Below are 288,358 nucleotides of genomic sequence, written 5' to 3' on the forward strand. Positions count from 1 at the left end.
TTTCCTTATGTAAGATGATCTAACCTAACGCCTTCAATGAAATTAAATAAACATTAAATTGATATTTAATGTCTACAGTTTATGGAATATTAAGCATGAGATGAAATCACTTTTTACGTGGTGCAGAAAAATACTTTAAGAATTTTATTAAACCAGTGAGCATATAACTTTAACTATCATCAAAGATTAACGACATTTTTTTGTATACTACTATTTACTCGCTATGTAGACTTTAGAGGCTACTCTACTCATCTAAAACTTGGAGTAGTTTGCTGTACTTCAAGTTTACAAGTAAATTTTTTAAATTGGTATAATGTTATCTAAACTTTCCAAAGAAATTTGCAAGCTTAAAGCAAGGTATTAAAATATTTAAATTTGTATTATCGAAATGCTAAGAAATTTCTAATTATGATCTTAAAACTTCTGATAATTTTTAACGAAAAGATATGAAATTGACCTATCCTTTTGAAACCTGCGATACTACAAGGACTTACAGAATTATTTAATTTCGCCATGAGCTTAAAATGAATAATTATTATTTTATTAAAGAGATAATTGATTAAAAACGAAAAAATCTAGTTTCGGATATACAGCAAAAATGTCCATTGTCCCTTGAAATCGCAATTTTCGGGTTCTTTAGTTTTATCAACTGTCGAACAAAATATTTTTGTATTTGTTACTCAATTATCTTCTTATAAAAAAAAAAACAAAAAACAAAAGAACGAATGTTTATTAAAAAGATCGTGGTACAATCGTGGCTCGAATTTTTTAATGTCAAAATTTAATTCTTTCCCAAAAATTAAATTAATTAACACAACAAAATAATTAAAAACTTAATAAGAAAGTTATAAAAAGCTAGTCCGGACATATAAATATAGCTAGAATAGGAAAGAATATTATAAAATATTGGAATTTAAAATTATAAAATGTTTGGCTGTGTTACCATGGTGACCTACATTAAAAAAACACGTTGCAAAAGTCATGATGAGGTTGTAGAAAGTCATTGACTTCTTTCACTCTAAGGTGAAGTTACTTATTATTACTTGAGTGCGCGGCATGGCATAACACTGAACGAACAAACAAACACTCTGCCTGACTGACTCACACTAGCATAATAATGAAATAATACCTACCTATACTCTAGTAGGTACCTACGTGGGTAAAAATCTAAGTATCTACTCTTTTAAAAGTTTGTTGTACTATTATGATAGTTGATTGAAGAAACTTATTAACAAACTACAAGAACAAAAATAGCTAAATATTTATTATAATAAAAGTGCTAACACAAACAGTATATTTAAATTCAAAATTTATAATTTGTTTTTCTTTTGAGAATACAGAAAAAAGTTTAAAACGATTAATTCTGGCGTAGTCGAAAGCGAAGAACCGATTAATGAAATATGAGTCTGTAAGAAAAATGAGTCGGAACCATATTTCCAAATTGAAAGATACTTTAATCTCTTTTCGCAAAAAATGTTCCAAAATAAGAACTATGTTCGAAATTTAATTTTGCCAACATGTGACTTAAACACCTGTAAGCTGATTAAGATGGATTCAGGGAAAGTCTGAAATGGAAATTATATTGAAATCTGAAAGTCAAATATTTTTGATACTATAAAAATAGAGGTGGAAGAGTAGATGTTGGAAGTTCTAAATTTAAAATTTCGATATTCTACGCTCAGCGTTATGGGAGATATTAACTTGAAGATACGGATGCACATATATTCGTTACGCCGAAAATAATCAAAATGGATTAAAAGTACTCGAAATGGAGGTTACAGTTCAAAACTTCTTGTTTTATCATTGAAATTCTTCCTTTAATGTGTACCAGCAATGAATAGTATGAACCATAACGATTATTTTGATTACTTCGCTAACCAATCCACCAAAAACTTCAGGCTAGGAAGTTATCCCATACCATTGAGAGCTAGAATCCACAAACGAAAAGTTCAAGATCTAGGTGCTTTATTAAACTTAGAACAATATTGTTTTTTATCGGAAAATTCATAAAAATTCAGTAATAAGTCAATTTCCTCATTTTATCAAGGTTTGAAGGAGACTGGGGTAATCGCCGTCTCGATTTACATATGATAGAAGCATGTGGTTTTTTGATACGTAATCGTGTAACTTTCACATTACAAGGTTGATGATGTAAGTTTTCTAAACACCCCTCTCAAAATAAATCCTTCAGCAAAACAGCATATACTTACAGCAAGAAAAAAGTTTCTACTCAACCTAGGGAGCGATCATTTTGAAAAACAAACTTATAAGTAGTAATAAGCCTATTTATGTAAGAAAGAATTTAGATGGCGAATCCAAATATAAGTATAGATCAGGGCAACTTTGACAAATGCTTATCAAATTTTTGGCATAAATGAATCAATAAACTTCACTGACACTAGATCATTAGCCACAAATAAGAGTTTGATAATAAAATTTGTCTAATTTGTTTTAGAACAAATGTATTCATTTTAGCTTGTTATACGACTCTCATTCATTTAAAATCACTCGTTATATTTAAACTTTGATGTGAAATGTATGTACATAGTTATTTGATGTATATAAACTTTGTATGCAAACTATGTAATTGCATTCAAGTTTAAAAAGAAAGAATGTACATGCATTAAAATTTCCGGTCGTCTAAAATATTTTTTATAATATAAATAGGTCATTATAATTTTTTTATATTCTGATTCTAAGTGTAATCAGTTATAAACAAAATTACAAAAAAATTTAAAATAAATTTTTTTGTTTAAATAAAAAACAATACTTTTAAAATAAAGTGTACTTCAGATTTTCATAAGAGCGTTTATCAATTGACGAACGATTTTTGAAAAAAAAAATTGTTAATTTTAATGTTTTAAAAAATACATTAATTCACCGAAGCTTTCGTTAGCATTTCTCTCACATATTCAGTTTGAACCCACTCGGATAGATATTAAACGCTCAGCATTCAATATATGAACTAATCTGCATAGACTGTAACCCAAAACGACCGAATCGGTTCAAATTGTAACGAAATATTCTTGATCAATAATTTGTTCAATTACCACTACTTCTAGCCTTCTACTACTTTTAAATTGTTTAAAATTCGATCCCACGATTAAAAAAAAATCAGTTTAATAGTTTTTTTTACCATAAAAATACTCTTCCAACGTGATGTGTAAGGATTGCATACGTCGATATTAATAAAAAAACTTTTTATATTTATAAAAAGGTACTCTAGAAAAAAAACATCCGTTTCAAAACGGAAACACTTTCAGTTTTTGTTATTGATTTTTTTCAATTTCACAAAAAAAAAATTTGCGTGGGATAATTTTTATGAGAATCTAAAAAAAGGTCCATTACCGAAATTTGATAATTTAACAATTTTTTGTTAATATGTTTTAGTGGTTGAAGAATCTTTTTCTTTTGTATATTTTTGCTTTGTTAAACAAATTTATTTGGTAAACTTTTTGTGAAATAATGAAATAGAAACCACACGACGTGATCCATTCTGTCTATACACGTTTAAGAAATAAAAAATTAATTAATTCTATTTTTATGAGTATTTTGCACACGAAATCGTTGAAACAGAAAATATTATCATGTTTAAAAAACCTCAAAATCAGTTATAATCCAGATTATAATCAAAATTTAATTGGCAAGTGAATCATGGAAAAGTAAGCGTTAAATAAAGTAACAGTTTTTTATTATCATTACCAAATTTATTAACTCTCAAATTGTCTTCTTGTCAAAATTCGAGTGCAGTGTAAAAAGAAATTGATTTTTACGTGTTTATTTTATATTACGAGAAAAGGAAAATTTTCATTGTTTCCACATGGCGTAAAGGAAAATCAGAAACTATGTTCTTAACATGGTAGCAAGTAAATATTATCTTGGGCCAATATGCTTGGCTAGACGTTAATTTTTAAACATGCAAATACTCATTTTCTTGAAGTTAGTAAAAGTATTGCGATCTGGCAGATAGATGGTTTGTAAAGTTGGCAGCCAATAATATCAACACACATTTATCAATGTTAAGCTAATTTTATGAGCGACAATTTTTTAATTTTTTATGAACGACAAAATGCGAATGTAAATAAAAGTAATACTTATACGAATATTAAAAGACAATATGCTAAAATCGCGTTAATTAACCGTATATTATTTACTGAATAACTTTCGACAGACTATTTTTACCTTCAAGCTATAATTTCCACATGTCCAAAATAAATTCTACAAACGAATGTTGGAATAATTATGTAAAACATCAATAAGGAATGTGCAATTCACTGCTCATCTCTTATGCTTCAAAAATCACACCAACACACGCATCAAAATGTTCCGGTTATTTGAGATACAAAAAAAAAGATTTTTTTTTTAAAATTATTTAGTATAAACTGATTTGAACGAAATATAATCCAACAATTTTTTGTGTACTATCTGTTACCCGCGATATTTTTCGCTGTACTCTGCCTTCTGCTCTAACATCTTCCTTTATCTCGACCTTCTTCCTATAATATCACACTATATCAGCGTTGCTTCTTTTCTGTACATACAACTACATGTATTATAAAATATAATAATTTTAATTTTATCATCTAGATTTTTTAATGCAGCTTTTTAAGCGAGAGTATACATACAGTAGAATCTAACTAATTGGGCCTCATAGAAAACCAGAGAGAATCCGATTATTGGATTTGTTCAGATTGCTGGCATTGTATAGAAACATGCACGCATCATAAATAAAATAAAACATTTCATAATGTCCTGAATAAGTTTACTTATTTTACGGCAGACGAGAAGTGTACGGAATTCTGGATGTGTCGAACTACTGAGTTTTCGACTTACAGATATTCTACTGTATTTGATCATCGCATCGTTTACGTTTTATAAACAAAGAACTCTACGCGAATTTTAATACTTTTTGACTCAAACCACACACGGATTCTTGTGCACACATACAGAGAACAATAAGTCAACTACTAGAGCGGACTTGTCTGTCTAATATCGCAACACTTATCAACAACACGTTACCTATTTCAAGATGACTTACCAAACAATTTACGGTCCATAATTTTTTTGTATTCCAAGAGAAACTTGCGGGTCTACTTTATTAATAAAAGTTTTATAAAATTAAAAATTGTTGATCAGTGAATTATTAAAAAGAATAAAATCATCTTGATAACTTTAGTCGATTCCAGTGAAGAACGTACATAGCAAAAATCTGCTAGTATTTTATTATATTATGTGATTTTAAAAACAGCAAAACGACATTCAAACACGTGATGTAATTTGATCTATTTAACAAAAAAACAGCACAAATAGATTTAAGTATACCTAATTATCTTTTCCCAAATCTTATGAGAAATTTATTCTAACAATTGAATAGATATTTTTGTGTATAAGAAATTTTTATCAAAGATTTTTTTCTTTAATGGAATAACCAAAATTATATTGTTCATGTACTGTTTCTATTGTTCGAGATTATATTTTTATTTTTAATACCACAATGTCATGTAAAAATAGATATCTTTTTAATTATTGAAAAAATTCATTCCTTGTATTTGAAATCTAGTTTTACGGTCCACCCTTAAAACCACCGGACATTGAAATTAAAACCTCAACGAATTGAAAATGTGAATTGTAATAGCAAACAAAATTAATCATCAAAGTGATTTTTAGATATGTTTGTGAATAAAAATTATGTTAAATCGTCCTCGCATATGTCAAAAATTTTGAACAAGATAAAAACAAATTGATATATTCATTTAAATAAATTCAAAACCAACCAATAATTAAGTCAAAAGTGAAATCAATTTTAATGAAACAAGGTATATAAATCTATGAAACTGGAGTTATACTTTTCAAATTTATGGCTTCAATTTTACATATCAGATTAAAAATAGGTAACCCCTCCAAAATATTGATTTTTTACTTAGTGATGTCACCAAAATCTAAGAAAATTAAGTTTTCTCGATCACATCCAAATTTAATACAATTTTATGAAGCAAAGAAGTAATTCTACTAAATTCGAGTTATAATTTTCAAATTTCTAGTTCCAATTTACAAATCACAAATAATTTAGCTAACATTTTATTTACAAATCGGATTTTAATTGGGTCAACTTTTTACAGATCAAATCTTCTATAATCAAAAAAGTCGATTTTTTATAAAATGACGTCATTACAATCCAAAAATTAATTTCTATCTATCACATAATAATTTCACCCAAATTTCTAATAATAATAATACAAATCTCTTGTCAAATTTTACATCTATTTTCTATCAATCTATCAAAAATATCCATTCATCGCGGTGAAGTGAATCAAACAGAATAACAATTTCTGTATAGAATTTAATATCGAAAAATTTTGATTTACGGATCAATCGACCGAACATAGTAAGTCTAGGAAACACTCTCGCAAACGTGCTGCATTTTAAAGTTTATACATACAGACAAAAAAAAACTAGAATAGATATAATAATAAAACAAAAATAAATAATAAATAATACAAATAAGTATGACCTTGAACTTTCTAAAATTGATCTGCATTTTATTTATAAATTATTATTATTATTATTTCAAAACAAATACCAGAAGAATACGGATGTATATTTTTATATTATATCATTCACATTATATAAGGAAAAGATATTTTATAACATTACATTATAACTGCATGTATTCATTATAACTTATAAAATAATAAAAAGAAAGTTCTTCTTATTAAAATATTATTTCATATCAATCTTCTTGTATAGTATGATTTCTTAGAGCGAAATTCAAACCACAGTCTTTCTAAAATTGAAGGTAGAAACATTTCATTATCGGCTCACTGTCTAATAGGCACTTTTGCCCGGTAGCACATTCGCTAGAAATGTTAGTGAAATAATAATGTATTTGTTTTAGCTTGTGATCTGTTTTTGTCAAATGATAAACGTAATTAATTATTGGTAAAATGAAACTATACTATCAGTTAGTAATGAACTACCAACTGCTGCTAGTGTGGTTAGTTAAAAATGATTGATTTTATAGAATTCTCGAGTACACTATGAATATATTTCGTTGTGTGTTTCGTGAAGCTCGCCAAAGTTGACAAATCCAACAATTTGATGTTAATTCAATATACTTCGAAGAATTTAATCAGTAATTTCATTTTCTCCGCTTAATAATCCAGCGATTATTCATGATTTTAAAAAAAATAAATGGAAAATTTAACAGGTATGTTGACGTTTTCGTAAAGGTTAATTGTGCCTTCCCTGGGCAACTTCAATTTTAAATATAAATATTATTGTGTTAGAACCTTCACTTCATATGCCGTCACTTACCGTCCTTATGTTCACAATTTCGTTTAACCTCTAAAATTATCAGTGTTTCTCTACTATATTATACATGTAATATACATAAAAACCTTCTTCTTGAATCACTCTGTCTATTAGAAAAAAAACTGCATCAAAATCCGTTGCGTAGTTTTAAAGATCTAAGCATACATTGAAACATAGGGACAGACAAGGGGGAAGCGACTTTGTTTTATACTGTGTATTGATATGAAAACTATTGTATACATAAATATAAATTTTTAGATTGAAGCTGTCAAGGCTGGTTCTACATTTCAGACTTCGGATATATTTTATTATATTCCGTGACCTATCGCGGAATATAAACTTAAAAACTCACAATTTTTCTCTAAAGAAAATCTAAAAAATTGTTGTTAATCAGAAAAAACGAATTTGGACATATTTTTTTTAAAGATTTCCACATCTATATTGAAGTTCTTATAAGTTCTTGTGTTGACAATTTCATGAATCTTTTTCCATGAGGTTTGCTCCGCTAAGGAACCGTACTAAGTGTGATATGCATATGCTATAAATAAATATATTCACAGCATTATTATTAGATAGTTAATATTTTTTTATTGAAACTATGTTACCTTTAAATGAAGTGAAAAACATGTTTTTGAATTGCTGCAGCTGTAGATGTAGAAATTATTGAACTTGAAAGTAAATTTAATTAATATGTGTTTTAATAGATATTATAGATACGTACTGTAATTTCTAAATTAAAGAAAGAATTATTAAATTCTTTCAACTGACTAAAAGCTGGTATGAACTGATAAACGTAGAAAGATTCTTAGAAGCTTCAATATTCTGATTATTTTGCAAACTTTTGAAGAAGCAGCAATGGGAAAATTTTATCATCATTCAATAATTGTAATTGTATTCATGTAATTGTAATTCATAACCAAAATTAGCTATACCTTTCCATAAAGAAGTCAAGATCTCGTATCGCAAATTCCGTCTGTTCGCAAATTCCGAAATATGTTATTCTTTAATATCTTACCTGAATCAGGATTAAACTGCGTATCTACAATTATAAATCATGAATTTCATAAAAAAAAACTTGACAATAAATTTAAAAAAGGAAATATTTGACCTAAATATTTATTGATTCTTTAAGAAGCTTAACCTAATTTATCTCGTCTTAAATAAAAATCCTAAGATTTATTAAATAGATGATATTTTATTACCTTTTATTAATCTTACTTCAACAGCCAATAATAAGTATTTATAAACATCATCGATGCCCAGTTAATCTTATTTATTATTAAGGATTATAAAAATCTATTTTCTGAGATATAAAAAATTACAAAAAGACGTTAAGTATCCAATGTCAAAAATGTCATAAATTTTTAATGAATATCTAAAAAAAATTTACCCACGTACAAAATTAATATATATGTCATTTTGTGGAAATATTTTTAATTTGTGACCATATTTTATGACTTAAGCAGGCAACAGACATTTCTTAAATGGTATTTTCAAAACATAAATTATAGTGTAAGTGCTGGCTACGACAGGATGATATTGATTTCATATTGATTAGCTTTTGGATTTTTTTTCTTATTGTAATTAGATAGGGATGAAATACGACTGGCTCCTGAAAAAAGTATCCTGATTTACGTAGAGTTAATAAGTAAATCCTGGCGTTTCTTTTGACACAGAGTAAACATCGTTTCTATGCAGGCAAAAATAGCTGATTTTGAAATCATTTTAAGACAATTTTCTAACCTTTTCTTCATTTATTTACCACGCCAGGCACTTTTCTAATAAAAAAATCTCAAATCATTTTAGGTTAAGTTAGGTAATATTGGCTGTCCACGAAGGACACACTCAGGCTATAGAGCCCATTGTGATATCATATGTGTTTTACCACCTTTCCGCTGATAATTTCATTTATCAGCTCCTCAATTTCAGAGGTGTGCACCTCCTTCATGCATATACCATGCACTACACCAGCCCATCAAAACTATTAATTAAATTAATTTTTTGCGACGGCGGGAATCGAACCCGCTACCATAAGCATACCGCGGACGGAATTGGTTACGCCTTATCCAACTGAGCTAATATTGTAAATTAAATAAATTATCGCCCATTTGTTGGATTTGGACTAGACAAAAAAAAGTTCGACACTCTCAAATGCAAGACGTACTTGATAAGAGAATAAATATCCAAAATTCAGCCGATTTATATATGATTCATATATAATCCAGTCTCGAAAAGGTTGCCAGAACCGTACCATAAAATTTAACGAATTGTTTTCAATATTATTTTTACATTATTACGTATTTATAATATTTATGGTAATAAATGGACAGTCAATATAAAATTAATTTCCTATTGTTATTTAAAAAAGTTTTAACAGCATGTCGCTTTGTAAAACATTGCCTACCATTTTTATGGATAAAAATGACTCATATTGGTACAGTATTGTATTCATTGATAAAATTAGTTTTGCTCTATGACGTAATTAAAATGTATTAATTTATGGATATTCAAATTAATTATCTTTTTTCAATCATTTTCTTCTATTTTTGTTTTAGCAAAAATTTTATTATTACCCACGTTTTCGCCAAAATGGAAGTCCTTGTGGAAAAATTGGTTCATAATCTTTAAACGCCTAAACATATTTCAGCAAGCATAGCTAACAACCATTAATCCACCTCTCAGACAAAATGTGTATTAACAGGAACCAACCCACAGATACCGTTTCTTCTGAGAGAGCTATGCCAACGATGATTCAGCCAAAGAGCCAAAAAATGGCAAATGGATTATTTGGCATAAGTTCTTACAATGAATCATAACTTCTCATTATCAGAGCCTTAACTTCCATTATGATAGATATACAATTGCGCCAAACTTATAATCCCGTCTTTTGTTATCAACTATCCGATTTACTTTATTTAGTTCAAGAACAAATCCATTAAAAGTTGATAATTATAAGCATAGAATATAATTGGAATTGGATTCTAATTTTCAAAATAACGAAGACTGATGTATGCATTAATAGAAGATTTAAATTATTAAATTAGTTAGCCCTATCTGCTACTGAATCGCTTTCATAATTTCACCTGCCCAGGGAACAATTTTTCCCTTAAGGTATATATTTTTATAATAATAAAATCTTGCTAAGCTTAATTAAACATTCCATTTCTAAATAAACAAATTACGAACTTAGAAGATTTTGATTTAATGATTCATTTTTTGGTAGAAAGTTATTGTATTCAACCTAAAAATTAAAATAATTACTTTTATGCTATCTTTACGTAGTTAGTTATCTAAAATGTTATAACACCTTCAAAAACTGTACGTTCTATCCGTTATTAAATCGAGAATAATTGTAATAAACGGATACTTAGATAACATAAGATTTGCACTCGGATTACCTCGTAGAAAAAGGGTAACCAAAAAAGAAGGTGAAAACGTTGTTAACATTCCAAAACCAAAAATTTGGAATGTTTTTGCTAGTATATTAGTATTAGATGAAAATATTTGCGAGAAAGCTGTAGAAAGTAAATTTATCAGCTTTTCATGTTTTCTGTAAAAATTAATCAATTTAAAATTCTACAGTAACAGTAATGTCGAAATGTCTCGAAATGAAGTTTGACCATTGGGGTAATAGTAACATTAGCAATAATTTTGGCTGGCGAGTCAATGCAGTTGGGCTTCAGACCCATACTGGTTGGCGATATCGCAATAGTTCTGGCGGATAGCTCTATTAAATACTGTAATATTACATATGCTAACATAAATACTATAGTATCTGTTTCTATACCATAGCAGCATTGTAGTAAACGCCATTCATTTCAATAAAATGGATATATTTATCATAAATTGAAGTTGAGTAAGTTTTACTAACAACAATTTATCAATAAAAATTTGATAATTTCCTTAAGCTACAGTTGTTGGTTTGACCTCTAAAGTCTATATCCACTACGGCTTGTTGCTTCTTGTTTTTTAAATTTAATTAAAATTCAGATAAAAATGCCCTTCACCTATAAAATCCTTTGTACTCCATATGTACACGCATATAATAAATAAAATTAAAATTAGGGCAATTTTAATATTAAAAATAATATATTTAATTTGATAAAATCAAAAAAAGATACACACAAAACGGGCCAGACAGACACACATACGTATGCATGTGGTTTATTTATTTTGTTTTTTTTTTTTTATATTTAGTTTAAATAAACAACTGACCCACCTTAACACTTTCATTTTCAAAAAAAAAAATCTGTTTCTTCCTGTTGTTGTTATTCGAATGATTTTTTTTTTAAACAAAAATACATATGAAGTCACTGTGAAGACTACCCACAAAATGAATTTATAATTGTACAGGTTGGTGGCGAATTGTATTGGTAACAAACGCGGTTCGAATTGGATTTTTAAAATCATTTGACACTACAAGGCCAATCGACAAATGGACTCCATTTTAGCATTTTTTTGGATCAAAGTTACTTTAGAAAATATGAAAATCGAGTAAAATCAGAAAACAGAATTTTTTTTTTTAATTTGGTACATCTTAGCCTATGAAGTAATTTTGACCCAAAAATAAAGTTTAACAATTAGGAAAGTATATTTTGAGATGCTGCCAAAAATCCAAATGATGCTTATCCAAAAAGCTTTTTTATCGGAACGCTCCTGTAAATATCTCTAACTTACTCATCTTCTCGTCAAATGATTGGATTTATTTGTGTTTTGGGTCCCAATTACCATAAATAAACTAAAGACACAAAAATTTGGTTGATTTTATGATTAATCGACAAGTTCCGAAGATATCGACTGAAGATTTTAGTCGATTTCACTTTTGTATCTCAATAATCCATTTTAATTTTTATTGTCCAACCTGTACAGTATATTTAGTGGTAGACTTCGTAATACATAAATAATAACCTATTTTTATGTATAGTCAAGGTTACCCCAAATAAAAGAAGAAAAAGAAAACAACACAACGAATGTATTCATTCAAGATATCTATTCTGTTTAAAAGAGCCTGAAAAAAAATTTAAATAACTATTCACTCTAGCATAGAAAACATCCACTTAAACATATTGTAAATATGTGTGTATTTTAATGTCTAAAAGACCCTTACGGATAATATATTTGATAAAATCAAAATATTCAAAATGGTTAGGATTCCTAAGAAGTTATGAGTTCTGATTCAAAATATAAAACATTGCTAATCCAATTTTTCAAATTTGTTCTACATGGAGAAGGTAGCGTCTCTATGCCGGTGAAATTCGACATATTATTGGTGTAAATCCATTAACCTCGCAATTTATAGAAACAAATGGGCTCGTCTTTCATGGGCAGAACCATCACTGGTTTTAGGTACGATTTGCTCTTAATGTCAAATTAAACTTCCTGTCCAATCAAAACTACAAAACATTTGAAATGAGAACCACTGGTTCTAGGATTCTAGGATTCTAGGATTCTAGGTTCTAGGATTTGCCCTTACACGGTAAGAAAAGTATAGCGTTTATTTACTACAATGCTAGTATCCTATAGAAATAGATACTACATATAGTATCTATGATAGTAGTATTGATAGGGCTATCAACCAGAAGTGTTGTGATTGATATCGCCCATGTATGGGCCTGACGCCAGATACTACACTGACTCGTCCGACATAACTATTGCTAACATTACTATTTTCTCAATGGTCAAATCAGTATGGGGTTCACATCGACATCGATACTGACATAGTGATACACACACAAAATTTCTTATCTTAGAATATTAGATCAAACTTGCTGCAGGGCTCGATCAAACCCATAAAACATTCGAAATGAGAATGGGAAAAGGTAAATTAAATTATAAGATATCAGAGTTTTGACAACTCTAGTTTCAGCAAAGCTCCAGGATAGAACTGTCCTTGGCATTCACAAGCAAAAACGCTTCTCTTCGACCAGAAGACATCGTATTCTTTGATAACACAAAGATTTGGTCCATTCCCTTTTTTAGGTAACAAACTAATATTCGTAAGTAAACAAAATACTTGAATATGCTCAGAATCCTTATCGCTATCGCTATATTAGCTTAAGTTAACGATAGCTTGGTATATTTAGGTATGGATTTAGTTAACTTAACCCTTTTTTTTATTATTACTAAACAAATTTTGTTCTATCAGTGTAAAAAATCATCGGTCAAGTTTAAAATGCTTAATAAAAGGAGTTCGGTAGAAACTGCATTGATTTACGCTAATAGCTATGAGAAAATTGAAATGTGTTAAATCTGCTCACGAAGCAATAAAGTTTCAAAATTAATCTACAAAACCCTAGCTTGTTTTGTACGTTCAAAATTACGCTCATGTAAGTTTTAGAAATATGTTGACTTTATTCGTTTTATGCACTAACATAAAAGCATTCGAAAATACCTTTAAATTGGAACAAACATATCGGAAAATTAGAATTAATTAATGCCCAGGCAAATATTAGATAAAAATAATTTTAGATAAAAACTTTGAAGAATTGTTATTTTGCATTTTCGGGAGTCAATATTTTTAGAAACAAATAAAACAACTATGAAAGTCCATAAATGAGAGTACAGTTCAACTTAAGAGATTCTCCTAGTTTTGAAAATTAACAAACCTCCCAAAATCGCAATGATATTTACCGCATTGAAAACTAATCATTTTGACTGATTTTTAAATTAAAACTCCGTCCTTGAAATCTAAGATTTTTTCACAGCTTTTGGTATAAAACCCTAAACAATTTATAAAATAAAAGATTGAAAAAAAAAACATTATGCCTACTGTAATAAAATTATCAAAAACACCAGACGACAACAAAAGAAATATTAATATTTAAAACTTTTACTTTTTTCGAAAAAAACAATTTTTTTATCGTTTATTAAGAGCCTTAAGGTTGTAATTTTTATTACGGTTATTTAAGCTGCATGATTTTTTGTATACAATTTTTATTAATTTTTTTCGTTAAAAGGGTTAAAAAATTACCTATAAAACTTTTTTAGATATTATATACGGCACATCTATTAGATTATTTTTTTATGATTTTTTATTTTATTTCTACTTTTAATTGGTATCATATAAAGAAATTTTCAAAAAAATGTCATCTTAAAAAGTAATATTTTAACCCTTACAGATTGCAGGACTACATTTTATTAGTTAAGCATCAAATAATAGCCCAGCTCTGAGCCCTTTTAAAAATCTATGATTTTGTAATTTGCTTACAAAATTTAAATATGTTTGTATTTTACCGTCAATCTCAAACACCAAGGGTACTATTTGATGAGTCATATTTGGATGACTCTAAACAATTCTTAGGTTCAGGTGTTGAAACTATGAATAATTGGGTTATTTGTCAAGAATACCATAGCTAATTTTACTTAAACATTCCTATCATGTAACATATCGTTTCAACGCAAAAATATTCTCTACAATATTTTCTAAAATAAATACATTCTACTAAAAAGGCATAAAACTGCTTATTCACCTTCATAAAATTTAGCTTAGAAGCTAAAAAACATTAGATCTACAGCCGACCGAGAAAAAATTTAATATATGCATGATATTGAACTACAAGCTCGAAGAACATTGTAATTGCATGTGCGATTTACAATCTCCTACTTATTGCTTACTTACTTATTGGTGGAAGCGCAAATAAATGCATTGAACATATACAATTCTCTATAAACTGAATGTATTATGCACTTCCACCAAATTTGTAAATTGTTTAAACTTTATTTAACCTATTTAATTTCGCTGTGAGTTAGTATCCAAATCAAAATTCTGTGATTTTTGGTCGGACCGATTAAAGTTGGATTGATACTAAGGAAAATTACCCCTTTTTTGATAGTAAAAACCTGCCGGATTTTGATAATAAATTTTGGGAAATGGCTAATTTTTTTTATAGGTTTCTTTCGTTGTAAAAATACAGAAAAAGAGTTTTTCGGTGCCGGAACGATCCGCATGACCTTCTGCACGCGGTTTTTATCTCTACACTGTTTTTTGGTGATGTTTTCTTGAATATTTCTGCTTCTATTGATCGAATTGAGACGAATAAAAAAAAATGTTTAATAAAAATTTCTGCATCGACTTTACTTGTTATCGAACCCTGAACATAGCAAACTAACCTCAAAATCGCAAGAAAACCATAGTAACCTCACAACTTTCTCTCCTTTCGAAAAAAGAAGGAATTGAGTTGCAATTCTGGAAAAAGATGGAACTTATGATCATGGACAGGCAACCGAAAATGGATTAGTTAGGTGATTTTATGAACACCTATATAAAAATTTTGTTCGTAGCATTAATAATTTTAGGCGTTACAAACTTGGAACTAAACTTAGTATACCTTGATATATTGCATATACATGGTATAAATACATACTATCACTCCGCATTACAATGTTTGTTATCAATTTCACCAATCTTATGGAAAAATTCTTATAGAATCCTTCAAGAAAAAGGATTGTAAAAGATATACAATTATTTGATACGAAGGTATATAAACTTATTTTTATATCACAAAAATCCTATTAAAAATACATTTTACCAAATGAATAACACAAAATGAAATATATAAAAAAACAACTATTCATTTTTATGTAGGGGAAGCAGGTGCGTTAATGTTTTATAGTACATATTGAAGAAAGTGAATAGAACCTACCCTAACTTGATACACATATACAATATTCTACCTACCTACCTAAATTATAGGAAGCTGTTTATTTCATCTCATCTTTTTCACAAGACGAACGAAACAAGAACACCTTGCTCAAATTCCCACGATCAACATATAATACCTAAATATATATCCCCCACAACTTAAAAATCTTATAAACTCACCAACTGTGAATATATATTCACTATAATATAATCTATTAAAATGATCAACCCTCGTTACAAATAATTATTTCTTATGTGAGGGTGGATAGAGAGGATGCATGAGTTTGTGGTGTATTTTAAGGGATCTTCACAATATCATCTTCGTTGGGTTTTGTTTGATATCTTTTTATACAATATTAAAACAATATGCTTAGAAAAAAACTCTTTTTTTTATATTGAATTTGATTTAAAACTAAGTAATCGTATTCATATCTTCATTTGATGTTAGCCTGCGGAATAAAAAAAAGTAGTAAATCTTTTTACACTTAACGTGGTTTTAAGAACCATATGGACAGCTTCTTAAGAGTCGAGATAATAATTTTTAAAAGATAAATCCATGAAATCTGTATGAAAGCGGTGTTATCATTACAGACCGAGGCGTTATAATTTAATGAGTAAACTGTGGAAAGTCTATAATGAGTAAAGTTCTCGGTGATGGATTGTAAAGACCCTTAAAATCCAAATTTTTTTTCAAATAAAAACTCGAAATTTACATAGGAGAATACAAAGTTTTTATCTTTAGGAGTGCCGTGTTCAAATTTTATACATTCTTTTATTGGTATGAAACTTTATAAATACATATTTCAAAAAATCTTCTTAAATATTCATTGGTGGAAGAACAAATTTATAAAGTAAAGTGGTTTTCCAGATAAGAATGGTTAAAGATACAATTGCATTTCAAGCATTGCAACTATATCCTTTACTCTATCTATTTGAAATTTGGATAAGTTAACTTTCCCAATTTTCATTTTTCACATCCAGTTACAGTAGAATAAGAAAAATTTGTGTAGTCCAAGGGCAGGTAACAACAGGCTAAATATTACTTGATATATGTATTTTCTATAAACTACCCACGGAAGGCAAAACAACGAAATATTTCTGCATTAAACATGAATATTGCCGCTAATAAGTGATAAACATTGATTTCAGCGAAAAATGGAAAGATTTAAATTGAAAGGTTGGTCTTAATCGGGCTGTATAATCCAGTAAATTCTTTCTCATTCATTTACTTTAAATTCTTGAGTAGTTCTCTAGTGAATTGTTGTAGTATGGAAAATTTTCTATATTGCAACATATGGTGTAAAAATCCTATCATGGAATATTGCCGTTTTTTTATCGAGATTACAATAAAAAATATTGCTCATATTTACAAGAAGATAATGGCAATAAGAAGAAAAAAATTACAGTCCGAGAAAACATGAAATTTATTTGAAAATATTATTCCAATTTCAAAATTTAATTTTGCGTAATAAAATTATTGATTTTAGCCATTCAAATCATTTTTTTTTATTTGTACTATTTTACCTACGATGATTTTACTTATGATAAGTTGTCATAACTTGTTTTTCGATAAAGCTCAAGGTTTACTTTTAAACCTGAACATTGTCTTAAAATTAAAAAAATCGATCAACCGGAACTTAGGTAATATATATATCACGGTCGATTCCTGGTTTTTTGGAAGAATAAGACTGCAAATAAGTTAAATTCTTACTTCTTAGAAATGCAAAATTTAAAACATTATCGAAATGCATTCATAAAACCACGAATCACAACTGATAATTAACCTTCAATTTCGGAAATACTTAAATAATTACAGATATGATCAGTCAGTCAGTACAAATACCGTGTATAACAATATTTAGCGCGGGCAATTAAACAATTACTAATTTATCATGAAAAAATATTTAAGAAATGATTAAATACCGGTACAAATGTTTTTTACCAACAATTTATTATTATTATATGTAATTCATTGTATAAAGGTTATCCAATATTACCTATAGAGAGTTTTTACTTGTTTTAAATTGTACTAAGAAAAAAAAATGAATACAGAACACTAAAAAATAAATTTTAACAGGAATATAAATGATTCATTCTAAGTTGATTAATTTATCATATCTGTTATACAGATGATTTTAAATACACAGGGTGTTTTTAAATATTTGCAAAAACATAATCAAAGTTAAAAGCTAAAAAAAATTGAAAACATTACTTGCTAAATAGTATCCCAACATATCTATGTTTAATGGTCAGGAGAAGGGATTAGCACCAATCTGGAGAAGAAGTATGTGTGTGTGTGTACGGACGTTCGTGGTCAATTTATTCCTGATCGATATCATGCGAACAAAAATAACATTGACTTCGTTAAGATGTCGATCGAAGCGTATTAAGGGTAATATGATCCGAAAAGAATTTCATAACATTTTTTTATAACTATTTATTATACTGGAAAATTATTAGTGTGAACTTCAACGATCGCATCAGAACCACTCTACGGCTTGTTACTCTTTTAACATCCATTTATTAACTTGGCTGATAATTTTATGTTAACTAACTACAGAAATTTATTGTAGAAAAATTTTCAACTTAACTTTTAATTATCTCATCAATACAAAATTTATATATGCAGTAATAAACACCCACCGCATTTATTATACGAGTATCTTTCTGTTAGAAAACAAAAAAAAACAATATCTTCCAATTCGAAGCTTGGAGGCGCAATCATAAAACGAAACTGTAAAACTCTACCTTCAGTTTTCTAAAAAAATGTTTTCATTTAAAAAAAAATGTACATTAAATTGTGAAAATCAAATATAATCCGAATAAGATGAGTCGTTGAATGTCCGAGGATACATATTTAAATAGTCTGACATCTGTTTGGTTTGTCTTTAAATATGCTTGCAAAAATCTGCATTTCGGTCAATGTTTTTCAAATTTTGGCAAATGATAGTTTAAGTCATTCTCATGGTCACAAGTCATGAAAATGGCAGAATTTCATGTTATAGCTTAATTAAAGTTGGAAAATGTACTTATTTGTATAATATATGCCTATGTGTGTATAGGCAAATACAATACAGATATGTATAACTACATGCATACGTGTGTTTTTTAATGTAAGGGTGTTGTTTTTTAAAGAATATGTTACGAAATTCAAAGAAGAAGCAGTTTTAAATGTTCAGTGGATCAATAATATGAATTGTTAAGATCAATATTTTCAGCTAAATATATACGTACATGATTTTTGACAATTAAATAACAATAGTTTTTTTTATATAAATGAGTACATTTTCCAATTTTTTAGCGATAACTTGAAATTATGTCATTTTCATGACTTGTGACCATAGGAACTTTTATTCAAAAACACTTAAACTATCATTAGAAAATTTGAAAAAGTTTGACCGAAATGCATATTACATATAATTTGTGCGAGGCCTTTTCTAAAACTTTTGAATCATTCCATATATGAACTTCAACTTTTCAGAACATTACCATTCCATATATGAACTTCAAACATACACACTTCCGGATCCAATTTATACACATTGCATTTTTTTTTTAAATAAACATCCATAGTCATTTCCTTGTTTAAGAATAGATCTTAATAAATTCTCACACACATGTAGAGTTGATAGATAGGGAAATACTTAAAAAAGATAAAATATTTGTTCAAATATACAAAGCAAGGCAAGCGTTACATACAAAATCCATTCGGTTTTATTTGTTTCTGATTGTTTTTAATTGTATTTGTTTAGTGTTTCTCTATCAATGATTATTGTTTGATTTGGATATTGTTTTTAAAATGGTATCTTGTTAGAAATATGAATTATTTGTTTTTCTCTAATGTGCGTTGTTTCGAAATACATATTACTAAGTACCTACGGGAATCCAACGTTAATTTACACTTAAAGATATTTAAAGTTATGGCAGTATTGCTATAAAAATTTATATTGTGACAATCATATATTATGACAATTTGCCTCTATCCATAAATCTGGTTGACGATCCTTCCGTGAAAACAATTACAGAAAAATGGAAGTGATAACAAGCTTGTAAAGAATCGTACATAATACTTAAATATTTTAGAGAATTGAAAAATAAAAGTTAAATTCTTGCAAATATAACCACAATTAAAGCTTTGTAGGATTAGGGAGCTTAAAAACCGAATGTTTTTGAACTGGGAAGTAGTCGAAGCTCGAAGATTGACAATGGGTGTAGTGTAAGGTTTATTGCAATGCATTTCTTAGGTTTAGGTTATATTGGCTGTCCACAAAGGACACACTTAGGCTATACATATACCCCATTGTGATACCATATATGTGTTTTACCACCTTTCCGCTGATAATTTCATTTATCAGCTCCTCAATTTCAGAGGCTGAGTGCACCTCCTTCATGCATATACCTTAACCCTTAACCAACTGAGCTAATAGGGAAATATGCATTTCTTAACTGAAAGCACTTTTCAGTTCCAGTTGGTACAGCAAGATCAGTAATGAATAAAAGAGGCTTTTTTTTCATTAATAAACCAAAAATTATTAGCACAAAGTGAGATTATATCTTAGATAGGAACAAAAGAATCATGCTTGAACATGCGTTAACGATGGTGACAACTAAAAAAGAAATACTTTGAGTAATATATTGTGTACATCTCTCCCATTAAAACTGTTCGATTACTTCTCGATCTAAGAATACTTTATTTAACTATATATATAATACTTTTTATAACTTTTATCAATTTTGCCTCATTATTTGCAGAAACTAATTGAGTTTGATGAACCATTCGAAATAAATTTCTTTTCATTCTCCAACTTTCTTTTCAATTCTGTGGAGAGAATTGTTACTAATAATGTAACAAAGCTGTGAGGACAGTGAGTTTTATATGCTTTGAATGGCGAATTTTGCAGCTGATTATGTCGCGATTTAAACGACCAAAAAAATTCTGAAACTTCGGGATCTCTCAGCTCACATGAGTCTGTGGAAATAGGCCAAATCTGTGGACAAAGTTCATTCATGCTAGAAATACCTTAATATGTATTTTTTTTTCATCAATAATTAACGCATCTGATTTTTGATAATCGAAAAAAAAAATTTTGAACATAAAAACATCGCTTATACATAAAATTAATTATAAATATTCGTCGGTAAGGTTTGTTAAGTTAAATCAAAAACAATATTTAACATTTATAATAATTTTAATAAACGAAATTATAAATGAAAACAAAACTACAAATAAACAATTTGAAGAAGAACGAACGGTTGATTTTTTATTTTTTAATCTACTAAAGATCCCGTTGATTTTATATATACATAATATAATATGTTTTAAAACCTTCTTCTTGTTAAAAGTTACTTGGTTAGTAAAATGTTTTTATACTTTAATTTCGCTGTCGTTTTAAATAGGCACAGTAACAACATAACACGTTATAATATCTACTTATTTGTGTTTCAATATCATCATCGTTTTTTATTCTTTATTTTATACAAGGTGTTTACTTTGTAATTTATTTTTTGATTATACATATTAATCTTTAACTTAGTAAGTCATTATTGGAATTCCATAGTAGATTCAATTCCGACCAAGAGGTCGAGGTATACATTTATATTTCTTCATATATAAAGCGTCGATGTCAAGAATATTTGATTATCATCCATGTAATATACGTCCATGTAATTACTCGCTTATTTCTTTAGATGAAAGGGAAGTTGCACTAATTCTCATTCTTGGTGTTTTAAAAGTAATGTCCTCAAAAATTGTTCTTGAAGCCATATTCCCTTTTGTCATAAAATTTTGAATTAGATATGGAAACTTTGATTATAAATAAACAGAATTGCGAGTTTCAAATTTCCGTTTTTTCAAATTAAAGAATAAATTAAGCACCGAAGTGCCTTGAGTTTTTTAGCCAAATTTAAATGTTGACAGCTGTAATAGTTGTAAACATGCCGCGTACTGACTCATTTGGTCTAGTATTTTGCATTCCTAGCAAAAATTATTAGATGTTATGGACGTTTTTGCAACAAGTAAAAATTTGTGTGGACGTACTACTTAGCTACTTTATACAGAGTAAAGATATTATTGAGAGAGCTGAAGTTATGAGTTTGGAAAATTTTTAATTGCCCCTATAGTTTAAGAATGTACGAGCGCCAGGGCAACTTTGGATAAAAAGCTTAATTTTTTTTAAAAATATAATTTAGTCTAAATCAATATTGTAATTTTTAGGGGGTGTTGTTATTCTTAAAATAAATAAATGACTTGAAAAGTAGGCATATTTATTATTTATCTTATGGGAAAACAATAGATAGATGATATGTTTTCATAGATTTCTCCAAAACTAGTCGGTGGAAATTTAAAAAAAACTATTGAAATTAAAGTTAAAATCTCTATAATTATTGAAAACAAAAAAAAATTGTTTTTCCCGGCTGGTTAAGGATTTATGAGCACGGTAGTGGGAACATAAAAAAAAATATATATTTGTAATTTTGATGATGAATTATGTTATAACTTGAGAATATAAGACGAAAAGGAAGCATAAAATTTTTCGGCTTTCCAAAGCAGAAATCGAAAAATTTTATTCTTATTTGTCGTCTACATTCATGAAGTTATAACAAAATTCATCATCAGAGTTGAAAATAAGGACCAAATAATTGCAACTACAAGTCTAAACTTGCCTTGGCGCTCGTACTACCATAAGATGGTTGAATATCTGTTTGTTTTTTTATTCTAATAAGACAATCGACTTTCCGACATTATCAACTTTTGCCTATCCGACATTATCGTTCATAGTCTGATATTTTGATATTTAAGCTTTTCATTGTGTCCTACTACAGGCAAGCCACTTTGTAGAGAATCAGAGAATCGAATATATCAATCAATTATCATATTAACAAAGCTTAAAAAAGATGGCCCTCTCAGTATCTCCTTTTCTTAAATTTTTTACTTGTTGTAAATAAGTCCACAGAATGTAAGTCAGCTTTATACCTATATGATTTACTTTTTAAATAAACACTCTGTATATCCAATATTATATATGTTATTGTGTATCGTCTGTATTAAACGTTATATTATGAATATGTGATTGTATTATACATACATTCATATCCTGGTGATGATTATTAACCGTATATCAATGAAAGTAAATGAGACGCCGATAATCGTCTATCAATAACTGTAATTTTTTTCGTTTTTATTTTCTTTTGTCTTTTTGAAATATTTTTGTTTTATCTAAACGGTTTTATGATATATTTATTTACTTACAATAGCTGGTATGTACACACAAATTATGATTGCTTATGATTTTTTTATGGCTTAACATCATCACTTTGTATCCAGTACAAAACTGTTGGAGCACGATTTCAATAAACAAAAAACTATCGAGTGAGATTTTAATGTAAGCTTACGTTCATGCTTCTAACTTCGTAGTATCGAAATGCATTTCAATCTTTTAATCCTGTAATGAGAATGGTTGTTAGCTTATGTTTGATAAATTTGATGGCTCATTTGAAAGTAAGCAGGTCTTTTCATGTTTTTATGCACCTGGTAAAATCTATGATTAGAATTTGAATATCGGTGGCTTAAAAATGTATCACTTATCGTAGAGTCGCGATAATTGGGATACTAGATAACCGAAAACGTTAGCTCTCTTTTAATCACTCAAATAGACATTGTTTGTTTGTATATACACCTAAAATAAGACATGTTTAATACTGTGTGTACAGACTAGTTAGTATACGTATATAATACATACTAATACTGTTTTTGTAATGCTTTATTTTATCAAGCATATAAGTAATCAGCATACCTCTAATTTGTATTGAGTCTCAAGTAGCGAGACTGTATTTTTTTGTAATCCCTCTCGTTTTCATTAAGGGAATAAAAAACGACAAAATCAACATTTTACGCTTTATCAAGATATGCTCTCATAAAAATTTTTAACAAATTTTGGCCAAAGCTTTCCTCATTTAGACTGGCCTCAGCTTTTGATCTAATTATCAACCTGTCCTTTCAAAACCTAATTTATCGATCAGCATTCATAGCCAAAATAATATGATTTCTTAAATTATGTATTTCTACGTTCAAAATGTAATATTCGTTTCTCTTTCATGTATAAATACAGATACTCGAAAAGAGAACATCGGTATCTGTATACTTTGCCTTATTCTACAAAAAAAACTAAAATGGTGGAAGCGCAGAGTACTGTATATAAATTATATCCAAACTCTCAAAAAACCATATTTATTAAATTTCTTATCAATTTTCGAAATATCTTAAAACCATTTTTTCACAAAGCAACAAAACTCTGACATTCAGTTTGATTCCTAAAAAATAAACCCAATTGATAATAATATTTAAAATAAAATACTTTTTGAAAGTAAAAACTTTTTGTATGATTCTTAGAAGGTAATACGGAAATCTTATCCCAATTAGTTATACCTTACATGAGGTATATCTTTGTGAAAACAAATACAAAAATTTTTGTTACACTCATAAATAATAATTTTTATACGTAATAATCCAAATAAATTTTAACCCCATGTTACATAACAGATAAAAATCTGTACATTTTTTTATGACTTCAAGTTAAATTATGTGCCAAAAACAGACGTCAGCTCAGAGTCATTCGAATGAATATGGCAAGGACAAATTTAAATGGCTTTATATTTTTTCTTAAACAAATGTTTCTTAAGATTTATTACATATATAAATATTTATAGTATGTATGATGTATGAAAGAGAATGATGTATGCCCTTCAGTTTTATTGGATACTAAAATGATATGTAGTAACTTAGTAATATAATTAAAGGTTTGAAAATATTAATTTGAATTCGAATTAAATTGATGGTACCAATAATCTGATTGTAGATTTAATTATGTCTCTGATTTTATTATAAGATAAATTTTTTTCTTACTTGTAGTTTAACTAATATCTAGCAGAAATTATTGTACATTTAAAAAAATTGAATTACTAATAAAATTTCCATGGTAAACCTAAAATTATTGTTTTTTCAAAGATATCAATAAAAGTGAAGGGATCTGTTTCACCTTTATGCATATAACCCTCAATGAATAAAGTTTTTACTTCCTATCTCTCGATAACCGAGTATTGAAAAGTTATCTATCGTATTAAATCAACTTATATAACTATCAAATCTTTCTAACATTATGTTCCTTATCGTACACTCGGATGTTGGGAACTAGATAAAAAATAAGCGTCTAATACCCACTAACCGACACTCTTTTATAGTTTATTATTTTGCAATTTTAAAAATATTTTCAATGAGACCATGGTATTTTGGTTACGGTGCCCCCTCAAACAAAATCAATACACGCCAATATATTTTTTTAAATTCTACTTTGTTAAAAACTTTGGATTCTGATCTTCGATAACTTCTGATTACTGTTCGAGGATGGCTTGACATAATATTTGAAAAATATGATTAAGTTTATGTTTGGTTTATATTTTCATAATAATAATTAATAATAAAATGTCCATTTTCAACTTAATAAACGAAAAGTTGAAAAAAAATTATTAAATCAAATTTCATTACCATTCCTTTATTGTGATAGTTATTCAATAATACATAATTTATAACGAAAGAAATATAGTTCCTACCAGGGGTCCCAAAACACCACCGTTCTTTTTTAAATTTTAATATGGAAACGAATAAGTCTACAAAATTTGTTGCCTTGCGCTAATACCAATTTTGCAGTCTGTTATTTAATAATAATAAGTAACATATTATTCCTTTTTTCAGAAGAATTTTCAAAACGCACCTAAGTAAATTGAAACCAAATAGAAACGTATTCTAGTTAGGGATTTTAAGCTTCGCTTATATAGTTTGTTAACATAGCAGAACCGTGCCAAAAGTTTTTCGACATAAACCTATGCTTTAAGCCTTCTGCTCTTTCATTGAAACATTAGATTATTTTAATTAATACAACGAAAATATTTCAATAACCAATTAATTTTATTTGAAAAAACATTAATTTTTCACTCAAAAAACAATTAGAAGATATTTCTTACTATATGAATTTAAAAGAAAAACTCTTAGAAAACGACTTCTGCATTGGATACCAGAGTAAACGATCTAAACCAGAGTAAACAATAACGTAAATATACATTACTTAAGCGGTATAGCTTTTGAATAGACACTCATTATCTTAAAAATATTTGAATGGTCGAAAACACTTTATTAAAGTCCATAAAAATCGAATCTAAATTTTAAAAATTTCCATTCTTTTCTACTTCATGTAATTAATTATAATCGCGGTATAAATTTCTGTGAGGCGGGCATAATTTTGGCTCTATATTAAGTACTAACAGAAGGTAATAATTTTAATAATTATAGTTGAATTTTTTTTATTCATGTTTTGTTCTTTGTCAATAAAAACCATGTATGATTTTCACAATGACAGAACTTAACGTACGTAATAAGACTATTGAATTTGACGAATTAATTTATTAGTTAGGAATCAATTTATTAGTCTAGAGTCTAGACGAATAATATTTAAAAGGGAAAATCAAGTAATAAATAAACATACACTTCTTTGATATCTTTGATACAATCATATGTCTTCTTACAAAAAAAAAATTAACAATAATAATATAAGAGAACAAAAAAAAATTACTTTAATTGAAAAAACTATCTAACATTGAATTCATAGAATTTTATAAAATACTTGTATTAGTTAAGGTAGCTGCTACCAGTTGGCATTAGATTACAAGCACGCAGTTGCCTACCTAGTGTAGCGTATGTTGTGTGGAAGTTCTATCGGCCAAATAACTGTATTACTTGTTCAGATTGTATACATGGATTTGCACAATAAAAGCAATGACTAAATAATGTATTTTAGTTTTATGTAATCAAACAATTGTCGTCAATCTAATGTACAGAAAGTTTTAAAACGATTTAGTTGGAATTTTAGATCCAAATCAACGGGCCGTACCGAGGGTACATAGCGCCTGTGTCAAGTATTTAAGTTGCGACTTATACATATCGGGATCGGCCCTAACGATTTTGATGAAAATTCGTATACTGATAGTATTTAACATAAGAGTAAAGCTCTATCACATCCAAATTTTATCCAATTTTGATAAAACAAGTATGTAATCCTACTAAAGGAATCCTACTGGTCCCGGAATTAAGCACATAAGTGATAACTAGCGAAAAACTGACACCACAGCTGAAAATAATGACTCAAAATTAGTGGGTTTCAAAAAAAATTTCAATAAGATCAGATCAAATTTGCCTGGGTTATCAAAAAAATTGAATTTTTGAACTTCATGACGTCATCAGAATCCTAAAAATTTAATTTTCCTCTATCACATCCAAATTTTATCCAATTTTGATAAATCAAGTATGTAATCCTCCTAAAGTGGGGCCATACTTTTTAAATTTTTGATCAAAATTAACCTATCTTTAATAAGTTTCAAGAATGTGGTGGCTTGATCCCAGAATTGAGCACATAAGTGATAGGTAGCGAAAAACTGACATAACAGCTGAAAAGATTGAAACAAAATTAGTGGGTTTCAAAAAAAATTCCAATAATATCGGATCAAATTTGCCTGTGTTATCAAAAAAAATTGAATTTTTGAACTTTATGACGTCATCAGAATACTTCAATAGATAAAACATTATCATTTGCTCGTTTAGAGCGAATGCCATATAAATGAACCCACGAATATCGAGTTAAACAATAATGGTTAGCTTGACCCATGAATCATTTTAACGCGGTTTTTCAAGTCTTCTCAATGCTTTCTAATACTTGTAAATCTGCAGGGAATTTGTTTAAAGTGAAGATACACACTTATGTAAGAAACGATATTTTGTTCCGAACGCAAAACTTGATACAATTTAATTTTTTATGTAAGCTTTCTAGTAACCCATAAACCCAATGATAAGTAGGTACCACGACTTAGAAATGCATGAATTTCAAAATAAAAACAACAATGATAACAGCATTGTAAAATTTATATAAATGCTAAACGGTTCCACTCATTATTTGATCATTTCTCAAAGAATATTCCCAGGGCCGGATTTAAATTTCTGCCGCCCTGGGGCACTGAAGAAAATGCCGCCCTATGACTGAAATTTTATTTTAATAGTTTTGATATCTTATTTTTTAAGAATTAGAATAACTAATTAATTGCAGAAAAAAGAACCGCTTCATAACGAGCTAACTATCTGGTTGCAGATAAAGATTTTAACGCAATTCTTTTTTCAGTATGAAACTGTAAGACTTCCCAGCGATGCGTTGATGCAGTAAAAAATTTGTATAAAGTTTGTACTGTATGAAAGAATGAAGCAGCTTCTGGGGCGCATTCTACTGCGTGAACTCCAACTAAATTCATAGAATGAGCAGCACAAGGAGCATGTTCTGCAAGATATAATTTCATGAATTCTTGCCTGTAAGCCCGAATAAATCCCTGATACATTATTCGCGTTATCATATGACTGACTTTGACAATCTGAGAGATCAAGATTAAAAAACTCAAGAACAGATAATACAGCAACTAGCAAATCTTCAGCTTTATGTCCAGAGTTCTCAATAAACATGAGAAAAAAAATTTTTTTTAATTCTTCAAAAAAAAAACTATATTTATCAATTCCAGAAAAAAAAAAATCAAATTTTATTTTTTCAAACCTTTATGGAAATAAATTAATTTTATTTTAATATAGTTTTCACTTAAATTTAATATATTATAATATACAAAATTTTAATTTGATACATAATGCAATTATATATTTTTTGAAAGATCAAATGTTTATTTAAAAGAATTAGTTATTTATATATTGTATAGAAAATGTTTTCTCACTTTCCAAATTTTGCCGCCCTGGGCGCTAGCCCCGACTGACCCTAGTGTAAATCCAGCACTGAATATTCCTTTGGTATTTTACACATTCTCTGTATAAATAAAATATAAACTAACCATAAATAATATTAGATATTTATTTGTATCTAAACTTAGTAAAATTGCTTATATAAACAATTTTATTTTATATATTTATATGCACATGGCCTTAGATACATTACAGGCTACCATAATATAGTGTCCATTTTGTACAATGACCTAATTCCCTATAGATATAAAAAGATATTATAGCAATAATATTTATTATACAAGAATGGTACAAAATATTAGTTGAGAAATAAATTTCTGATTAATGATCGGAAGGAAAATAGTATGGAATATAGCCCTAATACTGTTGGTATTTATCCTAAAATACTCATAGACCGGTATTTATGGACCGGAAGTCTAATTCTGACACAACTCTTATTATTTGAATCTATTTCACCTGTTATGCTATGTGCGTTCATAGGGAAGATTAGGTTAGGTTAGGCTATAGAGCCCATTGTGATACCATATATGTGTTTTACCACCTTTCCGCTGATAATTTCATTTATAAGCTCCTCAATTGTTTCCAGAGGCTGAGTGCACCGCCTTCATGCATATACCGAGCACTACATCAGCTCATCACAATTAATTTTTGTTGTGACGGCGGAAATCGAACCCGCTACTCTAGGCATACCGTGAACGGAATTGGTTACGCCATAACCAATTGAGCTACAAGGGTTGACGTTCATAGGGAAACAGGTCGGCTAACAAGTCTCTTGTCTATTAACAAGTCTCATGAATGTACGTCCTTAACACAAAAGAACTTAGTGAAATAGAATCCAATTTTAGTGATATTTTTTTTGATACCGGTGGGTTTAGAATTTTAATTTTATGTTTTTTGAGTGACAATTCAAGTGTCTATTCAATCACAGCAAGCACAGAATATTCGACAAAGGAAATCTAAATTAGTCTTTTTATTAGGTTTAGTCGATTTCAACGACCTGACATACTAAAATTATTCAATGCATTAGCCATTTAGACGCACTATTATTCATTCAAAAGAGTACCTGTAATAAAATAAATTAATATGACATAAACGTTGAACATTTAATAACTTTGCACCGATTTTTTCATAAAACAATACAAATATTGTCGGTATTAACGGAAGTAACGTTCTTTTACATTTAAATAGCGAGAGTGTCATAATTCATTGAAACGTTAAATAAATAATACAAACCGGAAATAAATACAAATATAATGGATAAAAATTATTATGAAATGTTGTGTATTGTAATATTGAATAGTAAAAAATTTTCAATTAAAACAATAATACTTAAACAATTAAAAAAGAATACAAAAGTCTAGTCTCTCGATGTAAAAAAGGCTTCACAGACTTCTTAGAATAGTCTTCACATATTTGGTGATACAAATGTTTGCGCTAGTAAAGAGGCAATAAATTTCTAGGCCGACAAAAATTGAAAAATTCATAACTTATCCAATTATCATTATCTTGATAATGCTTCTTAATTTTCAATTAAATTTATCAATACAGCAATACCTACCTATAGAATTTATGGAAAACTGGTAACAAATATCTGTCTACTTCAATCAAATTTATTTTCAGTTTCGATGGACGGTCGTTTGTGGTTTGTTTGTCAATAATCGATCTGTGTTAATTGATTGCGATTATGATATGAAAAAACGAAGATAAATCCATATGGGTAGATAGATTCAATGTTTTTGAATTTTTCCGAAAACAAGTTTTAGTCACATTTGATTAGTTTTGGTTTTTTTTTTTTTTTTTTTTTTTTTTGAGTTATTGGTGCGAAAATTAGCCAAACAGAACGTTCCTATATTGTGAATATCCTTTAAAATGGAGACGTGATAAAACAGAATAAAATCATGGTAAGAGATACTACACTTTGATTATGGTGGAAGCGGCGTGAAAAATATATAGCAACAGTTGTATGTTGGGCAATCCAATTCAATTTTTTACGCTTAATGCGTATTTAACAAACACAGATAATGTTTCCATCTTATAAATCGATGATGAATTTGTTTCAATGTCCCCTGATTCAAAATTTATCATTTCTAACCATTTCTCTGGTTGGGTAAGTATGTAACAGCAAAGCGGCGTATTATCACTGGAAGTTTAAGCCACAAAGAAATCTACAAAACGTACTTTATCAAAAATCGAAAATCAAAAGAATTTATCAAAAAATGAAGTAAATACCTCTACAATTCATAATGAGAAGTATACTGTGTACGTTGTAATGGATTATAAAAGAAGTTTTCTTTAAAAATATGCGAATGATGTACACAAATTAATTTTTCGGCCCATAGATGGCAGTTTACTTAATGGTATAAGTCAGTATCGGCAGAATATATATCATGTGTGTAATAAGGTTTGCATATATTATTATTACAAATTAAAAGTCAAAATGTTGTAGAGTGAAAAAACGTGAGATACTTCTTAGTTCTTACTGTTGGAAGATTTCTTAAATTTTTGAAAACTACAACTTATAAATTTAAAGCTTAATATGTAATCAGCGCTGGTTAATAATTTACCCCCAAATCTACCTGTCACCTCCATCATAATTAAAATTGCAGACATCCCTTCACCTCCACTATTGTTCACACTTCAGATATTCAAAAATTGAATTGAATATATGAATATATATTCGAGATTATCTAGAATCTCACAGTTTTGAAATATGAGTGTCCTCTAATGTTGGAACTTTATATTATCACAGATATAAAAAAGATGATGTCTATTAATCTAGTCAACAAGTTCTTATTGGTGAAATATAGAGATAATGGTCGTAAAAATGTCATAGGCCGTTATGGATTCGAAATGATGTCTAGAATGGTTTTTAGCACGTAAAATATTTCAAAAGTTATAAACAATTAAAGATGAAAGAAAAATATATTTAGTTAACAAAAAATGCATGATTTTTCATTTTTTTTGTGCATTTTTGTTTTGGAATTTGATGAACTCAGGAACTCAGTGGATAGGGTAATTTTGATCCAAAAAGTATACAAATCAGGTTAATTTAATGATTGGGTGCAGAGTTTCTGAGATATCGTAATATTTGGATCGATTTTAGTCCGCGTATCTCAAAAACTATTCGACCAGTCAACAAATGCACCCGATTTTTTTACTTTTTGGGTCTAAATTACCTTACTGAGTTTTTTCGAAATTTCAGATACAAAGAATTTCTCGATTAGACATTATTCCGATTCATTTAACCAATTTGAACTTGTTGACTAAACTATATTATAGATATAATTTTCCAAAACGACATCTATGTTCATTTCGTATACCGGCAAAATAGACTTGATACTGTACCTAAATGACGATACTTATTATAGTTCTTGATAGTGTGTGTATACATTCAATTTTACCGTCTGAATTCATTTATTTGTTTTTACACGATGCTGCTATCTAGGCGTGAACATTCCAAGTCTTTCATTAAATATGCAACAGGTGTCAAAGATAATAAACACCTGAGAACTGAATCAATCGTATACGTATTTATTATATGAACCTAAGAACTATAAATACTATTCCAAATAAACTATAACCACCATATTACATAAGTTCAAGATGTATAAAAACAAATTATTTTCAAACAATTAACTGCATAATTAAAAATATTTCATTATATCAAATTTTTTATAAATATCAAAACTATTTCGAATGTTTTTCGATATCAAAATGTGTTAGACATATGGATCCTGTTTGATGTGAAAGGTAGACAAAGATAGCGAATATTCTATAAACTATATAAAATACAATATGATAGAAAAAGAGGGGCGTGTGAATTGAAAGTAAACAGCAAAAAGGAGCGATCTCTGTCTAGTATTATGTTGAAGTGAAGTGAGTAGTTCTAAATGCCGTTGAACATTAATAATGGCTGTTGTTGTAGTTGAGGCTGTGAAAGTTCTGCTCGTGCCAGTGCAAACGTTTTAATTCAACACAAAATGGTGAAATAATACTCATAAAACGTGTGTTTTTTTTTATATTTTAAACAAAAAAACTCAACTACCAATTTACAAAATTTAAAAAAAATAAAATGTAAAACCATGTCTGTGATTTTAAAATAATGTTAAAAATTTTATATATATATTTTATAATAAGAAAAAGTGTGACAAAAAGTGTGTTATTTTTTTATAAAATTTTCTAGTTAAAAATTAGGGCAACAAATATATAAAAATGAAGAATAGCATCAATTGTTTTAATAAATTTTGGACGTTTTCCGGAATGAATATTGTCATTCAGCTGATATTTATTTATTTTTGTCGGGTAGGACATCCGTTTATTAATTTTTACTTCTTTGCTATTTTTATAACTTTGCACAAATTTTCGTATTTTGACAGTCACACACATATGGTTATAGGGGCTTTAATTTAATTTTATAATAATTCTGTAATCTGTTACACATAAACGTATTATTTGACATAATAAGTTTATTAAGTAGAACACACTCGATTTAAATTAATATGTTTATTGTTTTAATTTGACGAAACATATCATAAAATTTAATTAATCGATTCAAATATGATAAAATTGCATAACTCAGATTGAAGTTTCAAAAATTCTCATGCGATTTTATTTCGAATAATAGTTATTGAAGATACTGGAAAATGTTTTAAAAGTTACCTTGGAAGTATTCTAAACAATAGATATTTCAATATTCAAATCAAGACCTATTTTGTGTATTTACCTACATTCTTTTATTCTCATAATTTTCAATTCGATTGCATGGAATTATTACAAATTAATTAATTAAAAATACTTTTTGAAATATTTTTATGATTGGAATCCCCGATATAAACATTTTTTGAATATTTTAATCATGAATACATGTTTTTCGTGACATGCCATTATATATTATTAAAAATTTGCGATAAATTTAGTTTGTGACTAGACAGTACACTTGCGTTTCATTTCGGTAATTAAAATTTATTTATTGTCTGGGCGTATAGCGGACACAGTGTCTTGATTTGAATAAAGATATCCTTGATTCTTGTTGATTTAATTTGCGATAAAATAAGCTTTGTCTAGTTTTCGTACTTCGAATTGTTTACTGATAACAATGTCTAAAAATAATTTTAATACCTGTATTGTGAAATCTTGTTTTTGTTGATCCTTAAAAGTTAGCCAAGTATGAAACTTAATTATGCTTGTATAAATAGTATTCCGTACCGATTTCTTTGAATATTTCCAATTATCTGATTAACTAAATTAATCATTAAATGAGGAAAGCCTTTGAGAAGATATTGCTTCTATTGACTAGCAATAACCATGGAGGGGAATCCGTAGTTTCACCTTGGAAAGAGATGCACTTTGGTCACGATCGAGGCCTAAGACTCCTAGAACCCAAGACCAGTTGATTAGGTTGATTAAGTCTCACCATATTTCAACTTTGGGAATAATTCGTTAGCAAGAATATCTGGCAGGCAGGAACGATATGATAACTTGTGTAGACCAAAACGCGCAGTATTTTATACTGACGGATGCAACCTTAACAGTATCATAGGCAGTAGAATCTTCTATGAGAACATCTTAATCTTTTCGAATGTCAGATCACTGCAGTTTGTATCAAGTGAAAGCCGAAGTCATGTCTGAATTGACGAGATATCTGAATAGACAAGAATAAACACTCCAACATGAAATAATATTACTATCCTGTTTGACAGTCAAGTGCCGATAAAGTACTTGAGCTCATCAGTCTAAACCTGCCTAACCTGTAGGATTCCGTTTGAGTTTTCCAATCTTTGTTCAAGTATAATAATGGATCTTAAGATCTCAGTGTGTTCCACCTGTTTTTACCAACCCCTATCTTAGCCTAAGTACTAATATTTTAACTCTCGGTAAAGTTAGATGAGACTATATAAGATTCCAATTGGGAGTAAGTTTATATAAGACCATGTTTGGTACTGCAATAAATTTGAGCTATTGTATCTCTTGCTTTAAAAGTTCTCTAGGAATCTTACAGTTTTGATAAACTAGGATATATTTGAGCAACCCTGCAATGATTTCACCTTAATAGAGATCAGCTAGCTCATCCTATGTGATAGAGTCTTTTAAGAGAAAAGCTAGCATTTACACAGAATGTGCAAAATCTGCAGACGTCATTCAGTGTGAACTCAGCTACGTTGATATCAGTTTTCTTATAGGCATTAATTGTCTTATAGAATACTTCTCTGGGTAAGCATAAATTTTTGAAACAAATATTTGTGCAAATTTTAATCACAAGGCAATTTTGTGTTACACTTATAATTGAGTTACATTGTAAATAATAGCTGTAATTATTATGTCAAATCATACATTAAGCATACATTAAACCTCTATGTTATTGAATCCAATCCAAAAGTATACTAACAATATTATTTCATTTCCTATTGTAAATAATTATAAATAACGAAATAATCATGCATATACACATACAAGGTGTTATGGAAAGATATTGCAAATATTTTATCTGATTAACAGAAAAAACTATTACAGGACTATTACAGGACACTGGAAAGCAGGCATTCAGAACGTCTGGGCTTGACAGTGTATCACGACTACTAGAGGAGCTGTCACAGTGGTGAGGAGGAGGAGATAATGTCTCATCTTTTCTGTCACTGCCCAGCTTTTGCTATGAGGAGATGGACTTACTTGAGCCAGTCTCTCTTTGACGACCCCTCCGACCTAAATTCCGTCGATGTCGAAGCTCTCCTGCTGTTCTTAAACAGCTCCAAATGGTTCATGGAGTAGTGGTTCATAAAAGGGGATGAGCCAACCCTTTTTCGGTATCACAACGGACCCTAAGGTCTAAGTGTGTCCCACCCCAGGACAGCCACTCTAACCTAACAGAAAAAGTTCTTCCAAAAAGAAAAAAGATTAGAAAAATATTTCTAGCAACCATTTCTATCAGGTCACACATATGCGGATGTCTTATTTCCAATTTCCATGACTATTTTTTCTTTACTGACATTTTAGAGGAAGCGAAGAGAGAGGAATATTGTCTTTTAAAATAAAATTTCTGGAAACACTATCAAGTATGATATAATCCTCCCTATATATTTTAACTCATTTGTGCACCAACCTCGATCTGGGAATGAATCCAAGCAAAACCCTGCTAGTTTTCTCAAAAAGCAACTATGGCACTCTATGGCTGTGAATGAACCATTGGTAAACAGTGGAGTAATGACTTTAAATAAAGGTTAAAAAAAGTTTAGATAAAACTATAATCATTTAATCTTTTTTTTTTTCATATTTTTTTATCATAAATTTAATAAATGGAAATGAAATTGATTGGCTTAAGTTTGGAAATTGAAATTTGCACTCGATCCAAAGTTAAATAACTCCAAATGAATTTTTCATTGCAAGTATTATCGAAATTCCAATGTTCACCAGAGCAGCGCACAAGGTCTACAAGAAAGGTTTTGCATTTACTTGAAAAATTAAATGCATTCCTGTATTTTGATGTATTTGAACATTCTCATTTATCGAATCATCCCGGATGTACATTGTAATTCTATTCATGACAGAAGTATTCACAAGTGCGCTAGAAGTTATACTTCTTTCGGGGTTAAGTCTGCTATAAACTCTCGTATATGCACTGCAAGTAGGTATATTGATAATGAGATAAAACGATCATTAGAATTTGAAAATATTTGTTACTGTGCCCGCTCTTAGTAGGAATATTTGCAATATTTTTATGAATACTTTGTATACCTTCATCGCTACATGAAGCGAACATTCCTTTCAGAGAATTGTTATTTTCCTTGAAATAATTTTATTTCTCTTGTATTGTTTTATTTCATTTATTCATTTTTTTTTTTTACATTAAAACACTTCTCTCTTACTTATACAAATATTGAAGGTTTCAAAATAAAAATGTAATGAATATACAAATATCACAAATTTTACCGTGTGATTCATTTTAATTCATATGGCTTTTTTTATTTTGAAGTTTTTTAAAATTATATCATACAATATTATAACACACATTTGTATATAACACTGCTTGTATTTTCAATAAAAAAAATATATTTACTAACATTGGCTTTTTTATTTATTAATATTTTCTATTTTTCAAAAAATACCCTTGCTTCTTACCACTTTAGATTTCATGGGATCGGAATGAGTGGAAGTAATGTGTAGGTCTGTCTTAGAGGCATGTAGAATAATATTATTTAATAATTGTTAATTCAACAATCAATCCCTTGCATGCTGCATTTTTGAATCCCTTTTAGATGTATTTTGTACCACTTTACGACTGGATAAGTTTATGTATTTATATTATCACAGTAAACTCTTATAGTTTATCATTGTCGACATATTTCCCAAATTTGAATTTCTATATCTAAATCTTATACTTTCCGAGAATATGCATAAAAAAATATCGTTTGTTAAGTCTTTGGAGATTTGTAGAGTTTATTTCTGAAATAAAGAAAATGATATATTAAGGCTTCAGTCACACAAGTGCTTAAACTAACACACATTTCAACGGATATGTTGTTAATTGAATTTATATTAGGTTTTTGGTAGTACATACTATATTATAATAGATAATTAAAATAATAAAAAATAATTTTATTATTAGTGTATGACTACAAGTTTTTTTTATTGATCTCAAAATTTTTCGAACTTGCGTTCATTCTCAAGAGATTCAATCTAATCTCCAATCTGATATATTGTGTTAATTAAAGCTATTCATGCGGACATTCCAACGCACATTACACGCTTTACGCGGCACTCTAATGATCGTATGGCCGATATTATTTTAAAGGAACTAGTAACTCATTGACTGTTTGGAAAAAGTTTGGCGAGACTTGTATGTTCTAGTCTCATTATTTCTAGACATGAATCCAAGAAGTCCGGGTTCAAATCCTGGTTCGAGTGTATTTTTTGCAGTTCTCTTTAATTAAGATTTTAATTTCTTTCAATTTTAAAAATCCAAAAATGTAGAATAGTCATCCGTCAATCAATTTTTTTGCTGCACAATATCCAGGAAACTTCATTCAGTGGTCAGTAGATAGAGATTATGTTCATTAATACATGACGAATACTATTTTAAAAGAGTCGGCAATTGACGAATACTATTGTAAAAGAGTCGTGATGGTTATACCCCTTTGAGGTCGGCGAATAATTTCCTGATTTGGTAAATCTGTTTTGAAAGTTTTCATTTTACTATTACCTGAATTCCAATTGATGTGGATTTCCTCCTCTTTCTAACCTCTCTATTTCTACTGCTCGATTTAACTAAAAGTTTGTATAATGGTATCAAAGCCTTATTAACCTTAAAATTTGATGATTTCACTTCTGCAATTTAACATATCCAATTGACAATTACTATAAATGAGAATCAGAACATCTAAAAAAGTAAAAATTGCCTTTTTTTTGCGTTTTTTGAGATGAATACTAGTTTCTATTAAGTTATTAAATATAATGATATGTTAAGATTTGCGAAGGTTTTAGCTAATTCGAATTTACTGTTAAAAGTAATGGGAAAGTAATGAATTACTTAATTTTAAAAAAACTGTAATTATATTAATGGAAATATAGGTGTGTGAATTGTATGTACTACGAGCCCTTTGGTAATTCATAATTTTCTTAGCATAAATCAAATTTAGGCTAATAACCTTTTGACTAGACAATATCTGATAAATACAGTGGGGTGTCGATAACTCGAACCTCATTGAGGTGTAATGCTCTGTAAGTCAAAAAAATGTCCCTTCCTTCCGCTAAACCCCTAAATACAGCATCTGGCGTAAGAATCTAACCATTCCCTGCTACTTTACTGAAAATTATTGAAGAGCATCAACTATTATGTTAACCAATAAATTAGGTTTTCCAGTTTGTTTGTAGATTGTATAATGGATTCATTTGAAATTCAGATGTGATAAATATTTTCTTTTATTTTTAAATTTTAATTCGATGTCTCCTTCTCTGTCAGGCTGCGAATCTGAGAAATAGAAGCTTTTTACTGATTAGCGTTATCGATTATCTGACAGATTACACCAATCTAGCGATGAGTAATGGAGTTATCGAAAAATGTATTTATAAAACAAAAACTGATTTTTTCATTGTGGCAGTTTTGAAATTTTATAACAATATTATTTAATTAATTTTTTTTTTAGTTATACTTCTTAAATGTCTAATATAATAGAATATTTGCCTGAATTAGTTTCTGCCTACAATAACTGAATAATATTGTAGGTATAAGTAATAATGTGTAATACATATTTGTTAATTAATATGCTTTACCCAAAGGTAATATCGAACTTAAAATACCCACCCAATAAAGCCAATCAGATATTATTTCAGTCACGCACATAATTATTTACGACTTGACATGTTTGTTTACTTCAAGACTAAAAATATTTCAATTAAGGTAGGACGCCAACGGTACAGTGAGTAAGAAAAATTTCAGTTTGCTCGGCTTCCATTCCACTTATTTTCCTTATTTTTATAAAAAAAAATATTATTTCCTAAAAGTATACCGGTTAAGCTTTAAGGCATAATAATTTAATTATTCAAATTTTAACTTCGTAAGAAATGTTTTCGTAAGAAAAATAACTCTAATTCAATTCACAATGTAAATACAAAAACGTTTGTCAAAGAAACTTTTTCCAAGGAAATTGTTCCTCACCAAATTTCGTGATTTTCCTACCATTTTTGAAACTAGATAACTATTTCAAATAGCTTTCGGATAAATTATTTACATTATATTATGTTATGAATTTGCAATAATTATCTTACAAATATTTTGCAGTTATTCAATAATTTCAAAGATATTTTAATTTAATAATTTCAAAAACATGTTACTATAATAAATAATCTAATTAATTAATTTTTTTTTCAATATTAGTAACGATTTTCAATTAGAAAAAATAATTAAATTTAAATTAAATATGGTTGTTATTATTTCACTTATTGGACACGTTGAATAAAAATTATGAAACCGCAATAATTATAAATCATTTTTGTTGTAATTTATTTTAAAAACAAATTTATTTTCGTCCGAAGGTAAACAACTTTTATTTAAAATGGTTTTTTTGCTTTATAAAATTAACGGTTATTATTGGAAATTCCTACAATATGTCATTTGATGATTATATTAGTCTTGAACTTATATGTTCAATATTTCATAGATCATAAACTGTCATAAACCTAGCAAATATACCTAAGTTGAAACAGCCAGCGATTGAGTTGAATAATCTACACAAAAATTAATCCTCATTCTAAGTAAATGGCTCAATACATCAACTGAAAAATTTAGTATAGAAAAAAACATATTTTCTTCCAACTCATTTTCCGCAAACCTAAAGAGATGCATTCTTTTATAAAAAAAAATAATATTATTTCCTAAAAGTATACCGGTTAAGCTTTAAGTACATATTGCAGTTTTTGCATTTACTAGAGAAAAATATTCTTAAAAAAGTTTCTTTGGTTTAAAGGGGTAGAAAATTAAACCAGGGGTTGTCTCCCCTCAAATCTTCCATTTTCTCACTTAAACAGGTAAACCGTAAACAGTTTTCTGAATAGCAGAGATTTAGGTCCTTTAAGTTTTAGGCACAATTCGAACTTATATTTCAATGATTATGCTTTAATATAAACGTGATTTTTTACTTCCCTGACTATTTTATTTCGATAAGGTTTATATTTTTGAGACGAAAACATTTAGGAGGTTCATCTCCAAAACTCTGATTGATTTGCAATGTTTTTGTTAGTCTTAGATCTATGATTTTAATTTTATACCTTTTAAGATGACCAAGAATCTAAACAGCGGGAGTGCATATAACCTGCTGTGTTAAAGCAATTTTGCATTAAAAACAACTTATGCTAAATTAATTTTTTTTGACAAAACCAAAATTGACAAATTGCTTAGGACTTTTTTTTTTTTTAATTCTTTTAACGCACTCATTAAAAAAAAATTTATAAATGGAATAAATTACCCTACAAATATCATTATAATTGAAACCCTTTGTCTATCATATATGAGACCCTTATCAAAATCTTTTTTTTTTGTCTAAGTAATCCATCATGGTGCTCTTTTGTCAATTATTGACCTCATAAAAATGAATTTTGCCGCGTCTTAAATTGGCCGGTATATGCACGGGTCCACTCGTCGTGTCGATAAATTTTCAGACATGATGATCATAGATATACTATAATTAAGTGCACGCGCAATTTCAACTTATTTAAAAATGCCGTTCATTCATGTATTTTATGACTGATTTAATCATTAAAAAATTTTTAATATCTGATTATTGATAAAATAATTCATTAAAATTTAAACAATTTACATTAAATAAACTTTTACATCATGAATTACCAAGAATAATTCATGCGACAAACGCAATATGGGATGACTTGTCAATATAATACGTTGATTATGTTTATCAAATTGATACCCCAATTTGTCGAGTCACATTGAATGACTATTTTCTTCTTTGTAAGAAAGGTAATAACAACAGTACACTTCCCTTAGTAATTTATGAAAACGAAACAATTCGTTTATGTGGAAATAACACTGGCTTTTCGTCATTTCCAACTATCTGTACTAGGTTGAGTTATCACGAGACTTTTTTTTGATAGCTGACATGAGCAAATGTTTAGGTGAATTGGCTGAAATTTTTACAATTTGACTTTGATCTCGAATAAGGAGCTATATTATACCATGCATATATACACCATGCTTAAGAACGTAAAAGGTGAGGTCGAGTTCGTAAATGAGCAATATTGGTCACACGCAGAAAAAATTATTTTCTACTTTTTAGTACAATGGACACCGACTTGTATAATAATTTATAAATAATTACTTAGAAATGAAAAACTATCAAAAAACGACCAATAATTACAAAAAAAAAAAAAAAAAAAAAAACTTAGCAACACAATAGAGAAGAAATTTTTACAAATACGTGTTTTCACATAATATTCAATGATTCGTATGAATAAAATTGCAAAGCGTAAAACAATTTAAGCATACAATTTTTTTTTTCTTTTATAAATTTAAGTAAATTTTAAAATATGTGAAAAAAATTTTTTAATGACCACTACGTGACAAGATAAAATGTTTTTGATTTTTAATTTTATTACCTTTACCAGGCAAATTATTAATGATAATAAAACATCGTTTTTATCACATAAAAGTTCTTTCACACATTAAATAAACTTTTTTTTGTGTCCTTACATTTTTAATTTACTGATTCATCAATAAAATCAAACTATGCATATAATAAATAATAAAAAAGTTTTTGTTATTTTGGTTATAGATTGGCAACTAACAACACTTTCAATTGTATTGTAAACTTTGGTCTAGAATTAGACAAATTAATTACCGGTTCGATTCGATTAATTAGGGTTCGATTCCCGCCGTCATAACAAAAATTAATTTAATTAATAGTTGTGATGGGCTAGTGTAGTGCATGGTATATGCATGACGGAGGTACGCTCAGCCTCTGAAAACAATTGAGGAGCTGATAAATGAAATTATCAGCGGAAAGGTGGTAAAACACATATATGGTATCACAATGGGCTCTATAGTGTGTTTTTCGTGGACAGCCAATATAACCTAACCTAACCTTCGTCATTTTAATATTAATGAATCTATTCGCTATGACAGAACAACAATTTAAAGACCAAAAATTAATGACTAGTACTATGTTTTGCATTTTTATAGTTTAAAATAAACTACAAATTTTCGAAAAAGCCGAATGATTAAAAAATAAAACGCCCTTTTTCGTAAAATAAAATAAATCAAAAAGTAATTCAAATGCTAAGAATAAAATCAGAATAATAATTTTAATAAGTAATTATAAAAGCGCCGTGCGCTATAGTTTTTAAATTTCAAGAGTAAAATGGTTTAATTTCAACACCACCCACGCGTTTATAAATAACTGTTTAATTATTTGATATTTTTAGTTTATTAACTACTATTATTTCATAATTTTAAATATTGTTTATCGGATATGGCTACTTAAACTCAAAAATATTTACATTAAGTTTTCAAATCTTGATTGCTATCTGTCCAATCAACCAAAATTATTCTTTTATGAATTTTAAACCTTTTTATATCATGTATATATGAAATATATCAAGGTATACTAAGTTAAGTCCCAATTTTGTAACGCTTTTAAATATTGTTGCTACGAAAAAAATCTTGGAATAGGTGTTCATAAAATCACCTAATTAGTCCATTTCCGATTGTCTGTCCTTCCATCTGTCTGAAAAGAGATATCAAGCTGAAATTTTCACATCGTACTCAGGACGTAAAAAGTGACGTCGAATTTGTAAATCGGCAACATAGATCAATTAGGTCTTGGGTCCGTAGGATCCATCTTGCACACCGTTAAAGACAAGACAAAAGTTTAAATAAAAAAAAATTCCATCAAAAAAATAAACAAATTAGATTTGAAATTTTTTTGTTAAACATCACTGTTTACACGTGAGAGCGCAAATTATATAGTATGTATTATATGGGAATATCAGTTATATATGTGTGACTGTATGTATGTGTAATGTAATCAACACTGTCTATACATGATATTTCAACAATTAACTCAGTCAATTGTTTGTTTTTCACTTGTTTTTATATTATGTTATGATCTATGATTTTTTATTTAAAGAAAATAAAGGACCTTCATAACAGTCTCAAACATACGAAAATGATAACTCACACTTGAAATTGAGAAAACAATTTATTTTTCGATTGGCAGACCATATGTTTCTATTTTTTTTTATAAGATACCTACACAATAATATATTGTACAACAAGTGCCCTATATTATCTATCAAATCGATCTCTCGCTATATTATCGATGCAAGTGCTTACCACTGAAGTATTAGGTAATCCTCATGAGTTGCACGCGATATTGTTTCTTTACAAATACGGAATAATGTCTTTTTTTCGGAAATTTTGGCCACGACAGTGTTAATAAGCACAGACAAAACGGTGCAGAAAAAGTGAACTTATCCTGAATGAGTAAAGAAAAATATTATTTCATCTGTTTGGAATCGAGGAAAAAGTATGAAAATATGTTTTTATTATTGACTTATTAATGGAAGAGCCAGGCCAAAAAATTGAATTTACTAAAGCTGATAATTTGAGGTTTGGTTATAGTAGTTGTGTACACACTCATACTGCGGTCAGTCAAGCGAACGATAGAACACGGGCTAGACATATGCTATCGAAAACGTTAAGTTTTACGTGGTACTAAAATGAATTTTCAGCTTTAATAAATTCATTTAAATACCACGGAAATCATAAGTGAATCTTATTTATTTATTGTTCACAAATAAGGGCTGACTGACCAGCCCTGTTCTAATATTTAACTGACTGACCATCATAACTATTATCTATATGCAATATACAAGCTGTATAACAATTTTCAGCTTTAATCAATTCATTTAAATACCACGGAAATTATAAATGAATTTTATCTATTTATTGTTCATAAATAAGGGCTGACTGACCAGCCCTGTTCTAACTCCTAGCTGACTAACTGTCAAAACTGTTATTTATATACCATAATATACAATTTGTATAACAATTTTCAGCTTTTGTAAATTCATTTTGGTACCACGTAAAACTTAACGGTTTCGATACCATATATCTGACTCTTGTTCTATCGTTCACTTAACTGACAGTATGTGTGTGTACACAACTACTATAACTAATCCTCAAATTATCAGCTTTAGTAAATTCAACGAATTTTTTTTGGCCTGGCTCTTAATCCATATATTCAAGCTATTAAAATTCAGCAATACTGTTGTAAAGTAATAAATTTTAAAAATAACAAACAAATAATAAGAAAGTATTCAAAGTATATGTACTCCAATTCGACGAACAACCAGATTTCAGAGCGCAACAACGTTTATAAAATATATGCATGTATTTTATTATACACTTGTCGCTGTTTAGCTTATGTGTTTACTACGCAATGGAATCTAAAAGTAGAATGAATCAAATTTTTTTATTATTGGAATCGATCAAAGTACAAATTATATATTTTTAAAAACTAAGAAATAATTTTAGAAGAAATAATTAATTTTAGTTTAATTTGAAACGGAAGTTTAATTTCCACATTTTGTCATGATTGTACTGTTATAATATTATTTGGGTCTCAGAGCTTATGTGATTAAGGGATAAAAAAATTGTGGAAAAAATACATTGCAGTGCCATATTGAGTCTTCATTATTACCTTTAGCACTCGCAAGGTTAAGACAAATCGATTGACGTATGAATCATAAAAATCGGCCAACGAATTTGGTGTCTAGTGTGCCACATAGGAATACACATCTTCGCAATTACCGTCTGTCAATCGCCATATTAAATTTTCATTACTGGAATATCTTCAGTAGCACTTGAAAGGTTGAGATAAATCGATTGATCGTCTGAATCATCAAAATCGGCTCCGGCGTTTGCTCTCTAGTGATATAGGAGTACACATATATACATAGACTTATAAACACATTACTACTCCTTTGCGTTGCTCAGTCGGGTAAAAAAACGGACGATCACAATAATGTTAGGTACTTGTAAATGCTTTTATTAATTACTTCCTGCCACAACTTCCTAAACTTTACACAAATACTTTTATGTTACGCTCTTATAATTCATAGAATATCCTCCGAAATGTTTGACATGTGAGTGTATGACGAAGATGAATAATGTTTGAATGTATACATTTACTATTATACTGTCTCATTTTTTATTCAATAAATTTTATTTTCCAGTTTCACTTTATAGCAAACTATATTTAGGTATTTGTTACTTGAAAATCAAGTCTGGTTCGTGGCGGCTCTATTTAAAAATACACATATAATTGATTAAATTGATTAAAGAATTATGAAATTGTCTGCGAAATATGACGTATTTTCTTTCTATTTTGAATTTGATTTAATATCATTGATTGGTTAACTTTCACAATTACATTAATACATATACTGAATCTAAAATAAATCATGATAGATTTTCTCGCAAAACGACAAAAACCGGAAATTTAATTATAATTGCAGCCGTTAAAAGGGATGATACTAATCAATGGAATTGATTTGTATGATGCTAGTCTCTGAAATTGTCAGTTAACCTTTCTTGTCTTTGAAACTAGTTCACTTTTGTTCTTTTTGAAATATTTTCTTAAATTTCTTGATGCTCCTCCGAGTATGTTTTCGCTTTTCTTCTTCTGTTTCCCGTATGAGTTAGCACAAACTAAACAGACATCGGTAATTTGTTGGGATATGATCAACTGACAATTTCCAGTTTTGAATTATTATACCCCCCTCCTATTTCCCTGAATTACTCAAATTTTCGATTTTTCAAATGAGTTTTGCAAGAAGACCTGACGTGATAGAATTTTTTCACTATGCTAGCCATTTTTATTTTCTTTTCGAAGTGTCTCTATATTTCTACACAAAAATCTACCCTATTTAAGAAGCCAAAAGGTACTGAGATAATTTCCCTAAAAATGTTTTTAAAACACCCCTAAATGTTTAAACATAAATACTATACAGTAAGGTTTCGATAATTGGAACTCAATAAAAATCAAAATTTATTCCAATTACTGGGATTGTAGGAAAAATTCATCCTAAATAAAATACAGCATTGTGATGTATGTATTTAAGCAAAACTGTACACACCACATTAAACACGTGTTATTGTGGTGCTATTATGTTTTGAGAATCATAATGGATCATATTAGTTTTATATACAAACAAGTAATATCATTTTTGAGTTATTAAAAAAGAGGAGAATGCAAAAAGTGGGTGAGCTAAAAGGATTTTGATTACTGCAATTCGTACAATTACAAAGGTCAATACCAAGCTAAATTTTCCTTACACAAAATTACGTAAAAATCAATGTATGTTTAATATATACATGATTAAAGTATACAATAACAAAAAGTAATAATAATAAATAAGTGAATAAACAAAGTAAAAATAAAAATTCAATGAGTTGAAAAAATTGCACTCTGTGTCTAGAACTCGAATAGCTTAACTGGTAGGGCGCTTGACATGAAGCCAAGAAGTCCGGGTTCGAGTCCTGGTTCAAGTGTATTTTTTTCAATTCTCTTAATTAAGATTACTAGACAAGATATTTGTCAATATTTAGTTTACGCTGTAATGATACATACATCAATTAAAAACATCAATTATAATCAAGAGACCATGATGTAAATAAATATCGTATACATGATTAAAGTAAACAATAACAAAAAGTAATATGTTTAATAGTTTATAGGTTTATACGTTAAAGTGATAAAGATAAACACAGGTTTAACACAACATCATCGGCCTCACATAAATTTTTCCATTGCATCATTTAGTTTTTAAATAACTATTAATTTTAAAATTTTTTTGTACCAGTATATTTATACAAAATACAAGATTTTTTGATTTTTTCCGCATCTCTAATAAGTTATATCATAGTACATAGTTGATACCTATTAATGTATAATAAACCTACAAAAATTATAATACTAGAATTATTAATTTCTGTCAGTCTGTCTGTTTATAATAAATGTAATATTTAATATTTTAATTTTTTAGAAATTTATGCGATAAATATATTGCGGTAACAAAAACATTTAAAAAAATTACCATACGTGTAGATTTTAATTTAAATGACTACTTACTTTTTATATTATTATATACGTGACATATTCTAATGAGAGTTACAGCAATAATATACCTGAAAGCAGAGTGTTTCAGAATAAAATACCCTTTGAAGTATTATTAAGGTAGTACGGGCGCCAAGGCAAGTTTAGACTGGTGGTTAAAATTATTTGTATCTTATTTTCAACTTTGAAGATGACTTATGTTATAACTTCATGAATGTAGACGAAAAATAAGAATAAAATTGTTCGATATCTGCCTTGGTTTTCGAAATATCGAAAGCTAAATAATTAAACAAAATTTTCAATTATATTGATATATTGAAAATTACTCCAGATATCGAAAAATTGTATTCTTACTTTTCGTCTTATATTATTAAGTTACAACATAATTATTAACCATCAAAATTAAAAAAATATTTTTTAAGGTTTTAAATGTTTTTTTTTTAAATTTCCACCGACTAGTTTTGGAGAAATCTATGAAAACATATCAACCATCTATCGTTTTCTCATAAGAAAAATGTTAAATATGCCTACTTTTGAAATCATTTTATGTTATGTTAATTAAATAAACTCCTTCTAACACTTGGTTCAACTTCATATAAAAAAATCAAGCCTTTTTTCTAAAACTTACCTGACGCTCGTACATCCTTAAATAACTATGTAAACGTGATTTTATCCATATGGCCCCGCTGAGAGTTTTTGTTTACTACTTTGCTTTAGTTACATTGTACTTTTTTTTTTATTATTATGAATGAATTTAAAAAAATGTCAAATTTAATCACCTCCCCTCCCAATGGCACAATTTTTACGCACTGTTTTTGCTAGTCTCTTTACGCAATGATTGGCCCTTAAACGTAACGATATGCTGAAAATTTCGATTTAGATTTTCGGACTAAAAGAACTTCCATACTGACAAACATTTATCATTTCTGAAAGTTGAGTGCACTTAGATATCCTGAAGCATCTTGTATGGGTAAATTTTGATTGGATTTATTAAAACTATTTGGAAATCATCAAGTTTTAATTACATTCCATTTCACTTACACAACATTCATGTTTGCGTAAAATTTGGTGTTTGAATCTATCAAAAAATTAGATTTTTCATTTTGTTGCGACCACCAAAACCATAACACATTTCCCTAAGCATTTTACCAGAAATGCTTTGGTAATTTAAAATATTATTTTAGATTAGACCATAAGTATACTATAAAATTAATATCGCCAATTTAAATTAAATTTTTTTTTCTTTAATGGAATTTTAAAACTACAGAAAATGATCTTCAACCAAATTCGAGAAATTTTACAATTTTTCTAAGCGTTTCCTTTCAAAATTTTGTCTTAATTTTCTTTTCGAAATATTTATTCTTAAAGCTATGTTTTTGACTTGGATGTAGGTAGTCTATAAAAAAGACCCACCCAATTTTTAATAAAATATTACAAAATAATACTTTTTTTTTATATTACACAACAATAAATTAAATTTGAAATTGTTATGAGAATCATATGTTCTATGATTAAAAATTTGCTGGCTGGCTAATATATTTAGCAGTGAAGGACATTCTTATTAGAATTCCAAAAAAAATATAATGGATTCTTAAATTGTATATTTTAAAATTAATTAAAAAAGTAATAAAATGACCCAAATTTTATTAATTAAAATTATATTAAAAATTTTAAAACACAAAAATTAATTTTTAAATAAATACCCGTATTCAAAATTTTACATATAGAACCTTCTTTAATACAAACGACTTTTAATGAATCATTTTATGCTAGGTGGAATCCAAATTACATTGAAAAACACAGATTTTATGAGGAACAATTGAGTAAATAATACAGAGTAAACAAAATTGGATTAAAATTGTAATTATTATTAATATATATTCGCTGTTCATTAAAAGGTATCAAAAAGTACCATATTGGTAATTTTGATAAACCAAATAAGTAATCCTACTAAATTTAGGTCATACTTTTCATATTTTTGATCAAAATTAACCTAGCTCTAATAGGTTTCAAGAATATGGAGTCTTGGTCTCGGAATGAAGCACATTAGTGATAGCCAGAGAAAAATTGACATCACACCTGAAAAGAATGACTCAAAATTAGTGGGTTTCAAAAAAAATTCCAATAAAATCGGATCAAATTTGCATGTGTTATCAAAAAAATTGAATTTTTGAACTTTATGACGTCATCAAAATCCAAAAAATTTAATTTTGCTCTATTACATTCAAATTTTGTCCAATTTTGATAGGCCAAATATGTAATTCTACTAAATTTGGGTCGTACTTTTCATATTTTTGATCAAAATTAACCTAGCTCTAATAGGTTTCAAGAATGTGGAGACCTGGTCCCGAAATTAAGCACATAAGTGATAGCGAAAAATTGATATCACACCTGAAAAGAATGACCCAAAATTAGTGGGTTTCAAAAAAAATTCCAATAAGTTCGGATCAAATTTGCCTGTGTTATCAAAAAAAATCAAATTTTTAACTTTATGACGTCATCAAAATCCAAAAAAATTATTTTTGCTTTATCACATTCAAATTTTGTGCAATTTTGATAAACCAAGTATGTAATCCTACTAAATTTGGGTTATACTTTTAATATTTTTGATCAAAATTTACCTAGCTCTAACAGGTTTCAAGAATGTGCAGTCTTGGTCCTGGAACTAAGCACATTAGTAATATCATCACGTTAAATATTTAATTTACAGAAATTTAATACTTTGATTTAAAAATTAAATTATGAATATTATCTTGAATGAATGCCATAGACAATAAGAAAACAATGAACTTCTTTATAATTAGAAATTTTCAATTGAAAGTGGAATTTTTATTATATTTGTAAAAAAATATTTTAATCGGAAAACTTTCAATGTGAAACACTAATTGCACATCGATTATAATTCTGAAAACTAGTAAAAATAAAACTGAATTACTTATTCAACATTAACAAAATAATCATTAATAAAATAATAAATTATAGAGATGCATTATGAGAAGAATTCAATGATTCATGAATGATATTTAAATATATTAGTATTTGGTTTGTAACTATGCACAAGTATCAAAGTATGGGCAAATTCTAACGTTTATAGTAATAATGAGGTAAAATAGAGTAAAAGAGACTGAACAAAAAAAATTATTTGTCTGAAGATCCGTAAATTTTAGATTGTTTTAAAGACGTAGAGAATGATAGTGAAAAAATTATTACATAATAAGCCTAAAAAAACGATCGTTTTGCATTATGTAAACCTAAAATTATAGATTTCGCACTGATGTTTGAAAATCAACCTTTCGAGGAACCTGATCTCTGATAGATTGATATTTTCGCAAAAAACTTCTTAAAGAGGGTTACAAAGTGATTTTTCAGTGGCTCACAATATTTATTATTAACCAAAAATTTAAATTTTCTTTCCGTTATCAATAACAATCTTAAAACCTAGAATTGTTTTACGAAATTATCTAGCAAACCTTGATATAAATCTTATATATTTAAACGAGCAATTCTTGTATATATATAAATATATATATATATATATATATATATATATATATATATATATATATATATATATATATATATATATCAACGATCTTGGAAATGGCTCCAACGATTTTCATGAAAATGAGTATGTAGGGGTTTTTTGGGGCGATAAGTCGATCTAGCTAGGTTTCATTTATCAGAAATGTCGTTTTATCCGTCTTTTCATGAAAAATTCATCAGACATCTATTGGTGTATAACGTAGTTAATGAAATACAATGCAAATTATAACATAACAAAAAGGGCGTTTGAGTAGTCTAAAGTGAAAAATATGACTCTTGCTGACATCTATTGGCGAATAACCGAGCAAAGCTCGGTCATCCAGATATTGAATTTAAAAAAATGTAGATTCAATAACGTATTTAATATATTTCAAATGTTTTTATAAACATAAATTTTTTAATAATCATATTTATTTATAATAATATTTTAATAAACTAATTAAAAATATTAAAAGGTAATGTAAATCTCATTAAATTAATTATAAGAATAATTTGTTAGAAATTTTTTTAACGACGAATTATTATTCTATTTTCCTCAAAGGATTTTCCAATTAAATCAACGATTCAAATTACATTTAAACAATTTTTGAAACTAAATACTATGTCATCCAGTATAACTCTAATTATTCTTATTCCACGCTAACCTAAACAAATAAAAATCCCCTGCTTCATCACTGAAGACGGAAAAATAATGTACGGCGCATAATACACGGTTTTTGAAGTATAGACATAATAAATTCTGTAAGATTATTTTCTACAATGCAAAATAGCTAATTGCAAAAAATTATCATCATAAATAACCCATTAAAAAGTTCAAACTTCATAAAGATTAAAATAAGATAAAATTTCCCACAAAAACAAAATTTCCAAGTAAAAAAATTATATAATTGGCATTCATCATTTTTCAAAGTTTTTGATTATAAAGCAAAACAGTTGCCAATAACTTTCCACGAATTTAATAATATATTTCCACCAGAAATATTTATGATTCTAAATTTATATATCCACTTTTGAGAATAATACCATAATTTATATTTAGCGGAAAATTTTATTTATGAAAATTTCTTTTAAACAAAGATTGTTTAAACTTGAAAGGGAAAAATGAAATCTAGTTCGAATGTAATACACGATTGGATATCTATCGAACATTTCAGATGTCTATCCTATCATGCTAAAGTTTTACATTTACCTCTCGACTTTTTCATAACAATCTCAATTAATAATTTAATTATCCGCAAATAGAATTCTAAAATATTTGACGAAATAGAAATGATAAATATTCGAAAATTCAATTTATTTTGTAATTATAAATAAAAGCTTCTACTTTTTCTTCTAGTTTATTGAAATAAAACCTTGTTTTGAAAAATCTTTTTAACACGCTTTTAGTAACTTGGGATTGTATCTAAGTAACAATATTTGAACGAATCTTCGCACATTTATCAAGGACCGATAACAGTACCAAAATTTTATAAGTTTGTCTAATTATTTCGACCCTAATCTTCAGCATTAACGATTTTTTCCATATCTACTGATTTTTTCAATATAGGCTGAGATAAAAAGTAGAAATAAATATTAGTTGGAAAAAACTAAAGAAAACTCCCTATTGTAACTTGCTGAAAATTCTGTACGTTCAAAAAAAAATTGAGTGATTAAGAAAAAATCATTTTATCGTAAAAGAGTGTAAGGTGCTTTTGAAAAAGACTTTGCTTTTACCAATATCTCTCAATAAAATATTTACAATTGAAATCTAGCACCCCACCTTTTATTTACGATAAAATAATTTTTGATTTCCGTATATTTTACTTATAGAAAAAGCATTTTTTAGAAACCTATCCTGCCCATTAAATCTAAAAATGCTCACAAGCAAAATATCTATAAATTTTAACAGTATTATGAAACTTATATCACAAAACAGGTCTGATCGATTCGTTTGTGGAATTGTAGCTCCTAAACGGATGAATCGATTTCATTTTGTTTGAAAGGTATAATTTGATCGAGAGTGTTCAAGAAAATCTACTCAGCTGTTTAAAGATCATCATTCCTTTTCTAATTGTTATCGGGCACGGAACGATAAACTCGAACTTGAAACATAGCTTAGAACACTCTCAAAAAATTTACCTTGCAAAAAAAAATCAAAATCCGTTTAGGAGCTACGATGCAACAGACAGGCACACAGATACACTGATACTCAAGCTCGTCATGTTTACTCTAATTGGGTTAATATTATAATGTTGTTAATTTATGTATTTTTAATTAACGTTTTTTAATTTAAGTGAAGCAGAATATTAAAAAAAACCTTGGTTCATGGACAAATTATTAAAAGGATGTAACATATCAAAAAAAGTAATTTTATTGGAGGAAAGTCTATGTTAAATATTAATAATATTTTTGGGATTAACCGCATCGGTTAATTTATATCTATAACTACTTTGTTTAATGAATTGTTTAATGCTTTGAGAATCAGAGACGACGTTCAATGCCATCATCAATCAGATTAGTAATACAAAACGATTGGCAAATATGGTAATTTTGACCTTAAACTTATAAGTGTTTGGCATTAATCTTAATTAGTTTTTTTTTATGCATTTAAATGAGGATAAGTTTACAGCAGGTTTTGATGTGAGTTGATTATTCAAAGTATGAGGAACGAGATTTGCCTGATTTCAAACACAAACATCCATTTGTTCAGATTGAAAATTGCTCATCATTTCTAGATGTACGACACAACGTCTTTTGTAAAGAAATAATAATTTATACTATGCTAGCTGTGAACTACCCGCTTTGCAAGGCAACATCCCCACTTTCAACTCCTCCCCCGAAATCCCTTTGCGGAGGGTTTACAGTTTCGTAATGTACGCGTCATGCTCTTTTATTTAATACCCCACATCAGGTATATTTGAAAATATTTGATTATTCATCCCCACTTTCTCGCACCACCTTTCCACCCCCGAAGGTTAAAAACAGTTAAAAACAATCCTTGAAGCTGGTTGTTTATTTTGTCAATATTTGAGCTTAATGGATGCACAACTTTTTATGTTTTTGAAGCACATCCCTTTCAACTCCTTACTCTACTATATTATGCATGTATTATCCATATAAACATTCCTCTTGAATCATTATATCTATTTAAAAAACCGTATCAAAATCCATAGCGTAGTTTTAAAGATCTAAGGATGCAGATAGGGATTAGGGACAGACAGGCGGATTGAAGCGACTGTATTTTATACCATGTATTAAAGTTTTAGTCCCAAAATAGGTAAAGTAAATGAGGTTCAGGTAGAGACAAAAGGACTTTTAAGAAAAAATAATCGCATGCGAACGAAAGATTCTTCTTCTGAAACTGATATCAGAAGCCAAGCCAAAAGACCATCATGAGGCTTTGTTGGGTAAAGCAATTAACGAAGGTTCAAGCAGAAGTAATTTGCGTCGACCAGTGGGGCGGGCAGATAATGACTAGTATTTCATATAATGTGTACTTACCTGTTTTATTTTGTTTTTCTTATACAGGTATTTCTTTTATTTAATTTTTAATTTAATCTTTTAATTAATAAAAACATACGCCAAGACTACAGCAATATTATACATAATTTCTACAGATAACAACTTGGTTAAATTACAACGTTATCACAAAAATCTCTGAGTATATAAAATTACCAATTAAATTTTAGACATCAAAGGTTTTTAATCCTCTTTTCTAAGAAAATTTAGACTTATGTGTCCTGTATCGAAGGTCAACGGGGTGATATTGGGCTTGTGTTATAAATCCATTTTGTAGCCTCCAGAACACTATTTATGGATTTTGGGAATTTCTAATTCGGTTTATAGGGTTAGTTTACTAGCCAGATCAGGGCAGTGGGATAGTTATTATAGCGGAAATTGATTTCAGCATTTCGGGTATTTGGCTTTTTTGATTTTTTGACATTTTAATACAATGCGCAGCCCCCCCTCCAAATTGAGCTAAGAGGGATTAAAAATCTTTATAAAGGTTGGGTTAGTGTCAAAAGAGTGCTTTTGGGAAGTGTCAACTTTCCAGTTCCTCTTTCTCGCTTTGTTCACTTCCACAGTCTTTTCAAATTGAGCTAGAGGATTGAAAATGTGTATGTTGGTTGAGTTAATATCAAGTGAAGTATGTCGTAGCCCCGTTACGGTTCTTAATTCTAAGTGCACCTCTGCAGTCTCAGAACACTCGAAAAAGCAAACAAAATTTCCATTGCAATTAAAAGTATCTTATAATAAGAAACTTTTTATTAGAAGGAAATTTAACCTTAGTAGCCAAGCTCTGCTGCTCACGATTTGATTTTTTTTTCTAATTATACATACAACTTAATAATATAAACTATTAAATTTTTAGCATGAATATATTAACTTGTAAATCACTCTTTATATGTAATAATAATGTTGTAATTTAATGCTTTCATTACATTTTAAATAATAATATTTAATATTATAAAAAAAAATAATATAAAATAAAATAACTGAAAGGTAAAATCATTAGTAAAAATAAAAGTCAATTTGTAAAAGTAGTTTGTACGTATTAGAAAATTTATGTAAATATCATTTTATTTGATGTATTTAAATTATATAGCGTGTCAATTATAGGTATGCCTTGCAATGCTTTTCAGAGTTTATTTTATAGGGGCTGTTACTCGTATTTTTGTTTTCTTATTGATCTTAACTATGGATAAAGTACGTCTCGCAGCTATGAGCGGATGCGTTAACTAACGCAGGGAGTGCACTGGAAAAGCAAACCTAATTTATATCTCACAATTGAAATTACATTCTTTAATTATTAAACTAAATCGTATTATATTTGTAGACTATAAGACCATATCCAATTTGGTGAATGTTTTTAATTAAGCATCTTTACGCTTTTATATATAGTTATATGAACAATTTTCAGACGTCCATCTGAAGGGGAAATTTTATCTCAGCAAACAAAGTCTAGTGAATATATAGACAAGCAAGAAAGCGCGCTTATAAAAAGCTTTACTCAAAATTATAAGGTTACGAATAGTTAAAATCGATTCCATTGAAATTGAACGCGTTGGTCTAAAAAATGAGAAACACTGTATAAAACAATGATATAAATCTGTTAATTGTCACATTGTAGAAACCCACATATTTAGGTGCAATGTACAATAATCTTATTTACTTACAATTTACACAATACAAACGAATATGGTGGCATCGTTTTGTTCACTCTGGGAGGTGAAATAAATACCAATTATAACATTATTATTATTTTTGTTTTGAAGTTAAAATAAAATTTGTATAATAAACATATGAACATTAAAAAAAAGTTTATATTACTTTGAAGTTGACTTTTTTATTTGTACCTACTGTTGGTTTATGGTAATCTTTCTTTTAGGTTTTGTTATTAAAATAATGTAACATGAAAGTCAAACATTCGAACAAAATACTTGTAGAAATGTCGTCAAATGTTTATAATTTTAGCCGTTGCTAAATAAATCCGAATTTTTATCAATTAAAATAAATTTTCAAACGATTATTTGTGAGAATTCACGTTTTCAGAATATGACCATTTGAAGAGAGCTGCGACCTTTTGCCACTTTTTAGGACCGAGTAGGTACGTTTTCGTACGTAATCTATAAAAAATTATAGAACAATTTTTCTCGTAAAAAAGCAGTAGACGCTTTTAAATCAATAAAAAAGTATTAGCATGAAAGGTTAAGCTTTTGACTGAGCTATAGTTGATATAAACTTTTTTCGGGTAGATATAGCTTCTTAAAATTTCGGATAAATAGTCAATTTTTTCAAGTGATCTTTTGTTTTCAATGACCGGTGTATTGTTCAAACATTTAGGGATTACTTACCTCCATGTTTCTAAATAAAAAATGGTCAAAACTTCGTGGCCGCTTTAACTCTGCCATTGATTTATTATTAACTATTTAGCCGTTACAGTTGCTAATAAACATCAGTTAGAAATAAACTCAAAAGGCGTTAAAAATGAATTTTATCATTCAAGCGATGATGTCATTAACACACAAAACAATCAATTTTTCTCCATCACGCTTAAATTTTTTTTTACGTTCGCATAATCTTTTTTTTTTTTTTTTTTGGTTGCATAATATTTGTTATTAATATTATTTTAATAAAAAAAGATTTATTTAAAATTAATTTGAAAGCATATTTCAAGTATTTAATTGAAAAGCAATATTTAGTAACTCTCCCGGGTACAGAGAAAGGCATGATAAAATGCTGTGGTGGCTTATTATGAAATCTACAAGAAATTTTTTTTCAAAATTTATTAACGATTTACCAAAAAACGAATATACATTCCACAAAACATGTTTTGACCCTGAAACAAAATACTTTATTTGGTCCATGTTTTGTAGAAAACACCCAAATTTCAAAGATAATTTGCGAACTTCCCTAACAAAAACCGAATTAAATCGTTACAGATGCTTCATTTGCAACTTATTTTAAAAGATTTATTATGTCGAAAAAATTCCTTTGTGTCTTCTTTCATCACTGACAGAGCTGCTAAATCGTTTCCCACTGATTATCGGCTTTTATTAAATATAAAATTAACACTTATGTTGAAATAAATTCAAGTGCCTACATACCTCTATGATTTGCTTTATATGATTACTGTTTAAGATATTGCACCATCATAAAATTTAATGTAATATTTGTAAAATAATAAATATTATGAACTAGTTATTCAAGTTAAAAACAATAATTATAATATTTATACAAAAATAGTATGCTTGAAGTAACGAGTGATTTAAAAATTATGATGGTCATATAAGGAGAGAAGTTCTTACACTAATCCAAATACAAAGACAGCAATTGTTTTTATTGCTAACGTTTGAGAATTGTATTACATGGATTAAAAGAGTTGATTACAATAGAGTCAGTTATTGGAAAATTATTTGCTTCAAAATTCCATTTTTCTCTCTTATAAACTTACACCTATTTTCGACAGTAAAAATTCACCATCCGATATAGTGTACCCGATTTTATAAAGACAATTGTTAGAAATAAACAAAATGTAGGCACTAAAAATAAATAGTACCCATGCAATTGGTCTTTTTTAATCACTCTGTATAATTCCAATATATGGTAAAACTATAAAGTAATTATATTTTTTCAATACGGTAATAATTTATTACGATTGTTGCAAAATTTTAATCTTTCCATATTTTTTTTAATGAAGTGAATAAGATGATTCATCGCAGTAAATGTCAACAATTTCTGTTGAGTACAGAATACAGTGGCGAATTTAAGGGAAGCAGTTGCACACTGGTGTAAAAATCACATTTGCATATAAAGGCACGGCAAGGAGGCACGAAATTCATTAACGAAGACGAAAAAAATTGGGAGGAGACAAATTTATAAGAAAGGACACCACAAGGGGGATACCAAGTAGATTATCGAAGACTAAAAAAAAACAACGGCCCTATTAAGAGATTTTGCTCACTGGACCTCTAATCCGCCACTTTCAAAAAGATAAAAACCTGGACATGACTTGTAATGCATATAATAAAAAATTAGACTTTTACGATTGCGGAAAAACATTGTAAATTTTATAATCGTTGTAAAAATTTATAATACTCTAAATAAATACAATATTTACGATCTAGTTAATACAATCAGAGCTTACCGAAATTTATTCATAGATTGGCTAATTAAATTGCTTTTTCAATTAAACGTTGAAGCTTCAAATCAATTCAAAATAAGCTGATGCTTTTAAAAAAATTATTGTAACCTGTTTTGTTTGTCCGAATATTATGCTTATAAAAATAGTTTGCATATTTCTAAACATTACGATATTTTGAAAATTTGTAATTTTAATCAAACATATTAATTTTTCGTATTTCCAAACTAATTTTCGCTCAACTAATGAAAAAACATTAGTTCAATTTCTTATACACTTCATTACGCTTTTGGTAATTCAAATCAAAAATGGAATCAATTACCTATTCAGAAATAAAACATTTTTATAAATGATATGATATTTTTGTTACAGATAACAGAAACAGCAGACCTTGTAATCTCAATATCAGGAATCTCACGACAAGAAGGTGCCACATATCGTTTGAACTATTCACCGCCTCATGGTGTTCCAGCTCCAAATACAACTATAGCGTCCAGAGATATTGTTGATGACAATATACAATTCTCACAGGGTTTACCAGGAACCAAATATGATTTTCGATTATATTATTCTAATGAAACGTACACCGATTGGCTGACGTGGACGGCGAGTATTACAACAGCACCAGATCCACCAGCCAACCTTTCAGTTTCCGTAAGTTGAAAAAAAAATTAACTTATTAAATCCTCTCAAAAAGAAGCAATTAAAAAATAACTATTCTGTTTAATTTGTTCCTCAAAGTTTATTTTTCGAGATCAATTGTATCTTAGTTTTCAAATTGATTTCAAAATTTTATTTTTCTTTCTAAAACCATACGTGGATCTAAATCCATCATCGAGCGACCTAGAAATTCTAACGAAATTTGGGGATCCTGAAACTATTCCTCAAATTGTTACAATAACTTTGTTTCGTGTTTAAATCCAATTTATATTTTTCATGATTTGAAATTATACGTTTCACTTACAATCTGGTTTTTATAATAATAAACACTGTATTTTGATTACATACTGTGGATGGTGACTAATTTATTGGGTTTTGCAATTAAATTTTTATTTTTTTATTGATCCTTAATCAGTTCTTAAACATGTAAAATAAATTGCATGATTTATTATTCACATTTTATTTATCATACAAATTTGTCATTCTTTATAATAAACATATATTTATAATAACTAATTAAAAACAAAAACCGTCAACAAAGAAGCCACAAAGTCTTCAAATTTTCAAAATTTTGTAAAATCATGGCAAACTAATTCAATGGTCGTAGTGTCATAAACCTGTTCAGAGAAGCCCTGTGTTTAATGCAGTTCAATGATAAGCACTTATTACAATAAAGTAAATTTTTCCGAATAATCGAGTCTAAAATGTTAGCGACTTTATTTAATAAAAGTCTCCAAATGTTTCCTACATTTTATGAACATTAAATCAAATATATTTTGTTTTCTTAGGTTCGTGGCGGAAAAACAGCAATAGTATCATGGGATCCGCCGGCTCAAGGCGGTCATTCAAGTTACCGTATGAAATTAGTACCATTATCACATTCAGATAAAACAAAACCACAGCAATTTCAAATTGAAGAAAGTGAATTACCGTACACATTTAAAGATTTAACGCCTGGTGCATCATATCAAGTGCAAGCATTTACAATATTTGATGGTAAAGAAAGTGTCGCGTATACATCAAGAAATTTTACAACGAGTAAGTGATCATTTTATTTGCTTTTTAATTTTTCTCTTAAAAAAAATAATGATAATAATTCTCTGATTTTAGTTCTAAATAATTATAATGTTTAAGTACTTTTGAATATATTTATTTTTTTAATATGCACTGATGGTTGAAAAATATTTTACAATTAAATGTATAGAAGCTTTCTATTTCTGAAATATTTATTAATTTAATCTTGATAACAAAAAAAAAATAATTTCTCCTTATCTTACTTACATTCAAGTACAAAAAACTATCACTGAAATTCCCCCTATTATGTGCATAAAAAGTGAAACCGTTTATAATCCGGTGATACAAAATAGTGTTTCGCTACCTTTTTTAAATAATAAAAAATGAAAAAAGTCCGAAATTGGAGCGCAACTTTATTTTGATTGCAAAACGTAGTTTCACACTCCCCCCGAGAGATTAAAATAACATACCAAAAAAGAAGTTTTACATCACGTATAGCTATTTAAATGTAGAATTAAGACTGGCGTATATAGAGTACTTTTTAAATTGAATATCCATTTAAAAAGTTTTTTTTAATATAGAAATGAATTTCCGTCGTCGATATAAACCATCATTATCCCGCAGTAAGTAACTATAAGATATTACAGAAGCTTTGAACAAGCTAAGTGTTATTTGTATTGCAGCCTATTGTCTTACCATAAACCACTGATTTTTGTGGACGTTTGTCTTATTTAACATTTTTGCCATCGTTTGACATTTTTCTCCCTGAACCATAATCTAATGAAGCTTAAGAGAGAGTGACATTAGCATGCACCCCCTTAAGGATTAATCTATCTGCATGGAAATTCATTAGAGTCTAGTTCATTGTACTACGTGCTTTTTTTTTAACCAAACACCGAAAGAACCCCATAATCCACATACAATTTTAAACACATTATTCTTCTAGGACCACCCAGAAAAAAGGAAATTTATAATCAGTCAATACTTTTATGGATTTTATCGGTAGGTAGGTGTACTCACTCCCATATACTACATGTCCACCTACATGTCTATTAACGAAATGATTAACCCATAATATGAAAATGTGATGTGAACCCCACATAACTTCCATACAGAGTAATTTAAAATAAGAGCATAGGAAACATTTTTCGGTTTTATTATTTTCAATCCCATTCCACCAAAACAAAAATTGTGGGTTTGACGACAATATACACCAACATCATACATCCATGCTTCATATACATATACGCAATCATACATCCATGCTTCGGCACACACAGATACATATACTTGTAATGGTCTAAAATACTATTTTTGATATCAAAAAATCTGAAAACATAAAAATTCGTTGAAAATTGTATTGCAATAATTGCAGATGAAATGTTTATTTGCCAATTAATAATTTGCGCATAGCAAGAAAAACTGTGTACATAATGAAAAATTATTTATTTGTCGTTGCGCGAAAAGACAAATAAATTTCTTGGTACAAAATCCTAAAATAAACCACAGTCGGGAAATCGATAATTATCATTTTATTTTGTATGGGTATGACATTTATTATGCTAGCTGTGTATTATTTAAAAAAAATAATAATAAAATATTCACAACATATAAAAACATCTTCTTCAGTAAATCAAGAGCCAGCACGAAAAAAATTTAAATTTATAATAGCTTGTCTCATGGGCACAACCTAATGATGGCAGCTCTGAAACGTATAGCAGAGCTTTTTTCGTTTCTCATCCTTTTGATGAAGAAAAATTGAGGATTTATATACACCAAAATATAGTTCCTAAAAAGAAGAATTTCTACGATAAATTGTTGTCGGGATCGTTTTTGAGAAGAATATCTTAATGCTACATATGACAAGTAAAATTTACAAAACTTGAAAAACTCCGACGAGTTTTCGGGTACGGAATCCTTAACTCGCACTTGAAACATATCTAAGAACACATCACCTACTATTTTAGTTGTTTCGGACACAGAACCCTAATTTCGCGCTTGGAACATAACTAAAAACACTCTCCATTAAATTACTTTTCAAACAAAACAAAAAAATCAAAATCGGTTCATTCGTCTAGGCGCTACGATGCCACAGACAGGCAGACACACGTAGCGGTCAAACTTATAACATCTCTGTTTTTGGTTTTTAGGTAAAAGGATAAAATGTGTCGTTTTCGTAATTAAGTCGTTCCATCTCATTCAGAACTGCCTTTAAAGCAGTCGTGAAAGGGAATCGTGGAATAAAACATTAACAATCAAAATGTGCATAATTAACATGTTAGAGGTATACCGAAATTAAAAATGGTCTATATAGTCCTATCTCGAAATAAATTATTAACTTTTTTTTCAAAAACAACGTATTGAAACATTAATTTATGACGAATTTTCTGGTCCCAAGAAAACGCTTCTTGTCCATCATAGTTATGGACTTAACTATAACGATTGTACTATCCTATAAAACGGCCACTGCTTTGCAGCAGGTCAGCATAAATTCATCTATTTTGTGATGGCTCTTAGTTCATAGAGTATAAAATTTCATTATAAATGTAGCCAATATGTACTTACATAGACAAGTATAAATTAAATCTGATTATACGCATTTGGTAGTACCCACCATAATATTTTCGCTTTTGATGACTCGTCTATTTTTTAATTTTTAAATACGTATAAGTATTGGGATTATTTTTATAAGTATTTTGTTTATTTTTATTTTTTTAAATGTTTAATTATTAATAATAATCTGTCAAATACCGGGTGTATAATGAATTCAGAGACAAGACAAAATAAAAAATTAAAAACAAACTTCTGAACATTATCAGAAATTTATGCGCTTAGTGTAAAAGCGAGATGATGGTCGACCTTAAAAACCTGAAAATTAATTAGTCCCTTGGAAAATCTAGAAAATCAGAAAATAAAAAAATTACAGTCCGTTGAATCTGTGCAGTTATTCAAATGTATAACAGTCGAATTTGTATAATTTCTGAAAGAGGGGAAATTTTAATAAGAATGAATAGCACGGCTTGGAACTCTCAATAATGAAAGAATATAAAAAGGATACAAAGAGGATACGGGAGAGAAAGCTCACAGCAGATGAATCTACCGAAAATATTACTTCTACATGATCTGGTCGGAAAAACATTCATAGTGACAAAAAGAAAAAAATCATTAGAAACATTTTGTTCTTTATTTCAGAAAGATTTAACGTGTAACAAAAAATCAGTTCAATCCTTTTATTTCAAAAAAATTATAAATAATATTTTTCCTGAAACACGCTGTAAACATTTATATACATACGTAAAATACTTTGCATCAGTGAATACTGAATTTTAATTTATTTTTAATGTGAATAAAAATTGAAGGTTCTTCAGGTATTTTAATTTAATTACATTTAATTATAATTATAATTTAAATCCCCTTTGTTATTATTATTTTAAATTACTTTAAAAACAAAAAACAAAAAAATATTATTTACTTTACAAAAACAACGTCCGTATAGACAGAAAAATAAAAGAAAATTCAATAAATAAAAATAAAATTTCAAAAATTTAATTGGCGTTAAACAAGTTATTGAAATTAAAATTATATATTTAAGAAGATTTCCTTGAGCTCAACAACAAGTTTTAAACGTAATTGATAATCATTGGATATCGACGTCAAAAAAAGCCTTGCAGGCAAATTTTACGAAGTAATAATCATAATCAGTGGAATCAGTAAACCGATCATTATTTAATTTAACATAATTTTTAAAAATTTAGATTTGGATCGGTTAATATAGTATAATTATTTTTATATAGGTACTAAGCAAATTTTAAACAGTAGTTTCATGAAATTTTCTTTTCCTTTTATTTTGTATAATATGTCGAGTACAGCAAATTATACTTCGCTGTATAAAATCTCAATTTAAAATAAACAAATAAGACTAATTTTTCAAAAATTATAATCAATATTCGATATTCGATATAATTTTTATATGGGTAAAATATGTTACTATGTATAACTTCAATCCAAAAATGAAACATTTATTATTTATAAAATTGGAGGTGTAAACTCCAGTTATAATCGGTATACTTGTATAAAGAAATAGAATAGAACCTTTCATTTATACTCGGTATACTTATACAGAATGTTCGATTTACAACTAGGCATATAAATATCACAAGTATGACAGAATGCATGCGTTAAGCAATGCATCTAAGTGAGAGGTATTGTATACATATGTTGAAGGTTCGATATGCGTTGAGATAGTTGTAAGACGCTTGGAGAGTGGGAGTTTCCTAGTTGAATAGATGAACTACAACAGATAAGCCACGATACAAGTAACTTTTGCAATTTCATATATAACACTTATAATACCTCTTACTTAGATTCATTGCTTAACGCATATACTCTGTCATACACGTGATATTATTTATATGCCTAGATTTAAATCGAACATTCTGTATAAAGAACGTCCGTAAATAGAAAGGAAAAAGGTGTGAAAATATATCTCAATAAAAATAGTGGTCTCACTCGTAATTACTCTTCATGAATAGGAGATAACAAACATTTTCTCACTTATCAAAACAAAGCGTAGAATTTCTTTTGTAAAAAATTTCTTTTATTACAGAAAAGCGATCATAATAAACGGTATATTTACAGTTAAAACAATAGATTTAGACAATAAAAAAAAAATAAAAGCCATACACGAGCGTGCTTATAAAAAAATTATTAATCCCACATGAAATTGGAAACATCATTTTTGAATTTTATTATATATATTTGTAAATAAAAATAACGGAATTTTAATAAAAGAACCGCCTTATAAAATATTAAGACATGAAATCCAAAATTATTAATATATGTTAAGGTTACGCAGGCACTACCATCATACACGGATACAACAAATGAATTTTTAATATGTTGTTTAACAGTCAGTGGTACCTAATATTTTCTTTTTTGGAATTTAATGCTTTAAAACTTTAATCGTTGAGGAGAGAACATATAGTTGGCAAGGTTTATCAATATCATCCCGAAAATTAGCTGATAGTAGTTAATTAGTTTTTCCCCCAAAAAAATATTTTTAGCTTACTCCTATAATTTTCATTTCGTTTACTTCGAAATAGAACGATTAAAAAATTTTTTTACTTAAATCTAAGCGCCATTTATGTCTATACAAAACTGAATAAATCGCATAAGTATTATGGGTAAGTTATTTAACTTAAATTTAAAACCCATTGGGAAAAAGGGCCAAGAATTTATTATACCTACATAAACTGATATTTAAATATTGCATTATCGATAATACAAGCGGCGGTAAGACACAATTTGGGTAACGAAAAAATCAATCGTTATTTTTCGAAGTAATCGTGTACTTTACTATCTGTGTATAACATAACTTCAACTATTAGCTTTAAGTTCATTTGTTTTTCAGCAAAAATAGTTATGTAAACCTATCTAAATTTATTTATTTTTCGCAAATTATTACACATTTTTAGACTCATTTTAAATTATTATTTAATCTAATTATCTTATTATTAATTATATCCATCTCCTTTGAATAAATTTATAAATTGCATGAAACTAGAAAACTTGTTTCTCTTCTATTTGCTTTTATTTTTATTGAACGGAACTGTATTTAAAAAAAGTATAAATGAAAAGGACCTTGATGGGTATTAAATTACACCGGATATTTGATTTAATAAAAGAATATATTGAATTTGCTCGCTAAAATTTATTTCATAATAAATGAATACAAAGCATTTTTTTTTTCACTATTTTTATTATAAAAAATTTATTTTTGTTTATTTTTTAGCAGTTTTAGTTTAGTTAAGGAGCTGTCCTGCATTTGTATGTAAAAATGCTAATAATTTGATGGTAAAATTCTTAATCATCTAAGTTAATAGTTGGTGATAAGATTTGTTTTCTCTACAAACTTCGTAATATTGGACGTTGACTACTGGAAAGTTATCAAGTACCTATAACCACGCAGATAAAAAAAATTTGTATTCCCTTGTTTCGAAGTAAAAATTATTATTGGAAAAGAGCTGCGGGAAGGGATTCTGTTTAGTTCTCAATAACACCCACTTAGAAGGTTCGACAAAAAATTTTAATTTAACTAATTTTGAAAATTAGATGACGAAACGTATTTTTACCTAAAAATACCGGTCAGCTTCTAAGCATACTGGTAGTATTAGTTATATAAATAGTTAAAATAAAATTGCAATATTAATTCCATCCCACAATAAGATTATCAAACACTCATAATCTGTAAAGATTAATCGTGTTGTTTTTTTAATAATTAATCAAATAGAAAAATAATCAAAACCCACTTTCTAATCAATTTACATGTGTATAAAACAGATACACATAAAACCAGTTGCGTAGCTACTGAAATCCATTCCACTTGAATACGCTAACTACCGGATTAGACCAATTAAATCAAGGAGGTTGAGTCTTTACGTATCGAAGTGTAATTTAGAAACCACAAAATTATTTTTATAACTTATATTATTAATAAATTGATTTATTTATTTTAAAAAAATACGTGGTTCAATTTACTTATAAGAGTGCTGCAATTGTATATTTCTTTATTTCAAATGAAAAATTAGAATACAAGTTTTCTAGTTTCTTTAATGAAAATTTTATAAAAAAAAGCTATGCAAAATGGTTAATTTAAAAAAGTTACCTTAACATAAAATTCTGTTTTCCACCAACAGACAAAACCACGCCTTCGCCAGTTTTCTAGAGTTAAGGCTGATATTCAAAGGATTTTAATCAAAAATATTAAAAAAGAAAAAATTATAAACGTTTCTGCTCTTCATATAAGTACTTTTTAAAACTTACTCAAAGAGACACGGAAAAAATAACATATTTCTTCAACATTCTCATTTCTCGCTAAAAACTACGATAAACTGATGATGGTCCTTTTTTTAAATTTTAAATACATTTTTTATAACATTTTAAACTTTCATTTGGTAAAATTTTCAAAAAGTATTTATTTTATGACAATAAAATGAATCTGGTAGGTAGTTAAAAAATTGTAGCTGATTCGTACGAAAGAAAATGTAATTCGAATTAAAATGGATAAAAACTGTTATGAATTCAAAACAAAGTTTGTCATTTTTAAATATTCCCCTCGATATGAAATGATTCACCTACGCGACTACGCCACTGGTGCAAATATGAGTATATAAGTTAATATGCGAATACGTAATAAAAATTGCTTGAAGTTATAAAGCATTATTTTATTACAATTTAAAACTTAGGCTTTCTATTTTTTTATAAACAATTTTTTTCTGAAAATAAATATTGTACTAGTTTTATTAATGCTCAATGCAAAAAAAGTTTTTTTAATTTACTAAAAAATACTTAAATGTACTGAATGTGTTAAAATTCTACAAGTACACAATGTTCCAAGAACATACGTTCATTAGATTTTCCACAGATAATCTTTGTTACGATTGAACCTTTGTTAGTTTTTCTTAGATCGGCTGTTTAATACTACTAATGGCTGTATCATGCAATCCATAATTCACGTCTCAAAGTCATTCCCAAATAACATGCAAATGGTAAAACATCTTAAAAATTGTACCTTGAAAATTTTATGAGCTTCAACTCTAAAATAATGAGTATACCTTATAAATCATACAAAATTTTAAACGTAATCATTGTACTTTTTGATGCATTTTTCATAAAATTAGATTAAATTTTATTCTGTGTATTTATGTTAATTTTCGGAAAATTTTAGCTAGAGAAATACAATAATAACATTTAAAATGATTTTTTATTAGCGTCTTCGAGATTGTAATAAAAATGGTTAATTTGGGTATATAAAAAGATAATAAGTACTTCGAGAAACCAGATTCATATTTTCATTCTTTTAAAAATACATTTATCATTTTAATGTTAGCGATATTACATTTTCAGCCTAAATATGCGTTTTGTGATTTCGTATTTTTTTTAAATTTGTTTTTTGTGCTTTGAAAAATATAGAAAATTTCTATAATAAAACTAACAAATATTTAAAAATTTTAATTCATTGTTAATATTTTTTACAGAACCCAATACACCCGGTAAGTTTATTGTATGGTTTCGAAATGAAACAACGCTCTTAGTGTTATGGCAGCCACCATATCCAGCCGGTGTCTACACCCATTACAAAGTCAGTATAGAACCACCAGACGCCGCAGATAGTATACTATATGTCGAGAAAGAAGGTGAACCTCCTGGTCCAGCACAGGCAGCTTTCAAGGGCTTAGTTCCCGGTCGCGCTTACAACATATCCGTTCAAACAATGAGTGAAGATGAAATTTCTACTCCAACAACATCACAATATCGTACTGTACCCAATCGACCTGGTAACGTTACCATTGAAAAAGTTACATCAAATTCGTTCAGAGTCAATTGGGAGCCACCACAAGGATTTAGTGAATTCGATAAGTATCAAGTTTCGTATGGTACTGGGCGTAAACAATCACCACCAGTAACACGATCACGAGAGGATCAGGCAACATGGTGGGAATTCAAAGATAATTTAGAACCTGGTAAAAAATACCAAGTCGTTGTTAAGACTGTTTCGGGAAAAGTAGCTTCATGGCCTTCAAGCGGAGATGTTACTTTAAGTAAGTAATACGTATAACTTTTTTTATTGAAACCACTTTCTTCTGCTGAAAGTTGTAAATGGAAGATCTTTCAAATTTTTTAAATTGCATACTTGTTTTATAATTTTTAGTACCTTTGCCTGTACAAGACTTGCACGCCACAACTGATGAGCGCACGGGCGTTGTAACACTTCACTGGACTCCTGATCCTAACGGTGTTCAAGACGAATTTTTAATAACATACCATGAAGTAGATACTTTGAACGGTGATAGTAACGATATAACAGCTTATAATACTTCATTGGAACTGGAAAATTTATTACCTGGTCGAAATTATTCTATCATTGTTCAAGCCGTATCTAGTAAAATGAAATCAAATGAAACTTCTACACATGTAGCTACCAGACCAAGTGCACCAATTATTGAAGATTTAAGACCTATAATTGATGGATTAAATATCAGTTGGAAATCCGATGTGAATTCTAGGCAGGATAAATACGAAATACAATATATTAGGAACGATACTGGAGATAGGGAAACAAAAACAACTCAAGGTCAAGATACAAGGATAATATTAACAGGACTTTACCCTGGTGCTGGGTATAATGTAAAAGTGTACGCAGTTAGCCATGAAGGTCTCAGAAGTGAACCACATAAAAATTTCCAAGCTGTTTGTAAGTATTTGATCTCATTGTCAGAATTATTAGTGTTGCCACTTTTTCAAAATTGGTGACCCAGGCATTTAACTAGGATGTTTATAGTGAGAAACTATGATCACTATATTGGATAAAAATCAGTTTTTAACGTTAATTTGACCCAAAAAATATATAAATTGGTTTCAATCGAACCTAATTCACACGATATCTCGAAAAATTTTCGTTCAATCGTCAAATGCATCCTTTTTTTATATTTTTTGGATCAAAATCTAAGTATTATCCAATTCCAGAAAACAAATTTTTCGATTTCCAAAAGGTTACTTATTCCTTAAAAAATTGCAAAAAATGGCGAAAAAAATGTATTTCCGTTTTTGATTGGTCCAAAAAACTAATAAATCGGTTTTATTTGACAGTTAACGAGTAGTTTCTGCGGTATTAACTGAAATCCTACGCGAAAAGCGTTATTTCGTAGTTATTTCAGGTGACATCACAAAAAATACTCGCCTAGTCGTCAAATAAAACAAATTTTTGTGTTTTTTAGGTTTTCATTACCTAAAAGCACATGGACATGAATGGCAACACTAATAATTACTTTATCTAGTTTAATTTGGTCTAATAATTTAAATTTTTAGTTCCACGACCACCTCGTAATATATCTGTTGAACGCATGACAAGTACATCGGTAGTTGTTCATTGGGAACCACCATATGGTTCCATATTCTCAGAGTATGCCATTAGGTACCGAACTGATAGTGGCAAAATATGGATTAATTTGCCATCAGTTACAGACAATGAAGCCGAAGTTTTTGATATGATACCTGGTGAAAAATATACTATTCAAGTCAACACTGTGAGTTTCAACGTTGAAAGCAATGGCCCCTTACAAGTGAATCAAACAGTCCGTAAGTATTTTCAGCAGTATTTTTTTTTAAATCCAAAAAGTAGACATGCAGTTGAATTGGGTAGTAGTTAAGCGAAAAATTTCTTTGAGTGAAATTAATTGCTAGATGTTGTCACTTTAACTGCCGAAAAGTCTAAAAATAAAAATAGAAACTTCTGTATTAGTTACTGAACGATTAAAATTATAGAACCCTACATTTCCCCCATATCCATTCCATTGTAATAAAATAATTATAGAGGGATTCATTGTTTTTTTTCCTTTCCTCAATAAATACAATTTTTTCTATTCAGGTCCAAATCCCGTATCAAATATTGCACCTCTGGTTGATTCAAGTAATGTGACATTAGAATGGCCACGGCCAGAAGGTCGAGTTGAAATCTACATAGTTCGATGGTGGGCAACTGATCACGAAAATGATGTACATCAACTAAACGTTACTCAACCACCAGAAGTTTTGGATTCACTTTCAAGTTCTGCAAATAATGTCCGAGTTTTAATTGGTGAATTAATTCCGGGCATTGAGTATACATTCCAAATACGAACAATGTCTTATAATTTGGAAAGTGATGTTACTGTTTTATCAGCACGAACAAGTAAGTTGTAAATTTCTTTAAAATTTAAACATAATTACATGAGGAATTTTTTTCAGTGCCACTAATTCAATCGGAAGTTGTGGTTGTTAACAAACCTCAAGAAACGGATTCGATAAGTTTACGTTATACACCAACACCACAAACATCGTCTCATTTCGATTTATACCGCTTCAAATTATCAGCTTCTGGTGTGCCGATTATTGAAAAGGGTGCCAATGACTCAGAGCGTCTTGTAACATTTACAGGACTAGAACCGGGACGTTTGTATAATATTACTGTTTGGACAGTTTCACATGGAGTAGCTAGTCAGCCATTACAACGACAGGATCGTTTATGTAAGTAGAAAAAAAATTGGTGCGTGGAAGAAGTGAAATTTCTTTGATTCATGGCATGGCGTGAACCTTGAATAGTCCGACCAAAGAAATTTCATATGAAAAATTATTTATAATATTATTTTTAATAAACTTTTGCATTTTATTAGATCCAGAACCTATTACAAGTATAAATGCTACCCAGATAAAAGACACGGAAATCACCCTAAATTGGGATACACCACGGGGTGAATTCAACGCCTTTGAAGTACAATATTTGACGACAGAAAATATTTACATACAAAATTTGACACTACATAATTACATAACAATCATGGATTTAAAACCTCATAGAAATTACACATTTACTGTTGTCGTACGTTCTGGCACAGAATCCAGTGTTTTAAGGCGTTCATTACCAGTATCAGCCATATTTACTACCAAGGAATCTGTACCAGGAAAAGTAGATAGTTTCCATCCAGTTGATATACATCCAAGCGATGTGCTGTTCCAATGGGCACTTCCTAGTACTGAACAAAATGGAATTATTTTACGTTTTACAATTACATATGGCTTAGAAGGATCATCTCATACACAGGTACGTCAGAAATCAAATACTTTAATTGCTACTGGACTATGCGTCCAGTTTTATCTCCCTGCGTTCTATTTTTATCAATTTGTCGAAAAAGATATAGCATTAACCAGTAATTCACGTCTTAGTTAGAATGTCAAAAACAACTTCAATGTAAAACTTTTATATAATGAAATTATATGATAAACAGGTGAAAGAATTTAAGCCAAATGAATTCCGAGGAATAATTAAGTCATTAATTCCTGGAAAACAGTATGTATTCCGAATACAAGCCGAAACGAAAATTGGATTTGGGCCCGAAGCAATTTGGAAACAAAAAATGCCAATTCTAGCACCACCCAAACCAAATACGCGCGTTGTACCAACTGAAGTTTACAAATCATCAACAACCATACAAATTCGATTTAGAAAGAACTACTTTAGTGAACAAAATGGAGCAGTGGTGTCGTATGCGATTATCGTGGCAGAAGATGATTCGAAAAATTCATCTAGCTTAGAAATGCCAACATGGCGTGATGTACAAGCTTACACACTATGGCCCCCATATCAAGTTATGGATCCATATTATCCATTCCAAAATAGTTCGGTTGAAGATTTTACTATTGGTACCAGCGCTTGTGATGTTCGACAACAGGGATATTGTAATGGACCACTTAAATCTGGTTCAACGTATCGGGTGAAAATTCGAGCTTTTACAGCCCCTGATAAATTTACTGATACTAGTTACAGTTTTCCAATTCAAACAGGTAAATAAATTTTTTTGTTTTATCAAATCTTAAATTTTTGATTCCATATTTCGAATTATGATTTGAATTTTACATGTCTTAACTTTAGTGATAGCTGTACCAGGTAAGATGAAATAAATTGCTTGAAACTTATTTTGATACTAACTTTGTCTAAAACCATGAAATATTGATTCACTATCTTCGATTTGCTTTAGTTTGGACTTTTCACTTTTCAGATCAGGACAATACACCAATAGTATTTGGTATTACAATTCCAGTGACATTATTAATTCTTTTATTGGTGGGAGTTATTTTACTAAGAAGACATAGATCAGCAGGACGAAAAGCAACTGAAACACGTGGAAACGACACAGTATCATTACCCGATTCAGTTATTGATCCAAACCGACCTGTCTTAATAGAAAATTTTTCGGATCATTATCGTATAATGTCAGCTGATTCAGATTTTCGATTTAGTGAAGAATTTGAAGAGTTAAAACATGTGGGTCGTGATCAACCTTGTACATTTGCCGATTTACCATGTAATCGACCGAAAAATCGGTTTACTAATATTCTTCCATATGATCATTCTCGATTCAAATTGCAACCAGTTGATGATGAAGAAGGATCTGATTACATAAATGCTAACTATGTACCGGTAAGTTTTAGAATAGATAGTTGTAAGTTGACCGATCGTTTCCTTTTAAGGACAATCTCCCCTTATTTTTGGTTACATGGTCCCTATCTCGATTTTTCATAAATATCCATTTTTATTTGATATGCAAACCTAACATCGTTCTAAGTTTATTATTTTTACAAGAAATAAATTTCCTTTATTGGGATATTTATTTTCTTTAATTTATTTGTATACTCCTTTTCATTGTAAAACAATTAAGCCCCTTAATAACTAGATGATTGAGTGATATATTGATTAATATGTTTAATGCATGTTTAGGGTCATAATTCACCACGAGAATTTATTGTGACACAAGGTCCATTACATTCGACGAGAGATGATTTTTGGCGTATGTGTTGGGAATCCAATTCACGTGCAATTATTATGCTAACAAAATGTATCGAAAAAGGTCGAGAAAAATGTGATCATTATTGGCCGTACGATACCTTACCAGTATATTATGGTGATATTTTTGTTCAGATATTAAATGAAAGTTTGTATCCTGATTGGAATGTTACAGAATTTATGGTGTGTCGAGTAAGTATTTTAAAGATAGACCGTTATTTATCCAGGAAAACGGTCATTGGAGTATAAATTTTTAGAAAATATAATTGACGAGTACCATTTTTAGGGAGATGTACAAAGAGTTATAACACATTTCCATTTCACAACATGGCCAGATTTTGGAGTACCAAATCCGCCACATACATTAGTCAGATTTGTTAGAGCATTTAGAGAAAAAATTCGGCCAGATCAAAGGCCGATTGTAGTGCATTGCAGGTATGTAAAAAGTTGATCGATTTTTAAATATCAAATGCAATGGAAATTATAATTTTTTTGTATTTTAGCGCTGGAGTCGGTAGATCAGGTACATTTATAACACTTGATCGAATATTACAACAAATACAAGTTGCTGATTACGTCGATATTTTCGGTATCGTTTGGGCAATGCGTAAAGAGCGAGTTTGGATGGTGCAAACAGAACAACAGTATATTTGTATACACCAATGTCTGTTAGCGGTTCTAGAAGGAAAAGAACTCACGGGACCACCTCGAGAGATTCATGATAATCAAGGTTTTGAAGGTAAATTTTAGCTAATTATCACAATAATTTTTACACGAATCTTTAATATTAATTAAATCACATAAAAGCTTTTTTAGATTAATTTCTAAAATTATTTCAATTGTATACTTATATAACAGCAGGCAAGGGGGGTGCTGAAGCTGCTCCTATGGATACGGTACAAGATCAGGGGGGTGAAAAGGAGAGATGAATCGCTTATTACATGAACACTGGTGGTGGTAATTTATGTTCCTATTTTCGGACTGCGCACGAAATTACTAAAACAATTTATTATTAGATCATCTGCATACAAATAAATAACAAATAATAGCCAATAGAATTAGTAAAATAGAAATAAAATAATGCTAAATTTTGCTTGTCATTTCTACGCTTAAAATTTCTAATAATTTTTTTCAAAAGCTTGTTCAAAAATCAGAATAAAATTCATTTTCGAATAGTTTTACTAATCATTTAAATTTTCAATTTTATTGCATGATTTTCCCCCTATAATGCATGAGAAGATTAATTTCATTATTAAAGAGAACTGGAAATTCCGACAGCTTACAGAGGTACATAATCAATCATGTGGAATTTCCAGTCATCTTTAAAGTGTTATCGATTAAATTTTAAATGACAGAACACTAAGCAAGAAGCATTAAAATACAATTTAATTAAACACAGAAATATTAAACCTATTAAATATTATTTTTCAGATGATGAAGGAATAGCTGAATCTGGAATGTAGAAAAATAAAATACATTCATGGAAAGTATGAATCTCATGTGAATCCGTTTGTAGATCTAAGTGATCCGTCTACCTGTGCCAAGCTTTTAGCAGTTTTGTTTTTTTTTGTTTGAATTGAAGTATTTTCTGAACGCTGTGGAACAAAGTCAAAGACTTTATTTTATTGTTTATATTGTATATAAATAGATTGTTTATTTTTTAATTATTTACTTGCGCGTATTGCGAGAAACGTCCATTATTATATAATAGATTCACTGCAATTTTATAATACAATTATATTTTGCCTTGCTAAATTTTTAGGAGTCATTTTTTTTTAATTCTATAAATTGGTCGAATTATGCATATAGCTACATGTTGTAAATTATTTTTTATTTGTCATGTTACGTAAGAAGCTATTTTAACTGAGTTAAAAACAGCACTGTTAGTATTAATGACTTCTTTTTCTACCGTACTTATTAACAATTATGACAATCAAATATTAGTATCTCTGAAAATTTTGATGTATAACTTCTTCTGAACTTATTCAGAATTGCTACGTCACTATGTGTGAAGCTAAATAAATCACTTTCATGCTACTGTAGAAAATGAAGCATTTAAGGTTGCAATTCTATGGAAAAATATGAGTCCGGGCTCAAAATGTTCGTATGAGATTGTTGAACAAAATCATATTGATTCAAATGTGTGCTTTTACCATGCGCGCGCTCAAAAGTTCGCTTAAACTAATTATGCTGAAAAATCAACAGCTATTGGATCTTATATGCTTAGAATAGCACAAAATATGCATGCTAAAAGAACATTTTCTAACCAATATGACTTTGTTCTCCACGCTCATACAAACATTTTCAGCCCGATCACTTAAAAATTCATAATGTTTCATAGAATTGCAACCTTGAACCTTTATCCGGCTTCATTTCTAAGAGAATGCATAAAACCCGATAAAGTAAAAAATAATATATATTTGGGCGATTATTTTTTGAAGCGCTTTTATCAGCTGAACAGTCGTATAGAATAAACGTAGCAACGCACATCAAAAAATGTCCGTATTAAAACACAGCATTGTTGTAGCAACCACCGTCATAATCTCAAAAATTAAATTATTCCGAGCGGCCTAATAAAATCTAACCTTTTGATTCTATTGACTACATTCACTACAATGGGATATTTATTGAGTCATCCGGTGGAATATAAATTTTTATCGTCCTGTAGCTGCTTGCTACAACCGTACACGGTGTCAATAGCGCTAACAAAATTTGTTCACGCTTAGAAATAAGAGTAACAAAATCTTAAAAACAATGAAAGTATTCCAATTAAATCTAAATTTTACCAAGATTAGCAATTACCAAAATGCTCCTTTAAATTATAGGCATAAGAGCTCAACTCCATTCAAACGTTAAGCGATGTAATAAAGCGTTGACGTTAACCAATCAGAAGAACGCATTTGCTACGTTGCGTAACATTAATACGATGGCAAATGTTGGTTTTTAATTTCTTAATGCCAGCGTTTCACATCGCTTAACGTCTGAATGGAGCTGACCCTTAGTATTTCTGTATTATTGTACATATTTATAAAAAAATTAATTACATATCACCAGATAAAATCCTGTATTAAAAATTTTGTACTAAACAAATATTTAATTATCTTAAAATACGATGCTTACTTTTTATACTTAATCAAGTGAGGATAAAGTAGTTATCCTTTTTAGAAAAGTATTAAGAGATATGTATGTATATTTATAAAAACGGAGGTGGTCATCTCACAAAAAAATGTTTTTAAATTAATTATCTTAATATATATTTTGCTCAAATAGACAGGCAGTAATAATACTTTATTTTATTTACTATTGTTTTAGTTTGAAATCTAAAAAAAAAAAAGAAAATTTACCCATTATTTATTTTTATTTATGAGATGTTTAGTAAAATTCATCAAAAGTATTATGTTTGAAATTATTTTATTTTATAAAACAATGGTATATCAAATTGAAGTTGGGTGATTATTGTGATTTCTTAATTTTGTGCTAGAATACTTATCTACACCTTATTTTTATCTAGATAGAGAATATAAGTCTCAAATAGCTGTTTAAAAAAAAAACAATCAGCTATTCGGCCAATATCATTTTTTATAACACTCTTACACCGTAATTGCAAAAAGATTGCAATAGCCGTTTGACCTATATTCTCTTCTGAATAAAAATAAGGTAGAGTTACTTTTTCATTTGGACTTTGTCGTTACTGTTTCAGCTTCGAATCTTCGAAACTAAATTTTATACGCAAAAGCTTAAATTTTTACATACCAGCGATTTAATCGTTCCAATGTTAACAGATTTAAGCAATTAAGTATCAGTTAGTGACGCATGACAGTAAACCTCTTTTTCAGTCGCATTTATAACAAAATTCGCTTGTACCAGTAAATTGATACGGTCGAATTTTGTCGAAACAGTCATAAAAAATATTTTATTATTATATTAACCTACTGTGCTGCCCCAAACGGATTTTTTTAATAAATAAGAATAGCTGTGAAATAGTCGTACTATAAATTTAGCAATATGAAACCAATCCTATCCAAAAATAAATAAAATCAAGCAATAATTCTTCATAGAATTGAGAAATAATAAAAATCGCCTGCATTAAATGTATATTAAAGTTTAAGAAGTTTATTCTTGCTCACACATTTTTATCATTCCATTTCTGTACCAATATTTAAATTGATGACGTAGATGAGAGCATACGATACGTTTACAAATTTATTTTGTCTCATTATGATATCTTTAAGTACCATTTTATACACGCTGTTTCTTTTATTTTGCTCCAAGCAAATACAACATTTTATGATCGACTATCTTGAATTTGACTCAGAACTTCCGGAACAAAGTTAATTGAAGTTGTAACTGATAAGAAGTAATTAATAAATTTTTCTTAGAAACATTACACATATTTTTTAGAATGTGTCTCTTGAAAACATTTTTCGAAGACTTGATTTTGCAGACATCGTGTATTTTCTTAACATTCCTGCCGAATCGATTTAAAGAAAAATGTTTCCCACAAAACATATAGTACGCTTATCTCTTATCGGTTATCAAAAAAGTTTGTTAATTACTGGATTCAAAGTCCTTCTAACAAGTTTAAAAGTTTTGTCTCTACCAAGCTTATGTTTCGAGCTAATTGCATACAGTACATTTAAAGAAACATTTGATATTTGTATAAATTGAAAAACGCGGATCCAGAAGAGACTAATGGATAAACAAGAAAAACTTATCTAGATAATCACTATAAAATTTATGATTAAACAGATTTTTATGTGCAATATATAAGGTGATTTTTCAATATCTCTGTATCGGAAATTTTTATCACAAAAAAAAATTATCTTTACAATAAAGAATAAATTTCTGTCCGCGTTAAAGAGACTTAGGTAAACGTACTTTTAACATCTTATTTGTACCTAAAACAAAAGTATTAAAATTGATTTCAATTACTTAATATTTGTTTTAATCTTTGTATTAAAAAAGTGATATTAGAGCTTAAAGATTGTAAAAAGAAAATTTTGATTTATATGTTAACATGTACCTTTTTAATTATATATGTTTATAAAAAATTACTATACACATTTTACTTCAAAAAACACAAATTCATTTATTTAAAAATAATAAAATATTTAAAAGAGCAAAAGTTTAAAAGCAAATTTGTATAATTTCAAAACATATTTAAAAAAGAAGAATTTAAAATGAATTGGATTGTTATGTATATATTTTGTTTTGCTTTCATTTTTATGTTACATATTTTTAAATTTTAATATAAATTTTGAAAATTAATCAAGGATTTTATATTATGGTGCACTTCTTGAATCCAAATATGATTTCAAAAGAAAAAAAAATGGTAAGTAAGCGCCATCCAATTGTTATTAGGATTCGATAGCGTTTCTGCTGAAATGTTATTGATATGCATTATTCGTTCGAATATAAGTTCACAATTTATCGGCCCAGCTGTAAAGTAACAACCGAATCAATTACTTTAAAAAAAAATATTTTTTATTAACAAAAAAAAAAATAAAACATTGGAAATTGGTAAATACAAAAACACATATTACAAGTAGCATTTACACAAGAATTTACAATATTCAAACAATTTTAATAATCAGCTGCAGCCGTTAGAGGTGCACTACCTTTCGGAGTTGGTTCGGCTGGTGCATTTTGATCACTTTTAAATGGCCATTTCTTCAAAAATTTGCTAAATGAATTCTTTTTTGATGATTTCTCACCATGTTTATCATCTTTTTTTTCTCCACGTTTAAACATCTTACCCAGTGAACTAGTTTTTCTATGTATATTTTCATCACTAGTGTTACCGGCAGTACTCTCCGGTCCTTTATTTTTAAATAATTTTGAAAGTGTTCCTCTCCAGTTTGTACTTCTTTCACCACTTTTTCTATCAGAATCAATTTCATCTAGTAAAGCATTTTGCGTCTCTGGTGGACTTTTTCCATCAGTCCTATCATCTGTTGTACGATTATTCATTGCCGCAAATGTTGCATTATTCGGCAAAATAGTATTTTCTCCCGATTCAGACATGTTTTTAGCAATTTTTTAAGTAAAATCAAATATCAACTTTCAACAAAATTGTAAAAAATTTTTGACTTGTTTACAATTATATTTTTTGTTTTACTCAAAGCACTCTCTCGTAAAAAAATATTTGAATTTTATTTCAAAATATTTTTCAGATTATTTACGCTCTAAGTACTTTTTTCAATATTTTATATTTGTATAAATTTTCTCGCTGTCGATAAAGTAATTTTACTTGAAATTTTAGTACCAAATATTTTGACACTGTGTTCGAAAAGATGCAGAGCAGTATTATTACGTTTCTATAAAAATAAAAAATAATTAACTATCTAATGACACAAACTTGATTTCATTTGAATGGAATTTTCATTTCGAATCCTAATATTACTAAGTATTAGGTCTGCAGTTAAAAATTGAAAGCGACCTGTGGATAGCAATCACTTTGAACTTTCTATACTTTAAAATAAAACAAAATAATTTAAATTTTTAGAATTTATTAACGAAACAAATTATAAGAAAAAATATATATATTATTATTTATTTCCAACGTGAATTTTGAGGATGTCGATTATTTGAGCGAGTATTAAAACTAGAACATTGATTTTCATCTTTTTGCAGTTCTTCATCAATAAGTAACTCAAAATTACCTAGTTGTTCAGGACTTGGTATTTTATTCCAACGAACACTAAAAATTAACAAATAATACTAAGAATTAACAAGTTATTATGTATTATTAGGTAATATAACAACAATCGGTAAAATTAACTTACTCCGGTAAACCAGTTGGTGGAACAACAATTGAAAGAATATTATCCACTAATTTATGTTTTAAAATTCGATCATTAACTGTTGTACATGTTAAAGATGGTGACGAGTTTACTTCAATTAACCATGGTTTTAAGTTATTATCGATTATAATATCATATCCATAACATTCGAAACAATGACGATCTGTTGCCATTGTTGGAGAAACGGCTTTTAGTGAATGTACGATTAACCAAGAAATTTGTCCAAATAATCGTTCAGTTACTTGTTTTCCACGAGTACTTTCTAAGTATAATCGTAAATTTTGAACACTAAGTTTTCCACCATGCATAGCATTATATTCTTCCTAAAATTTTGTAAAGCACTTATTATCAGTGTTCATTTCTAATGCAATCAAATTTTTCCTTATTGTTCGTTCATAATTTCGATTATGCTTAATTCTTTATACTATTTATTGGCCGCACTCAGGAATGAGTAAATTATAAAAAACGAAAACGGATGTAATCTCTATTTGACGACAAGCGAAGTTAAAGCGACGAATTTATTATAAAATAAAAGAAGTGAAACAACATTTTTCAATAAGGAACAATTTGACTTCAGTTAATTTTTTATGTAACGAATTTTTACTATTCAGAAATTATTTTGAGAAATCTGTAGGAAGGAATAATCTAGCCTAATTATTTATTATTTTAGTCAACGTTTCGCAAATTAATTTTTGCTCGAAATAATTTCCTAATATAAAATTTGTCAAGATCTAAAATGTAAATTTATAATTATTTTTTATCATCAAATTATTTGTATCCTTACACCGTGTCTCTGGATTGAAACATTTGTTAAATGCACATACATATTATCGAGTTCGGCAACACTTGAATCATATTTAACTGTACAAAATCTACAGAAACCTAATTTAAATTGATATGCTTTTAATGGACGAAAGGATGTTACTAACACGTATAAACGTAGATCAAATTTCTTTCCTCCAATTAACAGTGGATTATCAATATACCTAAAAAAATTCTTAAAGTTAAAACTTTATAATTTAAATATAGAAAATTACATATACCTAGATATTACGTAACTTTCTTTAGATAATTGTGGTGTAAACGGACTTTTCGCTTCTCTAGACCATTTTCTTAATTTTGATAATTTGTTGATCAAAAATATACCATTTCCTTGTGACCTACCACAAGGCTTCATTATCCATGTTGTTTGTGGGGCTTTGCGATATTCTTCAACGAACATATTATAATCAGCAGGTAATACAAATGTGACAGGAATGAAATCTAAATGTAAGTATTTGGTATCTGGTCCCCCACGTTCTGCAATTGGATTCCCTTCCCGTTCCAAATCTCGACGATATCTTTTTATGTTTTTAACAAGTAAATCTTTTCGTGATAGCTCGAAATGTGTTGGAAAATGATTGATTATTCTAAAACAGTTTTCTAATTTATTACAAAAGAACAAACTATAAATACATTTACGATTTACTGATAATCATTCATCCGGTATCCACTATCCACGCTAAACAGGGATCGACACGTTTGGCTGCTCGCCCAATAAAAATGCCAATCATCTTCTGGATTTACTTGAGTCCAACCACGTTTCTCACAATTGGACACTAGAACTGATTTGTCGAGGTCTGTACAAAACTTCATTGTAGACTTAGTTTTTTGTTTGTTTAAGTTTCCGAAGCATTTATCATCTTTTAAATTCTGGAAGTTTGTCTCAGTTTCTATAATTATACAGTTTTTTCTGCTTTAAAATTTTTGGAAATATGTAAATTACTTATTAATATAAAATTTTGCTTAGTTCATTAATTTCGCCATTTTCTAAATAAGTAGGTAACTATAGAAATTTGATAAATCAATAATATTTATTATTAAAAAAATCTTGTGTGACACTCACGCACCTCCATACACAGGAAATTATCTTTATTCTCTTAAAATACATTAGTACCTAAGTATACCTATTCATTCAGCCAAAAAATTTACAATCAAGAGATAATGATTGTATACAAGTTGAGTGAACAAAATTTCTCAACTTCAAAAAAACCGAAGCAAGGGCATGCTCAAAAAACTGACCAATTTTTTATTTAATAAAGTTTTTATGTTTTAGAATATAAAGATTCCAAACTTTTTATTTCCAAGTTGAATATCCATTTCCTTCCTAAAAAATTGTATATAATTTGGATAAAAATAAAACATACGACTTAGATAAATTTAAACGAACTTATTTATTTATTTATTTAATAACAGTTACAGTAAAAATACTAAGCTATATGTACTAAATTTGAACTAAATAGAAAACCAGCTCGGAATACCTTTTCGATTTTTACTCTTTTCTAAAAATTTCCTATGATTTTCTTTAGTAACTTCTAAAGATTTCATTTCTTCTTTCCTCCTTTCTTCATCTTCAGATTCATTGGGGAAAAGGTCTGGAAACTTGAAAATTTCCGTTTTTGGCTACAATCAAAATAATCCGCAATTAAAAGTTAGGATAGATTTTATTATATAGAAAGGAAATTGTTTTTTAAATTATAAATTTAAAATCTTACCAAAACTACATAAGCAATTTTTGTATCTTCATCTTTCGTAACATATCCAGCTCTTGGATCTCGTTTAGTTTTTCCTAGTGCAATTCTTGTACGAACATCAACAATATTTTCTATATTATAAATTTTTTCTAAATAATTTTTTACATCGAATTTGGTCATCTCCATTGAGCAAGCAAATTGAACAACATTTGGTGGCTGTTCATGTGTGGGTCTGATCAATTTCATCCAAAAATTTGGAAGAAAAACTCGAAGTTGTGGATTACCGCGTTGATACAAAGGATACCTAAATCAATTATAAATTCATTATTACTAATAAAACAAGTGAATTTTAGTTAGTTCATTACCATCTTGTAGACATTTTTTACAATTTTAATTTCCAAAAGATAAGTTAGACAACAATTTTAGGACTTCAAATGTTTGAGGTTAAGATATCTAGGAATTTCAAATTAATTTCAATTTTGTTTAAATATTTTTAGATATTTCTCTTAGAAATCGAAATCATAAAACTTATTAAATACAAAATAAAGTTTTTTATTTTTTTTTTCAAAATTTAAATGGTCTTAGGGAAAATAGGTTTGTTACTTTTACTTTGCTAAGGTAAATTTTTATTTAAATAAGAAAGATTTAAATATTTAATTGATTGAGATTGGATCTTTTGCAGTTTAATGCTTCTTAGTCAGGAAATGTGACTAAGGAAAATGAAAAGATAATTTGTTTACGTTTATATTTTAAAAGAAAGTTAAAATTTTTAAATCGTAAATGGAACAAATTAAATGAAAACTCCGTATTTTGAGTTCTTGTTTCTTGATAGGGTTTTCTAAGATAATATATAAGATCTTAGGGTTTTCAATAATCGTCAAGTGAGGAATAGCAACTACACACATCTCAGGCATTTATCTATTGCTTTTCGAGACGTCAATAAATTTTTAGTTTTTAAATAATATTCTATAAGGTAAAAAATCTTTAATATTTTATAGAATTAATCTTAATGGTTAAACGAAAATATAGTTTTTGCAAATTTTATTTAATGCGAATGAAATTTCTTGTTATGTAATAAATTTTGATAGGCTATGTATTGGATAATTCTAGAAAATTTTCTAATATAAGTTTATTTTTTCGATAGCTTTAGAAATGGGTAAGCACTTTGGAGAATTAGCTAAAGTTCGAGGTATCATCACATACAAATTATCTCCATTCGAACAAAAAGCATTCGCTGGTGTTGTATCACAAGGTCTACCTAATGTCTTTCGACGAGTACTAGCCAACGTATTGAGGGTGGCACCACGTGAGTATTGCAAATATGAATTTCAAAATATATAATTTTTATTTTTTTAATAATATTTTTGAACTTTTTAGCATTCGCCCTCGCTTATTTGGTATACGACTGGGGTGAAAAAGAACACGCCCGATTACAACGTAAAAATCCAGCCGATTATGCAAACGATGTTTAAATTAAATTTTTAAATGTTATTTAATATTTTAGTGGAAGCGAATATAGTGTACATACATTTAATGTAATAAATTATAAAAAATTTATCGAATTGAGTTTTCGTTTTCTATGCCCATAACTAGATATTTGACGCGTTGACACGCAACACCTTTCAATCATTAAGAAATGCGGCTGCAATTTAATTAGTAATAATTTTGTACTTAGTCCAATGGTTAAAGTTCCAACAAACCAAAACTTGAGTTTCTAAGCACCATATTTCAAGAACGCTCGAGCTAAGAACTAAAAATATTTTGGTAAAAAAAAATCAATGTCAAATCTTAGGTAATTTTCAACGAATTATGCGATTGCCTTGAATCTTATCTCTTAACTTCAACTTTGATTTTCAAATTCAAAGTAACGAACACTAGTTCAACACATATCTTAACGTAAAATTTCTCGCTCATTCTGAAGCTTCAAAAGCCAAAGTTGAACTCAAAATGACAAGGAGGTTGATGATGAAAGAAGTTGTATGTCATCATTGGAAAATTTTTTTGACCGAGGTTCCTAGCAGTGGGAACTTTTTCCTAACCCTGTATCAGTTGATTCAAAAAGTAAGATTTTGGATGTAATTATATCACGAAAATGTACAAAGCGAAATTTGATTACACTGGTCAACACATATTTTATACCCGAAACAAGAGTATACTTTTTGAAAGGTTTTTGGCGTGCTGAATACGAATCTGAGTGCAAAATTGCTTCACAAAACCACATTTTTTGAGAAATTCGCTATACTATAATAAGTATCATATGATTTCTCGAAGAGCAAAAGAAATAAGGATAAGATTCAAAAAGTATTTCAAAGGAAGAGGGAAGTATATTGATGGTTTCCAATTTCCATATGAGAAAAGAATTACATAGTGATGTTACGGAATTTCGAATCTAACCGAAAAACGGACTTTTCTCTTGTCTAGGTAAAAATATTTCGAAAACCTTATGTATTAGAAAAATTCTGAAGTCGAATTCGAATTTAAAACTCAAAAAACTATGCAAAATATTCTATCACATCAATGGTACAAAAAAAAATCAAATTTTGTTTACCAGTGTTATCATATTATAATATTCTGTTATCATATATCCGCTGAGGGGCAGCTGCCCCCTCTTAATATCAAAAAAAATTAAATCAAATGCCAGTCATTTATTGCCCGACATATGATTCCAGCTCAAAATTGCCTTCTCATTCTCTCGATTTTCATTTAATCTAAGTATTTTGATGGAAGTTAATGTAATTTATTTAAAATTTTCCTAAATAGTGTATTTGTTGAGCGCTGTCAATAATTACCAAATTTTAAGATGAAGAGAGAGTGAAATGGCTTCTTAATTTTTGATTGATTTTTTCTTTTTTGACCAAATACTATTATGAAACGGAGCGACAGGTCCAGCTCTTTTATAAAAGAATAATAATAACTTTATTACCTTCATAATTACCTTTATCATTGACCTAAATACGTCATATACAGTTTTTACTGTAATTATGTAATCGAATAACAACTAAAGGAATAGAAACGAATAATTTTTCTTTCTTTCAAAAACAGCCATTCTCCATAAAAGATTTCGATCGAACCTTTTAAAATTCAGGTGTAAGTTTATAAAAAAACATTCGTATATTTTGTATAATAATTTCATAAAATATTTTTAAATGTTTATTAATTATAAGATTTTTTAAATGAATTTCATAAAAATAATTTAAATAGTTGATAAGTGTGACAAAGTCAGCCATATTAATTAATCATACAAGAACAAATTAATTGCGTTTGTTAATTTTATCTGTCAATTTTGTTCTTGTAATTAATATTTGTGAAAATTCACAAATCAGGTAAACTATTCAATAAAATTCAATTAAATTAAATTTAACAACATAATTTAATAAAATTATTTATTTAAAGTGAACAAATGACGTTGAAAGACAATATCATTATGGAAAATAAAATCACGGAAAAAGAAATGGTTGACCCTGGAGCTACATCAGAACGAGAGGAAGGTGAAATTAGTGATCTTGATTTAGAAGATGTGTCTGATTGTTCATTAAGCTCAAATAAGTCATACCACAAAGGCTATCAAAAATCAAGACAAGCACGTGATACGCTATATTTTAGTTGTGTAAGTGAAAATGATTCGGATTCTGATGTTATTCCAAGCTCGTTAGGATGTACCCAATGTCGGTCATACAATTGTGATGGTTTTCAATGTGCATATAAACTTTCACATCGTAATCATCATGGGAAACGACGTCGCTATAAATATAAATGCGGTAAATCTAAATCACGCGTTGTAATACTCTCATGTGACTCAAATTCTGATAAAGAAATTATTCAATCAAATACACCACATAGAATATCTTCTAGTGATTCAGAAGATGAATCGGTTGATCGATCACTTTTAGTAAAATTAAATAAAGCCGTTCGTGTAAATACTCCAGCAACGGATCAATTACAAACTAGTTTACGTACTCGTCTTAAGAAAATGATCGATCACGATGAAGGGAAATCTAGTGATTCAGAATATGAATTAATGGAATTAAGAAAGTTAGCGTTAGAATCGAAGCTACGAGAATGTGCTAAGCATGAAAAATCTGATGATAATGAAATAATTAATTTATCAGATGCAGAAACGTTTATACCAATTGAAAGTACCGAAACGACGCCGACGCCTAAATCAGAAGTACCTAGTGTTGTTACAGATACAGATATTAGTTCTACTAAAGATGATATTACCGATGCAGAAGCACAGCAATTAAGATTAGATGCATTACGTTCAGCAGTTCTAAAAAAGCATGAGTTACGGCGGCAAAAACAAAATATTTCTTGCGATAAACAAACTAAAATTATTAAACCTGATACTTCACATGAGCCTGATGATGTGTCAATACAAATTAAGACTGTTATCAATGATTTATTAGACTATATAATAACCGATAATAATAGTTCTGATAGCAGTATTTCAAATGAAAATAAAAATGAAGTATCCGTGGAAAATAATAAAGAAAATGAAGAGAATCCAAGTCCACAACCTGTACCTGTAAAATCGCTTGAAACACCATCTAAAACCGTTGATGAGGATGAAGATATATTGCGAGCAATGTTACTTACATCAATAGCAAAGAAAATATCTGAAGAAAACATACCAAAACAAGTGCCAGAACAGCAAAATACTGTAAAAACATTAAAAAATCAAAAGACTATGAAAACTCAAACATATCAAAAGCCTGATAATCACAAAAATAAAACAGTAAATGTGCATGTTAAACCTCTAGTAATAAATGTAGGAGAAGATTCAGAAACTGATGAAGACAGTCCAGTTAAATCAAAAAATGATGTATCTATTCATTTCGAAAGAAGTTTATCACAATTACTAAAAGAAGCGCGTGCAAATGCGGAGAAACAACAAGCAACATCATCAACAACAAAAATGCCATCCGCTGTACAACGGTTGCCAGAATCAAGGCAAGCTGAATACTTGCAGTTAAAAAATAGATTGGAACAACTCAAGCAAAATCAAAAAGCCGTTACAAAATTGAATAAATTACAGAAAATGAATAAATTACCGACACAAATTAATTTGGTTAAAAAAATACCAACCATAGCTGAAGTACAAAAAAATATTTTAAACAAACCGCAACGTATGTTCAGTAAAAAGTTGAATCGATTTACAGCGAACGATTTTCAATTTTTTAATAAAAATCGTGTAAATCCAACAACTAAAGTTCTTTTACCAACAACCGAACAAAACAAACTCATTAAAAAGACTGAAATGGACGTAAAACCAAATTCTTTATCAAATTTTATTAGCCAGAAAAGGTAAATTTACCCAATTTTTACAAAATTCAAAAAAAAAAATTACACATTTTAGCAAACTTTGGTATAACATTAAAAAATCAATACATAAAGCAAAATTCTTGACAGGTTTTTGGAAGGTAAGTATAAAGATTTGGCTCCGATTGTGAAAAAGACAAAAGCTGCACGATTGGCACGAGATAAAGCCGGTGGAGAGGTTACAAAATTAATAGAAGAATTAAAATTGGCACGAGCTCGTTATAACGAACATCATCAAACGTACAAGAATTGTATTCAACAATATCTTCTTCTGAAAGCGAATATTGAGGCGTGAGTTAATAAGACAGTGCAAAATTTCTTGCATGTGGTTTTCATATTTTTCAAGATTTGATATTGTTTCAAGTAATTATATTAGATGGAAAAAGATCCCGAAATATTTTCTAACTTCTGAGAGTAATTGATCAATTCGTGAATCGCATACATGTATGATTGGTAACAACATATGTATGAAATTTTTTTCTTATTCTTGTGGTTTTTAGCGCACAAAAATATACAATCGTTGGTAAACGGTTTATTCAATGTAGAAAATTGGAATGTTTATTAGGAGCTATTGAAACAATTCATTAATATATTCATTCTTGAATCGCATACTTATATGATTAAAATTATAAACTTAGACTTGTAAACCTTATATAAGTACGCGATTCACGAATTTTAATTCAAATTGGTTTCATATGTTGGTGTTTGGCCGGAAAAAGGATCATAGTGTAGGACTCATGCCATATCAAATTGTTGAAGGTTTCTTCGAATAACAATCTCATAGTATTTTGAATTTTGAAGGATTTCCATCAATAATTTTATGTGTGATGCATAAGTTGCATTTCAATCACCATTTTCTTGCTAGAATACTATTGTTGACAGAAAACTAATTTGAACATAATTACTTTTTGCTATATTACTTAAATGATTTCGACAAATTTAAAAAGACTATGCAGCTACATGAATCTTAATTAGCTACCATCTTCAAATATCAATCTCACACATTGATGCAGGTCGCACGCCTACGTTATATGAAATAAAATTACGACCGGTCGGTACGAGAACTAACACATATGATATTTGGATAGTATTATCTGGCAGGTTGTGATTGATTTAATTCAAAGATTTTCTCATGATTTTTCATGAATGTCATTGTCAGAACTGGACCAAATTGAAATGAGACCACACGGGAAGCACAAGCTTCCAAATAGAAAAATAATAATCAAAATCGGTTCACCCAGTCGAAAGTTCTGAGGTAACAAACATTAAAAAAAAAACCGAATTGAGATGAGAACCTCCTTCTTTTTCGTTTGAAGTCGGTTAAAAATACCAAATAGAATAATTTTTTCTTGAACTTGATTGTGCGTTTTATATCATTGTGTGAGAGTGATTTCTGTGTGTTGTGAAACTGTCGTCTATTTGTACACAATTTGTTTTCATATGGACGTTTTTTTTTGCACAAATCTAGAAAACTTTAGCTTCATTGGGATTTCTTTATACTATTTCCGATTACCAAAACCATAAATTTATTCTTTTGTAAAACCACTACTATTATCTTACGAAATCGATAAAAATTTTTTTGTTATTAACAATATCAATTCTTAATATTACCTGTACTTAATGCACATTTTCTGCTATTTTGCACCGTCAACTGATATGTATACAGTGATACGACCACGCCACCAATGGAAAATCATAAACGAGCCAATGAAGATAGTGTGTCATTGAATAAACGCCAGAAAATCGAGGATAATTCAACAATAAAATCAAATCCAACACCAACCATTGATAAAGTACAGGTTACTAAACATTTCACTGCAAGCATCGTCTCTGTTTTTCTATTCATTAAACATTTTATTGGATTTTGTTTTGTTTTATTAAGGTACAACCAAGAGTGATAACGGAGAATTTGGATGTAGCGGAAAAAGAAATTTTACCAAAGGAAGATGTTATAAATGAAGAAAAGGAAAAGATTAGCGATGATACAACATTGAAAGCTAAACGGTATTAAAATTTTAATAAGTCTCGAAGTATGGAAATCTGTTTAAAATTTAAGCAGAAACCTCCCCTCCCCTCCCCTCCCAACCAGATTACAACTTTGTACCCCTTACTTGGAACCCACCTTATTATTGAATGTTAAGGTTCAAATTTTATTATGGCACAGGAAACATCTAAAATTTTTCCCAAGACAAATAGGTCAGTTTCAGCATACTGTGTTTGTTTCCCCCCTAAAACAAATAACATAATGTTTCATGCTTCTTATGCACTCTATATGTGAAATTGGTATGCTAATATAACGTAGATGATACGTCAAACTCAAAGTCGAGTGATAAAAACTATTACTGCTGCGAGCTGATCCAAGCGCTTCTTGATTTGAAATAACAGAGCATTTTGCTATGGTAATAACAGACACCCATGAGGGGGTCAATTGAGACAAATCCTCTAGTGTGAAGTAATCTTTTGCTTCCTACACCTTAACCTGATATAAAGCCTAACCTGACTGGCGATCATCCATACTTCGAGACATTTTTTCGATTGTGATACATTCAACATATCGTTTCAGACGGAGTATTGATACAAATCCATTAATTGAAGTATGTCCGTTTGATTTACAAGGATCCTGCAGAGATAGTGAATGCAAGTATCGCCATTTGGGTAATAATGACTAAATACTTCCGAAAAAAGCCTTTACGGCATAAGAACGCAGTTGCGATAAGTATTTATATAATTATTAATCATTTTTTTCAATCATCTAATCTTGTCCAATAGAGATAGTTGTTGGATGGGAATTTGATGGGGCTGTGTCATTTATTTTTGGTAAGTGTTACTCTCATACCTCTAACTTTAAAAACCCACCTTTTGTATATACGGTCTATGTTCTTAGACACTAATATTTAATTCATAAATCATGTTTCTTGAGACTAATGTGACGTCACAAATTAGTGTTTATTTCAAGTAGTAAAACTTGATTTCAACTCAACTGGTTAACTTTGTTGAAAAAGGGCTTTTAAAAAGTCTATAATACATTTACATAAAAACAGTGTTTTTAATCACCAGAAAGTTGTGTTCATTTGTGTACATAAAACTTGAATTAAAACTGAAGGAGTTTTCTTAATATTTTTCTTAATTGTTATCTATATTTTTATAATATATTTATTTTTCATAATAATAAGATTTTATGTTTTTTTCTCCAAACAATTATTATTTTTGTTATTATTAAAAATTAAATTAATAAATCTATATAATAAAATATTCGTATTGTTTTAATTTTAAATTACCTCCTATAAATTTGTCCATATTTGTCTGAATTAATCTCATCGTCCAACGTAATTTGTAAAAGAGATGAATTTGAGCAAGATTTAAAATTACAAAAAAGGTATGTTTGATATGAGAATGAAGAACAGGCGAATGAAGTATCAATATTAAAACTTACTAGTGTCTAGCTACTTAGAATTCAATAGTTGTGAAGGGTTTTGGACATCACAGAAATCATGCATCGAATCAACAAATAAACCCGATTTTTGTATTTTTTGGATCAAAACTACCTTAAGTACTAAGTTGTATCGAAATTGGGACCAAAATTGTTAATGAAAAACTTAAAAAATATTCAAAAAAGTCAAAAACAATTTTTTGTTTTAGAATTTGATAAAACTCGGTGTACAGAGTAATATTAATGCAATAAAATAAATAATCGGGTTCATATGATGAATGAATGTATAGTGTTTGTATCACCCAAAATCTTATACGAAGAGCGATTTCTCGAATCGATTTAGACATTTTTGTGTAAAAATAGCGACAACTTATTTTAGATTTTCCCGATTTGTGACCATTTTGCAATATTAATAATATGGTGGAGCCAGACCTTCCAACATTAACATGAATGTTTTTTTGCTGCTTGCTATAGAAGGAAGTTGACGTTTCAATGCGCTTTATATATTATGTTTAAACAAAATTTTATTTATTCCGAATATTTAGATTCATTTTTAGGGGATTATTCGTTAAAGGGTATGGTAATTGAAAATAAAGATAATTACTAGTTATTATCAAGAAATTTATTTATTTAGCTATTAATTTCCAGCAACAAAGTTTTGTGTCATCGGCTACAGTAACAATAGGTAATCTTTGATGCCAAGTGAGTCCTGTAGGAAGTTTTATATTCGCTGATAATAAAACAACTTTAGATAATACATGAGATACTTTTAAAACACCACCAACTAAACTTAATGTCGCTACTAATTCACCAGATGAATTGAAGCGTATTAAACCTGCTTTCTCTGAATGTAATGAATTACTCTCAATTAATCGACTTGGTTTAGTTAAATCCCATATCAACAATTTTTCACCTGTAAATCCTGAAAAATAAATTATCTAAAATGTAAAATTATTGTTATATTTCAATTTCATTTCATTTTAATCTTACCTGTAACTTTTTGAGAGTCCGTTGGACACCAATGTGCTGAACTGAGTGTATCGTTTGCTTCTAACGATAAAATCGGTAATTGAGAAATCGCATTATATAATCGAACTATGCCTATACGCTCTGCAACTAATAACTTTCCCGTATCTTCTGAATGCCATCCAACACTTATTCCTGGTGATGTTAATTGAAATACTACATCACAGTTATAATCATCTTCGACACTCCAAAGTCGACATGTGTGGTCATCACTTACAGATGCCAACCAACGATTATCCGGTTCATAACTGATTTCGTTAATATAATCGCAATGTCCGGATAATATCTAAAAATTATTAGGGGAGATTCAATTTGAGGAATAAATTCATTCAAATAAGAATTTCGTGAACCGTAACTGAAACTAGTTTCAAAATTGGATGAAGATGGGTATTTGTAAAATTCTAAGCTCAGAAATTGGGTTGATACGAATAACAATACATTAGCGTTTCAATTTTAAGACTTAAATTGATCGAATTATAGTCGAATTCCGAAATATTATAATAACAATCATTTAAATTTTCCCGGCTTTATGATTTTAAAGTTATAAAGCTACATTTTTTTCGATTTAAATAATACGTGGTTTTTCAGGGTAAAAAGTGGCACAGAAGCCAAAGATATGTCAAAATTATTCAAATTTGATTGCAAGGTTTTTATAGAATTGAGTCCTTTTAAAATTGGATATAATAACACCGATTCCTTATGAAATCAAAATTGATGAAAATAATTTTACTCACCTTACAATTATGATTTTCAGCTAAATCACTTTCAAATACATGTAATTTAAAGTCACTACCTCCAGCACAAAATGAAACACATTTCGGTATAACGTTTAAAACGGTTGCCGGTGACCAGGCTAAGCAATGAACTCTCGTATTATGATGGAATTCATGTATTGTCTTAAATTCTAGTGAGTCTGTGTCATGCTGGAATAAATCAAAACCTACGTAAAAATCAAATAATTATTAAAATAACAATAAAAAAACTTACATTTAATTCACAATGTGCTACACAAACAGTATTCGTATATGCGATACAAATTAAATCTTGAGACCAATCAAAAGGTGACCATTGTATCGCATAAATTTCATCTTTTAATTGTATCGTATAATTTGGTTTAACTGTTGGTAAAATTTCTTTGGTACCAAAAATAAAAACGTTTGAATTCATTTTCAGAAAAGTTTTTGAAAATTCTTTTTAGCAGACAGTTTACAAACTCGTATTTGGTATCAAAATCAGTCTAACCAATATTCAATAGGTTAAAAATTAAATATTTCAAAATGTGTATACTTTGATGAAAGCTATTTTAAATTACATTTATTCATAATTAATTGTAATAATTTAGTAAATGAACAAATATTCTTTGTATTAATTTACTAATGTAGGAATATAACTTTTAAGTAGTTTCAAAATTTTTTTATTAAATTTAATTTAATAACCTTATTAAATGTTTCTCTACCATGGCCTCCTTACAATATTTTCAAAAATTAGGATGGTAAGTGTTTTTTAAATATTTAATTTTGAAATTAAATTTTTATTTATCTAAATAATTCGTAAAGGTTAATAATCAATTCATATTTCCTCATTCTTAATTGTAATTTTTTTTGTAGGCATATTTCACCAGAAGGTTACAATTTAATAACCAAAAAAGATAGCTTGAAAGATATTAAAGAAATTACTAAAATCGCCTGTGATGTAAGTTAAAATCATAAAATTTAATATAATTAATTTGGAGTTGGTGTAAATTTAATATGCCTAAACGTTGAGTCATCTTTTTACTATAGTCCAGCGGAGAAATTTTTAATCAGAACGCTAGTTTCTTAAGTCTTGAAACAAATCGGTTTTATTTTTTCTAATTTTTAACGAACTGATGAACAATACATCATTTGTTACAAGACTGACCGTCTGTGAAATAAGATAAGTTTCCCTCACTTGACAGGATGTCAAAGTGAGCAAAGCGATTTCTTGACGATCATAAATTTAGTGCAATATTGAATATAGTACGGTAATTTTATTAATAGGGTATTCCACTATTTTGGAAAAAGTACTTCAAAATGTTGATTTTGCTAATAAAAAGCTACCACAAATTTATTTCGGAAAAATACACACGTTTTCTTGCCAAAAACTTAAATTTTAAACCTTTTTAAAACTGTCAAAAACGCGGGCATCCAATTTGATGACGTAATAATTTTGACAGATATATTCATAGACATCTGATTATAATAAATATAAATACTTATTATCTATGTATATATTATACCCAGCTATCTACACTGAACTAACTGATGGTCTATGATTCATACCGCTGACATCACAGCAGGGCTTACCCGCGTTTTAGGTCACGTGATATACTGTTTAAAAATTACGATTTTTAATTTTAATATTTTAAAAGAAAACAGTGCTTTTATGACTCGAAATCAGAATATATAAGTATATTTTTACATAAATTTTAATTTTTTTCGAATTTCATGATTTATTTTTGACTAACGATAATACCCTATTGTTAATTATTTAATATTTCTTACATAACTATACAGAAGTTACATCTTACATCATCTATACACAGTATTGCACAACATTGGTTTTGTTTATTCAAAACCCCAGCAAGAGTGATAAACCGGCGGATGTTTTTTTAATGGTGTTCAATGTAAAATACTTTTTGATACCTTTTTATTGGATTTCTGCTATGTAGAAAGTAAACAGTATTTTAAGCAAAATATATACTTTACAATTTGAAATTACATTTCCTATTCAAACACATAATTAGAGCAACCACCTTAAGATATAGGTTTTTTGGAATGTTTATAAATGAAGTTGGTTTTTAATTACCACATGAGAAGTTGATCGTTAAAATCCGCTTTGATTCAACGGTTCATATTTACGTTACATGTTTAAAAATTTCTTCTAGACCATTCATAAGAAGATAAATTCTTAATATAATGGATGAAATTATTTACGGAGTTTTAAATAAGAGTGAATATATTTATTTATTTTTCTTGTAGACTGACTTAAAAGAAATTGGTAGTCCGGTGTTATCCAAGGAACTGGAAGGGAATGTTTTAACAGGACCGGTAAGATAAAAAAATAAAATTACTTAAACGAAAGTAAATATATTTTGACCATTTTTAGATTGTATTACAAATACAAAAAATTCGTAACATATCCGCACCAAAAAGTAATGAATCTTCAGGAGCTGCACCGCGACTTATAAAATTAATTCTTTCTGACGGGCATACCACATGCCAGGCAATCGAGTTTGGACAAATTTCAAATATAAACTTAACAAAAACACCACCGGGCACAAAATTACTTATAAAAAATGCTCAAGTTCTCGGTTCGTACGTACTATTAGCTGATAAAAATGTAAATATTCTTGGAGGCAATGTCCAAGCGCTTGTTGAACGTTGGCAATTATCGAAATCAATTACAAAACATGTACGAGAAGGTTTTGATGGCCCACCACCATGGGTTCCATTTGGTCAAAAAGTTCAGCAGTCTATTATAACTGATCGTAATTTTAAATCATTGGATACTGGTAAGCCAAAAGAACAGTCTAAAGATGAATTTGATGCTCAGCGAGAGGAAGCAATCGCTGAAGCTGCACAAGGAGCTGTACGTAAAGTATTTGGTGGAGGAGCTGCAAAATCTCTTCCAAATAAAGATAATCAACGATATCCGAATAATAGAAGACAATCAAACAAGCCTCAAACTGAAGAACGTAAAAATAGTGGAGGCAAAATTGAGAAAAAGAAAGGTAGAGATAAGGAAACTACAGAAGTTTTAAAACCAACAGGAAAAATATCGTTGTTTGCCTTCTTAGAAGATAAACTACCAACAACCACGACCGAATTGGAAAAAATTGAGGAAACCACAGAAAATAATCATCAATCGAAATATTCGAAAGCAACGTATGCTGATAAATATGATGCAAGTTTACGACATCGTGGTAATGAGAATCCAAATAAATCTTCGCAACAAAAAGGAAATAAGGGTCGGGAAAAACAAAATTATGATAGTGAAAAGAATAATCCTAAAGATACGAAAAATTTAGCGTATGATCACAGAAATCCTCAAAGAGTTCAAAATGAAAAAGCGCCCAGATTTCAACGTCAACAAAATCCTCAAAGCAATAACCAAACGTATCCAAATTCAATTAACAATCTTATTAAGAAAACTAATGATATGTCTTTGCAGTCAACAAATACTGATAACAAACCACAACAATTTAATCGACCGAATCGTAATCAGAGTAATACAGCGTCAGGAGGGGGTCCAATGAATGTAAATAAATTTAATACGGTTCCAAATCGACCGCATTCATCGTATAATCCTCGCAGCAATAATAATCAAAATTTTGGTAATAACTATTATAATGATAACAACTCAAGGCCGCCATATTTTAAACAAAATGAATATGAACAATTTTATCAAAATAATCAACAACAATCAAGGCCGAGAAATACACAATATCCTGTAAATCCTCACAATTCTGGTTTTGTTAATCGTGACTCGAATACTATGCCATTTGAAAAACAAAAAAATCCTGAAATCAATACGAATATAAACAACACTCAATCAAATAATGCTTTATGGAAATGGAAAGTTGGGGATCAATGCATGGCTAAATATTGGGAGGATAACCAAGTGAGTGTAATCGACTAATATCCATAGAATTTTTTTATTGTTTTTCTGTACATAAAATGAACTCCAATTTAAATGATATTTTATTTGAATTAAAAATTTTATGTATGCGGTGGGGTTAAATGTAATCCGTGAGTAATTATGACAAGTAATAAAATAATTTTAAGGACGCTTGATTACATCCCAACAAATTAAATTTACCCCACTAAACTGTAGCACATATCTCCAGTAAATCATACGTTTCGGGAATGTAACTCGATGTTGAAAAATTATATCGAAGACAGATAAATCAGGACTCTCTAGAAACTGCATTTAGAAGTTTTGTTCTAGTAAATAATTTGTTGAGACAATCTAAAAGTGCCATTTCATTGACGCTAAACCTTCAATAAAATTTTTCATTTAAATTGAAACCAAGTAAATGTGTAGCTAATCAATGAGGGGCAGGAGATTTGGGGTGTTAACTTACTTATTTTCTCTTAAACATTACGTTACTTAAACGTTAATGTTTCGATTGAATTGAAAAATAATTTCTAATTATATATAATTTTAATTAACTTATTTTTCTTAATAGTTTTACAACGCCAGTATCACTGGTGTAACACCACGAACATGCATGGTACGTTTTAATGAATATGGTAATTTTGAAGAAGTGTTGAAAGCCGATTGTGTTCCTTTGGTTAATAATAGCAATAATACTTCAAGTAATATGAATATAAATAGACAATATACAGGTAAAAATTCAGTTTAAAAAAAATGAAATTGTTTATTCTCTTCTATATGAGATAACAAGTTTTTGTTTTATTGTTACAGGTAGCTTAGTTTTCCGCCGAGGAGGACATGGATCTCAACCTATCAATCGAGACTACGATTAAATTAAATCAATTTATAATTGGAAATAAGAATAATATCTTCATTTTTTTCTTTGTGTTTATGAATAGTATTCACATAAAATTAATAATTTAAACTAATATTTATGTTTAATATTTATTAAAAATTTTATAATTTTTAAATTAAAATATAAATTGCGACTTACCCATTGATTGGTGTGTTTTATTTTTATATTTTTGAGTCCCAATTGTACAAAGAAATTAATTTTCTTTTCAATTAAAAATTTTGATGTATAACGGGCAACCTTGAAATTGTAGGAAATCACTGGAAAAATATTTTTATACCATGTATATATGAAATATATAGAGTATATTAAGTTTAGTCCCAAGTTTGTAACGCTTAAAAATAATGATGCTAGGAAAAAAATTTTGTCATAGGTGTTCATAAAATCACCTAATTAGTCCATTTCCGGTTGTCCGTCCGTCCGTCTGTGGACACGTTAACTCAAAAACGAAAAAAGATATCGAGCTGAAATTTTTACAGCGTACTCAGGACGTAAAAAGTGAGGTCAAGTTCGTAAATGAGCATCATGGGTCAAGTGGGTCTTGGGTCCGTAGGACCCATCTTGTAAACCGTTAGAGATAGAACAAAAGTTTAAATGTAAAAAATTTTCCTTATCAAAAATTAAACAACTTTTGTTTGAAACATTTTTTCGTAAACATCACTGTTTACCCGTGAGGGCGCCAATTAGGCGAAAATTTTATAATATGTACTATACTTGATTATCAGTTATGTATGTGTCACATGTTTGTATGTGTAATGTGATAAAGAAACCAACACTGACTATACATGGTATTTCAACAATTAACTCAGTCAATTGTTTGTTTTCACTTGTTTTTGTTTTAAATTCGACCCTACCTAAATTTGGTATAGGCAACCGTTCTTCTTTATGTGTATTTCAATTTGTATGTATATTAGATTACAATTACTAGTAGTAGTGGTATTTAGGTTTCATTGTCAGTAGGTTTTTATTTCGAAAACAAAGTTACGAAGTAGTCAGAAAATGAAAAACGAAACTGTATTCTTGCACATGATTAAAAAGTATTCGGCATATATATTATCTTCCCTTTATTTTAATTTATGTACTATAAAATCAAACAAAATAATATTGTTCGACTGGTAGACGACCTTGATTAGTTTAAATATGCCATTAAATGATTACATACTACATAGTAACATTTCCTAAAAACGGATAACCAAAATCATTACCATTCATTCAACAAATATTTTTGTTTACGAAATTATATAATTTTTATCATTAATGAACTATTTGCTTTTCTTTGGACTTTAGACTTCTTCTTCTTTTACTTTTAATATTAGTTGAATAGAGAAAGAAAACAAAACAAAGTTGAGTGAAACGTATTCAAATTTATTAGTACATACCGTTCGCACGTTATGACATTTTAACAGCTGATAGTATTCGAAAAAAATTAACCAAAATGTCAAATTTTCTAAAACAAAAGACTAACTGTAAGTAAAATAATAATTTTATTATTCTTTTGTTTTTAAAATGCAAATGTTTTTAGTGTGTCATGAATAGATTACCTTAAAAACAATTGACAATCATTTTCATTCTTAGGAAAATTTATCGAAAAATTTAAATATTTTGGATTAGAAGTTGGATTTTCATCAATTAATTCCTTAAATTAAATAATATTTAATTTTAATTTTTACTAATTTAAATAGGCAATTATTATATATGCAAATATCTAAAATTAATATGAACTTTGGACTGTTGATTGAAGTTCACAAATCTCTAATCTAAAATGTATCCAAATAATTTCGAAAATAATTAAAATTCTGAATTAAATATGGTGCTATTTTATGTATTTTAGGGACAAATGTCTATCATATATTAAAGAGACACTACTCAGTTGACAAATATCCGAAAATTACTACCCATTACACAATTTGCCCAAGAGATAAAGATCCACGATGGAAAGGTAAATACTATCTCAAAATTAACTGTCAATATTTTGGAATAATCCTCTTATTAATAACTATTTTAGAAGCAAATATGGAAAGATTTGCCGACGAAACAGATTTATTAATTGTTGGGGGTGGTCCAGCGGGCATGGCAGCTGCAATTAGAGCTAAACAATTAGCAGATGCTGCAGGCAAAGAGTTAAAAGTAACATTAGTAGAAAAAGCTGCTGAAATTGGTGGCCACATATTATCTGGAGCCTGTTTAGATCCCGTTGCATTAAATGAACTAATTCCAGATTGGAAAGAAAAAGATGCACCACTTAAAACGCCTGTAACACATGATAAATTCGCATTTTTAACGGAGAAAGGTCGAATTAGCATTCCTATTTTCCCAGGTTTGTATTTGCAATGATTAAATAAGTCACAAATATTAAGATGTCTTAGAAAACACGTTTTGATGATTGTTATCGACCCAACTAGGAAGAAATTTCAACAATAGTTTTAATTCCAGTCAATTTTCTGAAAGAAGCGACATAATGGCTATGCTTTTTTCCCGACTAGAATATTTAGAGATATTTGCGATTTTAGTGTTCTGATTCTGTTTATGATTCATAATCTTTGAATTATTTTAAAAAAAAAACTCTTTCCTCAAACTACTTTTACCCATATTCTGGTAGGCGCATTTTTGTATCCTCTATTTTGCCTATACCTACAGTCATTAATTTTAGTTTATCTCATTTCTTGGGTTCTAACAGAAATAATCATCAAAATTTGTCGATTAAGAAAAAATACCCTCGAAAAAAGGTCTTCATAAAAATAACTTATTAAAAATCGTAGGTATGCCTATGTACAATCATGGCAATTATATTGTACGATTGGGACATGTCGTTAGATGGATGGGAGAGCAAGCTGAATCATTAGGCGTTGAAATGTATCCAGGATACGCTGCATCTGAGGTAATTTTTGATGAAAATGGTACAGTTAAAGGTATTGCAACAAATGATGTTGGTATAGCTAAAGACGGTAGCCCTAAAGAAAGTTTTGAACGCGGTATGGAACTTCATGCAAAATGTACAATTTTTGCTGAAGGATGCCATGGCCATTTAACAAAATATCTTATAAAGAAATTCGATCTACGAAAAGAAAGCGAACCAGCTACTTATGGAATTGGTATTAAAGAAATTTGGGAAGTTGATCCATCAAAACATGTTCCTGGTACTGTTGAACATACGGTTGGTTGGCCTTTGGATAAAAACACATACGGTGGATCGTTTTTGTATCATTTAAATGAAGATACACCATTGGTAGCTGTTGGTTTTGTGGTTGGATTGGATTATACGAATCCATATATGAGTCCATTTAAAGAATTCCAACGATTCAAACATCATCCATCTATTCAACCCATATTCGAAGGTGGAAATCGTATTGCCTACGGTGCTCGTGCTTTAAATGAAGGTGGACTTCAAAGTTTACCAAAACTTACCTTCCCCGGTGGCTGTTTAATTGGTTGCGCTGCTGGATTTTTGAATGTTCCAAAAATTAAAGGAATCCATAATGCCATGAAAAGTGGAATGTTAGCTGCTGAAAGTGTATGTGAGACAATATTTAGTGAGGAAGGTGTTAATGCTAGTTTCGAACCAAAAAGTTATGAGGACAAAATTAAAAATAGTTATGTTTATAAAGAACTTAAATCGGTTAGAAATATTCGACCTAGTTTCCATTCAAGTTTAGGTTTATATGGTGGTATGATGTATTCGGGTGTGTCATTTGCAATTGGTGGTCTTGAACCATGGACCTTAAGTCACGGATGTAAGTATGAAATTATCCTTGCGATAAAAATCTTTCATAAAAAAATTCAATTTTAAGCCAAAAAATTTATAATTCGAAATCGATTTTCGTTTCCAATAAATTGCTCTGAGAACAATTACAGATCAATTTATTTGTTTATTTATAAATATACTAAAAATAAAGGCTAAATTTTCGTTGTATCTTAGGCTAAAATTAAGCTGAATTAATCTCCAAGATACTAACTTGCTTTTTATGAACTAAAAGAGAAGGTATAAACAAGTGTTTATATTCTGAGTAACCGAAAATAGTTTTATATATCAACAATAAAAGTATGTAGATATTGTTTGAACTTCTAATTTGGCTGAACTTCTAACTTTAAAATTACAGTCAGTTTTTGACTGAAATGTCTGTCACAATGTACTACAAAAATGGTGCACATGTCAATACGTCTGGGGCCAAGCGTAGTTTTAGTGAGTGGTTTCAAAAAAAAAAAAACTGAAAATTTATTGTTAGCCAGCAACTCGTTCTTAATCGTAAGCCTATTCCGTGATATTAAAGTGGGGAGAGGGGAGCTTTGGCCCCAATAGAATGCCAAAGATGTAGCGTCTGTCTCAAGTTTGAACTGATTCTAGAAAAGGTACAACCGGTTTTAATCGACAGTTATTCAAAAAAAAAAAAAATATAGAAAATGTGAGATTTCTACATGTTTTTTCTTAATGTCTATTACATAAAAATAATTATTAATTAATGATAAAAAACTTTTTTGGATTTAAATAAAGAAAATTACTCATCCATTTTTTGGTTTTGAATTTTCAGTACCTGATCATGCACGACTAAAGAAAGCTAGCGAATCAACACCAATTGAATATCCAAAACCTGATGGCAAAATCAGTTTCGATTTATTATCATCTGTCGCATTAACGGGCACAAATCATGAAGCTGATCAACCAGCACATTTAACACTTAAAGATGACACAGTACCAGTCAAAAGAAATTTGGCTGAATTCGACGGCCCAGAAGGCAGATTTTGTCCGGCCGGTAAGTTTTTGGATATATATATATAAATTTGTTTTTTTTTGACATAATTTATCATAATTATTTTTTATAAAATACAATTGATTATCTCAGATAATTTCTTTAGGAATATAAAAGATTTTTAAAACGGGAGTATTTAAATCCTAAATGGGGGATATATAAAGGTTAACAAAAATCACCTCAGATTCTTAGACATTGCCTGTGAAGTGTTTATATCTTTAAAGTTCTCTCAATCGTTTGCTTCTGTCGAAAATAGAACAGGATTGGCTTTATTTTGTTATTTCTGTTAATCGGGGTGTTTTCCACTTTAATATGTAAGGTTTGACTTTCGAGATACTTTACGTGCCACTTTATTTTTAAAGGCGTCGAATTCCTTTTAGAATTTATATTATTAATTTGTTTGTTTCTTTATAAACAAGAAAAAAAATAATCTGCAACAAAATGAATGTTGCAACTATATGTCTACATGTTTTAAATGGGATGTTGAAATTTCACGAATTTACATATTTAAACAGCTCAACGGGATTTTATTTTGGACATAAAATGAGCAAATCGTCTTTGATAATTGAAAACTTGGCAATTCAAAGTTATTACGATAAGCTATACTAAAAACCAATTCCACTGTAAGCAGGGTGTTAAATTTCAGCCATGCAGCTTCCGTTTTTTATTTGTTCTGTTGTATTTCTACCATTTTTTTAACATATTTGGACCTTACATGAATCATTTTTTTGCTTTTCTTGCAATTCGACTATATGTTACTTTTATAAATCACATTGATTTATCGTCATAATTTTTCAATTCATTGAAAATATTAGAATGTAATTTTTATTTTTGCAACTACATAAATAAAAGATATATATTTATATTTTTGACCCTTTCAAAGAAACAAAAAATTATTTTACAAAAAAAAAAAAAAAAAGAAATATAAAAAATACATTCACATAAATAATAAAAATATGTAGAGAAAATTTACATTTCCATATCACGTCCATTCAAAATACCAAATGGCCTTTACTGTTTACCATTATTTGAATATTATTTTAATATTTAGAGTGGTCATCTGCATTTCGTCCAGAAATCTAATTTTGTTTCAGTTACTGAATCTAATGATCCTTAACAATCATAATATTAATATATAATTCAATAAACATTTCCACTATAATGTCCTGCTAATATACTATACGGACATTTGTTTTTATTCAAATTTAAGTTTGTGTTTTATGAAGGGACTGAATTGGGATATTTTAATATATAGCGTGTTTCTTGCAAGTGCAATTTTCATGGGGATACATGCACATTGATGCTAGATTTTCTCTATGAAGATTTGAAAGTTACGTTTACTGTTTGGCTTTACAGACGGTGAAAAAGTTTCTTTTTATTAACACGCTTTTATTAGCTTCACTTGTAACTAATTATGTATGTAAGAAAATCCTGGAATCTTAATTTGACCTATTTCTCGTCTTCGATTAGGATGAAATTTTGCACACGCTCTGAGTTCTGATGACAATACATGACTAGTTAAGAAACGTCATTACAAATCCAATATCTCTCCTCCCCAAGATGGCGTACTGGCTGTTTGAAATCCACCCCTCATGATATGGATATCAAATGAAAGGGTTTGTTGTCAGGAAAACGAAAAAAATAGTCACGTGACTTAAATCCAATATGGCGGACGTCCAAGATGGCTTACAGGCTATTTGAAAAAAGCGTGTTTTTTAGTTTTTTAAACTATTTTATAAATTATTTTTTATTAATTTTATTGAATTCCTAAGAAAAGCTATTTTACTAGTGAACTACCTTGACACTAAAGACATTATTTTCATTGAAAATAATATATTTCTATTAGTGAAATATTGAATTAAAAATATTTAGGCGTATTGTTCGACTAAAAAGTATTTTCAATAAATTGCCTTTTTTTACAAACACGCTGTATATTAATATACATAATAAAAACTATTGTATATATACAATATAAAATTCAAATTTGTTAGCTGATCAAAAACAGATCTATAATATTTTCACTACATTATTATGGTAAAAGTTTATAATTGAAGGGTGAGAAAAGTGGTTGGGAAATTGCATAATATACAGAGTGGACCAACAAATATCAATCAGATAAAATAACGAAAATAATTCAAAGTACATAACGTGTTGTGAACCATAGTATGCGAGTTCGATTGTAATCGATAGACCTTATTTTAGGGGGGAGGGGGGTTATGTAAATAATATGGCATATATTAACGGACTTAAATTATTGTAAAAATATTTTACCACTCTCTATTTCGCACTTGATAAAATTTTTTTTCATGTACCTTGTGTTTTTGAGAGTCACTATTCCAGCAACTAACTCTTTTGTCAACTTTGGTTTAAAACTTTTGCTAATTTATTTTTAATAAACGTATTACTATTTCGTTCCAAAAATCCGACATTTTGTTTTGTTTTTTTCAAACACCTATCTAAGAAAACTTATGTTTTTGAGACAAATATAATGATACGTAATATGTTGAAATTCATTGAGGCGTTTGGAAGATACGAGGTAATAAACTTTACAAAAAAATATACATACATACAAGATACGCGAGAAAAACATAACCAATCTTTGACGGTCGGGTGAAATGGGGTAATAAGAGGGAGAGCCAGCCTGTATATTTTCGAGTCATATGTGCATCCATATATTATTATTTATTGAGATTTTTCAACGTAATATATAAATATAAAACACAATTTTTTTACACATTCAAATGTTAAATGATTCGTAGCGTAAATGTTAACAAAAAAAAAAAAAAAAAAATTGAAGAAAATATGACAGTGGACTTGTTTGACCATTCAAATTACTATATAACGCACCCTTTCAGTTAGTCATATCATCTTTTATGTTTTGAAGGGTTTTTTTTTGGACAGTAAAAAAATTTGATAAATTATGAATAAAATAATTGTCAAATGTTTGAATACATTTTTTTAATAAAACAAAAGTATTCGTTCTATTTAAATTAAATGAAAAGTATAAAATTCTGTTTTATAAATTTAATGAACCAATATTTTTTTATACATATTTTGTACATAAAAAAAATTGGTGTGCAAAACTCCATAAGTCCTCTATATATAACAAAAAACGTTATAATGTGTAAGGAAAATAAACACTTGAGCAGGAATCGAATTCACATCGTCTAAAATTCTAAATCAATAATTTTATCGAATGAGCTACTAAGTGGCTGGGGCATACTTTCCATATTTCGTGTCTGCAATTCATTAATGTTAAGTTTAATATTAATTATTTAAGATTAGAAGATACCCACCCGCTTTGCTGGGCAATTTCTCCTTTAATAACAAAGACTATCACGTTATAGCTCTCACTTATCCTCCCTTTTGTTCACAATTTTATGGATTTTAATTTTTTGGCGAGGAACTCTAACGTTTTTGAAAATGAAGTTTTGAGCATGATACTCGCTGATATTGTAACTTTCTATAGGTCCAATCATTAAATTAACCTAATTTTTATACTTTTTGGATCAAAATTACCTCATCCACTGAGTTTCATCAAATTCCAAAACAAAAATTTGTTTTTCGATTTTCTCAATTTTTTCAAAGGGGAAAAAAAATAGCAAAAATCAGACAAGCAGACAGACAGGCAGACAACCGAAAATGGATTTTATCGATGATTTTATGAATACCTATTTCAAAATTATGTTCGTAGCATCAATATTTTTAGTCGTTACCAACTTGGGACTAAAGACAATATACCTTGAAATATTTCACATGGTATAAAAAAATAGAACAATCGAACAATTGAAGCATGATTTTCATTGTATTAAATACTGGTTTCATACTCAATTAATAACCATTTGGTTATTGTTTGATTTTTAGTATACTGCTAATAGTTTAATAAAAGAATATATTTTCAATAGTTTCTTTTTTGAAACCATAAATTATTTTATTTATACGCGTATGGACGCAACACCCTGAGGTCATATGAGTGTGTCACACCAGATTTTCATTCGTATATTTTAATAATAAAAAAAGGTCGGTAACACATTTGTTACAACCAATTTCATTGTAAAGGTAATCAAGTTTTATATTTTATGTTGAATACCATAAATTTTATGTCACCTTGATTTCACCCTTTTAATGATGATGTATGGGCAATGTTCATATCATTACAGTTAATACTCTTGCATAATGGTCGTTTTTTTTAATTATCATATAAATTAAGGACAATTGAATCTCTAGTATTAATTTTTTAATTTCGTGATATGACATTTTATATTTATTCCGAAAATCGAAAAATGATGATGTAGATCCATTGCATTTCCTCTTTCGTTAAAACAGTTTTAAACGGTTAAAGTGAGGATTTATCAGATAAAGTTGGTATCAAATAGTTTGTAATGTTGTATTTTATTTATATAGTCTATATATAAAAAATTTTTGTTTTCGAATTTGATGAAACTCGGTGGATAGGGTAATTTTGATCCAAAAAGTATAAAAATCAGGTTAGTTTAATGACTGGATGCAGAGTTTCTGAGATATAGTTTCTCAAAAACTATTCGACCAGTCATCAAATGCACCCGATTTTTGTACTTTTTGGGTCAAAATTACCTTATATACTGAGATTTATCGACAATGGAGATAAAAAAATTTCTCGACTCTTTTTAAGGGGTAGTTTTTCCTTTCATAAAATCGAGAAAAACGCGAAAAAATTGTTGTTTTGGAATTTTATGAAACTCGGTGGATGGGGTAATTTTGACCCAAAAAGTATAAAAATCAGGATAATTTAATGATTAGGTTAATTTTAAGTTTTCTTATCATGTATTCAAATTACGATGAGCATTTTTTTGGCTGTATTACGCATTTTGTTAAAATATACCACCTTCAGAAACCACAGTAAAAGAAGAGGACATACTTTAACAAACTGTATGGATTCTATAATTTAAACAGTAATTTATTACTCTAAAATACAAATTTTAGGATTTCTTCGTTCATATTGAATGAAAATGTTTATCAAAAGTAAAGGAATAGAAAATGAATTTTAATATAATTTATCAGTATCAATAATAATTGTTTTATTTTGGAATCTATTTACTTATCGTTTAAGAGTCATATCCACCAGTAACGCTTATCAGGATTAATATGAGTTTTATATTTTTCAATAAACATATTTTCGTAAATAGATTTTTGTTGAAATATCTCATATATTGTGAATAAACACAATAATAAACGCAAAAAGCACTTTACTCACGATAAATTCACTGTCATTATTTTTAAGTACATATCATTAAATGATCTTAGTTACTTCTTCCTTAACCTTGCACATTTTCTTGTATCGTTAACACTTTGCTTTGTACAAGAAAATTATGTTTCCTAATTCTAAAATGACGTTTATGAGGCGTAATATTTAGTAAATCTTAACACAAGTTTAGCACGTCATTTTTTTTGATAATTCCCAATTATTTTAGAGAAGTGTTAAAAAAATGTGTGAAAATTCGATACAAAATATTTTGTTTCCTAATATCATGAAAACATTGTTTTAAACTAATTTTGACCCTCTCAATCCGATTTATAGTTCTTAAGTTAACAGCTTCATAGAGCTCCAATTCAAAATTCGAGGAATAAACAAGCTTAAATCTTGAAATACGAAAATCCTACGTTGCAATAAACCCGTTTTTAATAATTTATCGGTCAAAATTACCTTAAAAAGGTCGCTGGTTAAAAATCTTGCCGATTTGTATTCTTTGAGTAATCAGCTTCACGGCATCGAAATTCAAAATTCAAGGAATAAACAAACTTATATCTTGAAAAACGAAAATCGTAAGTTGAAATATAGACGTTTTTAGTAATTTTTGGGTTAAAATTACTTTAAAAAATGATTTTATTGAAAAGAGGGATAATTTTTTTGTATTTTTTCGAAGTAACTCTAAAACAAAAAAAATTCGAAAAAAATATTTTGACTCCAAATATTATGATATTGTCCTAAGCTAATTTTGAAACGAACCCAACGATGACGCTAGTAAAAAATCGATCTAATTTATATAGTTTTTGAGTTGTCAGCTTCATAGAGTTCCAATTCAAAATTCAAGGAATAAACATGTTTCATATATTTTGAAATACGAAGATCGTACGAGAAAATTAACTAAATGTTCGTCATTTTTGGGTCAAAAATATGTTCTTTTTTCGGATTCGGATTTATAATAATCAGTAGTAAAAACCTTTTTCGGATTTTCTCAAAAACTTGGTTGTTAAGCTTTACGAAATTTTGTATTAAGTTAATTTTAACTACCCGAAAACGTTGCTACGCTACACTACTGGTACAATTTTCTGAATTTCGTGCAAGACTCTTATTAAACATTAAACATATCGAACAACCTATACACAATGAAGGCCTATATGTTTACGATTATTGATACCGGATGTTAGTGTTATAATGTATTCTAGTTATTTTATGAATGGAAAAGAAATGTGCTTCTTCTTCTATATGTAATCATAAATTTTATTATCTATCCCTTTCTACATACTTCTTAAACTTTTCACCATTTTCATCCACATATAGACTGGGAGATATGGACAATTACCATTCTCAAAAGAATTCGGTCAAACAATTTTGATTGGAGTCAGATTAATTGATTCTTTAATCAAATTAATTGATTCTGATCTTTGGTAACTTCTGATTATTGTGCATAGATGGCGTTTTATAATAAATTTATCTTGATAATTGGAAACTTGAAATAATATTAAATAAAATTTTTTTAACATTCTTTCATTGTGCTTGTAATTCAATAATGCATTATTTATAACAAAAGGAACATAGTTCCTACCGGATGTCACACGACACCTCTCGTTTTTTTGTATTAATTGTTATTATTATTAATTATTATCTTCTTATTTGTTATGTGTGGTCGATCCTAGTAGCTCAATTTGTTAAAGCGTAACCAATTCCTTTCTCGGTATGAATGGTTATGGTGAGTAATTAATGGTTGTGATGGGTTGTGTAATGCATGGTATATACATAAAGGAGGTGCACTCAGCCTGTGAATATAATTGAGGAGCTGATAAATGAAATTATCAGCGGAAAGGTGGTAAAACATATATGGTATCACAATGGGCCTAATGACCTAAGTTTGTCTTTCGTGGACAGCCAATATGACCTAACCTAATCTAACCTATGTGTGGTAGGACGCATTCACATCCATTTTTTCGAATTCAACAGTCTTTTGTGGCTACGCCTGGTGGTGTAGTTTTTTATATGTCCATGACCGGTCTCACAAAAACATTCACTGTAGTTTTATTTCGGAATGCGAACGTCCTTACCATCCTAGTCTAATAGAAAATACAAAACAATAGGATAAGTAAATCCAAACCTATTCATCTCATATTTTAACAACCATACTCACTTAGTGATTGTATACTATCACTTTATTATCATGCTTCAATATTGTATTTTCTACCGTTAGTTATATCATCATCATATTTCAATGATGCGTGATGACGTCATAATGATGTACTTAACATGGCGCCATCTCTGATTGCCTACTTGTATAATAACATTTCCTTCCTTTTTAATGCAATGAATGAATGGCAAAATAAAGGTTTTTTTGGGTAAGAAGATGAAGATAGATATTATTTTATATGTACGTTTCTCTCGTCATGATGATGATTTTGACGTATTTATAATATAAAAATGTTTTTATTATTATTTTTGTCTTTATTGTCGTTTTACTTGGATAGTTAGTGTTTTGTACTTTTATGAGTGTGTATTAATTATTCTTTTACCGAGTAATGGTTGTCATTTGTTCTTCTTTTTTTCTGTACTCATTTCTTTCGTTATTAATATTTTTGTAGTTTATCCGGTAAAGTTTTATGGTTGGTTAAACTGATTCAAAGAAAAATTTTCAGTACCTATTATTTGTTATTATACTCAATAGAAATCTAAGAGTACACAGATAAACTTTCTACACGATGATTGTCGCCAAAAAATTACCGGAAATTCTTAAATATTCGCACATAATTTCTGTTCAATCAGTTCAATTCATCACAGCTGAAAAGAATGACCCAAAATTAGTAAGTTTCAAACAAAATTTCATTTAGATTGGACCAAATTTGCCTGCATTATCAAAAAATCGAATTTATTAACTTCATAACGTCATCAGAATCCAAAAAATTTAATTTTGATCTATCACATCTAAATTTTATCCAATTTTGATAAACCAAGTATGAAATCCTACTAAATTTGGGTCATAATTTTTAAATTTGCGATAAAAATTAACCTAGCTCTAATAGGTTTCCAGAATGTGGAGGTCTGGTTCGGAATTAAGCATATAAGTGATAGCTAGCGAAAAATTGACAGCACAGCTAAAAAGAATGACCCAAAATTAGTGGGTTTCAAAAAAAAATTCAGTTATATTGGATCAAATTTGCCTGTATTATTAAAAAAATCGAATTTATTAACTTCATGACGTCATCAGAATCCAAACAATTTAATTTGGCTCTATCACATGCAAATTTTATCCAATTTTGATGTACCAAGTATGTAATCCTACAAAATTTGGGTCAAACTTTTCAAATTTGCGATCAAAATTATCCTAGCTCTAATAGGTTTCCAGAATGTGGAGTCCTGGTCCCGGAATTAAGCATATAAATGATAGCTAGCCAAAAATTGACAGCACAGCTAAAAAGAATGACCCAAAATTAGTGGGTTTCAAAAAAAAATTCAGTTATATTGGATCAAATTTGCCTGTATTATTAAAAAAATCGAATTTATTAACTTCATGACGTCATCAGAATCCAAACAATTTAATTTGGCTCTATCACATGCAAATTTTATCCAATTTTGATACACCAAGTATGTAATCCTACTAAATTTGGGTCATACTTTTCAAATTTGCGATCAAAATTAACCTAGCTCTAATAGGTTTCCAGAATGTGGAGTCCTGGTCCCGAAATTAAGCATATAAGTGATAGCTAGCGAAAAATTGACAGCACAGCTAAAAAGAATGACCGAAAATTAGTGGGTTTCAAAAAAAAATTTTAGTTATATTGGATCAAATTTGCCTGTAAACTAAATTTGGGTCATACTTTTCAAATTTATGATATTCTTGACATTTCGTTAATTTTAGGGATCATTTTAAGCATAGTAATTAAGAACGAGTTACTAATTGACGTAAAAGCCAATATTTTGGTTATATTAATGATTGGATATCAAGGATTGTCTAATTTAAGATAAAATTTTCTACAAGGACAAATATAATACTGATATCATAATTTAAGATTAATATGAATTAATAAATAAAAAATATCGTCTTAAAATTAAAGTCAAAATCATAATTTTCGAGATTCAATTCTGAAAGTTTGACTTTTCTAACAATAATTTTAATTATAAAATCGTGTTTTTTAATTTGGTTCAGTGTTCAGTGTATAGCTAATTACCTGTAGCACATAAAATGCAAAGATAGCTTACGATATCAGAAAAGTTATTTATGTACCTATTTTTTTTTTGAATAGATGTATATAAATTTTAAAAACAAATTTACTGTAATCTTTAAGACGTCGAAAAATGAAATTAGATTACGATTTTATTATAAAAAAGTCTAATATTGTTTGTAAAATGTTTAATCAAATTTTGTTATATGAACTGGATTATAAAATTTTCTTATAAAAAGCAGGCGATGGTTTTAAAATTTCGTTAAAAGATATTAAAAATTCTTTTCTTCTTCAATGAGCCTTTAAATAATTAAATTATATACTTAATAAAAACCCAATAAACAATTTAAAAGAATTTATCTTTTCTTTCAATAATTTCTTTCTAAAGTTAATATACTTTATAACAGTTAGTTTGTGTCCATTAGATATCGATGTATACATAGAGACGGAATGATCCACATAAAATTTTTCAACTTAAAAAATTTTTTTCAGTCATGCAACAAAAATTTGTTTCATGTTTATATACGAGTTTCAGTTCTGAAGAAAATAGAAGTAAACAATCTGATTTTTACACCATATCACTTCCTTGCACTTTTATAAACTAATCAAAATGAATTCAGGGAGAGTTAATATAGATCTTTTTATTGAAATATGAAAATAGAAAATTTTGGATAAAATTTAGTACAATTCCAAATTTTATTATTCTACGGCTAATGGTTTTCAACTATGCGAGATACAAACTTACGTGACAATAAAACTACTATAAATGGCTTCCGGGATGTATATCTACCACTGAAATTTTTTTTTTGTGATTGTAATACTTTGTTTATATGTAAAATCTAGTCAGTATATAAGGTAATTTTGATCCTAAAAGTATAAAAATCAGGTTAATTTAATGATTGGATGCAGAGTTTCTGAGATATCGCAATATTTGGATCGATTTTAGCGCGTATCTCAAAAACTATTCGATTAGTCATCAAATGCACCCGATTTTTGTACTTTTTGATTCAAAGTTACCTTATATACTAAGTTTTATCGAAATTGGAGATAAAAAAATTATTTTTTAAAAGGCACACCCCTTTGAAAAAATCCAGGAAAACGCAAAAAAAAATTTATATTGGAACTTGATAAAACTCGGTAAATGGGGTAATTTTGATCCAAAAGTATAAAAATCAGGTTAATTTAATGATTGGATGCAGCATACAATTTACCGAAATTCAAAAAATTTCTCGATTTTTTGTAATTTTTTTATGGGTAAGGTACCCCTTTGAAAAAATCAGGTTAATTTAATGATTAGACCTATAGAAAGTTACAATGTCAGTATCATGGGCAAAACTTCATTTTTAAAAAAGTTCCCTACCAAAAAATTAAAATCTATAAAATTGTGAACAAAAGGTAGGATAAGTGAGGGCTATAACGTGATAGTCTTTGTTTTTAAAGGAGAAATTGTCCAGCAAAGTGGTCGGGTAGTTACTACTGCTAGTAGTTATTAAAACTGTACAATTAGGATGTCCCACGAAACTTATCGTTATTAAAAAAAAAAAATTAATAACAAAGCGTGAGTTTACTCTCATAAAACATCGTAAAGTATTTCTCATGTGGACCATCTGGTATTATTCTCAACTAAATTTATTATAGGAATTGAGTTTGTATTTCTTTAAAATTAAATTAAATTTTAAATAAAAATAAATTAAACTGACTCTTGCTTGTTGGATAATCCATTACTGAAATGAACTTAATAATAAACAAATAAAAGACGTTTTGAAAGAAAGATTTCATTAGATTGATTAGTCTAATGATAGCTTTATTCATTTTATATTCAATTTTAAAGGTTTTGTTATTTTTCTTGGTCAAAACTGTTACACATGACTTCCCTATAAACTTTGATTTTACATGAATTAAAAGTACATGGTTTTCATTGTTTGTTATACTTCAGAAAATAGTGATTAATCAAAGAAAAATGGAAAATAGTACTGATACAATAACATACATATACAATTTGAACTGAAGAGAAAAATTCCACGAATTCCTTTTTTTATCGATGCTATATGCTTAAGAATTCGTCCTTTGAAAAATATTTTGACCTTTGGATCAATTTGCCGCTTAGGACCATGGCTCATGTGGCCCAGTATGTAAATCCAGGTCAGGTTATATTTCTTAAAAAACAAACGCATGTGACTCAGTATGTAAATCCACGTCTGGTTATATTTCTTAAAAAACAAAAAATATATAATGAATTGCAATTTGCTGTCAAAGTCCTTAATCAATTTCTTTTTATTTTGAATTAAAAGTGTAATACAGTGCTGGATATACTTTTCAAAGTCCCATAGACGGAGTTTTGTGGGGGCCTGCATGAGACGGGATTTTGATAGAAATGGGAAAATTAACAAATTTTTAGTTGAAAAATTTTTTTATTTACTAATAAATGAAATGACCGATAATTCAAGCTGATTAAAAGTTTACAAAATATTATTATCATTTTCCAATTCTTCTCTTCAGCAAAACTATCAATAATGTCATTAAAATTTAATTCTCAAAATGGCATCATTATATGGTAAATCCGGCACTGGTGTAATATTCATAATAAAATATAAAAGTAGGTACTCAAAAATTAACGGTTGGGATAAAATGCTTCCTTTTTAATACCCTTTCGATAAAAATAAATGATAGAGTGTAAAAATGAATTTCACATGAATTCAAACAGAATTTTCAAAGTTTGCTTCAGTTTTATCCATTAAATGTGACTGTGCAATTTTGTGACTTTAAATATTTTTCAAATTCTAGTAATAGAAGCTCGTAAAACGTACGGCCAGAAGCCTTTCATTTTCGAAATATTCAATCGCGAATTTTTAACTTTTGGTTGAATATCTCGAAAATGATAAGTTTTATACGAAATTTTTTCTTACTTTTGAGAAAAGAATATCTGATTAACAAAAATAACTTGTAAACTTAACATCTCTTTGATTTTTCTCAAAACTTTGCCTTTGTAGTCCTTGGCAAGAATGAACGATTTGTGTCCATATGTTCAAAAAAATTATTTTTTTCAAATTTAAACGCAAGAAACCTGGTCCCAAAGTTTCTAGGAGTATTTTTGAAACACTCAAATCTAGTGTGAACCAACCCGTTTCTGAATCAAATTTGGTTATAATAAGAAATCTAATCTACATCATAACATATGCATTTTTAATAAAAATTCGTAGTTTATTTTTGTTTTCAATACACTATCACAGATAAATAAACGAAAATAATTTCTCTATTCTTAGACCTATAAAAATTTTAACTCCAAAACACAGCACCAAACAAGGAAATTGACAAAAGAAAAATCGAATAAAGTGTGATAAATTATTACCCATTTGAACATTTTACGATAATAATATTCTTTTTGCATTTTCACTCACTTCCTTTGCCTCATTGACCATCCAAACCCACATCGACGGGGATGAAGTACATGAACGTCTTTTATTTTGTTATCTATCATAAAAATGTGATGTCGAAGGAAGTTCTCCTTCCTTCACGTTACATTGTATACGATACGATATGTGGGTATTACGGTATAATGCCAGTTACATCATAAAACTTCATCGATGGATTCTTCTTATACTGTGGGTAAGCATCATGGTTAGTGTCAACCATTATTATTGGTTCAATGAATTTTATTGATATCAATGGGTCAAATATAATATTATTTATTGGGTCCAGACAGTATAGATATATAATCATATCCGGTTATCATAACGCCAATATTTCCCGTTTACCAAAAACAGGAAATCAGGAGGAATATATATGGTTGTCTGTATGAAACCCTACTCAAAATTTGTGTACAAATTATTATATAATTGTATTTTGTATTTCAATTATTCGAATTATTTATGAAATAGGTTTCCCGTACACGAAAATATGATAAAATTTTTTTAAATAGTAATAAAAGTATGAAAAAGTTTTTGATAAATGGGTGCATTCAGATATACTCAGCAATGAATGACTTTTTTTAAAATTTGAGTTATCAATTACACCTTGATTTGGTTTAATTGTAACCTCTAAGGCGTTGAAAAAGTTATTAGAAAGTGAAACCACAATAAAAACGAAATTTCCATAGTTATTTTTTGTCTGCCGTTTCGTTGATTGATAAAGATAAGTTTATAGTATTAAAGAAATTGAGGTTTCAACGAATGTTTTTTCGTATACCTTTTTTTGCCTGAATATTTAAGCTTTTCGAGAGACTTTTTCAGAGACTTTATGAATTAGTTTTACAAGAATGCCACAGATAAAAGTGTGCCTTTTTGTGGTGATGTAAGCATGGAAAGCTTTTGGTACTAAATTTGTCACATTTTTACCTTTACCGAACATCACACCCATCTAATACGGTCCATCCGACCTTAATAAAAAACAAGCCAAGTAAATTCCATTTCCCTTAACTCGGATGTACATTGTGGAAAGTCGAATTTTATTGTGAAATAAATAATAATTAGATAACTTAATAAAATATAGATAGGAATCTTACAAATTTCCTTTCGAAAATTTTTTCACTTTGTTAGGTGGATGTTCCTGAGGCAGTTTTGTCTAATTTAAAGGTTGTACTGCTTAAAATGTATTAAAGTAGTTATCTTGCTATAATACTCGAGATAAACTTAGTTTAAGTTCGGATCATTAACACAGAAATCATAGGAGAGGTTGGTTTAAACAAGTTTTTTAATTCTAGAAAAACTGTAAATGAAATTTTCAAAAAGATAACTGTTCATTGATTTATTGAGTTAAAAAAGAAAAACACAAATTATTAACCGTTTTATTGTTGAGATACAATAATTCGAAGTAAAACCATTTTATTGTTGAATTGAATCAATTATAGTTAGAGTATTGTGGTAGTAAGAGAAATAAGTATAGTAGTATAATTTTCAACAACTGCAAGAAAACAGCCTTAAGAGAGTGTTCATTTTTAGAAATTGTTGGGTGAGATATGTCGGAAAAGACAAATCAATTTAGGAAAAAATTATCTCGTGATCTTTTGACTTACCTAAGAGCAATAACATATACAAAATTTTTGGGTTGATCGATTAAAGGGTACTTTTGCAACCTCTAACAAAGTGATACAATCGTGTGGACTAGTTTGAGACCGCCAAAAATCGATTTTGTGGACCAAAAATCGTTGGAAATGATTTAAATCTTTACAGTCAAACTTTCAGAACCCTGGAGTGTTAAATTTTAAGTGATTATAAACAAAAATAATGAATTATTGAAGAACTTTATTTTGAATTTTTAGAACCAATCAATATCCATTATGCCAACATCTCAAATATAGGATTTGAAGAAAAAACTTCAAATTTTCTTTACTTAGTCCACTTAATTTATTTTAATATTTTAATAATTTAAAACATGACATGTTTCTTCTAATATAGATATTTTTAAACTGTTAAAATATTAAAATAAAATACAAGTGAACTATAAGCAAAGAAAATTGGTTTCTAAAAATACAAAATAATGGAGTTCCACAAAGCTCTCTACAATTAATTAACTCAAATACACTTAAAATTAAAAAAAATACATTTTTGATCAATATTTAATTGAAAATCAGTGTATAAACATTTCAAATCACAAATAAAAAACATATTTTCCAAGAATTAAATAAAAAAAAAACTTCAAAAAAATGTTTATTTATTATAATATTAGACTAGCTATGTGATGATACGAAACGTATTTTTTTATTTATATACAATGACAATGCCCTGAGCTAAAGCACCTGGTTAATGTCGGGGTGTCCCGGGGAATGCTGCATATAACAACATGCGGCGATGGGCCGTATTGATCTATATGTCCTTGAACTTCGTGTATACGTGGTATTATATATGTATATGTATATCAACTCCCAGAACAGTTAAGAACTTTTCACCACTTAACACCCTTTTGAACAAGTGTTATTACATACACGCGTATAGTTTATATATAAAATGGGGGCACTTATCACATATGAGTAATTCAAATTCGTTTATAAAAAAATATTTTTTATTTTTAGAAAATGGAATAAAATTTAATTTTTATTGACACTTTTTGTTTTAGAAGCTTTCCTTTTATTTTCACTTGTGTTTTAATTCGAGCTAAATCTTTGTCAAAATTTCGACTTATTATGTATATATTATACAGGTTGAAATATAAATATAGGGAGGGGGGATAAAAACACCATGAAATATGAAAAAATCTTTTCGAAAAAGCTCCTTCATACTTCTTTATGAGAATGAATATAACGCCCTTACACGAATGCATATAGATCATTGACGTATTATAGTTCTCATAACCCTTTTTACACTTTTCTTCGAGGAAAAGGTTATATTGATATTTTCAAAGATGATGAGACTGGTTCCATGATTATATAATTAATAATATATTAATTTCTATAATTATATTAATTATAGAAGTAACCCGGCCGCTTCGCTGAGCAATTTCAACTTTGAAAACAAAGACTACTGTGTAATATCCATTCATTGCTCTGCCTCTCATTTATTCCTCTTTTGTTCGCAATTTCAAGGGTTTTAATTTTTAGGTGCGGAATCCTAATTTAAAAAAAATAAAATATAGCCCATGTTACTTGTTGTAAATGTAGCTTTATATTGGTGGACGAATTTTTCAAATCGGTCCAGTAGTTTTTGTAAATTTATCATTACAAACAAAAAATTAAATCTTGCCTCTTTATAATATTAGTGTAGATTGAACACTCAAAGTATTCACTTATACGAAGTACTAGTAACTGCCAAACATGTAACAATATTCAATTGTTAAACCATAGCACCCACTCACTATCTGATTTCGTACAATAGAAATGAAAAATAAAATTTAATCTTTTGCATCTTGGCAATATACTATCTATTTTTGGACATATGTTTGTGTGAAGTTTTTACTTATTTTAAGCTACAGCCAACCATTCTTCGACCAAGTTCGAGCATTAAACAGTGACAATAATTATAGTTTTTAAATACAGCACTACTTTAAATAACTCTTTCTCAAAACCCACTTTTTCTAAACAAAAAAATGGGTTTCTAAATAAAAAGTATCACAGGGAGTTTGTTAATTAACATTTAAATGAAAATTTTATGATTTATTAACTGTTAATTACATAGAAAATTGGAAAAAATAACACATTTATAATTTCCTGTCTGTGTTCCCTGATAGTTAGCTCACTATACCCATTATTTAGTTTATTACATATACCCCTAAAGCTTTTTACAGTTAGTTATACAGAATAGGACAAAGAATTGTGCGATTTTGAAAACATTGTAAAATGAAATCTGCGAATTTTTCTAAATTATCTTTTTATCACCTTAAACTACAAACAAAAAATTTAAGAAAATTGAGTAATAAAGAAAATTAAATTGTGTTTTAAAGGCGTTTCAATACCAAAACCAAAGTGTTAATAAAAAACTGAAATGTTGTGTGCCAACACAACTTTCAGTGCTTCAACAACATTGAAGCACTGAAAGAGCAGATTCGACAAGAAGTGGTTCAAACCCTACTAGTAATTCTGCAGGATATGGTGAATGACTTTAAGACTTGTCTGCATAAATTTGTACGCCTAGACAAACGTCAAAGCTCAACAAGGATTTAAATTAACAAAATTAACAATATTGAATTAAAAACACAATAAAATTTGCTGACAACACAATTAATTTTCCTTAGTCCTTTATTTTCTTAAATCTTTTTATATGAAGTTAAAGACAATTTCAAAAAATTGATGGAATTTTTTTTTCTAGCTTATTTAAAATCAGAGACTTCTCTGCTTCACTCTGTGCATATAGTTGGACAAGTTCGAGGTAGATACGAGCTAGCTAGACTAGTATACGCCGAATATTATTACTACCCTTGATCGGAGAGTGCATGCACATACAATGTCCTCTTTTACTTCTATATGTCGACACATTATTCGCGGTATGGTGCGATGAACGACCAAACAAAAGCGATGAAGTATGAGTCATTCATACATAGAATACCTCTACTACACCCATGACCAGACAGTCAACTACCTCTGGTATGTATGGGTTATACATGTAACTTGTTAAGAATTACACCGGCAGCATAACTCTGGTTATATATACTTTTATAATGTAGTGAAACTGTGTTTTACAGTAAATACTGTTTTGACTTCTTCTATTAACCTGGAGCTTTTATGCTGTCATGGTCGAACACTGTCTATTGAGGTGGCATCTACTGTGCAACCAAAATGGAAGAAATTACCTAAGTGCCTGAACTTGTTCATTTAGTCATCCGAAGCATGGATGAAAATAAACGTATGGCTTCCGTTTGATGCTAGAGTTTATAGTTTTTTGTACTTCATAGATGTTGTCTTAATTTTCTAGCACACGAAACGAATTGCCTTGTCTTTGCCAGTTATTTTTCTAGTCTTTTCTGTTGTTAACCACGAATTCTTGCGCAAATCAATCTCTGTACAAAAATCAACTTCATAAAGTATGGTTGCTAATTAACCAAATTTCGAGAAATCAACGATAGACTGAAACAATTTTTTAGTTTATTATTTAAACAGAAAGTTTACATTATACAAACATTAATTTATTATTTAAACACAAAGGCATCCACTTCTGGAGGTATCATGCCAAATGGATGCTCGTCATATCCCAAGTAAGTAGTACAGGCAATATAGGAGGGAGTTTTTAAAAGCACAGTATAACGCTCTAAAAACAGACTAGTTCTTTAGTACAAAATTGCTCTGCTTGAGCGCTATACGGTCCCAAAATAATCCATTTGGATATTGACAAGTATTTTACCAGACAAAAAACCCATGAAAATGGTGACTAATGTCCAGGAATGACCTTAGCAGTTTTTTAAGATGGTACGAAATTTCATTGTAACGCCTTGTTTCATAAAATATAATGACCTATTCGCTGGGGTCGCTTCTGTTAATATTCCTTCCTTGAAGTAGAGTGCAGGGGGGGGGCGGAGTATAAACCAAACTAGAAATATTGAAAGCAAAAAATTCCAAAATTATTGAAATTTTTTCCAAGATCATATTGTTTCGAATACTAGTAACGGGCTAAAACATTCATTACAAAATTATCTTAGTCATTACTCTATTTAAACTGGGATTAGCAACATTAAGACAAATTTTTTTCAAGAAAATGTTTTTCATTTTCATAGCGAACAACTTTTTTCCATTTTACAAGTAGTATGAACTATGAAGGCATAAAATGCTTTCACTACTTCATGTAGTGAAAGTGTTTTAAAAAAAACGTGAAGAATTATACAATACAAGAAGACTATATACATACAAAAAAAAACCAAAGTTTTCTTATGTTGATGTAATCATAATGAAAGTCTTTTAAATAGACATTTTGTGATGAGACGACGTGCATAAAATAATAGAACATAGAACATAAAAACATAAATAAATAGAGCATATTGTGTGTGTAACAGCTGACTTATAATAGTTGTGTATATGTGACGCTTTACTAGATGTTTTTAGTTTTAAAGTGACTATAACATTGGTCGTCACATGATACTATTATCGTTATTATATTGCAATACCGAAAGTTAAAAAAATGTGAAAGTATCTTATCAATAACAATAATAAAAGTTCGACATACTTTACTAGAGGAGATCTATGCTACATAGAGTTTCATTCTTTTAATAGCTCCAATTACCTCCTCCTTGAGCTGCTCTCAGCTATGGAAAACCTATTTAATCTATAAATTCATCCGCCCATCTAGTATGGGTGACCTTTGTTCGAAAGGCATACGGATTCATAACTATATATACCGTAAATGACCATGCCAGAGCCTAGAGATCTTTTTCAATCATTTGATTTTGTGATAGCGATATAACATCTTTAAGAAAGCTTACGCCAGCTGAGGTGCTAATAAAAGCAAAAAAAAACCCTATTGGATGAGCTTAATTCTTCAAGAAGCTCAATTTGCCTCTCTCTTGAGCTGCTTTCATAAATAGGCAAACTAAACTCATTAATTCGCCCATCCGTCTTATAAATAGATGACCTTTCTTTGACTTACTAAATTATCTCATTCTTCTTGTATTCACAACTGCAGTTGTCGTTTGTGAATTTAAATTTCTGGAGGTTTGTTTATTAGTTCCGGCAAAATGAATTTTTGCATGGAAAATTTTGCAGGATATCGTTTAAAACATGCTCCTGCACGTAATGGTGCAGGTTGCCGGTGGGTAATTCGGTAGAATATTGTTTAAACTAATTTTATTAAACAAATAAGTAATATTGATCAAATCGCTTCGGGAAAAATTGTATCGTATAAAAATATATTGTAACTGTGGTTTCTTCGGTGGTTAAAAATCTTTCTTGTCTATTTTCCAAATAGCTGCTTTAGATTGTCTTTAACAATCACGGTCTTGAGCTATGCGGACCTCTTCTACCAGACTTTCTTTTGTTCTATTTGATTAATTCAATTGAGATGATTTGAACTTTGGACAGTAAAATATTTTATTATCTGCTGTTTTCTACATCCATTTTTTTAAAAACTTTTTGTATTTATATGGAGTAGTATTTTTGATGGTATGATATGGTTCAGGTTTTACCTTGAAATTTCAATACATTTATTTTATTTTCATCATTGAAAATGAAGAATAAGAGAGTCGTTCGATGCTGACTACACAAATTCCAGACAAATTGTCTAGACAGTCATAAGATTCACCAATGTTTGCATGTTTTTGTTTTGTTTCTCTTCTGATCTATTCTCTATACGTATTACGTTGGTACCTATGTAAGAATGGCTTTATATATTTTAACTTTTAGGTAAAAAGGGATTAAGACAAAAATTGTTAACATTGAGATTTGAGAATTTAGGGAAGGCTTTTAAGCGCTCAAACTACAGAGGGGGCAATATCTACTATTCATAATTTTTTCCATTGAAGTAATGTTTTTTTATATAAATACCTTAAACTTGTATAAACATGTATATCCTGGTTGTGGAGGTAATTGACTCTTTTTGAGTCTAGATGAAATCTTGAGCTTGACTCTAATTGATCGGTAAACTAGAGTTAACTATGTATCTAAAAGAGATAAGGAGATATGCAAGGATTGAATAATACTAGAGATTTCAACAAAACTTTATAAATACATTTTTGATTAACAAAGTTTCAAAAAATGATAAAAAATTCCTAGGTCATCGGGCTTTTAATTATTATTTTATCGCTCAAATTTGGCTGAAAAAATGATGAATCATATAGGTTATCCTTTTCAATTGGATATTTCTATTAAAAAAAAAGAGAGTGTGATATAATAATACCAAAAAATATAAATTTTAACATCATTTATGACTAGAAACCTTGGATCTATTCTATGTCAAATTGTTGAGCACGTTTTAACATAAGTCTGCGATTGATTAAAGCTCTTATACTACCATTGACACTAAACCTACAGAATAACTCTGGTAGATATAAAATTTTATATTCATGACTTCACAAATTTTAGTGCTAATATTACAAAACCGTTTAAGGTTAATAAAATGGAATATTTTTAGTTCGTCGGTCCGGGTTTCGGCTTCTGAGTGCGTTAATCCATTTAAGTGTATAGTCTCACTGTCATATGTTAAGAGGTGTAATGTGTTGAGATGGAAAAAGCTACTAAAAGTATCATGTATGGGAAACTTTGGCTCACACAAAAATGTGAAACAAATGTAAAATTTTTTTTTCCATAATATAAATGTGTATTTTTATTTGATATTTAAAAAAATAAAATAATTAAAAGTAATCACTTTTTATGGGCTCTATAAACGTCATCTAATAATCTTAGATGAAAATGTGACATATTTTTGCTTTTAATAATTACATATTGTAAAAAAAATTTGTTCTGAAATTTTGTTTCAGTTACTTCGAGTCTCAAATACCTCATTTTCTGACTTAATCCCTTTCTAGCTGACGAAGAAGATAAAACTTATGTAACTCTACTTCTAGCATTAATATAGAATATGATATTATCTTTATCATTATAGATATATATAAAAGTATAATTCGTTTTTTTTTGTCTTTTATTTTTAATACGTTTTTCAGTAACATATTTTTATGTTTTCCAAACAATAAGTAAATTTATGTTTGTTTTTCACAGCTGTATCATCCATTCTATGGGATATGATCGTGTGAGAGAAAAGTTTAAGTTATTGTTTTATCGTCATGGGTAAAACAATTTGCATTCCTACACGTTGCCAAAAACTAAATACGATGTAATCCAACTTGTTGGATTTTTGCGTAGTATGTCTGTCGTTGTGTGTTAGTATATTATATATATGTTAGACAAAGACTATGTAAATATATAACACAATTTTTTTTTATAAGTTGATCAAATGCTATTTTATACGCTAAAATTAATTCTGGGACCAGGACGCCACATTCTTGAAACCAATTAAAGCTAGGTTAATTTTAATCACAAATTTGAAAAGTATGATCCAAATTTAGTAGGATTGCATATTTGGTTTATAAAAATTGGATAAAATTTGGATGTAATATAGTAAAATTAAATTTTTTTGATTCTAATTACGTCATGACGTCAATAAATTCGATTTTTTTGATAATACAGGCAAATTTGATCCAATCTCATTGGGATTTTTTTTTTCAAACCCTCTAATTCTGTGCTGATTCTGTTATCTCTTATGTGCTGAATTCCGAAATTAGGATTCTACAATCTGGAAACCTATTAGATCTAGGTTAATCTGGAAATTTAGTACGATTATATACTTGGTTTATCAAAATTGCCAATATGGTACTTTTTGATACCTTTTAATGGACAGCGAATATGTTAATAATAATTACAATTTTTATCCAACTTTGTTTGTATTTTTTGTATTATTTACTTTATTTATTATCAACAAAATTTCGATTTTAGAGGTTAATCAGTTCCTAATGTACAAAAAACCCAGTATCATTTAGGAGATTAATGAGTTTCTTGTTTTGCTCGGAAACGTAGGGAGAAATCAATACTTTAATAAGATACTCTATCATCTGAATAAATTAAAAAAGTTTATCAGTTTAATGTACAGACTCTTTAAGGTAAAATGACACGATTATGGCGACTGTCCCCCATTTTGCCTATACTCTTATGTGAAATACTAACAGTATACGAATTTTCATCAAAATCGTTAGAGCCGATCCCGATATATATAAGGCGAAACCTAAATAATTCGGCGCGATGTACCCTTGTTACGGAGGTGACATTAAATATGGTATTTTCAAAATGTGTCATTGTAAAAATGTTTGGAATACTAACCTGGGTCATATAAATTACTCTTTTGAGAAGAATTATTTTCGTTTGAACCGTACATCCAAGAGTGTCTTTTGTATGTGCATTGATACACGCCTAGTTTTCAATAGCTGACAGTTATTATTTTTTGGTACGTCCTGTATAAAGTATAATATTGACATTGTAGTTGTTTATTTGAGTGTTTGAAATTCAATTATTTATGTCTGAATCAATTATATTGCCTTTATGTTTGATATCAATTTTATTATAATATAGAATCTATATAATATAGATAGTGTTGATGAAAATCTAAACTAGGGTTTCATATTCATATTTAGAGGTATCTCCCTAACTAAAATATAATATTATCTATCTATACCTACTTCACTATTAATATGTTAAAATTATAGTACACGTTAATATTAATTGCTTATTATAACTTCCAATTATAGATACACTTTATTGATGGGTGGTTTAAATATAGATATATGTATATAATGAATTCAATAATTTATTTATGGTTAGACCAAAAATTTTACAACAAATCGAAAATACATAAAATCAAAATACGATAAACAAATTTGATATCGAGACTACAGCTGAATATCGTATTTAGAATTACTAATGATGTAATAGTACAAATGATAGTATTCGTTGTGTGCGTAGTCATGGTAGGGACAATAAAATCGATATGCTTCCAGTGAAAAATTTTGGCCATAAAGGAGGCTATTATGACTAATTTGCAGTTCTTTACATGTTTATCTTATAGAAAATGTCAAATTAAAATTATTGAAAAACATTAGGTAATTAATTAAACTTTATGCATTAAAAATTGTGAAAAAAAAAATCAAATTGCACAAATATTTTTCTAAATTTAAATTATCATACTTAATTATTTATTTAAATTTGTTTGAGACAATAATGTTAAATTTTCAATGTAAGTCATAAATGCAATCTATACAATCATATATGCATCCATTCAATTCTATAATTAAAGTAGTATATCGTTATGGTAACGCCTCCTATAAAACTCACACACGATGCGAATAAGGCCGATCTGATAACCAGATGAGATTGATTTCTATTATTATTCTATGATTTGCTATCGAAAAGTGATCACGGCTATTTTTAATTAAATTTCAATAACTTTTTTCTGTGAACGGTTTTTTTCAGGTAAAACTATACCACTATTTTTCTAATTAAATTATCTTTCTTTTGGTAGCAATTACGATTGGTTAACAGATCGGTGTAGATCTGTTCATACCATACCGGTAAGTCAATATAGGTTACAACACCGATCTGTTAACCAATCGAAATTGGCATCAGAAGAAAGTTAATTGTTGAAATACCATGTATAGTCAGTGTTGATTACGGAATTGTTTGTTTCATGTCACACATACATGACTGATATTCCCATATAATACATATTATACAATTTTCGAACCTAATTTGTGCCCTCACGGGTACTACAGTGATGTTTTCGACAAAATGTTTCAAACAAAATATGTTTATTTTTTTATAAGGAACATTTCTTAAATTTAAACTTTTGTTCTATGACTAACGTTTTAGATGGGTCCTACAGACCCAAGACCGAATTGATCTATGTTGCTCATTTACGAGCTCGACCTTACTTTTTACGTCCTGAGCAAGCTGTGAAAATTTTAACTTGATATCTTTTTTCGTTATTGAGTTATCGTGTTGTCAGGCAGACAGATAGATAGACAGACACCTGAAAATAGACTAATTTGGTGATTTTATGAACACCTATACCAAAATTTTGTTGGTAATATTTTTAAGCGTTACAAACTGGAGACTAAACTTAGTATACCTTGGTATATTTCATATACATGATATAATAATTTAGTTACGAAAATAATGGTAAAGACTTGTTTGAATGTGTCGTCACCTGGTTATCAGACGGGTAAAAATGGACCTTATACCGTCTTTTAGACCATGAGTAAGACAAAATTAAAAAAAAAAAACATAGGCATTCGTGGGAACTGCCGACACAAGAAAAACTTCAAGCATTGGAATAATTATGTATTTTTTAATTTTGAAATTAATTATAGAATAAATAATTAAAATTTGATTTGAAAATTTCAAAGTTATTAACATAATAGCTAAACCCGACTATGTTTCCCAGTGACTTTGTCTGATATTATTTATATGGGGAGTAAATTAAATAGGATAATAGTAATTAAAATAACAAGTGTAACTCCGTACACTTTCTAAGTGTCCAAACTATTGAATAGCAAAATAAAAAATATGAACAAATATAAAGCAGAATAATTTAAACAAATAAAATAAATTATACAAAGAACTAAAAATTTATTATCTACAAAAAAAATTATATGTAGTTCCAAACACTCAAAGCGAACGAACGAACCACTACACTTTCTAAATGAAAAAGACAGATTTATTTTTTTTGTCGCAGACAAAAAATTTACAACCAAGATTATAAAAAAAACAAAATCCCAACATGAAATTATTATGTATAATGAATATTCATTACAATTTCTTTTTTATTTTCTTTTTACTTTCATTAAATAATAATACATTATTTGTACTTTGTCTACATTTTCACACACAGAAACTACGAAAATGTATGCAGAACAGAGAAACCAGAAAAAAAAAACGAATAAATAAGCATTAAGTTGAAAATATTTCAAGTAGATATATACAATTTAGAAAATATTCATTTTCACAGAGAAGATAGACGTCACACAGTTGTACTTTCGAGTCGAGAAAATACAGCAACAATTATTTTTGAAGTATTATAATGAATATAGTTTCTTATCTACACTTAGAAAATTTCTACCATATTTTTCATTAATGCTAATGAGTTACAACGATACTTTACTTCGAAAGTTCGATGCACTCTAACCACCATTCATATTTTTAACTGTCTGGTAGAAATTGATTATTTTCACTCCAAAAATCGAAATAATTCATAGTTCTTCACCTTTCTAGGCATTTTCAATCTTTTAATATCATTTGGAATATATCTAAGAGGCACTTTCACTTGATTTGATGGTGTATAAAAAAGGGGCCTCGGTGGAGAGGGAAAACTAATATTTGGAATATAAAAATTAATTTTACCAGAATTAAATTAATTAATTAAAAATTATTTCAAGATTAACGATTTTTATGGACGATAATAATTTCGAAATTCCTCTGTTAATATAAAGTGCAAATTTGATCATTAACATTAAATGTAAAAAATACATTTTACTAGAAATTATCATTTGATTTTGACTTGTAATTCTAACATTTACAAAGATATTTACGATTTAAAGATGTACGAGCGCTAGGGAAGATATGTTTTCATAGATTTATCGAAAATTAGCCGGTGGAAATTAAAGAACAAATTAACAATTAAAGTTAAAAAATTTTTGAAAACAAAAAAATAAACAGTTGTGCCCGACTAATTAAAGATGTATGACCACGGTAGTGGGGACCCAAATTTAAAAAAATATATATTTTCAATTTTGATGATAAATTATGTTATAACTTGAAAGTATAAGACGAAAAGTAAGAATAAAATTTTTCGATATCTGGAGTAATTTTCAAAATATCGAAAATTGAAATTTTTGTTTAATTATTTAGCTTTCGATATTTCGACAACCAAGATATCAAACAATGTTATTCTTATTTTTCGTCTATATGAAAATAAGGTATCAATAATTTCAACCACAAGTCCTTAACTGCACTGAAATACAAAACTTTGGCCTTACCGATTATAGTTTTATTTATAGAAGATGTTTCAATACATTTAATCATTTGACCGTGTTCTTTGTCTGTTTACGATTTTGAAGCACTAATGAAAATAAATAATAGATTAAAAAAAACACAATTTCTCGGTTGGAAAGAATTGGTATCATCGTGCTAGAAAATAAATTTTACTTAAATTAGTAATTAATAGCAGGAACCTGTTGGTGTGGCCTTTAAATATCATAGCTCCTACGACTTGTTATCTACCTTAAAAGAGCTATAAGCTAAAAAGTGTTCTATGTACAAAATAAAATAAATTTTTTTTATACTTTGTCGTGGAAAATATATATATACGGAAAGTTTTGTCTTTAATATTTTAGAAAATCTTTCATTCTCACTTTCAATTTTCTTTTATTCGTAGGTATTCGAGAGAGTATTATAGAAAATTCTATAAAAATGGTGTAGACTAGACATCTTGTAAACTGGTTTTTCTTATTTTATGTTTTTTAGTGTTTTATAAAAGATTTTCATATTTCCATTAAATTTTGAATTCATTACAAAATCCATTGTAATATTAAAAGATTTTCATTTACACCTGTGGATATTTGATTTAGTAAAAGCTTAGGTTCTTTTATTTTTCATTTACTATTTTCTTATAACAGTTTCTGTTTATCAATGTTCTAAGATTCATTTGAATAAAATTCGACTTTTTTCTTAAAAGAAATAGCTGTTTTGTATTCGCACCGTGCGTGAGTTTTATTGGAAGCGTTACTATGGTAACGATACACTAATTTAATTATAGAATTGTATGGATTCATATAACTAGAGTGATACTCACTCGCTTCGCTGGCTTTAAAAGTAAAGATAAAGATTGCTCTCGCTTATCCCCTTTCTATAACACTCGAAATAATGGTAAGGATTGTTTTACACAGGTAAAATATATGTATGGTTTTCTATTTTTTATATGTATAATATGTAGTAATTATTCATTGAGTATATCAGAGAAGATGACCGTGAAATATTTTATATTGGCTATTTTTACAGAAATCTGTAATTTATGGTAATGTCAAATGACTACTTTTACAGAAATCTGTAATTTATAGTAATGTCAAACTAAATTAATTTTTAAATTTTGTAAATTTTTTTATTAATATATATCTTTATAAATTATATCTCATGTGTTATTCTGATATATCAGCTACATTACTGTACAGTTTCATTAAAAACCATTCGCTAGTTTTAGCGTGAAAGCGTAACAAACAAACAAACAAACATGCTTACTTTCGCATTTATAATATATAGAGATGGATTGTATTTATGACTTACATTGAAAATTTAATATTATTGTCTCACAAATTTAATTAAATAATTCTGATAATTTACATTTGAAAAATAATATTTGTGCATTTGGATTTCTTATTTTTACAATTTTTAATGCATTAAGTTTGATTAATTAGTATTTTTCAATAATTTTAATTTGACATTTTCTATAACAATAACATGTAAAGAATTGAAAATTAGTGATAACAGCCTCCTTTATCGCCAAAATTTGTCACTGAAAGCGCTGGCATCGATTTTATTATCCCTACCATGACTACGAATACTCAAGTTTTTACATATTTTCAAATAAACAAATAACTAAATGCTTTCGTAAACTTAAAAATGTAAAACTAATTAAAATATGCAACAATTAATATTCGTATAAACAAAAATTTTTAATTACATTAATATTAATTTAGATATAATATTAAATGAAAAGTTTAACTTATATAAAAAAACATTTTCAAAACTATGGAATAAAGTTAACATTTAATATAACAAAAACAAAAAATTTTCACATGATTCTACATATATACAAATGTATACAACAATTGAATAACTTTATGTTATATGTTACACTGAGCATATTCACAAGATGTCCCTCCGAAAATATACGTTTTACTTTACCATTTCCCATTTCTTGCAACAACAAAAAAGATAGATATCTGTAATCAACATTCATTATTAATATAGGCTTGTTTATTAAGTTACTTCAGGTGAAGAATTCTTACTGCACGGACAGAAAAGTGAAGTTGGTTTTTGATAATCAAAAAGGAATATATAGGTCAGTGATGACATGGTCCGATATCACCCTAGAGATACATATAAATCATAATACATATTGTTTTGCTAAAAGGAGATGGGTAACAATCTTTGAATGATTATAACTTCTTCGTTTTTTAATCAATTTTAATTTCACTCTCTAATTTAGTCACGGCATCAAGCCTAGGTTTACATTTTTATACGCAATATGGCAAATTCAACATCAGGCAATTACCGTATTATGCAAGTACAAGAACCTCGCCTTCGATGTTTTTCTAAACATAGCAAAGTAGCGACTGTGAAACATTATTATTTTTGTAAAAATTAATTTCTTTTTTCTTCTCTTACTTGCTGTTGCTTAAATTTGCTCAGCTGTTTGAAGATCGCCGCCTATTTTCTAGTTAATATTGAGATTTTACAGCGTTTTCGGTTCAAAGAGCTGCGTACCATGTGATTGACCATGGTACGTACGAAACGATAGCCTACATCGTAGTTTAAATGTGTCTACAGTGCGTGAAGAAATAGATAGATTTAGTGAAAACCATGTGTATCGCTTAGAAATGCATCCAAATGTGTATGTGCTTAACCTTTTTCTAAACTCGCACTTAAAACGTAGCTAAGAACACGATTAAATTACCTTTAAAAATAGTCTAAATTGATTATAAGTTATCGGAAAGTTATAAAAAAGTCATCAGTTATAAGTTATTCATCGGTTACAAGTATAACGTGTCTCTGTATTTGTGTATGTCTGTGGTAGTAAGGTTTTAATCGTGTCTTGAGTGTCGAGCGAAAATAGAAATATGTTTTCGTTTTTTCGAAGATTTTTTCTTTGCTTTATATTTTAAAGGAAAGTAGACAATACCTATTAAAATTTTGCAACTCCTTCGACAAATACAAACTTCCCGCCACTTCTTAAGTGTCTCGTTGTTATTGATTTCTTTTTACATATACGACACACAACAAAAATCTTCGAAAGTACGATACTCGAAAAGCTTGAGTCAAGGTTGAAAGTACAAGTTAATCAAAACTTTTGACAATTTAACAAAGGCGGGTAAATTTCATAGAATTTTTCTCTTCATTATGGGCTCATTGATGTAAACGGGTTCCTATTAAATATATAGCTTGAAGCAAAAATATTTAATCTAACAAATTTTTTATGAACAAATTTTAATGAACAATTAATGTTTTGTCTTTTGAGCCAAAGTTTTATGATTTCATGGATAACATTTCTGGATACTCTCCCTGTATTCAGTAAGCACATTGAGCAACAATATTGTAATAGAATATTATTTGAAATTTTAATGAGTGTTAACAAAGACTCTATTTCTATCTGAATGAACCATTATCATCGTTTTGTTAACAATATTGTAGTACTAAGTGATGCCGTTTTCAACTTTATATATGTATTTACACTTTTGTATGTATAACTAAATATACATATATGCCGTAGTAAGTTTTGGTTCAGAATAATGTATCCCTATCCCTATTTAATATTATAAATGTGAAAGTAAGGTTGTTTGTTTGTTTGTTACGCTTTCATGCAAAAACTACTGATTGGAGAATTTGAATGAAGCTCTGCAATAATGTAGCTCATACTTCAAAATAACTCATGAGCTATAAATTATAACGATATATTTTTAAAAAAATTTAATTAAATCTGACATTTTACTGTGCCATCTAAGAGCAAAAATGATAAACGAAATACAATATTCATGACCATCTTTTCTGATATACTTACTCAATGAATTATGACTATTATACATTTAAAAAAAAATTGAAAACTGTACATATGTTTTAACTGTGTAAAACAGTCCCTACCAATATTTCGAGTATTATGGAAGAGAATCCAAGAGTTTAAGTTTATAATACGGTAGTCTTTAGTTTTAAATCCGAAGCGGGCGGGTATCAAGTTAGTTTAATATATATTTTGTGTATATGTTACCTCTTTTATACCGTGCTTGGCATAAGACAATTGGCAGAATTCAATTGTGTTTTTTAAAGTCTAGACATACAAAAAACTTACTGGAATATTATAAATCATATATTAATCTTATTGAAATGGGATATTTCAATATAAATCAATTTTTTTAAAATAAATACTAAAAACTAGTAGTTTCAAGAAAACGAAATATTAAACTTTTATTAATAAACTTTTTGATGCTTGCTCGCTTTTTATGAGAATTCTATTTCTACATCTCTTATATGAAGTAGAAATCATTCACTCTTTATCCTTTGTTTTACGATCATATTGTCTTTGAATATAACTTAAAATGAGCAAGGCTTATGCTGTGAAATTAAAATAAACTGCATGTCAATATCGTTTTTGTGTGATACACCCAGACACAAATAATTTAAATGAAATATATTGCACCCTTTTCATATTTAGTCCGATCCTGTTATTTTGCCAATTTTTTTCCAATTTTACTTAAGAGTTATTGTCTTTTTTTCCAGTTCATCCTTAAGAATAAAACCAGTTTGTTAAATCAGAAAATATTTCACATAAAGATTTTCACAATCCCCTTATTTGAGCCTTTATATTTTTAGAATATTTTTAGAACGGGTTACTTGCTAGGGGCCGATTTAAAAATGAAGGCTGTCTACCTACACCTGATACTTACGGCTAAAATTTGAAAACAATTTATCAATACCCTTTTTCTAGTAGGGCGAATATATTCGTTACAAAAATAGAAAGATGGAAAGGAAGTGACTCATTTTATGTGTAGTTTTAAAAAGCTTGCAAAAAAGCTCAAACACTTACTACTTAAAAGTCTCTTAGTACTTATATCTCTTGATAGGTTTGAAATACACTTGCAATTTTTATGGGTCTGTATATTTGGTCAGGAATAACATATTAAAGTTTCTATAATTTCAAGCTAAAAACAATATCAAAATTAATATTCACTAAAAACCATGAAATAATAAAATCGGTTAATTTACATTTGAAATACGGTTTTATATTTTAATATTTCAGTATTCGAGAAAATTCTTACGTTAGAAATTTTTGTCGTAACATTAAACTACAGACTCATATTTTAAAAAAATCTCGTTTCTCACAATTTACTATTATTTGTTATTTTTTAATTGTTAATTTTAAGACACTTGTGAAGTTGAACAGTTTTTTAATATTGTCTTTAGAAAGACCTCTTTCATCTTGGTTAATCTCATAGTGCTGACTCAGTGCTACTTCTTATGCTCTACAATTTTGGATCAAAATTTTTTTCTGTAAAACCTTTTTTTCTCTACGTCTCTTTCTCAAGCAGTATTGCCAACTCAAAATATATCTAAGTGGTAGGTATATTTTAAAAAGTTAGTAGTTTCCTACCAATCCTACTTTGAAAAGTTAGTAGATCTGCCACCTATATTTTTTTAAGTTTTCTAGCAGTGTTGCCAACTCAAAATAGGTGGTATATATGATTTAAAAGTAGGTAGTTTTCAGCAAATAAAAGTTGGTAGATCTTATCTTTCTTTTTTTCCTTGAAATCCACTGTTCTTCGCCTCATATTTTAATTAAACAATTTATAATTGTTATTCAGTAAGTGTTTAATTAATGAAAGGGCAGTAGAATCAGCTATAAAAAACAAAGAAACGTAATATTATGAGACATAGTTATAAGCATTTGACGTTATTTTATTAAAATTTTTAATTTTTTATAAACTTAAAAAGTTGGTAGATTTTTCTTGTTAGATAGTAGATTTGAAAAACATACCAAAAGTTGGTAAATCTACGTAAAAATTGGGAGAGTTGGCAACATTGGTCTCCAGTTAAATAGCCTACTATCAGCCGTTTGAATATCAATTATTTGAATTTTGTATGAACCTCAAGATATATAATAATGTAGATATATCAGTGCTGGGTATAGATATATAAGTATAATCTCAAGATATATCAGTGCTGGGTATAGTATGGATTGGAATTTCCAATGAATTATTTTCAAACATTTTTTAATTTTATAAACATAGAAGCATTTAGTATCCATTAATAATAACAAGTGAAATTTACAAAATTTAAAAAGCCGCCGACATGCGATTTGTTCCTTGTAAACCGATTTTTGGAAACTTAGCTATAAAATGTTCTCAATCTCAGATGCACGGATAAACACTTTCAACTTATAACACTCCTTCTTAAATCAATTTCAAAGTGATAGTCAAGGAAAAGGATACTTAGAGAGCTATTATCATTTTTTGGGACAAATTTTTGGAATTTTTTAATTGAAATTGAAATATTTCAGTTGATTTTGTTCTTTTGAATTATTGTTTTAAACTACCCAATTATTTTACCATTTCACTTTTCGAAATGAATTGAACCAGGTTTATTTGACCATTCACTTCCATAGTAATTATTTATATGTCATACCTTTTCCAAACTGAATCGATTTTGAAGATCATCCTCAATTTTTTATTTTTTTCGGGTACGGAAACCTAAGCTTGAAACATAGCTAAGAACACTTTCCCTTAAATTAACTTCAAATGGATTAAAAAGAATCCAAAAAAATTAAAATCGGTTCATCCGTTGAGGCGCTACGAAGCCACAGACAGGCAAACACATAGACACCCACACATAGCTGTCAAACTTATAACACCTCTTTTTTTATTTCGGAGGTTAAAAAGACGGACGATTTGATTTTTAAGAAATTTTGAACATTTTAAAATCCTTGCAGACATTAGAAGCACCATAAAATTGAGCGGTATTCTAAATATTGACTATGAATTTGTTATTCTCAAATAAGAATATACTGTTCAACTGTTGTTATATTTTTAATACTGCACATTCATCCATTTTAGTCACCAGGATGAGTTTGAATTGATATCTCCAGGATATGTAACATATGTAATAGTGTTTATTCAAAAAGAATATTTTATACATACAAGTACAATCCATACATCACATATACTTACTGTGCATACATGTATGTATTATTCCTGTAATAGCAACATATACCGAACGCCTTAAGGACATTTTGTATTTTGTTGAAAGTTTACTTATTCAATGTCATCATCTATTTAAAACCTCTTCTATGTACGGGTACGTACTCGTTTTGTTCGTGCACAATAATGCCCTTTTAATACTCACATACATGTTTGATGCTTTGCAAATATTTTTTTTGAAATTTATGTCGTTTAAATCATTCAATCGTTCAGTTTTATCTAAGTATGTTCTGATTTGTTACTCATGACGGAAAAATATCAATTTTGATGTATCTTTGTGACGGAATCTTTGAACGTGATTGGCATTCACTTCAAAACTTCGGAGTTAATAAACACGGAAAGTAATTGAGAATTACCGATTTTTTTCAGCTAAAATTAAAAATTATCTGATTGTTACTCATGACGGAAGATTTTCTATTCTTGGTATACATCGATGTATCTTTGTAACGGAATCTTTGAACGTGATTTTCGTCCACTTCAAAACGTTGGATTGAATTGAAACGTCGCATAATTATCAAAGGCCGATGCCAATAGAATAATTTAATCTGTTTGTTCGATTATCCTGACCAGTATCTTGAGAATTAACGATTTTTTTCAGTTAAAACTAAACTAAAAGCTGAACTAAAAAGTAGAAAAAAAATTATTTTACGCTTTTGTACGATACAATTTGTTTTTTCTTAAGGATGGTGTTTCGCTGGCTGGAAGTAAATTGTGCACTGGCTGGAAGTATTCTCATTTTTAAATTTATCATTGACGGCGAAAGGACCTCCTTAATTCAATAAAATAAGTATGTATTTCACTTCTTAAAAATTAAAGAATACAAGAAAATATTTACTTAAGAGCAAATTGTCTTGCTAGTACTATTTTTCAGTTTATTATTTATTTCTCAAGAAATTTCACGGTAAAATATATATTTTAGTGCAAAACCAGAAATATAATTATTTCGAAAAACTTATTTTTTTGAAGTTTTTTTCACTCCATCTAATTGATAATTGGTAAGACTGCCAACAAATGAAAACATTTTTGATAAATTTTTGATCTTATGCCAATATTTTATTTGGCTTTGGATATTTCGAAAACCAAGACAGATTTCGTAAAATTTTATTCTTATTTTTCGTCTACATGCAAGAGTTTGTAACAAAATTTATCATCAAAGTTGAAAATAAGGTACAAATAATTTCAATCACAAGTCTAAACTTATTATAATCACTCAAAAAGAACAAACTTAATGTTAATATTTTTCACCCGATTTTTCCATTTTTATCAGTCAGAGAGTTATTCCAGCATATAAAAGTAGATACATACTTATTTATTTACCTACTATTAAACATAAACGTGCTGAATATGGATGCATCCACTAGGTTAGTCAATTATATCCCAAAAAACGAATACAACAAAAGAAAGAAAAATTTGACTTTAGGCTAAATATTATTAGGTAGGTATATTATATGTTTTATTGGGTATATTTTCTTCTTTACATGTCATAATAAAACGTATTATGTTACTATAATTGTAGATTCAAACTGCTAATAGTATTTGTAAATAAAAAATCACTGTTTGTTATTTTTTTATTTCAAATACAGTGGACCCGCGATAATCCGACAAACGTTTTGCAAGGTAATGTCGAATTATCGAATTTGTCGGACTATAGAGTACTGCCACAAATCTCCTTGTAATCCGGAACTTTTTGAAAAAGAATACCTTGTAATCCGACAAATTACATATCAAAGTAATAAGATTTCAATCATTTTCTAATTTCAGCCACGAAGAATTAATGTATTTATAATAAATCTGCATTGTAATTACCGTTATAGCTATGTCGGATTACAATGGGTGCCGGATTAGACAGGGGCCGGATTACTGCGGGTCTACTGTAAATCTTAAAAGTTAGATGATTAAAGTTTGTTTATTTGCTCGGTACAAAGTGTAATAGACAGGATCGTTCTGATTGATGGGTGTTCTGTTTTTGATTAACGGTGTATCTTTTAGTTAACTAGTACTTACTTCATAATAAAATTTTGTTTAAATTTTTAAATAAATGCGTTAGACAGCTTTTGTATTGAACAACTTATTTCGATGTCTTCTTGTTTTTATAATGATTGTAAATTAAAGAAAAGCGTTTGACGAAAAGTAGAGATAAATAAAATAGTATTTATACAAAAATCTATTTTCATTAGTAAATTTTAAATCTATATTTTTACATTTGCTACACGGTAAATGCAATACTCTATGATTTCGATTTTCTACAAAATTTTAAACTTAGATGATTTTACCATTAAATGTATCGGAACATGAGCAGCAGCTAGGGCGCATGAGCCGATGTGACTATGGGTGTCAGGCCCATACTGATTGGTGATATTCACAATACTTTTAGCGAGTAGTACTATTTAACACTGTAATGTCACCGATGCTACTAATGTCATACTAGCAATATTTATTAAAATGACAAAATAGTTTAAGAATAATAGAGTGACGAGCAGTCTGACAACAAACATAGCGTTTACATCTACGCTGAATAGGGTCGTAGTTCAATAATTCGTATAGAAAAACGCGCCATAAATCTAAGCGAGAAAACAAGTTGCATTGCGACATCTACAATGTAGTATGGGACTCAAGACTCTGCTGTCGGGTTGAACCATTGCCTTTATAGTACATAGACTAAGCATCGCTTATCTTTGCGTACAATGAAAAACGTGCCAACGTAAATATTAATTACAACGCTGAGATAATTGCTTGGATCAGCTAGGGACATTTATCAAAAGAATATTGGGACATTTATCAAAAAAAAAACATACATTGAATATTATATTTTCATATTACAAAATGTTTTACATAAAACATCGTGATTTCACTGAACTTTTTCGTTTTTGACTTAGAAAAAATACTTATTACGTATCACTTAACATTTTTTCTTACGAATCTACAATGGGTTTGATCTAATTACCTCAGATGTTGGCACGCCTAAAACCTTTTGACACTCAATCTATGTAACTATAATGTCAATGGGTTGAACTTACTATTTATTAATGTAAAAGGCACCAAAGTTTTTATACCATACAGTATTGTAAATAACGCCATAATTGTATAGAGGATTAGCAGATACTTTTTAAGTATCTGTCCCTATACCATACCAGCATTGTAATAAACGACATAAATCTAAGGTTTTTTTGAACCTACAACGTGATAAATCAAAACATCATTGACTGTCTTTGAGCATAAAGTAATGCTTCTTTTTGGTGGCAATGAGAGGTAGAAGTCGCCTATTAAAACATTGGCTCCTTATGAAAAGTCCCAAAATATTTCTTTTACGATAGGTACACTTACTCAGAAATAAATGACCTGTTTATTAACTTAACCCTGGCCTTTGTTTGTGCTTCAAATAAATCATGAATGATTCTGTATCATCTTGAAAATAAACATATGCATGTATTTTTGTGTTATGAAGGGAAGGGTATTTACAAATTTTACAAAACATTAGAGATATCATATTAACCATTAATAATATATTCATAATAAAATACTGTTTTCAAAGCAAAACATCTATCACATTAAATCTATTATTAAATTTCACTAATCTGATATCATAGAGTATATTAAAGATTTAAATTAAAAAAAAAAAAAATACACAATAAAAAAATAAATACCCATTAAATATGCTGTTTTTAATAACAAATTAAACATAGGAATTCGTATACATAAACAGAGGCGCTTTATCTGTTTTCAATTTGAATTGAATTCACTGTGTCCTATAAATATTGCGACAATTATTTTACCATGCGACAACCGCTTAAAATAGACCTACAATAACAGGCTTAAACTAAGTTTCAGCAGGCATTGAATAAATAAATGCATATTAGAGAAATCATAGGAATTTACAACAATACTGTTCACTCTTTTAATGATATAGTCATTTCATATACTACAGTGTTTTGACGTTCAAAATCACTTAATTTTTTAATGGCATAAAGATTGTCTTTGAAGTTGATTATTAAAAAAAAATTAAATTTATATCAAGTTTTTATGTATACGATGCTCCTTAACGCGGGTTCATGGTGAGCTAACTGTTAGAAATTGTCATTTTAGTTCGTATCTCAAAAACTATTCGACCTGTCATCAAATGTAACCAATTTTAGTAATTTTTGGGTCAAAATAACCTTATATACTGAGTTTTATCGAAATTGGAGATTAAAAAACATTATCGATTTTTTGCAAATTTTTTAAGGGGTACCACTTTAAAAAATTCGAAATAATAGCAACAAAAAATTTTTGTTTTGGAATTTGATGAAACTCGGGGATGGGGTAATTTTGATCCAAAAAGTATAAAAATCAGGTTAATTTAATGATTGGATGGAGAATTTCTGAGCTGTCGTAATATTTGGATCGATTTTAGTCCGTATCTCAAAAACTATTCGACCAGTTATCAAATGCACGCGATTTTCGTACTTTTTAGGTCAAAATTACTTTATATACTGAGTTTTAACGAAATTGGAGATAAAAAACATTTATCGATTTTTTGTAATTTTTTACGAACTTACTTTACGTCCTGAGTACGCTATAAAAATTTTAGCTTGATATCTCATTTCGTTTTTGAGTTATCGTGTCCACAGACAGACGGACGGGCAACCGGAAATGGACTGATTAAGTGATTTTATGAACACCTATATTAAAATTTTAGCATCAATATTTTTAAGCGTTAAGAACTTGGGGCTAAACTTAATATACCATGATATATTTCATATATACATGGTTGATTCTTTTGCAAATTGAGGTAAAAAAGCGGAGTACAGTTGAGGGTTGATTTTTCAACGCGTTTTTTATTGCTTGTATAAATAAATTTATTAAATGATATAATATCAGTCAATATATTTTATGCGATGGACTGAGTAAATGAATAACTGACTGACTGTCCCATATTATCTATTATATATGTATGAACATCAAACAATATTTATATGATTGATCATATAAATATCGTGACAGATAAAATGCCCTTTGGTCAACAATCAAGTAATTTGTAATATATAATTCTATCAAAATTCAGTAAACATTTCAAAATAAACAACATATAAATTTTGTATAAACTCAATTTTACTTATTATACAATATACATTTTAATATATTATGTAGATTACAATTATGAATGTGTGTAGTTTAAGTTTACAGGGTGTATTATGAAAATTTATTCATAATTTTTGTATCGAAAAGGGTATTCTATTATGTTTGGAAAAGTACTTCAAAATGTTAATTTTCCTAATAAAAGCCACAAAAAATTATATTCTGGCCAAATTAACACGCTTTCTTGCCATAAAATTAAATAAAATTTTAAACCTTTTTTATTCTGTCATCCATTTGGTGACATAATATTGGTATTATCAACAGTCATTACCTCAAAACATTTCGAATCAGTAATTCATTCTCCCCATAGCGGAACTCGTTCCAACATCCACTTCTATATTGATTCTTGGTCTATTTTTTCTGCGTTTCTTATATTTATGTCATTAAAAAAATACTTTCAAAAATTTATCACAATCATTGCTTTTTTTTACTACACATTAGGTAATATAATGAAAGCATATTAATTTGTTTGCAAGTATTGATATTAGTAATTTTTCTTTTTTTGGATTCTGTAAAACCTCTGTATCAATACTTTTGCTTCCATCACGTTTTACCTTCTTTTTTATCATGTCGTTAGTAGTTATTCCTTGCATTTTAATAATTCAAAAGATACAAATGAAATTCACTGACGAAAGTACACAGATTTTGATAGATATGTACTCAGCTGTTTACACTGAACTGACAGTTAAGGCTATAGAATATTATACATAGAGAACGCCATGGTCAAAAGTTTGCGATATGATGAATGAGAAAGAAGACTGCCAGTTAGTTCCTATGTGTCATTATATGATTATGACATATGACTATGACAAGGACACATAGGAATTAACTGGCAGTCTTCTCTGTCATTCACTTATTTGGTATTCACAAGTATTCTGAAACATTTTGAGGCTCTTATAAGAAATCAATAGAAATACTCTGTATTGAATATATCTAGCCAATGACACATAGATTAAACGAGGACACATAGGAACTAACTGACAGTCTTCTCTCTCATTCACTTATTTGGTGTTCACAAGTATTCTGAAACATTTTGAGGTTTCTTATAAGAAATCAATAGAAAAATTCTATTTGATAGAAGTTTAACGAGAAGCATTATTCGGTGAAAACGAGCTTAATCAAAACAGCGAAATGAAAAGAAACAGTAGAATCGAAATAAAACTTCGAATAAAGTTTTTTCAAAAATCACTCCAAGTGAGATTCAGATATTACTGTGAAAAATTTCAAAGAAAATTTTCAAATTTTGAGTCCCGTTTTTTAATAATAACCGTGAGTTTAGGTTTTGGAATGTAAATATTTCATCAATATCTTTAGGATTTAACACAAAATGGTATCACACAATATACTAAATATAACCTTTCGGTGCAGAAACCACTATGGTGGCTTTGCATGATGGTAAGAGGAATATTGTGGTAGATGGATAGTGAGTATTAGAGGTATCCCATATGTAAACGATATCCATGTGTATATGTATATAATCAATGTATAAAATCTCTTTATAAACCATATATAACTCCCTCATAACATTAAATACATATATGTACAAACTCGCCATACATATAATATCAAATATGTGATATGAAATTGATAATTGTTTACAATTGTAATAATATCAAAGATTCAAAATAAACATTAAATATGAAATTGTATTTGTATATAGATATTATTATATTAATATAGAATGGTATTTGGACGACAAGATACACTTACTAATTGGTTAGGGATTGTAAATATACCGGGTGAGTTCATATGACCGCTGTAAATGTAGTAGAATTTATTTCACTCAAGCCATAAAAATAGAAGAATAATGTATGGTTCGGGGTAAGATAATATAAAGAGAAGGTATTTTAAGGATTCAAGCGGTTGCGCCGCCACGAGTGTGTCCACCATATTGATAAGTGACCTGAAGGCGTGGCTTAAAAAATGGCTACGTATTGTGTGCAAGCAAGCATTTGACAGTTTGTTTACATTTATTTTTTAATTAATCTAAATGAAATTTTTAATTAATTCCGATCAAATTCAGGTCAGAAGAATTTTAGAAAAGCTGAGAAAATTATTGCAGCTAGTTTTTTTTATATAATGTGGTAAAAATAATGAAAATAGTGATGTTGTGAGTTTCTCAGCACTGTATTTGCAGAGAGTTAATTTAGAAGATCGACCACATGGAATAAATGGATCAGTGACAAAAAATGGAATAACTTACCAGTTATGTTCATGAAAAGCGGGTTTAGGTGAAAAATGCAAGCATGTCGCGTTTTTGAGCTATTTTTTCGAAGCTTATTACTTTACCGAATCTTATTACCTTTTTTTGTCATAATATATTAAAAAATGATTTTTTTTTAGAATAGCCACGTTTTTTTCTTGTACTGCCTTGAAAAGTTCCAAGATGGTGAAAATATTAAAAAAAAAAAAAAAATTAATACTATGAACAAGTGCAATTAGGAATGACTGTGATAATAATAAAAAGAACAACATTCATGATATATTCGTCGTTTAAAAAGGAAGTTGTATTAAATGTTGATTTGATAATGTATTTTTGTTGATTTGATAATGTATTTGGAAAAAATAATACAAGAAAGGCAATTATTCTATTTATTCCTTAAAACTGCACATTAAAGCTAGTTTGATATTAAGCCACCAGATGTAGTGACCAAAGTGGTCCGTTATCAATACTAACTGACTGTCAATTTATTTTTTTCCATACTAACTGCCATAATAATAAAAAATATTTTTAAATAATTAATTAGCGACTAAAAAAATAATCATTAGATTGATAAACGTATATTCTAATATTCGAATATATATAATAATAAAAATAATATATTCGAATTTCTGCGTCAAAAGATTAAAGAGATTATCATCTAAATACCAGATAATTTAATTAACAGAAATTAAAAAATGCGGACTGTATTATCTTTGTGATTGGGCAGTATTTGTTTCGTCCTCTGATTGCGAAGTGTGAAAGAGCAATTAATTGTCAAGTACCTTTATCAAATGTAAGCTCTGACTACACCGATGCAATAAGTCACTTAAAACATCCTAGTGAGGCAGTCTAATAACTTCTGAAAAATGCCGAAGAAATTTTCACTAGCTATGGAAAATCATTACTGCATCTGCAGAATGTTCATGAGCTTTTAACAAGATGTATTCAGGAATGCTGTTAAAACATAGTCACTTATTTTACTTGAATGCACAAAATACGCGATAAAATTTTGGAGAAATTCATTTCCTTATGGCTTCACATTCTTGCTAAAGATTTAACGGTGCAACCAGAGAACCAAAATCTTGTTGTTTTAATTTCTCGCATATATGCGTACTTCTACAAAGACTGTTCGCAAATAAATTGTTTTGATTTTTGCAATAATATTCTAATATTTTAACAACCTGTTTTTTAAATTACATTACTAATTTACTTGTTCTTAGTATTAAGAATACTTTAAATATCTATAAAATATAATACAAATATTTATTATTATTATGGGAGTTATGGGAATTTACATGAAAGTACTTTAGTTGACAGTTAATATGTCGAAATGTTACTCTTTGCTAATTTGGTGGCGGACTGCACCAAATTAGCAAAGAGTAACATTCATAAAAAGAGTAATCACTAGCTAATTCTTACTGATGATGACTATAGTTGGTAGTCGAAAATATGTATTTTAAAAATACAAAAAACTGATCTAGGAAATTGGGGCAAAAATCGAAATCTATTTCGATATATCCAAGAGTTCTCATTTATTATCTTCGATAATATTTAATATTTCGAGTTAATATGTCAAACGCTGGACACATTCCCATTTCCCTAAAATTTTATAATTTTTTATTATTTGTGGCTAATATTATTGCATAGTCTTATATATTTGGGTTTTATATATACGGGGTTCTATTCGGCCAACTTCTTCTATACCTTGTTTGCAAAAAAAAGAGAGGTGATTGTATTTTTTAAATACACATACTTATATACAGAATATTAAATTGATGACTTAAAAAATGATCTTCGTTTCGCTTTTATCGAATCGCTCTGTACAATATATTAAAATATAATGTACACATTAATTAAATAGTTTGTACAAGATAATTAATATTAATTAATAAAAGTTTATTAAACATTTGTTGTATCTCTATATACGATGTAATTTTAATACTATGAATATTTAATTACAAATATTATTATAGGTATAATTTAGAATAACGCATATATATATCAAAACTTTTGTGATCTTCATCATTTAACACTTCTCTAATTAAAAAATATTTTATTAAGTTATTAGTTTCAACAAGTTTTTAGTTAATCAATAAGTTTGGCTTTTATTGCTTACAAAAAGTTCATACTTTGTAATTAATTAACTAATTAAAAGTTCTTTCGTGTTTCGTTCAAATTGTATTGTAGATGGAACATTAACTTGCTTTAGGTAATTTGTGATATATTTAAAACTTTCAAATTTTCTCTTGTTGAATTCTGTTTAGAACTTTCTAAAACTTCTTAGTTTTGGAAATTACATAGCTTGAATAAGAAAATAAAGGTATACACTATTAGAGTTGCTCCTTTAAAGATCCTTAAGGAAAGTTAAACCGGAAACTCTGGAGCTAGAAAATTTTCGAACTGTACAATATTTTTAATGTCATGCATGTACATCGTCATAAATATCCTTCTAATAATTTAAAATAAAAGTTGCTCAGAACCGTCGAATTTAAATGAATTTTTCGCGATTACAATATTTACTAGATTTTATACAAGGAAGTAAAAAAGTATGAACCAAGCCTAGTTGTTAGAGCCTCAGTTGGTTAGAGCGTAAACAATTCCTTTCGCGGTATGCTTAAGGTCGGATTCGATTCCCGTCATCACAAAAAAAGAAAGAAATTAAGTTAATACTTAATGTTGCAGTGCCTCTTAAAAAATTTAAGAGCTGGTAAATGGCCAAATTGTATTCTTCGTGGACACAATATTACCTAATCTAACCTAAACTAAAAAGGCATGTATTTATTAAAAGTATTATGATGGTTTCAATTTGATTGAAAGGGTGTGCTTTGATTTACAACGCTGAAGTGAATTGATGATACCAACATATCTCATTTATAAAAATCTGTCATTTTTTCTGGTCGCTTCAAGTAAAAATAGAAAATACCACTACTTTTAATGAAATTTGTCAAAACTTTTATTATAAAAATGAAAATTTTAAAACAATCTAATCGACATAAAAGAATGAAGAAAAGCCATTGAAATTCTTTATAAAAAACAATTTAATATTTTCCTCTGACAGTTTTTCCTTGTCTGTTTTTGAAACATGATCCATTTCTCTATTTCAAAGCAATGATGCCAATTTAAAGAAGAAAAAAACGTAAACAACCCATACATATAAAAAAAAATGTATTTTTTTAAAAAAAAGTTTTAAATTTCATATAATAACAATATAGTATTTATTAAACAATGATAAAAAATTTGATATATCAATATCAAAATGTTGCTATCTTTATTTAATAGAGTGGAATTGGAAATATATGTTTGAAATGTAACGCTATTAATCTTATCATGATGTCCACTTTTCTAAATCATCATCTATTATTATTATAAAGGAAAATCGTATGGATAGAAATACATATGATATGATTGAATACATATATATAAATATATGTTTAAGGAGGAGTCCTGAGGGAATATCGCCTTGAGTTATGTCAGTCATTTTAATTTGATGTCAGATTGTGTTTCTCTATACAGACATATTTTCAACTTAAAATATCATTTATTTTTCACATCATTATTTTAATATATGACTATTCAATTTTATATTGAAAACTAGCCGACATTGCTCGTGGCTTTTTCATACACGAGGTTAAAGAAAATAAAATAATCCAAAAAGTTTATAATCGTAATATTTAATGGCTATAAGCCAGTAAAGTATTTTTGGCGCGAGACCTTCGCGCCTTCTCTATAGTTAACCTTTTAAATAGTATATTTTGGTAACAGGAATGCGGTAAATTTATTGTAAAAATCGAAAAATTTTTTTAACCTCCAATTTCGATAAAACGTTGTATATAAGGTTATTTTGACCCAAAAAGTACTAAAATCAGGTGCATTTGATGACTGGTCAAATAGTTTTTGAGATGCGAACTAAAATCGATCCAAATATTGCGATATCTCAGAAACTCTGCATTGTAACTTATTATAGGTGAAATAATTTTTAAAATCGGCTAAGTAGTTAACCCAAAATGGCAAATCAGACAAACTATCATCTCCTTTTCACCACCAAAATTACAGAGTTTCGTATCCTCAATTTGACCCTTTTAAAGAATGAATTTTTATGAAAAAATTAAAATAAACTCTTGTCTCAAACGCTGAGCTTATATATTAAGTTTTATATATCTAACTTCAAAAATTACATAGTTTCATAAAAACATTCACCCCCTTGAAGTATGAATTTTTTGCAGATAGTTATACAGGAAACTTTTGTAATGAACCATGCTCATATATCATTTTTTACATTTGTAACTTCAAAATTGACCAAGTTTCATACAAACTTCCAACACTAATTTGAGCTCCTGCATTATTTTATTTAACAAACGTACCAAAATTGTGTGTAATAAATTTTTTGTCCTTCAAACTTTATATCAATTTTAATTTACTCATACATATAACGAGAAGGTATACCAGCCTAGATATTTAAAAAAAATTAAAATTTGTTTCTCTATATATTATAAATGCAAGAGTTAGCATGTTTGTTTGTTTGTTTGTTACGCTTTCACGCTTAAACTAGCAAATGGTTTTTAATGAAACTGTACAGCAATATAGCTGATATATCAGAATAACACATGAACTATAATTTATAAACATATATTTAAAAAAAAAATATATAAAAATTTAATTTAATTTGACATTTGAAATTACAATAAATTACAGATTTCTGTAAAAATAGTCAATATAAAATATTTCAAGGCCGTCTTCTCTGACATATTCAATGAATAATTACTATTATACATTTAAAAAAATTATATATTTTATAGTACAAGATCCGAATTAGGGTCGACCTTCACCCATCTGTTTACCGAATGAAAGTTATTTTTTATGAAATGTAAAATATTAACAAATATTCCTGTAACGGGTTGCCTTTAAAAATATGGTCCAGACCATTTTTAATATAAATATCAAAACTTGGAAAGCTTGTAAACATTATTTTTGACCAATATTTTGTGGCCAATCATATGCCACCGTAATTGTAACAAAATTATCTTTATTTAGATATGCGAGTCAATGAATTAACAGATGCACGTAATTACTATTTTCAACTTGTATAAATGCGATAATAGTGAACGAAAAAAGGCAGACAACATAGCTGCTGCATAGTCTTTATGGCTTTTACTTTCGAGTAGATCAAAATTCGTAAGATATGCAAGTCAGTGAAAAATTTCTAAAAATTTTACTCTTGATATTTTCACTAAAAGTAGTCTGGACCACATTTTTTTAGGCAACCCATTGCAGGGATATTTGTTAACATTTTATATTTCATAAAAAATAACTTTCATCCGGTAAACAGATGGGTGAAGGTCGATCCTAATTGGGATCTTAGACTATTACCTGTTTAAAACAATTCCCACCATTATTTCGAGTGTTATAGAAAAGGGATAAGCGGTAGCAATCTTTATCAATCTTTACTTTTAAACCCAGCGAAGCGGGTGGGTATCACTATAGTTAAAAATAAATATTGTCAAATCGTGACACATTTTTAAAGTTATAAAATAACTAAATAACAACTCGCTATTGTTTTTCCAGGAATTTATACATGTTATATCTAGGAAAAACACTCGTAATTATTGTTTTATTACTTTATTTTACGGATATTTCTATCTAAGCTATATACGTTTATACAGTATGATTCAAATATGTACAGAATCCTGTTGTTTTGGACCAGTGGGGGCGAATAACCCGAGAAGAGGGGAGTACATTCTTATTCTAACTTCGGAATTGTGATCAGTGACCCCAAAAACACCTCAATATACCATTTTGATCCATTTTGTTGAATATTTACAGAATATTTCAATTTTGTACCAGCGAGGTAAATTACCCCAAGAGGGGGAGATTATATCGAAATTTTGATTTCGGAATAGTGATCAGAGACCCCGAAAACCCCCTAGTTTACGTTTCTCAAGGTTTTTCAAGGTTTTAAAATTTTCAAAAATCACCTTATGAATGGATTCTAATGATTGGCTTTTTGGGCCCATAGCAAAAACCAAAACTTTCTTGCGGCAAAAAGTTAGATGTAGATTCGGATATTTGGATTTTCCTGATCATTTTTAAAAAAAAACTACCCGATAGGTTGAGGTACAAAACAATTCTCTATGGAATGCTAAAATGACACGACTAAATGTGTTTCTAAGCTGTTCTTATTTACTCTCCTTATGTTTTAATTATTCATACTGTAATTAAAAAATTCATAAAAACACAGTTATTCCAAAGTTTTAAGTTTTCACTTCTGTCGGCAATATCCATGACTGCCTACTTTTATCATTTTCTTTTGTACTACAAATTTTCACTGATTGCAGAATTTAATTCCTCGAATCCATTTTCTTGTTAAAGCAGGATTCTGATTCTATTGTTTATTTAACTAATTAAAGATCAAAGATGTATTACTAAATGTAATTGAATGTGTTGAAATTCGACCTCTTTTTAGTTTGTGTACTCTGGTAGTGGATGACAATGACCCTTTGTACATGTTATGGTTTGTTCGAAATAAAATATTGAATAAAAAAAAACCACTCTTTATGTTATTTCAAAATTGATTTATTGTGAAAATAACAAAATTCTCATTTGAAAGTCAATACATTTATTTATAAAATATAAAGTCCCTAGATACAAGCAAAAAAAAAAAACTCGTATATAGGTACGGTACACTCACAAAGTGACCGACCTCTATACACCGCCTGTCGGTATATCTGTCTATGTGTCTGACGGATACATCGGTTTCATAATATTGTATGTGAAGGATATCTACTACGAAGCAACAAACGCGCGATGAAATTGTACTCCACTTTTAAAATTTACGACTGGCGTTAAAAGATGTACAATTTAATTTTCAAAATGGACATTTTGAGTGGTCACTTTGGGAATATGTTTTTGCTATACAATACAGTTTAACCTGTTTAAAAACAGATAAATACGTATCTATCCAATTCATAAATGAATTATGTATTTATCAATGACAGTAAGATAAATGTTTTTCACCATCGGACTGTATTTTGTTGATAAACGTTTGAAGATAACACATGTGCTTTGGTAAACCCTTCACATGTTTTTAATAGTCGTTAAAAAGCATGGTTTGAGTGAAAAGGGATTAAAGTGAAATCACTTTTTGTTTTTTCAAGAAAGCAGAAAATTTCTAAACTTAAAATTTACGGTGGAAACTTTGATCCTCCTGTCATTTATATAAGCATCTCTTGTTTGGTTGGAAGAAGAAAATTTTCTACAACATAACTCAAGCAGGAGGTTAAAATGTGCTCTATACTAACTCGAAAAATATCTGTCAATTTTTAAACGGCCGGGGGCATTTTGGTAAAGAAAAGCATTGAAATTGGCCTATTTATGGCAAAAAATTTCATATTTCGTACAAGCCCCTTCGACAATCGGAAATTTTTAAGATTTTCTTCATGCATTTTGAAAACAAATCTTCAAATTAACGATTTAAGAAAAACGTGGTAAAGTCAAAATATGAACAGATCCGCCAACGTTTCATGGAAATTAAATCACTTCCATCTGAAACTTTGAAGGAATGAAGTTCAAGATTTAGGCAAAGAATACAGTATGGAATTTTCTGTACTAATTTTATGTTCATAAGATTCTAAAAAACTGTGGAAGACGCTTTTTTTTTAAATTTTTATATATCATTTTTTTTATAGCACTTTTCTAAAAGCGATTATTCAGGATGTTGCGCCGTGTTTACATGAAATACACATAAAATTATTAATTTCCGACAGGTCCGTGTAAATTCCTAACAAAGCTTTCTAACCACGTTTTATGGCATACAAAAAATAATAATTATACCAAGAGAATAAGCCATAATTTTGCTGCTCTATTGTCTTTCGGTTGTTTTGCTTATATTTTCGAGATAGCTCGAAATCACCTAAAAAAAAATTATATCAGTTGATCCAAACGTTCAGGCAACCCTCGTTTGGTGTCAGAAACTTCGGTATATCAAATTTGAGTCTCATAACTGAATTTTTGGAATTTGAAAATTGACTAAAAGTGATTTTACTGTATAAATGTGTTTTATGTATAAAGAAGTTTTGCGGTAATAAAATGGAATTGATACTCATCTTTAAGTTACGAAAATGGAACATTTCATAGAAAGATAGCATACGATATAAATGAACGGTTGGTTCTTCTATGTGTATGTACGTTTTCTTTTGCTTTATCCATCACATATTTACGGTTTGTTTTTCTTTAAATTTAACTTTTGTAAATATAAATATAAAATATAAATAAATAAAAATTTCAGACAAAATTATTTTTCTCAATATCATTCATTAAATGAAATTAGTTCTCTTTTTATACCATGCATATATGTAATATGCAAGGTATACTAAGTTTAGTCCCAAGTTAGTAACGCTTAAAAATATTGTTGCTACGCACAAAATTTTTGTTTAGATGTTCATAAAATCACCTAATTAGTTCATTTCCGGTTGTTCGTCCATCAAGATATCAAGCTGAAATTTTTACAGCGTAATCCGGACGGAAAAAGTGAGGTCGTGTTCGTAAATGAACAACATAGGTCAATTGTGTCTTGGGTCCGTAGGACCCATCTTGGTAACCGTTAGAGATAGAACAAGAGTTTAAATTAAAAATGTTCCTTATCAAAAAATAAACAACTTTTGCTTGAAAATTTTTTTTGTAAACATCACTGTTTACCCGTGAGGGCGTAAATTGTATAGCATGTATTATATGGGAATATCAGTTATGTATGTGTGACATGTATGTATGTGTAATGTGATAGAGTAATCAACACTGTCTATGCATGGTATTTCAACAATTAACTCAGTCAACTGTTTGTTTTCACTGTTTACTTATTAATTTAAAAAGAGAATGAAAAGAAGTACATTTAAGTCATTTAGTTTGCACATTACGTTTGCAAGAAATGAACATTGCGACTCCGCTATATAAGTTTTGGAAAAATTTTATGGAAACGAGACGTGTGCAACACGTAAATGTTATTCTATATTTTGATCGTTGAATCAAATTTCAAAGAAGTCAAAAGATAGTTATTTTCTTATACTATAGACAAACAATTTTTTTGTTGGTTCCATAATTCCTGCGATACATAAGTGGATCATCACATGTTTATAATGGATAAACAAAAAAGGACATTAAAAACCTTTTTTGGGTTGAAACGTGACAGTGCATACAAAATTTACCAAACATTACTCAGTAAAATACTAAAAATTGTTTTGAAAAACATATAATTCTTCTGTATATTTTTTGAAAGTATTCTAATAGTAATGTCAAACTGGTGCAGTCCAGTCGTTACACATCGGTATGAAGAAAATATATATACTAAGAGTTTGCCATTAAGAACGATAAATTTTTAAACTTAAATTGAAAGAACTTGTGTATCAAGAAAGCGTTTTTTAAGGCAGTATGTTTGATATTTAAAATATAGCCAAATATAGTCCGCATCTTTGCTGAGAGGTGCGTGTGCAAAAAATACAATATTTTGATTATTTGATCGCATAGATTTGAGTTGATATCATTGATGAACAATTTATTTGTGCTTATCAATCGTCATGTTATTTTCAGTTTTTCCTTTAATTTTCGGAAAGACTAGCACTTGTGTATATAATTTTTATTCCTTTTATTATTTCGATATTTAGGCGATGTTTGTGTAATGTGATAGAGTAATCAACATTGTTAATGCATGGTATTTCAACAATTAAGTTTATAAAACAATGAAAAACCCTTTCTTAATGAAATACCCTTTATAAGTAACTTAAAGGAATTTCGCATATTTATCCATAAAATAAATATACTAGAGTCGAACATAAGGTATTTTGTAATTGTTTAAATATATTCGTTCATACAGTTTAAATATGTTCATATTGGATATTTTATTATTATAAATTCAACTAGTGACATCTTTAATGAAAGTATGGTACTGAATATTAATTATTCTAATATTTTAATTAACTTATAAATATTTGTACAAGATGATCCATTTTTCGCTTTATTAGGTATGTGTTTTTTTAGGTTTGACAGTTTTCTAATGAAATTCCTCGTCGGATACAACTATTGAATTGAGGACGGTCTTAAAGTATCGTTCTCACTTTAGTTGAATTAAAAATGCAAGAAACAGTTTGTCCTAAAACTTGAAAGAATGGAATGTCTTTGCTTTGTTGAGTGTATAGTATTGGTCTTGAGACGGAAAAATGAAATGAGACGGTTCGATGAGAATGTAGATTTGTGTACATAAATTTTATTTGGCATTTTTTGATCGTTCTTTTCTTGAATTGTTAAACACGAGGTTGACTCACAAATTTTGAGTAAAAGCGTTTTTAAGAGTAACCTTTTTAAGTATTGAACCCGGAAAATTTAAAAATTGTAACCCCTCTGATACAAAGCGACATTTTCGTAGCCGGGCATCGAAAGTTAAAATTTTTAAATTCTTAGGCTATAGGTGTATAACTTTGTTGAGTGTTTTACTAAAGTTACTTAGTAAATTTATTTTACTTTATTATAAATGTTGTTCAACTATCGAACGACTACTTCCATATAAATATTTGACTTTTTGTAAATAAGACCAAAAAAAAAAAATATACGCAAGTTTTATACCTGAGATCTATTGCAATGAGTTTGCACTTTTCGGGCGAAACTTTTTTTTTGAATAAAATGTATAAATCTTTTCCATGATCAGAAGATTATAAGAGGTTTACTTGTACATCCTGTACATAAAAATATAGAAATGATAATAAATGAAAATAATGTGTTTATATCATTGTGGAAAATTGAGATAGAGATCATTTTTAAAAGAGGAATTATATTATTTTAAATTATTTTTTAAATGGTTATTGTGTGTACGATGACGTTAATATGAATATTATTTACTTATTTGGAAAATGGAAAATTTTATACTCTATAGTAAGTGTATGCGTGTACAATATGTAAAGAAAGAGAAAATTCATTGTTTTTAATTAAAAATTTTTATCAAAGAAAATTATAAAATATTATTATTATCTTTTATTATACGAGAGAAAGAATTATAATTATTAAATGAAGAAAATCGTTTAGTGTTAAATAATTATAGAAAATTCTAATTAAGAGCATGTTGGACTCATGCTCTTAATGCATGTTGTAACGTTTACATAATATGGTTCTGTTGTGTTGCTGTTTTTATACCATGTATATATGAAATATACATAGTATATTTAGTTTAGTCCCAAGTTTGTAACGCTTAGAAATAATGATAACTCAAAATAACGTCCGTCCGTCCGTCTGTGGACACGATAACTCAAAAACGAAAAAAGATATCGAGCTGAAATTTTTACAGCGTACTCAGGACGTAAAAAGTGAGGTCAAGTTCGTAAATGAGCATCATAGGTCAATTGGGTCTTAGGTCCGTAGGATCCATCTTGTAAACCGTTAGAGATAGAACAAAAGTTTAAACGTAAAAAATGTTCCTTATCAAAAATTAAATTTTAATCATTTTGATTTTTCTACGGAACCTACAAAACAAACAGAGAATATTTTCTTTCTCGTTAATTAAGAAAATGGTTATTATGATTTTTATCTTCTTTTATGTGTTGTTAAATAACATAAATGTTCATTATTTATAATTATTATAAAATTATTTTATAATATTTACTATACAGATTTGAATCTTATTGTTCTTAATTTTGATATTGCCTTATATCGACTAAATATAAAATGAAGTATCAAAGTTTGAAAGTTTGTATTTTCATAGACCGTAAATGTAGGTTATTTGTTGTCATGCTTCTATCATTAAAAATTTTTATAGCTGAAAATGATATTTACGTAAAAAAGAAATTTTTCGATTCTTATGGCACAAAAGATGGTAACTTTTTCGTCTGTTTATTTTAACAGGGCGGAATTTTAGATATTCTTCGTTGAATTGTTGAATTCATTGACGCTGAATGCTTGTTTGTAAAGCAATCGAATTTTTCAAGCAAATTAAAATTATCTTCTTTAATTATAAAACTAAATCATATTAAAATTACAGCCACAGTAAAATTATTTGGAAACTTTTTTTGAATCATTTATTTCACTATGCGGCGCGGTGTTTGCAATGGCTAAACTGTCTAGCAATTATATTTTATACTGCTGAAAGGACTTGCAAATGGATATTAAAAGAATTACATTAAAATGATTTTAAAATTAGCAATTTTCACAGATTTTTTGGGAATGCGTACTAGCAAACACAATAAACGCAACCGCCTCTCAGATGCCAAATGTACTGCATCCCTATCTTATTTCAATTAGAAAATAAATACCTAGACAAAACCCAGATGTCTTCAAATCAACTTTTTCGAGACGTTGCTTGCTCTTTTGTAACATTTACACATTACTCCAATATCTGTTTTGGTTCACTGAAGAAGGCTGTTCTTTCAAGAAAAATTATTACCTCGATAATTTTTAAATTCTGTACTTATGATTTTTTTCAGTTTCAACCAGTTTTGAGTTCAACAGAGTTACAAATGTTATTGGTTTGGGATCTCCAAGCAATACTAAAACTTTTCGAGTTACAATTGCCATAAATATTGTATGTGTAACGTTTTTTGTTCACCACACTGTACATACGGAATGGTCGAAAAATTCGTGACTCCTCCCTAATGGGACTAAAATACGTTTAGTCCCAAGTTTGTAACGTTGAAAATATTGATGCCACCAACAAAATTTTGGTACAGGTGTTCATAAAATCACCTAATTAGCTCGTTTTCGGTTGTGTGGCCGTCTGCCTGTCAACACGATAACTCAAAAACGAAAAGAGATATCAAGTTGACATTTTTATAGCGTGCTTAGGATGTAAGCACCACTGCTTACCCGCGAGGTCGCAAATTAGGTGCAAATTTTTTAGTATGTATTATATGAGAATATCAGTTACGTGTATGTGCCTATTTAAGAGTAGATGATATCTTTCTTGATTAAACAATTAACTCTGTCAGTTGTTTGTTTTCACTTGTTTAAAATGAGATTCCTAAAAGATTTAATGATTAAAAGACTATAAAATTGTTAAAATAAAATTCCTGAAAATAATCAAGAACTAAATAACCATTTTAAACAGTTGACATGACCTTGAAGTGACCCTCATGGTTAGCTTCAAGGCCATAGATTGTAGCATAATCGTACAAATTTTTGCCAAGTAATTGCTTTTCAATCATTATTTTCTCAAATAGGGTATTATCGTTAGTCAAAAATAAATCATGAAATTTGAAAAAAGTTAAAATTTATGTAAAAATATACTTATTTCGAGTCATAAAAGCACATTTTTCTTGTAAAATATTAAAATTAAAAATCGTAATTTTTAAACTGTATATCACGTGACTGTATATTACGTGAAACGCGGGTAAGCCCTGCTGTGATGTCATAGCGGTATGAGTCATAGACCATTAGTTAGTTCAGTGTAGACAGCTGGGTATAATCTATACATTGATAATACGTATTTATAATTATTATAATCAGATGTCTATGAGATGTCTATGAATATATCTATCAAAGTTTGTGTTATTTCATATAGTGATACCCATATTACGTCATCAAATTGGATGCCCGCGTTTTTGACAGTTTAAAAAAAGGTTTAAAATTTAATTGAAGTTTTTGGCAAGAAAGCGTGCGTATTTTTCCGAAATAAATTTTTATTGGCTTTTTATTAGCAAAATCAACATTCTGAAGAACTTTTTCAAAAATAGTGTAATACCCTATTCCATTGTGTCTCGAACTTTTCGAACATTCTGTATAGGTAGAACATATTTCAGCCACACACATTAAAGTAGATACCAACAACCATTTCTCATCAAACTAATTGCGTCATGTATTTATAAATATAATATTGTTGTTGTTGTTACTTTGGCCTAATTTCGTTGGTTGAAGAATATAACCAACATCATCCATTCTATTTTTGGTAGTGTAGTATTTATTTCACATGTAAGTAATGATGAACTTGTTGTATTTGGTAGTACAGCCAAGCCAAGCTTACTGATTGTAAAATTATTTGTGGTTTGAACTTTATATATGAATGGATCAATGTTTGTTTGTTGTTCATGTTCAATTTTACAAACAAGTAAACTTATTTTGTAGTTCATGTTCTGTTATCTTATGTACAGTTATTAGCGTGGTGGTAGTTTGGGGAAAATAATATGGGTAATTTTATATTGTGATTAAGGTGCGCGTTGTCATGAACTAAGAGCCGGAGACATTCTTTATTTCGATTGTGTGATGGACTTTGAACCAAAATTTTTTAATAAGGCAAGTGGTATGTCGTTCGGTTAGACCTAAAGTATCGACATTCAGTCGAAGGCTCATTGCCCTGTGCTATGGTTAGTTCTACCGTCCCCAATAATTCTCCGTTAAATCTTGTTGCTTAAGCATTTCTAACCCCCCAACTAAAAGAAAAGGAGTAATAAGTTTGACCGCTATGTCCGTGTGTCTGTCTGTCTGTTCGTTTGTGGCATTGTAGCGCCTATGCAGATGAATCGATTTTGATTGTTTTTTTTTTAGTTTGAAAGGTAATTTAAGGGAGAGTGTTCTTAGCTATGTTTCAAATACGAATTTAAGGTTCCGTACCAGAATGAACTAAGAATTTGGCGATTATATCTTCGAAATCGGCTCAGTTAATGGAGAGAGTTCTTAGATAAGTTTAAAGGGTGAGTTAAGGGTTCCGTATCCTAAAAATTTCTCGGGGGCTTTATAACTAAAGTGGTTTTGTCGCTTAAGGTGGGTTAAGATATGTCTACCCGAAAATATAGATATCAAGTCATTATCTTGATTTAGATGGAGTTTTTGGTGAATTGGTTTTTGTTCCATACCTCTAGAAACCTTTTGGATGAAATAAAATAATGTGACCAATGAAGAAGTTCTGAAGTTTGACGATCCAAGACTTTGAATCAATTAGATTTAAAACGAAAAGAAAATTTAGTTTGAAAAGTCATTTTTAAATATCTAATTCAGTTTTAAGTAACACCATTCGTATAAACTATGCTGGTTTCTCGCTACCACTTTTAAAATTAAACAAAATTCATTGAATAATTATAATAAAAATGATTATTTCGAAAACGAAATCAGAAATACTCATATTTTTTTTCAATAAACAATCAATATACTTTCTCTTTGTAATCACAAGTTTGCGATTTATTTGAGATTTACTTTTACGTTGTAATTCTTAAATTTTGTTATAATAATAAGATATTTCCAGTATGAAACTCTTAGCTTGTTTGCTGTTTATATTTTTGTTTTGATCTGACTTATCCATATTACTTGCCTGTAAGTACCTCACTAGGTATTTATTCAATGTAATAATATTTTACTCGAATTCGAATTTGTATCTAGTATTACATCATTTCGGGGAATTCTGAAATAAATGTTCATGTAAAATATATTTCTATTGATAGGTAGGTATACAACAAATTCTATGAGTTGTAATTATATTTGAGCTAAGGCTTTTTTTAAATTAATCAGTGAAACCTATTAAGAGGCTGTTGGGAAAATCACTTATGACGTCACAGAATCAATAATTTATAAGTTTTATTAAAACAGCAGGGATTTAGATACTGGCTAGACAATCAAAATAGTAGGCTATGTTTTCTTAGACAGTTAATTCATACATTTGAATAGTATTGTTGTCAATTACTATAATTGCTTAATGTACATCTATTTATTCTACGCCTAATGAAACGAAACGAATTTTAAGCCTGTTATTATAGTTCTTCCTTAAGCCACCGGTTATACTGGCCATAAATATACTAATGCTAGCAGATATTAGCCCACTTTGTTGGGAAATTTCAACTTAAAAAAAAGGTTACCGTGTTATAGCCCTCACTTTCCTTGACATCACTTATCCTCCTGTTGGTTAATTTTTAAGAACGGAACCCTAATTTTTTGAAAATAAAATTCAGCCCATGATTCTTGCTGAAAATGTAGCTTTATACAGGTGAAATCATTTTTAAAATCGGTTACGTATTCAATCGGTTAATTCAAAAATGACGAATATCAACTTCGAAGCAAATCCCCCCAAAATAATATTCTATCCCTTTTAACCCTCGTTAGGCAATGGATTTCAATAAAATACGAAACACTCTCTTCCATCAATAGACCTTTTTCATGAAAAACAGAAATGCTGGTTGGTAAGTTTTTTATGAAAATATAGTTCGAGTAGAGCCTGTAACTCGGAAATTACGTATTTTTAACAATAAAAACACCATGAAAAAAAATTGTAAAAAATTCAGGAGTAAGCATTTTATATGCATAGATTTAATTAAGTCTTTTATATTAAATACCTTACATGGATTCTGTGACTTGATTGATTTGATATGCCTAGATAATGATCGCTTTTTTAAAAAGCTTTTGCTATTATTATAAATACATACTTTTTTTTTGCTTCTTTCTGTTTTTGTATTTTTTTGTTATTTAATTATACAATTTCCTTTAAATTTCAGAAGTTAACGTTTCTGTTAAAATATAAGTTAAATTAAGTAGTGTAAGAAAAGAAGAAAGACATAAAATAAAACTTAAATGCGTTTTCAATCTGTTTTTGTAATCTATATCCTTTACGCTGAAATAAAACCTATACCATACGAAATGTTCGACTAATAACATTAAACTCTGTTAATCTTCCTGTTAAAGAAAGTTTTCCATTCAAATGAATGACCTAAACACTTTCATAAAAAGATATAAATTCCATTATGGTATTAAACTAAAATATACTTCTCGTGTTTGTTTGTAAGAAGAATATTGTATAAAATTGTTAATGAATTAGTAATTTATTTATTTATATAGAATTTCAGTCTACACATATAATATAGAGAATTAAATTAATACCGATATTAAAACAAGATCTTATGTTATAGTTTTAGAGAGTCTCTTTGTGATGAGATTAAAATGATTTTATAAAATGTTGAAGGTGGGGAAAAGTTTAAAAACCTGATTTTTTTAAATTTATTTTTGAACAATAATAATTTTCTTGTCTTCCATGTCTGGATACCCGTGGTGCGTTTAACCTTCATAGGACAGATATGAAATACATAAGTGAATTTTTCAAGATATCAATTTTGAACTTATTATTTTTATTTTTGTCTTATGGTTCATGGGGGGGAGGAATGTAATGATTAAGGATAAAAAATTATTTTAAGCATAAATATCATGTAGACTCGAGGTTAAGAATTTAGAGACTCGAACTAAAAAAGGGGATGTTGTATGATTGACCGCTAGGTCTGATCCAACAAATTTTAGCCAAAAAATTTATTGGGGGTTTTTTAAATTTTGTAAATTTCACTTGTTCCTTTTATTATTTAATGCCATTTGATTTCTAATAAATAACTAAATAATTTTTTTCTTTTTTTATAGGTAAGTACATTTGACTGGTCCCTTAACCTACTCGGTTATGAAAATAGAGAGTATAGCACAGTAAGTAAATAATTCTTATGTGTAATCATTTTTTGTATGTGGAGGGTTTTGAAAAACCTGAACGTAGAGGGTTTTTTTTCACTTGGTATAAAGAAAAATCTATTGAGTTTAATCAGGGCGTTTTCTGAGGACCGGCTATTGGAATATGATATTCACAAATGGTACGAGAAAATTTCTTTTCATTATAACTCCGTTAATTCTCGTGCAAATAACTTGAAACTTTTACGGTTTTTTATAATACTTAAAAGTGTACAAATACTTTTTTCAAAAAACGTCAAATTTTTGAGTTATTTAACGTTAAATACTCCGAATTTAAATCGTCAATAGATCGGAAAGTATAACTTCGAAATATATAACTTCCCAACTTCGAAATATACTTAAATCACACTTTTTGCTTAGATTTTATCACTCTATCGATTTCCGTTGCTATTTTCAACAAACATGTTTCAACCTCCTAGCAGGGGTGGGTACACTTTGCGGCACTCGTATGTCGAAACTATTTAATTTAGTATTTAAATTTTTTCCTCGTAAAATGACTCGGAAAGTAGATCTCGTCAAAAATATATGTCAGCGTAAGCGGCGAAGATACGAGGTAGCAAAGTGGAAATTCGAAAATAGCACCTCAAAATCTATAAAATTACTCATTTTTAACTCCCGGAAAACTTTCCATGAAACCCCTTTTTTTAACAAAATGATTAGAGTATATATCAATATTGTTAAATATATTCATGCTCAATCAAACTCACAATTTATTGTAATTTTTGGAAAGGTCATGCGGTAAGATTCTGGAATTTTTGAATTTTGTTAAAACTTTCTACAATAAATGATGTTTTGAGCTGAAGTATCCGTTCAGTTGACTGAGAAAATCATGTAGGAATAACTAGTAGTGATGGTTATTTCAAGTTTTGGTGAAATTTCATAGCGAAAAATTTGTTCCAATTCTACGATGAATGTTTGAATAACACTTTGTACAGATATATAATATGCCATTTCCTAGTATTTAAAACATATATTTCTTCTATGTGGTATATTCTCTATAACAAAATAGTTTTTAGTGAGCTTTAACACACTACATGAGTTCTCTGTTCTCTCTTGTTATGTTCTAAACATATCTATTTGGTGTTGTGTTCATGCTTTGGGTATTTTAGTTATGTACATAATATATATATATATATAGAAGAACTCTTCACATTTATGTAAATAAACAAAAGTCGATTAATTTTGCTTTAAGTGCGAATTTTCCCTTAGGTAGTATAACGTTGTTATGTTTATTTTATTTCATATTATAGTTGATAACTCTTATAGTATAATCTCAAATAACTGTAATATAAATTAATAGTGAAAATATCTTGTTTTAGTAGCTTTATTGAAAACCACTTTTATTTATATATTTACTAGCCTACAACTATGTTCGCGGCTTAACACACAAGGTTTTGTAATGTAAGCAAAGGACCCCAAAATATTAGTTACGAAAATGGCCCTAAAATGTTCTTTGGATCATTATGATCAAAAGTGAGACCTTTCAAAAAGTCTCACAGCCACTAAAACGAGTAGTTTTTGAACTACGGACGATCAAAGCTACGAATATATTATAGTTTTAACTGTGAAAATTTCTGTGAAAATTTTTCAAACCGCCGATAATGGACTAGCGGGGCTGTTGGGTGTCTACTGCGACTTAAGCAAGGCGTTTGACTGCGTTGACCGTGACATATTACTAAGCCAATTCGAAAGGTATGGTGTAAGAGGAAAACCCCTTCAGCTTTTAAAAACATTAGAAGATAGATCTCAATATGTTTCAATAAGCAACAACTACCAAAGCACTAAGTCATCTCACCGGATTGTTGAAATCGGTATCCCACAAAGGAGCGTTCTTGATCCGCTCCTATTCCTTATATACGTGAACGATATTCTCCATTTTGGAGCATTCCGACATCATTTTATATGCAGATGGCATAAAAGTCCTAAACATAAACCAACACACACATGATGCAAAAGCTCAGACCCAGTTATTGCTTGAGAAATTAGTAACTTGGTTCACAGCAAACAAACTGCTGCTAGATATTGACAAAACGAACTTGATAAATTTTCCAATTCGAAAAACATCTGAGCAAAATATAAAAAATATTATTTTTTCGAATTATAAAATAGATAACGTTCCGTATACTAAATTTTTGGGAATAATTATAGATGAAAACCTTAATTTTAGAGAGTATCACATCGGTTTAGCTATTTTGCTTACGTTTATAGCAGACTTAAATACGGACTTCTGTTTTGAGGAAACTCCACACATGCAGGTCAGATTTTTATTCTTGAAAAACGCATAGTCGGAGTTATAGCAAACATTGTTCAGAAGACATTATGTAGAGAATTTTTTTGAAGAGTTCGGGTTTTTCGGCCTTGACAGGAATTTACATCTACTAATGTTTTATCAATGCAAAACAAAATTTAAGCACAATGTATAGAAATAACTATAATCATGACTATGATACGAGACATGCATTCAATTAAGAACTTCTAAGCATAATTTAACCTTGTTTCAACGTCATCCAATATACAACTACAACTACGAAAATGTTCTTTAGATCGTTCTGAACAAAAACTCTCACGACCACAAAACTTTTTAACGAGTAGTTTTCGAGGTACGACCGATTAAAGATATGATATAAGTCTTTTTTCACAATAAACAGCCTGTATGTTGAACATACATAACATTTTATATATACATAAACTTTTCGTAGGTGTATGTATGTATTTACAAATATAATATTTACTTTATTTTTTCAAAAGTTCAAAGCTAATTAGATATTAATTAATAAGTAAATCATGAATCAGATTGTATATATATGTAATAATAATTAAATTATAATTATAAAACTAATTTAAAATTTAAATTAAAAAGAGTTTTGTGATTTATTAAAAAGTTAATGTTCAACAATTTTTATGTTGCATTAATTACTTTAATATAAATTACCAACGTAATTTGTACTTTTTTTATTTTTATACCAAAGTTATGATTATCAAATGAATATTGATTACTTTAGTTATGATTTTTGAATAATATTAAAATTGTTGGTAGATTATTCGTTTCATTAAATGATAAGTTATTGGAAAAAATTCCATATACAGTGCTTTTTCGAAAACCGGCTATATTCTACAAAATTCGAATGACAAGATAATTATAGACAAAACATTCAACTTCTGACGCCTCTATCCAAATATTATAAAAAGTATTTCTAACATATTGAGAAATGATTTTTAACAAAAACGATTGGTTTAACTTTTTCAGCTAAAGTTTTCCTTTATCTCTAATCAGTTTTGAACATTATTTGTTTGATTACACATGCCTGGTACTAAAAAATTGCAAAGCATGTTTTTAAGTGCTTCTTATAGATTTATATCCACTAGGACTTCAATTTTATATCCACTGGTAACATAGGCTAGGTTATAATGGCTGCCCACGAGAGACACACTTAGATCATACGACCCATTGTTATATCATTTATGTGTTTTACCACCTTTACGCTGATAATTTCCTCAATTTTTTTAAGAGGCTGAGTAAAGCTCCTTACACCATCAAATCACGACCATTAATCAAATTAATTTTTTGTTATGACGGTGGAAATCGATCCTGCCGGAATATACCCTAGGAATACCGCGAACGGAATTGATTTCGCTTTAACCAACTAAGCTACTAGACTTGGCTCGCAGTCTTGAAATTTGTCAATTGATTGATCATATTCCAACAAATTAACAATAGCTAATTGGTTTATGGTGACCCATGCAGGAAACAGCATCTGAAAAACGAAAACATGCCCAGAGAAGCATCACAGAAGAAGGCAATCTTTCGAAGATAAAAAAGGTTGTTTCAAAGACGAAGAAAGTAATTTTACAATTGCTCATTTCTCGAGGTCTTCTTGTGAGTCAGTATCATCTCTACTATCCCCTTCCATTAATACAACTTTTCCGATTTTTAGCTTCTTTAAAGTATTTTATTATTCACTATCCGAACAAATACATAATTTACCAAAAAACATCCCATGCAACTTTCATTGTGGTGCTGAATTCTTATTTTTAAGGTTCAATATTTTTTAGTTGAATGAGCACAGATAGACTTTCGAAATCAAAGCGAATGACTTTTTTCCAAGAATTTCATGATACACTTCTACAGTTTCTTTATAGCAAAATCATTAAATGCTTTGAAACACCTACCTACATAAAATATAAATTATAAATTATGATAGTTCACTTATTTTAAAATTTATAAATATAATTTATGTAATAAAGTGATGGTATATGGTATATACATATTAGAACAGGCGCTAGATGGGCTTGAGTGTGCAAACTATGAGTACTGCATTTTGTCAATTGTTGCTTGTTTTGAAAAGTATATAGATTAACATTGTGTGTATCTTGCCAGAAACCCTATTGGTCCAATTATTGTAACCTGTTTTGTCCAAATAAAAGTTACCATAGGTTCTATGGGTCATTTAACGTCAAAAAGGCTCTTTGTGATTTTATCGTAAACTTCTTCGTTTTCGAGATAACAGCAGTTTTATTTTTGGAAAAACTCCAAAAAGGCTATTTTAAAAGCTAAAAAACGGGGTATAAAATTAGATTTTTGAGTTTATTAAAATTCAAAAAAAAATTTTGAACATCCTTTAATTTTCGGAAGAGTAATACAGGTTACTTCATTCTAGTGGCTCAATTTTCAATTCTTAAATAGATGTTTAATTCCCATTATTAACAATGAATACAGAATTCTAAATATTTCTGTTTTACACACTGTTATTAATAAGATTATATCTTTTGCAGATTTAAAATTTGAGGCTTTAGAATTAAAGAATCTGTAATTACTCTTTTGAACTTGATTTTAGAATTTTGATAAGCTGAAAAAACAAAAGTTAAGCTCCGTTTTTCGGCTTTTAAAATGGCCTTTTTGGAGTTTTTCCAAACATTAAACTGTTGACATCTCGAAAACGGAGAACTTTACAAAAATATCACAAAGGGACTTTGTGATGTTAAATGACCCAAAGAACCTAGAGTAACTTTTACTTGGTTCAAGAAATGTCATTTAACTGTTTCTGTGGAGGGAGAAGAGGGTATGCAAATTGGACCAATAGGGTTTCTGGCAAGATCCACAATATAAATCTCTAAGCTTTTCTAAACAAGAATCAATTGACAAAATGCGGTATTCATATTTTACACACTCAACCCTATCCAGTGTCCGCACTAAACAGCAAACTTATAATTTTCTTAAGGTTCTTATTAAACACCTAACTAGTCTAGGAAACACTAGTTGGTTGATTCTACTCTAGATACCTATGTATTATAGTTAGTATAGCTAGAACTACTTAGTGTAAAACATAGAAGCAACCAACCAATGATGATGAATAAATGTAAGTTTATTTATGAATAATTCAAATATTTGTTGAAGTAACATTAAGTAAAGTAAGATTAAATATTAAATAAGTAAAGTTATATATAGAATGTAGCACGACGAAATTACACGTACTCTTATCATACATAGAATTATACAAGAAAAAAATATAATGAAAATTGTGCTACGACCGACATCTTAAAAAAGGCTCCTACAATAAGTTTTCATGTTGGGTCATAACTACTTCAGTATTAGAACTCTTTCAAATACGATTCCGCACGACATGTATACCAAAATCAATAGTTTAATTTTTCTTGAAAAGCATTTACATTCGACATGTCTGGGTAAAGTCATTTTATTTTGGAACGAAGTTCCTTAACGCAGCTTTTCATGGTGAAAAAACTGTCAAAAAACGTCACGTAACAAAATGTGAAATGCTTTGTGTTTGTGTGTGTCATATCCATGGAATCCACGATATGTTTTCCTACTTACGGTATTATTTATATTTATTATAGTACACGAATTTTGCATTTTTTAACTATTTATATTCAAAACTAGTTATGGATACATATGCATAACTAGTTTTGGATGTAAATATGTATTTTAGCCTTATTTTACCTTGCTTGTATGTATTTATTTAACGTTAACTTCGTTCCTAACGGGGGTCCCACCAGCAGTCCTTCACTCGTTGTTTTGTAAGTGTGCCAAAGTTTAGAAGAAAGGGTTTTTCCCTGAAAAGAAAACGTCTGAAAATCTCTCGATCGTATCTAAAATTAAAAAAACCAATTTAAAGTAGGTCGCTATAATAGTGCCTCTACGTGGGTGAGAAAAAATCCAGCCAAACATCCATTTGGCTAGACTCAAATTTCCAAGTAAAGTTGGATGGTTTTTGAGTTCTATGCGGCAATGTAGTATCAGTCTTATACTTATTTGCTTAATTTGTGTATACTGAGTCCAGAAGTTCTCAAACTTATTTCATCTATCGCCCACTTAGAGAATCAATTATTTTTCAGCGCCCTCAAAACATGTTATATCAATTTCTTCTATTACATTTATCCCATATAAATCAGCCTTACCGTCTTCTGTAGGTTTCTAGCGTCCACAAGGGGGCGTTATCATAAGAGAAACCAATTCTTTTCTGCAGTAGAAAATTATTAAATTTTATATTCAGTTATTCTATTGGTTGATATATTTATGTTGATCTTTAATCTGAAAATTTCAGTTCAATATTTGAAGATTAGAAATTTGTAAAAATACGTCATGGAAGCACATTAACTTCTAGAAGTCGAATCTCAGCTTGTTATGATAGTTTCAGAAATATGAATAAGATTTCAATTAGTTTCTCAAAAATTGTTTAAATTAATTTATTCATCGAAATTTTATTCATTCAGTTTGATAAAATTGAAGGTAGCCCAACTGACAAACGATATTTTTCAATTAGTAGATGACATCCTCAAAATTATTTTATTGATTATGTCTCAAAAATCTACATAAATTTCCGACTAAACGATGTAAAGGTACAGACTAAATTCTGCTGCGTTTACTAACGATTATATTTTTTAGATCAACTTTTTTAAACATATTTTATAGTTTATTCATAAGAAATAAACTGTATTCTGTAGTTTCTATTAACTGATATTCATAAACACACGTCCATATTCGTATGCATGTATTATCCTATTCATAGTTCTAAGGCCGAGGGTAGCATCTGACAACCATTTCAGAACGGCTGAAAATTTGAGTGGCTGTTGTAAAGGTTCGTGAAACGTTTTCCTCTTCGAAATTTTGCTTGTCTGGATGGCAAATATTCATTTACACGGCAAGGTTATAATTGTAAGTTATATAAATTTTTTTGGTTTCTTGAAAGAAAATTTTTCGGCTATGAAAATTTTCGTACAGGAAAAAGTTGTAAGGCATGATTTTGTAGTTTCATTAAATTCGGAATCGTAATTTAAAATCCGATTGTACTACCTTAAACTTTGAGCCATTCTGAAACGGCTCTCAACCCCTAGCTCTATATCTAACACTATTAAAGTGGTTTGATGATTATGGTAGTAGCTTTTAATTTGAATAATGAAATCATAGTTAATAGGATCCAAATTATTCAATGATCACAGTCTTGGTTGTCCTTTGTTTTATAATATATAACAATATAATGTATATTTTAATTAAAAATTAAAGATGAGCGTAAATTCGATTTTTAGATTCAAATTCTTTATCACACTTTTTGTTTATGAATATTGACTAAGAAGGATATTGACTCAAATTAAAATTCCTTAACGCACTAACAAATTACATTGAAATTACAAAGAAAGTGACTCGCCAGTAAAAGAAAGAAGAAAAAAATAAGGTAAATTATTATCTGAAGTTTTAGTATGTTACAGTTAAAGAAACATATTATTATATCAAACATTTGGGTAATTTACCGATAAGTTAAAAGAGTGATTTATTAATTAAAAATACACTAAATAACATATCCTGTAATGAGGATGGTGATGTTATTTAGTGTATTTTTAATGGATAATTACTCTCTTAATTGATAGGTGTGATACCTAATTTTTTTTTATATAATAATATGTTTTCTTAACTATAACATACTAAAAATTCGATCATTATCTACTAATTTATTTTTTTCTATCACTGGCGAGTTACCCCTCTTTAAGTTTACTTTTTATTGGTATTTTGAATACCGTTAGCGTTGCTCTGATATGAAATATGGTTCACAGTACCGAGCACACCTGTCGTTTTTCTTGTTGATTTTGTAAATGATTATGAATTGTATTTGAATCTGCAGGAGCTTGTTTCTACATATATTGACGAATAGTGGACGAAAAAAACAGAAGAGGGTAGGATAGAGGAGAAGCTTAAAAGAAGTGACATCTGAAGTTTGTGTCGATCAACTATTAGGTTTGTCGGTCTTTTTGTACACGATTTTTAACTAAGACTACTTTGCGGGGGTGACTATTAACTTATGGATTGCTTCTTCTCTATCCTATCCTCTTTAAGAAAAACCAATATCTTGTTTCGAAGTCTACTTTCTGAAGGTAATGGTTGTTTACGTAACCAAAGTAAAGTATATTAAACGATAACCATAAATATAAATGATCTAATATAAATAGACTTTCACTTTCATACCAGCCCATCACTATCATTATTTATTAAACCATAAAATATTTCGCATATCTAAAGCCATATAAAACGTAACCTACCTATTCCATACACAAATATCTACACATCAATGAATGAATGATATATATTTTAACTAACAGCAAGGAAGCCAAGCAGCCTTAAGGTATAAAATTACTTAAAATTTATCATAAATAAACAATTTATGTATAATATTAACAAACATGACAACCCTTTTAATTTGTATTTATTAATAAAATATATACATATACAGAAAATACTTATGTGCGAGACGGAAAACACGTTGGAAAATCAAGTGCTTGGGCAATATAACAAAAAAGGTGATCGAAAAAGAAGTCGGTGAACGAAAAAGAAGCCGTTAATTCTTTTTCGATATTTATTTTATTTTTGATATAAAGTTAGGAAGTTAGCTTGCGACTGCCATAGAGACTACATATCAAAAGTTGTTTTGCAAGAGTAAGATAGCTTACATTATTTCATTGTTTATATTTTTCAAATCTATTGATTGTAATTTTCATTTCAGATCTTGTCGTCTATTCTCACACATTTTCAAATTTTATCGAAAAATCCATTGAATCCGATATCAGGACAAAGGCCTTTTGTAATATATTTTACTTTTATAATTGATGTAATTTTAATTTGCCAGATAGAGATATGATTCTAACGCAATCGTTCTAAGGCGCAAAACGTACTTCTTCCCTACTTATGTTCAGTAAGGCATGAAATATTCGAAATTCAGAAGAAGTTGCCAGTTGTCTGTCGTACCAGTGCAAGAAAGAAAGTTAATAATGTAGAAATAAATATTGTAAATAAATTTTGGTTAAAGCGCATTTAAATAATTTTGTATATAGATTGTTTCCATATATTTCATACTTATTTGCGCTTCCACCATATTTTTTACATTACTTTATAAGTTACATTGCTTTGTTAGAAGCTAAAGTTTATGGCTTTGAATATGAAGTTGTTGACTATTGAACATGGAATATTCAACAAAATTATGTATGTGTGATATATGTAAAGACATTTATTAATAATTTTTACTTTGCTTTTCCATTCAACTAATTATTTAATAAATGTATTATTATTTAAATTTTATATCTTTAAGGCGTTTGTCTTATTTGTTGTCATTGTATCCACCCCTTGTTAATATTAATTATAAATAATATTTTAACTATGGGTTAGCTAGATAGTTATCCTGTCTGCTTATTTTTAACGTATTTATATTATTATTTGATGGAAGTTAATGTTTTAAAATGATCATTATTTATTTTAAGGATTAAGTGATAATATGTCCTCTGGTGGTGAATAATTTAAGTGTATACTTTTGGAAATTGTATGTTAATGAATTGTATAAATATTTTTGATCTTTATAGTTTTAAAAAACTAAAAAATACGCTTTATTGCACTATTAAGTGAATAATACTTTTAATTGTAATGTGAAATTCAAAACGTGAGGTGCTCTCTATACATTCATTATTTATGTGATTTAAATGAGCTGATTCGACAGATATTGACCACCTCTCATGACAATTAAAAATTTTATTTACTTTTTAGTGATATTTTTTAAAGTTTTTTTAAAGTATAATTTTTTTGTTTGTTTTCTTTGGGTAACAAAGTAGAATAAAAAAACTATTAACGTGGATTTTGATCAGACGACCTTTAACATGAGAAGCAAATACCTTAACTACCAGACCATTTAATGGTCATCGAACCTTAATACTTGTGCATTTTCAACACACAATTAGAAGAAAGCTGAATCTGACTTTTTAGATTTGATTAGATTGTTTATTACAAGTGAAGTTAAGGATGTACGAGCGTCAGGGATATTTTGCATAAAAGGCTTGATTTTTTGTTATATGAAGTTGGACTAAGTTAAAATCAATTCTGAAAATTTAATGGGGGGTTGCCTGATTATTTAAATAAATAAATGACAATACAACAAGATTTTGTTCGACCTGATCATGAGTCTACGATTAGGCTTTTGTACTGCCATAGTAAAAAAAAAAACATTATATTATCGCAAATTATGACATCTCAGTTTTGTACTTTTAGTAACTGAACCGTTTTGATGAGTTCCTTAAATCGAGAATATTTATTTGTTATTTTATAAACAAAAATAGAATAATTATATTTCCGTCTCCTAGGAGATCATTTTTAGAAATCTTTTGATTTTTTCAAGCATGCTGTTAGTTTAACATTATTCAGTTTCGTGCAATGCTGGTTCGGTATAGAAAAACTACTTTTACCGGCAGCAACATCAACATAGTGGTGATAATTCCATATCTTAAATTAATAGCAAACAATTTATTTACGAAACTAAAATATACAATTTACGAAACTATAAAAATTTATCAAAATCTCATGAGAATATTCATATTTTCATATGATGATCGTAATCATTTTAAAAGAAATCTGAACACACACAATACAAAGAGGGGATTTTCAACAATGATAAAAAGAAAAATCTTTATAATAAATATAATAAAATAAATAAATGAGAAAAAGCCACCACTAAAATAGATGAATAAATTGTAATAAAAATATGACAGGCCATCAAAAAAAATAAAAATCGAAATCTATGTTCTTCAATGCTTGTTTGGCTGTAACAACAATGATTGAATTTTTTAAATTACCGAACATAATAAGGAATATCTTTGACGATATGTATATTTATATTCAATACAATAACTACATGTATGGGTTTAAACTTTGAGATAAAAAGATCGTTTTCATCCTGACAATCGAAATACAAAAAGTGACAATGAAAACCACAGGGTCCGTTGTGATACCGAAAAGAGAGTTGGCTCATCCCTGGCCACTATTCCATAAACCATTTGGTGCTGCTTAAGAACTGTACGATTGCTTTGACGTCAACAGATTTCAGGTTCAAGATATCGTCTAAAAAAAGACTGACAGGGCTGTGATAGAGGAGATGAGATCGCCTATAAGAATGTTCAAATATAAGAATGAATCCCCTAGTAAAATATGATCCGCTCTTTTTTTAATGGTCCAGTTATTTCATAGACCATTGCTGTCTTTTAAAAAATTTAAACCAGCTTAAGTCTGCCATAATGAAGAAGTATTTCATAAGAGTGTCATTGAAGTCATTGAGAAAATACTATATATAATCTTTATATATACATATAACGTGTCACGTTTGTCCCCTATGGACTCCTAAACTAATGAACCGACTTGCACACCGTGTGCGATTTGATCCAACATGAAAAGTAGAAAAGCTTACATCTCAATTTATAGTCGCGATATTATTTTAATGCAAATTATTATTGTCTATAACTTGACAGTCACAATTATCTGTTAGCTACAAACGATGGCGATATCTGTTGACTGGATTGAGTAAGTATTCGATAGATTGCGCTATGTTAAAAATACAAACGTTTCATATAAGATAACCACCACGTGCTACTGAGGCTAAGGTATAACCTAAATTTAATTTGTAATACACGAAATGCAGTAAAATTCAATTGTTCTTACTTTATCAATATTTGGTGGTTTTGCATATTAAAGTGAAGATAAAAGACTGATGTCCTCCTATTGTTCCCCTTCAAATGTTATATTACAATGTAATATAACAAGAACCAAAGCGACAGCAACGCGTTGCTAGTAACACTATATAATATTTTAGAATTTATCTCTTATTTTACGGAGATATTTGCGATTTTAAGGGAAATTCAAAATTTGGGATTATAGAGTAATTTTTAGTAAAATAAAAACACTGCTTATAAAGTTGAAGAAAATAAATTTTAAAATACTGTCAATGATTACAGTTTTTCCTTAAGAGTTATTGTTTGGTCTTGACGGGTCGTATTCATCATGACTACTTGGTCGCCGCCATGTTGGCTATTTATTTATTATATGACCCGTACACAAAAAAAAGTCCGTATAGAAAATGTCTTTATTATTATTATTATTATGTAAAATGAAAATAGTGTTTTTTTTTGTTGTGTATATATCTATCTATACTTGAATATTATACATGTATAAGGATATTGAAGATAACACCGGAAGAGTCGAATATATGTGAACAACATCGTATAAAAATATTGAATATATATGCATATAAATCAAACATGAATATGATTTATACCGTATGTTTTATGTGTAGTTAGTGTAGTTTCTTATTTCTAACCATAACTAAAGTGAAAATATTGATATTTCAGACCGATTAATGGATACGAATACGATTTGAACCGATACCAAACTAAATAGCAAGTATTTTCAAGTGATAAGTATTTTATTTGTCTGTGGCTTCGTAGCACCTAAACGGAAAGGTAATTTAATTGAGAGTGTTCTAAGCTATGTTTTAAGTGCAAGTTTAGGGTTCCGTACCCAAAAGCTAAAAAATTGGCCGTGATCTTCAAACTCGGCTCAGCTTTGAAAAGGCTTTAAGGAAAAGGGTAATTTAATAGAGAGTGTTCTTAGATATTTTTCAAGTGCGTGTTTAGGATTCCGTACCCGAAAAATTTGTCGTGGGTTTTTTTAAATTTTGTAGACTTCACTGTTGGTAATTAGTGTTTTTCTTATACAATATTTTAAACACACTGAAGTAATATTCAATGAACATGCCTTATAACAAAATTTATTTATGTACGTGAATGTAAGTTTTTGATTTATGTGCAAAATGTGACAGAAAAGATGTCTATAAGCGGTTTTTTTTTTTGTATCTATTATAGAAAAATGATTGCGACAATCACGTTACATTTTTCAGTTTATGTTAGTTAGTAATAAAAAGGTTAAGTTTCCTAGGTAACTCAATAAATTCAAAAGAATTGATTGTAGATATAAATAGTAGTGTTTTTAATTATTTTTTAGATAGTATCTAACACTAGTAATTGGATTTCTGTAATTATTCAATTACTGAAAATAATTTTCAATTTTCGATATCTTAAAAATTTCTTTTCGTTGAACATGATTCACCGACAGAATTGAAAATATTTACTTTTTTTTGAATTGTGTCCCACTTTTGAGGTCATTTATTTATTTAAATAATCTTGCAACTCATCCCTCCTTTCCCTTAGAATTTTTTTTTTTTTTTTTTAAATTGCTTCGGTGCTCGTAGTTCCTTAATGTACGAGGTAACTTATAAAAATATAAGTTTTTTACTTTTTAATCTATAGAAGGTGTAGGAGCAACATTATTGAAGAAGATATATGCGATCAATTAATATTTGGTATTCATAACATGTTAAAATCGCAATTTTTAATTATTAATTACACGAAAATTTTTCGTTAGATTTTATTCAAAAATTATGTTTTACCTATGACCTAGCAATTGAAAACGTCATCAAAAAGTCAAATTTTTATCTATACATTGCCTTAAGGATAACCTTAATGCGATCTCTTTGAACTCATTGCAATAAATTGTCTATACTGTTAAGCTAAAAATTATTCACACTATTTTACATCATCTTATATACAGTGTGTCCCTGGATAGAGGTAACTATACTTGTAAATTTTCTTATTTTGCATTTTAAGAAAAAAAGTCATTCTTTACAAGAAGTTTTGCTTAATATGAAAATTATATAGAAATATTTAAAACTTCTAAATAATGTATAGGATAGCAAAAAATTTGGTATCACAATTTTTTTTTTGGGTAAACTACCCTTCGTTTTTAAAAGTTGACAAAATGTTACTAAAAAAAGTTACTCGAAATTAACAATTATGAATCTATACAAAATATCAAGAAGATCTTTCCAACTTTGATAATTCCATTCTTAGTGAATGTTTATACGAGAAATAAATTTTCTTTTTAATTTTTCTACAAACTACTTTCTATAAACTAGTCCACAAAAAAACACACTCTCGGATAGTACATGTTAATTGATTTATTATTATTTTCTTTCTCACTTTTTTTTATAATTAGATCTCTTGTTCAAATAAAAATGATGCTATAATTAAAGTACACGGATCTTCTTGATATTTTGTATAGAGTCATAATTGTTAATTACGAGTAACTTTTCTTACTAACATTTCGCCAAAATATAAGAGAGAATGGTAGTTTTCGATTTTCTATTTTTCTATTCGATTCTATTTTCTATTCTATTCGATTGTGACAAGTAGAGAAAAATATAAAATTTATCAGTTGAGAATTTTACATTTCATTTAAAAAAAGAACTATTTTTTTGTAGTCTATTATATGTGACTGTAAGTATTGTCAACGGATATAATATGTATTAAGGGTATTTTTAGTTTCACCACTTTTTTCCTGCTACCACCCTCTTTGTATTGCACAAAACCACCCCCAAAACATTTATTATTATTATTATTATGATTACGTAGATATGTGTATTGTTGTGTATGTTATGCAATGGTTATAGGTCTTCTCTCATATTATATATAATATATGTTGCGCATGACAATAATAATTGGTTTGTTGTAGTGTGATTGTTTTTGAGAGTATGAGATCCTTTGTTGTTATTTATATTTGACACTATACAATGTATAAACTAAATCTAACCTATCATTGTATAGGGAGTTTGTAAAAGACTGAATATCTATGTTTCTGTTTTGATTTGAGGCTGTTCTTGCCCTCGTCATGGGCATTGTGACAGAAAATTCTAAGTTTGTGCAAACTTATTTAGATTATAATCCTATAATTAATATACAAAGAAGTCGATATGATGACCGTTTCTAACTCGAGATTAAAGTTCGGATAATTAGCATGGAGAGCATAGAGCGAGGTTGGGTTTTTAACAAGTTTTTTAATTTTAGAAAAAAAGACACCAGATTTAAGATATTTTCGAAAAACTAACTGAACATTCATGTATTTGTTCTGAGTTTAAAAAAAGAGTTAATCAAAGTTATAAAATTTTATTGTTGAACAGAAACAATTATATTTAGAGTATAAGTAGTTGAAGAGAAATGTATATTATAATTCGGACTTTAATACGAGAATACAGAAGATTGACTAAAAGAATACTTCGCGTTTGTACATTTGAGTTAAAAAGAACACTTTATTTGACTATGTTTACAAAAATGTGGCTTATTGCTGTTCATATAGTACACAACATTTTTACAATATTGTACGGAGACAACAGTCTAAATATAAGCTCATTCATGTAACAAACAGCTGAGAAAAATTATTTTTCGACTAACTATTATATATAACTAAGAGGGAGTTTGTTTGCTTATTGGTTAAAAAAGGACTTTTAAACTTTACAATCATATAGCTCATACATCAGAATATCACATGAGCTATAATTTATAAAGATAAAAACAAAATTAATTATAGTTTTTTGGCATTTCACTGATCCATCATCTATGAATGTCGTTGTAAAGTATTAATGATTTATGTAAACAGACGAACGATTAACAATTTACGACCATCTGTTCAACCAGGGTGCCCTGTCTGATATACTGAATGCATTATTTGTGGAAGGGGGATAAGTGAGAACAAGGATGGTAAAGCCTGTTATGGAAATGAAAAAAAAAAAACGAATTCATTTGGCAATTGACTGGGAAGTTGTAGAAATATCGCCTTAAATTTTATACACAAGTGATCTTATGACAACTCGGAGGAATTTGTCAATTTCAGAAAGCTGCTTGGCATATAATTAAAAGATATAGAATTCATTGATATATAATTTTCTTGATTCGTTCAAAATGAACAATTGTTTTAATTATTTATGGCTGTACGTTTAAGCAAGTGAAAACCGTCAACTTTTAAAATCTGTTCCCGTAAATGGTCTTTTGAAAAATGTGAAGGGATAATACATGTTAAAATTCTGGATTAAAAAAGAATCTTTTACTTTTCCTAGCGCTTTTGGAATTTTATCTTTCATCAGAACTCAAGTAAAACAAGGAAAAAACCTGATGAATGGTTGGACAAGCCTTGATAAATCCCATTCAAGTGGAAGATACAATTTTGGTGGTAATTAAATTTGCAACACTCGTGTTTCCAAAAATTAAAGAAAATGTAAGAAATCTTTTTTAATCTAAAATGACTAATATATTGATATATTTGTATTTTTACACGTTCTATGGCAATCATTCATGTAAAATCTCTCAGTAAACAACTCCAATTGCATTACTATGAACTGTACTATCAGACCATCCGTATGTTTGTGATATTTAGGCTGCAGCCGTAGGGTTTTATCTCTATTGTTTAATACGTGTGCAATAATGGTATTGCATAATCATAATATATATATGTATAGAGAATGATTTACAAAAACTTGTTATTAAATTGGAGACCATTTGAAAATATATTATGTGTATTGGAAAATGAGTTAATCCTATTGAAATTTATGGAAAATATCACCACTGTAATATTTTAACTATTCAATATTACAAGAAATGTGGCCTTAAATAAAACTAGTAACATTTTTTGAAAGCGTTTCCATATTTTTGTAATCAAAACTTACAGTGAAAATAGGAGATAGTTCTACAAAGAAGGAGATAATATTGTATTATATGCTTTCAGAACTAATTTTAAAGTGCCATAATTTATTTATGGAACCCTGCTACTTGAGTAAATATGGGAAGTATACAGAAACTAATAGATAGACGGAAATAAAATTTAGACACCTAACTTTTCACCGTCTTCTAAGAAGCAAGAGACTTGGTTACAAATTTCAATTAAATCTATTAGATTTTTTAATTTAGATTTCAGCGGCTTAATATAACAACTATCCACCATCATCATCGTTAAAACAGCTAGTTATCTAACAAATATTTACATACTAGCTTTTACCCATAATTTCGCCATCGTTTTTGTCCTGAAATAACTGACAAAGATAATTAAAAAGTAAATAAAATAATATGAAACAAACAGGGTAAAGGAGATACAATTTATGAACATCTGTTGTACCAAGGTGATCAGACATATTTCTTGAAAAAAAATGAATTTGTTTAAAAACATATTAACCATTGCTTATGAAATGGAAATAAACTCAGAGAAAATAGGATTAAAACTATCCGTTTACCAGACAAATTTTTTTTATATTATGTAAAAATGATTATTTCTATTATACTACTTCTTTTAAATGAATAGGCAATAATCAGAAGTACACTTCTTCCATTGTTTTACCCAGATAAAAGTATATGTATCAAATAATCAGTTTTTATTTTTTTTTTATGTTTGAAGGCTGTCTGATAGCCTTGATTGAACAGAAGTCCATAAATTGTATCTCCTTCACCCTGCTTTATGAAATCTGAAAACAATAAATATAATTTTTTTAATTTTCTTGTTAAATATATATTTATAAATTATAGATCATGTGTTATACTGATGGATGCATGAGCTATATTACTGTCAAGTTTCATTCAAATCCATTGAGTATTTTTTGCGTGAAAGTGTAACAAACAAACAAACATCCTTACTTTCACATATATAATATATAGTGATATAAGAAAACAATACAATTTATGTTCTTTGGGAAGAAACAAATAAAAATTTTTTCAATCGACTTGTAAACACCTTTCACCACTGTGTGTGTATAAAAACTACTGATTTGTATTGATGTCTTGACAAGAAGTTCGACTTATTAAAACCGCTAGATAGAGTATCTCTTAGCTAGAGAACAACAATAGCTATTTGAAAAGCACACGCAAGTAAAAAATATTTAGTATTGCATTGCATCGAATCTTAATTAGCTAGTAAAAGCTTCGAATATTGTGAACAACCCTCAACACTATTTTTCAATAATTTTGAATCCCTGGTGATGTAATTTAGTTCATGTGTGATATATTATAGAAAATTATTAACGTGAAACTACAATTGCTATTATTGTTCGCATTGGGTATGATGATCATGATTATATTTTAGTTCATTTATTTGATTATTATCCTGCAATTGATTTCATAAAAGGATTTCAATAGATTTATAATTGCTTGAAACGTTTACAAAAATATAACTAATAATATCTTCGATTAAACTGTGTTTGACTATGAGAATATGACCTTGTGTTATTTTTACAATACAAATTAGCTGTGCTGGACAACATCTCCACTTTCACCTCTTCCCCCATATTCCCTTGCGTAGGAGTTATCGTTTTGTAACCCCTCCACTCTTTTATTTGATTCCCCACTTGGGAATATTTGAAAATATTCGATTATTCATCCCCACTTTCTCGCTCCACCTCCCCCTCCCCCGAAGGTTATAAATAGATAAAAACACTCCTTGAAACTGGTTGTATATCTTGTCAATATTTGAGCTTAATCGATGCACAACTTTTTAAGTTTTTGAAGCACATCCCTTTCAACTCCTATTTCAATATTTGGTCTACTATATTATTCATAAAAACCTTCCTCTTGAATTAATCTATCTATTAGAAGAAATCGTATCAAAATCGATTGCATAGTTTTAAAGAACTAAGCATACATAGGGATTAGGGATAGGCAGACGAAAGCGACTTTGTTTTATACTATTTATTGATTATATGAGAAATGCAGGAACACAAGTGGTAGATTTTAGATTAAAAACAAGCGAAAACAAACAAATGGCTTTGTTAATTTTTGAAGTATCCTGTATAGAAAGTGTTGCGTGTCAGCGATGGCAATTTACGAGTGTATTTTTATTTTTATTTTTTCGTTTTTTCGAGAAATTTTCACAAAACCACTAGTTACCTGCAAATTTTCAACTCCTTATTTTTTTATAGTTTACGTAGTTAGTTTTTATATAGTTTAAACATCATTATTTACCCTCACGGGTAAACAATGATATTTACAAAAAAATTTTCAAATAAAAATAAAGTTAGGAAAAGTTGATTGTTTATATTTTACTTTCTAAAAATTTGAAGAGTTGCCGATATCATCTACTCGGTGCAATCAAAAACGGTTATAACTACGAACCGAGTATAACGAGGAATTGGAAGGTCCCGACTTTCCATACATGAATGGAAACACATATATGAATGTATTAGTTCAAATTCAAAATTAGTTTATTTATCATCAATAATATATATTACAAAACATCTTAAATTTATATATCCTAGCCTAGACTTTACCTATAATACATCGCTTATTAAAAAATACATCGAGATTTATAAACATTTTACATCGTTCTTAAATTGAAAATTTAATAAAAACCATTGAAATCGAATGTATTAGCTATAACAACAAAGCTTATAATGACCAATGTTTGAATCCATCCATACTTTTGTTACATATGTATGCTTTTTCCGTAGCAGAAACAAAATGTAAAAAAAGCATATTTTATGAAATGATTTGTAAGCCATTTGAAAATCATAATAATAATATTAATATGACTACAGTTACAAATAAATGAATATGCAGGGATATATCATCGTTGCAGTTGCATTGTGTTTGTGTTAGAGTATTAAAAGTAGTTGTTGTATATGATTATATTAGCGTGGTTATTTTTACCACCCGTAAACCAACTATAATATTATAAACTATATTATTCATGCTAATGCATAAAATACTATTTATTTCGATGACAATTTTGACACAGAACAAAAAAAAAGAATCATAGTTTGTCAAATTATGGTTTGAACCTGTATACTTTTGTTTATGGTATTTATTATAAAGGATGATTCAAATTTTTTTCCCTAACTTTCTATAGGTAATATGTGAGCATACTTTATCTGTCTCTCTTCATTACGATCGACCGTTTGGCGACGTTTTTGCATTTCTATGGTATGATCTCTACGGATTTATCTGGGTTAGAGGCTAGGTTGAATTTTGTACAGGAATGGCTGCTGTTATGTTTTTTATGCAGATATTTATAATCAAAACGTTTGAGTTGTTAAAAAAAATATAAAGGAATTAAACAAGTGAAATTTACAAAATTTAAAAAAGTCCCGATAAATGCGATTTACTTCTAGTAAACCGATTTTTGGAAACTTAGTTGTAAAATGTTGCAATCAAATTGGTTCGATCGTTTAGGGGCTACGATGCCACTGAAAAACACACAGACGCACAGATAAACATTTTAAACTTATAACACTTCTTAAATCAATATCAAAGTGATGGTCAAGTACATCAGATGAGATAAAAAGGATACTTAAAGAGCTATCATTTTTTGAGACTAATTTTTGGAAATATTTTAATTAAAATTGAAATATTTGAGTTGACTTTGTTCTTTTGAATTATTGTTTTGAATTACCTAATTATTTTACCATTTCACTTTTCGAAATGAATTGAGCCAGGTTTATTTGACCATTCATTTCCATAGTAATTATTTATATGTTAAAATTATATGGCATGCCTTTTCTAAACAGAATTGATTTTAAAGATCATCTCCAATTTTTTAGTTTTTTCGGATATGTTACCCTAAGCTTGCACTTTAACAAAGCTAAGAACACTTTCCGTTAAATTACCTTTCAAATGAAACCAAAAAATTAAAATCGGTTCTTCCGTTTAGGCGCTACGATGCCACAGACAGACAAACACACTGACACACATACATAGTGATCAAACTTATAACACCCTAGTTTTAGGTTAGGTTTGAGTCAATTATTTTTACTCAAATGATTTATTTTTAACTATCTTTAGTAATAATATAATTTTTCCCACAAAGCCGATTGAAATGCTTTAAAATAAATAAAAATCATACAGTAAAAATAAATAATAGCTATATCAGATAAACATTTACAAAACAACTGTATATTATAATAACACCATGCACTCACTCACCATAGTTTAGAGGTAAATACAATACTTTTAAATGAATATAAATGTGATAATCCGTTTTCCAAACCAAATGCATACTATTGTTTAAAATAAACTAAACTATGACTACTATTAGGTACTAGATGAATGTAGTATATCGACCGTGAGCTAATAATGAAGCGAAATTTCTATGATTCTTTCTGTCTGTGTTTTCGAGTATTGAGAAAGATAATTTTGGTAACAAAGAAAGTTTTTACTGTGGTTCAAATTTATGTAAATCGATTGTTTATTGTGTTTTGTGTGCGTTTAAGAAGTGCGTCTCAATCGAAAACGGATGAACCGATTTTGAGTTTTTTGGTTTTGTTTGAGGAAGTATAATCAGTCTTCTTAGGTATGTTTTAGGAAAATCTACTTAGCCGTTGGTTGAGATCACCGACTTTTTTTCTAGTTGTTTCGTGTAAGGAACCTTAAACTCGCACTTTAAACATAGCTGAGAACTGAAAATGTTATTACCTTTTAAAACAACAACAATAAAAATTGATTCATCCGTTTTGTAGCAACGATGTCACAGCGAAAGACACGGACACACAGACACGTTACATTTACAACACCTCTCTTTTTAGTTGGGAGTTAAAGTGAAAATTTAAAAATAAACTAATTATTCAACTCTTTCGATAATTATCTTCCTGGCTCAGTTTCCTCGCTTACCAAACTTACTTGTTTTTCAAACAAAAAGAAAAATATAATTAACTTTCCAGTATAGTAAGTTATTGTAATGGGTCTGATATTTTAAATCGAAATTTTCAACACATCTTTAGGTTTCATGGCTAGGACAAAGCATTAACTTCAATTTGGAGAAGTGTGTGTGTGTGTACGTACATACGTCTGTAGACATTTTGTTCGTCGTTGATATCGTGCGAACAGAAAATAATATCGACTTCGTTGAGGTGTCGATCGAAGGGTATTTATGATCCGAAAAGAATTTCATAACATTTGGTCGAGCCGGTTTGAGTTGTTTGGGTGTTCATTTTATTTTATTTATTTTTGTTAAATATCTATAGCTATTTATTATACTGGGAAGTTCTTCATGTGGACCTTCAAGCGTCGCACCAGACCCTATCCACGGCTTTTTTCTTCATTCTGGGCTCATGGTTTATAGGTACAAGCTGAGGGTAGTATATCATCTTCTATACTCTAAAAATATAAATATCAGTGTCATTAATCATAACAATATTTTATTTATCATAATATTATCCTTTGCATATATAAAAGTTTTTTTTTGTTCGCAAACTTTATCCTATTATATTTTTTAAATTAAATAGAAAAATAGACACTAACAAAAGATTCGTCTCACTTAGTGTTTATGTTGATGTACTGAAGTTAAGTTTAGTTGTATGCATATTATATAATGCGGTTGTTGGGCGAATTATTTTATAAAATCAGTCGTGGTGGATAAAATGTTTAGAGGCAAGATAAATAACTTTTTGACTCAATCATTTATTGTATTCACTTATTTATATTAGTAACATTGAAGTTTTACTACTTTGAGTCTATCATGATACACATTTTATGAGATTTTGCTGAAAAAACACGCAGTACATTGTGCAGTCTTTCAGTTTTGCTTCAGTTTTACTTATGCAGAGTTAATATCTAGCAACGCCGTACATATTTGCTGGTACAGGGGTGAGATACCAAGAGATGTGACATCCATATTTTCACTTGTTCTCCCCTGTACCGGGCAAAATTGACGCCATGGTGCTGTAACTTACTTTTACATATAGCGCATCTTTTTCAACATGATTTCTTGTGGGTCATTTCACCCGAAAATTTCGGCATGGGCTTGTAATCTATAATATTTAATAAATGAAGTTGTTGATTTGTAAATTTGAATCGATTTATTCAGATAAGTTCGGTCATGTTTTGATCTATGGAGCAATGTCCATGCCGTAAGAACATAAATTTCTCATTTTTAAATGGTAAAAACAATGACTTTCTATCAAATATTGAATATTATAGTTGGACGAATTATTTTATAAAATAAACAATATTTTTTATTTATTATATAAAACTTGTTACATATTTTAAAACTTCATTATATTAGAACTAGAGAAGTGATGATAAATATATTCAGTGATGATAAATATGTTATTCAAGTTGAGAAGAAAAATATATGGAATATCATTATTAAATTTTATTATCAATCTTTAAATATTTTTTCTAAAGATTCTATTTAAAAAAAAAAAAAAATGTTATTTGTCTTAGAAACTTATGTTTAATGCTTGCTGATGGGATAATAGAAGAAATTTATATATATTTTCTTTAATGCAGTTTTTTTTCTTTTGTTTTTTAATCTGCTTATATTACTTTATGCAATTTTGAATAATAATGTCTATGGGAAAAAAAATTTTTAGTTTTCAAAGAAATTTTTTAAAGTTTGTGAAGGAAGAGCTCTGTTGGAAAGTCGACAAATGTTTAGAAAAACGTTGCGGGTAAAAATATTTCAGGATAAAACTTACGGTAAAATTTTTAATTAGCCTTCAAAATCATTTGATCTGATAACATTTTTTACAAATTAATTCCGATTGTAAATTGTCTCCTTGAGCTTTTGTTTTAAATAAAATAAATAATAAAAAAAATAAATTGATTTTTTTAACTGAGAAGATCACTCAGGCATAGATAGTAAGATCAATTAGCCTTTTTTCTCTGAAGATTAAAATAAGATCCTCTAGATGGCAGGATATATTTGTACCCCCTTTAGTGTTGCCATCAAGCGGATCTTTTTATAAACTTCTGAGTAAAAAGGCTAATTAAAGCATTATATTTTTTAAATAATACTTATACAAATTTTTAACTAACAACATAAGACAAATTATAAACATTATCATATTATCATTAAATCCGGACATACAATGATTAATAATTCCAGACCTTTTTCCTCTGAAGATTAAAAAAAGATTCGCCAGATGGTAACACTAGCGGGGGTACAAATTTATCCTGCCATCTAGAGGATCTTTTTTTAATCTTCAGAGGAAAAATGCTAATTGATCTTACTATCTATGCCTGAATGATCCTTCTCAGTTAAAAAAAAATCGATAAATTTTTTTTTTTTATTTAACAAAAGCTAAAAGCGACAATTTATATTTGGAATTATTTTGTAAAAATGTAATCAGATCAAATGATTGATTCACTCTTTCAAAACATAAAAACGGTGTCTAAATAAAATAAATATATACTTTTAATAGTTTGTTCTATCATAAACTGTTATAGAATTGTACCAGGGGTTTATTTTTAGTACATTGTATAAAAATATTTCCTTGTCCAACGATACGGGTACCTAAAGGGGTTCATAGACGATCAGTTTTAATTTTCTTTTCTTATTGATGTGAAAACTTCTATCAACACGTAAGATATGTAATATATGTATAGCAAATAATATTTGGTACAGCGAAATTTTATGGTTTTGCGTCAGCAATATGCTCTATAAATGTATCAACTGGTATAACACCGTAACCTAGGAAACTAAAATGTTAAAATTAAACGCAATTTAATTTACACTTGATTTTTATAATTTTTATCATCGAAATTATAATTGCCCAGCTATTTTCAGCTATCTATTTAAAAGTGAAGAATAACTTTATTTCAACCAAATAAAGAAACAGGCGAAAGATAGCGTCTATGGACTGCCCTAGAAACCGTATTCCACCTACTATAATAAAAATAAAACAAAAAACACATATATACGATTATTATTATACTTTTGTACATACAATATATGTCTTTTTTAATAAATTTTTGTATCGAAAATATTATTTTCTATATAAAAATTTGTAGTTACCAGAATTTTATTACTTAAATAATAAATATAAAACTACAATATATTTATGTTATACCAACAACTGAACAACCATCTATTCTTGTCACAATATTAAATAGACTTCTTCTAGAGGTGGTGTAAGTTGGTTGTTGCACTTACATGTGAAGTACTATAGTAGTCATATTGGGTCGTAATGGTGAATATTATCTATGATATAGCATAAAAATGTTATTTAGTAGACTTATTTGTGTGATGTTATTGCTCTTTTACCCAAAACAACATACAATCTTTTTAACGGTCTCTTCCATTAAAGTAAAGTTTTTGTATTTGTTTGGAAGTAAATTGTAACAAAAGAATTTTTATTTACCTTCTGGTCTATTGAAAGTCTTGAAAATATGCTAACTCTTGCCAAAAAATAAAATACTGCGTACTATATAAAATGAGACACTATAGCTGCTGTGTAAAAATAAAAAGCCCTAGAAATGAATTAAATGTGTATACGTGAAATACAAATTAGAGCATAAAATATCAATGTGATCTAACATCATAAACCGGCTTTCAAATTTGTGGATCCAAATTAAAGTTTTTCAATGTTCTTGTGGTCAACTTTTCGGAGAAAGAGATCATACACTTTTTAAAGAAAAATTTAACACCTCCTTAAGACTGTCTATACATGGTGTTTCAACAATTAACTCAGTCAATTGTTTGTGTTCACTTGTTTTTGTTTTAGATTCAAACTCACTGCTGAATTGAATAGAACGAATTTTTTCGTAGTGTTTAAAATCTCTAAACTCGATATAAAGAATGTAATTATACTCTCCTAAAAACTATGTTGTAACATTTAGTTTTTTCCAATAGAACTTAAGTCCTCGAAACCAAGTTATTTAAAATTTAACATCAGTAAAAACTTCAAGCTTTGAAGTGATAACAGAAAAAAATCAAATTATTAAATAATTAATTTGTGAGAAAGGATAATCAATCACTCGTCTATAATCAATCATTTAAAAAATTATATAAATTGTAGTAGATGAAACGCGTTAAAAAATCAGCAGTATTTTTTGGTTACATTTATATCCTTATAGAGTTATTATTTTTAGATAGATATTTAGATTTACGAAGTTTCACCTAGTTAAAACTCTTTAGGTTAAGTTAGGTAGGTACTGAGATGGGGCATACTTGGATCATTAGATCCGTTATGATAACGAAAAGAGGATTGGCCCTTATCCAGCCACTGTTCTATATCCATTTGGAGCTGTTTGAAACAGCGGAAGTGCTTTGACATAAATAGACTTCAGGCCGCAGAGAAAATCTCTACTATATTGTATCAATTTCTAAATTGTTTGATGTCTCATCTTCTTGGCCACTGTCCTGCTTTTTCTGGACACCTCTTTTAGGAGGTGGACGAGTCGGTCTTTATTTTGGCAATCTCTCTGACTTGAAGTCAGTTGATGTCAAAGTACTCTCGCTGTTCCAAAAAGCTCCAAATAGTCATGGAGCAGTGACTTAATAGGAGCCAATCCTCTTTTCGTTATCACAAACAGAATATACTTTAAAAATAATTCTCAAGTGTCCGGTTTTATACGTAAGGGAATATCTTATACCAGCTTTTACCCGTGGATCCGCCCGAGTTTCTGTCAAAATCTTTAAAAAGTGAATAAAATAATATATATATATATATATATATATATATATATATATATATATATATATATATATATATATAATAATTTTTTTTATTGCCTTAAAGGTGACATAAAAATGGAAAAGTCCATAAATTGTATCTTTCATGTTTTATAATATGTTAAATAATTAATCAGCTTTCAATTTTTTTTAAATGTAAAAAGCATGTATGATAGCCTTGATTGGCAGATGTCCATAAGCTGTCTCCTTCACCCTGATTTATGAAATGTCAAAAAAATAAATTTAATTTTTTTAAAAATATATCTTTATAAATTATAGCTCATGTGTTATACTGATATATAAGCTATATTATTGCACAGTTTCGTTCAAATCAAATCTAGTTTTTGCTTGAAAGCGTAACAAACAAACAAACAAACAAACGAACGAACAAACAAACAAATAAACAAATAAACAAACATCTTTACTTTTACATTTATAATATATAGGGATTGCTCATCGAATAAGCAACAAAATTGTATACATGTTACAAGTATACAGTTTGTTAATACATATTATTACATATTTGTACGGTAAAAATGATAACTTTGAGTATACACACACATAGAACTATGAAATAAAAGTGCATGCAATTTTCTTTTTTTTACACTTAACAATTATCATAAATGTGTAAAAGCTTAGTTTTTTATGAATGTGACATGATAATTTATATTTTTTAATTTCCGCTTATTTGTTTATGGTTTGTTGTTAACTATTGCCATTTTATATGAATATTTTATGAAATAATTTTATTTTTAACTTTATAAAATATAACTCCCATTTATATGTATGTTCTATATAAGAATACGTAATGTGTAATTATGTAATATGTTGTTGATTATCAATATAATTGCTGTTATTAAAGCTTCATTGGGGGTATCTACATTTAAATTACCAGTCTTGTGGCGACAATGAGCTGTACGAAGGAGTACTTATGACATTTTTTTGGTATGAAGATGTTCTTCAACTTTTCTTTGTGAAATATAAATAAATTGTTTTTGAATAAAGTTCTGATTACCTTTAATATTACTTTGTTTGTTTTCTGATTTTTGTTTGAAAAAAATCGTGGAATTCGATTAAAAACAACGTTTATTAGACTTTTCTTTCAGCTCGACGTACACCAATTATAAGAATTGCAATCTCAATTCTTTGCTTCAGTACTCAACTCTGGAAATACGTCTATGAAACAACTCTTTTCTTTCAATTTTATAGCTGAAAACCTAGCAACTCAAGTTATTTGCCCCTATTACACAGTTTAAGTTAAAGACCCTCATATTTTCGTTATTTATAGGAATATCGATTTGAAATTTTGTACAGTCATACAGGGTGATGGTGGGTCCAACTTTTTAAAATACTTAACCGAAATCAGAACTTTGAACTGAAATCAGAAACCCAGCCTACTACAAATTGACAAATAGGGCCGATTCTTAATATTTTGCCAGAGATGATTAGAGATATCAAAAAAACTATTAGAAAAAGTTGCTAAGAATATTTTTTTTGTACCCATATACTGATTTTATTACAAGTTAATTGAAATATTTGAATGATATATAAATAGCCACACTGTCCAGTGAAAATGTAGAAGCAGATTTGATACCATATACAAAATTTGAAAGGTAAATTAACATTGAATTATATGTAATTGTTTCATACGTAATCTTTACGACGATACCTTTCAATGACGTCACTTTTCTATATCTTCCTCTTTGTTTAATTAGAATTTTTAAGCGTATCATATTTTGCGTACTTCTAAAGATTTAAAAAAATCTACTTCACTTTTCTGTCCAGTAAGAATTCTTCACTTTAAGTGATAAAAAAAATTTAATCAACATCCCCATTCTATAAATAATTGTGGGTGTCCAAAAAGAATCATTTCTGAATTAAACAGACCTTTTCAACTTGATAGAAGGGAAGCATTTCTTGTAGAATCAAAATTTCTCTTTTGTAACATTTTTTTCACGTATTTTTACCTGTCTTAAGTTCTTGGGTATTTAAAAACTATTCATTTTCTTAATCTGTAGCTTAAAAATTTATTTTTGACATGAGCGGGGTCATGTTTGATAATTTATTTATTAATAATTACTAAAACTTTCGAAAGTTTACCTTTTTTCGATAAACTAAAGTTCAGTTACAATTTTTGTATGTGGAAAATTACTTTAGATAAATGTATTTTTATACTAAGTTTAGACCCAAGTTTGTAACGCTTGAAAATATTGACGCAAGGAAAAAAATGGTATAGGTGCTCATAAAATCACCTAATTAGTTCACTTCCGGTTGTCTGCCTGCCTGTCTGTCTAGATAGCAAGCTGAAATTTTTATAACATGCACATGACATTAAAAGTGCGATCGTGTTCTTAAATGAGCACCGGAGGTCAATTGGGTTTTTGATCCGTGGGACCCATTTTGTAAACCGTAAGAGATAGAAAAAAGCTTAAATGTAAAAAATGTCCTTATAAAAACTTTTGTTTGAAACATTTTTTCGTAAACATCATTCTTTACCCGTGAGCGCAAATTAGATGAAAATTATATAGTTTGTGTTATATGGGAGTATCAGTTAAGTGTGTATGTATGTATGTTTGGCTATCTTTCTTTACGTATAAGACGTAAAAAAACAAACGATTGCATGATCAACACTGTTATTACATGGTATTTCAACAGTTAACTCAGTCAATTGCTTGTTTTCACTTGTTTTAATTGTAATATCAACAAGGTAGTTTTATTCAAATTAAGATGAGCATTTCTGTGGGCTGTATTATGCATTTTGTTAAAATATATCCCTTTAAGCTTGTTTTAATTGTAATATCAACAAGGTAGTTTTATGTTAAACATAGTAGCTTTATGATTCGTATTACATTAAAAAAATAAATAAAACAAATCAACTACTTTGTTTCATGAAATGTCATAATTTATGTGGAGTTTGTGTGAAATTTATGTTTAGTTTATTACAAAAATATAATTAGATATAAATTCTTATGTAATAAAAGTTTGTTTTTATTTACAAAATTATTTATGGAAGTTGCTTTTCTTCATTCGTCCTACAATGTATACACAATTTCGAATTATATTTTTATATTTCTGTATGTTCTATTTAAAATCTACTTCAGGTAGAATGTCAGTATTTACAGACTGAAATAAATTTTGAGTAGATGTTAAAAATAACCTCCCCCTTGAGAATTGATAGCTAAATTCAAAATGATTTCAAAAATAGGTATATAAAAATAATGGGGCTTAACCTCCGTTTTCAGACATGTCTATAACAGAGGCCACCCACATCATTATTTGTTAATATTTATTTATTTAACTACATCCATATTTACAATTACATTTATGATGTGGATGGAGTCGGTTACTTCGTTCTTATCGCGACGATAATGTGATAAATTCTACCGCCTCCATTAATTATAATTGTTCACAATGCCGCTGTTTGGATTCGCACCTGCAACCTAAGTCTAAGTAGACAAACGGTCAAAGTCGACCACTTAGGTTCTAAGGCTATAGACATTTTTAACATTGGTATTATAAATTAGAGTTACAATCTAATACAATCTAAATAAATTGAGGATGTATGAACACGGTATAGTGTTGATACAAATTTAAAAAAATATAAATTTTTTCAATTTTGATGGCGAAGGTAAAATATAAGACGAAAAAGACGAATAAAATTTTTGATATCTAGAGTAATTTTCGAAATATTGAAAATTGAAAATTTTGTTTAATTATTTAGCTTTTGATATTTCGCAATCCAAGGCAGATATCAAAAAATTGTATTCTTTTTTTTCGTTTACATTCATGAAGTTATAACAAAATTGATCTTCAAATTTGAAAATAAGGTACAAATAATTTCAATCACAACTTGCTTTGGCGCTCGTACTACCTTAAATGTACCAGTTGACTATAACTGACACATTTTAAATCATATATGCATGGAGTTTCAATTATACGAGACCAAAATATCAAACTATATTTTGGTCATATGCTCTTATCAGTGGTCAAGTAAATAATGAACAACTAATTACTCGAAAGCATGGTAAATGTAAAATTTCTTCCTTTTTGAATTATTCGCGTATGTATTAAATAAAATTACTAACTTTGAGCAATTACACAAATAAAATATTGCGGTATTGGTAACTTTATACAGTTTGACAACCGTCTCGTTAGCCATTTATAATATAAGAAGTAAGAAGAGCATCATGTATGAAGTAAGACGTTCTTATGCATAAAACAAAGAAATCAACACGGTTGTGTTGTATAACAATCACAAAACCAGGCAGGCTTGATATGTCTATTGACAGCGATCAGGCTTTAGTCAAGGCACTGTGTTCTATCTGGTATGATAACTGTCAATAGAGACACCAAACTTGCCATGCCATGTGATTGCTCTGCAACACTGCTGTGTTGTTTTCTTTGTTTTATGCATAAAAACGTCTTACTTCATGTACTCTTCTTACATCATTTATTATAAATGACCAACGAGATGGTTTCCAAACTGTATAGTGGTGTTCGTATTTTACCGACACTCTTCTATTGTCTTCGGGTAAGTGAGAGTCTAGTAAAAGTTTTTGGACTACAAAATGACTTCTTTTATAAATATAATTTGATAAGTGTAATTATTATAATTCTTTTTTATTACCAACAGTTTCTTATAAAAATAAACTGAAATAATATTATTTCAGTTGTGATATATTGATTTAAGAATCATATTTATTTTACTGTAAATGTGAAAACCATATAAGTAAGTATGACATGTTTGTTTACACTTACGCTTTACATCGATATTGTGGTCTATGACATATCCTTCAATATAGAATCGACAACTTACAATAGAAAAATACAGTTTTTCTGTTTTCAATAGAAACGTAAGCTTAGAAAAATCGATCTTAAATAATTTTTACTTATATAGCATTTCATTTGACATCAAATTTATATTTGGTTGTATAATCAAAAAACTAAGCTTAGGTGCTTAGAAAAATCACTTCAAATTAAAAATTTACTGGACTATTATTATTCGAAATTGAAAAAATTGAAAATTTGTATAAGAATAATATGATCCACGACTTCTTAAAATAGGGAAATTTTTTTATTTATTTAAATGACGTTGAAAAAAAAAAGAGTTATCAAGGATTCGAACCATTGAGTATCGAGTGAGTTAGTACAAGTAAAATTCTTAAGCATTCATTCATAGTAGCAAGTACTCACATTTTAAGTGATTACTTATTGTGTCTTGACTGGCTTTCAAAATGAATGGTAAATAATGGTTATGTAAGCTCCATAGAAAAATAATAAATTTATTTTGGATTTCAGGTAAGAGTTATGAATTTCGATCTGGGAAGGTTGATTGTTATGAATAATAAAAACTGTTTAGATCCCACTTGTATTAATAGTGCATATTTAGTGAGCATATTGCAAATTTCAGGTAAATGGTCCATTCTTAGTGTTTTTTTTTTTTTTTTTTTTTTTTTTTTTATAGAAAAAGACTTTATAGTCACCTGTAGAATATATTTGCTAATTTCAAGAAAATGATCCATTTTTTAGTAATCTTTTTATAAAAGAAGACTTTATAGTCACCTGTCAACATATAAACTGAACTTGAGAAATATATAGTTAAGTTCACATTGTGTTTGATGTTTAGTTTGTCAGACGATTCAATTGATCGCTAATTTACAATAACACACAATGTTCTACAACAAATTGTTTGATACTTGAACAATAAACAATTGGACATTTTATACCCCTCAACTCAAACCATCATCAACAATCAACACACAACAATCATATGGAACAACAATAACAATAATAACACATTTCGTGGTGGTAGTGTACAGATGCAATAAGATACGATTTGTTTGTGTATCACCACCCCTATAATTTATCTAGGTGCCAGGTCAATTTTGGTAGCCTTCTGACAGCTTCATCAATATTTTTACGGTTATACCGTTATGCCAGTTAGGCGAAAATCCATGGGAAAAATTGATTAAATTAATTTAATAGCCATGAACACTTTTCGGTAGAAAAATTATGATTGAAGTGTTTAAAAGTCAATAAAATTTCATAAAAAATATGTATCTTAGATGGATGAAGATCGACCTTATACCGTCTCTTGTACTATTTGATAAGAATTTTAAAAGCATATAAAATATCAGACGCTGCAGACTTTAAAAAATTAAATAAAATAATTAAATTAAATTAAATTTAATTAAAATTAAATAATTAAAGACGCGCTGCCAACTTAAAAAAATTTTTTTTTTAAATTGTCAAACAAAAAAGTTAATTACAATGCTAAATTTTGTTATTTGGTTTAGAAAATTTTAGGCACTATTTTACAACTACATACCTTTAAATGCAACAAAAGTGTTTTCTGGCGACCAAAGTATATCATCGTCTTTTTATGTGTAGTTTAGTCATTGATTGTATGTGATCTTTATACTTGTGTTTTGTTGTTATTCTTCGACATTTTCTGTTCGTGTGATGAAGTTTACTCACCATCAGATGTGAGTGGTGAGTTCAATGATGAAGTACACCAGGTTTTTAAGGGTGTTTGTAAGATTGATAGCTGTTTTTATACGGGATTTTCTTGATTGTTTTTATCGTTTTATTTTTATTTTTCTTCTTCGTTTCTGTTGATGATGAAAATATTATTATTTTTACAAAGTGTTTCGTTTTAGGATTTTTTCTTTTTATTGCATATTAGTGTTAAGGATAAAATATTAAAGCACTTATCTTTAGTTTATTGAATGGAAAATCGCTTAATAAATAGAAATTATTTTATGTCGGATTATATTATTGACGAGAATGAATGCAATTTATATAATACTTTATTTATTTAAGCAAGAATATATCATGCTAAGAAAATGAAAGAATTTTTTAATTTTTTTTTGTCATATTAAAAACTAAACTTATATAGTATATGGTTTAGTTAAAACAGATTTCCTTTCCTGTTTTGAACCATGTGTTACTTGCAGAGTCGCTTTTGCCCACTAATAATTTGCTCGATAACTTTTGGGTTTCTATGGGGGCTAGAATAAAATTCAAAGAAATATATATGTTAGAAAGTTTTATCTTATATATATAGGAGACTTTCTATAGATATAGATAGATAGTCACTCATCACGATATCTCTGAAACTATAAGACCTAGAGAATTGAAATTTGGCAGGAATATTCCTTTTGCCAAGTAGAGGTCAGCTAAGAACGGATTTTACGAAATTCCACCCACAAGGGGGGTTGCGGGGGTGTTCATGAATAAAAAATTCATATTTTTCAATTATGGCTTTTAATAGTTCAAAACTTGCTCAGAATGTTTTAAATTACATTTAGAAATTTTTTTAACCTTCGGAGGGTAGAAAGGTGTAGCGAGAAAGTGGGAAGGAAATATCGAATATTTACAAATATACCTAAGTGGGGTATCAAATAAAAGAGCATGACGTGTACATTACAAAACTGTTATCCAACGCAAGGAAATGTGGAGGGAGGGGTGCAAGTGGGGATGTTGCCCAGCAAAGCGGGTAGTTCCCAGCTAGTTTAATATATTAACAATTATTGTGCATCGCATCGGAAATATATTTCAATCGCTATCCAGAAATATATTTCTATTCAGAGAAAACAAATTACTTTAAATATTCAAATTGTTGTCTCTGTTGGTTGATAATTTTCGATTTTTCACTATTTCGGGCTTATGATCCAAAAAAGATCCAGCAACTAAAAAGCATGGTTAAAAAGAGGAGACCAAATCTGTTTGAACTAAGCCATAGCCAACTATGCTTCCTATTTAAAAAAACAAAACTTTGGGTCATATCTCGAAGACCGACCCTTTTATTTAAATTTTAATGACTCCACTGGACTCTACAAAAAAAAGTGTAACTTAACTTTTAAAACAATGACGTCATTCACATCAATTCAAGTTTAAAAGTCGAAAAATCGAACTTTTGCTTATAACTCGAAAACAAAAAATGCGAGCCAATTTTTATTGACGCCAATGAACTTGTCTCAAAAAAAGAGATCGAAAGAATACTACCCATTTCATTCTATCTCGTATAGTTATGAAGATACCCTATTAAAACATCGAATTTGGCCCACTCTGTAAACATGGTATCAAAATTGGTTTGTGTACTCATCGGAAATACCAGTGTTATTGGCTTCGATATCCACTTTAGTAAAACGTCAAAAAAGGTTAAATCGGCATTGAAGGAACCAACAATTATGATCATTATAAGCGATATGTTCATTTTTATATCAAAGTGAAACTATGTGCTTATGTACACATGTTATATGTTATTGCTGACTAATTCCAATCACAATTGGTAATTATAACCGTTATATGAGTTAATAAGGTTACTAATAAAGTTATTATGGCTCAAAATAAAATTTATAAAATACTATTATGACGCTATTTGTACAACTAAAAGAAGATATACCCACATCAATTTTCAATGAATAATAGTCACTTTTTTCGATAAGTCATTATATCCAATATCTTCATAAATGTATTCAACCTTGTACTGTACTTTCCACAGTAAAATTGCGAAAAGTTATCGTTAACTTTTCAATACGATTTCCGTTTAAAATTAATTTGAAATATAGCATTATATATAATTTAATAAACACCTAATTAAAACTTCTTAATTTAATAATATAAAAACAAAACAAATTAAATATATTAAAAATAAATTCAATTGCAATATATTTATTAAAAACTTTCCCATTTTATATGATGTTTGGGTGGATGGGATTGTCCGTACATAAAATATGAAACTGAATCGTGAATGTGAATTGAACGATGTTTGGTCATAAAAATATCCATTACAGTTATCACAATAACTTTTCTAAAAAAAAAAAATTATTATTATACTCCATAAAAACAATAAATATCTATTTTTTTATTAAAAAATATTCTTTAGTAATAATAATAATAATAATGTTATGCTTCTTTATTCATAAAAAAATGAAATATAAATAAAATGAAATTTTAGTGTGAAATATTCAGACGACATCTATGCATAAGCCAGGTCTAACCAAAAACATGAAATCAAGTGATTTGTTGACTTATATGCCGGGAAAAAATTGTTTACACAAACAATACGATAAATGCAAGAAACCGATCAGTTGATTAAAGGCGTATTTAACCAAAAAATATCATATTGCTGACAAAAAATTATTTATTTCTTAGTTTGTGGGCCTAAAAGAACCTGCTGGACCTTCATGTAAAATGGCTCTCGGTTAAATATTCTAATAAAAAACGTTAGCTCTTGAAGATTTTCAGAAAATTCCAACATTCTCTGTGGAAATCAGTGAAAATTTAAAAAAAACTGCTGCGAATTGCAAGACAATAATCGAAATAAGTCGTCTATATTTAGGGTAAAATTTAAGGTATTCTCCTCGTAATCAAGGCATCACAATATAATTTTGATTGAATTATTATAAGTTTTCGTTACATGTTTTGGGAATCATTATATCTCTTTACAAATCACTCTCCAGAATTTGTCTAGAGAGGCAAATAAAACTGTAGAAAGAATCAAAAAAATTGAGTTTTTGGTTTTATCTTTTCGAAAAGAGACACATTTTATTTGAAAACTACATGATCATAGATATTTAAATGGCGACATTATCTTATCTCTCTCTTGAGCAACTTTAGCAAATGCGATTTTATCAAGACATCTGGTTATAAGAAAATAGTGTTTACAAAATTTAAAAACCCCCGACAAATTTTTTGGGTATGGAACCCTTGACTCGCACTTGAAACATATCTAAAACACTCTTCATTAATTACCTTTTTCTTTAGAGCCTTCTTCAAACTGAACCAAGTTTTTAGTAGTTTCGTGTAGGGAATCCTATGCTCGCACTTGAAACGTAGTTGAGAACATTCTCCATTAAATTATTTTTTCGAGGAATTAAAAAAAAATCAAAATCGGCTCATCCGTTTAGGCGCCATGATGCCGTCGACAGACAACACACGCACATAGCAATCAAACTTATAACACCCCTTTTTTTGATTCGGGGGTTATAAATAGAGTGCTGATTTTAAGGCTATGAAGTTGCACGTATTTAGAACAGTAGTTAACAACGGGTTTATTTCAAGCAGTATTCATGTACAAAAATAAGGTCCATATAATACATTTAAAAAACAAAATGAATTTTTTGAAAATTATTTAACTACGACAGTTTTTCTTGTACATTGAAGTCCAAAATAATATATATATATATAAATATAAAAAATAAATTTAGTTTTTAAGTTGGTGGTGTGGTTTTTCTTTTTATACCACAAAATGTGACTAAGGAAATCAGTCTTGTTAGGGACCATCAATTTGAACTGTAGTAACTACACTTGATAGTATTTTCATTTTTTTATTTTTACAACCAATATAAATATTGTTATGTAATAAAAATATTGACTGACGACTGACAGTTATGTGTTATTTGTATATAAAAAAATATTATAAAGAGAAAACTTAACTACTTTTTGTAGAAACCATCATTTTTTTTTGTGTATGTTTATTCCTCTTTATTTATAACCTTTATTTAAAATTTCAATTTTAGATGTTTATCTTTGTTTTTGTGTGCTTTCTATGAAATGATCGGCTATCGTAAAGAAAATAATGTATTCGAGTAGTATAAAGTAAAATAGAAAGAAAAACTAATCCTGAGATCCAACCGGGCGTTTACGGAGAGACTCGCTTACAACTGTCAACGAGATTGTTCGTCGCTATTTAATCGTTGTTGAAACATCTTTCCCCAAGCCTATGTTTTTTAAATGGTGAACGTGATTCTCGATCAAGCATCTACAGCGTTCTCACGGATTTGATAGGATAATTTTTTGGAGCATAAACATCTGAAATATATCATCCAAATCAGTTCACACTTTTCAAACTTTTTTTTACAACTCTCAAATCTTTGTTTTCTCAACTTTTTTAAATTTAACGTACATGGTGGCTCGATAAATTATTGGCGGTAGTGGATTCATATGTTATGATCTTTACTTAGAAAGCATGGGCATCATTCCCAAGTTTATCGACTCTGTTTTACCCTGAAAGCAAAATGTTGCTACTTTCTTCACCCACGATATCGAAATTATTTATAAATATCAGTATCTGTTCTTATAAGAAGTTAACGCCAGGGAAAAGTATTTCACAAACTGGAAACAACACTTTTTACAATTTTCTTGTCTACAAAATTCATAATTAACCGTTTTCTAATGAATAATAACAAACTATTAGAACCATTTTTTTTTTTTTTAAATTACGAGAGTAGTTTCGGTTTTGCGACCATATTTACCAGTATTTTACATTATTTTCTGGTTCCTGTATGGTGCTCCATTACGAGCGGCAAGGCGAGTTTAGACTTGTGGTTGAAATTATTTGTACCTTATTTTCAACTTTGATGATGAATTTTGCTATAACTTTATGAATGTAGACGAAAAATAAGAGTATAATTTTTCGATATCTGCCTTGGTTTTCGAAATATCGAAAGCTAAATAATTAAACAAAATTTTTAATTTTCAATATTCGGAATATTACTCCAGTTATCGAAAAATGTTATTCTTAATTTTCGTCTTATATTGTCAAGTTATAACATAATTCACCATCAAAATTGAAAAAAAAATATATTTTTTAATTCATGTTCCCACTATCGTACTCATACATCCTTAATTAGTCGGGCCTAACGGGTTTTTTGGTTTCAATAATTTATTGAGGTGTTATCTTTAATTAAAAAAAGTTTTTATTTTTTAATTTCCACCGACTATTTTTGGAGAAATTTATGAAAACATATCATCCATCTACCGTTTTCCTACTTTTAAAGTCATAATATGCCTACTTTTAAAGTCATTTATTTATTTAAATAATCGAGCAAATCCTCTCCCCTCACCCTAAAGTTTCCTGGATTGATTTAGACTTAGTTCAACTTCATATTTAAAAAACATCAAGCCTCTTAACCAAAATTGCCCGGAACCTATACATCCTTAATAATCTTCCGTTGAGAGAAAAATAAATGTCGTCGATAATCATTGAATAATTCTGAAATACTAGAAGCAAAACTACTGTCGAATATTAAGTAATTCTTCATCTTCAATAAAAAATAATAATAATAAACCAAATAAATTTCATAAATATTATTGCATTTACATCATGTGCACGATGATTCATTCACATTTCTTCATAAATATGGTGATAATATTCTACGAACCGTGGTAGACGACACATATATGTATAGTGGAAAAACCTCGTAAATATTTACTGTTATTGACATGACAGTGATTTTCTATGACATTTAACTATTTACCATTCACAAAAAATAAAAATAAAATAAAACTTTTCTAAACATATTACTTGATAGTCAGTCGCCGTTCCTTCCATATGCTACCATCATCATACTCTCACTACTGGTTGTTATCAATAAAGATATGATAATATTTAATACATATTGCTGCAATGCATTATGGATGATATCATTATTATATTCTTTTCTTTACTAATAGATCTATCACAGTGTGTTAAAACGCTATTCTTCAGTTTATAAAATTTTTCTAATAGATATTGGGAAAATTATTTTCTCCATGGGACAACCGATGGCTTAAAATAAAACCACGATTACGGGCTTAAAATTTAGTTTTCAGCAGGTTTTGGATATAAAGATATAAGTTATGAAATCATAGAAATCTTAGACACTGTTCAAATGTATAAAAATAATCTTCTCTTTGAATGGTCTAGTCGTTATATAGACGGCTGCTGTTTTTTAAGATTTAAGCTTGCTTATGATTGCCATATTGACATCTGGGCGTCAGCAAAGGGTATAAGTATTTATTGAAAGAATTGTGCTTTTTAAGTACGGGACTCGAAAAGTTTTAAATTTTGCCCTTAGCTTCAAATAAGACTACGTTGTTATTCTAATAATAAAATTAATAATAAGAAGCAGAGGTAAAATTCAATTTGCCCGGCTTCAGCCAAACTTTTTTTGCCTGGCTTACCCGTTGTCAAACATATTACATTTTTTATTCGGACGAGCAAGATCGCGACTTTCTGTTCAGTGTCGGATAGAAGTAAGAGTCCAGTCTTCTGGGATTAGGATCATACAAATATGCAAGTTGGTATAAAACTTCAACATTTTTAAATCAAGTACTTAACCGATTTAATAAATTCTTTAAATAGTTAAAATCCAAGAAATTGTGAACAAAAGGGAGTTAAGTGATTGTAAGGAAGATGAAGTCTATAGCGCGGTAGTCTTTGCTTTTAAAGTTGCAATTTTCCATCGAAGTAGTGGCGGGTGACTGCTAGTTATTAATAAGTTTTCACAAATATTTGAAACATTGGCTGGTTTTACTTGAAACTGCTATTGTAGAGATAGGTAAACAATGAGTATAAGTAGTTTTTGAAACTTTTTTTTGAGATCGTGTTAATCACATAAAAATATATTGTCTTCATTTGAGAAGTTTTAGAACATACGAATCTCATAATTCATATTTTTATGGACATAGATTTTTTTCAATTTGGATTTCGATTCATACTTTTTAATTTTGACTAAACAAATATACCTATATTAACTGACATGCGATTTCTTGTATTTATTTGGAAAACAATATTCACCGTTTAAATAATGAAAAGCGAATAATTTTCAATCTTGAACATTTAAATTTGAATATTTCTTTATACTGCCTTTTCGTTATGGATCATAATTCTTGAATGGCTTAAAGCGTACACAATAAGAAATTGAAAGTAATACTTATGCATACAATATAAGTTTATATCGTCGATTTAAGTAAACATAAAATTTGAATTTTATTTACGTTAACGTAATAACATCACTTTTTAATATTTCAAAATCCCTTTCAATCAAATGCAATTTTTTAGAGTCAAACGTTTATATCTTTTCTTGAAAATTAAGGCTAATATTTATTTTATTAAAAATATTCATCAAGGTTTTTTTCCAATTTTAATAAAAAGCTTTCAGTTGCTGTCAATGAATTTCGAAATATAACCTTGTCATTGGATTTTAAAAAACGAGTACTGTAAAACTCGTTTAACAGGAAAAGTTTTTCAAATACGCTATAGAAAAATTTTTAAGTTTGCTCTAGCTTCTTATTACCATATATTATTAGTTACAATAATTAATTAAACTTTAATTGGGTGTAATCTTTTGGGACCTCCATACTACACATTATAGTTATAGTAACTTATTTATATAAAATGCATGTATTTCCATGATTTACTAGACTATTACTAATGATTAATTATATTCTATTGCAAATCATATGAAAGTTATCTTAAAGATGTAGAAACTAAATTGAATTACACATAAATGACATGAGAATTAAATTGAAGATAAAATATTATACTTGTTTATTTGATATTTGAGCTGATATTATATTATCAAACACTTTCTTTGACAAATATACTAATTGAGAATATTGAATGGGTTAGAAAGTTTGTTTACTTATAATTAGTTTCATATTAAAGAAAATCTGTGGGAAAGAAACATACTTGAATAATATTTGAATAACTTCGATTTAAAAGTAGCTTTTCTTGATTGAAATAATTGATTTTGAAGTAAAACATTTAAATAGTTTTTATCCGAATAGAATGAATCTGTTTTTCACGTCTTGTATGTAGGATTGACTCGAACTACTCGTTAAATTATGAATATAAAGGTGATTTTGAACCTGAAAATACGTGAAAGCATGCGCTAAAAATTGAGGTCTAGGATATTAATTTTTCAAATAAAAGTTTTAAGGCAAAGAATTAAAATCTGCTACAATAAATAGGGAGTACTATTTAAAAAAAACAAAGTTTACCATTTTCTAACCCGAAAGGCTGCCTAGGCGCATAATAAATATAAAATAATAAATAAAACTAGGCGCATTTTTTTCTTCTTCTACACTAAGGAAACCCAGATTTTATCGATTTTTCGTTATATCAATCCGTTTTCGATAAAGTAAGCTGGAAAAGCAGTCGGTATATGGGTTTTAATTTTTAAGTATTATTTTCTTTTAAATATTTTCTATTTAATTTTGTGTAGTTTAGAGAAATTGGACTGCAAAAATAGTGAAGATATGTGAAAAAAAGCAAGCTAGTTGATTTGGTTTTGGAAACCCGTAATGACAGAGTTTCCGGGGTGGTAATAAGACAAACAGATTTAAGTTAGGTTTGTATTATCTCAATGCCTTAGATTTCCATTCCGCCAGTACCGATGTTTCGTATATGCATTTTTTGAAATGCTTGTATTATTTAAGTGGGTGTTTCAATACAACCTATTTTTATTGCCATTGAAAACATTTTGTATTCATTACATATATTTGGAATTCCAGAGATGTCCTTGGATGAAAACGATGCTATTATAATTAATGCTAAATTTTGTTTTGTACCTCCGATAATAGAAATTTCAAAATATATATGGTAATGAGAAAGATTTCGTTTAATTTCTCTTATCTGAGTAAAAAACTTGATTGAATAATGCACATTTTTAATGATCTCTCAGTTCCGTTTTTGGCCTATCCTGTAGGTCTATAAGAAATCGTATGGTATTTTCGTCCGTATTAACATTTTGATAGATTTTCCAAAATCAGTTTTGAAAATTAGATCAGATTAGACAGATATTAATTATTCAATTTTGTGATTAATTTCAAATTTTTGTACAAAGAAATATTTCAAAGAAAACTTGGTACAAGTCATTGAACTTTAGTCGGTACAATTCATTGATACTTAAAAAAGTATCAATTATTTTATTATCTAGACTGTATGTCTCTTGATTGCATATTACTTAAATAAGCGAATGTATTGGAATATATTATGTCTGGATTATTGAGACAAAACCTTCAAAGTTATTAATCATTTTTTTGTATGTCTGACTAATATTACTTGTTATTTGATATAAGTAAATTAGAAACGATTCAATTACAAAATTGATTATATTATCGTTCCAAATTATTTCGACAAAAAAAATATAACGAAGTAAAGTATAATTTAATAACAGAAAAAAAATAAATATATCAAATTAAATTGAAAGAGCTATCAAAATCTACTTAGTGAGTTTTGTAAATAATAATACAATAAAAATTGGTAAATGTACCTACTAATGCCCTTGTAAATTATATTTTGAATGTTTCTATAATAAAATATATCAGCTAGAATGTTAAGTGTGAGTCTCGCTACTACATCCAAGGCTCTGTGTCATGCTATTTTAAATATGATATATGTGAGTGTACTTATTTTTTGTTTTTCGTTGTTTTTGGTTATGAAATACATTGTTTGTAAGCGTATAGTAGCTATGAATATGGTAGTGACTGAAATGAATCTCACTTCTGGACAAAGGCTTTGATCTTGGATCGTCATTCTCTTTGGTTAAAACTGAGATCTTGTGTTTTTTTTTTTCAATATTGCAAAGTTAGCTTTTTAAATCAATTATAATAAAATAAACATGAAATAATTCTGAGAAAAGCTATGAATATGATTGTGACTGACATGAATCTCACTAGGCAAAAGCTTTTACCTTGTTGCTGATCAATTTTACAGTATTATTTTCAAATCAAGTATAATAAACTGATTTAATTTTATGGTGTCCTTGTTGCAATATTTCTGTGAAAATAAATTTGCAAAAAATATTTCTGGAGAAAAGTGTCAATTTTTGTCCCGATGTGCTTTACACCACGGGAGCAAGTAAAGAATGTCTTAGATGTCTTAGAACATGATATCTGAGACATTCTTTACTTTTGCTCGCTAGATGTGTAATATTATAATATTAGTTATTTCAAGACAGTTCAAGAAAAGATCCTTTGTGTGCGGATTCCTTAAAGTTGTGTATTTGGAGGATATGAAACTATACTATCACACACTCAACTAATAAATTTATTTAAAACATAGTTTTACAAAAGTGGACTACTTAGTATAAACATGCCAGAAAACTACACTACTGTTAAAAAACATTATCATTATTTTTGCCCGCATATATTTTTTCTTTACAATTTTGATTGCGATTTATTCGTTGGTGTCCTTTTTCCCGAGTAATAAATCAGTCAATTTATTTTAGGGGTTCTTGAAGCAGTTTTTTATTAGTAAACTAGCTTGATACCCACCCGCTTCGCTGGGCTTAAAAGTAAAGCCCAGCGCGTGATAGCCCATCCATAACACTCGAAATAGGGGTAGGAGTTACTTTACACAGGTAAAATATATGTAATTTATATATATTGAGTATATCAGAAAAAGTAGCCATGAATGGTATCTAGAAATAAATTCCATAAATTGTGTTACAGAAATCTTAAATTAATGGTTCAGAATAATGCTCAAAGATGGCATAGTGAAGGGTCATAGACAATTCAATTTTGTTCGATTTTGTTAAATGTTGAATTCTTTAATTTATGGTTCAAAATGATGTTGATAGATCTGCTCCATCTGTAATCATAATTTTGAACCATAAATTAAAGATTTCGTAAAAAATTTAAAAAATGGTAAATGTCAAATTATATTAAATTTTTTTATTTATTTTTATTTTTTTTAAATATATGTTTATAAATTATAGTTCATGTGTTATTTTGATATATCAGCTATATTGCTGTATAGTTTCATTAAAAACCATTCGCTAGTTTTAGCGTGAAAAGTAACAAACAATCAAACAAACATTCTTACTTTCACATTTATGATTTATAGGGATAGGGAAAGGATAGAGATAGTGATGTATTCGTTATTTTTCTTTAAATTTTGGTCATTTTCTTTAAATTTTTGACTGTAACTGTATCTAAAATAACCATTACATTATAAAATATATATACTTTTAATACACAAGCTCTTCAAACACAATAGATTTAAATATGTATGTATACAGTTTTCAAAAGTATGATATTATTATTGTATACCTATACCATACCAAAATAAATTGTATAGAAATCGTTCGAATGAAAGTGGTATCAAACTATTATTATAATATTATTTGAGTATGATATTATGATGATTTTGAGGGTTGTACGATTGCCATTATTATTATTATTATTATAAATTTAATCAAAAACCATCAATGATCAACTATCACGCTACTTGCTTATTTATATTCATTTATGATTTTTAATATACTGTGTGCTACAAGATTTTAAGTATATATTTGTTAAGATGGGTCCTTCAGAGGAGGAAAACTTTAGAGAAACATGACCAAATACGGTATCATTTTATATAGCTGCAATATATTTTGTAAAATTTTATTAAAAAGTGATAAAATGATAGTCAATAATATTTATCAAAACATAGGAAAAATTAGGTAAAAATCTTTTAAAACAATTGTAATTACCGTTAATATCGGGAAACATTCCCGAGATGTTGACTTGAAACCATATGTAACAAGGTAGTTTAGTTTTGAATCGTTCCAGTCCATTACAGTAATTACCACCGAAATTCTATGGAATTCTATTCATTCTAAAAATGGAAGGTTTTGTGTAATCAAAATGAAAATTGCGTTGTAAATTTAAGACTTCTTGCTCAGTTATGCTTTAAGTTAAGATTTATAGATAAGAGATATATCTTTAATAATGTGTTTTATATTTCAAAATAATTTCTAAACCACATAATAAAAGCAATTTACATTTCTTAAATAATTTACCTGTAGTGTATGCCATTAACTATAATATAAATAACTAATAGTCAATAAAAGCAACCAGGGCGAGTAAAATAGTGTCTAACGAATTTTATTTTAGATAGATAAGTATACCCAAAGGAGTACTTATAAAATAATGGATTATTTGTGTATATAATATATTTAATATTGAATACAACAATATGTCTATATCGAATCAATGGACTAACTAACCATATTTTTTTGCCTTTTAAATAACATCTTTAGTACGGTGACAAATCTACCTCATCAATCTTACAGTAAGATAAAATTTAATTATACTCTCTTACGAATGGCTAACATAAAAAAAGTATATTCTTAAACTTTCACGAATGCCAAGAGTTTATGAAAGTTTTTGATTATTAATTAAATTGTAAAGTATATCTAAATGTACCATTGTTCACACTCTTTTGATCCTTGAATCGTGTTCTGGAAGTGCTCTCTTTACCATGTTAACTTTACGGTTCACTGAATTCACCTTAAAGCATGGCATCGCAGGAGGTGTGTAATTTAAGGATTCTACAAGCATCTTCTATAGTAGTTCACGTTTTTTAGCGTTGAATAACACCTTCAACTAATACCCGTCATAATAATCACACTATGCGGTACAAATGCCTTTGGTGATTTAAGCTATTAAGGTTCTGTCAGAATCCTGATGACAGTTCAAGTGACAGTTGAATAACGGGTGCAAATAGCCCAGTTCAAGAATCTTCCAAATACACATGAAACACCGGAGTCGGTTTTATTTTATTTATTTTAAAATTTTTTGAATATTTAATGACACTATCTATTAAAAAATTAAATAAAATGGGTTTTTTGATATGCGTTGACGACAAACCTCTGAACTGATAGGCGGTATAGAGTAATAATATTTTTATACATGTCGTCATACGGTTTCAGAAAACCTATCATTTTCCTTGAATTATCTATTATTATCTTTTGTGTCGGTCCAAATCAAACAACAAACAGTCCTCCATATTATGTTATTACTATTTATTCGTAAGATCAAAAATCATTTCATATACTTTATTTTTCCTGTTATTATCAAATATTCGTCAGAATTATGATATTTTTCTTGTTTTGTAAATTCATAATAGTATTTCTGTAGTAAACAAATGATATTCAATCTAAAAAGGAATATTGGGTAGAATCCGAACTGCTTTTCGAAATTTCAGCAGACATAAATTAAATCTACTTGTCAACTTCGTTTTTTGGATTTGACACAGAATTGAAAATAATATATTTTTCTTTTGTAATGAAACATTTGCGTTTTATAGATCGAGAGTACAGATCTTTCTTTGGAATAATTTATCTGTCCCCGTGAAAATATTATTGAAACTGGTCGTTTCTGTGTGTGGTACCCTTATGTTTCCTCCGATCAACTTCCCATTACAAGAAACAAAATCAAACTAAACGGACTTTAAATGTGTCGTTTCACAGATAGTGAAAATAATTAATATTGCTCCAGGTGATTGCAAAAATGAATGCGTTAAAACTTCATAAATATTAATTTTAGAATAAAAAGTTTTTGGAAGTTTGTAGTTTTAAAGTTAAGTTATTAGCATTTCATTATTTAAACAAATATTAGAAAAGATATTGGTCCAATAGCCAATAAGTACATCGTCATAGTCGTGTAAGTCATAAACGATTAGTGATACAAAAAGATTATTTTACAAAAAAAATAGGAAATTTAATTATCTGCAATAAAAGATATTTCCATTTTTAGTTTTCAAGTCCACGGTTACGTAAATATAGATCAAAATGGTTTTCCTTTAAACAGAGGAACTTCCGCCCTCTTTTTTTGTAAGGATTTTGTGTATTTACATTCAGTACGTGATACTGTATGCCTATTTAAAATTATCGCCAAGAGTAACTGTTGTATTGTAACAAAGATGTGTAGCTAAAGAAGTACTGGGATTGATATTCGGAATTGACACAAATAATTTTAAAGGATTTTCAGGAAGGTTCGAATGATTTATTGTCAATTTTTCGTTAAATATAATCTACTTGAAATTATTTAAATTGGAAATGTTTTTACTTTCTATATTAAGAAATGCATAATTTTAATTTATTTTTCCATATAATTGTCATGTCTCCCAATGTGTTTTGATCCTATAATGTTAGTACATAATTAGTAGTCGTTAACAAAAAAAAAAAAAACTTATCCTATCATGGTCTATAATAAATAAATTTTCAAAGCGTGTATGTGTGGATAAAATGAAGTAGAATAGAGGATTCCATACTAATGTGTGCTTTGAATTTTAATTTTATAATAAATTTTCCGAATATACTCTTTTTTCTCATATACATATGTGCGAGTGGGTGTATGCTTACGACAAAGATTTTAATTGTACATGACAAAATAAATTACCTGATTAGAATTTTAAATTAGAATTCAGAAATGTATCTAAATGAGTGTATAATTATAGAATTACTTCGAAGGACATACATATAAATTATTTATTGATTTTTTAATTCTTTATTCGTTTTGAACTAATGAAATAAGACGTAATTTTGAATTTGATATGACGATTTGGTTTTACAATAATTATTTCTCTATGCTTCCATGATAAAAATTATAAATATCCACTTAACAAATCAAGCTACGCAATACATAAAAGTTCCATTACAATTTCTACATCTTACATTTACATCCGTTGTTAGTAAATTTTTGTATAAAGCATTACAAAATTATCAAAAAATCTGAAAACATAACGAAAAAGAAACAAGTGTGTAGAACTCGAATAGCCCAATTGGTAGGGCGCTTGACATGACACAAGGAATTCGAGTGTATTTTTTTCAATTCTCTTTAATTAAGATTATTACTAAACAAGATATTTGCCAATATTTAGTTTACGCTGTTTGTATCATATTAAAAACATCAATTATAATCGAGAGACCATGATGTAAATAAATATCGTATACATCATTAAAGTAAACAATAACAAAAAGTATTAATAACATTTCTTGTTTTAATTTGTATAAATAAAGATTTCCATTTTAATTTAACGATAAGTGCATATGAAAAGCACCTTTTAAATATGTTAACAATTGGTAACAACACCATCGGAATAAATCTGACTAATAAAGACATTGTTGAAATCAACACAAACGTTGATGACTCAATAACGCTTGTTAAAATGCGTTTTTATTAAACGATTCTAAATCTTTAATTTTCCAATATATAAACCTACAATTTACTGTTTAATCATATCTTTTTATTATATCTGCAACCTGTAATTTTCATTTATGGGTGTATGATTAAGTTCGCATATAAGGGACAAATATCCAAAAAGGGCCTCTCTTTGTGTGATGAATAATAAAGTTAAGAACAAAGAAAAAATATAAAAAAAATAATTTTATATAGGAAATTTTTATGATTTTTTCAATACATTTAAAAAAAAAACATACATATAAGAACACACATACACAAAATTGCAAAGAATGAGACAAACAACGTAATAAAATTTTAAACTAAATTACAAAATAAAAATAATATTGTAAAAGAAAAAACTGTAGTGCACCACTTCTGTAACGAAATATATGACAAAATGTAATAGCTTTACTCTTATGTACAAAAAAACCGATCCTACTGAAACAAAATTTCATCATCACAAAGCCCTTTATGGTTTTGATTAACTCTCTGTTAAAAAAATAATAGTTTCAAGAAACTATCAATACTGCTACACTTTCATTTTTTTAGAATTAGGTATTAAGATTATAGCTGAAAATTTTAAGAATATCGACAGTTAAGTAAACGTGTTTATTTTAATCTAGTGATAATTGTGTATACATTTTCGAAAAGTCGTTTTGTTTAAGGCCACGAATTTTATTAATTTTGTAGCAAAGCTTTTGCTAGCTTCGAACTACCCGCTTCGCTGGATAGCTTCAATTTTAAATACAAAGAATTTTATACTATGCGTCGATTAATTTTGTCGATTTTATTATTTTAATGCGGAACCCTAATTTTTTTTAAAACAACCCATGTTACTCACTGATAATGAAGCTTTCTATACGTGAAATAATTTTTTAAATCGGTTAAGTACCTAGTACTTACACCCATATCTCTAAGGCATATATCTTAAAGGCATATATCTAAATGAACACCTACTTTGCGTTATTGCGTTAATTTAGTTTCACCTTTTGTAATGACTCCGTAATTCTTTGTATTTCTTCTATATTTTTACTTTCTGGGCCATAAGTTTTTTTTTTTTGCCAACGTCATCACACAAAATTTTTCATTCCTTATTTTTACCCCCTTTAAGATGATACAATTTTCACAAACTTTGAATGTCGTATTTATTTTTATCTAATCAAAAGTCTACAAAAACCACTTCAAGCAACTGGCTTTAAAAATGACGTACAAACTTGCATCCCCTATTTTTCAATCCTTTACAACATCAAAAAGAAGCTTATGTTCTTTCTCAGGCTCTAGTCTATTTCTATTCCAAATTCCATTTAAATCGGTTTAGTAGTTTAGGTGTGATTGTGTAACAGATGGGCAGGCTGACAGACAGACAAGTAGACAGAAAGACAGAGTTATATTCGCTTTTATAAGATTAGTAAGGATTTTAAATTAATAGAAAACGACTTTATGAAAACTTTCCAAAAAGCCACTTATAAAGTAATAAATACATGCTACATTCCCATGACTCGTGTACTAATAAAGAATGTATACTAAGACTTTTAGTACAATGCGTAAGAAAGTTTAGAAAGTGCTTTAATGTAATATGCTTAATAATGGCTCATATTCTGATGGGCTCAAATTAAAAAAATTCTTGGCGGGTTCGATTTGTTCAAAGTTTGTTTTTATAAGTCTTTTTATTTTATATCTAAATTACGAAACTAAAGGTTGGTCCTTTGAATGTATCCTTGTAATTGATGTATACACATTTTTTTGAATGCTGGCGTACCAACTTGGAGATATATATTTTTATTTTAAATTCAATAAAAAATTAAATAATAAAAAAAAAGTAAACCTTCAATTTAAGTTCAATTTAATATTAAAGTTCTATTAAACATTATTACATATATCCTAGCATTGGTACCTACCGACTGACTATTATATGACACACAAAGATATTTTACCGAATATAATATTGTTTCTTTGTTCTTGTGAATATGGTAGATGATATATTTATATACGATCACTCACCCAATCAACCCCTATTATAATGTGTGTATAAAATACTTTTTTATATATTACACCCTCTCTCTACTTACAACCAAAAGTTTGGCAATGGTCATACCTTTGTTTTTGTCCATATTTTGTATAGTTATTAAAAGAAATATGGCTTATTTGTCAAAGCTTAGTTTTTTTTTTCAATTTTTTGGATGATCAATAGGAACATTAAGTAATTTATGATTTGATCTATATCATGCATCCATTTTTTAGTTGATTTCGTTGTTAACCTACACTGGACTTGTTTTTTTTGATCTGGTGATCGCTCTCGTGTATAATTTTGGGTGAACTTTCAGAAAGTACATATTCAATCGCCAAATATTTATTTTTGTGTCAATTAGAAAATGATTTTTCTTCAAATTTGAAACCAAAATTTTGTTCCCAATTTTTTTCGATCGATTTTCGAAAAAGTCGAAAAAAACACAAACAAATTTTTTGTTTCGGAATTTGATGATTCGTATACAGATTCGTTTTTTGCCCAAAAGATACAAAAATTGGGTTTATTTTGCGATTGGGTATGTAGTTTTTGAGATATCGCTTAAAATTATGCTCTATTTCGAAGCTCTTTTGGAGAAATGTTTTTATTTCGGACCGATTTCGAAGTTTACGTTAAAAAATCAATTGATCGTCAAATGAGATGAATTGAGTGATTTTGTGACTACCAAAGACGAAAATTTCATTCTTTCTTCATTTTTCCTTTTTCTATTAATAAAAAACGCGTTCTTGAGTTATCGACTTAAGAAACTGCTCTGAAATGTCATCCCTCGAATCCAATTTCAGTCAATTTCTCAAAAAATACTCGTCCAATCGTCCAAATGACGTTGTTTTTTGTTTTTTTTTGGTCAAATTAGAGTACAAAATAAATTTTTTCCAACTCTGGGTACCCCTTCAAAAATTTAAAATATTAGGAAACTTTTTCTTTTGAAACTTATAAGAAAATTTGCTTGGTTTATAAGTTATTTACAAATTGGGTTATTTTAACTATTACATGAGCCGTTTTTATAGTTTAAATCCTGTGCGAAAAATGATTCCGGAGATATCTCGAAACATTGTCAAATGACCTTGATTTTCCAATTTTTCGGGTCCAGAATTGTTGAGTTTATAATTTAGCAACAAGTTTAATAAGTATTGACTAATAAATTTCCCTGGAATCGAAATCACCCCTCCTATTTTATGAAGTACCTCAGAAACTACTCAGAAACACTCAACAAACAAATTTTATTATATCTTTAAAAATTATTGTTCAATAATCAATAAAAAATGTGTTGATAAAAAAATTGAACATTAGAGTCAATGATTAAATATTAGAAAAGAGCTCAATTTCAACACAGTTTTGGTGAAAAAACGAAATATTCTTAATATATTTTCAAGAAGGCAAATAAATTTTGTTTGTAATTTTCATTAATTACAAAACTTCGTAAATAGATTTATATAGTTTTGAATAAAGATATGTGTATTATGACTCAATAATGCATGTAAGTGCGTGTATGGCCTTACACACTTTTTCTGTTTTGTTCGCTGGGTTCAAATGAGTTTTCCATTTGATATGGTGTTTTGTTCAATGTGATGATTATGATTCCGTTGTGTTAGTTTTTTTTTATGCTCATACATGTAAAGAATGAGGGTATGAGTATTTTATAGGGGTAGATTTAGTATTCTCACAGGATATGTCAAATATATATGTATAAAAGTATTTAATTTAAATCGTTAACGATCGTTGTTTAATGGTCAGTCTTTTTTACGTTACACAATATGGTTATTATTAAATTTAGGTAAAATGATTTTGATGAAAATGAAAATTAATATTTTTAAAAGGAAATTTTAAACTCAAGTGCTTGCAATACACAGTAGTTCAAGGGTTTTTTTTGGTTTACAATCGTTGTTTAATAGTCACGCTTTTTATTATGTAGTTGTTAAATTTAGGAAAAATGATTTTGGTGGAAATGGAAATAAATATTTTTTAATATATAATCAAAGAAATATTTCTTTGATGTTTAAAACAAGAATTTGAAAAATATTTGAACATTCATTTATTAAAACTTTCTGAATTTGGCAATTGTTGACCAAATACTACTTACTTTCTGAGATTAGCTGGACCCGTGGGGAATTTTGCACCTTTGGTTAAAACAATAAAGCAAATTTCGTAGAAAATTGGTGAAACAAATAAAAAGTTTTTCTATTGGGAGAACCTGTTTTAAAAAATATAAAAAGTGGGATAATTTGACTAAATCCAATTAAATCATTTTATACTTTTTTTTAAAATCCCTTCCATAGTTGAAAATTATTAAATGAAACCTACTCAAGTCAATTGATTATCATTGGCTACTGGTTATCAAATGATAGTCATTGAATGAACAAATTTATCAATTTTTATCATACCCGTATCTCTCAAATTAGGCCTCAGATCCAAATTTTAAAATCGTTTTTTTATTGCTCTTGATAAGCTTATTTTAATAAGCTGGGTTTCTGCAGTCAATAATAGAACACCTGTATAATATCCGTGTTTGGTTTTTTTAGAACATCCGGTATACGCTGTATTTTATTTGTGTTACGTAAGGTATGTGCACGGGTATGGTTTATGGTCAAATTTTATACAACAATTATTATTATGGGTATTTTGTTCATTTACGTCCAGCTTATACCGTTGTTGTCGCTGTGTTAATACCATACTCTATTAGAAATATTGCTACTGCACATCACTATTGTGTCTGAAAATTTAATGACATTACTCTTTATAAGGTAGATAACTAAATAGGAGAGGAAATATCTCACAGATGGGATTCATATATATGTACATAAAAAGCTATAAAATTTACAAATAAAAGATTTTATCATTTGTAATTAAATATACAGTGTGTCAATTTAATTTATATAATCTATATCATATACTTATTGCTGAAAATCAAAGCTTTGTTCATTGTTTCATAAATACAATGCATACAAAAATTTATAACCAAAATTCAATCAACATTAATTTTATTACTTTGAAGTTATTACTCAATTTTATTTTAAGTACTGGTGATTAATTACAATACATTTTATGACCAATAATTTTGGCTATGGAAATATTAAAAATTCGAAGGCAGTTAAAAATTAGATCAATGAACTACTAAACAATTATTATACTATAAAGTTAAATAATTTTACATGAATTTCTAAAAAAATTTCAGTTTCGAGTTTCATATGATATGACAATTTTGTGAACTTATTTTATATTAAATTCATGAAAATGGCGTATGTGTTGGTTTTTTCCAATGATGAATTTTTGAAATTTTTTTTATTTATATTCATCGATTCTATTTAGTTTGTAAGTTAGTAGGTGGCAAAAACGATCTTCGTTTAAACTTGTCTCCGCGTGCTTTCGGTCGCAAAATGAATACTTTACTTAAAAAAATTATACAATTCACAAAAAAAATTCGTCATGCAGGTAACTAAAAAATTACAAGCGGTAAGTAGGGTCTGATGCGACCCTTAAGGTCCACTCAAATAACTTCTCAGCATAATAAATAGTTATAAGAAATAAAACCTTGACCGACTCGTCCGAATGTTATGAAACTCTTTTCGGATCATATTGCCGTTAATATGCTTTGATTGACATATCAACGAAGTCGATATCATTGTTTGTTTGCGCGATTTCGATCAGAAAAAAATTGACCACGGACTTACGTACTGACCTTGTCCTGACCATAAACGTAAAGATATGTTGAATTATGACCAAACTGAACCTATGTACCGAGTTTGAGAAAATTTTTATACCTATACCAAAAATTTTTTTCGTAGCATCAATATTTTAAAGTGTTACAAACTTGGGACTAAACTTAGTATACCTTGGATATTACATATATGCATGGTATAATAAACTTAGTACACCTTGCATATTAAATATATGCATGGTATAAAAAGGTAAATTTGAGAAGAAAACTTTATGTAAAAGTGTTGGTAAGTTTAGAGACTGACTTAAAACGAGAGAACAAACGCGAAAATCATTTGTGCTACACTCAACAAAAACAACCAGCGTGCTCGATACTACTAAAATTTTCGTGGACTATGGAAACGTCGTTTTGTTTAACATCTGTTTGGCTGGGAGCCGGAGAGGGACACAATAATTTTGCCTTTATTTAAAATTCACGTCATTAACAAGAGCGCTCTTGCTAATGGCGTGAGACTCCGAAAGAACATATACTTGCTACAATCAGCTTTAAAAATGTACGCTTTTATATTATATGATCACTATATTAATAACATATTAACCTTTTATAAATGACACATGCTCTTGTGGTATTGAAAATAATTTTTAATAAATGATATTATATATAGTTATTTACCTGTGACTGGAAGGGCGCGCTGGTATCCAAATATAATAACCCATTGTATTATTCTAGATAAAGAAAATATTGTAGTTCATAATCCGATTTGATTAAAAAAAACCTAGAACACACTGTAATCGTTTACATTTTTCCTTTTTATTTAATTTCATGAATGAAGTAGTACTAGATAATACTTAGTTACTAACCCGTAGTACTATTATTGTATAATACCTGCAGGTATATATTTTATCTACAATCCACATTCCTTGTGCATCCTCCTCCCCCAAAACGTTGGCCGTAATAGATATATATCATTATTATTAAGACAACAATGAATAATAAAAAGTTCATTGGTGAAGCAATGTTTACTACTTTTATTATCCACATCAGTCTTAAACACAAAGGTAACAAATATTTCTATTTAACTTAACACATCGTATGGTTTTCCTATGTTTAATATATAAAAAAAAAGGTTTTATTATCGACAATGAAGAAGACATCAATGCACTGACAAAGAATCTAAATAACTAAGTTGTGGTGGATATTGTTCTTAGATTTTGGACCCATAATTTGTTGACTAATTAAGTAAATTATTGTATTCACAGACACTTATATTAAAAACTAGCTAAACCCGTAGGGAATATGGTACACAAATTACATGATGAACAAAATTAAATGCTAATATTTCTTTGGCCTGTTTTTTCCTAAGCAGTGCATTTTTGGGCTGCAAGTCTATTTTATCTCATTGGCCAGCACAATAAGCTTGAAAAGGAGGGGTTAATCATGTGCTGTTTTTTTGTCAATCAAACGTAGCTAAGAAAACTTCCTATTAATTTACCTTTCAAACGAAACAAAAAATTCAAATAGGTTCATCCGTTTAGGGGGATATTACAAACAGACACACAGATACACATTGTGGTCAAACTTTTAACACCCATTTTTTTGGTTCGGGGGTTAGAAATCAAAATTTAGATTAGTACTGTTACAGACTATTAGGAATGCGAGCTATCAAAAAAATATGACTGAACTCTTTTGATACAGATTTATTTTCAACTGATTTTGTTTCTCTTCAGAGATCCCTAACTCTTTTAGATTATTTTATTTCACGGTTATTTTTCAAAAAATCTATTAGTTCCTTTAAAAATACCAAAATTCTTTATATATTTAATTCGATTTCGGGGTGAAAACAATGAATTTTTATCAAAGAGTAAATAATAATGCCCATTTCGGTAGTTGTGGATTGCATTTAGGGAATTTAGGGAATTAATACATACAAAACTTTCAGTAGTGAATCATCAGTCAGTTTTATAGGTTATACATTTATTAATTAAAATATGTAATGTCCAAAAAGGATAACTATGGGAGTTTTAATGAATTATTAATATTGTTATAAAATTTCTGATATAAAGATTAATAATAAAATCATTTTTATGATTTTATGTTTTTTGGGGTGATTACTGTACAAATTTGTTCGGTTTATTTACAATTTAATGTTTTATATGAGAAAATACTTTTAATTACTTACGCATAGGTTAATAAAATTGGGCAACGAAATATTAAATTTTAACATAACCATCATAAATTGAATAAAATATATCTTTAAATATTTTATACCTTTTATTTTGGTATGTTAGACGTTATGGTTATATTACATTAAATGAAGAAACATGATTTGTTTAAAATACGTCTAAGGATTTGATAGGAAAGAAAATTTACTTTTATCTAATATAAATAATGTTATTCACAAAAATTATTCTGTTTCTTTGCTTTAAATAACATTAAATTTTCTTTGCTTTAAAAAGTATTCGATAAATAGTCAGCTACTAATACTAAGTTCAATCTGATATCAGAACACGATGTCCTCCAACAAACTAAAATTTTTTTATGAAGTTATTTTTTGATTGATTTACTACAAAATGAGCTATTAGCCAATATAGATTAAAATGATCCACCTTGTATATAAAAAAAAAGAAAGAATTTTACCCTAATTAAAATATACTCATAAGTAATAAATACTACTAAACAACAAACCTAGGCTTAAACATTTTTCTGCTTTTAAATAATTCTTCTTTCAAAGAATACTTCTGCTACTCTTCAAAGAATACTAATTCAATTTTATATAGTTTAGCCTAAAATACTAATATTTGAACATCAATGTAAACAAATGATATATCATTTGTTATATATCATTTGTTATATATCATTTGATATATAAATTATAATTTTTGAAATTGACGAGTAGTGTTCTTTGATAAAATAATTTTTAGAAAGACGCATTATTAAAAGAATAAATTTTTAAAAGCAAATATTTAGAAAAATATTAGATAAGGTCTTTTGTTAAGATTTATTATTTAGAAGGATAATTTAAGCATGTTTGAAGCATTTCTGAATTCAACGATAAATATGACACAGGTAGCAACAACTGAGTTGGCGGAGTGACATAGCATCGGACTTCTATAACGGAGGTGTTGTGTTCGAATCCGACTCTAGCCTGATAATTTTTTTCAAATTTAATTTTTGACTTTTCTTATTAAATACAATGCTTGCGTCGATCTTCAATGTATTTCAAAAGGGCAGATCCAATGATAGTGTGGTCCTCCTCATTCTACAAAAACAAATGGGCGTACCGCGGCCATCCTCATTCTACAAAAACAAATGGGCGTAGCCCACAGAGCATTGAAAATCAACACCATTAGTGAACAATCAATTGAAGTGATCGCCACGTCCAATTAATTATCTATCGTCAGTTATCAATATCATCTGTGTAGTTATCCATCGTTATTATCGCTCAACAAAATCGTTAGTTAATCTGTAAAATAGTGTCTTGCAATATTTTTACGTCATTTAATCACCAGAATCCATTCATGCTTGGATATGTTAGCTTTTCATAAGGATTAGCTAAATTAATCATATCAGCTCTAACAATCTGAGATGCTCTAACAATTTTTTTAAAATATAAATATATTACAATAGAACTAAGGAAAAATTATTTAAACGTAGTTTTATTAAAGTATTTGTGCAATTTTATAATAAAGATTAAAGTTATTTTTATGCTACTTTTTTTTTGAAAATAACCAACAATCTGCATGCATTTAAAAAGTAAATTTATGTTTTTGTAATAAATTTTTACAATATATGAGACACAACGCTGAGACCTATATATTTGAAAGCTATTAAAATGGTTCCCTATAGAATTTCAATATAATGATTTACATCTTATATATGCGCTAGAGTAGTGCCGTATATTGTATTGAATATAATTAGATAGCAAGTATAGAGAGATAGATAAATATTACACCATTACACTGGGTGTTGTATCCGTCGTCAAGTATCCATAAATTAACCTATAACATGTAATTTGTGAGTTGAACTTTGATCAACGACAGTATCATAGAATATTGCACGTAGAATCAATCCTCTTAGCAAGGCGATGATCAAAGCTGATAGTATTATTTTAAAATTGACCTATTTTATATATATATTTTATTATATTTTAATTTAATTTAATTTAACAATTTTCTTTTACATTATGAGGGTAAATGACTATCAATAATGGTGTCCCATTAATTAGTAGACACAGCTCCGATTATCAAATAAAGGATAAGGTGTTGTAATCAGAATAAATTATACCTCGAATAACTATAAATTCTCGATATATATCACTATCTATGAAAAAGAAATTTGATAAAGAGAAAGTTTACTTACCTAGAGGCAAGCATTTAAATCTATTAAGGCTTACAGCTCGTTTAGTAGTTAACCAATAAAGCCGTTGATAGAGTCTGGGGTGACCCTTGAGAGTCGCTTCGTTACCTCAACGAAGTGGATATCATTTTTTTTCGCGCGATATCGATTAGGATAGAATTAAAGAAAAAGTTCGTACACACACACACACACACACACACACACACACACACACACACACACACACACACACACACACAAACTTCTTCTCCAAATTAGTGCTAAAGCCTTATCCTAACCATGAAGCAAAGATAAGTTGAAAATATGGATTTTGCAAATCGGAACCATTACAATAACTTGCTATAGGGGGAAATTAAAAATAACAAAAGTTGGAGAGTTTGATGGGGGGACAACACATATGGTAGACTGAAAAGATTAAATGTTAAACAGGGAACTTTCAGAAATAAAAAGATGATTTTTATCCAAAATTTACAAACATTAATTGTATTCTGTGATCTAAAAAGCAAAAAAACCAAAATTTATGAAATATTATTTTTATTAAATTAAAACAAATAATTGTTTTTTTAAATAAACCTATAAATAATATAAATTAGGTTTACATTATATGTTAACGTGGAATCGTAAACTATGAACAGATTAGGTTTAGTTATAATAAATAATATTTTATTATTTAAATATAATTTTTACTGCCCATTTATATATATGTTATTATACCTATTCTTTGTCTTTAGTATTTATGTCAAACATGATAATAATGGCATCTATTTATTGGAAAACTTTTTAGCAATATAATATGTGTCTACAATACCTGAAAATATTTATACAAACAAAGGATAGAGAAATAAATAATATTTATGAAACATTATAAGCAACTTGCACGGGGATTTATTATTGTAGTATCTGAATGACCGAGCTTTACTCGGTATTTTTTTAGTTAAAATACACAAATTTTATCACTAATATGAGAACCATTTTAAATGTCTCCACACAAATATCATTTTGAATGTTCCGGTAATATACTTTATTTCGTCACTAATAGATGTCAGTAAGAGTCAAATTTTTCAGTCAAGGTTTCAGTTTTTCCTGAAAACATGGATTAAACGACGTTGTGGAACTTTTTACCCATCCATATCAAATGTTTATTTCTAAAAAACAAGACATTGAACAAAGGAAGGGGGTAGTTTGAAAGAATCTTCTTGAATTTGAATTTTTCTGTCTTAAGAAAAAAAAAACATAACTGTTATTGTTTAGTGAATATAATGGTTTATGTTTATAACACAATAATAAACCAAAAATTGGTTTAAATATTTGTCTAACTCAACTACGAACACTACAAATATTGATGTATTTAATCTTAAAATTTATGTTGCTTTATTATTGTCAATAGAACACAAATTCAATTTACGAAACATAATATGCAATTTTGCAATTTCGCCACAAAATCTATACTAAATAGATTTATGGAAACTATTAATCAATTTAAAAAATAACTCTACAAATAAAATAGTTTATTCGATTGTCACGATCAAGAATACGTAGAAAAAATAAATAAAACAAATTTTTTTTCATTCAATTCAGTTCTTAGAACTTTACTAATTTTATTTTTTGAATTGTTACAGGTGTATACGAGTATGTACCATTAGAAGGTGGCGAAGAAGGTGATCAACGTCTACAAATTAATGCATCAAATTGTATTCATTGCAAGACATGTGACATTAAAGATCCAAGTCAAAATATCAATTGGGTAGTTCCAGAAGGTGGCGGTGGTCCAGCCTACAATGGAATGTAAATTCTCATAAAATGTACGTTTTTATGATGGTTTTTACATGTATGGTAATTTATTTTAAATTAATTTTATTTCCTAAATATTTTATCCTTATCAGTTTTAAATCATTTTAAAATATTTGGTGCCAAAAAATGCTATTAAAGTTAGTTAAGAAAAATTCAATTACAAAAATTCCAAGGTCAATTACAATTGTCTCCAAAACAGAACAAAGAAGGTAATTATTATTTCTTTTCTTAGAACTGTTGCAAATAAAAGTTGTATGTAATTCTTAGAGATATGATGTAAATAGTAAAAAATATTAAATTATATATTACTAGTTTTCGTTTACTATTTTGATTATATTAATTTTTAAACATGAGTAATTGATCAATACAATCATGCAAAGAAAAATATTTAGAACTAGAAGTCCTTAAGATAGAGTTTCTCGGAGAGCGACAGGATTATTAAAAATAATTTCTCAGTACAGTTCCAGTTTACTTCTATTTTCAACCACCGCTCTCCGAAGAAACCGAAGCTTAACAAGAGACTTACAGCTTGTATATTAGTAGTCACAGAGGATAGAAAAGGTAACTTTTTTCAGCACTTCTTGGAACTTAACTGTGACTAAGCAGTTGGTTTGTGTCTTTACTGAATGGAATTCTTTTGAAAATGCTTCTTATATAAGTAAAATAAACTAACAATTATCATAAGATGTTTACTCTTGTTGAAAAGATTTTCTACCTACAATTTTTTCTTGTGTATAATTGTATTGTGTGTATGCGATTACTACGGTACGCTTCTCACGCTTTCCAATTTTCTCGAAACAATGTAAATGTTTACACGAAATGTCATTGTGGCAGAATCATTCAATTAATTGGATCGGTCTTCCCTTTGTCTCGTAAAAGTATGTGCACCTATTGAAATATATTAAGTGACATGATAATATTGTACAGCACATGGCTCGTTTGCTCTGTTAGTCGATTTCCTGTCTGCAATTTAACTTTAGGAAATAAAATTAATAATTAATTAATATATTAATAACGTTGTGCCTTAAACGTATTCATCAAATTAATTTTAAACAACAAAATAAAAACACAAATTTAATAAATTAATCAATGTATTTTTATTAATAAATATAATTTTTTTTTTTCAAATATGATTGTTTTTAATTTAATTAAATTTATTCAACCACCTTTCCTATTCCTCTTCAATTTTATTAAAAATTAAAATTATTATAATAGAGATATAGTTTATTTATTAGTTATTCGGTAGGTACCTATATATTACATAATAATAAAATTTTTAATTACAATTCATAAAATATTTCATAAAAATTTATTTAATATTCGTATTCAAATTATAAATTACGTACCTAAAGTAATATAAAGAGTTGTGTATATATTTATTTATAATATCAACATGAGAATTGATAATGTCCCTAATAGATGTTCAAGCATATTATTTCATATTTATAGATATGTATATGTGAAATCTATCTTTGATAAAGGCTGGTTCTAAATAGCGCGGCATAATTCATATAAACATATACACGAAAAAGAAATTTACTGAGATGAAAAAAATTACCATGTTTTTTGGCACTTATATACCGGTTTGCTCTATGTAGTCGGATAAAGTAATACATAAAAAAGCCATTCTTAGGGAGCCCTCAATAACAGCTCCGATTTTGACGATTTAAAAAAAAAATGATTCTTTTTGCATATAATTTAAAATCAGAAGTATTTCAGATGGTGGAAATAATCTGAAGGGGTAATATGCGATGTTGTGACTGATATCGACGCCCAGCCTAAATCGCTAATGATAGAAGTTTAAAATTTCGAGAAAATATTGATTTTATACTGTAAGTGTCACATAAGCAAGGATCTTTCGAAATTCAGGGTGAAATATGGGATGAAAATTTGTGTGAAAATATATATAAACCGTCATTTTTGAATTCACTACTAAACTGATTTTAAAAGTTCTTTCACCTATAGAATTATACATTATCAGCAAGTAAAATGGCCTATATTTTATTTTATTTAGTGTACTGCTCGATCAACCTTAACTAAGAAACTTAAAAAGTAAAATTCCTCAAAACATAATAAGAATAACTTCATTTTTTTATTCAATTCAAAATTTTTTGTTAATCAGTTAAGTTTTGTATTAATTTACATACAAGCAAATTATAGGGGACATTCTAACAAAACTGTTGAAAACATATATGCTTATCGGAGCCGTAGATTTAAACAGATTGAAATTAAAAAAAAAAAAAACTTTATTGTAATATTTATTTAAGATACCTCTATTATATCATCCATCAATAAAACTTTACTCCAAAGGCACCCTTTAGAATAATAGACAAGCGTTGTAGTTTATAAAACGAATTAACGAATTGAACCTGCGAGTAAAAAGTATTTATGTAAAGAGTATAAAGTAAAAACGAGGTAAAAAACTTTAAGTATTACAAACATCATTTATTAACTGTTTCGGAACTTGTTTTATAGGAAATATTTTTACAAGCTGAACAGTGACATTGTCTTCTTCTCCTCCACACTGTGACAGATCCAGTAATAGTTGTGATACACTGTCAAGCTCAGACGTTCAGCATGCCTGTCGTAGCCAGTGTCCTGCACTAGCCGCAACAATTTTGCTAATAAAGGCCCTTGGAAGCGATATAAGATCTTCGGAACGCCTACGATTGTACTCAGACCATATTTGTCTGATGATGTTCTCTTTAAGGAGCAGCGAGCAGTTCGCGAACGGAACTTCAGAGCCTTTTTACATTATATAAATAATTGAAGTGAAAATACAATGAACAATTTATGCACCAACACTACTGAATTCCTTGGCTGATTTGATAAGCCAGCTGTCGCGATAGCGAGACTGTACGTCTGAATTAGCTTTTCGGCAGTTTTTCATAAATTTTTACATTTTAATTATTTATATTTTTAACTATAACTATAGTTGAAATATGTGTGGTATTTTGATTCATCCTGTATAATTTATATACATTTTATCATGTAGTTGATTTAGAATAAAAACAAATTGTATTATATATTCAGTATCTACTTCTAATTACCAATAAAATTTGTAATATAGATAAGTTTATAATTGTGTTTTTAAACTGTATATTGTTAGTGTATTGGTCTATTACACATTACATACCACCATACCATACCTATGAATACACCGATCATGATAATAATTATTATTATTTGTTACAATAAATATACATAGATGTATGGATGCGGTCTGGGTGGGCCTTGGTTGGTAGACTTGGAGATAGTTAAATACTATTTCAAAACATTTAATGTAAGAGCTAACCCAAAAAAAATTAGTTGAATTTACTAGAGCTGATCATTTGAGGTTTGGTTATAGTAGTTGTGTGCACACACATACTACGGTCAGTCAAGCGAACGATAGAACAGGGGTCAGATATATGCTATCGAAAAGTTTTACGTGGTACTAAAATGAATTTACTAAACCTGAAAATTGTTATACAGATTGTATATCGCATATAAATAACAGTTATGATTGTCAGTCAGTTAGGTGTTCGAACAGGGCCAGTCAGTCAGCCCTTATTTATGAACAATAAATACATCAGATTCATTTATGATTTCCGTGGTATTTAAATGAATTTATTAAAAATGAAGGCGTAACCAATTCCTTTCGTGGTATGCGTAGAGTTAGATTCCCGCCGTCAAAACAAAAATTAATTTAATTTATAGTTGTAATGGTCTGGTGTAGTACATGGAACATGAATGAAGGTGGTGCACTCAACCTCTCAAAAAAATTGACCAGCTGATAAATGAAATTATCAGCGGAAAAGATAGTAAAACACATATATGGTATCGCAATGGGCTCTATAGCCTAGGTGTGTCCTTCGCGGACAGCCAATATAACCTAAAATAAGCTAGCCTATTAAGTCACCATACTTGTAGCCCTTAGTCTATGAGACAACATAACAACAATTAGATATAGGTAAGTTGGAAATATAATGTATTGTTTACGTGAAGTAGAACTCTACATATTATGATATTATTATTGGTTTGTATTTATTGTTATTAATATTATTGCTATTGTTATTATAAGTTATTACAATTAAACAGTCAATTTAGTTATTATATATTTTAAAATTGTTTGTGCTTTATTGTTAATAAAATCTCTTTAAATCATGTATACTGGCATTGTTATCTTTAATTGAAAATCTTAAGACTAATAGGAAAATATTTCTATATATTTCATATAGAAATATTATTATATTTATTGAAATTATTATTGTAAATTTTTATTTTTTATCGTAATTGTATTTGTTATTGTAAATTATTATTTCTATTAAACTAATAGCTAAATAATATATTGCAAATAAAAAATAATTATGAAAAATTTTTTTATTACTAATGAAAATAAATCTGAAATGGAAAATAATAACGGATATCAATCAAGTGTAAAAAAAATACACTAACCTTCATTCAGAAAGATTATATCCATTTAGAAATAATCCCTAGGTTTGAGATCACACAAATTTTTCACATTTTTGAAGTGTTCTTTTTGCGTAGGTCTATTTACGGTGGAATAACATATTGACCACAAATAATTTTCTGTCAGCTGTTGAATTGATTCGACTAGAAAAAATTTGAGACGTGTGTGACTTCTCAAATCATGTACTCTTTATTTTAACATAAAAGGCATAAATTAATGCATATTTTGATTTGTTCAATTTCTATTTAATGTTTATTCCCGTCTGATAAAATCACTCTTTAAAATAGTAATTGTACAAGTTAAGAAATCTTCTTTATAACACTGTGCGGTTTTTAGAATTCTGTCTTATTTATAACTTATTTAAATTATTTTAGAAATTTTGATTATTTTAGTTTAAATATAGTTTTAGATAATTTTGGTTGAATTAACTTTCCAGGAAATTTGTATTCATCAAAACTTTTTCAAGCAAAATCAATTTAATTCGTATCTTTATGTATGAATACAAGATGTGGTGGATAACATACGTAGAGGGCCGATCAATGAGTGGTTTAAATTGATGAAATCCTGACAAAACTGATATTTATCTTTTGTGCTATTGTATAAATTTTGATAAAAAGTAAATAATTCCGATACTTGAATGAATAAATTTTTGAGTTAGACTTTTCTTGAATTAAGAGATCATCTAAAAAGCTAAACTAAGTAGAAAATAGAGAAAATGTCATTTCGAAAATCGAACTGAAAGCAATAGCATTTTCTACCAGAAATATTATAAATTTGGTTTTCACAAAATGGACTGAATAACAATAGCTCTACCTACTTTATTATAATAATAACAACAACAATAATAATAGTAATTATTACTCAAACTAACTTAGTTGATGAATAATAAATATTATCTATTGAAATACTAGATTATATAATAATATAATATTGTACCATTTACTATAACAAATAGACTAGGCTCTAAGACCGAAATCTGCCAGTGATAGTTCTTAAACGTTCTTTAAGCGATTTAATACGCATTTTTCTTTGGCTGATTTTTTTAAACTGGCGTTAAAATGTGTTCAATGTTTTTGTTCGGCTTCCCACATACATATCATAAATATCTACAATTTAATGAATAATAAATAATAATCAATTTCTATTGAAATAGCGTTTCTAGAGAGATAAAAAATTTTAATTTAAAAATCTAAATAATTCAGTTTTAAAATTCTCTGGTTTACTTTTACGCCCCCTGCTGAATAATTAACAAAATTGCTAATTTTAACTGAATGCATAAATCTCTTAAAATAAAAATCCTAAATCTTTAAAATAAAAAAAAAACTTCTATATACTTTTGTATACAATTCTTAATTAAAATTATAACGTCAGACGTAGTTTATGAAAAATTTTACTTCGACATATTATAAATAAAACAACTGAAACCAACAATTGACTCGGGTAATTGTGGAAATATCCTGTATAGAAACCCAAGACGAAATTGATTTTGACCCAATACCAAAATTGACCTTGCTCATATACGAATTCAACCTCACTCCTTACGTCCTGAGCACGCTATAAAATTTTCAGCTTGATATCTCTTTTCGTTTCTGAGTAATCGTGCTGGCAGACAGGCAACCAGAAATGAAATTATTTAAGTGAATTTATGAACACCAAATTTTGCTCGTAGCATCAACAATTTTAAGTGTTACATACTTGGGACTTAACTTAGTATACCTTGATATAAACTACTTATATAACAGGATATAAAAACACAGGGGTTTTTATATTAATAAGACAAAAAAAATTACCATTTCTTGGGATGAAAAATTATAAACCTGTTGGCAAGATGGAGGTACAGGCAGTTGTGTACCAATACCGTGACGTTTATACCGACTAAGCGCACGTGTGCTTTAAGAGTGTAATGATCCTGTTTTGCGGAGAAATTTAAAATGTGGACCTTATTACCCTCTTGGTCTTATTTACCCCATGTATCTTATACAAAACCTACCCAATTCTATTATCGAACTTCCTTCATCCAAAAGAAGAAATCATCAATACTAAACTATTTACTACTTGAATATCATACGATATACATTTAAGTGTTTATCCCATCCAAGATAACAATTTAAAGCCCACTCAATCCAGGAGCATCTTACCATATAAGTAACACTAAACAATATAATAGTATTTATTTATATTAGTTCGATGTCAATGTACATATAAATATATATTTGTGTGCATTCTCTGAACATTCGAAGGCTATTTCAACGATAGGGATTTATAGCGATTGTATTAAGATACAGTTTTTAATGAGCAATAAAACATTTATAGGTTACGGATAATTCTATTACATTATGCATAATGTAATAACATTTTCATATCCGTTTTTACTATCATTGTTTGAATAAGGATACGAAATGTTCTCTCGTGTAGAACGAACCTTAGTATGTGTACAGGGTGTCTCACATTTAATACAGGAAATTGAGTGAGAGAAAAGTTCATATGAACTTTTTTTGTTGGAAGTTTCTTCAAGTGCCTGGATTGAGTTGGTCTGTGGTATTACAGTATCTAAAATGATGAACTGATTTCGATTTGTTTGTTTGAAAGGAAATTTGAACGAAAATGTTTTTATTTATGTTTCAAGAAAATCGGTCATCCGTTTAGGAGCTATATGTCTTGACTACATTTTTAGGCAACCCATTAAAGGGATATTTGTTAATATTTTAAATTTCACAAAAAATAACTTTCATTCAGCAAACAGATGGGTAAAGGTCGACCTTAATTCGGATCTTAGATCAATTATTTTATACTTGGTACTAAATTGTAGAATGCAAGAGAGAAAACAATTTAACTTTTAATTATTCAATTTGAAACACCCTGTATACAAGTGTGGGTGCATGAAAAGAAGGGTGGGTGCATGTAGCACCTAGAATAAAGTTTTCAAATATCATGACTAATAATGTTATGAATCTTGTCTAAAATACCCAAAGGTATTTCTTTTATTATGTGTGTGTCTAGATAGTTGAACGTTTTAAAACTGTAACATAATTAAAAATAATACAGGTCTGCAAAAAAAAATTTTTTTCAGCTGCATGGGATATTTTTACTAAATTATATGTTTTAGAATGCACTGATTTCAGAAACGCAGACCTGTGTAATCAAATGGAAAAAAATCATCTCAAATCTCGGAAATATGGACGTTAATCACAACGTATCGTACAAGCAAAATTTGATAAATCTAAAATATCCAAGTACCAACGAAAGCGTATTACTGAAGCACAGAATGAAAATACATCCTTAATTTTCTTATTTACTCATTCCGGCGTTTCCTCATGATTTGATTTGAGGACTTGATTTAATACGATTTTATTGAGTTGAGCTGTCTGTGGCATCGTAGAGTCTAAACGGATGAACCGATTTTGATATTTTTTGTTTCGTTTAAAAAGTAATTTAATGGACAGTGTTTATAAAAATGTTTCAAGTGCCAGTAAGAAATAAGTGATGATATTGAAACTCGGTTCAATTTGGAGAAGGGGTTTTTAAAAATTTTGTAAATTTCACTTTTTTAGTTTTTTTAAACTATAATTTTTACTAAACATGGATACGAACCATTTTGATTAAATCAAAATTGTAAGATTATTAGACATTTTAACTTGCAATTCCATTTTATGTTCCCTTATCAATGTTTAACCAGACATTTCTCTATTTCTGCTTCTCTTTCTCCTTGACAACTCAACTTCATGTAATAAAACAAAAAACAATCGTTTTGAGAATTAAAATAATCAAATGGAAAAATAATTTTAATGTGTCAAAAATAAATATTTGTAAATGTATCAAATTGAAAATACAAAATTGTGAATTATAAATAAAACCATATAATTTAAAAACTGTCATGCTCCCTTGTGATGTACCCTCGTACATTTACTTACAAAAACACTCACTCTATGGTAGACATGATTCTTAGAGATCAGATCAATATTTTCACGATTAGGTAATAAAAGTTTTATATTCGTTAATAAAACATTACAAAACTTTTGACAATCTTACTTACTTGTGCTATAAAAGGAAAAATATTATAGAAATCTTATTGAAGTTCTTTATGTAATCAATAGAGTTCCAATGTCTAATAAAATTTAATATAAATCGCATTTTCTTTCGCGAGCTGTCACGCACAAAATAGTTCACTGCGTACACTGTAAAAACAATACAAGTGCTAAGAAAATATGTTCTTAAAAAGTAAGTAAAAAATAAATATTTTCTTGAGGTTTTCAAATTCTTATTTTCTGGAATTAAGTATTAAGATCGTTGACTCAATAAATATTTAATTTTTGTAAGAATATAAAAAACAAAGTGAAAGCGATTACTTAAATCTAATAATTATTTTACAGTGTATTATCCTCAAAGCTCGAGCTCAAAATTTGTATGAATCTTAACATGTAAAAATACTAAGTGATTTTAATTTAAGGCGTTGATGCAATGATTTTCATTCAGGAAATAAATGATTTGATTAAAATACTCAAGCTAAATACAAAATTGATGTAAATACTTTTTATTACCTTCATGTTTATACCTAAAAATGGTTGATAATAAATTTACATTCATGATTATTTTAAAATACATTATTGTTTTGACTTTAGTGGAGAAAATAAATAGATAGACGATTATCTCTTACGATCTTGATTATAAAATTCATTTATTTTTCGGTATATATTTGAAAATATAAAGGAAATTTGTATATACCTACCTCTATCTTTAACAGTAACAACTTTTATGTTATATGATTTTTATGATAATTGTATTGTAAAAAATTTAAATGTTACTTTTGTCTACGCGGATATACTTATATTGTCTTTTTGTTGGTTTGATAGCTTATGCATCAAAAAATTAAACTTTAACTACTTCAATGGTTTTCTTACGTCGTTAAAAATTCTAATGTTATGTATATTCGTCAATAAGTTAAACAGTGACGGTATATACAACTATTTTATTAGGTATAATCTGTAGTAAGTATATAGATTTTGAAATAAATTTTAGAGGAAGAAAGCTTTAGTGAGAAATCTACTTTTTTAAAGAAATATTTTCATCAAATTTTGGATCACATTCATTTCTTTCTTTACCACTGCTATACCATTCCTTTTCGGTTAGTTTGTTAAAATATACACCCACTAGAATGCATGAAACTAGAATTGTTAACGTCATAAGTGCAGACAATTTATACAGGGATGCTATTAAAAGATATGAGTATTGATAATTAAATCTACGTCTCTTTCCTTATTCGCATCGTGCGTGAGTTTTTTTGGAGGCGTTTCCATGGTAACGATACACTACTTTAGTTATGGAATTGTATGGATGCATATGTAATTGTATGGATTGCAATTATGACTTACTGGCATCGATTTAATTGTCCCTACCATGACTACGCACACAACGAAAAGATTCATTAAAGAACAAATAAGCTTTCTCTCAATTGTTAATATCCTCAAATTCTTGTTTTTGCAGAAATAACCCGTTTAAGATAATTTTAGTGTCCGTTTGAATAAATCTACATTGTTTTAGAGATCTATAGGCGAATAGAGATGCTGGCGGAGCGAGCTTGAAATAGACTTTTTTAAATTGTAGCAATCATGGTAGAATTAGACAAGGTATGCTCGATGGAGGACGAGTGTTGGTTCATAAATGATAGCGAAAATACCTTAATTTCTATCGGATTTCTTACGATACCTCCCGCTCTTTTTTGATTTTATGACATACTGCGTTTATATTAATGAGTTGGGTTTAACTTCAAAGGCAGATATAAAAAAGACGTCGATTACAAAACCTTGCTTTCCATAATTGTCACACTTGGAATGTCGGTTAAAATTCAATATTCCTAACCATCCAACTTTGCTAGTCTTCAAAATGTGAAGTAAAACAAATCGTAGAATTTTTACTTTATTATGGGCTCACAATGAAATATAAGAATACAAAATATTTTATGATAAAAACCTCCACTGCTTCAATAGAAATTATACGTAAAGACTTTATTATAGTAAATTTGATTTAAATACAAATATTACTGTAAAATTGTTGTATATCTGTTATGTATTAAGTATTATAAAAAGAGGAAGAAGATGAATTCAACCATTTTATTTCTTTCGAGCCGTTTTTTGTTTGGAGGTAAGTGGTAATATAAAATCAGGTGGAGGGTTGATCGTTCTATCTGTTATTTAGTTTATAATGCCTATACTATAAGTATCCGTATATAGATACACTCTGATATAAGTATGAGGCTGTTGTTTTTTTAATAGTCAATCAAGAAAACAAGAGCTATAAAAATCAAAACATAAAAAAAAGATATGTTTGTTTAATACTTTTTTTTTTTTTTACGCTTATACAAGAAGTTTCAGTTCACGTGTAAAGATTTAACGATTTTCTTCATATTTCCAACCCAATAGGAAATTGATTAATGAATGGGATGCTTGTAGAATATAAAATTTGGTGTGTAAAGTAAGACAGCTAATTCGTGAAATTGAATTTGCAGAAAAAAGCATCTTAAACTGTTAAGGGGATACCGATATAACTAGGAAAAATATTCCAAAATATTGTCCCCGAGAAATCCTCGAAGAAAGAAGCCTGAATTTGCCAGAAAGACTCACAAAAAGAGTCAAAACCGAGATAAAAGTAATTTGAAAAAAAAAGTTAGAGTTGTATTAAAGTATTATTCCAAATTAAAGAATACGCAAACTATCTAAAATTATCTTTAAAAATCAACGTGATCAGATGGACGAAATAAAAATTTTTCCCTCGGCTCCGATTACGGACTCTTTGAGAGACATTTTCACCACGTTGATTTTTAAAGATAATTTTAGATAGTTTGCGTATTCTTTAATTTGGAATAATACTTTAATACAACTCTAACTTTTTTTTTCAAATTACTTTTATCTCGGTTTTGACTCTTTTTGTGAGTCTTTCTGGCAAATTCAGGCTTCTTTCTTCGAGGATTTCTCGGGGACAATATTTTGGAATATTTTTCCTCAATTATTAATTGAGGTGTACTTTTTCCGAACGAGTAAAAAAATTGTATCACTTTGTATCGCACTATATAATTATCATATTTAACGTTTTGTTGGGCTTTGTCTATTTTTGTTATATTCGAATAAATAATACGGGAAAATGAAACACACACGAAAGAAAAAAGGAGACTAAATTATATTTTGTTCATGTATAGTATCTGTATGTTTTTTAATTATAATGTTTATAAAATTAATTTATGTAAATTAGACAAGCGTACACATAAATTTATAGAAAAACAAAATTGTTCTTTTTTTTAAAAGCTAAAAAACTTTTAGAGGTTACTACTTAGAACATTATATTTTTTTAATGCAGACGGGCATAAATAACCTTCATTTTGATTAAAATTATTTCGCTATAAAAATTTTTTGTGTATGGTTAATGATAGAATAAGACGATCGTAACAAAAAAATTGTTTTGAAGCCGGATATTTTGGATATTTCTCGTTGTTATTGAAATAAGGTAAGAATGAAGTACGTCTGGCGCGTAAAAGTGGTTACATTTACAAGTGCGCATTTCTGAAAAAGCTGCGAAAATTGCTAGTTTTAAAATCAATTTATGATACTTTCTTAAGCTTTTTGCATTATAAATTATTACCTGGGCGAGCTTTGTTCGTTAGTTTTTTTTTTTTGGTAAATCCAAGATTAAAGTTTCCGAGATAAAACTAAGTTTTCTAAAAATGAAACCTAGCTAGATCATTTTTTCGACCCAATCGATTTATATATATAAACAAAAATTGCTTGTATAAGACTAGCAAATACCCGCCCGATTTGCTGGGTAATTTCACCTTTAAAAAGAAAGACTATCACATCATAGCCCTCACTTATCCTCCCTTTGTTCACAATTTTATGGATTTTAATTTTCTAACTTTTTTGAAGTTTTGCCCATGATACTCGCTGACATTGTAACTTTCTGTAGGTCCAATCATTAAATTAACCTGATTTTAATACTTTTTGAATCAAAAATACTCCATCCACTGAGAAAAACTTGTGTTTGAAACATTTTTTCGTCAACATCACTTTTTACTCGTGTTGGTGCAAATTAGGCGCAAATTGTGCAGCGTTTGTATTATATGGGAAAATCAGTTATGTATGTGTGACATATATGTAACATTGTAATGTGACATTGCAATCAACACTACCTCTATATATACTATTGCAACAGTTAAATCAGTCATTTGTTTGTTTTCACTTGTTTCCCTTGATATCTGTCAGTTTTTTAAGTATCAACTATTAATCTATAAATATATAGGAGACTTTCTATAGATATAGTCACTCATCACGATATCTCTGGAACTATAAGACCTAGAGACTTGAAATTTGGCAGGAATATTCCTTTTGCCAAGTAGAGGTCAGCTGAGTAAAATTCCACCCACAAGGGGGGTTGCGGGGGTGTTAATGAATAAAAAATTCATATTTTTCAATTATGGCTTTTAATAGTTCAAAACTTGGTGAGAATGTTTTAAATTACATTTAGAAATTTTTTTAACCTTCGGAGGGTAGAAAGGTGTAGCGAGAAAGTGGGAAGGAAATATCGAATATTTACAAATATACCTAAGTGGGGTATCAAATAAAAGAGCATGACGTGTACATTACAAAACTGTTATCCAACGCAAGGAAATGTGGAGGGAGGGGTGCAAGTGGGGATGTTGCCCAGCAAAGCCGGTAGTTCCCAGCTAGTTGTAACTAGAACGATACGTTTCATTAATTGAAGGATATTATTTTTATTATTTATGAGACATGGCATACTTAGTTATGTATGATAATAATAAATGACCAAGATATTTTCTGTATAAGTGAGTGAGTCTCGTATATTTAATTCGTTCTGAATACTTAGTTTTAATAATTACTTACATAATAATATTATTAAGAAAAAACATTATGTAAAAGATTAATTTTAGTATATTATTATAACTTATAGTTGTTGATAACACAAATTGAATGTAATCAACTATATATAGTTTTTCAAATACATTTCCTACTAAAAATATACTAAATATTATGTAATATAGATAGATGCATATATACTGTCATGTCAGAACAATGATAATATCATACTAAAAGTTTGCTTATATAAAATGGAGATACGAAACTTCGTTTTATATAAGGTGGTAAAATAAAAGTTTTTAAGGTAAAAGCAAATCACACGACAGACAAAAAATTGCAGCTTTTATGTTTAAAAAAAAATTTGAATCCGATTGGGTATATTTTTTATTTTTAATATTTCATATTTATTTTGAAATTACAGCTTGAATGAATGAAGACCAGGGTAGCCGGTATTTCCTAGAGTTTTCTTAGAATTGGTTAAGCAATCGGTCCAGCGGTCGTTAAACGGGGGCTTTAAGGGTCGCGGGACAGGAATATCGCGGCAGAATCGGGCACCAGGTATCTGATGCTCAGGTACCTCGAAGTATAATTCTGTCGCGGTATTCGTGCTCAACGACCCCAAAAACTCCCGAGTAACAAGTTTGAAATCATTTTCATCAGTATTAACCGAATTGTGAATTATATTTACGGTTAATTTAAATGCAATTATACAATGCATATTATTTATACAAATTGCATATTTTTAATTTCTTATAAATCAATTTAGGTCACAAATCTGCCTATCGTTTCATAATGTAGTTACAATCATTGTTATTTTTGGAGTCGGTGTCAGCTAAAGAAACAACCGGTGTCAGCCAAAGAAACAACTGTGACAAAACAGTTAGCTACATTAACTTGGCTGACACCGACTCCAAAAATAACAATAATTGTAACTACATTATGCTATTTACTTTTAGTGCATATTAATTTGTTTTGGAATTGTTTTTCTTTTAAAGTCGGTTTTTTTTTTTGGAAAAATATTTTTATATTGTTTTACTGTTTTTTTGTGAATCTGAAGTACACTTACTAATTTGTCACTTAACAAAGGATCGTCGAAATTGGTTGGCGAGATATTGAATTATTAGTCGAAAGTTCTGAGATAACAAGCATAAAAAAAATACGATCGAATTGAGAAACTCCTCCTTTTTTGTTTGAAGTCGGTTAAAAATAGTAATAATTGCTCTCGCCTACTCATTTTTGCCCAGTTAGCAATGATTTACAACACTATTTGTTTTCTTTAATTTGAAAATTGGAATTTAATAAATTTTCTTACCTTGTGAAAATTTAATCAGCCAATTAACAGATTTTAAGGTAATTAATGATTACGTGTAACTTTTAACAGAAAAAATTAATTATATCGGACCGTTTTTACACAACTCACCACATATATCACATAAATTCCATCCAAATAAATGTATTGTTATGTATATTTAGCTATATTACCCACAAACTATTTTTACTAAACAGCATAATAAAAATGGTTCGTAATAAATTAAAAGTCAAAATAAAAAAAATGACAAAAGCTTCTTCATACCCAACGTATTATTTCTTTTCACCATTTCCGGTAAACAAGTGCATATACATAAGTTTATCTCAAGTTGGGTATCATCTTCACAAAACCTTCAGTATTATTACTATTACGATTGTGAATTTACATTCATCATATATATACGAAATATTAAAACCTTTTTTGTCGGTGTAGTTCTTTTTAACCGAGATTAAAATGGGAGAACCATAATCAAAATCTTCCTGTCATAATGATTTGAAATTTTGAAAACGATTGTGTATTCTGGTGTCATTTGACGTTGCCAACTGAATTATTTCAATATTTTGTAAAAAATTAATCTTATGCAGAGCTGTGAATTTTATAAAAAATGAAAAGAAAGTCTAGATTTCTGCGGTTACAATCCCAAGTGTGCGTATTTGGATATAACATGTGAATTAATCTCTTTTAATCACAGTCTGAGCTTAATGAGCTTCATTACAAATGAAATATATTTGATTAAAAAAACATTTCATGATTTCTTTTTAAACTTATAATCTTTCTGGGTGTAGACGAATAATTTTTTAGGCGAAAAAAGTGTAAAACGAAGAATTTTTTTGTACCTCAATCTATTGGGCAAATTTAAAAAAAAAATGTTCTGGAAAGTGCAGAGATCAAAATCTACATCTAACTTTGTGCCGCTAGAATGTTTGGTTATTGTTATGGACCAAATAGGCCAATATTGTTGATTATTTACATAGTATTGCTGGGTCGGGCCAGCAGAGGGGAGCGAATATAACATTTTGATGAATGGACCTTCCTGAACATCTTTTAAAAAAATTGGCCCAACACGTTGAGGTACAAAAAAATGCTAAAATGACTTGAATTTTTCTAGAATTGTTTATTACTATTTTTCTTGTGAAGTCAATTATATTTATCTACTCTAAAAAGTTTATTTACCAACTAACTAGCTTTTAGTGGGCGTCGCATGTTTCATGTTGTTTTTTTTCCTACTATTTTTTTGTTACTTTTTTATATTTTGTTGTAAAATTTTTGCAACAAACTATAAACAGTAAAAACGCTTGTATACCTAGTATATAACTAGAGGTGGTAATTAAATAAAATGTTCACAGGAAGTTTAAGTCAATGTTCAAGTAAATCAACACAACAAAATTTTTCATTGAAATAAAAACGTAGTACGTAACACAAGGTTTAATGACTTTATAAAACAAATTTTATTACGTTTATATTATGTTTTATAAATGGGTACATTAATTTATATAACATAAATAGAACAAAGAAGTTAAACTAAAAATTACATTCTTTTTTAATTATTGAGATTTTGTTTCATGTTAATTTACTTTATGAACCTATCCCTTGATTGATTCGCAGTCATATAATAACTGATGGAAGAAGTTTACTATTGTTTTGCTATTGCATTCTTCTTTTTAACCCCCGAACTAAAAAAAGGCGGTGTTATAGGTTTGACCGCTATGTGTGTATCTGTCTGTGTCATCGTAGCGCCTAAAAGGATGAATCGATTTTAATTTTTTTGATTTCGTTTGAAAGGTAATTTAAAGCAGAGTGTTTTCGCTATGTTTAAAGTGCAAGTTTAGGGTTCCGTACTCGAAAAAATTGTCGGTTTTTTTTTTAAATTTTGTAAATTTCTCTTGTGCATATTATTCGGAAAGATAGCCCATTATTAAGTCATAGCTATGTTATATGTTGCATCTTCCTTGAAAAGTTTCATCAAAAAGAAAATTGAGATTTCAAACGTGTGTCATCAATAAAATAATAAAAATCGATTTCCTTACTCTTATTTTCGCGAATTGTGCTGCCACTGATTTTGTTATAACATAAACAACATACAAAAAAATCATCTGTGGAAAAATATTGTGTTCTTGTTTTTGACACTACAACCACAGTCAAAACCTCAATTTCGTTTTGTAAATTGATCAACCCTCCAAGAGACTGGTAAAGAGAACCATAGAATGTAATTTACAGCTATGGTAGCGCGAAGCACATTGAATTGACCTTGGTGGTTTACTCGTTTATTTCGGCATATAATGTGGTACAAAACGTAAATAGTACAAAATTAGAAGAGGATTCAATACAAAAGCCAATATCTAAAGGTATCGTGTTTATACCGCTCACTTTATTAAATTTCATTTACGAACGATATTTTTCGATTCAATTTCTAAAATTTCGTACTCTTTAACAATTACAAGGATTATAATACTATGTAAGCTTAAACGTAATTGCGATAATTAAACCATTCTTTGCAAAAGAAAAATTAAGGTGCTTCTCTCCATCGCTATCAGTCTTTGCTTGTTGAAAGTACAACAAAAATCCTCTTGGTATATTATTTCTTTCGTGTTTTGGTATATTGTTTTGAAACATCATTTTAACTAAAAACTAGGTTATAAGTAAATAATATTTTCAAATATGTCTTATAAGAATTTAAAACTTTCCTTTTTTTGCTTCTTAATAATCTTAATTTTTGTAAATAGCAAATTGGTAAATCAGAAACCAAATTACATTTTGTAAAAATGGTTTATATAAAAGTTTGATGAAAAACTTATTTCAAGTTTGTCAGTGAAGATTTAGTTTAATAATAAAATCTTAATAAACGAAAATACAATAAATAAACTATTGTAGTCGATTGAGAAAAATATATTTGAATCCTTAGGCTTGAAATTTAGTGCTGTTAATTTCAAATGACTCTAACGTTAAGTTTGTGTTTACCGTACTTCATATGGAGATTTGAAGTCCGATTGAAATAACACTTCGTTACCTTACTCTGGGCTTTTTTTGCTTTGTTTTTATCCGTTTTTGTCTCAAAATTCATATTTGTCTATTTATCGTTTAAAAAGAGAAGCGCATATGAGAAAATATCTAGGCCAAGATAACATTGCAAATATATCTACTTCATTGTCTTTATATGTAGCGAAAAATATCGACTTGAATATAATAATAAACTTTTGTAGCATTTGCAGCGTTTTGATTTAAAATTTAACCAATATATTAAATTACTTCAATTCTATATTGATAAGTTTTTGTCAAATCACGTAAATAAGCGCTTATAAATGTTTTAAAACAAGAATTTTGAATGATTATATAAAATCACAAGCAATAAATGTTTGAAAATTCTTGATTGAACAATTTAAACAGATTTAAACATCACATTTCTATGCAACAACCAAAATAATAAAAAAAAAAAGTAATTTTTTTTTTTTCATTTGAATTTGTTGAATAATTGTGAATAAAAAAAAAAAGAGAACGACAACCACTCGTGTATATAGTGTGATCTTTGTTCAATGTGTGTATAATCTCATCAATAAATTTGAATTGTGGCGGTAATGCGAATGGGAAACAAGTAAATGACGATGAATTTTCAGTTGCAAATATTATTATTATTATTATTTGTTTGAAATCTCTCTTGTGTGTATTATAATATAAGTAGATAGGAGTCATGCTTTCATTCAAATGTCGAACAACGGTGTGAGAGAATGCACACTATTTATATGTGGGTGAGTTCAGGAAATGGTGACTGCTCTTTACTACGGCGGACTGGCGTAGCTGACATGATGAGTAAAAATAGATATTGTAAAGATGATAAAATTATTCTATGGTGTATACTGTATATATATATGCATAAGCAGAATATTCTAGTGTATCATTAGAATGATTGGTTCAAATAAATTTGACATATAACAATTTTATATGTTGCTATCTCACTTGTTTGGTTCATTTCTTTTTGTAATTTTTACTGAAACAGGGTTGTACGGTTTTGTTTTATTAAAAATCCTACCTGTGTAGATAAAGGCCTCATTTTTAAGAGGACAACAATACATAGGTATTATTATCTGACGATTATAATAATCTTAAAATATCGGAAACTGTTCGTATTTCATCACAGTTTGACTTACATTCTTGATATTTCAGATTAATTAGTTGAGCGTTGGTTGATTTGACTGATCGATTTTGCCAGCATGTTGTTTGTGGCAAATTTTACTTAAAAATGGGGACAGTTTAGGTATAAGTACACGAGAAAAGGCAGAGAAGGAGAAGGAAATTTTGCGTGGAATCTTGAATTTTCTTTCAAACATCTTTCACTGTTCCATATATTTTTTTACAGATGGAATGTTAAATTTGAATTGAGGAACTTAATATTTTAATAAATAAATAAATGGTGGAAACGCAAGGAAGCTATGAGGTATATTCATTCTTACAATGTATCAAACATTTAATTGCGCTTCCACCATATTTACAAAACTTCTACAAAAGATTATTAATTACTATTCAATATTAATTTTTTAAAACTTTATCCGATTTTTGAGTTACGTTTTCTGCGTTAGAACTTCCATTCAAATTCTTCCATTAAATTTCCATTAATTATAAAATATAAATAAAACTTATACGATACAATTTTGACTAAATTTATTTGATTTCAAAATTGATTTGAATCATAGTTGAATACCTACATCAAGATGAATGATTAAAACGACCTGAGAATTCTTACAAGTTATTTTACAAAGGATTCGAAACTATGTGTTCTTGGTGTGTAATCAATTGGGTAGAATTTTGTTGCCACATTACATATCAAATTATAAAGACTTAACAATACCTTCATAAAATTTGAAAATTAAATTTATTGATTAAAAACTGACGCTATAAGTTTTCAAATGTGGTTGTCCGTTTCATTGAATTTCGTCTATGATAGGTCATACAAAAGTTGACAATTTTAGATACCCCCCTTCCTAATAAGGATAATTAATAATTTTTAACGGTCAAATTTTACGTATTTCTCAAAATTTACAAAAACTTCACTGCCCTGTACATAAAGTAAATCTTCATCTTTATCTAAGGTAAAACAAATATGTACTGTCATCCTTATTAAGGTTATTGTTATAGTAGGACTATTTGTTTCAAAAACATAAGGGAAGGAAATAGTCTTCGAAATTTATCATTTATAACAAATTAAAGAAACATCCAGCTAGTGATGAACGAGACCAAGAAAAAGACTAGGGCCATAGTTATCTTAGTCTTGATCTTGGCCTTTGTATTTTGGTATTGGTCAAGCATTATTAGTTTTAGTCTTGAGTCTTAAAATCGAGTTTTGGTCTTGCAGAGGTGAGTCTTGGTCTTGGTCTTACAAAAATAATTCCAGTCTTAGTCGTGGTCAATTGAGTGTTGTTTTTGGTCTTCCATTAGCTATGTTTTGAACTTTTAAGTTTCGATTAAGTATTATTGTGTTATTTTAGAATTCTTGAAGTCGGACTTTTAATAACCATTACAACATTAATGAATTATCTACATATATATTATTTATATAAAATGATGTGAACCGATAATCAATGTCTATCACTCAAACTGTGCGTTGCCGAAATTTTCTAGATTAGTTACGTTAGGTTATATAGGCTGTCCACGGCGGACACACTTAGGCTATTTAGCCTATTGTGATACCATACGTGTTTTACCATCTTTCTGCTGATAATTTCATTTCTCCTGAATTTCAGAGTCTGAGTGCATCTTCTTCATGCATTTACCATGCATTACACCATCCCATCACAACTATTAATAAAAATAATTTTGTTGCGACGGCGGGAATCGAACCCGCTACCCTAAGCATACCGCGGACGGAATTGGTTACGCCTTAACCAACTGAGATAATAGGGCGAGATAGTTATTATTTATTCTTTATTTCTCTCTGGATTTATTTAAAATACGAATGAAAAATTTACATATTTGGCTTTCGCAAATAAGTCTTGGTCTTGCAGAATTGCGTCTTGATCTTGGTCTTGATTCTTGATTGCTTGGTCTTGGTATTAATCTTGTCAAAGTGACTAATTTTGGTGATCACTATATCCAGCCTCTAAAAATAAAATCATTCCTATTAAGTGGTTTTAAAAAGAGGGATGTACAAATAAGATTCCACGGATTTATCATATTATTTGAATGCAAAGTAAGTTAGTCATTTTTAAATTATCGTTTCAGTTTGTTCTACATATAATTTCTTATATGCCAGAGCTTTGATCTAACATATTCCCTTGTAAATTTTAGAAGTCAATTAATGGTGGCCTGAAAATGACATGAATTTAAAAACATTAAAATATTTTAATATAAAAATATTATTTTTCTAAAATTATATACGTTTTAATATGAGATAAATTTTAAAATTTTTATGTAATTAATTTTATGGCACATATTTTCATTATTTATTTATATTTATAAATATATATTTTTTTTTGTAAATAAAATTCAATAATAAAAAATAAATATAAAAACAATAGCATTTTTTTGTGTTTGTATATGATACCAACCAAATTATATATAATTATATAATATAATCCACCCTATGAGTGTGTGTGTGTGTGTATTTTTACTGTTCATTTGACAAATGTCATATAATAGTTACCAGTAACAGTTTGATTTGCATATTCTGAGTTACGTAATATTACTACCAAACATTAGAATATTGAATACTATTATTATACGTATATGTGTATAATATATAACAAACCATATATACCCTGTCATCTATATATACGTAATGGCTCAAACATTTGTGCCATCCATACATCCAACTTTATCGCATTTTCTGGAAACATATAATACTACTAGCTGTTTCCCGCCCGCTTTGCGTGGCGTAAAATATACCCGCTTTTCTGGGCAACATCCCCACTTGCACCCCTCCCTCCACATTTCCTTGCGTTGGATAACAGTTTCGTAATGTACACGTCATGCTCTTTTATTTGATACCCCACTTAGGTATATTTGTAAATATTCGATATTTCCTTCCCACTTTCTCGCTACACCTTTCTACCCTCCGAAGGTTAAAAAAATTTCTAAATGTAATTTAAAACATTCTGACCAAGTTTTGAACTATTAAAAGCCATAATTGAAAAATATGAATTTTTTATTCATGAACACCCCCGCAACCCCCCTTGTGGGTGGAATTTCGTAAAATCCGTTCTTAGCTGACCTCTACTTGGCAAAAGGAATATTCCTGCCAAATTTCAAGTCTCTAGGTCTTATAGTTCCAGAGATATCGTGATGAGTGACTATCTATATCTATAGAAAGTCTCCTATATATTTATAGATTGACAAGTGAAATTTACAAAATTTAAAAAACACCCCGACAAATGCGATTTATTCCTTGTAAACCGATATTCGGAAACTTAGCTATAAAATGTTATCAATCAAGTCGGTTCGACCGTTTAGTAGCTACGATGCCACTGAGAAACACACAGACGCACAGCTAAACACTTTATAATTATAGCACTCCATCTAAAATCAATTTCAAAGTGATAGTCAAGGACTTCAGATGAGATGAAAAGGATACTTAGAGAGCTATTATTTTTTGGGACAAATTTTTGAAAATATTTTAATTGAAATTGAAATATTTCAGTTGACTTTGTTCTTTTGAAATATTGTTTTGAATTACATAATTATTTTACCATTTCAATTTTCGAAATGAATTGAGCTAGGTTTATTTGACCCTTTGAAAATTCACTTCTGGAATTGTCAACAGAGTGAGAACCACGTCTCAAAGTAGATTGACAAGGATAGTAGATGCCGAGGCCTGGTCATAATACGCATGTCTTAATATACAAAATAATATCCTGGCGCGTATTTATAATAAGATTATACTACTTTTAAATAAAGTTAAAACAGTATATTTTGTACAAATTACCATTTTACCATTAAAAAAAATTAATTTCATAGAATTTACACAAAATCATCTAACAATATTACTCGTTTGAACGTTAAAACAAAATATATTTTTATGTACAGTTGTGAATGTGACATATAAACACATCATTGAAGCAGCTGATTCCGGTCATACGATCATGCGCATTGAATACCAGGCCTCCAAAATGGTGTTTTCTCTGTCAGCTGTTTGAATATTGTATTTTCATATTTGTTGATCTACTCTGTGACGCCAAAATATATATACTTGGTATACACTGGGCTTATCTATTTAAAATATATGATCTAAGATTTGACCATTCATTTCCATAGTAATTAATAATATGTAAAAATTATATGCCATGCCTTTTCCAAACTAAATCGATTTTGAAGATCATCGCCAATTTTTTAGCTTTCTCGGAAACAAAACGACATTGTCTTATTTTTTTAATTTTACAAACATTCCTCTCAAATCTCCTACTTTTTTCCAATTCTATCGAGATAATTTTTTAATATCGTAAAAATAGCTGGGTGGTCAGTGAGTTTTACATGCTTTAGCACTCGAAATCGCGAACTTTGCAGCTGATTATCTCGCGATCTAAATGGCCAAAACTTCTTGCAACTTTGGGATTAGAATTATATACTGATGTCTTTAGTTTAGATATTCAGTTACCTCTTTTAGATATTCCAAAGTCTTTTTTAGATATTCCAAATAAGCATCACAAAAATGTCACTGTCCCCACCTCTCTGTTTGGACCTTCACTTACACCAAGATGAAGGTCTCCACCTTCACAAAGAATAGTTCTAGAGTGTGGCAAACATATTTGAGCTACCCTGTTTTAAAAATAAATATAAACCTCACATTGCAATCCTAAAAAAGAAACAAATGATACAACATTCATTTGATGATTGGAATATAACAAAATTCATTGTTGATATTTGATTCAACTGTTAATAACTTAAATGTCAACATATTTATATACAAAAATAAAAATATAATACGGAAATTGACAAAAAAAAAATTAAAAAAAATAAACTATATATACACTTTCCTCTCCCCACTACATACCCAATAATCAACATACTGAATTTTATTATATTATTTGATAATGATATGGGGGATGTTTGGTTTATTTTTTTTTGTAGGTGTTTAAATGTTATTATTCATCATCAATTTAATGAAAAAAATTTATTATTTAGTTGATGGAAGCCATATTATAAAAACAAAAGCGTATTTAGGTAGGGTTTGATGTGATCTGGTCTGTGTGTATGAATTTTTATTTAAATTAGACGGGAAACGGATGATATTGGTGCGTATTTGTTAATGATCGGTCATATTTTATATTTGATAATATGTTTATATTTTATATTATATTTGTTTTTATATGGTGGATTTAACGTTTGTCATTTTTTTAAAAATATAATTTGTATTTACCATACTGTCACTAAAGATGAATACAGTTTTATTGTCCAAAATATGATAGTTAGAATTAAAACCAATAATCTATGTTCAAATTCGTTTATCACACTGTAAAAAAAAGTACTATTAAAGCAAGAAAATATGTTCTTAACCTATTAGTAAGAAATATTTCTACAGAATTACTTTCTTGATTTAATATCATCAACAGTCAAGTAATCGCGTTTACTTCAATCGAGTAATTTTTTTATTGTATATTGATATTTTTGAAGCCTAGAAATTCAGATTAGGTAAGCATGGAACATTTTTCAATCAACGGATGCTTCGAAAATTGCATAATTTCCTTAATAAATGCTTAAACATCGCTCAATTAATATTTCAATAATGATTAGGAACTAATATAACATGTATCAGTTTTCTTGAAACGTTAAAATGCAGAACAAACCAACATTTACAAAGTTCCTTTTGATTTATCAGTTCTGGTTACATTGTTCGAGTTAGATGTGTTTTGGTAGCGTATTTACGAAGGACAGATAAATTTTAATAGCACCATACTTTGATGGGTATACGATGAAATAATTTTTGGAAGAAGCTTGCAGAGCAATATTAAGTTTTCTGGTCCTCTGAAAGAGAAGTCTGAGTTTATGTTAAGATTTTTAATGCATGAAAAATTTAAAAATTGGAAAAATGTGTTTTATTTTTAAAAAAGTCGTCGATCATATAAAACAGCCATAAATTACATATTTATAATAATTACCAATAAATTTTTTGATTACAATAATTAATTTTATAATCAAAAACTTTGAAATTGAATTATTTAAATAAATTAATTTATTAAATTTACAAGGTAATAATTTATTCTGAAGATTAAATTTTCTTGTCTACAGAAAGAAAAAAATTTATTAAAAATTTGTTGCAACAGTCTCTCATTTATATATAAAAATATATGAGTTTCACACGGTTTTTTATCAATAACAAATGAAGATTTAGTAAATTTTCATTCCCTTAGGAAGTATGTCACATTTCAATAAGAAAGCAATAAATAAAATAATACTTAAACTTAAGGCGATTTATTGATATAAAGAAACGAAAAAAAAGGAAAAGAAAAATTGATATTTATGACAAAATATTCGTTTAATGTTTATTAATGATTCTTTTGAAATGACAAGGAAAAATATTGTAAAATGTAAAATTTGTGATACTTATTAATGAATTTAAGCTCAATCTAGAAGTAATAATCAGATTTTTTTGTAACAAAGCAACCTCGTACAAGACAAAAACATGAAATGATTTTCATATACAATATTAAAAGTAGAAATGAGCTCTGTATTTAAAATATAACTTTATCAAAAACTTTTCAAGCAAATCAACAATCAAACATCATTTAAAGAGCTGTACTTCAAAGGATTCATATTTGCTAATTGTGGATTAATTTTTCCAAATTTTCTCTTGGATTATTTAACAAATCTAGATCCAGTATATGTTTAAAGTAGTCTCTTTAGAACTCAAATGCATTGACTTGGACACAAATAGCTTGTTATAGTTCCCATTTTGGTTTTCAAATGCCAAAAGTTAAACCATTTCAAATAGAAAATCGAAGTAGCACATTGTTCAATTACTATTTTATTATTTTCATATTTCTGGAGATTACAAACAAACCGCTTTGCTTACAGTCCAATTTAATTAAATGTATAAGCTCCAAAAAAAGGTTTGAAAGTATTACAGATTAAAAAAAATAACGAAACTAATACTAGATTATCATCTTTAAGCACTTAGACAATTATAATCTTTTTGTACACCAAAAATAAAAAAACCTAACCTCCAGTAAAATAATTTTCTAGCGAACAAAAGATTTAAAATTGTGGTTTTAATTTAAATAATACATTATATTATTACATATAATTAAAATAAGTACATATATTTGCATATTTACAAAGATTGTAGATTAAAATGGTGAAGTCTCTGCTATCCCATACCAACCAGATACAATTTGAACAAACAACAAAAGATAGATATCTCTATGTGCCTTTAAATAGTTAAATCTAGCAATCCGTGGTAGATTTGACTTTTAGAGGACTTCTGAATTCGGTAAAATATTATACTTGTATTTGGTTGAGTCTTCAATTTTTTGACCTTGCTTGAGTCTTTAATTTCTTGAGAGATATTGTTCCTTATGGTACATCACCTTTATGAAGAGAAAGTTGATTTATCATAAGGAAAAATCTGAGAAAATAGTTGCTTGCCTATAGTGGTTTGTGTTGTAAATAATATTTCTAAAATCACTTTTTATTGTTGATAATTTGTTTGGAAATTTTTAAGGTGTAAACATTATATGTAGAATGTTGGGGTTGAGATTTAAGACACTTAATGTGGAATTTTTTTTATCTGTTGTTAAAGGGAAGCATACGTTGAGTCTAAAGAATTAGTTGTGCTTATCAAACGCAAAGAGAAGAGGGATATGATAAATTTGAAGAACAGATGCTTTCTTAAATGTTGCTTCCTGAAGTGAACTATAAAGATTTCATGCTGACAAAATAATCATTTTCATAGAATCCTTCATCCTAGTTTCGAAATATATGTATGTAATTTTTGGAAAAGTCATTTTATTTAAAATAGAACTACGATAATAAGATAAAATTGGATTCTAGCAAACGTTGAAAAATTAACAAAGATGAATATTAACAAAGCATGGTAGCTTACAAAAATACTGTTCAAATGAATAACCTGTCCAATAAAATCATCATTTGATAGAACACTGCTTTATATTTAGCGTTTAATCCTGATTTTGATTACCATATTGATTACTCTACGTCATTAGTGATTTAACTAATATACATATACAGGTATCTCATACTACTCAAAAACAAATAGGTTTCCGTAAAACGTGTAAAAGTTTTTAGATCTAAGACCATTTTAACCTCAAAAATTTGCGATTTTCCGATATTTTTGTCAGAATTTTTTTCGTGTGTTAAAATTACTTTCTGTCGGAAAGATAGCAAGTAACAAAATATATTTGTATGTACCTTTAAATGGACAAAATGTAATAAGTATGGTATATGTAATAGTCAAGTTAAGTAAGCTATTTATATTATTAAAATCTTTCAGTTCATCACACAGCTTTACTAGGTAGCTCGGACAAACAATCGAGGGGATGAGGAGATACCTATCCATTGACCATTTCATCTACATTATATTTTATAGTCTTTTAGTATTTCCTTGCTTCCTCATACTATTTAACTGTATTTACGTTCCTAATGAGAAATTGAGACAAAATGAAGTGTGCTTTACATAGAATAGAATAAATTGACTCAGTTAAAATAGAATAAATTATTCCAGTTTTTAAAAATCACGAAGAAATATGAAATTTTTCCAGATAGGAATATCAACAATGTAAGAATAAGTTGACACTCTCGAAAGACAGTTTTTTAAGGTAGAATGAATTTCCGTCAATCCACTTATTTCAGAATAGAATAATATTTTGAGTAACTTTTAAAATCAACCGCCATGCGTGCCACCTAGAGAATTGTTAAGTTCCAAATTATTTGCACGTCCATTAAGGATATTCGCTATCAAAGTTGAAGATTTATTGCATGCGTTAAATGTACCAGACTAAAACTCATACATTTTAAATCATATCTTAAAAACTTTTCTATGTTCAAAAACAACTAAATAATAAAAACCTTAACTTATTACAAATTTTTTATACCATATATAAATGAAATATGTCAAGGTATACGAAGTCCCAAGTTAGTAACGCTTAGAAATATTGATGCTACGAAAATAATTTTGGTAAAGGTGTTTATAAAATTAACATAAAGAATCCATTTCCGGCTGTCTGTCTGTCTGCCTGTGAACACAATAACGAAAAAACGAAAAGAAATATCAAGCTAAAATTTTTATAGCGTATGCTTAGGTCGTAAAAAGTGAGGTGGAGCTCGTAAACGGTTAGAGATCCGACAAGAGTTTAAGGTAAAAATGTTCCATATAAAATATAAATCACATTTTTTCGTAATAATCATTGTTAACCTGTGAGGGCGCATATTAGGTAAAAAACATTATATAGTTTGTATAGAGGTATTGTATATATTTTACATTTGTTAGTTACATGTACTATGTATGTGTTTGTTGTAGCATATAACTATATTTACGTGGAAGCGGGAAGAAAGGCAATCTTATTACTTTGTGGGTAACAGTGCCTATTTTTTTTATTTAGATGACGTAAAAAAACAAAAGATTGCGTAATCTACACTGTCTATAAACTCAGACAATTAACTCAGTCAATTGTTTGTTCTCACTTTTTTAATAAGAGAAAAATTTCAATTCCGGTTGTCTTTATATTAACTTTTTTGTGAAGTTGCTACTCGCTTTTAAACCATAAACTTAGATATTTATTCAAGACTGTGTCAATTGAATCTAGTCATGTCTATACCTTTGTTTTAAACCATAATAATGTTTATTATATTTAAATGGTGATAATAGTTTTAATCCTTATAGCGAAGAGATTCACTACTTCTGAAAATACCATTGGATAGCAAGCAAGCAGTCTATATAATATAGAGTAATAAATAAGTCCATTTGACATACAAAGGATAAACAGGATCTATTATAAGTTTAGACGAACTGATAATATATAAAATGGACAAACCATTCTCATTATTGTATAAACACATGATGAACTAGAGGTTGGACTGAACCGGAGTTCGAGCTATAGACACAATAATAATAATAATACATATGGGACATATATTCATATCATTGTCTTTTATTAAAACATTTGTAATTACTCAAAACTTGAACGAATATGTGCATATTGTATGTATATATTATACACGGTGTTCAATTAAGGCATTTTTGAGAAAAATGACCTTAATTGTATTCTTTGAAAGGGGGCTTTTTATTTGGGTGATAAATTAGAAACATTTTGTGTCAACTTCTGATTTTATTTTGGAAGAATTTTCTCGACTTTCGAAAAAAAATGTTCCTATGATAGGTAATATCATAACATTCTTTCATAGATATGCCTTGGTCCTTATGTCGACCAAGATCTGAAATCGAAATTAAAATTGATTGTTAAATATAAAATATGTAAGCAATTAAATAATTATTTCTCATCTTATTCTTGCCACTTTGATATGGAGTCTCTATGGCAATTGCAGGTTATGACCTCACCAAATGTTATTTTCCTTTTTTTCTAGTTGTACATTTAATTCTTCACAATTCTTCTCGACAACGAACATTTTTTGAAATAATAAAAAAAGTTTTAGGGCAAAGGCCTATTATACTTACACATATTAATTATTAAAGAATAAAAAAAAATACACTTCTGAGAACAAATCTTCTGAAAACACTTTCTTCAACCACCACTCAAGTACTATACTTTCATATTTGATGAGTTCGTTACAGCATTCGTAAATATTTCAATAAAAAATTAGCCTAAAAAGTGATTTAAGGAATGAATATTTTTGTCCACAACCATTGAATTTTTCACGATTTCAATGATAAAATTCAAGGTAAAAAATTATCCTTGACTGAAAAAGATCGATTTGACGCATATTTCCCAAATACATTTTGGTGAAAAGTATGCAGCCGGGTTTGGTGAAATGACACACCGTGTATAAAGAGTTTAATATTACATACATGGTAGGTTTATGTAAAATGAGCAATACAAAATAATGGTTTTTTATTTGGCATTTCTTTTTGATATGCTTCGTAGTAGAAAAACAAAACCAGAATGATTCAACGAAACGTCATTTTCGGCTTTTCTAATTCGTACACTATAGTTTATTAACTCATTGTTTCGATTTTGTTTTCTGTTTAATGGGTCTTTTTTGGGTGCTGTATCACTTGTAGGTTTAAAAAAAGGGCACATATTTAAAAATGGATAGACAGTTTTTTCGGCAGACAAGCAAGCAGACACGCAGACACTACGTGTTAAACGAATTAAAGAAAAGAAAAATGGTGTAAACGTCCCAGTATAGGATATTAAAGTAATGGGTCCGATTATCCAAAGCGAAATTGGGAAGTTATTCGTGTGGACCTCAAGTGTCGCACCAGACCCAATCCACGGCTTGTTTGTTTGTGATTTTAATAATAATTTTTGAACCATAAATCATGTTCATAATAACATGGGACTTCCGAATTTCATTCTACGAACTTGGCAGTTTAGGAGGTTTAAGAGTTGGTTTCTTGAGAGCTGATATCTTTCTGGATAATTATAAATCGTACCGCTTTTAGCTATTGGTATCATTTTTGCTGAGTTCAAAACCAAGTTTTTGTTAAAATTAAAAATTTTTACGAATTTAAATGATTTTTAGGATAATTATGATTCAAAAATTATATAACATGTTATAAAAATTATATAAAATTAACTCATTTTTGAATTTTTGCACTGTCCAAACAGTAGGTACTCTTATTATTAGCATACTAATAATCTATCTCGGATTAACGCTGGAGGCAATCTGGATACTAAACTTATTATTAAACTACCTCGAACACTTGCCAATATATTTGTCACCCTAATCTACAATTATTTACATTAGCAGAAATTGCACTATGGATAGCATGTATTTCGTGTATGTTATATACATATTATTATCTGATCAGTCAAATCAGTCGTTTTAATAGTTTGCTGGTAACTACTACTCAACATATTATGAAAATATTTGCAACAATACGGGTGTAGGAATATTATGGCTATAAAGTGACGAATATATAAATAGAATTAGTTCGAATAGTATTGAGATGTAAATAATGTCCAATATTTGAGTCTTGTATAGATGATTATAATCATTATAGCCTTTAAGGCTGATCGGACCTTAAAGCCATGTATAGACAAAAATCTTAATTTAGACATATATAACTCGTACGTATAGAATAATTTTATTAGAAAAAATCTGACGAAAGGTTTGTATGTAAATAAACATTAAAAATTAGAATTTTAACAAGTTGTGAACAGCAAATGTTGAAGGAAAGATGTAGTTTGGATAATGCTTTATCTTCTATGAATTCAAAAGTAAAAAACTTCTACTTTTATAAACCTCGTACAACGTTAAAATTAAAATCTGATGAAGAGTTTTGTAAATGTCTTCTAAATTTCACGAAAATTATCTCCCGCACAATACTTTATCCATACCAAACACGATTATTAATTAAAACAGAGTGTTTATGGCTCTGCCGTTTAAAAAGCCTTTTCCATCTATTACTTAGAACAGAATCTTCGTATGAGCAGTAGAAAAGTGAGTCTATTGGATCAATATGCGTTCATTCAACAACAACTTAATAAATTAATTTAATAAATTTTTATAATTTTTCTAATTGGTAATAAATTTTTTGTGAACAGAATAGTTTTTAGCTGTATTTGAAGAAAATCAACTTAGTAAACAGAGTAAATTTTATTTGAGAGAATTTGGAGCAGGCAGTTTGAATTATCGAAACGGTCCAAAAAGTAATAGGATATTCACAAAAGTGTCAAAATCCATTAAAAACGGATTTTTTCTATAATCACTCTGTTTTTCAACGCTTTTCTTACTTTTAAACTCCTGCCATTATTTTAAATATTGTGTGGTCGGTATCTGCTCATCAAAGAGTGTAGTTATCATGCCCGAAAATATTACTCGACACTCGAAACATACTGGATGGTGTGTTATTCGATAGACCATTTTTTCCAGTTTGGGGGAAATATTTTTCAATTTAAAAATAAACGTCTTAACAGAAAAGGAGAAAATGATAGATATAATAATTATCTTTGAGGAAAAGTTGTGAACCATAATCTTAATAATAAAAAACCTTACTAATAGTTCTTCACAAAATTAGCTCCCGAAATGCTAGACTTATTTCTAACACATTATTGAAAAATTCGTATTATTGTTATGACTTGTGTTATTTTCAAAAAATCTACTCCGGAAATTTATATAATTCCGGGTAAATATTTATAAATCACCTTCTATACATCTGTGTATAGTTTAATACATTTAACATTTATAATATATAATAATAACTCGTAAACTCGTCATCATTACTTGTGTGTCTGTTGAATGACATAACATCCAGGGATGTATGATGTAGTTTACAGGAATCGTTAAATAGATGAATACACATTATACTTTATATATCCAACAAACATACAACCCTACATGTGTGACATTATCATATTGTGTTATAGTGGCCATGGTCAGTCTGTCGAAGTAATGGTCCGAGAGCCCAACTGCAAAATGGCTTGAATGTTGTTAAATTTTGCACTATTTTCTACTTACAATGCATTCTGGGAAAAGAATATTTACACTTGAAACGACGAAACATTGGGATGATCTAGGACAGTTGTTGGAATTGTAGGATTCTCTAATTTGCTCTATTTCTTATCGACTTCTAACAAGGCTTATATTTTAAAGACCTCGAAGAGGTAAAAGTCAATTTTAATAAAAACTTCGAATATCAGCCTTTAAAATACCAGTTGATTTCGCAGATATCACTGTTCTATTGGAGATACTTGGAGCCACCTCGAATAAATAAACGAGAAAGTTACCAAGAAAGTTTATCGAAAACTTATGAAAGTAAATAACTTGTTCGATTTTTTGCTTTTTATACCATGTATATATGAAATATATCATAGAATAAAAAATATTGATGCTAAGAAAATTTCGGTATAGGTGTTCATAAAATCACGTTATTAGTCCATTTCCGGTTGTCTGCCCGTCCGTTTGTCAATACGATAACTCAAAAACGAAAAGATATGTCAAGCTGAAATTTTAAAGCGTGCTTAGGACATAAACAGTGAGTTTGTGTTCTTACACAAGCATCTTAGGAAGCGAGAAGAAATATACTCATATTACTTTGTGTGTCAGTCAATCGATAATTTTAACTTGTTAGGCCATAAAAAGCTTATACTACGCTTATGTTAGGACGCTTATACTATGCGAAACATTCGTCTGAGAAGGAAAGCCTCAAATAACTTTTATACAAATTTTTAAAGACCCGCGTCTAAACAGTAATACGCATTTTTTTAGAATTTTCAATATTTAAAATATTTAAAGAAGAGTAGTTTTCTTTAGATTGATGTTTACATTTATAATGCGATGTCGTTTATACTTTGCAACTTCGTAAGACTACATTAATCTACTTTTTATATCGCATATAGAATACACAGGCCCTTGGACCATAATCAGAATTTCTCGTAGTCATCACATATCTCGTATATCACATATACGGTTATTATTATATGTCTATAACTCCTAAAATAGAAGAATTGTTTTGTACTAGAGAATGACGAGAATGAGCGTAGAGTACACAGCAGGGGATTAGTCAATTTCAAAATGAACATTATCTGTAAATGTTACTATATTCTGAATGGTTTATACTCATTTATATTATATGAGAGGACAAACAGAAAAAAAATGTATACAAGAGACAATCAACAAACATACAAGCAGGCTAGGCTGTATTGGAAATATTAAAACAGGAAATATTCTGTTAAATCATTTAGAAAAATAAAATAATATGGTTACATTTTTGTTATTATGTGTGTTTTTTTTACGTTGTTGTTGTAAATGACTTGTATACTTGACAGCGGGGGTGATTCCAGAAAAAAAATGGTGTGATTAATGTTTTATCGATTTTATAATTTTACATTCCTAGACAGAGTATTAAGCTTATGAAAGGTGATTTATTTATAGCTTCTAAAGAAATCGTGTTAAAAAAGCTTAATAGTTAACAACCAATTTTTCCTGATCCAATAGTCGAAAATATCCAAAAACATCCAGAATGTCTTCAGCTACTTTCTTCTCAAGGTCAAACAAAAAGTACTTATAAAAATATATTAATAATGTATCAATCATAAGTTGAAAATAAATTGAAAAATTGCAACTTTTTGAAATCGACTAATACGAAGACTCTTATATGTATAATCTTATGGTAAAGTTAACATTTAGATTATGCTGCGGAAAGCAAGAATACTGCAAATAAGTATTTATATCAATTAACAGCGAGAAAATATCTCAGACTAATGTATCGTGATGAAATATACTGAGAAATATATACCCGAGATTATCAAAATATCCTTGAAAAAATATTTATATAATACTAGCGGCCCCGACGGACGTTGTCCCGTAAAAACGTAACTCCAATTCATGAATACCTATACTACGTTTAGCCTGTCCGCTAAACCCATCCCGCTAAACCCCAATTTAACTCCTATTTATTGGAGTGGCCTGACCTTCGACCTTTGGCATGACCTTTGATAGTAGAGCTCGCTGCGCTCGCATATGGCTTCGCATATGGCTCTAATAAATGCCTATTGACAATACCTGAATACTATTAAAAATACATAGTACACATAGTATACATAATGTGATATGATTTATATGCGCTCCCACCATTTAATGAAATTTCATTTTTTTGGTACGGAGCCCTCAAAAACAGTTGTACTGGACCAAATTGTGAATCTAAACCATTCTCGAATCCCCTTGAACTCACACAAAAAATTTCATCAAAATCGGTCCAGCCGTCTAGGAGGAGTTCAGTCACGTACACACGCACACAAGAAATATATATATTAAGATTTAATAATAGCTCAAATTTTGATATCGGTATACAAGGGGATGTTTATTTATACGAGTACTCAACTTTTGATTGAGTTAAATGATCTCCAGTAAGGACGGATTTTTTTTACTTAATAATATTTTTGCCGGAGACACTAGGATAATCTTGGAGATTCTGTTTCATTTAGGGCAGAGCGATCTACCTATGATACTTATCTATAAAAGGTTCACAGCTATTCATGATTAATAATACCAAAGTGATTCCCTTACTCCTATATCTCCCATAAGTATTTGAACAAATTAAATTAGTTATAAAACACCTATAAAAACCATTATCGATAAAATTTTGTTTCATTTCATTATCGTTAACACAACAAGAATGTAGCGTAAACTACTAAACAAATTTGATTATATAAATAACAAATTAAAACTAAATTTTATATAGACATACATAGCAGAGCTACCTCCAACATGAATTCCAGGGAGCTACATTAAATTTTTTATTTCTAAATAATAATTAAAACATGTATGAGTGTGTTTGTTTGATAATAAATTAATAATTTATGTTACAGTTTCATGTGATGTCTGTCAAACGAATAAGTAACTACGTACGTATGTATCTAGATGCGCAGTACCACCGAGCGTAGTACCCTTTAACTGTTTATTTTGGTTATGTACGTAGATTTACTCCTCCGGTGGTACAGAAGAGAGTGTAGTACCAGAGATCAAAATTATCTTTTTGGAGCTATTTTGTACAATATATCAATGGAAATAATCTATCCGTAACTGTTATTCTTATAATCCTTGTATTTTCATGAGAACTTAAATATGAAATGTGTGAAGTATGGTAAAAGATCAGGACGTAGCTCTTTTCAAAATGAATTCTTTACTTTCTAGTTCACTCTTGAGAAAAGTATCACTTAATATTTGAATCATTGAATATTCCACGAATTTTTCTCAAATTTCAACCCTTCTCTGAGCATCTTTTAGTTTTTCTATTGACTCGGAGTGAATGACACTTTGCTTCCCTATACGAAAAAGCCCATACAAAAGAAAAACTGTGCGTACCCATTATTTTAGACTAGTGGTACACTATGTTAGTTGATTCAAAGTACTTGACTATGTATCTTTTCCTTTAATTTTACGATTTCCTTAAACCTGAAATAAAGAATAACAAAATTAGCAAGAATTTAGAGAGGATGTGACTTAAAACAAAAAAGAATCAATTTGTAAATTAACGAACACTGAAATCTTGTTTTTTTAGTACTTTAAAACACTAAGAAATGTTATTTCAACGTTATTTGACGACTAATGCACACGGATAAGCTTGTTTCTAATAAGGAACTTTATTTTTATATTGCTGCTCTATCTCATTAAGCAACAGCTGTAGAGGAATTAGAGAGTGATTCACAGTAGATTGTATCCTAGGTACTTCACATTACCCTATATAATATGAGACATTTTATAGTTGACATTATATTATATATGTTAATATGTTGTAAATTTTTATGATCAATTTAGATGTGTTGATGCTGATTTTACAGGAAATTATCATTTTAATAGAAACACACACATATTATACATGTACGAACAGGTTCACAAAACAAAAACAACACGTGTACCACTGATAAAAACATATAATAAAATGGCTTAAAGCCTATTTATTGATACAATTATATTTTAAATATAGGCTGAATTTAAAATACTTGGTATATAGCGAAAAAGGGAAATGGAAAATTGAGTTTCTGTGATATTTTATTATGTAATATAAATGCAATTTATATTTGCAGTAATATACTGGGACATAATAGCGATGTATGAAACGGTTATTCTTGGAAAATTTGGAAAAAAACAGAACTCTCCTTCTAAGCTTGTCGTTTAGGTGAGAGCGAGGCGTACAGTTCCCATCATCGACTTCCCAGAATATTTAAAAAAAAGTTGGTTTTTAATTTATTCAATATATTTTCACAGATAGTGAAACAAATCCTGGGATCAATACCTAGCATTTGCAAACAAATATTTTTATGATTAATATGACGGCATAAATTGTTATTTAATTAAATTTTTTCAACTTTACTAGTGATTGAAATTTCTAATGTTTTAATACAGGAAGATTTAAAACTTTATTTTTCTCTTCTTCATACGCCCCAAAATCGACCGCTTTTGTTAATCATTCAAAAAATATTGATATTAAAACGATTGGCACAATTACGAGATCAAGATTACCTGTTAATGTCACGAAAAATTTAGAACGAAAAAGTGTTTACGCACAAACAAACAATATGAACTTACGCGTTTAACGGTTTTTATCTCCCAGCCTGTATTTAAGGAATGCCATCAATCTTTTTTTATACAACACCTATAAACTACGTGCGGAATACGTGTATAAGTATCATTGAAATAAACATGTTTTTACAGCTTGATTCAAAGCACTGACTATAATAATAATAATAATAATAATAATAATAATAATAATAATACTTTTATTATGAGTATTGTTGTAATGAGGGCTGCATCAAAAATTGCATAAATATATGTAGAAGAATTATTATTGTTGTTATTGTACCAAGCAACAGCTATAATATAATATTTATCAATTGCTTCTACAAGATCTTTCATTCAGAATGATACTTTTTACATTTTCATTAAATAAAAAACAAGTAGAATTTACAAAATTTAAAAAACCCCAGACAAATGCGAGTTATTCCTTGTAACCCGATTTTAGGAAACTTAACCATAAAATGTTCTCAATCGAGTCGGTTGGACCGTTTAGGGGCTACAATGCCACAGAGAAACACACAGACGCACAAATAAACAATTTAAACATATAGCACTCCTTCTTAAATCAATATCGGAGTGATGGTCAATTGTCTATACCTATTGTATATCTTACTTATATATAAAAATTTAGCTTCCGTATATTTAGAGACACAAAACTCGAAAAGTATTCGATGAATTTGCCTGAAATTTTGATACATCTTTGCATTTCTACCGAAGAGTTTATACATATGTTGAAAGGAAGAGAAAGTCACATAAATGCTAAATGTGTTTCCAGACTATTTTTAATTAATTCAGACAAAGCCACAGTGAAATGAGACCGGGTTTAGCTAGTATGTTATGAAATTTCAATGATTCATACTATATTTAATTTAAAAATTCAAAAAAACACGGTTATTCCAAAGTTTTCACGACTGCCGGCAATTTCGATGATTGCCTATAATTATTTTTGCATTGATCTATGTTTCAAAAATGTATTGTAAACGTGAATATGATCTGAATATGTGAATAATTGAAGACCGAAAAATAAAAATTTAATGTATTCAAGTCTAAAAATTAGTATAATGGAAATTTTAGTATTTTGTGCATACCATAACTACAATGCCTATGCTTGACTTCAATGCCTTGCGCACATTTTTCTATGAATTTTTTTTTTCATTCAAATATTACGGCTCTTATTGAAAGACCCAATACAGTACTACAATAATAACACCCACTTAACAATATTAATACTAAAAATAATACGGGTTTGTTTTAGTATATTTATATTTGTAATGTATTCCACTATTATAGGTAGAAGTGGAGTAGTTTTTATCCATTTTAATAATTGTATGACATAATTTTTTGAAAATAATAACAATCACATAAATAACAAAAATATTCAAACATTTTTATTGTAATGAAAAAATTATTTAATAAAAAACTCTGATAACTTCTGAATGCAGGCTATATTAGTGAGTTTTTGAGTTTTATCAGTACACGAAATTGAATAAGCCCTTTCCGAAATTATTGCAAACATGCAGACAAGAAGAAAGAATAAAGAAAATTTAAAATTGGACAACACCCTCTTCAAAAGAAAAAGTAAGATTTCTTCCCTTATAAAAATTGTGAATGTAGGGAAGGGGTGAAATTATTATGATAAGTTAATATATTTATTATAAATTGACAAACATGTATCAGCATTTCAAGATTGCAATTTGTCTGCGAACAATATAAATTCAATATATTCAAATCAAACCAACAAACAATAGATAAATTTTTCTCTCCACTTTCCATCCTCAATATTGAAATGTTATTTCGAATTCTATTAATGTACTTCATAAACTCTAATAATGTTTGAAGAACCAATGTCAAAGTTTTTCCTGTCGCCATAAATTTTATCGTTTTAAATAAACACTGAAAATTGCATTGCTAAATTAATGGTCATACAGTCTTAAAACATACATTTTAATTATTACTTAGATTTATATTTTTAATTATATTCTAGTTTTACAATGTGCTTTTATAATATTATGTCATTAAACAATTGGTTTATTACTAATCATATAATTTGTAGTAAATATATTTTAAAATTTTAACATTATAGAATAAACTGTTTATATAGTCACTAATCTTAACTATAAAAACCAAACATTTACAATTTTATACTGAAGTCTGTAATTTTATTTTACAAGGAGTTTGTACAATTTTAAAGAAAGAGAATAGGTCCTATAGTTTTGTACGGAAAATCCAAATTATCAGATATTTATATATATAATCGAGATTGTTGTACATTTCAATAGATGGGCGACATTTCGACGAACCAGGTTATTTTTTTTCATTCAATTGGTGGTTTTTTAACCGACTTCAAACAAAAAAAGAGGAGATTATCAATTCAACTGTATTTTTTTTTAAAGTGTTTTACCTCATAAATTCAACGGGATGAACCGATTTTGATGTTTCTTTATCTATTTGAAAGCAGGTGCTTTCCATGTGGCCCCATTTTATTTGGTTCAGTTCTGACAACGGCGTCCATGAGAAAACCATAAAGGTCTTAAATTTACATCAAGTATGCACGACAAGAGAACGAATAACTCAATATCACGCCCACCGATTTCGATGATTCTTTTTTTAGTGAAAAATTAGTTAGTGTACTTCAGATTCACTAAAAATCAGAAAATAAAAAAATTTTTTAACAAAAAGAAAACCAACTTCCAAAGAAAAACTTTTCCAAAACAAATAAATATGCACTAAAAAGTAAAAAAATAACGATAATATAATGTAGTTAAAATTTATGTTATTTTTGGAGTCTAAGCTAATGTAGCAAACTGTGCTATCAGAGATTTTTCCTTAGCTGACACTGACGATTTTTTCATTTTTTCCCTAGGCCTTTTTTTAAGGGTACTTCCCTCTAGGCCAAAACAGGATTTTTGGGGTTTTCTCAAAAATGGCTCTAACGATTTCGATTAAACTTGACCCAAGGCTAGATCTTAAGGTGTTCCTAGGATTGGTATAGGCTACATATCCAGAAAAATTCGAAAAAACCCACACCATTGAGAAATCCTTTTTTTTAGACTTTTCTCAAAAATGGCGCCAACGATTTCAATTAAACATAATTGTATTATTTACTTTATTCAAATATTAACAACAAAAAGTTTAATTTTGGAGATCAATGAGTTCTATATGTGTAACATCAAAGCACCACATAGTAGGTACCATTTATGAAACCGGTTGCCAAAATGGTACTTTTTCTTGCATTTAAAAAACAGGGAAAATTTTAATAATAAATCGTTATAAAGAAAAACGTTCTAAAACAAATGTGCAAATCTCTTACCAATTAGAACATGGTATATTTTTAGCCGTCAGCATTATACTCGCGAAAGCATTATATTTCCGCATGTCCATGTAAATGACCGATATGATTTTGAATAACTCTAAACGGTTTATGTAGAATTAAAATTAATACAGGTTAATTTTTCCTCCAATATTCTCTAAATACTCGTGCTCAACTAAAATACCACACTAATCTTTTATTTTAGATAATAATCTGTATTTGAAGGGGTGTAAAAAGTAATAATTTAACCCTCCACAAATGATACACCGTCGCTGTTAGTGTGTTTATGTTGTCTTATTTAACAACTATTTTCTAAATACCTTCACCATGTATGTTAATAATGTTTGTTAATGTTGTCAGCGTTTTATAGCACACCGTTCATGTAAAATAATTATTGTTATTACACGAATTAAAATATGTGACTGTTTCTCATATCGTTTATTACACCACGCATAATCATAAGAAATAGCGCATTTGCACTTTTGCAGCTAAAGATAGGCCCGGAAAGCGAACACTAAAAAAGAAGGAAAATAGGCAAATTCGCCCTTAGTTCTCAACGACTTTTCTTGTAAGTGCTGCGTTTTCAAATAAGCATGATAACGTCATATTTAAGCAATCGGTCTGAAAAACGCGGCAGGGAATCTTTCGGACACAATGACCACTTGATAACATTAATAATTAATTATTAAACTATAAAATATTTTGTCCGACAAAAATACTGCACCGCTGAGCTTGCCTACCCTCTCGAACATGTCGTACTTAAGCATTTTTGTTTTTGAATACAGACATGGTTCACTTTAGCTGAATTGTTAAATCGTTATTAATGTTATCAAGTGGTCATAGTGTCCAACAAATTCCATGCCGCGTTTTTCAGATCAATAGCTTAAATATGCCCTTATCCTGCTCATTTGAAAAAGCAGCACTTTCGAAAAAATTCGTAGAGAAAAGTTTGATAGACTCGTCAAAAGAGAGAAACTCAGAGCTGGCAGTGTAGGCTGTATTTTCTAATCTATTTTTATTGTTAAAATATAACGATTTATTAGGAATATAATAAACAAGGACGCGGAGAAAAAATACTTTATTTTCATATAGCATGTCTTGCAAAGATAATGTCTGTCTAAGATCAACAGTCTTCAATGTGTTTTTTCATGTCTTTTCTGTCAGTCTTCAACGTCTTTTTTTTTATATGAGTTCAATAAGTTAAGTCAGAGGTATACGATACAATAAATTAAAATATTACCAAAATTATTGTTTTTTATTATTTTATTATGTAAAATTCAAAAATATAAAAATATCGAGAAAATATATTTCATATTTATAATATTATATGAATAATATATACAATATTTTTATTTATACACATATTTTTATTATTATATTGGCAAATACAAAGCACACATGCCTGCATACATACATGTGTACATACCATCAACAAAACGATGATGCATCATTACTCACATACGACAAATGGACGCTATTGACGACAATTTATTCGTTACGTTTTTTTTTTATAGATACCTATATATGAACGATGTGAAAATGAAAATAGGGTTGCCAAAGAGTAAAAATATAATGTATATGAATGAGAGTGTGTTAGAAGTTTTGAAAAATTGAGCTTATGGTGTTACTAGTATTGATACTTCTTTTGTGTTAGAGGTGGATGTTGAAAATTGAAACAAAATAAGCTTAACACGGGAATTTTCTTTTAGAACTCTGTCGAGACAAAAGGCTCTTTAGATATTTTGGAACAAATAATTTGAAATTGCCAATTCCACAGAAAAATGTAACATGTTACGTTTCTTTCCCTTAGCAAATTGAGCCAATTATATGTCTTACATTTTGGTAGTTGAAAAAAATGGTTTTATTCTGATTGACTGATTTTTTTCCAATGGAAATAATCATGGAACAACCTGTTTGAAAGTGATCAAAATGCTATGATGGATCGAATTTTTTATAGGTACTAAGGTGAACTTTTTAAATATTAATTAATCTTTGAGTTACAGTGTGATTTCCCTCTACAATGATTCATAACCCCAATATTCCAACGTTTAAGAAAACTTGTATGAACTTGGATTCAAGTGAGTAATTAGCGCCTTAACACTGCAGATCAAATACTGATCTGCAGTGTTTATTCTAATATTAAGACACAATTTAATCCCCCCCGTATGTTGATATCTCCCACATATAAGTGTCTCTATATTGGTGAACTTATTTGATAAATGTATTATTTTTTTGTTGTCTTTATGTATAACAAAATAGTTTTTTTAGTATTGCCTACCCAATTAAATCAATTTACAATCAACTATTATTTTATGATAGTTCCCTATATATTCTAAAGAGACATTTACTTCGTTTAATGAGTTTGATTGGTCTGTGAATGCATAAATCCTTCTATTTTTCCATTAGTCACATATCCTGAATTAGGCCTTAAATCGAAATTTGGTAAAGAGCTCTTCCATTTGTCTTGATAAGCTTAATTTACTGGTATAATTTTCTGCTATCAATAATAGAACACCCTGTATAAGGTAAAGAATGTTTAACTATATGAAGATTATCATTAGAGAGAAAAATCTTGTCAATCCTAGTAAATATAAAAGCATAGCATAAATTCCAACACGAACACTAACTACATGGAATATATACGTGAACTAAATTCTTTTTTTTTTTTCATTCGCATTTGCTTATTATTATCATTGATTTTATAATTTGATTATAACTCCACAACAACGATGTTTTAGTCTGTGTCGTAGTAATCATAAAAATATAGCAAAAACAAAAACAAGCAAGCTCGAACTAGATGGCTGGCTTGGCATATAGAATTTTATATTTTTATATCTTTATGTATTATTATTTATTTTTATAACTCAAACAGCAGTAAGTGCTATCAACATTATAAAAAATAAAAATAATAAAATATAATATGTAATAGGTATGTATATGTATTAGATTGAGAGATTTCTATGATGTACATAGATAGGGTGGCTCTTGTTTAAAAGTCTATAGAGCAGTTCCCCAAGAGATGGGTCGTGGTCCTGATTTAAATGCAACTCATATCAATTGTAGTTATTCCTGAAAAAAAGTCTTTAATAATTTTCATTTATATTTACTTATATTTACCAAATATATCGATTTAATTTTTTTCTGTTTTCTTGAGAATTAATCCTTTGGTTAATCAAAAACGGATGTAAATAGTTCCAGAGTTTTTATCTCTAAAGACTAATCTTTAGTAGTTAATTTGGTCCTAAAAAAATATTTATCGTTGGTATAAACGGTTATTCGTAAATCAGATTCAATTTACGAATAAAAAAAACAACAACCGTTAAACAGTTTTATTTCGAAGTAAATGTGAATTAGAATTATTGGAGTAGCATCACTACATAGTATAAAACAAAGTTGCTTTTCACTGTCTGTCCCTCTATACGCTTAGATCTTTAAAACTACGCAACGGATTTTGATGCGGATTTCTTAATAGATAGAGTGATTCCATCGGTTTTATTCTGTAGAAGTACTTATAGCTTAGGTAAATCAATATATAAGCGATGAAATAATTGACCAGGATAAATTTTTCATGTACAATGTAAACTTTCTTAAATATAATCTTCGAAATATAGATAGCGAGGGGATCTATACAGAACAATGGCAATAGGCCTCACATATAAGGTGGCGGCTATGCGAATAACAAAAATAGAAGCTAGTTTCCATGGAAACAGCATATGAATATGCGTGGTTATAGGAGTTGTTGAAATAACAACTCAGCTCTCTACGGACAGTCGTTGCGGATAGTTGTGTGGGCAGTCGTTGAATTATTGTTAAATATAAATGATGTAAATATATTTGGATAAATTCATAGTAGATTATAAATTCATTTTGTGTCAAAAACAATTACATAGTTTTCAAAGAGTTCACCTAGTGAGGCTTTATTGAATCGAACCCATCGATTGTATCGAACATTTTTTAAGTAAAATTGATTATTCACAGAAGTATATTTGCCATGCTAATGATAGTAACAATAAAAATTATTTGATCCACCCACCCTATCTATCCATATCAGATACCCAAAATCGGCATAAATCTTTAATATCACCTTTAGAATAAATAAATAGATTCTATAGTACTGCACATATATATTATTTTTTTATTTATTAAACATTCAAAAAGTTATTGCCCTTTGTTCGTTTTAAGTTAGCTTCTGCTTATTCTATCTATGCTACTAAATGCATTATTATAGATATGGATGGAACAGAACACAAAAGATCGTTTTATACTTGTTATTATTATGGCCATTTAAACAAATAAAATGAATTTAATTTCAGTATTACTCATAATAGGTCAAGTGCCAGGGACAATATTTTCTATTAATTCGAGAAAAGCGGGAGATTTGAGTGCCTGTTGTCAAGATATAGGGCAATTTCTTTTTCCTCTAAAAAATGTATATAGCTTGGGACTACTTTCTTCGGAAGGTCTAGCAAATTTATACTTTGGAAACTCTTAAGTTGATGTATATTCATTGAGGACGATATTAAAAAAAGATGAGGAAATACTCGTTAAAACAAAAAAGGCTTCCTGCAAGGGGATTTCGAACTAAGAAAACTTGACAAAAGCCTTTCAAATTTCTAACCATTTTGAAGTGACTGTAAAATATTGCGGTTAGTCCTAGACTTATAATAATAATATTTTTATGATTATCAAAGTGAATTAAATTGGTATTTTTTTGTGTAATGTTGGATACATTAATTTGCATATTATTTCACATAAAATAACGTAAATAATATCTCTTGTAATAATAATTTTTCTTAATTTAATTAAAAAATATTTTTTTAATAGTTATGGATGGAATTATAACGTTGATAAATACTATTATTGACTATATATTTTTTATTATTAACTATATTTAAATTTTTTATAATTTAATAGAGAAATGTTTAATGACAGATGAATGATGGATGACACGAAAATATGAGAAAATTATTAGTAAAAATTCAGGCAACGAAAAAGGTCACAAGTTATTTTGATTTTTTTAAAGCGATTTGATTATGACCATTCAGTATTCTTAACCATTATAGAGCTGTTAGATTGTTCGATTTTGTGTGTTGTTTTGTTTTCTGTAAATGTTAAAAGTAAAATGTTTTGTGGAAATAATATCAAACTTACTAATATTTATTCTTCTTAATGCTGCTTAAAGTTGAATTTTCTTTAGCAACAGTAATTTTCAAAGTAATCTATGAGAATTACATTTATTCTCTGAAAATTAAAAAAGAATTGCTTTTTATTTCCATTGACAAAACAATATGGTGGCTTTATATAGCTTTCCTAAAGTGTATTCATTTGTTTTTACTTTTTCGAAATTATCATATACGAAAAATAGCGAACATTTATTATAATTAAGAAGAGATACGTCGATAGGAATCAATAAAATTTTACAGTGTTTGAATATGTATCAAAATCATTCTACATGAAACTCGAACTTTCCCCTTGGTAGCTTTGGCACCTCAAAGGTACAAAAGCAAGATAGATGGACATGATAAATGCAGATAGGCAAGTTCATTATATTTTTATTGTCTTTTTTTAAGTATTGCGTTCTCAATAACAATATTTTATCAAATTAGACAAAAAAATAAAAAAGATTAAAGTTAATTGTCTTTATGTTTATTTCAACTTACCTTTATCGATCACCTAAAAAGCCAACAAAAATAATAGATTTTTTTTCTCATTATGGACCGCCGGTGGAAAACATTTATTTGATATTTGAAACAAAAACAAATTGTGAAATTACAATAAAAAAAAACAAATAATTCCCTTTTTTTCGTCCCCTGATGAATATAAAATGAATTATGCGAAAATAAAATGAAATTGAACGAAGAAAATCATAAAAATATAATAACTAGAAAATTAATATGTGATGCAAAAATAATTCAAATTAAACTTATACAGTTCAAGTTAAGTATTTTACGCATATCATAAATAAATAGCCATAAAAAAATCGGAAAAAATAAAAATTTATAATAATTTTCAAAATCGTTTATTTTAATATACACACATATATCTTCTTTACAGAGAATTCTTTGAATAGTAAAGGGAAATTTTTATATTCTACAATACACCAAATACATCTTTTCATATTGGTAAATATATCGAGAGTGTGAATCACCTGAAGTAAAAATAGTACTTAAAAATCAACAGTTTTGAATTTTTAATGGAGGCCACAAAATTTTTTTTTAAAAACTAATTTAAAGAAGTATCGCAAAGTTACAGAAAGAAAATAATATTGGTGATTTTCATTTTGTAATGAGTTAGAAATTGGAATAAAGTGTTAATATAACCAAAACAGATTGTATCAAAGTAAAAACAAAATTCAAAAACCTTTCAAAATGAATAATTTTGTTTAACCAAAATATTTTCAAATCTTAAACATGAAGGTTTTTGTTCTAATTTTATTATTTTTCTATGATTACATTGTATGGACCTGCCTTTGAACCTTTGATATTCGCTTTTAAATTTGAAATAGATGGTTAAAGGTCCGATTCAATAAACAGCATATTAAATTTCAGCATTGACAAAGCCTTTCAAAACATGGTTTTATTGTATTTTAAAAATTGATTTTCCGTAAACTTAATGAATTTGGGTGAAAAACAGTATTTTTGCATCCGTTCTGCAGACTAAAATAAATTATTCAGAAAATAAATAAGGATTTTGTTTCTAGAGAAAAATGTAAATTTGATAAGACAAAAATTATTTCATATTTTTTTATTATTCCTTAATACCTATTTAACTCTAAAGAATAACAATATTATAGAAACTCAATCGAGATTGGCAAGCACTTGGATAAAATTGTGGTCATTGGCACACTTACTCAAGGCAAATATACCTCCTTGAGCCAAAAAGGAAAGGTAATGGACTCGTGCATACTTCCCATCCTAACGTATGGGGGTAAGACTTCAATTTAAACCAAGTGAGAACTTACCTATACGACTTAGGACCTGGCAAAGACGTTTAGAACGTAGTATTCTAAATATAAATCGTATGGAACGCATTGGCTCGACGAGTAAAAGAGCACGTTGTTTTGGCCATGAAAACACTAAGATGGAGCTGGCCCGGTCATGTAGTCAGAATGAACCATAAGCGTTGGGCAAGAATCTGCACTACGTGGACACTGTATGACGAAAAACGGAGAAGAGGACGTCAAGAAAGACGTTGGAGAGATGACGTTGTAAAATTTCTGGGAGAAAATTGAATGTAACTAGCTGCAGACAAACAGACCTAGATATCAATGAGGGAGGCCTTTTCTCAAAAAGTAGGATGATATGGGCTATAATAATAATACCTATTTGAAGTTTCACATTTCATTTCAATATTGAAAATCCTCAACAATCTAAACCAAATAGTCTTTCCAAAATATACATCTTCAGCTTAAAACAAACTCACTTTCTAAGTTGTAATAAAAATATTATTTATGTTTTATCATTTTTCTTGTTTCATTTATTTAAATATTAATATATTATACGTTTAATATGTCAATAAAAACCAAACGTAAAATATTATAAAATACTGTTTCATAAATAATTAAATATTGGAACATACATGAACTCATAGTTTAAACGTAGGTACCATATTTATACATAAATAAAGAAGAAATATTCTCAAATAAAACGAATAAATGAGCCACCAAGATAAGATTTAGACTATTGTTTAGATTACCTAATCGTACATTAGAAAAAGTAAACAGGGCCAATAATTTTATCTGTAATCCGTTAAGTGGGAATCAGTTATTGTGTTTCCAATGAATCAAGAAAATGCTTCATTACCTTAGTTTAAATTTTGTCAAAAAGGAATAAGAATTAAATCATTGCAAGGAAACATTTACAATAAACCATAACAGTCTTGTAAATGGAAGTTTGTCTTCTCCAGAGTCCTGCAAATTAGTCGGGCAACACACGAGCATGTAGATGCGATACTTATACTGACTCGCCTCTCTTCGATTCGCCTTGTTCAATTAAAGAACCGGTAAAAAAGTGGTTTTTGTACTCAACTTCAAAGGCAACACGAGGCCGTTCGAGTATATCGCCAATAAAAATCCACTGATAAAATTTTATCTGATCCGCACTAGAAAACTTGTATTTACAAGTGAAAATCCATTAAAAATGAAAAAACAATGTAAAATAAAACAAATCGTATATAAAATACAAACCACTGTTGTAAATTTTTTTTATAAAAATGTACCAGAGTTATAGTGTAAACATGTATATTTGTTTTTGTTGTTGTTTTTTTTTGGTTTTTTATTTTCGTCATTGTGTTGTTCATCCACCTTTTCCCTCAAACACCCCATAAGTTTTGTAAACTCTCTTGTTACCCTCGTATTATTTTATGATGTCCGTTACGTTACCATGAATTTCATTATTTTCTCTCTAGTATATGTATAAAAAATTTTGGGTCATATCATTTTAACCTTTAGATTTCATCTACAACATAGCAGATGTTTATATAAAGTTAACTAAAGTTTTTGCAAATCTTAAAATATTTTGGCCGGAAAGTATAATCATGGCCGGATTTTTATCGCAGTCTTACTGACATGTAATGCAAATTTGTTTTTCCAACAGCAGCTATATTATGTCATTGCCGTGAATTAAACTAAATGTATTTCAGCGCCATAGGGCCTCAAATTTCTATTATCGGATAAGCAAAGGAGAAAAATAGTTCGCTTAGAAGATGGGATATCGGAGTGATGAATGAAGGCTTGCTGAGTAAAACCAATGACGAAGAAACCTAAAAATCCAATGTTGTACGTAACGAAATATTTTTAACTTTTGGGTCGATCGATCTGTTTTGAAAAGTTTTTTTTTAATGCGGGGAATCGTATATTTTATACCCACTTAGGTTTATTTCTCTCCATCTGAAGAAAACTACACCTATGTGGGTATCAAATTTACGATTTTGAGTATTCGGTCAGTACTCTAATTGATATTTATCATTTTTAATTTTATTGTTTAAAGTTACTTTTACCAAAGAGCATAGGGTAGAGGAGAAGCAGCCCATATGAGCTAATGTAAAATCGTAGTATACGAGTTTCAGCGCCTCTACCGAGTCAGGCTTTCAAACTTAATAGTTAATAGTCACCCCCGCAAAGTAGTCAAACTTAATAATCATACCCGCAAAGGCCTACAAACTTAATAGTTGATCGCCTCAGACTCCAGATGTCACTTATAATTATACTTCTGCTTCTTGTCTATCTTATAGTCTTTGACTTTTACAAAAACTGTATATTTTTGCTTAAAAGTATACTTAAGTGATAAGTAGATACTTCTCAACCTCAGCAAATATGATATCAAAGAGATATAAGAGGCCAAACTTGAAAAAAGTCTCGTTTCAGAGTTTTGGAAAATATTCCGAAAGCAGTAAACACAACTTATTTTCTCAAAACAAAGAAGTAATTGGAAAAATCTACTTGTCCCTGAAAAGTATATACTACTATAGTGTTCTGTATTTATTTGTAAGGATTAAAAAGTGGGTTAATGGTGAATAAAGACCATTTCAAAAGATGCCAGGATATTTTTTGGAAAAGTAGTGAAAACAGAAAGGATTATATTTTAAGAAAACATTTCGTCCAAAACAAAGAACCAAGCCCTTAAATTTAGAATGCCAGCTATAATTTGATGATGGTTAGATTAAGTTTGGCTATATGCTGTTCACGAGGGACATTTAGGCCAAAGGACCCATTGTGATACTATTATGTGTTTTACCACCTTACCGCCGGTTATTTCATTTATCAGTTCCTCAATTATTTTTAGAGGCTAAATACACCTCCTTCGTACATATACCATGCACTACACCAGCTAATCACAACTATTATTTAAACTAATTTTTTTGTGACGGCGGGAATGGAACCCGCTATCCTATTCCGTACGGAGTTGATTACGCTGCTACCAATTGAGCCTCTAGGGTCGACATTATGTTACGATTCTAAATGGAGTTTTTTGAAAGTATTTTATGTGAAATCATGAGTAATCAATATTAGGACATGACTGTAGGACGACATATTAGTAATCTATTTTCAGTCATAATTAAAGTTGTAGGTGTAATGTAGGTGTAAATATTTTCCTTTTAAAATTTTCAATTAATTATTTATTTTTAAACATCTAGGTAATAGTCCACAGGAACAGGTCTAAAAAACTTACTGATTACATCACTGTTGAGAATTTGTATCTGTGTTCTTTATATTCTATTGCACAACTTTTTACATGAGAAAATTATCGATAACGGGGCTTACACGGGGTTCGAAATAGTTTTGATTCCGCCCACAAGCTTTGAATTCTTGTATATTTGTTTTACGTTATTCCAACAGAAGGAATATCGAATATTGAATCGAAAATTCATTCTATAACACATATAGTAAAACAGGGCACTCGTAAACCAATATCTTGAAGTCTCAAAAGTTATGTTGTCAATTTTTTTTTTGGTGTGGGACTGAGGACTATATTGTAATTATAACTGAGTGAATATTTATATTTTCTATTTCCAACTACAGAAATAGTTATTTTCTATATTTAATAATTATTGTAGGTTTTCAGTAAATTCTACCTTTTTCTTTTAAATATAATTCATACGGTATATGTATTTTATAATACTACAAGAAGGTTTAGTTTTGTTAGTTATCAGAGGTTATATAATTTAAATTGCGTGACTTTACTAACTGTAACAATGACAGTAAAATGGTTTTTATTTTATACTGCTTTATTATCTGTTCATCATAAGTATTAAATGTGTTAAAAGTATTTGTTTAAAGCTTATAGTCTATAAAGCTTGTTACAAGAAAAGTTTGATTATTTTGAACTGTCTTATTATTTTATCATAAAATGTCATATACGTTTCAAAACATTCAGTAATTTCATTACCTATAATTAACTATCTCTCATCATTATTAGCTGTTAAAGGATATTTTTTTGCAACTAATTCATTTTTGGTTATCATATTTTTATCTTCTTTAATTCAAATGTAAAAATTCGTTACATCAACGTCGTTTATGAATGCGAAGCGCTCATGACGACGAAAGACTTAGGTCTCGCCAAAGAACTAGCTTGACTAATAGCTATAAATTAGTTTTTAGAGAACATGTTTTAAAAATAGTTCAATTTGAAATATGTTTTCTCCTAGTAAAGCAGAACATCTATAAAAATTGTTTCAGTCGATTCATGTTCGCCTATTCAAAATATTCAATACATGTTGAAAATTTCGATTTGCGAAAATCGGACCCATTACAATAACGTCCTATACTGGGTAGTTAATAAGCCATTTTGCGAGCCGAATACTGCACCTAAATAAAATACAACAATATAAGTTTTATAAATTATGTGGCCTTTTCCAATGAGAGAAATCGTTGAAACAAAAGTGGCGCTTCTTGTACTTCTTCTAAGTATATAAATTTATGACTAAACAGTATAAAATATGAAACACAGAGACAGTCATAAAATTTTTAACGCAAAGAACTGTTGTTGTTTTTTAATTCATTTTCATATTGCAGTCAACTTTATGTAGGTATAGTACCTACAGACTGTTTTAATAAGGTTGTAATCTAGGGTAGTCATAAAACGAATTCTAGGGTAGTCAGAGTTATCCATATTATGCAAAAATTGCAGGTCTGTAAGTGATTTTTGAATAAAAATCTTATATTCAATCATACAATCAATTTTTGATCAATCATGCGATATACAATATACCTCAATTCTGCTAATTAAAATGCTAAATTCAGTCTGTAAATTTGGTAAGAAATACTGCCAGAAAATTATCGTTATATCAAGATTTGAGAAAAACATATTCTAAACCTTCCTGCAGTTGCTTGAAAATACGTGGCAAAACTAATTTTTATGGCATAAAAAGTGGAAAAGTTAGCGTATTTATTTTAGAATGAAATTTTCAGGATAGATTCATTGTGACTAAACTAGTGCCATAATAATAATACACTGTTGCAATAACTTTGACTTAACGGATTAAGACGATATGCTTGCACTACATCCTACAGTAGTTATAGCACAGACTTAATTGATCATTAAAACATTGATTTGAATTGAAACATTGATCACAGAATTGATTGATTAAAAAAATTAGATTCAATTTTGGAGGGTACTTTACCTACTAAATAAGTTTTTTGACATTTACCCTCAAGTCTATCATAAAACCTTGTAACACTCATTCTGATTCACTTGGTATTCATAGATAGTATTGTGCTTTGTAAATAATTTCAATTATAATTAAATACAAAAATACAAGAAGAACTCGTTGTTCAGTGTTTTAGTTAGTAACAAGGTATTTTTATTGTTATTAATTTTACAATTATTAATATTTTATTTATTTTTAAGCATTCTGTGTAATAAATAATTAAGTAAAAATGTATAATTATATTTTTAAGGTAGTTTGTTACCCAAATCACTTAGTCATGATTCTTGATTTCTTTTTGAAATTTATGATACAAAAATATTTGTAATAAATTAAAATAAGACAATATAATATTTTATTGATCAAATTTAATATGCATTAACAAGAATTAAAAATCATAAAAACATTTTTAAAAACTGAGTAGACTAAAATTAACTGTCAAATTCAAAATATGTCAAATATGGAGTCAAGTTTAAGTGATTTCAGTAAGAAACTTTTTAAAGTATATTTTATTGTAATTTTGTTATTAAATAAAACATTTAATAAAATGAAATCTACTATAATTTTTGTTTCAATAATTTTCTAAAAAAATAGAGTCAGTCGTTTCAAAATAATGGAACTGGTAGGGTATTTTTAAAGATTGCTTTACCTTTCCGGATATCGAATATTATCGAAATGTACAGTAATACTCAGTATAAATAGATATAGTATATGATTAAGTCCACAAAGTTCCTCATACTTTTCATATTTAACTACTTTCGGAAGCCGTTCTTAGCAGGCAATTTTTAGTTTTTTTTATCTATAAATATATAGGAGACTTTCTATAGATATAGATAGTCACTCATCACGATATCTCTGGAACTATAAGACCTAGAGACTTGAAATTTGGCAGGAATATTCCTTTTGCCAAGTAGAGGTCAGCTAAGAACGGATTTTACGAAATTCCACCCACAAGGGGGGTTGCGGGGGTGTTCATGAATAAAAAATTCATATTTTTCAATTATGGCTTTTAATAGTTCAAAACTTGGTCAGAATGTTTTAAATTACATTTAGAAATTTTTTTAACCTTCGGAGGGTAGAAAGGTGTAGCGAGAAAGTGGGAAGGAAATATCGAATATTTACAAATATACCTAAGTGGGGTATCAAATAAAAGAGCATGACGTGTACATTACAAAACTGTTATCCAACGCAAGGAAATGTGGAGGGAGGGGTGCAAGGGGGGATGTTGCCCAGCAAAGCGGGTAGTTCCCAGCTAGTATATATATATATTTGTTTTAATTTTTTGTAGAAATACATAAATGTTTTAAAATGAGGTTCTTTTATGAAACATATACAACGACATCCAACAAAAATTTTTAGTTGATTGTATGTATAGTGATGCGGTTTATGTATTATATGAAAGAAGTAAAATTGGTTTAAAAATCCGTTTGCTGGCGGTATTTGAACAAAAACTATTTTTTTTATACTATTTTCCCATTGTCGTGATACAAACGTTATGTTGATAGAACTCGAACGTTTGTTACCGTTAATATAATAATAGTTTGTGTCTTTTTATAACAAGCATTCGTCGTCATATTTCAAACAAATGGTACCAGAATGAATCTACTTATAACACAGTCATAATACAGTACCTACGCTAAAGTAAAGGTATGTATGTTGAATATAATAAAACATTTCAATTTCATTTTGAATTACATACCAAAACTATATTTAAATTTTAAATTATTATTTAAATATTACACATTTTATTATATAAAATGGAGTTCTAGTTTTGGTAAAGTTTTTATTTAATTTGATTTTCTTTTTAAGTTTGTTACTAGGCGATAGTTTTTGGTCAACTTATCTATGGCAGTATGATAAATATTGTCATAATTAGTGACATCTGTGTAGATTATGGGTTCTATAATCGATTTACCGTAATTTTACAACAACAAAAAAAGTTAAAAATACCCCTTAGTAAATTAAAATTTTTTTTTTTTTTTTTTGTTATTCAAGTCTACGATTGGCTATAGCAATTATATTAACATTTCGATACCAAACCTATTCGACATAAAATGACGGCATTTTTTTACTACTAAATTTTAACTCTCTTTTGAAAAACTTTTGTTTTTTCAAAATATAATACATAATTTTTCTGGCATCACAAATATTAGTGCATAGGTAGGGGCTTAAATAACAAATACTGTTTTGTGGAGCTATGTAAATCGAGTAAAAACTTTTCTTTTTCTTTTTTTTAAATTCATAGCATAATTAAAATTAAACACTTTTTGTGCGTTCTATAAATTCCATTTAATAATCTGAATTGGGCTTCAGAAACTTGTAAAGTACTTATAAGTTTATTCCAGTCTCACAAACGCTAGAAGGTACTGCAATTATGCCTTTTTAGCTTCAAATATCAAATATCAAATTGTAAAAATTGTATAAAAATTGTTTTCACTTCAGTAGGTATATTTTTTTTAAATGTAGGTAAGTTGCATTCAATGCATAGACTTCTTTGCACATCGCTACAATCATATTAATTAATTAGTGTATCGTTACTGTGGTAACTCTTTGAAATACAGCTCATATTCGGAGCGAATAATTATTTGATATTAATAGAACAATTTTTAAATAGAAATTGCCATACACTATAAATCAGTCACTATATGTGCTTTATAATTACTACACGAAAGCATTTAATCGATCAGTTCGGGATCTGGGTAAATATATACTGTCTTATATCTTAGAACATTATAGAACATAGTGGAAAATTTTAAAATTAACAGATAAAATGCAAAAAATTATTGAATTGAATGAAAACCTTTTGGAAGATTCAACAGTTTGTATCTGCGATTTTACCTTGTACAATGTTGCAGTACCTTTTACAACCATTAATATTCTCGAATATGTCGACTGAACATAACCATTCACCACAAAAAATAAACTTTTTTACTACAGGAATTTTGTAAATGTATCTCGATACTCATCGATGAGATGAACCCATAATAATGATGATTACCTATTCGATAAAACTTCCCTATATGATTGTAAAACCTATTTGTTTTTTTGTTTGATGAATGTGTTGAGTAAAAATCTATGTTTTATGGTTTTTATAGTAAAAATATATGGTAGAAAACACTATCTACTACCGTTCCTGAAACTATCCAGTTTTTAAAATAAAATTGAATCAGTGCATACACATCTATACACAGTAGGTAGCTAGTAGTCAAGTTGGTTTATATCCAAGAAGAATATTTTATATAGAATATATACGTTCTACATCTTTCACAAAAAAGTACACTATTTACAGCAGTGTAGTTAGTATTATTAATGCATATATGGAGAGCCATAATGTAAAGTCGAAATGGATATTTTGGTGTGTTTAAACGTGCTAAATTATGGGAAATTTCTGTCGAGAAAATTTAAAAGACCCTTACTCCAACCATTGTCTAAAATGTACCTTTTTTACTCTCAATATTAGATTGCTCAAAACCCGATACAGTGATAAGACATGCTCCAGTTTGAATACTCCTAAATACATGTTTTCTTAAAAAGTTTAAACATTAATTGTATGACTATCACATAAAGTTTTGTGCATTAAATTTATTTGCACACATTAAAAGTATTCGAAAAAATCAAAATTTTACTAAAAATCAAGAATAATTAATAAAAATACAAATTCAGTGAGAGAAATTCAAATTTTAAAATGAACGTGACGTCATAGTATGTGGCTTGTCAGACTTGTTGACGTACTGTATGGTATTAAATACTTATATTTTGAATGGCATTACCATCGATATTTACTATATTTACTACGTGGGTATTATTACACTTGTAGTTAACAGTGCATTGTCACTGTCATCAAATTTCAGCTCAAATATTAATACTTCATCAACAGAGAGCGATCAAAGGACTGCGTTTAAACATCTCAAAATTATCCTCTTTTTTAAATATTTTTTTACACTTAATTACAGAATTTTTCAACAGTATTTATATTTTTTACTATGGTATAACGGTGTAAAAAATTAATTTAAAATAGATAGATGAATATTTCCTTTTATGCTTTTGGTACGAAAGTGGGACTTTCAACCTCCCAACAGAAGCAGCAAATACGTACTTTCGGTCAAAAAAAAAGTATACATCACATGGGCAGAAAGTTTGAAACCCCTGAACTGCGCTCACCGTATCATGCAGGGCAGAAATTTCAAACTTTCTGCCCTTGTAGTGTAATATACTATTTTTGTTCAGTTTCTCTTCTATCGATTTCAGCTACTATTTGGAAAAATTATTCAAGCATTACAATTTCTGCCAGTCCAATTAAAAGTCGCGTTTTTCTTTACCATATTGTATTCATATATTCACATATAAAATTACATTAGTCTTACACATATGTAGTTTTTTTTTTAAACATAAAATTTATGCACTAAAATTACATAATGTATTATGTATATATTATTATTAGCACATTGAATATGGTAACAGTAAGTGTTGTTATAATGCATATACGATCATATACTACATATACTACATATGTAAAGCGCCAGGCGTTGTATTTTCCAATCATTTTAGAACAGCTAAAAAATTTGAGAAGTTGTTGTCGGAGTCCTCTTTAACAACTTTTTTCTGAATAAAAATTCTCATAGTCGGTTACTTCTCTTTCAGAGAGTCCAGAAAGGTTTTAATTGCGATCTAAGCTAAAAATTGATGAATATTCAAATAAGAAAACACAAATAGTGAAAATTAGAAGACATACATGAAAAAAAGAACCAAACGTATTGGGGAGCACTCGGTAAGAACTATGTTTCGCGTATTATTGTTTAACAAGTACAATGCAGGAATTTTTTTTCAAGTTTTCATTTATCTTGTTATAAAATAGATCAGAATTAGAAGTTATTACGCAAAATAGAAATAAAAAAATTATTAATGGGTTTCGGCAAGACGACTTTCAGCATGAAGAGCGAGTACTGTAACCACAATACTAACAATAGGATTAATATTTCAAGATAATTAACCATAAGGTATCGATTGGATACATTTTTATCTAGACTCCGCCGATTAGGATTGGATACATTTTTATCTAGACTCCGTCTTTATATGCCGAACGCGCGATTAGGATCATGTTCCAATGGGTGTTTGAAACGATCTCTTAAATTTTCAGCCATTCTGAAGTGACTGTAAAATTTTACCCCTTGTATTAGACCTACAAAACATACGTGTAGTTAAACTATAATATTTCTCGCTATTTTACTATATTTCGTGTTTTACTCTATTTTCGACATTTTCAGTATTTATAGCAGCGATATACACATTCAAACATACAAAAAAGAAGTAGGTGTACGAATTTATACTATGCAAATACAAAATTTAGTATAAGAGAAACACTTTATAATGTTATTTTATATAAAATATAGAAATTATTTAGTTTTCCGTTTCAAATATTTTATAGAAATATTATTTAGATTAATTTGTTAAGTACATACGAACTGAGAATGGTATCCTTTCTTTAAATTTTAGAAATAAAATGAATGAATTGTTTGAATAAATACAAATGTTTTTACGAACTCTGATTTACGGAATTTTATCCAGGGAAATTTGTTCTAATATTAAATATCTTAGAAGGATCGTTTCTCATTGGGTCATTTATTGGGTCAAAAATTTATTTCAAATCTAGTAGATTCTTCAAAGATTTAATGAAAAACATTATACCAAATCACATAAATATTTCGAAAAAATTTTTCTTACAACAAAAAACATTACAAGTCAATGGCGTAACGATTATCGATTAAGATTTAAATCTATCATACTTAAACATGATCTATGGAAAAAGTCTGAAATTTTCATAATTTGCAAAATAAAAAAATCGCATATGTGCGCTTCAAGGGGTCCATGCAGAGCAGCGTGGCGAACAGTGGTAGTTATGCTACTGCAACGAGAGTATTCTTCTATCTCTTATCAGTAAATTACTTTAGTTGACTTAAAAAATCTGTAGTTTAAAATTAAAAGAGCCTTTTTGAACGCAACAACTTTTGCTCGAAACTAAAGCTCGAAAATCTAATGTATCTTATAAGAAGTTTCTCCTTAAAGGATGGCTTAAGATTTATTGGACACACTGTATATATGGTGTATAAATTTATAGTGTATGGTTATAATTAAATAAATAGTTAACTGGAATTAAATCTAAAATGATTCAACAAAATTATTATTGCACTGAATCAGTACCTACATGTTAGCAGCCAACCATTTAATAATAAAAATTCCTAGCATATTGACAACTCTGTTATTAATTGATTAAAACCAGGAGAGTATAATTTATTGATAAATGCTTTTCAATTTAATTAAATTGTATTTTTATGGGTTTATTGCTATCCGTTTAATACAGTTTATTTACAGTTTTTTACAGATTCACACAGAAAAATTCGAAAATAAATAATTAGCTTAGGGTTGATCATGAAACTCAAAGGTAACAGCGTAACTGTTTTCAAATGTTGGAAATAAGGAAAATAATTCATTTTGTTTTAAGGATAATGTTTTTCTATTTATTCGTTCTAAGTCAACATTTCAACGAATTTTTCCATGAACAAACAAACTTAATGCGCATTAACCTCCGACAAATAACAGTGGTGTTACAAGTTTAACGTGAGTATTTATGCATCTGTGTATCTGTGTATCTGTCCATGGCATTGTAGTTCCTAAACGGAGGAACCGATTTTTTTGAACTTTGAGTGAGCTATGTTATAAATATGTTAGGGTTCTGTGCCGGGTAATAACTAGAAAAGAGGTAATGATCTTCAAACGGATGATTTTCTTGAAACATAGCTCAGAACAAGCTTGATCAAATACTCGTTCAAAAAAAAAAAAAAAAAAAAATCAAAATTCCAAATTCAACGCTTCAAGAAACAAGCAAATACAATGTTAAAATGTTTTTAGAGCAGGGAAGAAGGCTAGAAAAACTTTCGTTGTTGTCCAAATTTTGTTTTTTTTTTTTTTAAAGAAAAATTAAATTTAAAATAAATTTATTCTTGTGTTGTTATGAATTTAAAACATTTTTATTTTGTAACATTTTAAAGAACATGATAGAATAAAGATTTATATATATTTTTTATATAATTTAATATGATATGCATGTCATATGACATTTTTGTAAGTGAGTTCTTTGTTGTTTACACATACTTCTACAGGGGTTGGTCAAATATAACCAACCCCTAACCGACTCACTGACAAGACCATCAGATTCAGATATTTTTATATGATTGAGAAAATAAGTATATTATTGCTATACGCAGCAATGTGGAACGTTCGAATTTTTAAACTTTTTTAATTCATCTAGAACGATAAAAAATGTCTTTTATTTTTATCTTTCTCAAAGCAAAAATAAATCGTTTTTGAAGAACTACTACCCAACATAACCTAACACTATCATAGACCAAGATAATTTTAGTAAGAAATACAAATATGATAATGATGTCAGAAAAAAATTTAACGACAAAACCAAAGGGCTAGTAGTAAGAATGATTTTTGAGATCATTTTGGCTATAGAAATATGGAGTTTACTAGCTTGTGCACTTACATCTAACAAAAATTTTTCGTAACATACAGAAATATCTGTCTCAATCCCTGATAGTTTGTCTAAGATAAACATTTTTGAAACAAATAATGAAAAAGTTTCAAAATATAAATAAATACACCAAATAGTTAAAAAATGCACCAGACACATTGATTGATACACAATAAGCTTCTGGCTCTGGAAAAAAGTGTTTTTTATTGATTTGTTTTTATTTATTTTTATTAATTCAATATATTTGGCACACCTCACGAGATCCACTTTCATACTTTATTCGATACATTAACCTCATGGAAATCTCCGAAACAACCTCAGGACCAAAAAAAGAGACAACTTCGGATATCGCTTACATCTTTTAGTACCGTTCTAGATAATCAAGCATAGTTCAATGCGTGTTCGAAGTGTGTTGGATTTAAAGTAACATGATTTTGTTGTTATTTGAAGGATTTTGCTCATATAAAAATGGACAGTGAAAAAAGATATGTTCTTTAATAAATTCAATTTTCGGATTAAAGATACGATTTTGACATGTACTATGCTATATTTCTAGGTAGTATATATATCACCCTTATTCATATTATTAAAATCACATACAATTTCTATTTTCTATGTTTTTCTATGTTATCTCTCTTTCTATTTTTTTCTAATACGTTGTGTGAAAATCTATAAAATCAATTACGGTATAGTTTGTTTCATCTTATCTATACAGATCCAAGGCAGGTCATAGTAAATTCTCCTGAACACTAAAGATTAGATACAAGTTAAGACACAAGTTATGAAAATAGATCAAAGTAAAAATGACCCACATACCGTATTACATACGCTCTGGAATATCTACTGGTTGTTAATCCAAAATTCATATTCTTTTTGTAACTATTTTAAAACTCCGTTATTTATATAAGATACAATTTTTGTTTGACGGAATGTATTTTTCTACATAAAACACAATACCAATCATTTTAACCATGGGTAAGAAATATTTGTGACTACAAAAAATGTCTTTGCTACATTTCTTTAATTTTCGAAATCTGCCAGGGGTGTTTCAGTATTCGTGGTCATAAACAAAATTTTAAGAAAAAGAGATCATTATTTATAAAAAAGATAAACAGAGAATTTAGTAGAACGATGAAAGTATATGGAACTGCTGGCATTATTTTATATTTTTCGGGAGTGGTTTTTTAGTACACCAAAATCAAACGTTGTTAGGACTTTGTTCCAGCTAATTTTATTAGAGATTTTATGCCTTGTTACTGTAAAATCTATACAACACAGTCAAAAGATATGGAATCGAAAATTGAATTTAATGTAAAGGGGAGGGCTTACTAATAACAGCTCTTCTAGCTCATATGTTTCGTTTTAATATTTTGTAAATAATTGAGTTAATTTTGGACATAGAAATATTGGTATGGATTTAAACATTACATCATTAGAGAATGATTTAATATTGGATTCATATTACAAAAAGGGATTTATATTTCGAGTGATTTTTTGTGAAAAAAGATTATTGTCGTTATAGAATATTAAATTTGATGAGAAAACTGATGTTCTAAAAGGTATATATTTATATATAAGTGGAAAATTTGATTTCACACCCTCGGTTATTCGGCTTATTACAATTAATTTATTTGTATTTTCGATAATTTGGTAATGACTTGACACATTCTTAGATTATCTCAGGGAGTGTATTAGTTTCTGTTTCTTTCTGTTACATCGGAAACTATTTTAATTGAAATGATGGTAAAAAGTGCAGTTCCTGTTCAACATTTTCTAACAAACTGGTGGCATATTTATAATTTTTCAGTTAAATAATTTTTTTAATATGAATAACGTCATAAGCTTCAGCGTAATTTGATGGAAATTCTTTAAAACATTCGCTTTACTTTTGAGAAGAATAGGTTGAAAAAATGCGACAGACAAGTTAGTTTGCACTCCGAACGGAATCAAATTTTTACCATATATATTTTATTATATATGGTAAAAGGTGATTTGTTAAAAGGTGATACTATTACTATACATTTGGATGGATCCTTTGAAAAAAGATGATTTTCTTGAATTTGCTATTAATGCATATAATAATGCCTGAAACAAGTTCTTTTAATCGTTTTTTCTGAAATTACGCACCGACGAGATCAGAGCTTTAACCACCATTTACCAATCGCCATACTAGTACCAAATTTGGTGTCAGTGCCTCCAAGACGGCACATTTCGGGAACTATCAATTATTCACAATATTCTGTAACAAATAAATTACTCCCACTTATTCTCAAAAGTATGTACAAAAACGATATTTTCTACAAAGCCCACACTAAATAATTTTTTTTTACAAATATTTCCAATTCAATTTAATTAATACACAATTCTATAGCAAAAAAAAAAAATTAATTTACTTTGAAAACATACAAATAATAATCCGGTTCAATTCAGTTGAATGAACTTTCACTTGTACTTAATTAATGAATAAAATTTCAAATGAGGTAAAATGTCTAAAAAAGATCATTTGTCAATTGTACAACAACTAAACTACCCTCTTAACCTTTACGAATATATATATATACCAAAAACTACCACATACAATGTAACAGAAGTCAGAAATAAATGAATTAGAATATTCGCAATATAAATAATATTGTATTAAAAAAAATTGTTAAAAAAATGAAATAAAAAAAGAAAAAATACCGTGGTGGGGATTAATTTTAGGGATCTGATCAACAAGTGCACATATATGGTTGAGATTTAAATTGAGATTGAAAATCACTTAAAAACTGGTTGTAACAAATCGATTTCCATGATTATTTGCTTAAAACTGGTAAAAAACTGATTTATAACATTACTAAGAATTGCATCCGTGTAGGCCCAAAATAAATATTCGTATATTTTATTAATGTTGTACAATATTCAGGTACAGTACAAAGCAGTTTCAAATTGTTCAATTAATAAGCCTGTCGGAAGTGGAAAAGTGGGGAAACGGCGCCGATTTTAATAAAACTTTTTTAACGTGTTTATATGACCCCATGGTCTTTTCAGCCAACTTAAACCAGTTAGAAAAAGATATAGGGTCCCAGAGGGGGCATATGTAGTCCCAATTTTTTTTGGATTAAAATTGTCATTTAACAGGTATTTTTGGTCGCTGAATACGAATATGATGTTAGATTAATTGATTCTGTCACGTATTCCAAAATTCGTCCGATTTATTTGCCAAGAATTTCACTTTTTTGGAATAAAAACGGCAAAGTAGATATTTACCATCCAAACTTTACTCTATTGGGAATTTTTGAACGCTGATTACGAATCCGATGTCAGATTACACGGATCCAGTCCACAAGAGCGGCAAAAAAAGTGTTTATCAAAAATGACACGATTTTCGGAAGGTGTCATACAATCCGTGTAATCGGACAACAAATTCGTAAACAGCGGCCAAAAATACCTCCCAGAACAAAGATTGGGCGGCAAATACTTTGTTGTTATTGTACCAAAAAAGTGAAATTCTTGGCCAAAAATGGCACTATCTGACATCAGATTCATATTCAGCGTTGCGAATATTAAAATAGGACTTCAAATATTATCTTTATCAGTCTCTCAAGATTTCGTAACGTCGGATCCCCAATTTGATTGAAATCGAAGTCTCTACTGCTTCACTGTCTGTTAAGATTTTAAATTGGTTGCATTATGTTGACGTGGACAAACTAATTTGCTCCAAATATTTTACTTCAATATATCTCAGATATAAAGGGATAATTTTTTTTATTTCAATTTACGGGTTGATAATAATAAGTTTTTAACCAAAAATGTAAAAAAAAAAAAAATACATGGGCTAAATAAATAGTCAATTTTCCATATAAAACTTATTCAATTCCCAAAACAGTACAAGGAAATGGTATGAAATTTATCAAGAAGGTCATGACATTTAGCAAAACAAAAAGTATCTACTGTACACTAAAAAGAAATAAATAACAAATTTATCTAGATATGCTGTAAAATATATGTATAAACATTATTCTTGTTTTGTCCATCAATAAATGAACAAATGAATGAATAAGCGAAGCGGATGGATACGAGTTAGATAATATTGAAGCGAAAGAAAAAAAAAACAACACGATGCAATTGGTTCTTAGTTCGATATTTACTGATGTGTATATTTATGCAATTGTATATACATATACAGGGTTTTAGTATTGAAAGAAAAGTTAAAAGAATTGGATAATTTTTTGGATCATTGCGTTTTCTTTATAAAACTGTACGAAAATCCATTAGGATTTGATTTAAAAGTAATTTGATAAAAAGACGTATTAAGGGATACAAATCCAAACGCAAGTTCTGGATTTTTATCTTTGGGACAGAAAGTGGAGGGCGGTAACATTACTAGAGCGTTTTTCAATTTTATAAGAGCTTCACAACCCTTAATTCTGCCCTGGAGACAGGAAAACCATTTTTTACTTATTTCATTAATTAACCCGGATGTAGTTATAAATTTTCGGAAGTTGAATTTTTAATTTTTAATGAAGTAAGGCTAGGTAAGGTTATATTGGCTGTCCACGAAGGACACACTTAGGCAATATAGCCCATTGTGATACCATATATGTCATTTACCTGATAATTTCATTTATCAGTTCCTCAATTTCAGAGGCTGAGTGCACCTCCTTCATGCATATACCATGAACTAGACCAGCCCATCACAACTATTAATTAAATTAATTTTGTTGCGACGCCATAACCAACTGAGCTAATAGGGCGACAATTTTTAATGAAGGTGCACTAAATAAAAAACCGAGAAAAAAGTATGGTAGACTCAAATTTGACAACAATAACTGTCAAATATAACGCCTGATCCTAGGACCCTAAAACGAGCAAACCAACTAAATAATCATTATTTTTTATTATTTATTACTTTCCAAAATTTTCATTTATATTATTGGAATCCATTATCCAATTATCCCAAGACGAAAATTTTCAAAAATCCACTTGAAATTAGGTAAGACCCTTTATATAATATTTACATAGTTATTGGTTGGTATATTTTTTGTTGTTTTTTCTCCAGTATCATGAATGAATAAAAAGGTGTGGGGTAACTCTGTTGTAAATATCAACAATCCCTAGACAATTGATTTGTATTCTTTGTTAAACTCTATTAAGAAGCATATAAATAAAAAAATTGGGGGAAAATTTATATTTGTATATGTATAGCATATACATCACCTTCTAGACCGCCACAAATGACCAATACAAATGGTCACAATGGGCCAGATAATTTATTCGAATTTAATTTAAACATAATCGTAGGAACAATTTACATGAAGTATTTATGAATTATGGGTAAATCGATCTGTTATCGTGAAATGTTGGAAAAAATATTATTAAAAATAAAAATAAATATAAAACTTTTTCCATTGGATTATTTACAGAAGCCAATATAACCGCTATAGACATAGGACTAATCACACTTTCAATTGAATCCAACTGTTTTTTATTACGGAAAACAAAATTAAGATCTTTCGATTCAATCCTATTCGCTTCGATTCAAAGTTTTCATCGGTCGTAAACGTCGTTTTCTACTTTCGAATGATAATGAAGTTTTTTGACAATATTCTGAGTTGGCATTTTCATTAGATTTTAGTTTATTTGAGTTTAACAGATTTTAGAGAGTGGAATCGTTTTCTCCTAGCGTGAAAATAGAACAAAAAATGAAATTTTCATAAGAAAAACCCTTTGAAAAAAATGTATAAAAATGAATAAAATTTTTGTTTCCAATTTTAATGAAAACCATTATTCCATTAGGTAATTTCACTCAAGGATTAGGAAAACCGAAATTATTTGAATGTATCTCTGTTGCAAGATATGATTTGTGACTCTCATTGTGTTTGAATTTTTAACCCCCGAACCAAAAAAAGGGGTGTTATAAGTTTGACCGCTATGTGTGTCTGCATGTCTGTCTGTATTATCGTAGCACCTAAACGGGTGTACACTCTATGAAATTGATATCTCGTTAATAAATAGAAAATTTTAATTTGTATTCAATACATTTAATTTGGAAATCGATTGTAATTTTCTACTAAACAGGCGATCAGTTTGACTTAAAAATTTCTGAAATTTAAATTTTACAATAATGAATGAATTTTTACTTAAGGGATACGGCTCAATTTTGTTGCCACCCACTCACACGTTTGTCTTTTCGATAACCTATATGTTAACCCGCCTCTGGAGAAATAAAGCACTGTTCTGTAATACCAGGAGACCGTGGGTGTGATTCCTAGGTATTTTCTGGTATCGAATTAGAGGATAATAAGAATCTTGTATGCTTTTTATATTTTGTGAATTTCAAATCTAACCCTTAGAATCATAAATGGCGTTATCGTCTAGCACATGAATTTCGAAGCCTTTAAAACATTAAAAATGTACATAATGAAAACCTTTCCAATTATGTACAAAACAAAGGATTTGAAGTATATTTTATCCCGTATTAAATGTGTTAATTTCTTAGAAGTCTATTTTATGGAATCATGTTTTCCACACAATAACAGTAAATAATTTTCAATTTTCAACAGCTTTATGAGTAGGTATATATTAGCCTTTCCTTTAATAAAAAGGTTTTGAAGCAATCCAGAATAAAAGTAAAAATTTCTTAGAAATGTATTTAATATAATCATGATTTCCATTTAGTAATAGATAAATATTTCCAATTAAGTAAGGACTTTGTAACTACAGATACATTTTCCTTGAATTAATAGCATAAACCTTGAACAGTATAATTGTATTTATTTTATATATTCTGCTTTACTTTTACCAAGGTGAAATATTATTATGTACATAATTTAATTTAAGAAGAAATGATGATACATTTTTCTATAAAAAAATCAATTGCGCAACGTCCATATCGAAAGAATAAAATAAGAGTGGAGTATTCGAAACAATAGCGTGTATGAACTTTTGAATTTGATTGGATAATCATTTATATTAAAAATTTAAAGAAACCCCCGACATAAAATCAGTTCTGATAAATTCGTATGTGTAATCCTTAAACGGATGATACGATTGTGCTCTTTTGTGTTTTAGAGGATAAATTGATCGAAATATTTTTAATCTATGTTTCTAGAAAATTTACTCAGACGTTATGGAACCTTAGAGTTGAAGTTGACCCATGCAGGTACACAGATACACCGGCACGTTATGCTTATAACACTCTTCTTTATAGTCGATGGCTAATTAAAGACAGTACCTGGATGACCGATACTTTGTTCGGTATTTTTTGAGTTAAAAAGACACAATTTTATCACTAATATAAGAAAGGTTTAAAATGTCTCCATGCAAATGCCAATTTGAATGTCCCGGTAATGTATTTTATTTCGTTAACTACGACATACACCAATAGATATCAGAAAAAGACATATTTTACAGTGTATGTTTCAGTTTTCCTGAAAACACG

General features: G+C 28.6%; 8 protein-coding genes across 11 annotated transcripts; 5 read left to right on the forward strand and 3 right to left on the reverse strand.

The window, feature by feature from the left end:
- The first annotated feature begins 32,988 nt into the window (after positions 1-32,988).
- On the forward strand, positions 32,989-76,835 carry LOC123299129 (tyrosine-protein phosphatase 10D-like). Of its 4 annotated transcripts, XM_044881371.1 has the most exons (17): positions 32,989-33,089; positions 58,944-59,225; positions 60,020-60,269; positions 60,827-60,868; positions 68,282-68,845; positions 68,956-69,498; positions 70,113-70,382; positions 70,672-70,974; positions 71,031-71,309; positions 71,456-71,883; positions 72,068-72,623; positions 72,839-73,260; positions 73,558-73,815; positions 73,910-74,058; positions 74,127-74,362; positions 74,482-74,580; positions 75,055-76,835. In XM_044881371.1, exons 1-16 carry the CDS (start codon positions 33,000-33,002, stop codon positions 74,550-74,552), a joined length of 4,743 nt encoding a protein of 1,580 aa, XP_044737306.1. In that variant the 5' UTR covers positions 32,989-32,999; the 3' UTR covers positions 74,553-74,580; positions 75,055-76,835. The 4 variants fall into 4 exon arrangements, with proteins under 4 accessions (XP_044737306.1, XP_044737307.1, XP_044737308.1 ...); XM_044881372.1 differs by lacking the exon at positions 74,482-74,580; XM_044881373.1 differs by lacking the exon at positions 60,827-60,868.
- A 3,340-nt stretch (positions 76,836-80,175) lies between these two features.
- Positions 80,176-82,153, reverse strand: LOC123298696 (probable tubulin polyglutamylase TTLL1). Its single transcript, XM_044880789.1, has 5 exons — positions 81,895-82,153; positions 81,470-81,835; positions 81,211-81,412; positions 80,409-80,749; positions 80,176-80,323 (listed from the first exon to the last, which is right to left on the reverse strand). Exons 1-5 carry the CDS (start codon positions 82,059-82,061, stop codon positions 80,176-80,178), a joined length of 1,224 nt encoding a protein of 407 aa, XP_044736724.1. The 5' UTR covers positions 82,062-82,153.
- Positions 82,154-82,620: 467 nt separating this feature from the next.
- LOC123299147 (probable 39S ribosomal protein L23, mitochondrial) lies at positions 82,621-83,522 on the reverse strand. The gene is made up of 3 exons (XM_044881404.1): positions 83,305-83,522; positions 82,961-83,243; positions 82,621-82,868 (listed from the first exon to the last, which is right to left on the reverse strand). Exons 1-3 carry the CDS (start codon positions 83,316-83,318, stop codon positions 82,701-82,703), a joined length of 465 nt encoding a protein of 154 aa, XP_044737339.1. The 5' UTR covers positions 83,319-83,522; the 3' UTR covers positions 82,621-82,700.
- A 280-nt stretch (positions 83,523-83,802) lies between these two features.
- Positions 83,803-84,496, forward strand: LOC123299148 (cytochrome b-c1 complex subunit 8). Its single transcript, XM_044881405.1, has 3 exons — positions 83,803-83,912; positions 84,084-84,245; positions 84,317-84,496. The coding sequence occupies exons 2-3, from the start codon at positions 84,092-84,094 to the stop codon at positions 84,409-84,411; spliced, it is 249 nt and encodes an 82-aa protein (XP_044737340.1). The 5' UTR covers positions 83,803-83,912; positions 84,084-84,091; the 3' UTR covers positions 84,412-84,496.
- A 1,629-nt stretch (positions 84,497-86,125) lies between these two features.
- LOC123299134 (uncharacterized protein PFB0145c-like) lies at positions 86,126-91,358 on the forward strand. Its single transcript, XM_044881387.1, has 6 exons — positions 86,126-86,262; positions 86,333-88,243; positions 88,349-88,549; positions 89,925-90,057; positions 90,141-90,262; positions 90,822-91,358. The coding sequence occupies exons 2-6, from the start codon at positions 86,340-86,342 to the stop codon at positions 90,925-90,927; spliced, it is 2,466 nt and encodes an 821-aa protein (XP_044737322.1). The 5' UTR covers positions 86,126-86,262; positions 86,333-86,339; the 3' UTR covers positions 90,928-91,358.
- Positions 91,359-92,295: 937 nt separating this feature from the next.
- On the reverse strand, positions 92,296-93,944 carry LOC123299144 (nucleoporin Nup37). Its single transcript, XM_044881401.1, has 4 exons — positions 93,702-93,944; positions 93,449-93,637; positions 92,679-93,000; positions 92,296-92,610 (listed from the first exon to the last, which is right to left on the reverse strand). The coding sequence occupies exons 1-4, from the start codon at positions 93,879-93,881 to the stop codon at positions 92,315-92,317; spliced, it is 987 nt and encodes a 328-aa protein (XP_044737336.1). The 5' UTR covers positions 93,882-93,944; the 3' UTR covers positions 92,296-92,314.
- Positions 93,945-94,048: 104 nt separating this feature from the next.
- Positions 94,049-98,291, forward strand: LOC123299137 (tudor domain-containing protein 3-like). Its single transcript, XM_044881390.1, has 6 exons — positions 94,049-94,206; positions 94,322-94,406; positions 95,714-95,782; positions 95,841-97,355; positions 97,924-98,083; positions 98,163-98,291. Exons 1-6 carry the CDS (start codon positions 94,172-94,174, stop codon positions 98,222-98,224), a joined length of 1,926 nt encoding a protein of 641 aa, XP_044737325.1. The 5' UTR covers positions 94,049-94,171; the 3' UTR covers positions 98,225-98,291.
- Positions 98,292-99,571: 1,280 nt separating this feature from the next.
- LOC123299140 (electron transfer flavoprotein-ubiquinone oxidoreductase, mitochondrial) lies at positions 99,572-222,024 on the forward strand. The gene is made up of 6 exons (XM_044881394.1): positions 99,572-99,710; positions 100,076-100,183; positions 100,250-100,561; positions 101,004-101,975; positions 102,771-102,992; positions 221,022-222,024. The coding sequence occupies exons 1-6, from the start codon at positions 99,680-99,682 to the stop codon at positions 221,189-221,191; spliced, it is 1,815 nt and encodes a 604-aa protein (XP_044737329.1). The 5' UTR covers positions 99,572-99,679; the 3' UTR covers positions 221,192-222,024.
- Positions 222,025-288,358: the final 66,334 nt, after the last annotated feature.

The sequence above is a fragment of the Chrysoperla carnea genome, chromosome 4 (assembly GCF_905475395.1).
Source record: "Chrysoperla carnea chromosome 4, inChrCarn1.1, whole genome shotgun sequence".
Classification (NCBI taxonomy): Eukaryota; Metazoa; Arthropoda; class Insecta; order Neuroptera; family Chrysopidae; genus Chrysoperla; species Chrysoperla carnea.

Bases quoted from the DNA above. Each gene is read 5' to 3' on its own strand.
- LOC123299148 (XM_044881405.1), top strand. From the start codon at position 84,092: ATGGGTAAGCACTTTGGAGAATTAGCTAAAGTTCGAGGTATCATCACA. The intron at 84,246-84,316 runs GTGAGTATTGCA...TGAACTTTTTAG, and splicing joins CGTATTGAGGGTGGCACCAC to CATTCGCCCTCGCTTATTTG.
- LOC123299140 (XM_044881394.1), top strand. From the start codon at position 99,680: ATGTCAAATTTTCTAAAACAAAAGACTAACT. The intron at 101,976-102,770 runs GTAAGTATGAAA...TTGAATTTTCAG, and splicing joins ATGGACCTTAAGTCACGGAT to TACCTGATCATGCACGACTA. The intron at 102,993-221,021 runs GTAAGTTTTTGG...GAATTGTTACAG, and splicing joins AGGCAGATTTTGTCCGGCCG to GTGTATACGAGTATGTACCA.
- LOC123298696 (XM_044880789.1), bottom strand. From the start codon at position 82,061: ATGAAGTTTTGTACAGACCTCGACAAATCAGTTCTAGTGTCCAATTGT. The intron at 81,836-81,894 runs GTAAATCGTAAA...AAACTGTTTTAG, and splicing joins TACCGGATGAATGATTATCA to AATAATCAATCATTTTCCAA. The intron at 81,413-81,469 runs GTATATGTAATT...GAATTTTTTTAG, and splicing joins GAAAGTTACGTAATATCTAG to GTATATTGATAATCCACTGT.
- LOC123299134 (XM_044881387.1), top strand. From the start codon at position 86,340: ATGACGTTGAAAGACAATATCATTATGGAAAATAAAATCACGGAAAAA. The intron at 90,058-90,140 runs GTTACTAAACAT...TGTTTTATTAAG, and splicing joins CAACCATTGATAAAGTACAG to GTACAACCAAGAGTGATAAC. The intron at 90,263-90,821 runs GTATTAAAATTT...ATATCGTTTCAG, and splicing joins ACAACATTGAAAGCTAAACG to ACGGAGTATTGATACAAATC.
- LOC123299129 (XM_044881371.1), top strand. From the start codon at position 33,000: ATGAAGAATAGCATCAATTGTTTTAATAAATTTTGGACGTTTTCCGGA. The intron at 68,846-68,955 runs GTAAGTAATACG...TATAATTTTTAG, and splicing joins AAGCGGAGATGTTACTTTAA to TACCTTTGCCTGTACAAGAC. The intron at 73,261-73,557 runs GTAAGTTTTAGA...ATGCATGTTTAG, and splicing joins TAAATGCTAACTATGTACCG to GGTCATAATTCACCACGAGA.
- LOC123299147 (XM_044881404.1), bottom strand. The intron at 82,869-82,960 runs GTAAGATTTTAA...TTTTGATTGTAG, and splicing joins AAATTGCTTATGTAGTTTTG to CCAAAAACGGAAATTTTCAA.
- LOC123299137 (XM_044881390.1), top strand. From the start codon at position 94,172: ATGGCCTCCTTACAATATTTTCAAAAATTAGGATG. The intron at 94,207-94,321 runs GTAAGTGTTTTT...TTTTTTTTGTAG, and splicing joins TATTTTCAAAAATTAGGATG to GCATATTTCACCAGAAGGTT. The intron at 98,084-98,162 runs GTAAAAATTCAG...TTATTGTTACAG, and splicing joins TATAAATAGACAATATACAG to GTAGCTTAGTTTTCCGCCGA.
- LOC123299144 (XM_044881401.1), bottom strand. From the start codon at position 93,881: ATGAATTCAAACGTTTTTATTTTTGGTACCAAAGAAATTTTACCAACA. The intron at 93,001-93,448 runs GTGAGTAAAATT...AATAATTTTTAG, and splicing joins CTGAAAATCATAATTGTAAG to ATATTATCCGGACATTGCGA. The intron at 92,611-92,678 runs GTAAGATTAAAA...TTTATTTTTCAG, and splicing joins GGACTCTCAAAAAGTTACAG to GATTTACAGGTGAAAAATTG.